At 34.4% G+C, this 266,820-nt stretch overlaps 1 protein-coding gene and 2 long non-coding RNA genes across 16 annotated transcripts; 1 reads left to right on the plus strand and 2 right to left on the minus strand.

Annotated features, from left to right (window-relative positions):
- Window positions 1-13,310: 13,310 nt before the first annotated feature.
- Window positions 13,311-154,444, minus strand: LOC129952624 (piezo-type mechanosensitive ion channel component). 13 transcript variants are annotated; one of them, XM_056065344.1, is made up of 41 exons: window positions 154,364-154,444; window positions 153,798-154,178; window positions 137,090-137,197; window positions 115,284-115,379; window positions 115,045-115,216; window positions 114,738-114,973; window positions 114,545-114,671; window positions 114,358-114,477; window positions 106,447-106,609; window positions 105,893-106,024; window positions 95,611-95,661; window positions 94,734-94,940; window positions 94,463-94,660; window positions 85,925-86,141; window positions 85,513-85,861; window positions 85,009-85,435; window positions 78,336-79,005; window positions 77,811-78,270; window positions 77,367-77,702; window positions 77,142-77,299; window positions 69,484-69,552; window positions 63,004-63,152; window positions 62,529-62,696; window positions 48,001-48,145; window positions 47,770-47,903; window positions 47,579-47,712; window positions 34,137-34,277; window positions 33,908-33,949; window positions 33,243-33,353; window positions 27,075-27,210; window positions 26,703-26,983; window positions 26,541-26,645; window positions 26,323-26,457; window positions 26,119-26,263; window positions 19,012-19,385; window positions 18,393-18,946; window positions 18,132-18,334; window positions 18,022-18,076; window positions 17,731-17,944; window positions 14,511-14,652; window positions 13,311-14,444 (listed from the first exon to the last, which is right to left on the minus strand). In XM_056065344.1, exons 3-41 carry the CDS (start codon window positions 137,151-137,153, stop codon window positions 14,271-14,273), a joined length of 7,794 nt encoding a protein of 2,597 aa, XP_055921319.1. In that variant the 5' UTR covers window positions 137,154-137,197; window positions 153,798-154,178; window positions 154,364-154,444; the 3' UTR covers window positions 13,311-14,270. The 13 variants fall into 13 exon arrangements, with proteins under 13 accessions (XP_055921319.1, XP_055921320.1, XP_055921317.1 ...); XM_056065345.1 differs by having other exon boundaries at window positions 47,618-47,712; window positions 153,798-154,439; XM_056065342.1 differs by having other exon boundaries at window positions 153,798-154,439.
- A 44,236-nt stretch (window positions 154,445-198,680) lies between these two features.
- Window positions 198,681-199,978, minus strand: LOC129951596 (uncharacterized). Of its 2 annotated transcripts, none has more exons than XR_008782202.1 (3): window positions 199,876-199,978; window positions 199,224-199,521; window positions 198,681-199,000 (listed from the first exon to the last, which is right to left on the minus strand). It is a non-coding gene; the product is annotated as an uncharacterized LOC129951596 (long non-coding RNA). The 2 variants fall into 2 exon arrangements; XR_008782201.1 differs by having other exon boundaries at window positions 199,817-199,929.
- Window positions 199,912-262,218, plus strand: LOC129951597 (uncharacterized). Its single transcript, XR_008782203.1, has 3 exons — window positions 199,912-200,047; window positions 202,526-203,148; window positions 261,619-262,218. It is a non-coding gene; the product is annotated as an uncharacterized LOC129951597 (long non-coding RNA).
- The last annotated feature ends 4,602 nt before the right edge of the window (window positions 262,219-266,820 follow it).

Genomic DNA, 266,820 nt, shown 5'->3' on the forward strand with positions numbered 1-266,820 from the left:
GTTCAATGCTTAAGATGGCTAGGGCATGTCGAGCAAATGAATATCGAAACTCCAGCCCGTAAGGTTTTCAACGTCAATCCTGAGTGAAGAAGAAGCAAATGCAGGCCTCATTTCCGGTGGAGTGATCAAGTTGAGGCCGACGCACGTTAACTTTTGTATTCGAAACTGGAGGCAGCAAGCTAGAGATCTAGTAAGCTGGCGAAAGTGATTACTTGAGGCCCAGGAGCACAATGCGCTACAGCGCCAACTAAACTAAAGTAAAAGTTACTATTGTAAATATTTAGAAGCATAAGAAAACCATTTAATATATGTAGAATGAATGTTTTAAACAATAAGGTCTCGAAGTTTTGCAATACTTCTCACCTAGCAATCAAATAAGCTTTGCATTTCTTATCGTTGTGTGATGGAGAATTCGAACAGAATTTTTTTTATATTTCTGAGAATACCGACATCTCTGAGATCTTCACTTCGTGTCACATGAATATGGACAAACTTTTTTTGTTTCTTATTTAACGATATTTTTCAAACCCTAAGGTTTTTTTTAGAAAACTCAAATGTGGATTAAGTTGATAAATACAAGTTTTATGGTGGATATTCCTAAGGAGGTCATTAACAGTACATGCTTTTTTTTGTGTCACATCAATAAGAACAACATGGGGTTATGTCAAGCAGGAGGTGTACATACAAAACGAAACCCAAGAATTTGACTGAATTAAAGCAGTCCATAATGAGAATAATTGAGGCGATCTCAATTTAACCCTTCAAGCCACAATGAACAATTTGTTGATCAATTGCCGTTGCCGCCCAAGTGTGGATGAGCGGAGAAGTCATTTGCGGTCTATCATCTTGGATGTCAATCAAATCAACACGGGCATTAAGGTCCTAGGTTTGAACAAAAATCCTTTCAACCTGTCAACCGGAAGACTTAAATATAATTTGAAAACAATAACTTATCGTTAAGCGTTACAATACTTAACAGTCTCATCTGCTCATATTACTAATGACGTCCACACATTCATTTAAAGTTATTTGCTATATAATTCATAACTTTTACAAAACTAAGAACCGTAAAGAATTTACAATTGGAACTTGAAAACACACGTGTAAATATTTGTACTTTTTTTTCTACAATGTAACATTGAGTATATATTTTTTTCCACGACATTGACTATTATATTTAAACCACACGTAAAGGTTAAAACCTTTTTATACATCACTTAATAATAAAAAAAAAACAAAGTCTTGTCAACTACTTAAAGACATTTAACGTAACACTTTCACCGCATTGAAAACACAATATATTAAAACTACCCTTAAAAAAATTTAAAATCAATGAAAATATAAAGTAAGACCAAGGAAAACAACAAATCAATTATATACGAAAACTTATATTGAAGAAAAACCATTAAATCTAATTATTGGAATTAGCTAAATGTCATTGTTTGTTCGAAGATACAAAGGTATAAAATTCAATACAATTCAAGGGATTTCTTTTAGTTTGCTTTTTGTTATAGACGGGACAAAAATCAGTTGGACAAACATACTACCTTCATATTTGCATACAAAACGGTTTGTAATTTGTTTTTGCAAATTTATAAATATTGATTTCTGATTTTTGAGATGAAATTTTCTAAACATCTCAATTTTTGACTGAATGTAGTGAAATATTGTGGATAGTCGATGGGTTTTTTTTTTGAATAATTCATAGTTTAAAAAATATTCGTGTTTTGGACCAAGAAATAGAAGAATAACTATTTTTTGAATAAGAAATATTTATATCTAAATGAGTTAAGTTTAATTTTTTAACTTTTTTGTCATCGATTTACTTTGTGGGAAAGAAATTCAAGTGACATTGAGCCCTTTTCTTAACATAACACCGTTTTGGAATTTTCTTTTTGTGTTAAAAATTCAAACTATTGGTACAGATGTGATGTAAATATGATAAAACAAAGTAAAAAGTTGAAATTCCTGGGAACACTGAATGTTGTAAATATCCAGTTATATAAGATAGATAGATACATAATTTTGTTTTCAAAAAGATTTTACAAATAATCAAGTATTGCAAGTTTAAAATTAGTTTTGACAATAACTTTAAGTTGCTTGTCCGGTTAAAAAGGAAATTTAAAAAATATATAAGCTTAGTAAGTAGTAAGATTACGTTGCATACATGTGTTATGAAAATTCATTTATAATAAGATTGTGATATTTAATTGACGCTTTTAAAAAGTAATTTAAGTTTGAGTAGCAGTAGCCATTAAAAATGTTGAGAAGTTGAAAATGAGAAAGCATGTCTGCACGCATTGAATACTGGGCAGGTTCCAATTAAGTGCATGGTATTTTCCGATTCATCCATATTACATAATGTACAGATTCAATTAGTATCTCCTTGGAAGGCTCTTCCATTGATATTAAGGAGCCCGCAGTGTGCTTTAAAAATTATGGAAATCATATCACGTGATTTGGAGTCATCAAAGTAGTTCGGTATGCCAGAGTACATCAAGTTGGAATATTCATCGTGATATTGATACTGTGTTGTACTAACTGTAAATTCAGTCCAATGTTTTTCTTTCATTTTTAGTAAGAAAATGTTATGTATGTACCATTCAAGTAGATTTATGTCAAAAGAAAAATCCAACGAACATCCATGGAGAAGATCCAACCATTCCTTAGCCCAAAAGACTTTCTTGTTTATAATAGCTTTCGATAAAATGTTGGGTAATCTATTATTAGGAAGATTTAGATATCGTCTTATGAAAGAAAAATGTAGCTGGAGGGACGTTAAAAAACCCTTTCAATATGTGTAGAGCATAGTTAGGCGTATTATCAGGCAGTTAAAAGCATCTTTTTATGAAGAAAAGCTGAACTTTTTTGAATTGGTTGTATTCGCGGAATCCCCACACTTGAGCACAGTACAAAATAATAGCACAGATATAAATTATCTGTGATAATAGCTTTTGAGGCGGCATTGTATATTTTGAACTTTGTTGAGTGTTGGACGGTATTGTCTCGCAGCAGTCTCGACCACGTTGCATTGATGGAATTCTTAGATGCTCCCAATCTGTTTGTTAGATGCACATTTCAAGACATGTTTTAATTAAACACTACTACGATTTGTATTGATTAGACACCTTTATTTCTGAATTATTGTAAAACCATTTTTCGCACGCTGCTTATCTGCCACCATTGCGAAATTTACTATTTCCGACTTATTAAAATTTATTTCAAGATTCAATTGAATGCAGTAAGTCTAAAAAAAACCAATTAGCTGTTGCAATAAACTTGGTCCACAGTTAGGTTAGGTTAGGTTAACGTGGCTGCAGATTAAAATTCACACTCTTAGGTCAAGAGACACCACATGAATCTAGAGAATTACTTCTTTCTAATCGAACCATATTCAGCTTTTTAAAAAGTGAAGAAGATATTTGATATTAGTTCACTGGGATTATCAAAATAGTAGTCCCCCAGATGAAGTAAGAACACCTGTTAGGGAGCTAATATGAAGTCTGCTTTGAGATAACAAGTCTTTAGAGCGCTTTAGGTCCAGTGAAGGCCATATGAGTTTTGTGGCTGCGCATGTTGGTAAATTGTGCCACCAAAAATTTGCTATCGCAAAAGCTGTTTCTTTTAGCATAAGCTTACATGTAGCTATCGGTATACCTATCTTCTCCCTTTCAGGTGAAATAGGCATGACGGTTCCATTTTTAGCGAGTTCATCGGCTCTACAATTTCACGTGATGTCTCTGTGGCCCGGCACCCAAAATAGGTGAATGTTAAATTCTTGCGCCATCTCCATAAGAGACGATCGATAATCGAGGGCCGTTAGAGATTTGGTTGAGACACCTTCAAGGGATTTGATAGCAGCTTGACTGTCAGAGAAGATGCGGATATCAGAAGTTGATATCACGTTTTCTCTTAGCCAGGAGAGAACCTCTTTGATCGCTTAAATTTCCGCTTGAAAGACGCTACAATGATTAGGGAGGCGGAATGAGATGCTTAGATTAAGCTTTTCTGAGTACACACCACTACCAACTCCCTCATTTGTCTTGGACCAATCTGTATATAAATGAATACTTTTGTTATCCAGGAGTTTTTTGTCTTCCCATTCATCTCTGGATGGAATGGATACCTGGAAATTTTTTTTTAAATAGGGGTTTAGGAATAGCGTAGTCTATGTACTTTGGTATAGAACCAAAGAGGTTCAAAATGATGGAGTGCCCCACATTGTTGTTGGTCCATTGAGATGAGGCGTCGAGTCTTATCGCTGTACTCGCTGCCACTTGTTTACTGAAGATGTCGAGGGGTGTCAGATGGGGAAGAGTGTCTAACGCTGCTGAGGGTGTGGTTCTCAATGCCCCGCTCATGCAGAGACATGCAGTTCGTTGGACTTTGCTGAGTTTGTCATAGTATGTGACTTTCTCCAGTTCAGTCCACCATACTGCAACCCCGTACATAAGTATTGGTCGGATGACCAATGTGTATAGCCAGTAGGTTATGCGAGGTTGAAAACCCCATTTGCTTCCTATGGCTTTCTTGCAAAGGAAAAGGGCTGCTGTAGCTTTTTTAACTCTTTCCTGTATATTAGATTTACAACTTATTTTTTTTTGTCCAATATCAGACCAAGGTATTTGGCTTCATTGGTAAAAATTAGTGGTATACCTTTTATTGAAGGAGGTACAATTTCTGGGATCTAGTATTTCCGTGTGAAAAGGTCGAGGTCTGTTTTTTGAGGATTAATACTAAGTCTGGAGTGACTTAGTATTAATCGGCATACGCAACCAATCTGTAGCCTTTCCTCTCAAGGGATATTAGTAGTTTGTTAACCACTATGTTCCACAGGAGAGGGGATAGAACACCACCTTGCGGAGTGCCTCTACTGACAGACCTTTTTGTGCAAAAATCTCCCAAACTAGAGTTGATGATCCTGCTTTTTAGCATTAGATTAATCAACTCACAGATTGAGTATTCGACGTTTAAGGTCGTCATAGCAGAAGTGATAGCAGATGTGTCAACGTTGTTGAAAGCGTCCTCTATATCCAGGAAGGCCACCATAGTATATTCACAGTAGAATAGTTTGTTCTATATGCAGCTTGAAATTCATTGATGAAGTTGTTTTTTTTTTCTAACCAAGCTGACAGTTTGTTCAAGAGAACTATAGTAAACAGCTTATAGAGCGTAGCCAGATATGAAAGTCCTTTATAGTTTGACACAACATTTGTATCTCCTTTCTTGAATAGTGGGTATATAATGGATTATCTGAAAGATGATGGTGGCGTTGCAGCTTCAAGAATCTCAGAGAATAACTTCTGTATTTCTTCAATAAGAGATGGACATGCATTTTTATAAAATTCATCCGGTATTCTATCAAAACCAGGAGTTTTCAAATCTTTTGATGAAGATATAGCAGAATATATCTCGTGCAGTTCAATGGGGTAATCTAACTCTGGAACAGGTCGCTGAGGAAGAGCGTACGAGATACTAGCTGAATCATTTGATTGCGAGAGTAAGCTTTCAAAATGCATTTTAAATTCATTTACTTTTATTGGCGTTGTGGTTTTAATGGACTGTTCGCGTATTTCCTTAGCAATCTTCCACCAGTCTCGGGCTGAATGAACATATTCAAGACTCCTAGTAAAGTTAACGAAACAAACTTTTTTGTTAGTTTTACATAAAACCCTATATTTTTTGTTGGCATCATAGTAGTTTCTACGACATGTTTTCAGGTTCAGTTTTCTGAAGGATTTAAGGTGTTTAAGAGCATTGGCCACAAACCAAGCTAAATCAAACCAAGGTTTTTTTGGTTCAAACTTAACATTTTGTTGCATGGGAGCTCCGTTTGCTTCAACAGTAGTCAATCACTGAAGAACCTCTACTACTTACAAAAGTATATTAACCTGAGCAGTAATTAGATCGTAACCTGGTGATTTTTTCTTTGGTAGTTGATGTAAACACATACTTTTTATTTCTTTAAGTCTTACAATTGGTATTTCACTTTCATTTATCTTATCAACAACCTGTAAGTTATTTTCAGCCGCGTTTGATGAATATGGCTTAAAAACATTCGCAAGATGTTCAGCGAAAAGGTTAGCTTTTTCTTTCGGGTTACCGACCCATTTCCCATCTTGAGATTTCAAGAGCGAGTTTTGTAACTGCGGTGTTTTCAGGCACTTGGCTGCTTTCCATAGCGAAATATCGGTTGAAGGATCAGTTTTTTAATTCCTTACGAATGTACTGAGTGAATCATTTTTGAATTTGTAAATTTGTTTTTTAAGATTGTTGCTTATACGGTTAAACGTTGTTTTATCATCTGGAAATCTACTATTTTGCCATTTTCTTCGAGTTCTTCTTTTCTCTATTATCAACTCTCTAATCTCCAAAGGAGATTTTATTTCATTTTGTCTTCTATTTTAAAATGTTGGAGTATTTTTTTTTAGCGGCCTGTTGCACATCAGCAATAAATTGTTCCGCTTCGTGGTCAATTTGCTTCATTGTATCAATAGGAGATCTTAAATTTATAAAACTTAAAAGCTTTTCTCTAAAATCACTCCAGTTTGTTTTCTTATTTACAAGCTTTGGATTACCTTTTTCTAGTACTTCCGATTCACTTAGTGATAAATCATTGGAGTATGATCTCATGACAGGTCAAAATTACCTTCGACACTAATGTGATTTCCTTTGATTCCTTTACCTACGAAAAAGTCAATAAGGTCTGGTATTTTGTTAGTATCGGAAGGCCAGTAAGTTGGCGACCTGGAGGAATATAATTCGTAATTGTCTCTAGCTTGGAAAAGTCTTTTGGCTTTTGTTGATATATGTAAGTATTGAACCCCAATGGGTGTGTTTCGCATTGAAGTCTCCACCAACAAGAAAAGTTATGCCCAAGACGATTAAATAGGGCTGTATAGTCATCTTCAGTCGGGGAGCGCCTTGGTGGCAGTATATAGCTGCTATCTTAAACTCTTTCTTTTTCATACCAATACTAATAGTTGTAACTTGCATATTTTTACTAGTAAACTTGGTGACTTCATAATGTTTAAAGCGTGGTAACATTATCTAGACTTTACCCATTGGAGAAATGAGTTTCGGGCAGCAGGCAAATATCGATATGTTCTAGATCTAAAAATTTGTTTAATTCGGATGAGTGTTGAATAAGACCGTTTGCATTCCATGTAGCGATTTTAAGTGTTTTGTCCATCATTGTTTTTTAAGAGCGACTTTTCCACTTAGCTGTTTGATATTCAAATCCTGTTTATCAATTCTTAGAAGAATAAGTTGTATCATTTCTTTTATGGAAGTTTTGAACAGCCATTTTAGGCGGTTTCTTCTTATTATTGTTTTCAGCAGTATTATCTGTGTTTCTGGTTTTGTCTCTAGCAAATGTATTTTTGGCTTCTGAACTATTGGAATTTTTTGGCAACTGGGCAGCCTCTATAGCTTGCCTCTATAGATTACCCTGGCAGTTCACGCATTTAGCTTCCTGATCTTCACTCATAGGACAATTTGTAATTGCATGTTTTCCTTCGCACTTTACACAAGCAAACTCTCGGTTGCAGTATTTTTGGGTATGACCAAAAGCTTGGCAAACGTTTGAACTGCGGAACATCTTAAGATTTTTGGAGTGGTTCAATTTTAACAGCTATGCCCAAGATTGATATTACTTTATAAATCTCCTCGAGACTTTGTTTGCTGTCAAAAGTAAGCATGAAGAAAGGTTGTAACCTCTTACTTGTCATCGATTCTCCAGAGGAGTTTTTAATTGTCTAATTCTTAAATAGATTGACTGCATCAAGATATTAATAAAATTAAAAAAAAAATCATTTCAAAATCCTAAAAGATAAAGGAAATCAATTCAAATCTATCTCAATTATTTCATGTTGGAAAATTAATCTCTAAATAAAACCAACAACCCTTTTTGCTTCTAGCTTTGATCAATTTATCAACACATTACTTATTACAAAATGGTTCAAGGATTCTGTGTGCGCGGCCAAAAATGGGTTTGCAGTGAAGTAGAACGGATATCGCTTAAACTAGAAAAGTACAAAACAGGATACAATGGCTACAATCGCATTCAACCAATTCTCATTTCAAAGAGTGTCACCTCAATGCTCAATAATTCAATACCACCTCCGAATACAATCAGAAATTCTAGTGGCACAATAATAACAACAACAACAACAGCAACAAAAACAGAAGAACCTGAGATTCCATCAACCAGGTTTCGTCGTCATTGTTCAACCCGTATTACATAATAATAGAAAGGCAACATATTTAGTTATATGCAAGTAAATATACATATGTACTTTTTTATATATTTATAATCTTATTGAAATATTGTTCTTCATAAGAAAAATATATTGAACATTATTCCAATTATTAAAAATTGTATTCTATTTATTATGGAAACAAACAATTAAAAATAAAAAAAAATAATTATTTAGTACATATATAATTTTTTATTCAAAAATACAAACGATTTGTTCCTCTTACATGCATTATTTAGTTAAGTTTTTTGTTTATTTATTTATTTATAAAAATGGATTTTTAATATTTTTTTACCAGATATAATTATCTGTTTAGTATACATTTCCATTTAAAGCGTTCAACATTCGTTTAAATTTAAAAAACTTTTATAGGTAATATTGTTTTAAATAGTTTTCTATATTGAAAATAACTTATGATAGTTATCGCAAAATATAAAATAAAGCACACGGTTTAACTGACAATGAATTTTTGTAATGCAAACAAAAGACATACTTTTATTTTTTTAAATACCTTTGAAAACATGTTAAAATAGTTTAATATAAAATTGAATCAAAAACAAAGTAAATATATTTTTAAGCTTATTGAGATTAGTTGAACAAAAATACATATATTGATTATTATTTGTGCCTTTATTTTTTAACAATAAACATACTAGTACATAATATTTATTTATTATTGCATAGATAAATTAAATAGAGAGCAATTTATTGATACTAGCAACTAATTAATAGAAAAAACTTGATTGTTTTTTTATTTAATTAATTAATTTTAATTGGATAATTGTATTTAAATTTTGTTTTAACTCTTTCTTAAAACTTTTTGATACGCTCTCAGTACAATTTTGTTTTTAATATCTTCTTAAAATACAATTAATTAAATACTGAAGTCTAGAACAAAAGATGTTAATCAGTATTGAAATATATTTTGCTGAATTTTGTATAATACCTATTTTTTCATATGGGTTGTTAAAAGACAAATTCAATGCTGACATTCAATTTGAAATATATTCATTTGAATGTTAATTTGATAAATCTTTTTGAAAAATATTATTTTATACTAAATTTTGCCATGTGAAAAACAATAATGTAATGAAAAACAAAACATGTAATTCCTACTCTTACGAGATGCAGCAATAAAAACGCATTTTAAGGCCTCAACTTATTAAGTACCTCTTGTTTAATTTGTTAAAAGTATCAATGGATGTTGATTATCGGATAATTATTTGTATTTAGTTTTTGTTATCCCTGACATCCAGTCACTGAGATTCTAAGAGATGCCTTTAGGTTGTGAATTGTAGTCAAACAATTCAACAAACTACAATCAGCAATATGTGAATTGCATTAGTTTCGGCTCTAGTCAATAGAGCTAATAAGAAAAGCTTAGTTCAAGTTCTGCAGGGATCGCACCAGCGACCACTTAACTAATTGCCGCCAAACAATTAAGAATACATTCAACCTGCTTTGATACTTGATACTCGGTTTCCCGTCGATATCCATCGCACATGCTTTGTCCCGTCGCGTCGTCGGTCACCGCGTCGGCTATAGCTATAGAGTCGAGTTCTAATAAAAAAAGTATTCATATTTCAATTTCAAGTGTCGTTGATTTTTGAAGCAAATGCATGGTAAGGTCAAATGCTGATTGTGCAACGTTATCGATTATCGAAGTATGGTTGGATGTATAAAGTCAAATAATTGTGTGTTTAAATAGGAATGATAAAAATATATTAAAACATTAAAAAATCTGAAGCCAACGAAGTCGATTCTTTTACTAGGAAACTCTTTGGAGGTTCGATTCAGTAGTTCAGACGCCCTACAGAGCTATCCTCTTTTGGGTTAAGGTATACTTGGCTACTTGCCAGACGAAGTCTGCTATACGGAAACAACACCATATACTGAACCTCTACGACTCACAATCAGGGGTACAAACGTTACATAGTGGGTATTTAAATTGAATTCCTACAAGAAAAATTATGCTCAACTTCTTATTTTATGGGAAATTTGGAAATTCTACATGACTGTTAAGGTAAATGATTCAAAATTCTAGTTTTGGTTTCAAATTATCACCGTGAAAATATATCCTTTGAATATAATTATATATTAAAAAGGGACAAAGTTCTTCTTTAGAAGAGATAAAATTGATGATCAACCACTATTTGAAACGTTCAACATTGAAATAAATTGCCGAAATGCTAAAGTTAAAAACTAGTACTGTTGGTGATATTGTAAGAAAGTATCGGAATTAGAGACGTGTCGATTTTGTCAAGCAGAAAGGGCCCTACAAAATTGGCAACACAAGGAGAACATTTGTAATTGTAAGGAAAATAAAAGTTATCTTTTTAATTGCATGCGGAAAGCATGTGTCGGCATCAACGGTTCGACGCACTATTCAAACCAAAGGTTTCAATGGCTTGGTAGCCAGAAAAAAGCACTTCATAAACATGCGCAACGGTTTAATTTGTCAAAAATGTGTCGAAGAGCAACAAAAAAGGATCCAATTTGTTGGGAAGATGATATTTTTGCAGATGAAAGCTAAATTTATGACACAAGAAGAACGAAGAGCTGATAAGCAAAAATTTGAAGTCAACTGTTAAGCATGAAGCTGCTCATGTTATGGTGTAGGGTTGCATATATGCGAAAGGTTAGGGCCATTTGGTATTTCTTGATTTGATCATGAATAAGGAGCATTATTTAGGAATCCTGAGAGAAAATGTTAAACAAAGTACAGAGAAACTAGGGCCCTACTCTGCAATGCGTTTCGAAAGCAAATATTTTCGAAAACGAATATTTTGTACTCTCTATTTCTAAAGCGGATAAGAAATCTAGTACTTACGGAATGACAAATCCGCATTTCGTACCTGGCAATACGTTTTCGAATGTCAATAGCGTTCGAAACCGAAAATTTTGTTTCTACACCAAGAGAGGTAACGAATTGCAATTCGAAGGTCGTTTTTAAAGGAAACAAAAGGAAAATTGTGTTAAGTTGTGTGAAATAGATAAAATATAAGTAAAGAAATAATAATTTCATTTAAAATTTAAGCAAATAAATCCCACTACAGGGAATCATCAGCGAAAAACGTGCATACCAAACAAAATCAATTTGAAATTATGGTGGAATTCGTATGACTTGAAGGAAAAAAGGATACCTTGGCAGAAGACAAATTTCAACACAAATAACGAAATGACTATGAAAAAAATCAGCTTAAACTTTCTAACCTTGAATTAAAAAAAAGAGATGTGACGATTGCAAAGCAGTGAAGTATAATTCTCAAGTGATAATAATGACTGAATTTTAATTTTAATTTTTTCCTCGTCTTTGTGATCTCTCATAAGAAATACTTCGAGCCTTGGCAAATCTATTCTATAAATAGAAAAAGTACTAGATGATCGTTTTATTGGATTCAGACATTTTAAAGAGTACGAATTCATAAACGAATCGAATATCAGATTCGAATCTGATTGGCTTTCGAAACGCATTACAGAGTAGGGTCCCTGGGAGTTTCGCGATCCTTTAAATTGTGCCAAGACAATGATCCCAAACAAAAAGCTCATATTGTCTACGAATGTTTTTTGCCAAGGCGTTAGGCAGGTGTTATAAGCAATAAGGGATATACATTAATTAAATTAAATTTAAAAAAGGAACGAATACTTATGGTATGCTTTTTTCTTAATTTGGCAGATTTTATTTGTTTATCGCTTTACTTTTCCTGTGCTATATTGGTTTTTGCCTTACTTCCTAATTCATTTTTAGGAGTAACATATGAATTTAAAGGTTATAAAGTCTGAGAAAAAGAATTGGTACTTCTTAACAACCAACCAATAAATCTTAACAAAACATTCAATACAAAAGCAAATATAACCTTCAGGGTATTTATTTTGCTTCTTCTGTGTGACTTATGAACAAAGAAAATAAACAAAAACTACAATAGATGTTTTTCGCACCATTATATCTCCCTATTTTTGAAATAAAAGTCTCCAAAAATCGTTTTTGTTTATTCAGAACGGAAATATAAATTTAAGATTTGAAAATTTTATTGTTTGTACAAATTACACGAAAAAAGTTCCATAATTTTCGAATATACAGACATGGACATTAAAATAGACACAGAGACAGTTGCTAAGAGTAAAACCAAATTAAAACAACAACATGCATTAGAATAAGTTTTAACCGTTATCAAAAAAAAACGTTAGACTTTTTCATACAAAATAATATGTTTTTTTTTTGCATGTTGATTGTTTGGAGATGAACCGTTCCTTGGGTAAGACTGTGTTTTTGGTGGACATTAAAATAGAAACACAATGGAACACAGACCTTAATATTAAACTAGTATCAAAAATATTAGTTTTCAATATTTTTTTATTTTCATAAAACAATAAGTTCACTTCAGGAAGTAAATTCAAATTATTTTAATAATACATATTACAATTAATTTAAGGAAAATATGGGTCGCGGTAAGCATGTTTTCTAGAAGAGAAAGCTGTAATCTTAGTTCTACGAAGTGAGGGAAAATCTTTCGTAGAAGACTTGTTGAAGCTAACTTGGTCAGAAGGATCGCAAAATTGGTTCAAAGGAAACCAAAATATAACAATGAGGTTTAAATTCGCCCACGATCATTTTGAAGTGGGCCACAGGGGGGCAAAAGTGGACGAAACAAAAGATATATATGTTCGGAAGTGATGGCAGAAAAACTGTTAGAAGGTTTAATTTGAAAGAACTGAATCCCAAATTCATCCAGAAAACGGTCATACTTCGGGGATAATTTTCTTGACATGGCGTTGGACCAATACATTTGATTGAGGGTAAAATTAATCGAAATATGAAGTTGAATATCATAAAGGATACGGTGCTGCCTTATGCGGCCGAAAACTTGCCTCTCAAGTGTGTTCTACAGCAGGACAACGACCCTTAGCACACATTCAAATCTACTCAAAAGTATTTTAAGAACCAAAAAATCAGCGTATGGAAGTTTGTTCCTTTTTTATATATTAATAAATTTAAAATATTTTATTTTATAATTTTTTTACTCATAATGGGTAATTTAAGTTTTTTGACAAAAAAAAAACCTTTTTAAGTTAATAAAAAATACAATTTTTAAAACTTTGTTTGGTGTTTCTATTTTAATGTCCATATCTGTATATTTCGTTCTTCAAATATTAATCTACAGCAATTATTAGTTTTAAAAAATGATGATGTTTCGTAACCAAAGAAGCAACGAAAGAAGATATTTTATTATTCCAAACTTATAACTTATATTTTTTTTAAGAAGCAATTGTTATGATGTATTCCTTTACACTGGCAAAATATATTTTAATTTATTTTTTTTTAATGCAAATAAATACAAGAATAGAATCCAAGAACTATAAATATAATCATTACATAAATATGTCTGATAAAAAAATACCGGACGGTAAAAGCGGGATATTGCACATAATAAAATATACCTGATTTTATTTAATTGTTTTTCACTTTTAAGGACATTCTCGGGTAAAAAAGAAATGCCTAAATAAATGAAGGCAGATTTTTAAAATCTACAAGAACCTTTTGAGAGATTAATATTGATATAATATTTTTGAGACTTAATTAACTTAAATGATGTAGCACTCAGTATATACGCATACTTAATATAAGATCTATACAACCAGTTGTGATGTTATTATATATTATTATTATTTTGTTTAAATAAATTAAAGAAACTCTTAGTATTAAACAGTTTTCGGTAAGTATGTTTTTAATAAATATACACAATTATTAAAATGTAAATACATACATAAATATATTTATGTTTTCAAAGGTACACATAACTGACTTTAGCTTGAGAGTCACAAAATTAAATTATCTGCTAAGTATATTAAAAAAATATAAACTTTATAATAGAGCGCAACATTTAATTTAAAAAAAAAAATAACTAAAAATGCTAAGAATCCCTGAACTTGAGTTTTGGTATCGAATTTTATTTTATAGCTACCATTTTCTTGTTACTTGAAGAATAACTTTTTTTCGGAGTTATTTTCGATTTAGTCCATTCGTCGATGACTATTTCTACTTCGGACACTTTCGGTATCTGTTTCATCGTCGTTGGTATCTTCTTTAGGCCGCGTCCATTTAATCATTGTTTCCGGTGAACGATAAAGGAATAGTAGTTTGGCGAATAAATCTTCTTCGAGAGCAAGCTCCAAGGCTTCTCTTACCTTTTTTATATGGAAAATAAACAAGTTTTAACAAATTTATATGACTTTTTTGTTCATAAAACATACCAAATAAATATCAAGGCACAATTGGAGAACTCTGTCAACGTATGGAAGATCTTCGTACATTATTCTTCTACTTTGTCCGGCGATAGATGATTTGAGTACTCTTGACGCCAATAATACAAAAGTAGTGTAGAGTCCAATGATTCTATGATGAAACAAAAAGAAAATGTTTTGAACCATATTAATAGAACAAAATGGTTATTTGAAATCTTTTAAAGAAAATAGTGATCACAGATTTTTCTATTTGTTTTGGTTATCAAAAATCTAAAGTGATAAGTCAATATTGAGTATTGAGCGGTATAAAGGGTCATTCCTTTCGTGGTTTAAAGTTGGTTTGCAGTTTAATAATATTAATTTAGTATTTGCCATTTACGATTATGGATTACTAGTTTCGCGCACACAATTGGTTATTTTATTATAATCGACCGACTCAAGCAATTAGCAACATTGTAAATACAGTTGAAGCGAGTGGAGGCGTTACTGATGTCGTAAAGAATTTCGAAAATATTGCTACTGCAATTTTTTCTTCTTGGGACAGACAATAAACAACAATTTTCCCACTATAAAATTATGCACAAAAGGATTAAAAAAACAGACAAAATGTTTGTTCGTTATACTCTCTGCTCGAAAGGTTTCATTGGTCCTTATTTCTTCCAAGATACCAATATGAAAATACTTACAGTCAATGTGGAGCGATATGTTCGAATTATAAGCGATATAACACAGCACATTTTAAATTTCACATTTTACTGATGTCAATTGGCCACTAATACATACCGGTTCGAGGTGCATTAAAAATCGACTGAAATATGCGAAAAAGTGGATCCCGTTCGATTATGCATCTAGCCAAAAAGTCACGAACTATTTGGTTTTCATAAAAAGAAAATGTGGCTAACAACCGATTAAATGTGCAAAAGCAGGAAGATACAGACACTTTTTCAACAATCTTTAAGAACCTATAATAATAATCAGGCATTTGATGGAGAGATTGCGTTTGAAGAAGTAGAATACGAGGCAGATCATAAGGACCATCCCAAGGAAGACCCTTTAGGGCAAAGCGAATAAAATTATGTTGAATTGATTCAATACGTTTTCTATGAATAGAAGTCCATAACTGCGAAACCGAAGCATATTCAAGATGAGGACGACCATGGCAATTATACAAAGAAAGAGTAACATAGGGAACCAAGCATAGAACTTGCTTTATTAACAATAAAATTAATGTGATGTGTAAATTCTAAGTTGGAACAGAAATGAACACCTAAATATTTAAATGTGGAGACACGACAGAGTTTTTGCTGTGATATACAATAGTCAAATACGCTACTGATAAGTTTTTTAGTAAAAGTTATCGTCTGGCATTTTAAAGGGTTGAGTGAGAGGCTATTTTTCCCACACCAAAATGTGAAACTATCAATGTCGGCTTGTAAAAGAATACGATCATTTACTTTATTGTTTTAAAAATCTTCATGTCGTCAACAAAAATGAGAAGTTCACTTTAGAAAAGTCAGTGTATACACAATCAACTTCATAACCTTGTTCTAAAGCGTTAAACATATGTTTGAGAATGTGAGGAGATTAGTAACGGTTAACCATGTTGCTGTTCGCAAATGATATTTTCACTACTAAAAAAAATGCTACACTTTCACAAACAACTTGTTCAAACACTTGAGGAATGCAAGAAAACTTTGCAATGGGCCTGTTTATATCCGACTTGTTACCTTTCTTGAAAATTGGTGTTAGAAATGACTTCTTCCATAAGCTGGGAAATTTGCGTTTTTAGAGAAAGTTTGAATAAGAACGTTAGGGGTTCAACTAAAGCATTTCTACTCTTTTTTAGTACTATGGGGGGAATACTATCGGGACCGGCTGAGCAGTCATCATTTTACGCAGATAAAAGATGAAGGACCGTACTCTAGCACAGGTATGTGACTACAGCTAGTTTGCGAAAAGGAGTGAAGATTATGAAAATATATTTCATCAACTTCTTCAGTGCTATTAACAAAGAACTCACGGAAATTTGTTGCTAAACTTTACAGATGTCAACAGTTTTATCTAATGAAAGGTTCTTGTAAGTGAAGTTATCTGATTTTTTCTTTGAGTTTACCAAATTCCAAAATTGTTTAATATTTTCTTTCAAAGAGGTGCCCATATCAGTAACATAACAAGCGCATACAAAATTAGAAAGAGACTTACATTTATTTAAGAATGGTGGTTAAAGTTACTATTTCTTGATTTGTTAAAAGGTAGATTTTTTTCTAAACAATAATTAAGGATCTTATACAAAATTGAAACTGCTTCGTCAATATTAGAAAATGCTTAAGTATCAGCAATTCCAGAAATGGTTAAATTTTCGGACAACAACTGAAAATTAGCTCATCTGAAGTCAAAATTATATAAGCAAATGAATTACTGTGTTCAGTAAGTAGATTACTTAAGTCAAGAAAAATTTCCAAGGGGGGGGTGGGAGTTATTTATTAATATTAGTAATTCCTGATCTAGATACTAAATCGAGAATGCGATTTTTTGAGTTTTTAATACAGCTTGTTTGCTGTAACTCAGTAAGAAGGACTTTATCGAGAATAAATAGTTCTATTTGTGAAGAAAGAGAGGCTTCAAGGCAGGATTCGTCTTCGGATGGAATCTAGTCAATGTGTGGTAAATTAAAATCACCTAGAAGTAAAATATTGTAGTCAGAGCTGGACAAATTTATAAGATAATCTAATGCCAAGGAGATATCGCTATAAACAGACTGCAAACTTTTTGCAGGAATGTAGACATTTAAAATGAAAATAGTCTTAATCTGAATCATTATCTATACACATACCAGTTCAATTGATAATTCAAATGAAAAAGATACAGAAGAAGAGAAATATGTATTTTTTACCGCTATAAGAACACCTCTACCTACATCCTTTGCATTAACAACATGACGATCGTTTGTGTAAACTTCGAACTCTTGGCTGAAAAGTTCTGTGTCGGAAAGCTTGAATTAAGTCACGTTTCTGTCAAAACGAATACGTCGTGTGGAAATGATTTTCACTGCTTCGCTTTTGTTCACTTTCCACTCCACTCTCTTTGCAAACTTAGTTATAAATTTTGGACTTGTTGTAAGACCCATTTATGATAGTCTAAATTCTAGTTGATAGTTTAAAGTTGGTATTCTTTTCACGTTTTTCATTTAATTTAAGTACGAATAAATAATTAAAAAAAATATATTTACCCTCCGGCTGTCAGAAAACTGAAGGTTGATGGAAACTTTTTATCGTTGAATGTATACATAACAACACCAGAGTCACAATTCGAATATGGCAGCAGCCTTAAGGTATTCATGTAGAAGCTGTCATCGCATGATTCTTGTATCTCCCACCATACTCCTTTCGAAGAGTCATTGTTGGTGTGTAATTTTATTTCTAACGAACGGTATGCTGAAGTAACTAAAAAAGAATTATGGTTATTAGTGTTTGTTTACTTAGAAATGTTTACAGCAAACAGAAAATTATTGAATATTTACCTTTATCACCTGTCATAAGTTGATTGACGACATTAAGGTCTCCCGAATTATGCACCTGGAAGTATGAATTCCTTTTAAATGGCAATCAATATTTTCATTTAAGGACAAACCTTTATAAACTTGGGTAGTATGTTCGGTAAAATGACCGTACTGCTTTGTGTGGAGGTGCCCTGAAGCATTGCTATCATAGCATCACGTCCAGAGAAATTAGTATCTAATTCATAGGTTATTTCATCAGAAACCGTTCCTATAGCCCCCTTATTAGGGGGTGTACGGGTAAATGAGTATGTGAAACGGCACGTTAGAGATTTATCTAAAATAAGAAAAATTATGATACTCGCATAAAATTAAATCAATACTAAGCTTCTTACTTTTAATTAAATCGTCTAATAATCGATCTTTGTCTGGAGGGGCTATTGCCCACAGCGATGGAGAATTCGATTTTAGTATTATCGCTGCAATATCACCTTCATCGTAATTACTCAAAAACGTTAATGCAGGTTTGCTTGTTTTATAGGCGTTTGTTAAATTCATGAACATTGAACTATTGAAAGGATATATACTCTCCCTATTGCTCGTTTCGTAGATTGGGTCATAGGGTCCGATACGAATAAAAGCCGATACTTCATAGGGTACATTTGATTGACCTACAGCATTACCCAGTGCAAACAAACAAAGAGGACCCCAAATGGAAACTACAATAAGCAAAATTATTGTTCCACCTAAAGTTATCTTCGAAATCATAGCCTTTTTCTGTGCTCGCATTGCTGGGAAATCTGTCTCCATTTGTCTGCCGCATTTAATAAAATAGATTTCTGAAAAAATGTCCTCCATTTTAAGCCAGTCGAAGAGAGTCATTGTTGTATCCGTGCAAACCCAGTCCAGAATCGTTCTTAGCTCAAACAAAAATGGAACTTGCATATAACTACACAAAAATATATTAAAAACATTAAATTATGTACACATTAATTTCAACAAGTAAATACTCACAATTTGAACGAAATCATATTCACCAAAGTAAATCCTTTGGTAAGGAAATTGCCTAAAATTCGCTTTGGATATCCACATTTTATTTGGAATGATGATAGTAATAGGTAGAAACATTTGATAATATAGAATATTATTGGAGGCGCTAAAGAGTAAAATTGGCGTTCAGTAACTGCTGGAATTACGAAAAACATCCATATGTGTATGCCAATAACGGAAAAGAAATGAAAAACTATTTTATGAACTAAAGCTTTTCGTAAATAAAGTGCTCGGTCGATGACAATTAAAATAAATTGAACGAGCAACATAATTAGGAATGGTATAGGCACTTTGTTTTCCACTAAATAAGTTTGCACACCACCTTCGCCTTGTTGAGACTGAAATTACAAATCAAAACAAAATATTGAGTCCAAATATAATGGTTATAATATATTATAATATAATTTCATATTTTCAGTTAATTCAAAAAGGTAAATATTATTAGTTTATGTTGTTGTTTCGAAAAGAGAATCACTTTTAACTGTTTTTGTTAGTGGTTATTGAGTTATATGATTGATTATGATAATATTATTATTGCACTTGTTTACAACTTAACTTTTAAATATTTTAATTAAGTTTGTTTTTTGTATTGATCAAAAAATTGTTTAGCAAATATAAATATTTATTTTTAAATTAAAAATGTTTCTTTAATATTTTATTCATTAAAAATATTACCGATATGAGCGTCATTCACATAAAATGTTAATAATAAAAATGAGATAAACTTTATTTCTGTTCAAATTGAAGAATATAATTTAATGCCATTTCTTGTATTGTTTTTGTTTCTATTATTTAATCAATTCATTTTGTACATACAGTTAAACAAACTAAACTTCTTACATACACTATTTATTAGAAGAAATGTATTATATTGTACCGGAAGTTTATTGACCCAAATCTGGTCTATATACCTCAGCGCTGGAGAGATGTAAAGGTAGTTTTCATTCCCAAGGCGGGCAAATGCTCGCATGTCAACCCTAAGGACCTAAGACCTATTAGCCTATCATTTTTCATTCTCAAAACTCTGGAACGATTGATCGATATCCATATACGTAACAACATTGAGAAGAGACTATCAATGTCTCAGCATGCTTACTGCAAAGGGAAATCGGTAGAAACAGCCTTGCACACTCTGGTAAGAACGTCGAATACTCAATCTGTGAGTTGATTAATCTCATGCTAAAAAGCAGGATCATCAACTCTAGTTTGGGAGATTTTTGCACAAAAAGTTCTGTCAGTAAAGGCACTCCGCAAAGTGGTGTTCTGTCCCCTCTCCTGTGGAACATACTGGTTAACGAACTACTAATATCCCTTGAGAGGGAAGCCTACAGAGCGGTTGCGAATGCCGATGATGTTGCTATCGCCGTCACAGGGGAACATCCTAATACACTGAGAGACCTCCTCCAAAATGCACTCAAAATGCTCACTAGATGGGCTGATCACTACGGACTTAGTATTAATCCTCAAAAAACAGATCTCGTCCTTTTCACACGGAAATACAAGATCCAAGTAATTGTACCTACTTCAATAAAAGGTATACCACTAATTTTTACCAATGAAGCCAAATACCTTGGTCTGATATTAGACAAAAAATTAAGTTGGAAATCTAATATACAGGAAAGAGTTAAAAAAGCTACAGCAGCTCTTTTCCTTTGCAAGAAAGCTATAGGAAGCAAATGGGGTTTTCAACCTCGCATAACCTACTGGCTATACACATCGGTCATCCGACCAATACTTATGTACGGGGTTGCAGTATGGTGGACTGCACTGGAGAAAGTCACATACTGCGACATACTCAGCAGAGTTCAGCGCACTGCATGTCTCTGTATAAGCGGGGCATTGAGAACCACACCCTCAGCAGCGTTAGACACTCTCCTCCATCTGACACCCCTCCACATCTTCAGTAAACAAGTGGCAGCGAGTACAGCGATAAGACTCGACGCCTCATCTCAATGGACCAACAACAATGTGGGGCACTCCATCATTTTGAACCTCTTTGGTTCTATACCAAAGTACATAGACTACACTATACCTAAACCCCTATTTGGAAAAAACTTCTAGGTATCCATTCCATCCAGAGATAAATGTGAAGACAAAAAACTCCTGGATAACAAAAGTATTCATTTATATACAGATTGGTCCAAGACAAATGAGGGAGTTGGTAGTGGTGTGTACTCAGAAAAGCTTAATCTAAGCATCTCATTCCGCCTCCCTAATCATTGTAGCGTCTTTCAAGAGGAAATTTTAGCGATCAAAGAGATTCTCTCCTGGCTAAGAGAAAACGTGATATCAACTTCTGATATCCGCATCTTCTCTGACAGTCAAGCTGCTATCAAATCCTTTGACGGTGTCTCGACCAAATCTTTGAAGGCCCTCGATTGTCAATCGTCTCTTATGGAGATGGCGCAGCAATTTAACATTCACCTCTGTTGGGTGCCGGGCAACAGAGACATCACAGGTAATTGTAGAGCCGATGAAATCGCTAAAAATGGAACCGTCATACCTATTTCACCTGAAAGGGAGAAGATAGGAATACCGATAGCTACACGTAAACTTATGCTAAAAGAAACAGCTTTTGCGATAGCAAATTTTAGGTGGCACAACTTACCAACATGCGCAGCCACAAAACTCATATGGCCTTCACTGGACCTAAAGCTCTCTAAAGACTTGTTATCTCAAAACAGACTTCATATTAGCTCCCTAATAGGTGTCCTTACAGGACACTGTCTTATAGGCAGACACGCAATACGACTTGGCGTAGCCTCAAATGATTTCTGTAGGAGCTGCATGGACGAAGAAGAAGAGGAAACAATCTCTCATCTCTTATGCACTTGCCCTGCTCTTTCACTCAGACGCAAACTTCATCTGGGGGACTACTCTTTTGATAATCCCAGTGAACTAGCTAAAAAGGATATCAAATATCTTCTTCGCTTTATAAAAAGCTCAAAATGGTTCGACTAGTTAGAAGTAATTCTCTAGATTCATGTGGTATCACAACGGGCCTTTCTCTTGGCCTAAGTGTGTGGATTCTAAATCCGCAGCCACGTTAACCTAACCTAACCTAACCTTACTGACCCAAACGATCTGGATATTAGGACATTGGAGGTGTGAGGTGTATCTCAAAAACATAAACAGATTGATCAGAGATAACTATAGATTCACAACTTATGTTTCAGCTCAAATGAAAAATACTTGTTTATCAAAAATCAAAAAATCAAAACCAGTCAACAATCGACCAGATTTTCACTCTAATGAATATTGCGCAATCGTTCCAGGATCAACATAAGAAACTGTATGCTTTTTACGTCGATTTTAAAGCAGCTTTTGATTCTATCAATAGAAGGTCAAATTTACAAATTGTCATTGAGGGCAATACAAAGATGCTAAATATTCTAAAACTCTTGTACGCGGATACACAATCAGCAGTTTGGAATGGTTTCCAACAAACATGGGAGTAAAACAGGAGTGTGTTCTAAGTAGTCTTTTGTAAATTCTATTTCTTGACGACCTGAATGATGTGCTTTGCGGTGGAATTTTGTGGGCTGGAAGGAGAATTAGAGTGCTCATGTATGCTGAATATATTGTTCTTTTATCGGAGACGACTCAAGGACTAAGTCGCATGATTTTGGACCTTGAAGAATACTGCGCAAAATGGAATCTCACGGTGAATTTTAAGTAAGTCCAAAATAATGATATTTCGAAAGGCCGGTGGAAGGTATGCCCAAAATAAAAAGTGGTGAAGATATTGAAATCGTCAAGGAGTACGAATATCTTGGCATGAAAATATCATCAAATTTATCTCTGAAAAGTCATTTTTCCAACAACCTTCAGCTAGCTATAAAAGCACTGAACTCTACATGGAAATCCTGCATTAATTCGAGTACACTCAGTTTAAGTGCAAAGTAAAAACTTTTTGATTCGACTTCTAAACAAGTCATGTTTTACGCTGCTCAGGTTTGGGGTTACGAATAAAGTGAAGAAGTTGAAAAATTATTTAGATTTTTTCTCAAGAGATTGTTCAAACTCCCTTCTAACGGTCCAAACTATATGCTTTTATTAGAAACGGGATTGTCGCTATTATTTACTGCAACCTTGAGGCTTCACTTTGATTATATAACGAAAGTAATGTCGCAGCCATCTGACCGTGTGACTAGGCTTGTTGTAACGCATGCTATCTCTTCCAAATCTTTGTTTTACAAAAAGTGGCAACTTTTGGCAAGAAGATACAACCTGCTTGGATAGAGAATATGTATGTTTTCATAAGGAGACTGGATGAGAAACTGAGTGAGGAGTTTAAAGAGCGAGCGCAATCATCTCTTTATAGACGATATTACTGCACACTTAATTACGACTTAAATGAATCCAATTATTTTAGGGATGAAAATAGTACCTTCAACATATCAACCATTTTTAGAGCAAGAGGAGAACTGATTAACTTGAATTTCAAACCACACAGGGATGATCTTTCTGTATTTTGCACTTTATGTAACCTTGGATCACGAGAGGATGTATTCCATTTGATAGCAATATGCCCGATTCTCAGTGAGATAAGAAGGGTTTTTTCGACAGCTCGAAAATAACATTATAGAGAACAACAAATATTTTAAATGGATGTGAAAGAAACCGCTTGCTGCATTCTGTAAGGAAGCTGCTAGCTACGGAGCCAAATAATAGCAGACGAGTTTTAAAAAAAGTTTACCAAAAACAAAAAATAACCAACCCATGTACTAAATATTTACTTAAAAAAAAATGTTTCTTAAAAAAAAATTAAACGTATTATTATAAATTGTTTTAGAAAATATTATTTTACTTGCCATCTGAGGTGACGGCCAAGGCAATACCTTAAAAGGATTGTACGCTAAATAACTAATGTTAAATATGTAATCAAAATTACTTTAAAAGAAATAATAATAAAAAGATAACTATAGATTAAATATTAATTTTATCTGGGACAAGAAAATTCAGGCCGTTAAATCAAGTGACCCGAGTATGTTTCCCCAGATTTATAATTTTTTTTTAGAGAAGTGATCCGAACGACCTTCCTTGTATTAAGCTTCAGAAAACGACAGAGAACAGAGATGTACTTCTCACAGCGAGAAGAAGCCGTCTTGAACGGTGACTTCTTTGTTATCGAAGATTCGCAGGAGAAGGCGGAGGCGGTGGGACTGCTTGCCAGTAAGTGTACTAGATGAACAGAGCCCTACTTCACCACTTTGTAACGACATATATTAAATAGGTCAACGCCATCATCGCCGAGTAAAATGGGATTAATTCCCTGTTGGTTTAGAGGTTCACTCAATAAGGAAAAAGAAGTCAGCAGTTACATATATTCAACATTAGACTTCCAGTGCATCTTTGATTCAATAAAAAAAAAAAGAAGTCAGCAGGTATATCTAACATTGTACTACGACATTTACGTCAGGAACCAGTGGATATTTATGCCACTCTGTTTAACAACGCACTGACAATTATTGCACGTCCTCTAGCGAAAAAGGGAAAGGACAGTTCCAATCCGGCGAATCTCCGGTCTATAAGTCTTCTCCCGGGTATCAGTAATGCATTCGAGTAAGTTATAAGTAGAGCTCTATCCAAGTGGGCTTAGGACAAGAGAATCATATCAGATATTCAGCTCAATTTTAGGGTGGGACATGACACTATTCATGCAGCGTATAAGCTTTTTTAAAATATCTAGTGGAACGAATGCGCGGGTGGAGGGAATGTGCGGGTGCTTGTCTGGTTGACTTAGAGAAGACATAAAGCTGACCAGACTTAGCATAAATAAACCACTGTTTTATATGCTTTATGATGGCTTAATGGTAGGTGGTTTACTGTTAAAAGTTGCAATGTAACTTCTACTTTTTTGCGTTTAAATCGCCGATCTTGTTCAGCTCTTTCACCAGCGATCTAATAAGTAGTCTAACTCAAGGAATTGCGTACGCCGACAACCTAATTGCGTAAAACGGCTCTAAAAATGTTTAGTTACTTTGCAAATCAAACAATATCCGATTTTTAAATCCGACCTTATTGTTAATATTTCTCTGCAACAACATTCAAATTTGTTCAAAATCGGTCTACAAAACGGCCAAAACCGCAAACTTTGTTGTATAACCTTGTTAAAAATTGGACAGTTAGTAAATTGTGCAATTCGTAATAAAATTTTAGAAGGAAGATTGAGCAGTTAAGAATAAGACGAAAACAAGCGTAAACGAATTTTTAATGATGCGGATGAGAGGTTGATTATTCGATAGGTCAAGGATAACCCATGAATTATTACCCAAAATTTCTCAAGAGGAACCACCAAAACCATAGGCGAGTTGCCAGAAAAGAGCCGTTTATTAGCAAAGCAAACAAAATTAAGAGATACTCATTTGCAAAAAAGAATGTCCGCAAAACATGATTTTTACTGGCGAAAGCAAATATAATCTTTTTGTTTAGGGGGTAAGGTCCATGTTTAGCGCAAGCTCAACGAAGAGCTGAAAGAAAAAAAATTGAATTTGCAATATTGGCTTGGTCATGGTTTGGGGATGTATGACTTAGTCGGGAGTTGGCAACCTTAATTTAATGAAGGAATAATGAGCCAGCACAGACTTGGGATAAGAGATAATGTCGAATTTTATCAAGACAGTGGAAGTAAGTTAAATCTTTGCCTCGTAGGTAAAAGATGTCAACCAAAAAAAGGTCTTCAAATTAATTACTTATTTGGTTTTGTTTTGTTATAGATATCATATTCAAACTTATAAATGCATAGTGTACCAGTTTAATTTCGAGTTGAATTTTGTAGGTTGCTCATATATTTATTTTGTTATACGTTCCATTTATTAACTTCTACTATGAAGTTGTTGTAATCGGTGCAATTTTTATTTTTTGGTTTTATTTCAATGATTTATGAACCTTGTGGTTACGTTAAATGAATTGAAGGTACATGCATAAGTTTAGTGTATAACATATAAAAATTAGGGATGACAAAGAACCTTATAAAAGTTTGTACGAACTTTACTTTTATACACAGTACCTATTTCTATTATTTTGTTCCGTCAATTTGATACGATAATCTAAAATATTAATTCTTACCCCAAACGCTGTAAATCCAAACAGCAGAACGAAAAAGTTAATAAAGTCACATAAAAACATAAGCGCATAAACATCAGCAGGCAGACGAGTTTTTTTAATTAAATTAATAAAGAATTTCCTATATGATGACAAATATTTGTGTTTCCTGAATAATAAAATAAACTTGTTAAATTTTTATTCGACTATTATTTTAAAAGCGCTCACGTCAGTTTAGAAATTCCAGCAATGTACTCTGCTGAGTTTTGAAGAGAGTTCGATTCTTGAGTGTTATGTTCGTATGCAACTTCAGCAACTTGTGTTTGCGTGGCGGCCGAAGGTTGTTCCTCATTTGCATCAGCTCTGTGATTTGTAAAATAAATACAAAAATAACAAAATTAAGATTAAATGGCGAAAAATTGCAGAAAACTGATTGAATAACATACAAAGCGTTTTTACTCTGAGCATCTTCCTTTAAAATTAAAGCATGTTCTTGCATTACTTCTCCTTTGTATTCAGATTTCCATAATCCTTGAGACTTCAACACGAATCTAAAAGAAAATCACTTAAGTATTATTGCGATTTTGTAATTATTTTTGAGTAGATACCTGTGGAAAAATAGCACCAACAGAAGAAGTAAATCATAATTTGCATAGTGTTGATTTGATGAGATTCCAATTATGTTAACTGCTGCCAATGGTTGGTTTGGCAATGGACTAGATATGTTATTTGACAAAAGCAATTGACACATACATTTAATCAGAACCAATAATTGCGTATAGGCAATCAATGTAATCCAAAACGTTTTTGTCGGCCGGGGTAGTGAGAGTGTACCCCAGAGGAAAACCATCAATGGCAAAGGAAGTGATATTATGCTAGCGTTGATGACCTGTTTTTGTTAATTTAAAAAAAATGTTAATTATGTTGTATTTTATTTATTTATTTAGGAACTTTTTATTTTATTAAATTAAGAATATTACCTGATTTATGAAAACAACAATATAGCAAATTAAATCGGTATTCGAAAGAATTGCATACCAAGCCGATATAAGAGCTTCAATAATGATGTGGTGGTCTCTGGTGGCGAAATCCTCTTCATATGTGAATTCGCCAGCTCTGGAAGATTAAAATTAAATTTAAATATGCTCAATTTTTAAGCTTATTTAATAAAACAATCTAATTGTGCAGTTAAAAAATGATAGTTTGTTTGTTTATATAATTATTTACAATTTTACTTTTTACATTACAATATACCGAACGGAATTATTTTCAACAAGCATTATTTTAAGTTTTTGTATATAATTAAGGCTAAACCTTACCAACATATATTTAGGGTACTTTTATGGATGCATGTATGAATGGGAGTCATTATTTTGTATAGGTTTATATTAAATTAACAATTAAATGAAATTATAGTAATTTTTATTGTCTTACGAATTAAACATAAGATCCTATTATTTGTTTTCGAACACAAAATACACACGTGTTTAGCGTTTATACAAATAACAAAAACATACACCATTCCTTACTACTATATAAACTTCTTATTTAAGCAGTTAACAATTATTGGTTAGTTATTTTAAAATAATGGTTCAAATTGTTAAAGGGATTTTAAGGTACAATTCTAATTGACAGTAGTACCCGTGAAGTGATGGTTACTGCGTAGGACTTCTAGGCAAGAGTTCTTGGGTTCAATCTCTGGCTGTGCCACCTACAAATTTGGTACTGCCTCTTGAGAGGAATTGACAAATTCTCCAAAAGTAATACTTGTCGCGAAAAGTGCTTTCTCAAATTTTTATCCCTGACATGACTAGCACAGAAGAATGTTTGAGAGTTGTTAGTCACTAAGCCCGAGTTCTTTACGGATTATTACGCCACCTAGTCTATTTATTACATTGGGTAGGGTCAGCCAACATAAAGGACTTCATTTGCAGTCAACTTCATTCTTTGAACGTACATTTTGACCAAGGCAACTAGTTAGTTTATCAAGCGTCATGAATTTCAAATTCAGAACTTTACTTCGCAAATTTCTACGTTAAGTTCATAGTACAAAAAGTACCAACAAACTTGCTGATTTCAAAACACTCCACAGGCAAGCTACAAGTCCACCACGATTTGTATTTTGTATTATAAAGAATTATTAGTTATTTCTTTTCAAAATTGAGAAGGAACCCTTTTACAGAAAACATTAAATGAAGATGTGCAGAAAAAATAAATAAATCATAGATAATAAAATTCAGCTTTCAGTTGAATGAAAAAACATTATCAACTGTCATTTTGATAAAAGTAGACTTGCCTTGATAGTCAGGGAGACTTTCAAGTCAATTTTCCATTAAAGTTGCCTTAATTGGAATGTCACAACAGGAATGAGGTTCGTAAATTTTACCAAAAGGTAAAAAAAACCTCCCAAGGGTACCAGCCATGGACCGAAGCCTGTAAAGAACATCGTAGTAGAACCGCAGTCGATGCTGAGAATATGGAAAGATCACTTCTCCAAATTATATAACGGCGATGACGAACCGAATTCCGCTGTAAGGGAGATAGAACCACTCAACCTCGACGACGCAGATCAACAATTCCGCCTACCCGACCTTGACTAGGTGAAGATAGCTATATCTAAACTTAAGTCAAACAAAGCTGCTGGAGCTGACGGCATCGCTGCCGAACTATTCAAAGCAGCAGGTGATGACTTGGTACGGAGCATGCACCAACTCATCTGCAAAATATGGTTGGAAAAAAGCATGCCCGATGAGTGGAATCTCAGCATAGTGTGCCCGATACATAAGAAAGGAGACCCTCTAAACTGCGCCAACTACAGAGGCATCAGTCTCCTTAACATTGCGTATAAGATCCTCTCTGCCGTATTATGTGAACGTCTGAAGCCATTCGTCAACAACCTGATTGGTCCTTATCAGTGTGGCTTCAGACCAGGAAAGTCCACTATCGACCAAAAATTTACACTACGGCAGATCTTGGAAAAAACCCAGGAGCTTCAAATCGATACCCACCATCTCTTTATCGATTTTAAAGCCACGTATGACAGCATCTATAGGGAAGAGCTCTACCGAGCAATGTCTAGTTTTGGCATCCCTGTCAAACTTATCCGTTTGTGCAGAATGACGATGGAGAATGCACGCTGCTCTATCAAGGTCGGAAAAGATCTTACCGATGCATTTGATGTCAAAAAAGGTTTTAGAAGCACTGTCATGCGACTTCTTCAAGATCGTTCTGGACAGAATTGTGCAAAACTCAATCGTCAACACTAGAGGCACAATCTTCCAAAGATCCATCCAATTACTCGGATACGCAGATGATATTGACATAATTGGAAGACCAAAGCGTGATGTCAGTGGACCGTTTTTGAGCATTGCGACGGAAGCGAAGAAGATGGGTTTAGTGGTCAATGAGGGCAAGACCAAGTATATGCTGTCATCAAAAAAGGACACTGAACGACGGCGTCTTCGACAAAACGTCACCATGGACAGCTATAACTTTGAGGTAGTTAAGGACTTTGTCTACCTAGGCACCGCTATTAACACAGACAACGACACCAGCGCTGAAATCAAACGAAGAATAACTCTTGCAAATCGCTGCTTCTTTGGACTTAGAAGGCAACGGAGAAGTAAAGTCCTCTCTCGAGCATGTAAAATCACCATCTATAAGACACTCATCATCCCGGTTCCTATTTAAGGCGCTGAGGCCTGAACCCTGTCAAAGAAAGATGGGAGCGTCTTAGGATGCTTCGAGAGAAAAATTCTTCGGGTGATTTTTGGTCCCGTACGCAGTAGAGGAAGACCGCTACTCAGGTGGCGCACTCAGGTGGGAGAGAACCTCAACCAACTTGGCGTGCGAAACTGGAGACAGCTAGCTTGGAACCGAGCTGGAGCAAAAAAAAAAAACTAAATTAGTTGGCCCTACAAAATCCAAACTCGAAAGCTATATACCCCAAAAGCGTTAAATCCATATAGCCCAACTCACAATTAATCCAATAACCATTAAACCCACATAGCTCACCTCGCTAGTATATCCAAAGAGTCTAACTCACATAGCCTTAGTGGCTATTAACCCAAAACTTAAATCTAAAAAAATATTAAATCCATGCAGCCTAACTCAGCAAAGGGTTTCCTGATTGGAAAAAAAATTTAATTTTAAGCCTCGTATTTTTTTTTGCCATATGCTGGACTAATAAGTAATTATCTCGAGTACTTTATTTATTCTTGATTAAAAGAAATGTGCGAATTGGGCGTTAAAGTACATTTCGATACTAATTTGGTAAAATTTAGAACTGTCAATTTCCACGAGTCCGTTTCGAGTTTAACAACCGGAAAATGGCGAAATAAATTTTGCCTCAGAAGTATTGAATCGTATTTTTCGACACAACGTACGTAAAGTTGAATTTTCCGAAACCCTCCTGTGTGCAAAATTCAACTTTCCGCGAATAACGCGTATCTAAAAATTAATGTTCAACTTAAAGGTGTTCGAATTGAAATATTTATAGATATATATAAATAAATAAAAAGCAATGTATTTGTTTTAATAAAACATCGAAACTCGAGCAGAAAAAAATACAAACGAAATTTACGAATAAATGTCAGAGCATGTTATTAACGCCGTGAAAATATATAGCGGTAAGGTCTTCAAGTCCATTCGTAATTTGCGAGTCTGCAGGCGTGCTCTGCCAGAGAGAAAAAACTAATCGAGAGAATCAAATGTCCTCGTCTCCGTCCTTTTGAAAACTCTTACTCTCATTTTTTATGTTGAATTCGTATCGGTGCATACATGTTTTCACGTCTAAAGGTTTTGATTTCATGGTTTTTGGATTAATTACAAATTGGGTTATGTGGGTTTAACGCTTTTGGGTTTACGATTTTTTATTTGCGATTGCTAAATGAACACAATTAATTTTTCAAAAACGTTAGAAAGAGCCCCTGAAGAATAATGAGAACCGGGTATCAAAAATTCTTAATCTTATTGGGGGTTGAAACACTTGGGGGATAGCTTCTTGGATTTTCGATGCGTCAACTCCTCAGCGCATTGTCTCTGAGAGCGTGTACTCCTAGCGCTCCGGGTTGTTGGGTTGGCTCCGGGCCTGAAGACACATTATTAATGTACAAATTAATTCACATCTTATTTTTTGATGTAGGGGGTGTTTTTTTTAGACACGTATTTTTCAATCTAGCAATACTTTTTTTCGGAGTTGGTTTTGATTTATGCTCAGGCAGAAAGTTTTTCAGTCTTTTCGATGCAAGGACTACCTATGGATTGTGGCATTTTCGATAAGAGAGCTTGATGCCAAACTCTATCAAATGTCTGAAAAATTAAGTGCAATAATCTTATTTTCTCCAAAAAAAAAAATTGTTCCATTTTTCGTTCACATTACATCAACAGTGGACTGACGGACATTAACAAGCTTTAGTTCTTCCAGATATTTCTTAGGCTAAAAAATTTATCAGCGTTTCCATGACTTTGGAAAGAAGAGACTTAAGTGTAATTGGACGGTAGTTAAAAGGAAAGGAGGATTCACCTTTTTTTTTGAACATGCTGGATAAACGCTGTTTTCTATTCACTCGAAAAGAGACTTAAAGACGTTTTCAAGTACAGGCGTAGTCAATTAGTCATGCCACTCATTGACAGCCTCGAATCGACACCAAATAGTGCTGCAAACAAGTTGGCTTAAACAATCGAGCTTACAAATGAGTGTCATGGGAAACGAACGTCGGAACCGACGCACGATGGCGTAGTGTTACGAACATATTTTTACAAATGACCAGAAACATTTAATCCTTTAATCCCTTTGGGACGTTGTAGTATTTTTGCCGTAATTTCTGGTCTTTCTAACTTGTTTAAAATTATTCTGTTTTTCTTCAGTGGGGTTGGCGTTGTATATTAATTTTGTACTCATATCTGAGCTGAAGTTCACGAAGTTCCTGAAGAAGTCGATGAGACCGTCCCAGTTGACATTCTCATATTGCCAAAGGGTTCTCTTAGCGGTTCTGACTTTTTGTTTACAGTTTTTTTTGGTACAAGAAATATGTTATAATACAATGGTCTGATGTTCCTAGAGGCGATAAAACACTAACTGCATATTTATTAGGATCAGATGTAAGAAACAAGTCAATAGTGTTGGCCTACAACCTCAGGAATCCGAGTTGGATCGTTTGGAAGAGAATATGTGACGCGCTATTGCTAACGGCCTCAATATTTGCTAAAAGTGGTCAAAAATTGGGTCTTTTGGCTGGAATTCGTTTGAGCCCAAACTTATTTTCAAAACATAATGGTACACCTTTTAAAAAATACAATTAAATACAATTATTATTGAAAACCAACGTCTAAAAAAAAACAACCATAATGGTTCAATGCCCGAGCAATTGGAAAACTAATTTATTATATCTTATGGATGCTAAATCTTATTTAAGCAAAATAAAAACCAATGAGAATAAAAGAAATAGTTTTTCCCAACACTTTATTATGATTTCAAATAGTTTGAGCCAATTGCAATTTTAAAATGATAATTGATGTGCTTAGTTTATCTTAGATAAATTGCAGTTTGTTGTTTTGTATGCAAGATTAAAAAGTTATTCAAGTTCAATCAAAATGCAGAACACGAAGTTAACACTTAATATTTTTTTGCATACTGAAAATTGTTAACAGTAGACGATGCATTATTATTTAGGCAAAAACGGTATTAGTTTTGTAAATTAATTCATCCCTACTAACTTTTACATTTATACTTCTTAACAAATTAGAGCAAAATTAAATTTTTATTAAAGTTTATATGCGTGTTTATGAAAGATGAGATAAAATGTGTGTTTAAATTGCATTGCAAAATAAAAATTATGAAGAATCTAAGTATATAGAAAAGTTATTTTCGAGAATAAGCGCTAAAACTAAATGTTGTATGAATATTATAATTGAAGCTTGTTAATTATATTAAACTGCCAAATATTATGATTGAGCTGCAAAAATTTCGAGCCAAAATATACAACTATGTATGTATGGTATGTGTATATATTATGTTATTTAAATGCGTGTCGGTCAATAATGATATAGATGTGGGTTAAAAGACGATACCAAAGAGATAAATAGTCATGAAAGGCTTAAATTGATGCGGGCGTGCACGAAACTAGCCAATTTTAATTATTGTATACCTGTCTACTTTTTCATATGACCATTCGTCGCTTAGAGTGCCTGTCTCATCCAGTCCCATCTCTACTGAGGGAGGCATCACTCTTATACCAGGCACTCCACTTGATCTTCGCCTAAAAACACATTCGACCAATATTTAAACGAGATTTTAGTAAGAATACTTTTTCATATCATCAATTTTTATATTCAGTATTCGTACTATGAATCCACAACAAAAATAAAATATCTCATAGTCGTGCAATCATGATAGTTCGTTAAAAAGTCTACACAAAAAAGTCAAGTCAAAAAAACTTATAAACTTATAATCTGATGGCCATTTTGATTATTGACCTTGACCACGTATTTATAAAATATTAAGAGAAAAATTGTACACCTTTTTTAATGAGGCAAAATTGACTATACACTAATGTATTTTATATATTTTGTTAATTAACACTGACCGGAGCAATTAATTTCATACGATCAGTATAAAAATAGTTACATTAATCACTGCGACTTTTTTTTAAACATTTTTAAAAATACCTAGATTTTGTACATATCAGTTAAAATAGAAAAGTCATTTTTTTAAAAATTGTATAAATGGAAAGAAGAATTTGTTAAATGCATTTTCAGAACCAAATAAACCAGCAGAATAATTATAGTTAGTTTATATCAAAAAAACACTTACACAAGAGGCCTTGATAGAGATCCTTGGCTTCCAGACTCTTTTCTGTAAAATAAAATTAAATGCATATATTATAATTATAATTATAATTGTACTTTTAAGCAATACATAACATGATTTAAAATAAGATTGTTTCAATGTGTAGCTCAGTAAAAAAAAAGATAAAAATTGAAAAGGGATATGTACGCTAAAAATATTTGAAGTGAATAATAATAATAATGACTTATTTTACCTAGGGTGAGCATCAATGGTATCTAATTCAATGTCATTGATTTCAATGAGTGGTTGATGTAATGCAGCTGTGCTTGTTGTGGTGTTGGTATCATGTATTTCTGTATTTGATTGAGTTTTTAGTGCAATTGTATCATCATTTCTAAAAGCAAAATTTAAATAATAAAAACAAAACAAATAAAAAGTCAAAACAACAAACAAATGGAATATCTCAAATCAAGGGAGTAATAAAATAAAAATAATAAAAGTAAATTAATATTTGAATGAGGTTTATAACAATGATTTAAGCATCAAGGTCCTGTCCAACCAAATTATATCGTGAGCAAAACATACGAGTATTAAATAGTGGAATCAATATTCGGCCATTCAAAATGAACAAAGTGAAGACAGCATTATTTTACCATGTCTCATAACAGCTGGATCAGTTTTCTAAACAAAATCACTAAATTTATAAGGTATAAAACAAGATGTCGCTTACATTAATAGTCCAGTTAATAAAGGTTTTCACCTCAAAAAAAAATGCAACAGTTTTGAAACTTAGCACACATACTAACGGATGTCTGGCGATGACCAAAAAAAAAAAGTCCCAAAGAATCCGACGTGAGCTCTAGCGGCAGTAAAGAGAAACATGGAGTTTGTTTCCGTTTTTCACGTTTATCTCGAAAGCTATTTGTCGTATTTTTTCATTGACTGGATTCCATCCGAAGACGAATCCTGCTTTGAAGCCTCTCATTCTTCTTCACAAATGGAACTATCTCTTCTCGATAAAGTCCTTCTTACTGACTTACAGCAAACAAGCTGTATTAAAAACTCAAAAAATCGAATTCTCGATTTAGTCTTTTCTTCTTAGTACTCTTGTTCTAGAGTCTAGATCAGGAATTACTAATATTGACAAATATCACCCCCCTTTGGACATTTTTTTTTACTTAAGTAATCACCTTACTAATCACAGTAATTTTTTTGATTGCTTATATAATTTTGATTTCAGAAGAGCATGAGCATGAAGATTTAACCATTTCTGGAATTGCTGATACACTAGCATTTTCTAACATTGACGAAGCAGTTTCAACTTTTTATAGGATCCTTAATTATTGTTTTTAAAAAAATGTACCGATAAAGAAATCAAGAAATACAAACTTAAGCCATCCTTGGTACACGAAAGAATTGCGTATACTGCGTAACAAAAGAAATAAGGCATGGAAAACGTATCTCAAAACTCTGTCTCCAGTCAACTTCTCTTTGTATGTTGAACTCTTTAACCAATTTAAATCTCTTTCTAATTTTGTATATGCTTGTTATGTTACAGATATGGGCACCTCTTTGAAAGAAAATCCTAAACAATTTTGGAATTTTGCTAACTCAAAGAATAGAAAAAATCAGATGGCTTTCCAGTTAACTTCACTTACAAGAACCTTTCGATAGATAAAACTTTTGATATCTGTAACGCTTTCGCAACGAATTTCCGTGAGTCATTTGTTAATAGCCCTCAAGAAGTTGATGAAGTATATTTTCATAATCGTCACACTTTTTCGCAAACTAGATGCAGTCACATACTTGTGCTACAGAGTACGGTCCTTGATCTTTTATCTGCGTTGAATGATGACTGCTCAGCCGGTCCCGGTGGTATTCCCTCGATAGTACTAAAAAAGTGTCGATATGATTTAGTTGAACCCCTTATGTTTTTATTCAAACTTTCTCTAAAAACAGGCAAATTTCCCAGTACATGGAAGAAGTCATTCCTAACACCAATTTACTAGAAAGGTAACAAGTCGGATATAAGCAACTACAGGCCCATCGCAAAGCTTTTTTGCATTCCTAAAGTATTTGAACAAGTTGGTTGTGAAAGCGTAGCAAATTTTAGCAAAAATGTCATTTGCGAACAGCAACATGGTTTTGTGAAAAAAGATCAACTGTTACTAATCTCCTCACATTCTCAAACATATGTTCAAACGCTTTAGAACAAGGTTATGAAGTTGACTGTGTATACACTGACTTTTCTAAAGCTTTTGACCAACTTAGCCACGGAATTATTTTATATAAACTTAAGGCTCTTGGTTTTCCACCATTTTTCTTAGCTTGGATTAAGTCATACCTTGAAAACAGATCCTACGAGGTAAAATTTAGAAATTGTCATTCTGAACCTTTTGTTGCTCAATGTGGTGTTCATCAGGGAAGCCATCTGGGCTCTTTTCTGCTCATCCTGTCTATTAACGATGTATCGTCATGTCTACGCTCAAGTAAACTTCTCATTTTTGCTGATGACATGAACATTTTAAAATTTATAAAGTCCACCTATCATCGTATACTTTAACAAGCCGACATTGATAGTTTCATATTTTGGTGTGGGAAATATAGCCTTGCAATCAACCCTTTAAGATGCCAGACGATAACTTTGACTAAAAAACTCTGTCGTGTCTCCACATTTAAAGATTAAGGTGTACATTTCTGTTCCAACTAAGAGTTTACACATCACATAAATGTTATTGTTTATAAGGCAAGTTCTATGCTTGGTTTTATAAATCGCTGGGCAAAGGAGTTCAATGATCCCTATGTTACCCTTTCTTTGTATAATTGCCATGTTCGTCCTCATCTTGAATATGCTTCGTAGGTATGGACTCCCTATTACGAAATACATAGAAAACGTATTGAATCAATACACATAATTTCATTCGCTTTGCCCTAAAGAGTGTTCCTTGGGAAGATCCTTATGATCTCTCTCCCTATGAACATCGTATTCTGCTTATTCAAATGCAATCTCTCCATCAAGCCTTATTTGCTTTCTTGTGTACATTTGAACTACCGGGCGGAACTCATCACCTGCGCACATTTGATTTTATACATATTGACTTCCATAGAATTGACAGCTTCGCAATGTCTGTACTCTGTATTATCTCTTTTTATTGCCTCCTCAAAATCTTCATGTCGCTCACTAGTAGGAAAAAGAACGCCAGTGAATTCTTCGAGTTATGAGAAAATTTCATGAGTAGCAATCACCCCTAGAACACATTTGCTAAGTACACTATCAGTGATTTCAAGCCTTGGTGACAAGCCATCTATACTCTTCATTTCACGCATTTGATTTTGTTCAATCGTCAGTTCTTCTCATAGTAAAGTAACCCTCTTGTACAAAGTTTTTAAATTCATCTGGGGTCATCACAGAATGCAGTTTTATCATGTCCTGTAGATGATGTTCAAATGGTAGATATGTGCATTCAAGAGGACACAAGCGTCCACAGGTTTTTCTCAAAACCCACCTCTATCTATCAACTCCTACTCAGCAAACGAGAGAGGGGGGGAAAGGTGTTTCCACTAAGGCACCTCTCCTTATCCAGGCGGCAGCGGACGAATTCCCGAGATGGAATCAACGGTAGCGTCTAGAGTTCCAATAAGGTTGAACTACTTAGTGAACACCTTATAGGGCTTCTTCGACATATTCGGATCCCAGGCCTGTAAGGAGCGGTTTATCCGGCTCCCCTTCCTTGGAGTTATACTAAGGATCTGGCCCTCCAGGTTGGGGGTTGTGTCATCGGGGTGACTTCCTGGCCACGCAAAAATACCTTAAGTTTCAAAGCACCAAAAAGCCTCGGATACGGACGGATTCACAGTTGACAACCCACGCAAACGAAATAAGGACAACGAACTTCGGATATGTACGTGGAATGTTAGGTCCCTTAACAGACCACGTGCAGCCGAAAAATTAGCCGAAGCCCTAAACTGCTGCAAGGCAGATATTACAGCCATCCAAGAAGTGCGATGGGATTGACCGGGCAAATGCAAACTAAAAGACTGCGATATCTACTACGGCTACTGCTACCGAAAACAAAACCAGCGTCTATTTGGGTGTGGATTTGTTGTTGGAACTAGGCTCAGGCCAAAAGTCTTGAGTTTCAACAGTGTGAGCGAGCGCATCACAACAATCCGCATCAAGGCTAAATTCGCCAACATAAGCCTAATATGCGCGCATGCTCCAACAGAGGAGCAATATGAAGACACCAAAAATATATTCTTCGAGCTCTGGATAAGACTTATGAGCAGTGCGCTGGCTATGATATTAAAATTGTCTTAGGAGATTTTAATGCCAAGCTAGGAAGAGAAGACATCTTTGGAGGCCAACATTGACTTGGACCACTACCTCGTTGTAGCCAAGGTTACGGATATCCCAATCCAAGCCAAAACAAGGAAGTACTGTGAGAAGATTCAATGTTAGACGGCTACAATCGCAAGAGACTGCCATGTCCTTTTCCGATCGAGTCTCTAACAACCTCTTAAGGAGTCCTATGCTTCCTGCATTAAGCATTGAAAACCAGTGGCAACATTGCCTTGCAGCCATCAGAGATGCCGCCTCTGAAGTGCTAGGTTTCACACGGCCACCACAGCGAAACCCCTGGGTTCGGCGCTGCACAAAAGGACTAGAGCTGCTCGCGAGCTCTACGAACAGAAGAGGAGAGAGTAACACCGGCTTCTTAGATGGAAAAAAAGAGAGAATGAGAAGCGAGCGATCGAGGAGATAGAGGGATGTCACAACAGGAATGAGGTTCGTAAATTTTACCAAAAGGTAAAAAAAACCTCCCAAGGGTACCAGTTACGAACCGAAGCCTGTAAAGACGATCAGGGGAACATCGTAGTAGAACCGCAGTCGATGCTGAGAATATGGAAAGATCACTTCTCCAAATTATATAACGGCGATGACGAACCGAATTCCGCTGTAAGGGAGATAGAACCACTCAACCTTCGGCGACGCAGATCAACAATTCCGCCTACCCGACCTTGACGAAGTGAAGATAGCTGTATCTAAACTTAAGTCAAACAAAGCTTCTGGAGCTGACGGCATCGCTGCCGAACTATTCAAAGCAGCAGGCGATGACTTGGTAGGGAGCACGCACCAACTCATCTGCAAAATATGGTTGGAAAAAAGCATGCCCGATGAGTGGAATCTCAGCATAGTCTGCCCGATACATAAGAAAGGAGACCCTCTAAACTGCGCCAACTACAGAGGCATCAGTCTCCTTAACATTGCGTATTATGTGAACGTCTGAAGCTATTCGTCAACAACCTGATTGGTCCTTATCAGTGTAGCTTCAGACCAGGAAAGTCCACTATCGACCAAATATTCACACTACGGCAGATCTTGGAAAAAACCAGGAGCTTCAAATCGATACCCACCATCTCTTTATCGATTTTAAAGCCGCGTATGACAGCATCTATAGGGAAGAGCTCTACCGAGCAATGTCTAGTTTTGGCATCCCTGTCAAACTTATCCGTTTGTGCAGAATGACGATGGAGAACGCACGCTGCTCTATCAAGGTCGGAAAAGATCGTACCGATGCATTTGATGGCAATAAAGGTTTTAGACAAGGCGATGCACTGTCATGCGACTTCTTCAACATCGTTCTGGACAGAATTGTGCCAAACTCAATCGTCAACTCTAGAAGCACAATCTTCCAAAGGTCCATCCAATTACTCGGATACGCAGATGATATTGACATAATTGGAAGATCAAAGCGTGATGTCAGTGGAGCGTTTTTGAGCATTGCGACGGAAGCGAAGAAGTAGGTTAAGTGGTCAATGAGGGCAAGACCAAGTATATGCTGTCATCAAAAAAGGACACTGAACAACGACGTCTTGGACGTCACCATGGACAGCTATAACTTTGAGCTGGTTAAGGACTTTGTCTACCTAGACACCGCTATTAATGCAGACAACGACACCAGCGCTGAAATCAAATCGCTGCTTCTTTGGACTTAGAAGGCAATTGAGAAGTAAAGTCCTCTCTCGAGCGTGTAAAATCACCATCTATAAGACACTCATCATACCGGTTCTCATCTATGGCGCTGAGGCCTGGACCCTGTCAAAGAAAGATGAGAGCGTCTTAGGATGCTTCGAGAGAAAAATTCTTCGGGTGATTTTTGGTCCCGTACGCATAGATGGAGAATGGAGGAGAAGATATAACGAAGAATTGTACGGGCTGTACAGCGACACTGACCTAGTTAGCAGAATTAAAGTCCAACGGATTAGATGGCTAGGTCATGTAGAGCGGATGGACATCAACGCTCCAGCCCGGAAGGTCTTCGAATCCAATCCCGAGGGACGGCGCATTAGAGGAAGACCGCGACTCAGGTTTCGCACCCAGGTGGGAGAGGACCTCAACCAACTTGGCGTGCGAAACTGGAGACAGCTAGCTAGGGACCGAGCTGGCTGGAGACGCTTGTGGGTTGAGGCCCAGGTCCGCGCCGGACTGTAGCGCCACCTTAAGTAAGTAAGTAAGTAAGTAAGCAGATGAAGCTGCGGCAACGATTTCTTTACTTTGTATATTAAGAGACTTGTCAAATGTTACCACCAGGCGTTTTTGGTCAAATTTAACACAAACTGCCAGCAAAGTGCAATGCAGTGTAAAGTGTATTATATTCGGATGGAGGAGAGGTTATGAACGGAAGAGGAATGAGTTTAGTTTTTGCACTACAGAAGCCACTTGTTATTTAGTGCATGTAACCTTTCCATCCTGAAATATCGTACATGCCAATAAATTTTGAAAACCAAAGAGTGTCATATGGTTTTGGTTGTAACATTTCTTCGGAACACGCATTCACATTCTCAAAAATCAAATTTTTTATTCCGACATCTATTTTCTGAAATGTTTCCAAAGGATTTAGAACAAGGTAGTTTTTTCAGCTTTTGCTTTCGTGTGTTTCTTTTCCTATGGAAGTAGATGCAGCGATGTCCATCTAACGTTCTGCCATTAAAGTCCGCATTATTAAACTTAAATTGGTTAAATGAATCTGGTCGAGTGTGGCAATATATCTCCAACAACTGAGCTTCATAGCATGAAGAAAAAAACCCTAAGCTTGATATAAGGTTTACCAACTTCTAAGAACCTTTCTGTATATAATTAACGCAAGGCTGCTTAGTATTGGAGACATGAATGATCTTCGACGCAAAACTGATATAATGCTATGGCCTATTGCGATGCACTTTTTTTTAATATTTTCAATGCTCGTTTTCTTTAGTATAAGAGTTTCCAGAAACGTTTTTAGGGTTGTAGGTACACAATCGTTATTAACGTGTTTGAAAAAATCATAACATGATTTCCTTACATGTCTACGAAGTTATTTTACAAACAAAAACAAGTGCAAAGAAATTAGTATCATATTTTTTTACAAAAATTAATAAGCTTTAATTTTGTAGAAGATTATTTTTTGATACGACTAATAGTTTTCAAGATAAACCCGAAAAAACGTATGTTTCTCTTCACTGCCTCTAGAGTTATTTTATAAACTATAACAGATACGAAATAAATCTTTTTTGTATAAAATTTAATGAGCTTTAATTTTGTGGAACAAAATTTTTTGATACGACAAATAGTTTTCGAGATAAACGTGAAAAACTGAAACAATCTCCATGTTTCTCTTAACTGCCGCTAGAGCTCACGTCAGATTCTTGGGGACTTTTTTTTGGGTCATCAATAGACATCCCTTAGTAAGTGTGCCAAGTTTCAAAACGATTGGATTTTTTTTTATGTGAAGCTAATTTTAAAATAATATTTAATGTCATAAAATGTCAGTATGATTTGCATATAAAACTTTTAAGGCTTAAATAAAATTTTTGTAATAGTTTTAAAAAAAGTTGAGCGATTTTTAAAGTTATTAAACGCACGTTAGTAAGAAAGGTCTAGGCTAATTAGTTCGACTCAAATTAATCCCGATAAAATGAGAATATATGTAAATATATTTTTTATGTAGGGTAAATAAAAAGTTAAAATTAAATAAGTGAAAAAAATAAAAAACACTGTTTATAATAAGCGCACACTCAAGGGAATATATTATGCAATCCAGTGTGAGCAATAGGAAAGGGAGAGAAGGGTTCAAAGAAGTGCACATTGGTTTTTAATTTCGGAATATTGCAATGACTGGAAAAGACAGAGTATGGTAAGTAATCCCACATTCGCGTAGTACGGCTAAAGAACGGATCTATGTACTTGACATTTTAACTGAAGTTGGGCTCGAGGGTACACTGATAAGCATTTCAAGAAGCGTTAGTACTACGGTTTAAGGGAAGGAATGCAATAACCGTTAAAATAACGGTAAAAAAGGGTGAGACAAGAAACTTTACTATGAAGTTCAAGCGACGTAAATGATCCAGTGATGGCATTATCACCAATTAATCTAAATGCTTAACGTTTAATACTGCTCAAAAGGCTTAAGCAAGTTGCAGGAGCACCAACCCACAGAGGGGATCATTACTCAAGCTTTGGACGTATATACATAAGTATTGTAAATAACAGCCAGATTAGAGTAGGAAAAAAACTTCTTGCATCGCCTTAGAAAACACAAACATTTTACGTAAGACAATTCGATTTACTTTTACATCGAAGGATCAAAAGCTAATGATGTGGTTGATTAAAAAGCTAAAACTAAGATGTGCTTCCGTTTGACCTTTGGCGAAAAAAAATAAACCGTGATATCAACATCTGTTATCCGGATTTTGTCAGATAGTCAGGCTCTTAATATATTCTCCACAAACTTCCAAATAAGTCTTTAGTTTTGCAATCATCTAATGAAGATGAAATAGAAGGTTAAAATTCACCTTTTCTGTGTGCAGGCTACATGAACTTTTCAGGAAATTATAAAGCATATCGAATTGTCAAAAACGGTAGAACATACCCAATTAGGGAGATTCTATTACACTGATGACCAAATGATCTTAGGCAAACAAGCATTACCCGTGTTTTTTTGGAAAATCTATCAATAGTATAGTAGGATTTTACACGAATAACAAAAACAATATCGACAGTATAAATATTACCGATACAAAATTAAAGTAGAACTTTACTACGGATGGGTTTTTAACGTTTGTACGAGTCGTTTGTGTCTCGATGGCTGTGTTCGTTGAGTAGTTAAGAATTTATAATCATGTGTTTTCCATTCGGGAAAACAATCAATCTGATACTGTTGATATTATTTAGTTTTATAATGAAAATGGACTAACTGGGCTTATTTTGCAAGAGAAAACAATAGAAAAGATATTTAAGTTTATCTCAGTTTAGAATAAATAAATCTTTTTGGTGTCTCCACCGCATAAAAAGATTTAACAATTATTACGTTTGACAGCACTTTCTAAAATGCAAATGTTGTTTTCATGTTTCCTATGAAGTGGAATTGAGAAAGTTTGATTCGTGTTAAACAATGAAGAACTGAATAGTTCAGCACCATATAAAAAATATGCTACCTACTCCATGTCCAATTTTTGTATGTATTTGATTAAAACAAAACTATATTTTTGTACACAAACATGCAAATAAACAGACCATAATGCATCATCTGTAAAACCAACTTCTCCACACAGGTTTTTTTTTCACAAATTTTCGTGGAATTGCGTAAGGCGATAGTTGATTGTCACTGTTTTGATTGCCAACTTTGATCATCAACTTATCTTTGTTCTGTGTAAAGTGATCGCTAAAACTTTACTATTTGCTGGCAGCACTTACCCAAGTTTGAGAAACTTGGTACAAATTACAACAATCTTAATGTTGAATTTTTAATTTGCCTGATGGAGCCTGCAAAAATCCTTGTTTCAAACCCTCCCAGTGGGTGCCGGGCGGTAATGATCACCACAGTTGTCTTGTACGTTGTCAAGATGGAGATCAGCTAAGGTCAGGTTGAATTGCTGAAGTTTCCTACTCCTTAATAGTAGCAAGCTTTAGCAATGCAGTGGTGGTGTGGGCGTCTTACATAATCCGTGCCGAAGAATGAAAGGCTGGGGGCAAACCAGTCGCTAACGAGCTCATTCGGATGCCTTGGCAGGGTCTGTCTTATCTTCTGCCTTACCCCGGTATATCGGCTCTGCCGGGGCTGACCTCTTTTTTCCGACCTACTCGTGGGACCAAAATACAATAAATTTAAACAGAATGGACGAAAAAGACAAGACGAACGTAGAACCCTCCACAGACTTGGAGGATGAACTCTTGGCCTGGTAGTTCCAGCACTTGTGAGCAACCCAAAACCACAGAAAGTATAGGCAGTGCTATTCATAGCACTCCTGGCTAGCTAGAAACAGATCTCAGGTAGAGATCTGCACGTCTCAGAAAAAGAGCAAGCTTGACGACCGGACAAAGCCAGTGAAAGCACCATCTTCTGGAGCAGCGCAACTGCGTACTCTTGGTGAGGTTGTCAGGGATGACCTCCACGTAGCAGTTGTGGATGAGCTCTCCATAAACAGCAAAGGTCTGCTAAACGTGTGGAACTCTATCGAGGGCAAGCTCTCTGAGATGTGAGGGACCTAGGGCCCCTACCCTAGTTTTGACTCTGGCGAGATGCTCAGGGGGCAAAGTAATTAAGGGTAATTACTCGTAAGTATGCGGACAGGTTTTCTAGGGATTTCCTTAGTGAAAGCATTGCTAAGGTTAGCAATGACTGGGAGGGCTTGAAGCTTAAGCTTATCCCATCTAAGGACATCCCTAGACAACCGAAGGCTCGCATTTGGTTGCCGCTCATGAGCATAAAGCCAAGCGGACAGGACCTGATCCGCGGTCTTCAGAGGCAAAATCCGCTGGTCCCCATGCACGATTGGGCTTTAGTTAAAGCAAAAGAACCGCAGAAGACCAGCGCCTCTTACCTTCTGAGGATTAGCGAGGAGAGTCTAGGGGCTCTCAAAAAGGCCAAATACAAACTCAGTTTTGGTATAAGGAATGCCAAAATTAAAATTCTGCAGAGTAAGGGAACAGACACCGACAAAGCTGATGACAACGTCGAGGATGACGATGTTATAAGGGGAGTCGAGATCCCCAGCGAGTTGCCGGGCCCCAGCTCTGCAGCTAAAAATAATTAAAAAACGCGCGGAAGGTCATCCAGATTAATCTGAAGCACTCTAAGTGCGCTTCAGATAATCTGAGAGTTTTCCTTAGGGGGGGAAACTTCGACATTGGCGTTATCCAAGAACCGTGGATAAACGGCCTCAAGGTTCGAGGACTCCAAGACAAATAATACGACCTCTTTTATAAAACCGCAGATCAAGACCAAGGTAATCCCAGAACTTGTATTTTAGTCTTTTGTGTCCAAATTTTAGCACTCCCAATCTGACAGTTGTCAGATTTGAAGACAAGAATACACAGGGTTTGCTGATGGCCTCTTTTTACTCTGCCCATAATGCACCATCACCTCCGGAGGAGGTGTACAAAATCATAAAAGGCAAACCTTCTGATGGGAAGCGACGCAAATGCTCGGCATACCCTTTGGGGAAGTTCTGAGATCAACGAACGAGGTTAGTCACTTATTGATTTTATTATTGAACGTAATATGACCATTTGTAACAGAGGCAATACTCCCACTTTCGTGTTTCCGAGCTCGGAAAATTATGATGGATGGGAGGATTTGCTTGATGTTACTTTAGTAAACAACCGTAATTTATTAGTGGAGAATTAGAGAGTTTCAACTTTGAATTCGTTTTCGGATCACAAGTGGATTGTTTTTCAAATTAATTTCGAGTCGAAAAACCCTCCGCCTTACAGAAATCCCAAAAGAACTTACTGGAAGAAATTCAGTCAAATTGCGAATTCCAAACTAAGTAGCTTATCGAATCTCACTGAATCGATAGAAGACCCTGAATCAAAGGCGAAAACCTTTGAAACTTCTATAAGTAAAGCTTTTAGAGTCTCTTTCCCAGTTAAATATAGCCGTAAAACCTTTAACTTTACTCAATACCTTTAACTATACTCAATAATAGTTATAAATTAAAACAAATGTTTGTTATATGTATTTAAAAAAAATATTCTTTTGTTGAATCGAAAGGCTTAATTTTAATGAAAAGTGGGCATAGAGCCGACTACATTTTCTTAATAACTGCAATCAGTCACAGAACTTTGGCCCATCTGTGCAACACAATCAGCCCCAACTTTGCCTTGATAACCACCACCTCCAAGAAGATTTAAAGTGGCAGCCAGTTGAAGCATAGGTGGAATATATGTTGATCTTATTCCTGATGGTTTCTTTCGTTTTTAAATTTTTTCACACAAATTATCTTACTCACAAAAAATTAATCAAAATATATGAAAGTGACACCTAAGTAGCTGTCACTAACAAACCATAGCAAAATAGTGATATCCATTTTGATAATCATCAATTTTGATGGTCAAATCAACAATCACCCCAGGTATATAAAGAATTGATGCGAGCTTCAAGCTGGCTTCAACACAACATGTTAATGTAGTAGTCCACTAACAAACCCCCTCCTTGACGCAATTGTTAAATTGACTTTTTTTTATAGAATCTCAATTTCCAGATGTTTTCTTAAAATTTCTTCTTGAAAATTGTCCATTTCATTTTTAGTTTTAGTTAGTTTTTGCTGAAGTTAATTTTAACTTTTGATTTTTACAAAACTTTTCTCTATTTGTGTTTTCTGAAACATGTACCAATTTTTAAATACAAAAATCTGGCTACTGCCGATACGTTTTCTTGGGAGATTTCTTCTATACTATTTATAGAATGCCAAAAAACACGGATAATAATTGTCTTTTAAGATTCGTAAGAATTTCATTTTAATTTAATAGGATTTAAAAAAATGGCCTTTGCTGTTTTTTCTATGGACTTTTGATGATAAACATTTTATATTACGCAGAATTTTTTATGATCAGATAAGGGATAATAATCGAAAAATATGCGAATTATTTTTAAGGCGTTAGGCCTATCGCGGAAAACCAAACGCTCCAATTATAAAATGTCATGAAGCCCAAAAATCTGAAAAAGAGAAAAGTCGTAAAAAATACCTGTAGGAAAACGTCACAACCAAATAAAATGTAAAATAAAATTTGGGAAATATGACGTTGTTTAGGGCTTTTAGTGCATTTTCTTTTGAAATGTTTTTAATAGATAAAGCAATTTTTGGGCGATAAAACATTTGGGATTTTATAAAACCCAAACAAATTTCAACAAACAAAGGTTCGGTAATTTTGGTCAAATAGTACAAGAACAAAATGTTAATAAAATTATTTGGGCATTATGCCAATTTTAATTTGGGCGATATGGTTTTGGACGAAAAGACGTAAGGCAAATTTTTAATATTACGGAACACTGGGACAAAATCGGTATTCACTGAAAAAAAAAATATGTTTGTTGTTAACTCTAGTTTGTCAACTAAACTCACTAAAAAAACAAAAGTTTTATAATCAGCCCTATCATGAATTCCATCGTAATCGGAAATTTTTACGAATCCCTAAAAACTGTATCATGAAATCCGTTCGTAGTGGAAATTCTCATACAATTTTGTATTACGAACGGGTTTCATGATACAGTTTTTCGTGATTCCTAAAATTTTCCGATTACGATGGAATTCATGATAGGGCTGAATATATTCACAAAGCAAAAGCAAATAATATGCATAATAATTAGAAAACAATTTTATATAAAAAAATTAATGTAACTAAAACTTAAAAAATCGCAATAACGCGAAAAATACCTTAAAACGAGTTTCTTTAAGTTTGCGAGCGAAAAATACCTTAACAACTGTTTCTTTAAGTTGGCGAGCGGCGTCGATACATCATTTACATTCACAGTACCTGCACTTCCATACCGATCAAATGCTTTAGATTCCTTTAAATAATTTTAAACATTATAATGCTTTGAATTTTTTTTTTTAATAATAAATACCTTTAGCATTTTCTTTTCTTCGGCTAAAATTTTCATTACGTATCTATAATTTCTGGAGAATCTATTCAAACGAATCACAACTGAAACCATGAACGCCTCGAGAAGACGAATGATTGGGTTTGGTGGGTCCATTTCTAAAAGAAAATAGAGTACAGAATTTTAATATTTTTTAAAATCTCCATTTCATTGCCACCCAAAATTAGATTGACAAAATAATTATGTTTAACTTACCATCAGAATCTTTATCAGTTGCATCTGGGCTGTCCGATTCAGTACCCTTTTTAGGTTCTGTTTGTTCTTCTACAGAAGCATCTTTACTGGTTGATGGTTGATCTGCTTTTGGTTTTTCCGATTTAGGTTTCTCTGTCCTTTCGTTCTAAAAGACAAATAAATATAAAAATTAATTTAATATGTTGAATGTTTCTTTTTTTTAAATTAAAAAATGTACATATTTTACATTTTTCTTATAGTTTGAAAAGATTTGAAAGTACTATAAGCGGATATTCGATTGTCAAATCACTTTGTTCATGAGCTTAGCTATGGTTCCAAAACTTATTGGTTTGTTTACTTTTTACTTTAGGGTAAACTCTACTTAACGATTAATACACAAACATATACTCATGAGCTAAGTAATTCGACACTCACCGCTTTTAAGATTTGTTAGCTTTTCAACATTTTTTGTTCAGCACAAATTTTGTTGTTGTAGAAGCTGTGAGTTAACTTCATGTGTAGTGTATTTCAAAAAATGTTGCAATTTATGTGCATCTACATTATAAACAATGAAGAAATAATGTAATGATACGTTTATGTACGATTATTATTTAAAGAAATGTGCACCATCAGAAAAAGGATTACTTTTGTGTCTAGTGAAATTAGTTCTATTTGTATTTAGTATTTTGTTTTCAGTGTTCATTTTACTCAAGGACATCTATTTTTTCTAAAGAAGAGACTAATAGACCGAGAATAATAGTTCAATTGTAAATGTTTTTTAATATTATAGTGCTTCAAAATATATATCGAAATCATATCCACGATTGGATATTTAAAGTATCCGGATGATTTCGTATAGCTAAAAAGTTAAAGTTGAGATATGAAACTATTGGAATAGTTTTGGAGTCCCGGAAAAAGATTCAGATCCATAGCCGGTAAATGTAAAACAGCTGGCCCAGATGTATGTGAATATCCGTATAGCCGAGTTTCTATTTTTACATTTCATCAAAATAAAAAATAAAGTTAGTTCCTTTAAGCTCGCTAAAATGTGTACCTACATTAAGGTGGGTCGATTTTGTATGGGGAACAATAAAAGTTATATTATCATATTGTACTATTAATATTATGTCATATCTTTAGCACAGGCATGGGCTTTAAAGTTTTTAGAGATTTTTAAATTTAAATTTTGTATTAAAAAAAATAAAAATAAATTTATTAAACAAATAACATGGAAACACAATTTAATAATTCTAAAAAAAATATTATTAACTTCCCATAGGAAGTTATTGTAATGGGTCCGATTTGTCAAATTGAAAATTTTGACATTTCTCGACGTTTCAAGGTCCCTAGAGTCGAAATAAAAGATTTTTAGAAAGATGTCTGTCCGTACGTCCGTACGTTCGCGACGTTTTTTTCGTCGTCCATAGCTCAAGAACCAGAAGAGATATCGACTTCAAATAAATTTTGTTATACAGATAATAAGGCAGAAAGATGCAGAAAGGGCTCTCAATAAAATTACGTGGGTGGTTTTTTTACCATAGCAGTTTAAAAAAAAGGTGAAAATTTTGGTTAACCCTAAATATCTTACGAACCAAAAACGCTAGAGACTTGAATTTAATTTTATATAATAATCTGTAACGTGATCTCAAAGAAATATATTTTTTGAAAAAAATGTATCTAAAGGTTTTTTTTTAAATCAAAAAAACTGAAAAAAAAAATTTGTCACCTCCTAAATTTAACGACTAACATATGATTTCATCTCCAAAACAATTTTGAGCAACGGAGAATAATGTTTTTGAAATCTGATAAAACTTTGAGAAAAATCGAATTGACAGTTTTTTTTATAAAAAATAAAAATCTAAAAAAAACATTACTCAAAGTTCGTAAAAATTGAATATCGATTCAAATATCTTTTCAAAAACTTAAAATTTAGGCTTCAAACTTATTTCATCTTATAAGAAATATTGTTTTCAATATTCAGTAAAATTTTGAAGAAAATCGAATCGACAGTTTTTTTTACAAAAAATAAAAACTTAAAAAAAAAATTAATAAAAGTTGGTAAAAATTGATTTTCGAATCAAATATCTTTCCAAAACTTTGAGATATTGGCTTAAATTTACTTTTATCTTTCAAAAAATATTGTTGTCAACATTCAGTAAAATTTTGAACAAAATCGAATTGACAGTTTTTGTACAAAAAATTAAATACCTAAAAAAAATTTAACAAAAGTTGGTAAAAATTGATTTTCGACTCAAATATCTTTTCAAAAATTTTAAATATTGGCTTCAAACTAATTTTATCTTATAGAAAATATTGTTTTCAACATTCGATAGAATTTTGAAGAAAATCGAATTGACGGTTTTTTTACAAAAAATAAAACTCTAAAAAAAACAATACTAAAACTTGGTAAAAATTTACTTTCGACTCAAATAGCTTTTCAAAAATTAAAAATATTGGCTTCAAACTTATTTTATTTTACAGAGAATATTGTTTTCGATATTCAGTGATTTTTATATAAAAATCCAACAGTCCGTTTTTCATAAAAAATAAAATCTATAAAAAATAGTACGCAAATTTGGTAAAATTGATACTAGTACATAAATACAAACTTTTAAGCAAGATAAATCGACAGACGGGATGGGAAGTTATCAGTGTGGGTCGCATTCCAGCCTCTTTTTATTTTTTTATTATTAGCGTCAATTTATCTTTTCTTACAAAATGGCAATTGCACAATTTACATAGATATGTTTTCGATGCCTTACTGATGTCAATATTATGTTTGAATAAAAATTGGAAAGAACGTAATAAAATATAATTGGAAGGAAAAGGTAATGGTAAAAACCTTCATCAATGATTACATAGTAAATATGCTTAAATTAAGATGGGTACGAGAGTAGAGATGGTAGTTTTTCTAAACAAATCATTTGAGTGATACATTTATTTTACAGTTTGTGTAACAAATTAAATAACAAAATAAATAAATAAAATAAGTAGAAAAAAAAAATACTAAAAATTGTATAAAAATATCACAGTACAATTATGTCTTTATTAATCTATTAAATCTATATATATATGAAAATGAAATGTTGTCCGTTGGCCTCACTAAAACTCGAGAACGGCTGAACGGATTTATCTTATCATATAGTCTTGAAATGTTCGTGGAGGTCTAGGGCATGTTTAAAAAGCGAGAAAAAATCGAATAATTTCCGGAAAAACCCTAAAAGCAGCCCTTTTCTATTTCCCACAGAAATGTTTTCTAGAGTCAATTTGAACTTTATTGCTATTCAATAAAGTTCATATTAAATTATAATCCCTCAATGTTGTCTAAGCAATTTAGATGTGTTCCTAACGTCAAAGAGTCAATTTGCAATTTATTACCGCAGCATAAAGTTCAAATTCAATCATATCTATAAAAATAGTCTTCGCGTGAGCTTTGGAGGATCTAATGTTTCCTTGATGCCCCCGAAGGAACCGGAAAAACGTTCTCAATTTTAATGCTTTTGGTGAGGATCAGATCGTGCAATGCAAGCATCGATGTTGCTCTATCGTTGGCTTCATCTGGAATAGCTGCGACTTTGCTAGAAGGCAGCTACCTTGAAATTACCATTAGACATGCAAATCACCGAAACACCAATTTACAACATCGCCATAGGGCAATGGCTAAGATTCTACTGGTATGCAAATAAATTGTTTGGAATGAATGCACATGCACAATGACCCATTAGAGGTCACTGGAGGCACTGGACAGAACATTGAAAGATCTTAGTGACAACCGAAACATTTTTGGTGGGGCCATGACTCTATTGTCAGGTGATTTTCGTCAGACTCCTCCAGTTATTCCCCGATTAACTGTTGAACTAAATGCATGCCTTAAATCATCGAATTTGTGGCAGTACGTAAAGTCACTCCAATTAGCAACTAACATGGCAGTATTTTTGCAACATGATGAAATTGCAAATGTGTTTGCGAAGCAGTTGTTAGATATTGGAAATAATAAAGTTGCAATGGACACCTCGACCGGATTCATCGCATTACCTACAGATTTCTGTCACATCACAGGTTCAAAAGACGAGCTTATTCAGCGTGTTTTCCCAGCCATAGCGCAAAAGTTCAATAACCATAATTCGCTGGATGAACGAGAACGATGGTTTCCTTCAAATCAGTCGACACCGTTATGAACCAGTATGACGTCGTCAACTATCCTACGGAGTTTTTAAATTCACTGCAATTGCCTGGATTACTAACTCACAATTTACAGTTAAAAGTAGCATCAGTTGTCATCATGCTGCGTAACAAAAATCAACCTCAACTATGCAATGGAACAATGGATTTATAACATTAATCAACCTCGACTATGCAATGGAACAAGACTGGCTGTGAAAAAGCTGATGAATAACGTCATTGAGGCAACAATGCAAAGGAGAATGTCTTGATCCCTCAAATACCGATGATTCCTACGGATTAACCATTCGATTTCAAATGTACGTCTGTCCTGGAAATCGCAAGGACAGTATCATAACAGTGTGTGTTTGTTAATAAAAATTTAAACTTTAAAAATTGATAGTATTTCAGGAAAACTTTGATTTTAAAGAAAGCAACATGATGTGTCGAAAATAATAATAGAACTTCATGCTTCATTAAAAAACGCTTTCTTATTCAATACGTTTTGTTTTGAAATTAATTTATAGAAAAGTGTAGGTCTTTTATTTATCGATTGAGGCAGTACGAAGTCTGCCGGGTCAGCTAGTATTAAATAAATAAATGAATAGATAAATAAATACATTTATATATACATAAATAACAACAAAAATAAATATATAAATAAATAAATAATATAATAAATAAATAAATTCATTAATAAATAATAACAAGATATTAAACACATAAATACAAAGAATATATATAAATGAACAAACAAATAAATAAATAAATGAATAAATAAGTGAACAATTCTGTATTATATCAATAGATGGACTAATAAATAAATAAATAATTAAAGTAACTAAAACAAATTTATTATATAAATATAGAACGATATGTAAATAACTGTATTTTATTAGTTTAATAAACATCTAAAAAATCACTTTATTTATATTTTTTAAATAGTTTTTTCTATTTTTATTTTAATAAAAACCAAAATCGAGATTGAAAATTAAGAAATTTTCTGATGTTTGGCGTGGAAGAATATACTTCACATTTAACTTCGAAATTCTATCTTTTACTACCCCAGCTTTTGTAACAGAAGTTCTTGAGTTGAGAAGTGCCAAGGCAAGTCATTTTTAAAATTTAGTTTTGAGCTATTTGCAATGTTTGTATATGTATGTGTTTTTGCAGCCCGGCAAAATCCTCATTCAAACCCTCCAAGTGGGTGCCAGGCGGGCAATGATCACCACAGTAGTCCTGTGCGTTTTTGGCAGGATGGTGATTAGCTAAGGTTGAGTTGGATCGCTGAATTGTTGTAACTCCTCAATAGTGCAACGTTCGGAAACCCAATTTAATTATAGTTTAGAGGTTCCTAATTTCAGTGGTGGTGTGAGCGTACTAGTACAAAAACCGTGCCGAAGAATGAAAGGCTGGGGGATAAACCAGCCGTTAACGAGCTCTTTCGGATGCTGTGGCAAGGTCCGTCATATTTCTGCCTTACCCCGGCAAGCGGCTCTGCCGGGGCTGACCGTCTTTCCGCTTTACTCTTGGGAATACAATGAACAAATTTAAAAATAAACAAACAAACAAAACTATTATAAAACAAAAAAATCGCACCAAGGCTGCCAATGCGGTCACATCACCTGAAAAGGCTGTCGAGCCAAATCAGGTGTGTGAACGTGTTGTCAACCCTGTGGTTGCAACTAGTGGCGAGAGTCCTTCTCCCTCTACTAGCCGCAACATATACTTGAAGGAATTACCCGTCAGTGGAACAGCTGTGACGCTCGGCAGTCCCAATGGCGGAAATTCCACACCCCACCTCTTCCCCGCTCCTGCTAGGACGTCGCAAGCGACCCCAAAAAGGGACATCCCATCCGGAGAGACAAAATCTGCGACATGTGGAATTGACTCAAAGGGTGAGGGCACACCCGGATTGGCATCGGTAGCGATTAAATCTGGAGGTGGACCCACATCTGTGACACACGGACATAGTTCTGGGTCGGCCAAAAAGAAGTCCAAGAAGTCACAGGCCAATCGAGACCAACGCAATGCCGAAAGGATTTTAGCCGCAGTCGGTGTCATACCGGCGGCGGAAAGAACCCCAGAGCAAACGCGTAAACTCGAGTGGGCTAGTGGCTTTCTTAGCAAAAAAGCTGAACCGACCTGCGGCGACTCAACGTCAAAGCGAGATAGGTCTTTCGAGGGTGACAAGCCCAAACCAAAAAGGCAGAAGGTGCTTTCCAACAGCACATCAGCCGTCAACAAAGATCTCTCCTTCAGCGACGCGCTCAAAGGTAAGATCATTGCCGCAGTCATTGACAGGAGTCATGTGGATGGTAACATCTCTCATGATCATTGGGCAGAGGTCAAGGCTCACCTCGGTTTCAGATTTTTATCTGTTATCGAGGAAAATCCGGGGCCTCTCCCAGACACAGCCGATGCAGGATGGTACCAAAATCGTATCAAACTCATCGCCTGTGGTGATCAGAGATCTTTCGATCTATACAGGGCTGCTGTCAATGGCTTGCCAGAAGTCTGGCCGGGTGCCAAGCTCGAGGTTGTTGCAAGGGAGAATATTCCTTGCCGGCCAAGAGCACGTATAATGGTCCCGGCTCTTCACAACTGTCCAGACATGATCATGAAACTGATCAAAACAAGTAATCCGGACCTGCCTACTCACGACTGGAAAGTACCAAAGGTTGAGAAGGAGACAGTGGGTCACTATAGATCGGCTCTCGTGCTGATCAATAGGGAATCACTGGCTCCACTGGCCGCGACCAAAGGTGTGATTAGGTATGGTTTCGATGAAATCATGATGCGTATATACAAAAAAGATGAAGATACGCTAAACACGCCCCCCACAGAAGCCTCTTCAGCGGAGGGAAACGATTCATTGGCAACGAAAATGAAGGTCGATGCAACACCAAAAGTGGAACCATCGACATCCACTGCCCCAAATAAGCCATCCGACGTGGAGGCTAAAACTAAAGTCGACAGTAACTCCGACATGGAGACTGAAGACGCCACCTTAGGCATCACCCAGAGTGAGGAAGACCTGCTTAGGTCCTCCTCAGACGAGGAAAACGCCGACAAAACAGTGGTGGAGGTTGATCTGACTAATAGTAGCAATGCTGCGATTATGATTACGAAATGGGGCTTCTCCCCAAAAATAACCCACTGGCTATACACTTCGGTAATCAGGCCGCTACTCATTTATGGAGCCGTCGTATGGTGGACCGCACTGGATAAGATGGTAAATCTAAATAAACTCATTAAAGTCCAGCGGTCAGCAGGTATGTGCATCACAGGAGCACTTCGCACAACACCAACCGCAGCACTGGAAGTGCTTTTAAACCGAACACCACTTGACATCTTCTCTAAAATGGTGGCTGCCAACTCATGTGTAAGGCTTAGAGCCACCTCTCAATGGACCAGTAACAATACTGGACATACAACTATTCTAGACAATTTCAGATCTATCCCAGATCGCTTAGACTATACCACCCCAAAAATGGTATTTGGTAAAAGATTCCATGTGTCCATCCCTTCAAGATCCTCCTGGGAAGAAGAGGGACCCTGGAAGACGATGCGGTACACTTCTACACTGACGGTTCAAAGACCGATCACGGAGTTGGAAGTGGTATCTTTTCAGAACAACTGAATCTCAGTCTATCCTATAGACTTCCCAATCAATGTAGTGTATTCCAGGCAGAAGTAATGGCGATTAAAGAAGCACTATCCTGGCTCAAAGAAAACGTTATATCTTGTAAGGATATACGAATCTTCTCGGACAGCCAAGCCGCTCTTAAATCTCTCGCGTCTGTCTCCACAAACTGTCGAACAGTCCACGATTGTCAATCATCTCTGAAGGAGATGACGGAACAGTTTAACATTCACCTCGTTTGGGTGCCGGGCCACAGAGACATTCCGGGAAATTGCAAAGCCGATGAGCTCGCCAAAAACGGAACACTTCTGCCTTATGTTAGACAAAAACATAACATAGGAACACCACTTGCTACATGCAAATATCTTCTCAAGCAATATGCTTTAGAAACAACAAATACTAGATGGTCACAAAGTACCACCTGCCCGGCAACCAAGCAAATATGGCCAAGTATTGACTTAAAACGGTCAAAAGGCTTGATATCACTAAGCAGACAAAGTATAAGCTCTACAATTGGAGTAATAACGGGACACTGCCTCATAGGAAGACATGCTCTGAGGCTAGGGGTCTACACAAATGCCTTCTGTAGAAGCTGCATGGGCGAGGAGGAAGAGGAAACAGTCCAACACCTTCTATGTACATGTCCAGCACTCTCCATTAGAAGGAATTACTTTCTCGGTAATCCCTTCTTCGATAATACCAGTGAACTGGCAAATATTGACACAAAACGTCTCTCTAACTTTATTAAAAGTACAAAATGGTTTGTTTAAATTCATTACTCTCCCATGAGTAACCTCATTAGTGGTATCACAATGGACCCTTGAGGTCTACGTGTGTCAATGATATCTGGACAGCCACTCTAACCTAACCTAACCTGTGTTTTTGCACATTCACCCCATACTGGAGAACCATAAAATATAATTGCTTGAAATATATATTAAATCTTCTATTTATGAAAGAATAAAGCGTTTTTATTGCAACTTTGATTTTATTTACAATTTGACGTACATGGAATCCAAAGGTAAGCTTAGAGTCAAGGAATACCCTAAGGTACTTAGCGGAATTACCCCATTCAATTATTTTACCGTCGATATGGATGCTGTTATTGGGTAAGAGGCAAGACTTTCTTTTCCTTGTGAAAAAAGATAGCCTGAGTCTTATCACCATTTATTTTGATTTTCCAATCATTGCAGCTTGGTTTTAATAACGGAACCAAGTCAATCTGATACGTAAATGCAAGTGTCATTGGCAAAAATACCCTTTTCACAGTATCTTAAATTCGGAAAATCGGATATATGTAGTATGTATAAAATAGGCCCAAGAATACTCCCTTGAGGTACGGCTGCATTTATATGAAATAAATCTGAGAGTTCATTGTTCACAAAAACTTGAAACTGCCATTTGGTAATTCAAATTACAAAATATAATTTAAAAAAGAAATAGTTTTGTTTTATATTTTAGGCAAGAAATATCGTTTACTCGGGCCATTATTTTTCTGGATGTAAGTTGCATTTGTATCGAGCCTTCCCTTGAATTTTTGTCACATAAGGTCATAGACGCTTCCACGACTATTTTCACAGAACGTTCGACTGCCCGTGTGTGACAAGGTAGCTTTAAGAAAATGAGACTTTCGTTGCACTGAGAACTAATAACCTCGTTTATTTCTTCATTAGTAATATGTTGAAGAATTGGTGGGTCGTAAAACTCTTGCTGCCAAATCAATATAGCTTGCTGCATTGAAATTAATAAGAGGTAATTTAAAGACAGGCTTCTTTCCTGTGAATTTCGTGTTTTTAGTATCCTCCTGGCAGCTAGTTCCCTGATTGAATGATTTTGATCGATCAGACAGCATCGATAGCGTCTGGATGAGCGAAATAGGCATTACGTGGAATTATGGGATCAAAAATAAGTTTCAACTTTGATGGAAGATAACGAAAACTTTTATATAACATCCACAAAATTTTATATCCATTATAGTTGTTCGTTATTTGATGGAGTTGAAGAAGAAATATAAAACCGTGATATTCTATTCATAACGACAAGGCGTCAATTGAGACGTTGTGGGGCACGGTAAAAACAGTTTTTATTGAAGCTGCACCTGAAACGTTACCGAGGCAATCTAGAGATAAGGATTTGTGGATATTCCAAGACACCTGGGACAAAATTACACACACAAATATACAGAGCACTGAACAATGACCGGAATACAAATGCAAATCATCAACTGCCGGACATACGAAGATCTACCAGAAGCATTAATATTGACCCCCAACATGCACGGAAGTAAGAACCGTGATACATCTTTTAAAGAACAACAAAGCAGTTGGGCTGGATGACATAACTGCCGAATTCCTAAAAGCAGATCTCGACCTCGAAGGCCGGTATTTTGTTGCCACTTGTTGAGCCTGTTTGGGAAAACGAAACCTTTCCCAGGGAATGGAAGGACTACCAAAAAAAGGTGATCTTAAGAACTGCAATAACTGGTGTGGCAACAATCATTATCGAGAGAATAAGACCTAAGATCGAGTCTACGCTCAATAGGCATCAAGCGGGATTTCGCAGTGGTCGATCATATGTCGAACATATTAATATCTTGCGAACTATTCTTGAACAACCGTCGGAGTACGAATCGCCGCTTTACCTCATGTTCGTCGATCTTGAAAAGGCTTTCCATCTCGTTAATCGTGATGTTATCTGGAGATCGCTTGCTGCTAGAGGCATTCCTGATAAAATTGGCGTATCGTTTTGCACAATGGACAGCTTTCCGACGCATTTGAAGTCCGACTGGGATTGAGATAGGTTGAGGTATTTTCACCGATTCTGTTCTTGCTTGCTATTGATGATGTTATGACTGCTACACGAGAGACTGGGTATACAATGTATCCAATGGCGCCTGAAGGAAACATTAAGCCAATTGGACTATGCTGACGACATATGCTTAATGGTAAACAGAAATGGAGACCTCAGCCAAATGTGCCACTCTATTCAACAAAATAGGGAAGTGGCTGGCTTAAGTTCAACTATCTAGGAAGCTATTTGGCACTCGATGGTGGAACGGACCTGAATGTCACCAATAGAATAAATAAAGCCCGTAGTGCATTCGGAATGCTTTCTAAAATGTGGAACTCCAGCAAAATAGCACCCTCCGTACTAAAGTTAAAGTTGTTTGAGTCCAACGTGAAATCCGTGCTACTATATGCCTGCGAAACGTGGAAGTGCTCTGCTGACATTTCGAGAAGGTTGCAAACTTCTGTCAACCGCTGTCTAAGAGAAACATGGAGATCATCCGTCATGAAGGAAGCTCGGTCCCAAAACTTGGAGACGCGGTCCCAGCTGAGGTATCGTGCTAGGAATAGAGAGAGATGATAGACAACATTTTCACTGTGACGACTATAGCTCAACATTTTCTGAAACAGAATAAAAAATTGTACATGTTTTTTGTCGACTTTAAAGCAGCTTTTGACTCTTTTGATCGCAATGCATTGTTCTACAAACTGTCACAGAAAGGATTGTGTACGAAGTTGTTAAAAGTCCTCATAAATATGTACCAAAATAATCGCCAATCGGTGTGGGAGGGCAAAAGTATTTCAGAATGGTTCATGAGTGAAGCAAGGCTGTCTTCCGAGTGCAAATTGTTTTCACTGTTCATTGACGATATTTCTTCTCATCTCCCTGTTGAAGTATGCGTAGCAGAAATAAGAATTAAAGTGCTTCTTTATGCTGACGACATCGTTCTGTTTGCTGAATCTCCACAGAGTCTTCAACTTATAATCAATAAACTCTATACTTATTGTAAAACCTGGAGGCTTGCAATAAATTAAGAAAAATCAAAAATTATGATCATTCGCAACAAGCAAACAAAATTGGGAAACGGCGAAAAATGGTTTCTAGATGGTGAATCAAATCAATCAAACATGAAGTTTTCTCTCCGCCTTGAGAAAAAACTGGTTTCCTCTAAAAAGCTTATAAATTCTTCCTGGAATCATATAATCGGGAAGAATGAAATTAAGACCTCCGCGAAACACAAGGACTTTGAATCAATTATGCGCTCTGTCATGTGCTATAGTTGCCAAACTTGAGGTTACCGTTCATATGAAGAAGTTTAAGAACTGCTACGATATTTAAAAAAAAACTCTGCCGCCTGCCGTTGAATACGTCAAATTACGTTCTTACGCTAGAAACAGCTTTACCTTCATTACATTACTACACATTGATTATATCCTAAAAACACTTGGATCACCAATACACAGAATACCCAATATTCTTACGAAGTTTTTAATAAACAGGAAGATGGAATGGGTTGTGGATTCAACTTAAACTTGCAATACGAAGACCGGGCTGAATTGAAGCAAAATCTGTATAAGTTACTCGAGCTTCACGACACCCATCAGCACAACGAATGCATTCAACAAGCTACTAAATCTATCAACAGACCAATCTACCCAGAGCTCAGCTTTAGCCTAAACTGCAACAACTATTTTAATGATTCGAAAAACATCCAATCAATATCTTTAATTTGCAGAGCTAGGTGTAATATGCTTAATTTAAATGGTTCAACATACATAAATAAAGAAACAAATCTATGCACAATATGCAAGAGTTTGCATATGGTTTGAAGACACTTTTCACCTTTTAGCAATATGCCTATATGCCTCTATATGCAATAAAGAGATTTAAGATGCAATTACTTCGGTGAGTTGACTTTGACGATGGAACAAACTAAAACCAGATTGAATGGTTCTAATTGGGTAGCCCTAAACAGTTATCTAAAAGATGCACTTAAATATATACACTATATAAATACTAAATTTACTTAATAGTTACATCATGTTCTTGCGACAGGTACTTTTCATCACGACTTTAAATCTTTGTTTAATTTCTTCTTGTAAAAGATCCAAAATGTAAATTTATCTTGTTTTTTCTCGTTTTTGTTTTTTGTTTAATTACAAAATTCTGAATAAGAAGTTTTAATTTTCATTTAAATTACTTTAAATTTTTTGTTTTATAATACATACTTACAAAAAGTTTAACGAATCAATCGGGCAGACGGCAATCCTACACCCATAACTTTTTATTTACTAGAATTTAAATTGTAAATTTTGTAAAATTTATTATTGGAAAAATAAAAATCCAATATAATTTAGAGAGAGATGGAAGGAACTGGTTGCCGCCCTATGCTCCAGGAGTTAAAGTGCTGCTACTAGCAGCTGGAAACGAAGAAGGAGAAGAAGAAAGTTAGCCAAATCATGAGACCATTGTCAACTTATAACTGACTTTTTTGTACAGGTATTTCTGGTCGATACTTAGATCATCAAACTGAATTGGTAGCAGTTCACTTTCTATTTTCCATAAATCACAGTTTCTAATTTCTAGCAACATTCTAATAATTCGCTAATTGGATCAACATGTGAAGATGGGAAAGTGGTAGAACCATCTAATTTTGTAAATGCCTCAAGGCAATTCGCTCAAATGTAGCATACAAATGACCCACTGTAAGGGGCGCTGAAGCCTTTTTTCGAATATTTTTTCCTGTCCAAGTGATCGTTATATTCCAACCAAGGCCCAACAAATCATTCCTTTCTTTATTGTGTGACAAAAGAAGCTCGGTAATAGATACTTCAATATTTTTGGCAGTTCCTGCAACAGGGGTAGCATAGACCATATAAATTAAACCTGTTTCTTTAAGAACAGATACTATATGATATGATAAATATATTTACAAATTGAAACTTTGTAAATTCGTTATTAGGAAATAGACAAACTTTGAAAATGTCGTTAAGGATTGTTTGAAAACGAAACAAAAACAATAAATGATTTTCGTCTAGTGAAAAGTGAAACGACAAGAATTGGGGCATTCTCATCGTAGCTTTTCTAGAATCGATTCGTTGTTATTGAAATACGACCAAGACATTTTCAACAGCGCTTTTGACTGGAAATTATTGTAAAGGCCTTATATATATATATGTTCCTTAATTACTGTCTGTCGTTTACTTAGTAATAGGGTAATATGTTTTTCTTTGGACAAAAGCTAATGTAATAGCCTAATATATTTTGGGTGTAAAGAAAAACACACAAAAACACACAACTTAATTTGACAAAAAACAATCGACCCACCTTAATGTATATTTAATAAATATTCGGCCCTATCCAGGCCCCATCAGAGACTAGAATATTTCTCCACACAAATCTTTTTCATAGAATTAAGGATTCTTGAAAAGTAGAATACTTTCGAATATTGAAATTAAGAATTTTTCCGACGGGGCCTGTGGTAATGCTGATATAATAATAATAATCCTAAACAATGTATTTATTCGTTTTTGTACGTTAGCCTATAAAAATAAAATATTCTATTTATTTAACTATTAATTTAAAGTCGGTTTATGAGGTTTTGAAGTTGAGACAAATTTACATCGTCTATAGTATTTAAAAAAAAAAACTTCCAAAACCATTTATATATATATTTTTTAAATTGTTTAAATCTTATGAGATCATTTAAATAATTTATCAATAATGAAAATCAATTTATGAACTATTTACATTTAATACACTCTAAACTCTATCTTTCCCGATCTATAAAGAAGTGAAGGTATTATTATTCCAATAAAATTAATATAAGTTAAGTGCCAAAGATAGAAACAGATTATTTTCGAAATTATTGTATTAAATAAAAAAACAAATATATACGAAGTCAGATGACACAACATATAGAATCTCTATTTTAACGTATTCTTGCCAAACTCACGTCATCTCCATCACAGCTGTCAGGATATACTAGGGGATCGGATATCACAGATGATCGTGGTATATCTGGCTCCATGCCTTTTATGCCGATCCTTGAACCCGGTGCTGAGGCATAAGAGCGTTGTCGTGTAAATGGTTTTTTTCCATTGTTGGTAATTTCTTTACAAACCTTTTTTTTTTAAATATTGTTGTATTTTCAAATTTATAAACATTCATAAGAATATGTACTATATTGAATTTAATATTGTGACACATAAGTTTGTACTTAAAGAGTTTTGGTGAGAAAGAAATTACAACTCCCCCACAGAAATGTTTGATTATTTGATCAAACGAATTTAAATAAAATATAAACTAAGAAACACAAAAAATAACATTATACCATAAATAAGGAGGGTGTCGAGCCCACAACACTTTCACCTCAAAACATATTAATGCATAAAAACATAAAAAGTATTCTGGATAAAAATAAAACTTACTTCAAATAGATTTTTTCGTCTCGTCATTTTCTTCTCACTTTCATCAATTTTGCCTTGATCCTCAAGGAAATCTACTTCATCTTCGATTAAGTCCAGTTCAAACTTCTCATCCATGTCATCGAACATATAATAATCACCAGCTCGAATAGCTACAGAAAATAATCAAAAAACGAGTATAATTTCCAATTTTTAACTTTATCGAACACTTATCTATACTTTTCAATTACATTTAAATAATTTTTATTTTTCTACACATACAAAATATTATTTTCCTAGAGGAATTTCTAAATACATAAGTTTATAAATGTTAACAAAACAAAAACACATTAACTAAAGCAATATTGATAATGTTTTTTAAGTGCACACACATGTTATATTATTATTCGAACAAAAATAAATAATCCATTGATATGAATCTGATATTGAATGAACGAACAATTGTTATTTAATAAAGAACCCAACAAATTTTTAAAAAACATACATTTTTACCTCATTACAAAATAGCACTTACTAATTAGATATCGTAGTTTTGAAATATTTACATACGCGGAGTTTATTTGAAAAAAATGAAACGGTACAAAAAGAATATCACTTCTTGTACTCTTAAACTTAAAATATTAATTCAATGGAGAAATAAATAAATTATGATTTACAGTGTTGGCCAAAATATTAGCAACTAAAACTAACTCCATTTTTATGTCATTCAAAAATTAATAATTTAAAACATTGGTTGCGTTCAATCTCAGACAAATAGGGTATCCGGATACCTTTTTGTTAGTGTTTTACGTGTAAAATAACAGCTGATCAAAAACAGCTGAGATGGCAAAAAAGGAATCCAAAGGTATCCAAGAATATCTGGGGTATGTAGGTATCTGACAGAACAGCTGATTCAACACATGGTTGAATTTCAAGAAGCTTGAAAATTGATTTCAGCTTTTTGTAGTTGTTGGAGAATTTCGCTGAATGCAAAATGAGCAGAACTTTTAGCTAAATTGAACGTGTCTCCAGCTGATAAGAAACTTTCTTGCTTACTCTAGATTCAAACAAAAAACAACAGTTTTTTCTGTAAGTTAAAAGTTATTTTATTTTGGTGCACTTTGTGCAAGAGATCCTAATAATTTGAAATCTTTAATAAGCAATTCACATTTTATTGGCTATCCTAGTTGATGGTGCGCCTTGAATGGTTTTTAAGGAAGCGTTGGATAACCAAACGGTTATATCATGCAACAAAAGTTCTTGCGTTGGTCCCAACATTAAGCTAAAACTTTATATACTGTGAACAAAACAACTTAAAATCTTACCGCAAAGCAACTTCTGCTCATTCGGAAATGAGATCGAAATTCTTCCAAACTATATCTAGGTATTGTCACTTCATAATAGTCCTCGTTTTTATTAGGATAATTTTCTGTTAAACGTAAATCATTTAAATACGGAGATTTCGCAAGTAAATTATTGATCGTATAGAATTCCAATTGAGCTAAGAGGAAATTTAACATAGATTACAGATTAAGGTTATCTATTATTTATTAAATTGTTACGCAGCTATCAATTCATCATCGTCTGACGAATCAGTTGAATTATCAATTAAATGTTTTATCCTAAAACAATTTTGACTTCGAAGCTCAAATGTTTCCCTGCTTTTAGTGAACAGGTGAAAGTTGTTTTTATTTTTTGACAGATATCTCAATATCCAACTCGTTCAACAAGGTATCTAAAAATCTACCTATCCAAGATACCCTATCCAACACGAGATAGAACGCAGCCATTATGTATGTACTTTTAAATAGACCTAAAGAGAATATAGTTTTCATAATGGTCCATTTAAATATGACATAACTATGACACTTTACCCAGTTCTTTGTTTTGAAAACTACAAATCCATTGCTCATATTAGAGGTGTTGGCAAACAAGTGCAGTTGAATCTATTTATTAGGTGTTATTCAGTTCACGGGCAACCTAATCAGTGTTCTTAGCGAACTTTTGTAAAAGGGCCGAAAACAAATACTCTAACGAAATAAAAGGCCAAATTATAAAAAGAATAGAAAAGCGGAATGAGTCAAATTAAAATATGGGGATTTGCCGATTATTAAAATTTCAAAAATCCAAAAAGTCCAATCCAAATAAAATCTATTTAGAAAGAAAAATACGACCCCAGCTCGACCTGAACGTAAGCTTTTTTTTCATAATTAGCGAACACTAGAAGGGTTTTGTATACCTTTAATATGCCAAAGACACAGTGTGATTAGGAAAAGAGGGAACTGTTGGATAGGAGGTGTCGGTATACATTGGTTGTAAATGTCTGAACATTCCAATGACAGGGAAATATAAAGCGTTCCAAGACGTTCCACATTCGCATAGTACGGCTAAAAAAAGAATCTCTGTACTTCATAGTACGGCCGAAGTTGGGCTCAAGGGTAAACTGATGGGCATTCCCAGAAGCGTGGGTGTTACGGTTAAATTGTTTAAAGGGAGGAATGCAACTAGCTTTTTCACTAGAGCATAGTCCGTTAAAATAACGGTAAAAAAGGGTGAGGCAAGAAACCTTGCGTCGATGATCGAGGTATGTAAACGAGTTGATGATATTAATGTCACCAATCATTTTAAAAGCTCTTTTTTGAATATTGCCCAAGAGGCTTGAATAAGTTACTGGAGCACCAACCCAGAGATGAGAGTTTTATTCAAATTTCGGACGTATAAAGGTTTTGTAGATTGTAGCCAGATTAGACGGAGAGAACAATTTCTTGCAACGTCTCAAAAAACCTAGACATCTTGCGGCATTTTTTGCAACATTGCGTATGTGATCGCTGCACAAAAGGTGGTTGCTGATGCACATTCCAAAGATGTCAAGATTTTCCGTTTCGTTGATGCAAGTTCCATTCATAGATAGTGGCAAAGAGGGTTTACTCGCTTTAATGATGGAAGACGGCATTGCGTTTTCGAAGCATTAAATTCCACACGATTTCTTATTCCCCATTGTACAATGCTGTGTAGATCGAAATTTAATGAGCTAATCATATTTTGCCGTTGCAGTTCCACATCCGAAGAGGAGGGTTGTGAGTCTGGAAACGAATATGAAAAGCTGAGAGTGCAACCGTCAGCGAAACAATGTATTGGTTTAGAAGTAGCAGACAGGAGATCATTTATAAAAATGAGGAAGAGGGTCGGAGACAAAACGGAACCCTGGGGCACATAAGCATTTATTTGTATAAGTTTCAGACTTGAATCCGTCCAAAACAACTTGTATTGAACGGTTCGAAAGAAAATTTCTAATCCAACGAAGAAGAAATTCGTCGATACCAAAAGCACGCATTTTCGATAAGAGAGGAAGATTAGAGACTTTATTAAATGCCTTTGAAATATCAAGTGCAATAATGTTAATTTCTCCAAAACGATGTAAAGATTTGTTTCATGGTTCGGTGAGATGAACCATTGGACCATTGCTACCGAAGCCATACTGTCGGTCATTAAAAATCTTAGGTTCTTTAAGTTATTTCTTTACTGATAATGAATCAGCGTTTCCATGACCTTGGAAAGAAGGGACGTCAGTTCTATTGGACGATAGTTAGAGAGAGAGAAGGATTCGCCTTTTTTAGGGACAGGCTGGACAAACGCTATTTCCCATCCGCTCGGAAAGAGACCTGTAGAAAAGGACAGATGGAAAAGTTTAGGCAGTGGTTTTGCCGGCTTTGAAGAACACCTCTTCAGAATAACTGAGGAGATACTATCCGGGCCAGCGGATTTGTCTATGTCAATGTCTTTCAGTACTCTTGCAACTGCACGAGTGCGAAAGAAAATTCGTCCCATAGAATCATTTACGCTCGCAAGAACAGGAGGACTTATGACACTATTCGGTAGCTTCGAATTAATAGCAAACGGTGCTGCAACAAATTGGCTTTATCAATCGAGCTTACATAGGGAGTGTTATTGTGGACGAGCGTTGGAACCGAGGATGACGTGGTGTTTCGTACGTTTGTTAATAATGACCAGAAATTTGTACTACCTTTGGGACATTGTAGCATTTTTTGCCTTAATTTCTGATCATGCAAAAATTTGGTTCGTCGAATATGACCATTACTGGTCTTTCTGGCTTGTTTGAACTTACTCCTCTTTACAGCTCTAATCAAACCATGAGTTCTCTTTGGGTTTGATAGATTTCACTCTATTCGGGATAAAATTTCGAATTCCACAAATAATTTAATTTGTTACAAGGCCGTTGCTACCAAATACTAGCAATATTTTAGTTATACTAAAGGGTGATTTTTTTGAGGTTAGGATTTTCATGCATTAGTATTTGACAGATCACGCGGGATTTCAGACATGGTGTTAAAGAGAAAGATGCTCAGTATGCTTTGACATTTCATCATGAATAGACTTACTAACGAGCAACGCTTGCAAATCATTGAATTTTATTACCAAAATCAGTGTTCGGTTCGAAATGTGTTTCGCGCTTTACGTCCGATTTATGGTCTACATAATCGACCAAGTGAGCAAACAATTAATGCGATTGTGATCAAGTTTCGCACTCAGTTTACTTTATTGGACATTAAACCAACCACACGAATGCGTACAGAAGAGAATATTGCGTCTGTTTCTGAGAGTGTTGCTGAAGACCGTGAAATGTCGATTCGTCGCCGTTCGCAGCAATTGGGTTTGTGTTATTCGACCACATGGAAGATTTTACGCAAAGATCTTGGTGTAAAACCGTATAAAATACAGCTCGTGCAAGAACTGAAGCCGAACGATCTGCCACAACGTCGAATTTTCAGTGAATGGGCCCTAGAAAAGTTGGCAGAAAATCCGCTTTTTTATCGACAAATTTTGTTCAGCGATGAGGCTCATTTCTGGTTGAATGGCTACGTAAATAAGCAAAATTGCCGCATTTGGAGTGAAGAGCAACCAGAAGCCGTTCAAGAACTGCCCATACATCCCGAAAAATGCACTGTTTGGTGTGGTTTGTACGCTGGTGGAATCATTGGACCGTATTTTTTCAAAGATGCTGTTGGACGCAACGTCACGGTGAATGGCGATCGCTATCGTTCAATGCTAACAAACTTTTTGTTGCCAAAAATGGAAGAACTGAACTTGGTTGACATGTGGTTTCAACAAGATGGCGCTACATGCCACACAGCTCGCGATTCTATGGCCATTTTGAGGGAAAACTTCGGAGAACAATTCATCTCAAGGAATGGACCGGTAAGTTGGCCACCAAGATCATGCGATTTGACGCCTTTAGACTATTTTTTGTGGGGCTACGTCAAGTCTTAAGTCTACACAAACCAGCCAGCAACTATTCCAGCTTTGGAAGACAACATTTCCGAAGAAATTCGGGCTATTCCGGCTGAAATGCTCGAAAAAGTTACCCAAAATTGGACTTTCCGAATGGACCATGAAGTAAATGTCATGGACCAATCTAACGTTTCAAATAAAGAATCGATGAGATTTTTTAAAAGTTCTCAAGCTCTTAAAAAATCACCGTTTATATATAATTGAATCCTAAATTTGTTTTTTAATTATTTAATAATCGAGGCAGTTAAAGTTGCTCTTGTTTTGGCCAACACTGTGGGGGTGAGTTGAAGTGGTATACAAATCTGATAACAGCTTAAAGGACATTTAGCTTAAAATTTTATTGATTCGTTCTTTTAATTTGTTTTTCTCTAAGACCCAAATAGAAAAGCTTTCGTTAGTTTTTACAAAAATAATTCTTGAGAAAGTTATTTTCTTCTTACATTTACAAATCCCAAATAATAAACAAAAAGGCAAAGTTTAAAGAATATATTTTTTTATAACTGCAATTATCCCGATTCAATAACATGTATGTGCGTAGGTTTTGTTTTTCTATTATTAATGTCTAAATAAAAAGATAGATATTTTCATTCTATATGAAGACAAGAGTTGTCACTTTTATAAAATTAATTTTTTAATATTATTATAAGAAGATTCGGAAATTTGCTATGTATGTTTAAACAAGTAATAGGAGGTATACCTAGATTTGATTGTTTTTATTCAAAAGTGCCAAAGTAACTGTAAGATCAGTTAACTCATTCTCAGACGAAAAATAAATTAGTGCAAATTGAGGTGAATATTGCTTTCGATGCCTACACTACGTGAAATTATAATAAAAACAAAGCTGATTGTGCAGTATCATAGTAAAAAAAGCAGACTTACAGAAATTAAACTAAGTTTTTTTTTTAATTATTCAGTACATAAAATAAAATAAATCCAAAACATTTGTATAAAAATTAGGAATAATTAAATAAAAAATATTCAAGATGCACTTTTTTTTAAAGAAATAAATAAGAAATAAAATTAAATTGTTTGCACCACAGTTTCCCTTTCACTAGCAATAATTTATTTTTAATATCAAAAGGCAATTTTGTTTTTATCAAGTTTAAGGAGTTATTTATATTTTTTCTAAATTATTAATTTGTATTTGCTATAGAATACGTATGTTTATAGAAAGCAAGAAAATATTGATTTTACCCTGTGGATGATATTTTAACTCTTTCCGTTTTTGAACTCTTGGGCCAGGAAGAGGAAAACCATGTTCTTCTATAAGTAGGATATGAGGAAAAATAATTATGATAAGCCGAAATAAAAGAAAAAATCAAATAATAAGAAATAATTGTCCAAAAAGAAAATTAAAAATAAAACAATTATAGTATAAAAGTATTCATTTTTGAATATGATTTTGTTCCAGTAATTTTTCTTTTTGCATGAGATTGTGGTGAAGGAAGGTAAAACTTTAAAGAAATGTGGATGAAAATAAAAAAAATATATGCAAATTAAATAAATACAATATGACTGAGTGAGGGAAATCAATTGCTTTGATCTTTACTTTTAAAACTACGTTATTGTAGGAAAAGTGAAGAAGTACATAGATGACAAAAGTTCAGATTTCATTTTACTAAAAAAAGAAAAGAAGATTGTCTTGTAAATCTCCAGTATAATTTGTTCTTAAAACAAAGATATAAACAAAACCTCATCTAAATACATAATGCAGTATGTCTTTTTTGTAGATGAAGTTGTCTAAACGTTTAAGAATTTATAAGAATTTCAAACTGCTTTTAAGAACAGTCTTACATTTCCTATGTTCATCTTTATCGTGAAGTAGGCCTTGTTGAGATCAATATATTTTAATAAAAGAGTGAATGCAAAGACAATTTTGTTTGTATTTTCTTTGTTTGACCACATTTTGTTTTTATATACAATATAATAATTTTATGTACACATTTGATTAAAACAAAATTACACTCTGCGTGTGAAGTTGCACGAGAAACGTCTATTGTTATCGATTCCGAATACAAAAAGTCAACTGGACCCCAGCTGTTTGGACGTTGAGACAGAGGTTCATCAGGAGCTGATAAATTGCTGTATCTATGTCGGTTTGTATTTTCTTCCATTGAATATGTAGCATTGCCCATGCTTAGATGACGACGATGAAGAGATTTTTGACGAAGAGTTACTGGAACATCCTCTGTGCCCTGCAAATTTCCATAGGAATTCAAAAAAAAGCCAATTCCAATAGTTCAAAAATTAGTCGGGTTATGATTCAATAGTAAAATAATTTTCACAAGTAAAAATTATATTTTCATTTTCTTTTATATAAATGACAAAATAAATGCTACAATCTTCTTTAGTACGATCGAAAGGACAATGGACATTTTGGTCCTCGTTCTAATTGGGTGAGATGTGGTATAATTTTATATATAGGAACTGGTCTACACTAGATTTAAAGCGATCAAGGTGCTGGCTATATCTCAACAGATCGGTGTCATAATTTAATAATTATTCTTTAACGATCTAAATCATATGAACATAAGCAGCGTCTCACGTTTCGTAAATGACTCAAACTGGTTTCATTGAGTTTAGAAGAAAGACTCAAATTCATGTGGTATCACAATTGGCCATTTTACTTTACTCCATCACGGCAAGCAAGGGCGGATCCAGACTTTTCATCAGGGGGGGGTCACACACTTAGATGAGTTTTTACTCACCGCTCTAATGTTTTGTAAAGGATGCTAACAAAATTTAAAAGTGCTAAAATAAAAACTTCAGTTATCAAATTGTTTAGAACACTGTTGTCCAGCAAGTTATGGTCTAACTATTTAATTTGGATGACTCACATGAAAGCATTCCAAGATTCAAACAGTTGTCTAAATATGCCATATTTAAGAGCTAAAATACAATAGCTGTGAGGGTTTTTGGTGCATCTCGCGCAGAAATGTAGGAAACTATTCGAAACGATTGGTTTTTTCCAAAAACAAAACACATTTTTCTTGTTTTCATTTCTATTATTGCGAAGAACGCTGCAAAAATTTAGAAATCTAGAAAATGAGAGAGGATCTGATATGTAAAAATGTCGGGCTCTTTTTGACGTAGTTTTTTCGAACTCAATTTCCTTGAGTCTGTTATTATTATCGTTATCAATCTGGTTACTCGTATTTAGATCTTATAAAGGCGTGAACAAAACTTAAAAATTGTAGAGACAAAAAGGTTTGGTTCTTGAATTTGAGGAAATAGTTGTATTTAAGAACATAATTTATCCAAAAAAATTAAATTAAAACAAAGTAAGGTAAGTAAGGTAAGTAAAAATAAGATGGGAAGAAAAGTTTTGTAGCACTCACAAATTACAGGTTTGAAAGCTTTTATATCAATAGATATGAAACGTTTATTGTGTGTTTACTTAGCCATTAGTTGAACAAAAGTTTCACTTGAATTTTTGGGACATTAAATTATTGAAATTCATGTTTGAATCTCAGTTCTAGAGCATCCAAAGCAAATGCACTTCAAAAGTAGATTTATTTAATTTTTTAAGATCTTTTGTATTCAACAGAAAACCAATTTTGAAAGAAATGAAATGCAAGACTGGGTCGCAAGAACTTGATAATTTCTTCCAAAAAGTTTGTTTCAAAATATTGCCTATAGGTATTTTAAGATTTAAAAATGTACCTCCAAAATAAGTTCTTCTTAAAAATTTAAATGTCATTTATTTATGTCAAAAATACATTTTTGATTTTGAAAAAATCATCATCAATTTGATCATTGACAAGAACTTGCACAGAAAGAGAACATTTTTGAAATCGTTCCATTATTTCTTGAGAAAACTTAAAAACAAAATAATGATTTTTTTGAGGGGTATCCTTCTGGAGTAATATGAAAATATATTTTTCTTGTAAAAAGAAGCTAAATTAAGAACACAAAATTTTGAGAAATTTTTAGAAAAATCACATGTTTGAACCAAAAAATTTGTGTGGGGACTTCTGTTATTTTTTGTATTAATAAAATGATAAAAACTCCCTTCACTAATCAGCAGAAAATCTTAATTTCAATCAGAACAATTGTTTGGACTGTAGGGGCCAGGAAAGACAGACAGACGGAAGGAATCGAGGTGCCCACTTTTTTCGACTATTCTACCGTCGTAATGTCATATTTGATTAAAAACTCTAGTTTGAAATTGTTTACTTATGCAAAACTTGCTATATAGTTCCTATATGTCGCAGTAAAAATTACTTCAATGTTCACTATTTATGTGTGTCAAAAAAATGTATTAATAAAATTGAAGGCTCGTTTAAGGAATTTAAAGGCAACTTAATATAAAATTGATGATCTCTTATTCAAGGTTTCTTATTAAGAACCTGAATATTTGCTCTTTTTCTTAGAAACAATTTTTATGAAAATAATTTAAAGCATGACTAAAGATTTTTCAAGTTTTAAATTGAGCGAAAATCAATCAATTTGAGTTGTTTTTGACAGCAAACCGCTTTTTGCTGAACGTCGTTAAATTACTTATAAATCTTTAAATGGAATCTTTACTTATACAACTTAACTGTATAAGCTTTTTGGCTCATATAACCCTCCCCCCCTTGGATCGTCAATTGGTCAAAAGTTGATAAATTTGTGCTGTGTTTTTGGAATAGGGCTGAATATCCGATTCATATTATGTTCCTGGTCCAATCTTCAGTCAAAAGTAGTACTTTTAGCAACAAAGTTTAAGGAAGTAAAATACAAATGTTGTTTTCATATACAAAAAATAAATAATTCAAAATATAATGGAGGGTCATATCCATTAACGCAATACGATTAGTTTTGAATTGAAGGGAATCCCTACGAAAAAGCAAACAAATTATCTCCCAGGGGGGGTCATGACTCCTACGACCCCCCTGGATCCGCCATTGACGGCAAGCCACTTTAATCTAACCTAACCTATTTAGGAACATGTGTTACTATTTAGACCAGTCTGAGATCTTAGTACTTTCCGAGATATACACAGCTGGTCAAAAAAATAGGTATGAGAAAATTTTTGTATCCACTGCTGACTTGTTGCGGTTGTTTTGACTGCTAGCAATGCAACCAACATTTTTTAAAAAGAAAAAAAGAAAGAGCGGTAAATCCAAGTTTCTTATAATATTCTTGAGGTGGGTTGTTTATAATCATTTTATAAGCTTCAAACAATAGTTTTTTATTTATTTGTGTTTGAATATGGGTCGTAAAAAATCAGCTACCACTGACCGCCGCATAGTACTTCTAGCTAAACCTAAAACTCTTATTTCCTCAAGGACTTAAGGTGCTGAAATTGATAATGGTTCTATATATGTATATATATTATAAATATATATTATTTTAATAACATCTTAACAAAATACTGCTCTGCGATGACACTTTCAGCAACACAACGATCCTAAACATACCGCAGGTCTTGTGAAAGATTAGTTTCGAGAGAAACAAGTATCCGTTGTTCCATGTAAAAATCAATCCCCTGATCTTAATTTTATTGAGAACTTGTGGAATTAGCTTAAGCCTAAGTAACGGGGTCAATATTTAACAAATAGAGACTACTTGTGGGCAGCGGTTCAAAGAGAATGGTATTACATACCCCAGCAAACATGCCAAAGTTAATAGAGTCAATAGCGCGACGACTCCAAAAAGATAATGATCGAGGATACTTAAGTTATTAAAGAAAGTAAAACAAAAATTGTGATAAGATACAGAAACTATTATCAAAATCGATAATATTTATACTTTAGAAAGACACACCTATTTTTGTGTCCAAGTGAAAAAACAACTATCTGGAATTTTGGGGCTATATTATCTATAATTGTTATGTATTTAAAAGCCTTTTAGTGTTTTTTTTTTTTATTAATATAGGAGCTTTAAAAATATCTACGCAAAATTAGTATTTAACATACAAAAGTTATAAAAAATGAATTAATACAAAAATTAATTATCACACCTATTTTTTTGACCAGTTGTGTATCCCTGATATCACAATAGCATAATCAAAATATTACCGTAAAAGAAGCAATGATTCCTGTGTTTTCGTGTATTTTTTAAAAATTGGGTGGCGCAACAGTCTGTTGAGAATTAGGGCCTAGTGACTTACAATACTCAACCATTCATGTGTACGAGTACTGGTGTCAGGGATGGAGCGGACCTACAGTTGTAAGGCGAATCCGAACGGCTAATTTGAGAAATCACTTTTCATGACAAGAATTACTCTTGGAGAATTTGTCAATTCAAAGGCAGTACCCGTGAAAAAAACTTTAGATGGCATAGACAGGTATCCAACCCAAGACCTCTGGAATGACAGTCCAACGCAATAACCATCATGCCACGGGTGCCTTGTATTCCTCAAGGATAAAACAAATCGCCTCTCACACCCCGAAGCGCGGGCACAGACATCCGTTTCGTCTGTGTTATCTCTTTTATTTTCATCTCTGAACCCTGCGACCTTACTGGATTCGCTTTAAACGTTGACATTTTTAAGATTTTGAATCATTCATTTCAATGTTTGAGATAAATCTATTTTTTATTCGATACTAAAGAAAACGTCCAAAAAGTGAATGAGTACCCAGCTGTCCTCTTATATTAACCCTAATGCAAAATTACCCGTTTGGGCCTTATAAATAAATAAATACATAGAGAACCAGGGCCTAGTGACTTACAACTCTCAACCATTCCTGTGTGCGAGTATTGGTGTCAGGGATGGAGGGAACCTGCCGAATCCGAACGGCTACTTTGAGAAAGCACTTTTCAAGACAACAATTACTCTTCGAGGATTTGTCAATTCCTCCCAAGAGGCACTGCAACTTTAGGTTGCACAGGCAGCGATCGAACCTAAGACCACTCGCATGACAGTCCAACGTATTGGACCTAAGGTCGCACAAAAGTACTTGAGCGTCATCAGAGTGAGCTTGTTTTATCGGAACTTCTAATCGTACACAGATTAATAAATAAAACGCTCTGGAGGACCTGCCAGACTATGGCAATGATGTATGGCTTTTACGTGGGCGAATTCATTCCCTTCATGTTGGGCCCAAACTATATTATTGTTACATACTTATCAGCAAAAATGAAAATAGTAGTTTTAAACAATACTACTGTTTTTTTTGACAGGTCTACGTACAATGGGTACGTGTGCTCATATTGTCTCAATTGTGTGGTACCCAGGATACGCGAGACCTGAGGGCATCAATGCCTTAGCTGCCTTCAACTTAAGTCATTTTTTTTGTTCTGTATTTAACATTGTAATGTTTAAATGTATGAATGCATACGAGTACCAATATATTTCTAAAAAAAAAAAACAATTATAATAAAATCTTTAAAATGTAGGCATAGTAAGTAAGTTATAAGAAGGAATTACTCTTACAGCTAATCGAGACAAGCGCTATACTAGGCGTGAATGTTTGTTAAAATGTCGTTCTAATGATATGCGACTCATCAATATCGGAACGGGGACTACTACCAAAATATCCATTCTCCTTTAAACAAAAAAAAAAAACTCAAACCTATAATTATGTTCTACAGAAGGTATATATGAATATTGAATTAAAAAAAGGAACTTGAAAAATTCAATCAAATTTGAATGATATAACGATTGAGTATACATTTAAAAATTTAGTTTTTTAAATATTGGTCAACCACCCCAAAAATGAAAAAGGGACAAAACAAATGAACCAAAATATGAAATGCAGGATAATCAATATATTTTAAACCTATTTAAAATTTAAAAAAAAATGTTTTAAAACTGTATGCCTAATATTTACTTTTGAATCATATCCCTTAAATAATTTAGATATTTAAATTTTGAGGGAAATAAAAAGTATCTCATACATCAATAACTGCTTCGGAAGTATCAATATCCTTTCCTTTGCATGTTTCCGACACTGGTTCGTTCCATGAAACTGCATTTACACTCGATTGTCGGCGAGTTTCACGAATTCTACTATTTTGTATACTAGACACAACTGAGCTTGCTCCACTAACATTAACAATCAAACTAGTTTGCACGGCTGTTGGTGGCGGAAGTAAATTGCTCATGGGCAAACAGCTATCTGCAATTCCTCCTTCCTTTGTTTCAGTTGCTTTTGAATTAGCTTCTTTGTCCACAGTGAGCGGTGGTGAAAATACTCCATATGATCCATCGGAACTTGCGGATGGCTTTGGTAAAAATTCTGATCCGACGGTTGAATCGAATGACAAGCGTTTGCTATCAAGGAATCCATCAAAGGAAATAGTCATCCCAGCAGAGCTTGCCGAAGGTAGCTAATCAAAATCAGGGCAGGTATTGTATGTATTCAGTTGTTGACAACATTGAAAAAAATAACAAATACTTGATGATTGTTGCGTCCTGGCATATACGGCATTAATCCGCCAACAGTTGGACCCATATTAAGATTCTTGTCCGTTTGGCCATTGTCCTGTATTCCTTTATCATCTTCAATAGGAGTATGATACCCTGATCCATGACACGATGAAAAACTTCCGCTGTGCAGCAACGGAGGAGCTCCTTCTGTGTTTACAGTGAATTGATAACATAATCTCAATACATACATACAACTATCAAATTAGTAAAATAACACTTTCGTAACACTGTCGCACATAACCGATTTGATAATAATAATATTAAGTTAGGGACAACTGAATTGAAAAAATGCAGTTAACAAATAAACAAATATAACAAGAACCAAAACATCAGTCATTCAAATAATCAGTTAGATCAAGATCAAGATAAAAGGAAATGCACGTATGAAAATAAAGGATTTAAAGGTCACTCTTGAATGGACGGGCAGGAACAAAATCGACGTCTCAAAGTACAATAATCTGAAATACTCGGAAAATCGGACAAACAATTAACTTACCATCGAAATGAGTAGGTTTATCAATGGGACGCAACATTTTTTGTTGGGTGGCTCGAATTTTTTCCATTTTTCGTTTTATCTTTCGCAAAACTTCTTGTTCGTGTTGTTTCCTATGTTCAATTTGCTTCTGCCGAAGATCTTCGATAATCACCGCACCTCTTCAAAAATTCAAATTATTTTATTAACTTTAAATGTTTAAAATAAGCAAATAGAAGGTGAATATACCTGTCAGCCAAAATAGTATTGGCTTTTGTGTCATTGATTATATGACAGAAGTAATGGCTCTTGAATATTCTTAGCTGTAAAATAAGAAAGGCAAAACAGACCGCATCCCAAACTAGATAAGAATGACTCTTTAATGAAGGACACATGCTGCTGGAGTCTTCTGTTTCTGTTATTGTTATTGTCTTTTCAATACCACCTTCCGCACAGTCAATTCCCAACATATGAATAAACCAACATCCATCAGTTTGAAAGATGGTGGGAAAGAGGCAGTCTTTAATTTGCAAAAACGTTTTTACGGTTATATTTATAACATTATACACTAAAAGTATATTCCATCTGAAAATTGAAATTGTTAATGACTTAAACTTTAAACATCACACTAAGAAATTAAAATAAGAATAAACAGATTTTCTAAATAAAGATTCAACAAGTAAAGTAACATACCTTTTTAAAATAATTCTAATAGGACGAAGATAAAAATCTGATCCTTGCCAGAGGAATATAAATGACCCAATCAGATATCCAATGGCTAGAAGATCTGATATATTTGTTCCAGCTAGAAACACAACTGCAAGGGTTATCCAATAGAAACCACATAATATGGCATTTTTAATAATATCTAAATAGTTTCGTATTGTCGATAGGAAATCTCTAGTAGGATTTTCAAACTCCACATGACCCATATTTTCAATGTCACTAATAACTGATTTGTTTGTGCCACCAGGATAAGTATTGTCATTGTCGTATTTTTTCTCCGTAGCAAAAACTCTCTTCTGCCGATTGATGAAAAGTAGCATAATAAAATCGAAAATTAGTTTATTAATGTGGTTGTAGTTGAGATTTCCCGGCAGCATCGCCCATTTTTGCAATGCATCTGAATGAGGTGATTGCGTCCAAGGATATTCTAAAATTCAAATTATTAACAACTATTCTCATCAAAATGTATTTTTATTTTTTAAGTTATTTTACCAGAGCAGAGTCCTGGTGGCAGTCCAACAAGTAATAAATACTCTATAAATATAATTGTGGCAGTGAAACATTGGAAGACACTCCATACTTTTGCACAAGAAGATCTCTCGAACCACAGGAAGGCGCACAACCAGACAACATAGAATACAGCAACAACATCTTGCCGATATGTTATCAACGAAACCAATGTTATTAATGTGCATTCCAAGCCAAACTTATAGAAACCATAGTTAAATAAATATTTAATCATTCCTTTGAGATTTTTTTCAGCATCAGAACGATTTATTCCTGGGAAGAGAACCTTTGGTGGTTGTTGATCGGTTTCACCCTGAAGAGTTCGCATTTGGCTTTGGCGAAGAGTAACTACTGCATGCAACGTTACCATTACCATGAAAATAATGTATTTTTTGATAAGGTACATAAGACCACCGTTGAAGTTGGCTTTTTGTAATCCAAACCATTGGGCGTTATTTTGTGGAGTAGTTTCGTTTAAATTACAAGTGACGTTATACTTTTCATGAGAGATATATTGCACTTGATATATCATTTTCGTAAGAATAATAATTGAAACAACTAGTGATATTATGCGGCTGATGAAAATTTGAACTTTGCTTTTGGAGATAAGGCCGATAATGCAGAGTGCACAGAAAGCAATATGAAGCACACATACCTAGATATTTAGAAAGTATTTTTTTTAATAAATTCAAAAACGTATGCTAAAAGTATTTTGTATAAGAAAAATAAGTTTATATTTTAAATAATATCAATGCAAAAGGTTTTAAGGAAAATATTACTAAAGAGAATTGTTGTTTTAATTTATGCGTGCAGCTTGGTCAAGATAGTAAAATTAAAATTAGTAAAGTTATTGAATAATTGGATTGAATAGAACGAGACCCTCTAAACTGCACCAACTATAGAGGAATAAATCTACTTAACATCGCCTATAATCTTCTCTGCAGTAATATGTGAACGTCTAAAGCCTATCGTCAACAACCTGATAGGTCCTTATCAGTGTGGTTTTAGACCAGGAAAGTCCACAAATGTCAAATCAAAAAATCAAATGTGGTGGCGCAACAGTCCGTTGTGAACCAGGGCCTAGTGACTTACAACTCTCAACCATTCCTGTGTGCGAGTACTGTTGTCAGGAATGGAAGGGACCTACAATTTTAGGCCGAATCCGAACGGCTAGTTTGAGAAAGCACTTTTTCATGACAAGAATTACTCTTGAAGGATTTGTCAATTCCTCGCAAGAGGCAGTACCCGCGAATTTTTTTTTTTTTAATTAAGGTGGCACAGGCAGGGATTGAACCCAAAACCCCTTGCATAACAGTCCAACGCACTAACCATCATGCCACGGGTACTACCCACAGGAAAGTCCATAGTTGATCAAATATTCACATTACGGCAGATCCTGGAAAAAACTTATGAACACCAAATCGACACCCACCATCTTTTCATCGATTTCAAGGCCGCATATGACAGCATCTACAGGGACGAGCTGTATAGAGCCATGCCTAGTTTTGGCATCCCTGCCAAACTCGTCCGTTTGTGCAGTATGACCATGGAGAATTCACGCTGCTCCATAAAGGTTGGAAACAACTTAACAGAACCTTTCGATGTCAAAAAAGGTTTTAGACAAGGTGATGCGCTGTCATGCGATTTTTTTAACATCGTGCTTGAAAGAATAGCGCAGAGCTCACACGTCAACACTAGAGGCACTATCTTTCAAAAGATGCCTTCGCTGTAAACGCAGAAAACAACACCAGCGCTGAGATCAAACGCAGAATAACTCTTGCTAACCGCTGTTTCTTTGGACTAAGAAAGCAATTGAGTAGTAAAGTCCTCTCTCGAGGGACCAAAGTGTTGCTATATAAGACCCTTATCATCCCCGTCCTGCTATACGGTACAGAAGCATGGACCATGACAAAAGCGGATGAAAGCACCTTGGGTCGCTTTGAGAGAAAAGTTCTTCGTGTGATCTACGGTCCCGTATGCATCGAAGGGGAGTGGAGCAGAAGATGGAATGACGAACTGTACGGGCTGTACAGCGACGTAGACTTAGCCAGAAGAGTAAAAGTCCAACGACTAAGATAACTGGGTCACGTAGAGCGCATGGAAACCAATACTCCGGCCCGGAAAGTCTCCGAATCAACGCAGTAGAGGAAGACCGCGGATCAGGTGGCGCGCACAAGTGGAAGGTGACCTCACCCAACTTGGAGCGCGAAACTGGAAACATCTAGCTAGGGACCGAGCTAGATGGAGAAGTTTGTTGGGTGAGGCCCTAGTTCACACAGGACTGTAGCGCCACCTTAAGTAAGTAAGTAAGTAAGTAAGTAAAGTTATTGAATTCGGTAGCACAACAGTCCTTATATAGCCAGGCTCGTAACTAACAACTTTTCTAGTGTGAGTTTTAAATTAATTAATTAATTCTGTGATGCATAACTATCAACTTTGTCTGTGTGATTTTTATACTAGAAATGGAAGGTTTCTTAAAGAGGAAGCATAAGAAGCTCACAATCAAGAAGATGTCACAGCAGGAGTGAGGTTCGTAAAGTTTACCAAATGTTAAAAGTACATCCATTGGATACCGAACATCGATCGTATTAGAACCATAGTCTATGCTAGAATACGGAAAAATCGCTTTTTCAAACTTTATACCGACGATGAAGAATCGAATTCATGTTCAAGGGAAATAGCACCATTCAACTTAGGCAAAGTAGAACAATAATTCCGCTTACCCGGTCTGACGAAATGAAGATAGCGGTATCTCATATAAATCCCAACAAAGCTGCTGGAACTGGTGGCATCGCAACCGCATATTCGAAACAGCAGGTGATAATTTGGTAAGGAGTATGAGCCAACTCATCTGCGAAATATGGTCGGAAGAAAGCATGCCCTATGAGTGGAATGTTAACATAGTTTGCCCAGACCTTTTGAACTAGACTAGGAAGCAGTCTCCTAAACATCAGTTAAAAGATCCTTTCTGATGTATAATGTTAACGACTAAAGCCGTTCGTCAACAACCTGATAGGTTCATATCAGTGTGGCTTCAGATCAAGAAAGTCCACCAAATATTTTCTCAACACAATCGCCAAAACTAGAGGCGCAATCAAAATTCCGATAAATTACTCCGATACGCCAATGATATTAACATAATTGGAAGATCAAAGTGTGATATCAGTGGCGTATTACGACGGAAGCGGAGAAAATGGCTTAAGTGGTCAATCAAAGTAAGCCCAATTATATTAAAGGACATTGAACGACGAGCGACGTCTTGGAATCATTGATAGCAATAACTTTGAGGTAATATAGGTTAGGTTAGGTTTATTGGCTGTCCAAGATGGAAACGGACACACTTAGGCCAGTTTAATGGCCCATTGTGATACCACATGAACCTTGAGGCTTCCTCCTAAGCTCAATGGAACCATCTTGAGTCCCTTACGAAACGTGAGAGGCTGATTATACCGATAGGATTTAGATCGTTAAAGAATTCTCCTAGGTGATTTTTGCGATTTCGAGCTAGAGCTCCTCTCCCTCGACCATACAGCTTCTGCAAAAGTCATTTGAGAATACGCCTAGTCTCGTGGCGTGCTTTCCTATTAGACAGTGTCCGGTTATGACACCTATTATCGAGCTTATATGCGATCTGCTTAGAGAGAGCAAGCACCTTGAACGTTTTAAATCCAGTGTTGGCCAGATGTTTTTTATGACTTGACACGTGGTGATGTTGTTCCACCTGGTGCCTGCCCTCCTCACAGCGTCTTGCATTAGCAGCAGTTTACAAGTAGCGATTGCCAAACGTGGTAGGATAAGCTGTACTGTACCGTTCCTGGCGAGTTCATCTGCCTTACAGTTACCTGGAATATCTCTATGGCCCGGCACCCAGCAAAGGTGAATATTAAACAGCAAAGGTGAATATTAAACAGCAAAGGTGAATATTAAACAGCAAAGGTGAATATTAAACAGCAAAGGTGAATATTAAACAGCAAAGGTGAATATTAAACTGTTGCGCCATCTCCATTAGAGATGATCGGTAGTTATGGACTGTTATAGAGTTTGTAGGGACAGGGTCCAGAGATTTGATAGGGGCCTGGCTATCAGAGAAAATACGGATATCAGATGTTGATATCACGTTTTCTTTGAGCCAAGACAAGACTTCCTTTATCGCCAAAAGTTCCGCCTAGAACACGCTACAATGATTTTTCTGTCGAATTGCAGTTGATGAAGGATTTGTCAATTCCTCCAAGAGGCAGTACCCGCGAAAATTATTTTTTTTTTTTAAATTAAGGTGGCACAGGCAGGGATTGAACCCAAGACCTCTTGCATGGCAGTCCAACGCACTAACCATCATGCCACGGGTACTAAAAGGATTTTTAGTTGGATTCCTTTAATATAGGGAGGAATTTTGTATCTCCTCTAAAATAAGACCAGATCGGTTTTGTGTGGGTTAACACCCAGTCCACACCGATCAACCCAAAGTATAAGCCTGTCAAAGGCATTTTGTAAGAGTTCTTTTAGGATATTAAGATGCTTTCCTGAAACTGCTATACCACTAGGTTCCAGAGGAGAAGGGATAGAACACCACCTTCGGGTGTCCCTCTACTAACGAATCGTCTACTAGAAGAGTTGCCCAGTTTTGAGTTAATTATTCTGCTAGTAAGCATTAAATGAATTAACTCCCGAAGCGAACTCGCTACATTTAGAGATGTCAGTGCAGATGTGTCCACGTTGTTAAAGGCACCTTCGATGTCAAGGAAAGCAACCATAGTGAACTCTGTATGATGGAAGAGTGTAACGCTGTTTAAACCGATTTACCTTTACAGTAGGCATGTTGAGACGAAGACAGAAGTCTTGTATCGACACGTGCCCTTAAATGGATATCAATCAATGTTTCCAGGGTCTTAAGAAGGAATGATGATAGACTTATAGGTCGTAAATCTTTAGGATTGACTTGGGAGCATTTACCTGCTTTAGGTATAAAAACAACTTTAACTTCTCTCCATGCCGAGGGAACATGGACCAGGTAAAGACAGCTGGTAAAAATTGCCTCAAGGATTGGTGCAATTATATCAGAAGTCTTTTGTATTTCGGCTGGTATTATTCCATCTGATCCTGCAGCTTTAAATGGTTTGAAGCTGTCGAGAGCCCATTGTAGCTTATCCTTTGTGATCAGACCTTGTGGATATGTTGTATTTGAACTTGAATGTATATAACTGTTGCAAGTTTCGGTAAGAGAACTATTAGGAAAGTGAGTGTCCAATAGTAAGTTCAGCGATTCATTACTTGAATTTATCCAGGAGCCGTGTGTATTTTTCAAGCTGCTTGGCTCTGTAACCTAGAGGCTTCAGAAGTTTCTTCTATCATGCCACAGAAGCATCGCCAAAAAGATCGCTTGGATTTCCTTAGTGCCTTCTTGTAAATTCTTAGGCATTCTTTGTAGGAGTCCCAATGAGAGGCTAGTCTTGCACCTTTGGCCCGGTTGAAAAGTTTCCTGCATTCCTTCCTGATCGAGTCAAGCTCTGAGGCCCACCATTGTGGTTTCCTCTTTGTTCTTATGTGTGTAAGTGGACACACAATTTCTAGCGATCTGTTCATAGCTGAGGTAAGGTCATTGACTTTGTTGTCAAGTTCATTAGCGTAAGAGGAAGGACTAGATAGTCCAGGTTCTAGTAAACTCTGTAATCAGTTCCTGTATGAAGATCAGTCAATTTTCTGATAGTTTCGAAAAGTCAATGGACTCGGGTTATCATCCACATTTATATTGAACTGGATATATCTATGATCAGAGAACGAGTGTTCTTTGGATACTTTCCAGTCCAAGACGTAATATAGGAGTTTGTCTATTTAGACGCTGCTTCTTTGGACTTAGAGGGCAATTGTATAGTAAAGTCCTCTCTGGAGCATCTAAAGTCACCCTCTATAAGACACTCATCATTTTAGTTTTTATTTATGCCGGGAAGGTTTGAAGCTTGTCAAAGCAAGGTGAGAAAGTTTTAGGATATCTCCAGAGAAAAATTCTTAGGGTGATTTTTGTTTTCGTCAGCATGGATTGAGAGTGGAGGAGAAGATACAACGAGAAACTGTATGGGTTGTACATCGGCACTCATCTAGTCACAAAAACAAAAAAGTCCAACTACATAGATGGCTGGGGTATGCAGATCCAATCCCGAGGGTCAGAGAATGCAATTCGCTCGCTTTTAGAATTTTGAGTTTAACACGAGGCTACTCCGTCAGCCATTTCATATAAATGAATCTTGACCTTCTGAGTTAGTATATGTATTCAAAACCAAAAGTTTTATGAAGTCCGAGCATAGGAGGTCCTAAATTTCTATCGACGACGCACTTCCCATTGGTTATTGTATTAATGAAATGAAAACCTACATATTTTGTTATATGCAAATAATTCCTGCTTTCTCTTTTAATTTCGAAAAAGAAATTTAAATACAAGCCAGACGTCTTGTTTTATTTAATTTCAAGAATAATAATTTCTAAACATAAATAAAAACAGAACTTTTCTTAGAACAAGTTGTTAAGCATTTACTATCTGACCATGTTGTTTTAATTGTGTAAAGTTAATATAAATGTTTAAAAAGTGCTCGAATTCTCCAAAAAGCTTAAGCAATTAAAACTCAAAATAGATAACAAAATAAAATAAACTAAATTAAATACTCACCTCACTGACACAACAAACAAAAGCACTAATATAAACTGCCTTAATTAAATGTAGCTCCAAAAATCTCCAACAAACTCCTTTGAAGTTTTTAGCAATGTTTCTCGTTCTACTTTTGAACTCAGACAAAAATCGGAGTATTAAAACTTTTATCGATGCTTGGATTCGATTTTTTTGCATTGAAATTCCAGTTGAGTCTTTTGCTTTATCAGCACCATTTGCTTCTATTGGTTCACTCATTTCTTGATTATTAGAAGTTGATCTTATTCTCTCTTGTGAAACTTCAAGTGACTGATGTTGTAAGGCCGCAATGAATCGCTTATGGAAATAATGTACCTGAATCACAGTAAGGATAACAATAATTGTCGGCGAAACAAGATGCAGGAACAAATCTTTTGTTTCGTATTTTTTTAACCCAATGTCTTCTTGTCTATTCAGTTATTAAAAAGGTTTGTTTTAATTAAATTTATAGAGGAATCACAATATTCGTGTAACATGCAAACTTACAATGTTTTTGATATGTTTAAATAGTCATTCCAATATTCATCGAATTTATCAAACTGATAAGTATAAATTAGGGTAAGAATGGACATCGCATAAAATATAAGGAAAAGCCAAAATCCATACATGACCTTGACCCATGCTTTTGAGGATGACTGAAAAACTAATAAGAAAAACAAAAACATTGCCATATAGCAAATACGGAATCCAGTCATTTTGACACCAGTAATTGCACATAAAAATATCACAAGAATTAACAGCCAAATCCATAGTCTAACTAACAGGTTCTTGATAATATCGCCAGCTTTTTTAAGGAATTTTGAAGTTTTTTTATTATCCTGCATTGAACCTCCATCTGAAAAAAGAAAAATACAATTGGAATTAGAATCAAAATAAAATGTTGTAATTGTTTTCTTACCAGCGGCGGTTGCAGCACTAACGCTAACTTGTAATGGCGCTACCATATCAGCTATAGTATTATGAGTTTTTCTTTCATTCTTTTCTTTGAAAAATTGTCTCAGTGTTACCCAAAACATGAGCAGAAAAGAAGTCTTTACTATTAAAGGAATACATGGTTGTACTTGGTTCTCAGAGGGGCGTTCTAAACCGATTTGTTGCAAATTAATTCCAGTGGTCTATATGATAAGGAGTAAATAAGTTATATAATGAATAGGTTCTAAAATTAATGCAAAAAGCAAAAATATACTTTATAGCTTATTATAACACACTTAAATTATAACTCTTACTAAGGTTTGTTTCTTTGTATTTTTATTATTATAGTCAGAAATGGTAAATTAAGATTTATACTGTTAATTTATACTTTTTGACCTTAAAAAAATGCAGCTAGAGCAGTGGCTTTATTTAAAGCTAAAAACCATCGGCGTTTGCATTGCTCGTATAATTGGTGTACCTAAATTACCGATCGCAATATCATCAGACGATTTTGGGAGGTCATCGATGAAACATGCCGGGAAATTAAGGTTGCACTGCTAATAAAAGTAAATCCGAGTTTTTGACCATATTGATCGAACATCTTACAGCAAGACTTTGTTTTCGAGAATATATTAACAAGAAAATTGATGAATGGAAAGACCTTCTTTTATCAGACAAAATCAGAATAGATCAACATGGTCAAAGCGTCTACACGTGACAAAAAAAAACAAAAGGTTTTCTCTATGTACGAACCGAAGCGGTTGGGTTCTTCGTAATGCCTTTAATGGTTTCAATAGCATACGCTATAAGTCTTGGAAGGATTTTGTTAAGTTCGATAGAGGCAGTGTGAATGTCCACATATCGCACGCTGCCATACCGAAATTACTTAATACCCTAATGATGTCAAAGTTCTTGTTTTTCTATGGCCATTACGCAATCCAGAACCAGACGTATCCGATCGAGAACACGTACTTCTATGCTCCAGGAGAGCTTAAGACAAATACAGGAAAGGAGTGCACAATATCAACTAATTATTAAATGTTTAGTAATTCAACAAGTAGTATGAAACAATATTTGAAACAATAATGTTTTGGTAGAGATGTTAACGCCACTAATAATGAAAAAGCAGCTTTCGCGAATTTTGTCTTTCTATAACTTATGTCGTGAGACTTTTTACACAATGTTTAGAACAAGAAAACTTAGGTATAAACAGATTTCCAGTTTACTTTTTTAGCCTTATTTTACTGGTCTATTTTTGGACATACAGCAAAAATGTTTTTATTTGTTGCCCCAAACATTTGATATTGTTTCTTATTTTTTTTTAAATATTTAAATTAGTAACCAATGCCTAGTAGTATCCTTGTCCTAGGATTGTCATGCCAGAGGTCTTGAGTTTAATCCCTGTCTCTACCACCTCCACCTAAAGTTTTTTTTTTGCAAGGGTTCTGCCTCTTAAGAGGAATTGACAAATCCTCCAACAGTAATTCTTCTCATTTTTGAGATTTAGATTTTATTTTTTTTTCATTATTTCTAAGCATAATTATAAGTTTACAAAAACCTGCCGTCTGCCAGGTTGACAAGATAAATTTAATGTAATATAGAGTAATGGTTGCATTAAAAATCAGGAATTGGTAAACAAATTGAAAAAAAAAACTAAAAACATATCTGTATGTATATAATTTAAAAAAAAGGATAAGTTTTAACTTTAATGTGTTTTTAGAAGCTTCTGCAGATTATTCTGTTTCGGTAACTTTTAGCCAATTTGCAGTTGCAGAGTTTTTCCACCGTCATCTTATTTAAGAGTCTTATCATTTCTTCTTCCATAAGGTAATTAGATCCAAAGAAGGATCTCCTACTTTCTATTTACACAGGGCATTTTCCTAAGTAGTGAAAGACATCTTTTTTTCCCTTCGGTTACTTAAACTGCATTGCCCAGGTCGATAATCCCTATGGGGTATATAGTTGAGATGCAGGAGCTCTTCTCAAAGTCTCAGTATCATAGAAATAACCTCCACACTGTTCTCAACTCTAAAATAGTTATTTGGACCAAGGTTATGACAAAAATGTTTTTAAATTAATCTGTGAGTTGAATATGAAGCTTCTTCTATATAGCGACTACGGAGGTTTTCATCAACCCTTGCAATTAATTATTAAGTTTAATCCTGCAATCATCAACGTTACCGAAATCCAGATCCAGCGAAATTTCACACCACAAAGCCGGCTCGTGCCATTCTGCGTACCAACTACTTATTTGATTGATTTTATACAGGGCTGCTTTCTTTGGTAATCTTCCATTGTGCATGAACTTTGATGATGTAGTCTATATTTAGACACTAGACACTGCTTCAAACACACGAAATTTGCTACTATATGCTATGTTCTTTTTTGAAAAACACTTTGCCCAGAAAGTTGTGATTGCACTTTTTGCTTTCATAAGTTTTTCACTAAGATGTTTTTTCATACTAGGATTCTTTGTAAAGCACACTCCTAGGTAATTGAATTCTCTCCACACCTCAATCAAGTTCGAATCGTAGCTCCATCTTTCATTTGAGCAATTTCTGTTCTTGAATATCATAATTTAAGATTTTCTTAAATTGACGTTAAGATTCCACGTTACACAGTGGCTATGTAACTGGTTAATCATTAGTTGCAGCGATTGGAGTGAATTAGAAAACAGCACAATGTCATTGACATAGAATAGTGCTTTGATCGTTGTCCCGGCGAATTCCACTCCTGCACCAATATTGTCAGTAAGGTCATCCACAAAGAGCGCACATAAAAGAGGACTCAACGTACACCCCTGCCGGACGCCAGTTTCCGTCTGAAACCATTCAGAGATTTCCTCTCCATTCCAAACAGCGGCTTTAGTATTATTGTATATATTTTTGAGGACTTTACCGAATTTCCTAGACTTCCCTATTCTATAAAGTTTGTATAAGAGCGCAAAATTTGGTCGACCGTGGAGTAACCGGCTCTGAAACCGGCTTGAAAATCTTTCAATAAACCATTATTATTATCCATAAATTAAGTCGTCTTTGCAAAATCGTCGTAAAAAATTTGTATGAAGCGTTCAAAAACCTTAATCCACGAGAATTGTCTGGGTTTTGGCTACTTGGGATTAAGGAATCCTTAAGCACTTCTGGTATAGATCCACTATCCAAAATATGGTTAAACTCCGAAGTAATCTTCTTTATCAGCTTATTATTGCTTTACTTGTTAAATTCTACTGCAATTCCGTAGGAACCAGCCGCTTTGCCATCCTGTAACTAATTCTTCAGTAGTTATTATCGCATCCAGTGTACTATTTTCAGTTACTGTTGCATTGACGGTTAAGGGATTCAAAAGCTCTATAAAATGTGACAGAAAAACGTCAGGTGTTAAGTCTCTATGTATCTTGTACTCTTTTCCATTCCGTCTTTTCACCGCTTTCCAAAAATCCGATGAATTCTTGCATTGTGCTAGTCGCCTAGCCTCTTTATTAAAAAAAGCTTTTTGTCCTGAATATGTTTTTGAACTGCATTTTAGCTTCCAAGTAATTGGTACATTTTTTTAATGAAAAGTTTTTTCTCAAATTAGCCGCACGGGTTCTGCATATAAACTGTAGCACGGGAATGGTTGAGAGTTATAAGTCACTAGGCCCTAGTTGTCTACGGACTGTTGCGCCACCTAATTTCCTTTTTTTTTAAGCAATGAAGAAACGCAAATTTGGTTTCATTTTCGCTTCTGTTATCATGGAGTGATGCGCTTAAGGAAATATAATCAAAATAATTGTCTTACATATGTAAGGATTAAATTCTTCTTTCAAGTCATAATGTTTAGGAATCGGATTATCCGTCAGTTTTCTATGTCTTTGAGAATAGATGACAGCCCAAAGAATATTCAATAAATCAAATCCGCTGTCCATCTATGCTAATGAAAACAGTGCGGAACGAATACCCTTCGAAAGGCAAAGATAATGTCCAGAGAATTAGATATACACATATTCAATAGATCCATTTCAAAGCTGGTTAGGGAGCATCTACACATAAAGTGTTATTTACGCTTGAAAGATCATTTGGTAATACCTCGACTCTAAAAAGTTATTGTGTAAAGAGTCAGAGAAATTTTACTGTGGCACGCGAGATTTGAGAGTGAAATAATCTTTTTTTTTTGGATGAAAAGATTTTCACCGTTAAAGAATTTAAACCACATCATTATATCAAAGCAAAACTGTTGTTCTAAGGGTCAAACCTAACCATTACCAAGCTTCTTTAACGGTTTAATTGAAAGTCTCATCCAAAGTATCCCATCCCTCCATTTTTGAAAACGAATGTGAAAAGTTGTACCATAGAAATGGTAAAGGGTTCAGCAAAATTTTTCCCCAGAGTAAGTTTTAATTTTATATCCATATACAAATTTTGTATTAATATGTTAATAAATATTTAGCACAATGGAGGATAATATACTCTACGTTGAAAAATTTGCTGAGGTAACTTAATTGAAAATCCTTGTATTAGAAAAATATTTAAAATATAATTAATTTGTATTGTAAAGGATGCTCAATATAAAGGACTCAGCTATATGTATGGTCCAGAAATCGGTGTAGGTGCTTTTGGACGAGTATTTAAAGGTGCTGCCAAAAATCTTTTACGAATGGGGGGTACAACCATTGTTGCAGTGAAGCAGTTGAAAGGTAGAAACTTATTGTACTATAGACAAATGTATTGTATGTATGTATGTAGGTTAAAAAATGATTTCAGAGTACGTTACATACAAAATTTAAACCGGTAATTAAGAAATAGTAGATTTGTTTGCGTTTTCAAAATAATTTTTGGCAATCATTATTTAGATCCACTATAAAAAACACCATCTCCAATAAAAATATTTGGCAGGTTTATACTTATGAAGTTATTTGCAGTAAACTGGATTCTTTGAACGCTCAATAGGATCAAAGCAGCTAGTTAATTTCTCATATGTCATTAATTTAAAAATTGGCACTTGACTTCACTAACCTGTACCTTCAGTTCATTTTACAAAGAGAACCAAAAACACTGTCGCAAAATTTTAAACGCTTTGGCGAAATGTTAGAGCAATTAACTAAAGTTAAAATCACAGAATGTCTACTTTAACTTTGAGCAATTTAAAAACCATGTGACGTTTGTAAAATTTAAGATAGAAGGAACACATTTTAAAGAGTTACCCAGGATAACTAATTAAAAAAAGGTATTTCATAACTTCGACTAGTAGTTGCTGCTGCAGCTCTCTTCGTTTAAGTTTACTAAACTTTCCACTGCTCCTTTAGTAAAAATATCGATTTCCCACAACTTTGGCTTAACCACTTGTTGGGCACACCGTTGGCATTTTTCAGCGTCAACCTTTGGTAGTCCCGTTTTTAAAATATCTTTTACTTCAGCTAGTTAAAAAGACTTATTTTGGCTTGCCACAAATCCTTTCACTCAAGTGAAGCCCAAACATGCTCTAATAAATTAAGTTCATAATGAGAATATTGACAATCAAAGTATTTCATGTCCTGCCGATTTGGCCATTTCACGGTATTTAAAATTTTAGCTTGCACCATATCGTCTTCATAGTTGATACGAATACAACTCAGGCACTCCTTTTCAAGGGAGCCTTGTTTAGCTTCCGAGAATGATCCAAACCATTATCGAAAAATATAACGTAGTTTAATTCCAGTCGTGTGAGTGTTTAACAGTTTAAAAAAAAGGTAAACATTTTGGTTAACCCTGAATATTTCACGAAGCAATGGCGCAAGCGACTTAAATTAAATTGTATATTATATATTGTAACGTGATACCAAAAAAGTTTATTTTTGGGAAAAAAAAATCCAAATAACTGTTTTTTTATATTCGAAAAAACTGAAAAAAAAACTTGCCACCTCGAAAATTTTACGAATAAAAATGATTTCATCACTAAAGCAATTTTTGCAAAGAAAAAAAAACATTTTTAACATTTGGTAAAATTTTGAGAAAAATCGTTGGTTGAATTTCGACTCAAATATCTTTTCAAAAACTTGAGATTATGGCTTCAAACTTATTTTATCTTATAAGAAATATTGTTTTTAACATTCGGTAAAATATTGAGAAAAATTGAATTGACAGTTTTTTTTACAAAAAATAAAAACTTAAGAGAAAATTTAACAAAAGTTGGTAAAAATAGATTTTTTAGCAAAAGAAAACTAATACTAAAACTTGATTGATAAAAATGTTTGATTTAAATAGCTTTTCAAAAATTAAAAATGTTGTCTTCAAACTTTCTTTTATATTATTGAAAATATTGTTTTAGATGTTCAGTAGTATTTTTTAATACAATTTTATTGTTTTTTCATAAAACAATAAAATCGACAAAAAGTACGTAAATTTGAAAAAAAAAATAGTGTTCTGTTCTTAATATCAATCAAATTAATTTCGTTCATCCAATTTGTAAAAATTTAAGAAATGCTACTAACATTTTTAAAACTTTATTTAACAAAACTAAATTTTCAAACTAAACTTTATATGAAAAATATTATTGGTAATTTTAAAATTTTTAAGACTTATTCAAATGACAACTTTTTTAACTCAACTAGAAAACCTACAAACTTTTAAGCAAGACAAATCGACAGACGGGATGGAAAGTTATCAGTGTGGGTCGCATTCCAGCCTCTTTTTTTTTGATTTTGAGTTATGCTCTGATTTTTCTTCAAACAATTATAGAAAGTTTGCTGTGCTACAGAAAATTCATCGGCAGTTTTCGTAACAGCTGCCGTCTTATTTCTTACAAGATCATAAAATTTGTTATTTGCGTCAACGATTGCGTGCATCTTTTGTAAACTTATGTCCTTTGAACACTTCGAACTTTTTAAAATTTAAATAAACACAAGATGAAAGTACATAAACTATATGAACTCAAAAAGTAAAATTTGGCAACTCTGGTAGGTAAATAATTACGGCTCAAAGATCTTACTTTAGGAACTAAATAAAACTAAAAAAAACATAATCACATTTATTTGAATACCATTATTAAAAAAAGGTTAGGATGCGACCCAGACTAATAACTTCCCATCCCGTTTGTCGATTTGTCTTGCTTAAAAGTTTGTCTATATGTACTCGTATCAATTTTTACCAAATTTGTGTACTATTTTTTGTAGATTTTATTTTTTACGAAAAAACGGACTGTTGGATTTTTATACAAAAATTACTGAATATCGAAAACAAAATTTTCTGTGAATAAAAATAAGTTATTAATTTTTGGAAAAGTAAAGTAAATTTTTACCAAGTTTAGAGTTTTTTTTTGTAAAAAAAAACTGTCAATTTGATTTTTTTTCAAAAATGTATCGAATGTTAAAACAATATTTCTTATAAGATAAAATTAGTTTGAAGCCAATATTTCAAATTTTTAAAAAGACATTTGAGTCGAAAATCAATTTTTACCAACTTTTATACATTCTTTTTTTGATTTTTATTTTTTGTAAAAAAAACTGTCAATTCGATTTTTCTCAAATTTTTTCAGAATGTTGAAAACAATATTTCCTATAAGATAAAATAAGTTTGAAGCCTAAATTTCAAGGTTTTGAAAAGAGATTTGAATCGATAGTCAATTTTTACCAACTTTGAGTAATGTTTTTTTTTAGATTTTTATTTTTTAATAAAAAAAGTGTCTATTCGATTTTTCTCAAAATTTTATCAGATGTCAAAATTATTATTCTTCGTTGCACAAAATTATTTTGGAGATGAAATCATATTTTAGTCGTAAAATTTTGTAGGTGACCAATTTTTTTTCAGTTTTTCTGATTTATAAAAAAAACCATTAAATGGATTTTTTTCAAAAAATATACTTCTTTAATATCACGTTACAATATATTATATAAAGTTCATTATTTTAGTTTATTTCGCCTCTAGGGACCTTGAAACGTCGAGAAATGTCAAAATTTTCAATTTGACAAATCGGACCCATTACAATAACTTCCTAAGGAAAGTTAAAAATATCAGAAACCTATTTCTTTTAGTAAGGTTAATAAAAACAAGTTCTTTTAAGTTCTATATCAAGCAGATCGAACTATTTTAAAGAAAGTCCCCTCAACCAATTGATTTCAGTTTACAACAAGGATCACTTTTTGGTACATTCCGTAAGCAATGATTTTAAAAGTAACACACTTAAAGTGAATTTTTTCAATACTTCAGTTTAGCTTTTTTTTGCAAATTGCTTAAAGCATTGTAAATCTATAAATCTAAGAATAAATGTAATATTAGTCTTAAGTTCTAACGTTAGTTTGTTTAACGAATTCAATAACTAAATGATCCTGGAAGTTGCATTTGGTTTTGTAAGAACTTTGCGATATCATTATTTGTACAACGACTCTCAAGATATTGGCGTCGTTCAAATGACATTTGTTTGATTTTCGAATACTTTATCACCTTATAATCAAAACTTCCAAATCCTAAGTCATTCATTTAAAGCAATGATCGTTATCGTTTTTGTTTTAAAAGTATTTTTTTTTTTTAAATTTGAATTTTAATATAATTAAGTAGGAAAAAGATTTACTTACATTTACACTTGAAGGCAATTCATCGTTGGTTAAATTCATTCCATAAATGTATTGTGCAATTAACAACACTTCTGCATAAAAAACTATAAACGGACTCGAGCGCATCATTGCTTTTCGTTGATTTGGAATCATCCATAAAACATTCGCCCAAAGCAGAAACACAAATGTTAACCAACTATGATATACTATACTCCAAGCCTTAAAAAAGAAAAATAATTTTTTAATTGATCGACATCATTAATAATAAAGTAGTAGTAGTAGAAAAACTTACCATCATCAGAATATTTGTGAAAATATAGCTATTTTGATAAATAAATCCTCCAACACTGACGATTCCATAACATATTTGATCAAACAATGATGGACTGTTCTCCCCTTCAACTCCTCGGTCCAATGAATCCATTGGTATGTCGTTTTCCACTTTTCGAGCCTCAACACTGGATTCGATACCGCGTACGATTTTCTTGTGGCGCACCAACTAAATTCAAAAATTCGTATGTATATCAATGATAATTTCGATTAAAAGAAAAACAAACATAATGAAACTCACTCCAAGCTATAGCTAACATAAATACAAATAAAATATTTTAAAGCAAATAAATTTTGTTAAACAAAAGAAGAAAAAGACGGACAAGAGTTTCTATAAACACTCAAGTTCTATTCTAGGTGATTTTTAGTTACAGTACCATTTTTCCTTTTTCCATTTTAGAAAGGTTCATATTGAAATGGTATAATTTTAGAATGCATTTTGTCGTGAATTTAATATACATCCTTTTCTAAGTTCTTTGAAGATTCAAGTTTCAAAAATGCATTCCAAAATGATTTTAAAGTTATTAATGAGTGTCGGGCGAAATGTGTTATGAACAGAATTATGATATCTAGAACGATATATTACACAGAGACCATTTAACAAGAATTTTTTAGATTTCGAGTTTAGTGAAACAAAGAACCCCAACAAACTACCATTTATGAAAATTACTATAAGTTGTCTATATATATGGATAGGTACGAACGATAAATACAAAAGCATGAAGTTTTAATTAAGGTCGGTTATATCGGTTGAGGTTGAGACATAATTTACAGGTGAACAGATTTGACTAATCTTATCTGAAACAGTTCGAATTTATCGTTTTACTTATTTTACGTACAGGTGTAGTTTCGGTGGGTTCGGCTGATCTTTCATTTTGTTGACTTGACATCTAGAGTAAAAGCAAATGGCAAAACATCAATATTGTAGAATACATTTTTAAACAAAACATAAAAATAACATTTCAAAAACAAAATATAAATTGTAACAATTTAGTTCGGCACAAAAATGTGCACTTGTGAATGACACCCATTTTCAAACTTAGGATCCTTTCTTAAGCACTCTGATCACTTATTAGTATCTTTTCCTTTTTTACCTGCATTCCTGTGTTATTTGTAAGATTTAATCGTGATTAGAATTTTTGAATTATATTAAGTCGTGTCTAACTATTTTTGAGTGGCTTATTAGTAGTGTAATTTAATGTACGTTCCAAACTGTTCTTTTCTTTACAAGCAACCGCAAGCTTTGGTTTATGTTTAATTGAGTTATCTTTTAATTCAAATAAACCTTAAAATCAATCTTATATGCATAGAGATCTGAATAACGGCCCCCCCAGACTGCCGATAGTTTAGTCGGGCCACTAAACCTGTTTGGTTGGTGAACAGGGCGCAGATTATCCAACAGCCGGCCGACTATTCTCGAACTAGTTTGTAACTGACTGTTGAAGCGTTCGCACTTTTCGACGGAACTTTCTACAATCAACACGACGCCAAATCACAGAGTGAACTAAACTATCGGCTGAATAAACAATCATCGTGTATGCGCCAATACTGATTAAACAGTCGGCCAATAGTTGGCCGACAGATTAGTTTACATGTAATCAGGTATCAAACAATCAATAAAAAAATCAAACTTTTTTATCGGCCGATACTGAATCGCTGTAGTGTGCACATATGCATTCCTCTCCATACTGATTAAAAAGCCGACCAAAATATCGGCCGATAAAAAGTCTGCAGTCTGCGTGGGCCCTTAATAGCCAGGAGAGAAAATTGTGGGATTTTAATGCTCAAAGGAATAAAAGAATACAATTTTATTTGAGGCAAACTATTCCGTGAGTTTTTTTTTAAATCTTCAAAATTGAAGAAGCGCTGATATGGCAGTGAATGTCATATCCACGAGAAAAAGTAATAGTCGATCAGACTACGACGCGACCGCGACGTTTGGAGAGTACGTCGGGCGCGATACTATTTCCCAATTCAATGAATTTAATACTTTTTTCTTCACTTAACCGGTATAAGATGGTGCTTTGTCATATTGTAGGATATTTCTTCCATGTCTTTGGGCTCATTTCAATCGTTTTTTGATCAACGCATGATTTAAGTTGATAATTTGTTCTGGGTAACGATCCGTATTCACCGCCTGACCAGGTTTTAATAACTGAAAGTTCACTACACCGCAATGGTCTCACCCAAAACTGAGCATTGCCTTGCAATTAATCTTTGGATTCGGCGACGAAACAATGTGTCACATGTTCTAATCACTGAAGAAGTTTTAAGTTGGAATACAAAAAAGCAATTCGACACACTCACTATGACAAAAATTTAACTTAAGTATGATATCAATAAAACAAATATGATACAGATATAATTATAGAAATGCATACATATCACAATAGACATCTACTGAATATTCTGTAGACCACGGTTCTTAATCAACTTCATGGGATATCAGACCATGTCTGAATTTTTCGACATTAAGGTTTTAGGATATTACTCATTACTGCCATAATGAGGAAGATTATCTAAATAATTTCTCATGAGATTATACTCCCTTTTAAGGAAATAAAGAAAACACCTTTTAAACTAATGCATACTTGTTAGTAAGAACCTACCACGTTTCCAGGTATTCTCTTGGATCTGGTTACGAAGATGATGTAACGCTACCAGCGACAGGAAAATTCCTAACCAGTGTAACAACAGAACAATTGAATCAAGCCTTATGTAGGATTTGCAATTGGGCAAAAAACTACGGATTATCTATTAACTCCCTTAAAACATACCTAGTACGCTTTAGAAATAAGAGGAAAATTCCCAATTATGTTGTATTTAATATAAAGGGTACTAAACTGAAATTATCATATCAACCTAAACCTGCAAGTAATCCTAGATAAAGATCTAAATTGAATCGCAAATATACTATAGATTTTAAAAGGCTCAGATAGCATTCTGCTCATGCAATAGGATCTTTAGCAGAAACTTAGGACCTGAACTTTATTACTCAATGAATTATTTATTTTCTGCACTATTTCATTTAATATTTTGTGTAAAAGGGTTCATTGTCAAATTGGATGAGAAATAAGGAATATTTCTCTACAATACAACAATTTGTAGACAATAATGTTTTTAATAGTATTTGTACAATGAACTGAAGGTAGAGGCTAGTGAAGTAAAGTTCCAAGTTTGAAGGTTATGACAGTTGAAAAACTAAGTGGTTGCCTTGGTCAAAATGTACGTTCATAGAATGCAGTTGACTGCAAATTAAGTCCCTGATGTTGTCTGAACCTACCCATTTTTAAGTCAACTTTCCAATAAAGTTGTCTTAATTGGAAGGCAATTTTTTGTCAGCTGGCCAATTAGAAGCTAGAAACTTGCCTTACTTTCAAGTCCCTTATGTCGTCTGAACCTGTCCAATGTTCTATCAAAAATTGCCCGACTTGTTTGAATTTTTAAATAACTGTACGATTGTCCAATAATTGAATATTGGAAGATGTTCTTTCCAAACAACATCATCCAACTTTTAATTGACAAATAGTTTCTGAGCAGAAAACAACAACAAAAGTTTACAGAATTTTAAAAGAATTTGAAAATTACGAAAATCGAAAGAAATACTAGAGGCGTACAATATATTCTCGGTATTGGGGTGAAGTTGTGGTAACATATATAAATTGACTTGTTTATCAAGTAATACTATTATTTTAGTGCATTCATGTAAAATTTCATATAATTATTTATTTATTTTTATTTTATAATATGACCCTTAAGCAAACAAGAGTGCATGCAGTGGCATAAAAAAGGAACAGACCCCCTAAGAAGTTCAAAGTCACTCCGTCTGCCGGGAAGCTCATGGCCACAGTTTTTTATGACTCAAAGGGAATCTCGCTCATTGAGTACAAACGAAAAGGTGAAACCATCAACGCCACATCCTACGCTTTCACTTTGCATATTTTGCGGGAAGAAATTAAAAAGAAAAGACGGGGTAAATTCACAGCGAGTATGTTGGTTCTTCATGACAACGCTCCTGTTCACACAGTCCTAGTTTCCAAGGCTGCTGCACGAGATTGTGGTTTCGAATCCAACACCCACCCTATAGTTAGACCTTGACCCTTGTCTGGACCGAATAAGCTCTAACCAGCATATCTTCTAATAAAGAGCAAAAATACATCTTGAGAAATGAAGCAACGCACCTTCTAGAGAAGATGAGTGGTCTCAAAACCGCTTTGTTTGCAACATTTTGGATCGATATCTTGGACCGACTCAACGCTATACATAAGATGCTGCAAGGCCTGAAAATGATTGTCGAATCGGAAATACGTGCACTAGAATCATTGAAATCATTGGTGGAATCCAAACGAAATGATTTTGATAAGTACGAGCAAGCAGCCAAAAAAATATCCCATACTGATGAATATGCACAATTGCACAATCACGCACCCGCACTAGAAATGTGAGGTTGAATCCACTAGATTACGGAAAAGCACAAGACGCAAATCTGTCACCCAAGGAAAAATACAAAGTATCCGCCTTCATACGAGTGATTGACCAGCCATCCGTTTATCTTGCTGAAAATTTGCACGCTGCAGCAGAGGCATTGGTAAAAATGCATCCGGATTGGTGAAAGTGTATCCGGATGATTTAGAACCTAGTCTTGGTAATGAGTTGGTTCAATTTGTTTCTTTGATTGACTCAAACAAAAACGAAAAGGACTATGGAACAAATCAATCGCCGTTACTATTTTACTACCAAATTATCGAAAATCAAAATTTCAGAGCTACATTCCGAAACCTTGAAATTACATTAAGAATGTATTTGAATTTGATGGTAACAAATTGCACTAGAGAGCACTCATTTTCATAAATGAAAATTATTAAAAAATAGGCTTTGAACCACGATGGGACAAAACCGTCTATCGAAGCTGAGCATTGAAAGCGATTTACTCCGAGAATTGGATTTCAACGAAATCATCAACGATTTTTCGGCGAAAAAACTCGAAAAGTTCTGTTCATTAACCCTATTTCCGTTTATATTTATATGTTTCTTTCAATACTAAAGGAATCTAATTGGTTTCACAAGAAATTATTTATTGAAAAACTCTGTTGTGTATGAAACAGTCCTTTACTAACTGTACAATCACTATGCATACAGTGGCGAGCACACGTGGATACATAATTCTAAAATTTTACTTTGGGATACCACTAAATGCGCAAAAATATAATTATCACGGTCATTCTCTATTGTGATTAGTTCTGTATATTCCTTAGAAACTATAAAAATAAATCCAAATCCAATGGAGCGGATGATGATAACCACGCAAGTAATAACGTCAAAAGAAGCTGAAACAGCTTTAAACAAAGCCGTAAGTGAGTGGACAGCACGAAGAGCACTTCGGAGAATCGGCTTGACACCGGCCGTTAAGCAAAAAAAGCCAGCTTTTTCAGCAACAAATGTTTCAGTGCGCCTAAAGTTTTTCCGAGAACACAAAAATTGGACCGCAGATGACTGGAAACTGGACTGGTTATTTGGTCTGATGAAACCAAAATTAACCGTTTCCAGTCAGATGGTAAGGAGTATTACTGGCACCGACCATACGAAAAATTACAAAAATACCATGTTAAGGTGACAATGAAACACGGAGTAGGTAATTTAATGGTATTGGGTTGTTTCACTTGGTGGAATGTAGAACCATTAGTTAAATATAGTGGAGTTATGCGAAAGGAAGATTATCTTTACATTTTAGAAGAGAATCTGCCAGACTTTGAGGAGGAAAGCGCATACCCAGAAGAAGAATTCGTGTTAATACTATGCAGTGGCCAGCACAAAGTCCAGACCTGAATCCAATTGAAAACTTGTGGGCTCTTTTGAAAAAGCGACTTGCACGGTACGATAACCTGCCAAAAACTTGTATATGGAATAAAAAACATTTAATTGAAATAACAGTTGGCGACGAGGATGGGATACGAACCGAAGCCGGCAAAGCATAAACAAAAATGGTTTACTTAAAATAATTTGTAGCGAGGGGCTTCCGCTCCTTTATTGCCCCGAGGCCTCTGGACCTCTGGATACCACCCTGCCCATAGTGATTATTTCCTGTTTCCGGATTTTAAAACATGTCTTCGTGGAAAAAGATTTTCGTACGATGAAGAACTCAAGTCGGCAATAAATGGGTATTTTGCAGAGAAAGACGAAATTTATTTGGTTGAGGGTTTAAATAAGCTTATCTCAAGATGTAACAAAACAAACAATTTAAATTGAATTAGCATTTTATTTCAAATCGATATCGAGAATATATTCGAAGTCCCTCGTAAGAAGTCACCGTTTGGCAAATTCTTGAAAAAAAAAAAAACGCTACAGAAAAAAAGTTGAAATGAATAAGACGAATGAACAAATTTTACAAGATAGTCGTTAATGCCCGCTTTATTATTGTTTCACTTTTCTCTATATTTTATGTTTTTGTAATGCTTTTGCATGACCTATTGTTTTCAATCCTAAACTCAATTTTCATATTCCCGATTATCAGTCGAGAAAATTGTCTTAAAATTTTGTTGTTTTCTAAAGTCTTCCAACCGTGTTAACAGACAATTTTTAATTGAAAGATCAATGCTGTCGGTCGCCAATTGTCATGATTGTCTTCCAAAAACTTGTCTTATACTTGAATAAAATCAAGCAATCGTATAAACGGACATTTTTCACTTTAAAGTAAAATTGGCAATTGACAACTGGTTTGATTCTATTGGAAGACTTTTTAAAGCTCGGCAAACATTTTAAGATCTTACAATCGCGTGCACTTAGCTTTACTAAAAACATTTGGGATATTGGAATAAAAAAAAATACACTTGTAAATTTGTATTCTTGCAACAGAATTTGTATATCGTTTCATATATTCTTAAGTTATAATTTGAGGATAAAATAAAAATAATTTCAAAATTAATAGTGAGATAAGAAGCTTTGAAAAGAGAATACCCCAAATGTTGTTTGTTAGCTTTAGACTTTGATAAATAGTAACCGAGTCTTCAACAACGAAGAAATACCAAAGAATTTCAAAGAGTCATCCATTTTAGCGATCTATAAAAAAAGGAGATCCTAATCTCCCCGAAAACTACAAAGGTATCTCCGTTCTCAATTCATTACAAAAACTATTTACTCAGATACTATATCTTAGACTTGTACCTTGGGTTGAAACAAACAACAAAATAAGCTGTTTTCAGGCTGGATTTCGAGCCAACCTGTCTACAGTTGATCAAATTTTTACTTTTTCTGATGATTTCTAACTAATGTCGCTAAACCTTTTTTGGATAAGAAAACTAATATCTATGCTTTTTTGTAGATTTTAAAGCTGCCTTTGATAATATAAATAGAAAACTATTACTTTTCAAACTAGCAGGTGTTGGATTATCAACAAAATGTTTAAGAATATATGAGAAAGTTCTTTCAAATAAAACAGCGGTAGTTTCTAATGGTAGAACCTCTTCGCAGCAATTTAAGACAGAAGTGGGTGCCCCGCAAGGTTGCATTTTGAGTCCTTTGCTCTTCTTACTTTTTATCAACGACATTGGAGACAGTGTTCTAGGGGGTGTATATTATGGTGAGTTGTTTATTAGGGTACTTTTATATGCGAAAGACCTTGTCATTCTTCCTGATGATCCGGTAATTCTACAACTGCAAATTAACAAACTTAACCCAGTATTGTAAATCTTGGAATCTTCAAACTAATACTTCAAAGTTGAAGACTATGGTTTTTAGATCGCATAATCATAATGTCATAAATGACCGTTCTTGGAACCTTAATGGAATAGAGGTAGTTAAAAAATTTAAATACTTAGGTTTTACAATAACACAAAATTTAAACATCGGACCTCATATAAAAGATAACACATCAGTTGCGAAATCAGCCATTAACTGCATTTGGTCAAGTTTTTTTTAATAACAAATGTATCGAACCGATCGATGGTAAAATTTAAAGTATTTGATGCAACAATTAAAAGTTCACTCTGTTACACTAATGAAGCATGTGAAGACTTTGAAGTTATGGAGAGATATTTCTTTAAACGTGTATTTAAGGTCCATTTAAACACACCTATGTCGAATCTGGACTACCTCTAATCTTCTTAAAAAACCTTAAGGCAAATGCGGACTATATTGTCAAAGTTTTAAAGAGATGTGATAATAATCTTCAATAAAAAGGACTCATGATTGCACTTCAGCATTGTTACACGCCGGCCGTTCAAACATTGGCAAGAATTGGCTGCTAAAAGTAATACAACATTGAATTTAGCCTTGAATAACTTTGGTTCATGGAAGGATGAACTCTATGACTGCATTTCAGCAATTGACGAAAAAATATTTCAAAATTCTCTGAACCGTGCTAAAGAGTCCATGTCAAGAACGATGTACAGCAAACTGAATCACTGTTTGGCTGAATCTAATTATTTTCGAAAAGAAAGAAAGAAATCTAGAGCTAAATTACAGACCTGATAGGGTTCCAGCATCATGGATGTCCGATCTTTCCTAGGAGCCAGAATCGACTCGGACTACTGCCTCGTTGTAGCCATGGTAGCACTTCGGGTTTCCAGACCCAAGACAAAACAGGGAGGTGCTGGGAGAAGGTACAACGTCGAACGGCTACAATCGCCAGAGATCGCCAAATCTTTTTCCGACCGAGTTACAAGTAACCTCTCTCGAAGTTCTCTGCCGCCAAAACAATGTATCGAAAACCAGTGGCACCATTGCCAAGATGTAATCAGAGAAACCGCCTCTGATGTGCTGGGTTTCAAGCAACCACCACCAAGGAACCCCTGGTTTGATGAGGAATGTCGGCAGCAAATGCAGCGAAACAACAGGCACGCAAAGCGGCGCTGCATAAAAGGACGAGAGCTGCTCGTGACCTCTATGAGCAAAAGAAGCGAGAGGAACGCCAATTTCTCTGAAGGAAAAAGAGAGGGCATGAGAAGCGTGCGGTCGAAGATGTTGAGAGGTTTATAAGCAGGAATGAAGTTTTATGAACAGGTGAAACAAAATTCACAAGTACGTAAACCTAGTACCGAAGGCTGCAAAGACGAAAGTGAAAACGTCATAGTGGAACCGCAGTCAATGCTGAGGATATGGAAGGACCACTTCTGCAGACTGTATACGAACGACGACGAACTGAATTCCGCTGTCAGACAGGATGATCCATTATATATAGACGACGAAAGACAACAATCCCGTCCTCCCGACTTAGACGAAGTAAAGATTGCCATATCTAAGCTGAAGTCTAATAAAGCCGCTGGAGCAGATGGCTTGAATGCCGAGCTCTTTAAAGCAGCTAGAGATAAGTTGGTTAGGAGCATGCACCAACTTATCTGTAAGATATGGTCGGAAAAAAACATGCCCGATGAATAAAACCTCAGTATTGTTTGCCCGATCCTGAAAAAAGGAGACCATCTAAATTGCACCAACTATAGAGGAATCAGTCTACTTAACACCGCCTATAAAATCTTCTCTGCCGTATTATGTGAACTTCTAAAGCCCAGCCCATCGTCAACAACTTAATAGGTCCTTTTCAGTGTGGTTTTAGACCTGGAAAGTCCACAGTCAATCATATATTCACATTACGGCAGATTCTGGAAAAAAAAACTCAAGAACACCAAATCGACAACCACCATCTTTTCATCGATTTCAAGGCCGCATATGACAGCATCTACAGGGACGAGCTGTATAAACCATGTTTAGTTTTGGAATCCGTGCCGAAATCGTTCATTTGTGCAGGATGATCTGATCACGGAAAATTCACGCTGCTCCATAAAGGTTGGACCCAACTTAACAGAACCTTTCGAAGTCAAAAAAGGTTTTAAACAAGGCTTGAGAGAATAGAGCGGAGCTCACACGTCGACACTAGAGGGACTATCTTTCAAAAGTCGGTCCACAATTACTAGGATATGCTGATGACATTGACATGATCGGAAGAACTCAGCGTGATATCAATGGGGCTTTTGTGAGTATTGAGGCAGAGGCGGCAAAAATGGGTTTAACGGTTAATGAGGCAAAACAAAGTACATGCTGTCGTCGAGAAAGGACATACAACACCGATGTCTTGGTCAAAACGTCACCATCTACAGACGTAACTTTGAGGTAGTCAAGGATTTCGTCTACCTAGGCTCCGCTGTAAACGCAGAAAACAACACCAGCGCTGAGATCAAACGCAGAATAACTCTTGCTAACCGCTGTTTCTTTGGACTAAGAAAGCAATTGAGTAGTAAAGTCCTCTCTCGAGGGACCAAAGTGTTGCTATATAAGACCCTTATCATCCCCGTCCTGCTATACGGTGCAGAAGCATGGACCATGACAAAAGCGGATGAAAGCACCTTGGGTCGCTTCGAGAGAAAAGTTCTTCGTGTGATCTACGGTCCCGTATGCATCGAAGGGGAGTGGAGGAGAAGATGGAACGACGAGCTTTACAGCGACGTAGACTTAGCCAGAAGGGTAAAAATCCAACAACTAAGATGGCTGGGTCACGCAGAGAGCATGGAAACCAATGCTCCGACCCGGAAAGTCTTCGAATCCACACATACAGGACAGCGCAGTAGAGGAAGACCGCGGATCAGGTGGCGCGCACAAGTGGAAGGTGACCTCAACCAACTTGAAGCGCGAAACTGGAGACATCTAGCTAGGGACTGAGCTAGATGGAGAAGTTTTTTGGGTGAGGCCCAAGTTCACACAGGACGGTAGCGCTACCTTAAGTAAGTAAGTATAAATTATAAAAATATTCTACACTATTTATAAATGTAAATTTGAATGTAATAATTTTAGATATAATCGGCAGACGGCTCTTAAGCCATGCTCGTAACCTTTTATATTAAAACATTTGTACTTTATATGTTGAAAAAATAAAGATAATAATAATAACTTTAACTTCTAACTATAGCCTTTGCTATAGCTCGATCTTTGTTTTATTTTGAAATTGATGTTAATTATTTATTCAGATTCCCAGCCATGTGATTTCATGCTATTCGTTCATTTTTAAAAAGTGGGATAAAAATATTTAAAAAAAACATACTAAAGTTTCAAAAAAAGCATTGTGCAAATTTTAAGAATTTAAAAAATGTATGTTCAAGAAAAAATAGAAAAAAACATGTGTAAGTTGTATCTTACATTTAAACGCTGCGATTTAGACCAACTATCCTTTTTACTGGCATTGGTTGTGCGTGTGTTTATTGACAGTTGTCGATTATTCATGGTACCGTTCTCGAGTGTTCCAAAAGCACTTAACGGTTTAGTTACACTCTATGTTATTTATATAATATGTGGTTTATTATTACAGAATAAAATGTTTCAATTTAGTGTTTAAATTGTTTTTGGTGTAATGTATTATTTTTTTAAAATTTTGTGTGATATTTTTGTTTTGTTTTTTTGCGAAGTAAGACGTGAAGCAGCAATAAAAAGAATGAAAAGCAATTGAACTTTTGTTAGTTAAAATAATTTAAAAAATATTTTAACAAAGAAAATCAAAACTAGTGTAAAAGGAAGATGTAGTTAGGTTACATTTCAAATTAATGGAACAATAATATTGTATTAGTATTTGATTATATTTATATATAGTTTTTTGTATCTTTTTTGTTTTGTTTGTTTAAAGAAAGTTGTTTTGGAAAATATGAAACAAAGAAAAAGAAAAACTTTACATACGAAATATTGAACATTTGACTTACCCTCCTTTCGATGAGATTTTTTGAAGTTAGCGCCAATACATAGTAAGAGAAAAGCATTGAAAATGGACTTATAAAAGAGTCCAACTTAAACCATGTATCGTAAAATATAAGTCGAATATCTTTGCTGCAACTCGACGTAATAAGAGGTTCCAGTCCAACTAGTCTATAAGTTAATAAGATAATATAGATTATAGAATTTTTTAATGAACATTTTTTAAGAATTAAATTGTACAGTGTATCAAAATAAAACTCGTACAAAACATAAGTTTTTGTGAAAACAAGGAAAAAAGTATTATGTTTAATCAGCCATTCGTGCAGTTCTTCAGAAAAACTAAAGAAAATCAAGTGTCGAAATGGCGATATGCGAAATTTAGGAACAATGCGTTTAAAGAATTGAAGGACCATGCAAGAAATCGGTGTATTAGTAAATTGCCATCACTCAAAGGTTCAATTCATCTCTCTGAGATGAAGCAATATGAAAGCCTTTGATATGGTAGATCACAATATTCTTTTGAACAAATGATATTATGCGGGTTTCCGTGGATTTATATATGAGTGGTTTCCATCTTATCTGAAAAACAGGGCACAAGGTTATCAATATTGGTATTCCTCAGGGATCTGTTCTTGGTCCCATCTTTTTTCTAATATATCTTAATTCTGTTTTTGAACAACCTTTTGTTGGTGAAGCAAGGGCGTTTGCAGATGATTTGGCAATTACATACAGATCCTTTAGTTTATTGAACCTAGAGGCTGATTCAAATCATAATGTGCACTTATTGAGAGTTTGGTTTGATGCAAACAAACTTTTTGTAAGCAACAAAACTAAACTTATGTTTTTTTCCCTTAGCTCTAACGTGACTCCAGACTCATCGAACTGTGCACGGTATAATTTACACTTGAGTTCCTTTCAAAATTCGTATCACTATTTTAATGCTAATGTTTCTTGCGTCACCAACTGCTTTCAAATTGAAAACGTTAACTATTTTAAATACTTGGGTGTTCTCATCAATAGAAATTTGGGCTGGTCTGAGCATATTTTAGGGCTTAAACAATATTTCGTTTCAACAATCTGTTATTTTTATTACCTTAGGTTAGGTTAGAAAGATAAAAGAAAGATGAGATCGTCTTAAGATGCTTCGAGAGAAAAATTCTTCGGTGATTTTTGGTCCCGTACGCATAGATGGAGAATGGAGAAGAAGATATAACGGCGAACTGTACGGGCTGTACATCGACACTGACCTAGTTAGCAGAATTAAAGTCCAACGGCTTAGATGGCTAGGTCATGTAGAGCGGATGGACATCAACGCTTCAGCCCGGAAGATCTTCGAGTCCAATCCCGAGGGACGGACCTTAAGTAAGTAAGTCAATAAGTAAGTAAGTAAGGTTAGGTTAGGTTATAGTGGCTGTCCAAGATGGAAACGGACACACTTAGGCCAGTTTAATGGCCCATTGTGATACCACATGAATCTTGAGGCTTCCTCCTAAGCTCAATGGAACCAGCTTGAGCCCCTTACGAAACGTGAGAGGCTGATTATACCGATATGATTTAGATCGTTTAGATCGTTAAAGAAGAACTCTCCTAGGCAATTCTTGCGTTTTCGAGCTAGAGCAGGGCATATGCAGAGAAGATGAAGAACCGTTTCTTCCTCTTCCTCGTCCATACAGGTTCTGCAAAAGTCATTTGAGAATACGCCTAGTCTCGTGGCGTGCTTTCCTATTAGACAGTGCCCGGTTATGACACCTATTATCGAGCTTATATGCGATCTGCTTAGAGATAGCAAGCACCTTGAACGTTTTAAATCCAGTGTTGGCCAGATGTTTTTTGTGGCTTGACACGTGGTGATGTTGGTCCACCTCGTGCCTGCCCTCCTCGCAACGTCTTGCATTAGTAGCAGTTTACAAGTAGCGATTGGTATGCCAGTACTTGCCTGGTAGGATGGGCTGTACTGTACCGTTCCTGGCGAGTTCATCTGCCTTACAGTTACCTGGAATGTCTCTATGGCCCGGCACCCAGCAAAGGTGAATATTAAACTGTTGCGCCATCTCCATTAGAGATGATCGACAGTTATGGACTGTTATAGAGTTTGTAGAGACAGAGTCCAGAGATTTGATAGCAGCCTGGCTGTCAGAGAAAATACGGATATCAGATGTTGATATCACGTTTTCTTTGAGCCAAGACAAGACTTCCTTAATCGCTACAATGATTGGGAAGGCGGAATGAGAGACTTAATTGCAGTCGTTGAGAGTACACACCTCCACCAACCCCTTCTTTGGTTTTTGAGCCATCTGTGTAAAAATGGATTGACTCATCCTCCAAGAATGTCCTATCCTCCCAAAAAGATCTGGTAGGTATAGAAATCTGGAAGTTTCTGTCAAATTGAAGTTGGGGGATGGTGTAGTCTGTGTGCTTTTGGAATTGATTCTAAGTATCTTAGAATTACGGAGTGGCCAATGTTGTTGTTAGTCAACTGCGACGAAGCATTGAGGCGAATAGCAGAGCTTGCAGCTATTTGTTTGCTAAATATGTCAAGAGCTGTAAGGTAGAGCAAGGTGTCCAGTGCCGTAGACGGGGTCGTGCAAAGCGATCCGCTTATAAATTATTTTATCACCTTAGAAAGTATTGTTCTGATAACACCTTGAAATCTAGTTACTATGGGATTTTTCATACTCGAATGCTTATCAGAACAAAATGAAGCCGCTTATTGTGCTGCAAAAATGCGCTATAGGAAAAGTTTGTAACTCACCCGTCTATTCCATTCCATGGAGCTTTTTAGGCGTATAAAGATTTTGCCTGTCAGACAGTCATTTTATTACAAGGTTCTCAAGATTTTCTTTACTAGAGGCGGGTACTTGCAGGGTCCAATATGTGAAGGCCCTATCTTACGCAGTAATTACCAATACTTAGTTGCCATTCCTTCTTTTCGTACTACAAGCTTATGAACTCGTATCATGTTGTCTCCTGCAAATTGTTTAACCGCCTTCCAGCTAGCCTACGCAACTTACCAACTCTATTCGACTTGTTGAAAAAAGTAAAACTGTGGCTTCTTGATTTCGATCATAATTAAATAGAAGTTTTGTTGAGCTATATTGTTTAATTCAATTAATACTGTGACTGAATTTGAATTCGTTTTATCTTGTTTCTTTTGAAAATGCATTTTGATTTAATTCTTTTTAATTTTTTAACTTAACTTTCCTTATATTGTACACCCCATGCTGAATTTTTGTACTATGAAGTGGCATTATTTCTATTTTTATGAAATACCAATGTCACTAACTATTCTCTCTTAAGATCACTATTGTAATATTGTTAGAGTAGTAGTTACTAATAACAAAAAAAAAAAATAGCAGTAGAAATTGTGTTAATTTTAAAGTTAATGAAGATGCCGACAAAATGTCATTCAGACGTGTATCCAGGAAGAAGCCGTTCGTAAGTAAAATCACCAAGTTGCATTAGCTAAAGCGAACATTTGCAAGGATTTAAGCCATTGAAAACATGTACTTTTAACGATGATATTTAACCTTTTTGGTTTATATGGCAAAGTTAATGCTTGGCGTAAGTATTTAAAAGCGACGGTTAAGCATAGTGCCGGATGGGTCATGCTTTGGGGTTTCATTGCAGCTTCAGGAGTAGGAAATTTACATTTCATCGATGGGATAATGGAGCAAAATAGGTACCTCAACATTTTAAAAGGCAAAAGGCTAGTGCAACCAAATTTGGAATAAGAGATAGTTCCAAGCCTACAAAGTGCGTTCTTCGCTGTTGTAAAACTGTACAAAAGTGATGCAGACAAACACACAATCACCAGACATTAACATAGTTAAAAATATGAGGTTTTATTTAAGAAACCGGGTAAGATCGCACCATGTTTCCAATAAAAATGTGCTCCTGGAAGAGTGGTTAAAAATTGGGGCATTCACTATGCTATTGACTACGTAGTCAAGTCATTCTGATTGGCTAAATGCAACTACAAAATGAGTTGAAATTTCCCCAGCAATGACGTATTGGGCAGGCTCAGACGACGCAAGAGACTTGAAATTAAGGAAAGTTTCTAGTATCTAATTGGTCAGCTGCCAAAAAATTAAGGCAACTTTAATGGAAAGTTGCTTGGAAAGTAAGTCAAGAAAAATCTCCCTAGCTATTAAGTCAAGTCTATTTCTATCAAAATGACTGTTGATCATGTTTTTTATTTAACTGAAAGCTAAACTTTATTAGTCTATGATTTATTTATTTTCTGCACAACTTCATTTAATACATTCTGTAAATTTTGAAAAGAAGTAACTAATATTTCTTTATAAAACAAAATACAAATCGTGATTGACTTGCAGCTTGCTAGAAGAGTGTTTTGTAAACAATAATTTGTACTATGAACTGAAAGTAGAGGTTTGCGAAGTAAAGTTCTGAATTTAAAATTCATGACACTTGAAAAACTAACTAGTTGATTTCGGCAAAATGAACGTTAAAAAAATGAAGTTGACAGCAAATGAAGTCGTTTATGTTGCCTGAACTTGCCTATTGTAAACATTCCGGCTACAAAGTTATTTGTCATTGATTTTGACGCCAATAGTTAAAGGTAGAAAAAAAATGAAATAAAATAAAATTCATATTCGAACAGAAAAGGTTCGAAATTTTGTAAACGCTCTGCATTTTATTGCAATTATTTTTAAAGTTAAATTTCAAAATCGAACAAATAAAGTTTAACCAACATTATGGTTCATCTGAAAATAAGTTTCTATAAAATAAGATTAAATTCATATTTGTACAGTTTTTTGTATTCACAATTAATAACAAGTAACTGTTGCTAAAAAAATGCCAAACACGTTTCTGTCATTTAAACTTCAGCATATTTAAATAAATTCGAAGAAAACAATGTGCAACATCGTCAGTTTATCTCAGAAAAATGATTGTTAAAAACCATAAAGATGGCAAGTCACTAGAACAAGTATTGAACTTGGTTCGCAGATTAAGTTTAACTGTGTAACCAGTAGTTAAAAGGTTTCAAGATTAAAATAAGTCGAGAAACACCATACGACAAATTTTTAACACTCATGATAAGCGTGTAATCATTCGTGAACTAACCAAAAATCCCCCGAAGTAGTGCGCCAAAATTGGCTGGAAGGTTGTGTCAGGAACTCAAGAAGAAATTTTCAATAGAAACTCTGAGGAACATTTAACGGTCGAGTTTCCGGAAAAAAAGCTGTAAACAGAGTTAAACGACTCAACTTTGCAAAGGGGCATCAATCTAAGGATTTTGAATGCTGGAAACAATAATTTTTGCATTTAACATCTTTGGTTCAGATGGTCGGCAAATGGTATGGCAATAACCAAATGCAGCTGAGGAAGTAATGCTTTCGGAATAATGAATCGCACGATTCTTAAACTAAATTTGAGACAAAGTGCACACAAATTGGATCTATAAAACCAGTTCACTTTTTACCAGGACAACCAAAGCATTAAGCTTATATTACCCGGTTATGGCTGCTTTATAATATTCCTAGAGCTATGGAAACTCCACCCTAGTCACCAGATATTAACCCAATCTAAAAAGTATAGAATTATTTAGTTCAGCAACTAAGGAAACATATATTTAGAAACTCAAATGGTTTATAAGAGACGATAGTGCAGGAATGGTACAAAATTTCTGTTGAAACAACAAAAATCCGCACAAGACCTGCCACAAAATCACCTGGGAATCTCCTGATGGTCGAACCAAAAATCAAATCGATGACTTCATTATACAGCAGAAATGGAGGAAGTCACTGTGCGATGTTCGTAAAGAAAGAAAGGGTGATGAAGGTAGTGACCATCACTTGCTACTGGGTTTACGAACAGCTGCTGTACAGCGTCGCTTAGAGGGTATAGCAAGGAGACCAAGATTCAACACAAGCGTTCTAAATGACCCTAACGTACGTCGTAATTTCGTCACCACACTCAGCGACAAAGCATAGAACATACAAAATGCTGGCTTATCGGTAGAATCTTTGTGGGACCAAATATTAAGAGCGCTTACATGGAAGCTGGAACTGAATGTATACCCAGACAAACAAGAGCTAGAGATTCCTGGTTATCCCAAGACACCTGGGACAAAATCACATATCGAAGAACACTTAAAATTAGAATCAATTCAGAAAGTGATCCTCAGCGGAAGTTGATTGTACGAAACGAGTATAGAGCATCTAATAAGACAGTGCAGCGGTGTGTGAGACGTGACAAGAGGACAAGGGTGGACAAACTTGCGGTGGATCAACTTGCGGAAAATGCGGAACATGTTGCAGGCAGAGGGAGCTGTATAAAATCACTAAGGACATTATCGGACAGCGTAGTAGCACTAACACTAACCATCCCGTGTTATATTTGAACGGCAACCTTTTAGTGGCGATAAGAGATTAGCTACAAAGATGGAAGGAGAACTTTTGTGCGCTGCTAAATGATGACCACAATGCAGAATTGAATCCACAATTGAACAACATGCGCAGACCTTCTGGGGCTTTTGACACTAGTCCCCTAACAAGTGCAGAGATAAGTAATGCAATACATCGTCTAAAGAAAAACAAAGCAGCTGGAATTGAGAGTATTCCCGCAGAATTCCTAAAAGCAGACCCTGAGGCAGCTTTCCGTATTTTGCTTAAACTCGTGCAGGCTGTCTGGGAGAGTGAAATTTACCCAAGGGACTGGAAGGATTGAGTTATTGTAAAGTTACCAAAGAAAGGAAACCTCAAAAAATGTAATAACTGGCGCAGTATCATAGTTCTGTCCGTTTTTCCGAAGTTAATGGCAACTATTATTCTCGAGAGGATTAAGTCCAGGATCGAGTCCACCTTCAATAGACACAAAGCGGGGTTTCGCAGTGGCCGCTCGTGCGTCGACCACATCAACACCTTGAAAATCATACTCCAACAATCATCTGGTTGCCAATCACCGCTGTACCTAATGCTTGTAGATTTTGAGAAGGCGTTTGATCGGGTCAATCGTGAATGAATCTAGAGATCGCTTATTGCGTGAGGAATCCCTGAGAAAATTGTGGCTGTTATTAAGGAATCGTACAACAACGCAAGGTGTTTTGTGTTGCACAATGGACAGCTTTTCGACTCCTTCCATGTGCGTCAAGGAGTGAGACAAGGAGATGTCTTGTCACCACTTCTGTTTTTGCTGGCGATTGACGATGTGATCCAATGGAGTCTGTTTGACAAGCTTAGCCACATAGATTATGCTGACGATATATGTCTCATGGCTAACAACACAGCAACCTTAAATCAGATGTGTCATTCACTGCAATTAAATGGAGAGGTGGCTGGCTTAAGGATTAACACAAATAAGATCAAAGTAATGACCACGGGAAAAAGCACACAAGTTATTCTAAGGCAGGGGACCATAGTTTTATAGCTCTTGATGGCGGAACGGACCTGGAAACAATTTCTAACGTTGAGCTGTGGAATAGGCCCGACAGAAAAATTGGCCGTTGACATCATGCAACGTAAATGGCGTTGGATAGCAAAACAATCGGTCCAATGGAATCCCCAGGTTAATAGACGCGTTGGAAGACCGAAGATAACTTAGAGGTCATCAGTTTTTAATGAGGCTCGGTCTCAAGGTATTCAATCGTAGCCACAGCTGAGGTCAGTTGCGGTGAATCGGGATAGGTGGAAGGATATTGGTGCAAAAAACAAATTTAGGGGTGTTGTAAGAGTTTTACTTTGATACACTGTAGATATTTTTAAATTCAAAATTTGTTAAGTATAAATCATCCTCGTGTGACTAGAGGACGTTGAATTTGAAATGTATACATAGCTTCACCCTGAGATGAATCTATCTTAGGTGTTTTGTCAACTTGAATACCTTTTACACATGAATATACTTTGACATATCATATTTTGCCTTTATACTAAAAAAAATATATATATATGTATATATACCTTGCAACTAGTGTGCTATTGTCAATGTGTCCTTGCATCCAAGGCGTTTGATATGAAACAACTGCTATTGTGTGTAACACTAGAACTACCATAACAAAGCGTATTAATATCGCAAAACCCCTGAAAGAAGAAAATAATTATTTAAATTAATTTTATATATTTTTGTTTATATTTTTACTGAGCTTACCTTTGTAATGACTTAAATGTTGCCCAATATGAACCTGACATCAAGAAAAATAAAAAGTAAAATCCACCTGGGACTGATGGTCGAAGGACTGCAGCAAAGAATATTGTTGCTAAACAGAACATTGGTGCTGGAAATAAGTAATTTTTTTTTTGTTATTAATGACTTTGAGTAATAATGTTTATTTAAAATTTACCCATTTCTACGAGCGGTTCGAAGTTTATTTTTATAATACGACGATTGATTTTTTTCGCTCGTTGTGTTAATGAGCCTTCTAGACTTGTTGATGCATCTTCTATAGCCATGCCTTCTCCATTTTCTGCTTGGCCAGCACTGCTTTCAAATGATATTCTTTTTGTGACTAAATAAATAACAATTGATGTTATAAAGACAGCTACTTCAGGTAAAAGCCATTCTATGGTCGCTAATGGTCTAAAGTTTAAAATTTTTTTTTTTAAATTAATTCGATTTTTTTTTAAATGTATCTTTAAAAGATCGCTTACTCTAATTTTAGGTCAACAAAACCAATGTGTCGCAGAAGTTGTTCTGGGAAGGTGCATTGACCGAAAACATTTTGAATGTCAAATCCAATGATCGCAACTTGCAAAGCTACATGACAAAGTAGTAGTATTGTACTTAATGCTATTAAAATGATTAAATATGCTGTGACGGATCCTAAAAAAAAATAAAACAGAATTAATTAAAAACATATATTAATAAAGTAATAATTTATTTATAATACCTTTAAAATTTTGTGCTGTTGCGACCGGAATAAATGGTGATATAAAAAACATTAACAGGTACACAAAGGATATTCCAACTGGGCGAAACAATGCGGCTGCAAAAACAATAAATGAAAAATTAAGAAACATATTTGAAGAATATAACATGTACATGATTGTCTGAAATGCCTTTTTGTGGATGAGATTTAAAAGTTGTTTAATTTTAAGGCTTGGAATTTTTAAAGAATTTAAGAAGATACACGATGATAAGCCCGCTCAGAATTGAAATGACGGATATTCATGGAACTTTGAGTATTATTTGAGTATTAAGACCGCTGTGGTTCATCCTCTCCCGAAAAAGGGAAAGGACAACTCCAACCTGTCAAATTTTCGGTCGATAAGTCTTCTTCCGAGCATCAGCTAAGTTTTCAAAAAGATCATCAAAAGGGCTCTGACTAAGTGGGCTGCGGACAACAAAATAATTCCGGATAAACAGTTCGGGTTCAAGGCGGGTCATGACACAATTCATGCTGCGTCTAAACTCGTTTCTGATATCCAATGGAATAAATCAAAACAACAATGCACAAGTTCTGTTCTGGTTGATTTGGAAAAGGCCTTTGACACCGCATAGTTAGAGGGTCTTTACCTTAAGCAAGCCATTGTTGTATATACTTTATGATATACTTAACGGTAGAAAGTTTGTTGTCAAAAGTGCAATGTAACTTCTACCACAACATTCTCAATTAAAAATGGTCTTCAACAGGGAGCGGTGAATTCGCCGATTCTCTTCAGCATTTATACTAGCGATCTGATAGGTAATCTTACAAAGGCAAATGCGTACGCCAACGATCTGATTGCGTACAGAACGGCCAAAAGGTTGAAGTTATTACAATTTTCTTGCAGCGTGATTTCGACCAGTTTCAGCGATATTGCGACGACTGGAAACTGAAAATAAATGTCCAGAAGTCGGAGAAAATTCTGTTCCGGACTCCGTTGGCTAGGGCCACGAAGGATACGTGGAAGAATTGTCGCAAGATGGTCATCGTTGATCTTCACGGGCAGCCATTAGCGAGCAAATGTGAAGTGAAGTACCTCGGTATCTGGTTAGAACAGTATTTATATTTCGACAGACATATAAATGCTGCTCTGGCAAGGGCCAGAGGAGCCTTTGCTATGACGAAACGGTTGTTTTACTGCTGTCGGCTTGACCCCAGAGTGAAGGTAATTTGCTACATGGCCCTCATACGGCCAATGATCGTTTATGGTTGTCCTGTGTGGTTTAACGTTGCCCCTTTCCACATGGAGAAGTTTCGTTTGTTCGAGCGGCAGTGTTTACGACGCTGTACCGGCTTTTGTCGAACAACCAAATCTTCTTATGTGCATTACTTTCCCAACGAGGTCCTCTACAACGGGGCTCGAATCAACAGAATTGACAATTTCGTGATAAAACTCGTTCGAGGTCACATTGCTAGACCTATGTCTTAGAACCAACAATTTAATTTTCGGAGCGTTCTATCCGAACGACGAGTATTTAAAAAGTACAAACTTGAACGTCTTCACCACCAGAGGCATTCCTCTTTTTAGATAGATGCGGTCTGATACAGGATAGATTGGCAGTTCCGCTAATCTACCACGTCAGACGACGAACCGTTTATAGGCGATTCCTATACATTTGGGACGTCTTCGCTCCTTCGGTTCAATAGGGCTGTGTCCGAACGGGACCGAACTGATAGGGTGAAGCAGGAAAACCAATTTTGGTGGCTTCAATCGTCACTTGATAGTGGGTAGTCGGGATGGGGTTTTAAGCCTTGGTCGGCTTACATACTCGTTTTATAGTTTTAGGGTTTAGTTTTAAGTAGAATAGGCATGGTGGCTCAAAAAAAATAATTACAAAAAAAATAATAATAAAAAAAATAAAAAAAAACATGGAATAAGGGAAAAAAAGGAAAATAAAAAATTAAAAACAAAAAATGTTAGATAGTTAGATACGCTGCTTCTATTTTTAAGTAGTTTATAGGTAGAATTAGTAGTTTAAGTTAGTTTTAAGTTTTATTTAAGTACCTAATTTTAAGTAAGAATAAAAAAGATATTGATATTAGTTTTTTTTATTTTCTAATAAATTAAAAAAATAAATAAAATTAAATTGAAGTTAAAAAGATCTTAGGTCCGAAAGGCATTCGAATTAAGTATTATTGTTTAACTTAGAGTGTCCATATGGGACCAGTAAGCTATGGATATTTAAGGCTAGTTTTATGAATTTTTGTCTAGCTTTAAGATTGTTTTTAAGAAATAATGAATCAAAATGAATTTAAAAAAAAAAAGCTTCGGTTCCCATCGATCACCGAAATCAAGCATCAGTGAGCGTCGTTAGTAGACAGATGGGAGACCGTCTCTAAACCTAATACTGCGTGCTGATGTCTGTCTGTTGTTCTTTCTCTTCTATCCTTCAGACGCTCAAGGTGCTGTGTTCTCTACTCTGTACATTCATGTGCTGAGTAGAGTGTAATGTAATGTAATGCATTTATAAAGAGTGAAGGTCGAAGATAAAAAGGAACCCAGGCGAACAAAATCTTTTATTTTGTGAATTAGAGACGAACTAACAGCAAATTAGGCCGAAAACAAATAAAAAGAGAGTCATTGCAAAAGAAGATCCGGAACCGACACATTTTTACTACCTTTTGACATCGTAGTCTTTTTTGCCTTAAAATCTTATCATATAAAAATATGGTTCGTCGAATAGGACCGTTTATTCCTCAGTACTTTTGATCAAAGCACAAGATTTCTTGGAGTTTGATAGATTTTACACTATTTGGTATACAATTTTTCATTCCTCAAAGAACTAAGTTTGTAACTATATCTGATCTAAAGTCCACATTACTATCGAGAAAATAGTCACTGAGGTGGCTTATTCATTTTGCTTAACGGTTTTAGTAGGAATTTTTTGTTGACCTGTTTTTTTTTGCATAAGGCGATAAGAACAAACAAACCTAGGATGTTGGTGGATTGACTTTCTATGTCAGGAATTTGAGTTGGATGATACAAAAGCTGAGTTAATTAATTTAATTCTTTAACACAATTACCAATAAGAGGTTTTATATTTATTGATCCCCTTATTGGACTCCTGTCACTTTTGAATTTGTTATCTTTTCAAATTTTGAAAAGTAAAATTACTAAAAGTGGAAAAGTAAACCTTTCAAAAGTAAATTTTAATCTTTAATAATCGCTATAAAATTGTAAACATTTTGCATTCACAGTTTTTTTTTGTAAAAGAAGCATTTCCCGAGTTTTTTATTTATACAAGAGGTGAACCCACTTGGCAGCCAAATTATGTCAATGATTCCTAATTCGTTTAAGACCTTGAAGATGGAATTCGTGAAGTTTTGGTGGACATTAGTCATAGACAATTTCATGATATGGATTTGGTATTATAACCGTAGCGTAACGGCCATTTACATATACTCGTTTTTTTAAAAATGAAACCTCTTATTGAAAAATGCTATATAAATAGCCAAGCAAAGTTATTTGATTTTAAAATAAATAAGGAAATATCTGTGAGATTAACTTAAGGGGGCATTCTGGTCTAGAAATAAAAAAAAAATCGATTTTTTTTTGTTCGTATTTTCATAGTTTAACTATTTAAGAATATGTCTACGAGACGATTTTCCCAAATTCAAATTATTTTCGGAGAAATGAGTATTTTGCTGAGCAGCCACCCAAATCGGTTGGGCTGCAACTAATGGAACAAAAGACATAATGGGGTACTTTAAACCGTCTTTTTGAATCTGATACCCACGATTTCTCAGGTTCTGCGGAACCGATTTACTTGAAATTTTAAGAGAGTCTTCTTTAGGGACTTGTCTACGTCCGGAACTACGACCATCCCCAAATTTTAATTTTTACTATTTTTTACAAATCGAAGAATTTTCAAAAAAGTGGTAAAATTTTGTTTTGTTTGTTTTATTTTTTTCTTTAGGCAGTCGCCATTTTGTAAAAAAAAAATGTTTGTAACTTTTCCGTAGTTCCAGACATTGCGACATTATTGTAGATTAATAATCTTTTTTAGTTTTTGATTTCAGATTTCTAGGAGAGTTAAAATCGTGGGTATGGTCACGTACCAAATTTTTGAGACGCACCACTCCATCAGCTGATAACTAACGGAATTTTTATTTTTTTTTACTTTTTTTATTTTTTTTTGTATGCTTCTAATATAAATAAATAATGTATACAAAAATTGATGGTAAAATTGTTGCTTGGTTTTTTTTACAGCACTTCAAAAATTACGTAAAATTCATGTCTCTAGACCAGAATACCCCCTTAAATGAAGCTCTAAAACCAAAAACAAGGACATTTTTTGGTTAGAAATACGTTTAAGTAGTAATTTAAGTGAAATAAAAGTTATGGAATTAGTTAAAGACAAGAATTTTGTACAGGTAAGTATTTCAATATTAAGCAAGTTATTCAAACAAAAAAAAGTGATTTTTTTTCAGTGAAAATTACCTTTGTGAAACCTTTGTGTAAAAAATTAATGTGGAGTTAAATCTCAAAATGTTTGTCATTTAAAATTTTATAGATATCAATCCTTACTTTTTAGGGCGAAATTTGTTCCTTTACATTAAATAAAAACATTAGTTACCGAGTGTGTAAGTGCTGTTTTACGCAATGTCAAGACTGTCTTTTCCTGACCTCGAAGAAGAGAACCGCATTACATGTCTTGCATACAGCAAGGCATTTGTAAGCCAACTCTTTAAACAAATTAAAATAAAAACAGTCTCCAGAACAATTTTTAAAATCTGAAGAATCATGGCTTAAGATAGTTTTCAAAATGCCTTTCCATCGTATTTCAGTCTCGATTCCTTCGTGTGTTCCGCGATGTAAACAAAACTTATTACTTAATCCAGAAGCGAGTGCTATATTGCTTACGTACATAGTTCCCTTAGAATTAAAAAGAAAATGAACCAGAAACGATAATATATGGACTAACTCGAGAACATGTTCTCCGAGTTTGAAAAATAAAATATTGAAACCATAAAAAGAGAGTTCAACCGAATGGAAGATGAAATTAACAACCTTGAAACTTCAACAATAATTTTAAAACGGTTGTTTTACACCATTCTCTCTTTTAAACAATGCTGTGATGGAAAATAGGGCTAGCTTAGTTAGCTATATATGCAAAGCTTCGCCTAAAGATATGAATAATCTTGACCTTATCCGTTTGGATTGCAAACCCAAGAATTTTTGCAGGTCCCATTCAAAACTGCGCTTGGAATTTCAGTTGATTTTCCAAAACAAGGTAGAGGAAACTCCAATTACGGCAAAACAGCCCGAACATTCTTCACAGATCCAGCAAAAACCAATTAAGAATGTAGAATAACAAGGCATTGAATATAAATTCATTGATGCTTTTAACATTTGCAAATATTTCAAAATCATCCGCAAATAATAGACCATTTGTAAAATTCAATTATAATAGTAATTACTTTATGAAAATCAAAAACAACAATGGACCAAGATGGCTCCTTTGTGGAACACCAGATGGTACGTATATTGTTTTTGTTGACAGGGAGTTAAACATTTTTACTACTTGTTTTCTATTAACCAAATAGGTTGAAATCCACTTGAGAAAAGTTGAATGAAAACTGAATCCATTGAGTTTTTGAACAAAAAGTGGTATACAAATACTTTCAACGCTTTCCGAAAATCAGTATAATATTCATCAACCTGAAAACCATATTCCAAGGCACTTGACAAATGCTGAGTAAAAAGCGACAAATTAGTTGTAGTTGATCTACCATTCACGAATCCATGTTGATATAGAGAAATAAATTCTTTAACATGAAAATAAATTTTGTTTTTACAATCAACTCAAGAAGCTTCGGTATAGCAGAATCAAAAATCAAAATATATCTGTTATTATAAGCCCACAAGTGTTCACAAAATGTTGTTGCCCAGAGCTGACATAATAGACAGTTTGCCAATGGCTATAGAACAGCTTTCGGAAGATGTCTTAGAAGCCCGTCAAAAGGATTACAAAATTTTTCGAAGTGGGGTTCCAAGAAAAATGTCCCTCATCGCAACCAATACCGTCGAAAATTACCTCAAAAGAACGATGCTTCACCTGGCGGTCATTTCAATGATGTAGTGTTTCACACAAAATGTCCACGTTCAAACTTTATAATAAAAAAAGAAATATTTTATGTGTTTTATTTACGTTTACTTTAGAAACCGCAAAATGGATAACCCTATACAATAAATGGAAGGCCCATGAAAGTTACAGTGGATAAAAAAAGTATTGGCAGTCATAGTTTTTTCAATTTGATTCAACTTTAACAACTTTGTACAAAATAAATTAAATTTCCTGGAAACCAGTAAATAGGAATAAACTTCATGAGAGCATTTAAATTTATTTTAATTACAATATAAATAAAAAAAAAGAGGCTGGGATGCGACCCACACTGATAACTTCCCATCCCGTCTGTCGATTTTTCTTGCTTAAAAGTTTGTCTATATGCTTATATCAATTTTTACCAAATTTGCGTACTATTTTTTGTAGATTTTATTCTTTAATGTAAAAACGGACTGTTGGATTTTTATATACAAAATTACTGAATATCGAAAACAATATTTTCTGTGAAATAAAATAAGTTTGAAGCCAATGTTTTTAATTTTTGGAAAGCTATTTGAGTCGAAAGTAAATTTTTATCAAGTTTTAGTATAGTTCTTTTTAGGTTTTTATTTTATGTAAAAAAAACTGTCAATTCGATTTTTATCAAAATTTTTCCTAATGTTGCAAACAATATTTCTTATAAGTAAAAATTAGTTAGAAGCTATTATTTCAAATTTTTGAAAAGATATTTGAGTCGAAAATCATTTTTTACCAACTTTTGTTAATTTATTTTCGATTTTTAATTTTTTGTAAAAAAACTGTTAATTCGATTTTTTTTTCAAAATTTTACTGAATGTTGACAACAATATTTTTTGGAAGATAAAAGTAAATCAAAGCCAATATGTCAAAGTTTTGAGTCGAAAATTAATGTTTACCAACTTTGAGTAATGTTTTTTTTTTAGATTTATTATAAAAAAAACTGTCAATTCGATTTTTCTCAAAATTTTATCAGATGTCAAAAACATTATTTTTCGTTGCACAAAATTGTTCTAGAGATGAAATCGTATTTTAATCGTAAAATTTTGGAGGTGACAAATTTTTTTTTGTTTTTTTTTTTGATTTATAAAAAAAAAACGTTAAATGGTAAAAAAAAAACACCCACGCAATTTTCTTGAGAGCCCTTTCTGCATCTTTCTGCCTTATTATCTGTATAACAAAATCTATTTGACGACGAAAAAAACGTCGTGAACGTACGAACGTACGTACACACGCGCGTACAAACATCTTTCTAAAAATACTTTATTTCGACTCTAGGGACCTTGAAACGTCTAGAAATTTCAAAATTTTTCAATTTGACAAATCGGATCCATTACAATAACTTCCTATGGAAAGTTAAAAATCACTGCTCAAAAAAGAATTAGCAATAGACTTCAATTTTAACTTAGGATACTGAAATCAAAATATTAGTACTTTGTATGCAATCCTTTCGCATCAATTATTGCTTGTAATCTTCGGTCCATCGAATAAACCAGAGTTTTTGTGGTTTCACTAGATATTTTGTTCCACCCTTCCGTTATGACCCTTTTTAGTTCCGATTTGGATAAAATTGTATGTTTTCTCACTGCTTGTCCCATATGATTCAATTGGATTAACGTCAGGAGACTGCGGGGGAGTTTTAAGTTGTCTGAGAGCATTATAGAGCAACCACTCGCGAGTTTTAAAGGCGGTGTGCTTAGGATCGTTGTCTTGTTGAAAGACAAACGAATCCCTACGACCAAGTTTTTCAGCACTGTCTATTACATTATTCCGCAAAATATCGATGCACATTATGGCTGTCATATGACCTTCAATAAAGGTCAGATTGCCGACGCCATTTGCCGCCATACATCCCCATACTAAAACACTCAGTCTACCATGTTTCACAGTAGACACAACATTTTGGCTTTTTAGTTGGGTATTAGGTTTCCTCCAACCGTATTGTCTTCCATCGCTACTAAAAATGTTATACTATGACTCATCAGAAAAAATAACCGATTCCCAAAACTCCCTGGATTTGTTTTTTTTTTTTGTTGACAAAATCCGGTTATTTCGGTTCACTTCCGAAATAAATGACTTTTTTCTCGCAGCTCTTCCATAATAAGTTGATCCGTGCAAAACATTACGAAGAGTCTCTACACTAAAATGTTTGTTTTCCACATCTACTGCCAGGTTAGGAGCACTTCTTTTGGGATTTTTTCTAACTTCCCTCAAAATATCACTTTTTTCCTGTATTCTATTGACCCAGTGTTTTCGTAAAAAAAATTCCATATTAAGCCTATTACAGTCGCATAAAATCTAAAATATATGAAACTGCCTCTTTTTTAGCCACTGTATTATATTTTAAAATAATGAAATATCTGTGAGATTAACTTATAAGAATCTCCAAAACCACAAAACCAAGACATCTAATGGTTGGAAATACAAAAATGAATGACATGTCTTCCAAGACATGTGTCAAGGTGGCCAATTCTATAGTGTGATGTATAATGTCCCATCTCTAAGCATACTTGCCTAAACAACAATTATCACGTAATTTTATAAATGATCTAATAGTTGATATAGAATTATCATTAAAGGATCTCATACACATCATCAATATGAGTGATCCTAAAAGAAAAATGTTCGAAGAAGAAACCCGAAAAGATGTTGTGTTACAGACTCTTGTACATCTGTACAAAGATGGTTGGCCAGCAGATAAGCAACGGGTTCCAGAAAATGCTAGGTTCTTTTGGCAGTTTAAAGACAAAATCTTTGTAGAAGACGGCGTAGTTTTTTATGAAAATCGAGTTCTGGTCCCAAACAATTTAATCAAAGGTATGCTAGATGCACTTCATAAGTCTCACATGAGAATAACAAAGACACTGAATAAAGCTAAGAACACTTTTTTTGGCTTTACATGAATAGGGACATTGAAAACATGATTTTCAAGTGTAAAAAAAGCGAAAAATTTAGATCCGAAAACAAGAAGCATTCGTTAATTCCCCACCCTATTCCGAAAAGGCCTTTCCAAAAACTTGGGATGATTACGGGGGAAGATCGTATTTGGTTGGAATGGATTACTATTCCAAGTGGATTGAACTTCACGAAATCGCAGACAAAACTGCATCAAGCATAATTAAAATTTTAAACAAAATTTTTTCGATTCATGGTATTCCACAGAACATTGTCTCCGACAATCAACCCTTCAATTCATATGAACTCCGAAATTTTGCGAACAATTCAAATTTTGATTTTATATACAGTAGTCCAAGATATCCAAGATCTAATGGTCTTGCTGAGAAAGCAGTCCATATCGCAAAATCAATTCTTAAAAAAATCAGCAAATCCGAAGGTAGATTAGAAGAAGCTCTTTTAGAGTAGAGGAGTACGCCAATTTCAGGAATTGGGTATTCACCAGCAGAAATGCTCATGAATCGTAAATTAAGAACGTGGATACCAATAAAAGATGAAGACCTTGAACCGAAAATTCCAAATAACTTGAAGGCGGTATTAGAAAGACGTCAAAGAAGAATTTTAAAACATAATAATCCAGTTAAACCGCGTCGTGAAACACATTTTGAGAATGGAGAAAACGTAGTATATAGAAATAATGGAAAGTGGGAACCAGGAAGAATAGTATCCAAACATGATAGTCCGAGGTCATACTTACTCCAAAATGAAAAAAAGAGGCTGGGATGCGACCCACACTGATAACTTCCCATCCCGTCTGTCGATTTGTCTTGCTTAAAAGTTTGTCTATATGTACTCGAATTAATTTTTATCAAATTTGCGAACTATTTTTTGTAGATTTTATTTTTTATGAAAAACGGACTGTTGGATTTTGGATCACTGAATATCGAAAACAATATTTTCTGTAAAATAAAATAGGTTTGAAGCCAATATTTTTAATTTTTGAAAAGCTATTTGAGTCGAAATTAAATTTTTACAGTTTTAGTATTGTTTTTTTTAGAGTTTTAGTTTTTGTAAAAAAACCAATTCGATTTTCTTCAAAATTCTATCGAATATTTCTTTTAAGATAAAATTAGTTTGAAGCCAATATTTTATAGTTTTGAAAAGATATTTGAGTCGAAAATCAATTTTTACCAACTTTTGTTAAATTTTTTTTAGGTATTTAATTTTTTGTACAAAAACTATCAATTCGATTTTGTTCAAAATTTTACTGAATGTTGACAACAATATTTTTTGAAAGATACAAGTAAATTTAAGCCAATATCTCAAAGTTTTGAAAAGATATTTGAGTCGAAAATCAATTTTTACCAACTTTTATTAATTTTTTTTAGGTTTTTATTTTTTGTAAAAAAAACTGTCAATTCGATTTTTCTCAAAATTTTATCAGATTTCAAAAACATTATTTTCCGTTGCTCAAAATTGTTTTGGAGATGAAACCATATGTTAGTCGTTAAATTTAGGAGGTGACAAATTTTTTTTTTCAGTTTTTTTGATTTAGAAAAAAAACCGTTAGACAGATTTTTTTCAAAAAATATATTTCTTTGAGATCACGTTACAGTTTATTATATAAAATTAAATTCAAGTCTCTAGCGTTTTTGGTTCGTAAGATATTTAGGGTTAACCAAAATTTTCACTTTTTTTTAAACTGCTATGGTAAAAAAACCACCCACGCAATTTTCTTGAGAGCCCTTTCTGCATCTTTCTGCCTTATTATCTGTATAACAAAATTTATTTGAAGTCGATATCTCTTCTGGTTCTTGAGCTATGGACGACGAAAAAAACGTCGCGAACGTACGGACGTACGGACGTACAGACGTACGGACGTACGGACGTACGGACGTACGAACGTACGTACACACGCACGCACAGACATCTTTCTAAAAATCTTTTATTTCGACTCTAGGGACCTTGAAACGTCGAGAAATGTCAAAATTTTCAATTTGACAAATCGGACCCATTACAATAACTTCCTATGGGAAGTTAATAATAGAGGCATTCGTAGAAATACATTACACTTACGTAGGTCAATGCATTCTCTACAAATAAGACTACCCGAGGCGGAAGAGAGGACGCCTGTTGTCTCTGGAAATAATGATAACCCTTCTCTTGAATTGTCAGACACTTATCACACTAACTCATCTCCATCACCTGATAGCAACAATGTCGAACAAGATGTCAAGTCAGTACGGCAACCGGACCGAGAGTATACCACAAGATCTTTTCGAATAAGTCGGAAACCAAACTTTTATATACCTCAATATCAAAATTGAATTTTAATACATGAAATTTTGAATCGTTCTATAATACATCATAAATTATAACATAATGAAATAATTATAACTAATGTATTATTTGTACCCTTACATCTAAATGCTATTATTTAAATTCCATTGTAAATTAAAAGAAGGAAGATGATGTATAATGTCCCATCTCTATATCAAAATGAACATTAAAATGAATGACTAAGCATAACATAATCGGCTAGCGTGGTGGTCTCGCTTTTTGATAGTTTTTCTTAGTCTTCCAGCTCAATTTGTAAGCTCAAATAAAGAATACTGAAATCTTAATAAAAGTCTTTCAATAATATAACATGGTGAAAAGTGTGACTTTGTTACTAAAAATTAAAAAAAAAATTAACAATGGATTAACAACAATATTTACCAATTAATAACTCTTTTAAAAAAATGTATTCATAATTCTATAAATAATTTCTTCCAGGGCAAAATGGTCGAAAATACTTCTAATTTTGTATTTAAATTATTTCTTTTTGTTTTATTTTAATAATTTAATAAGGTATTTTTATCTTAAAGTATAAGGCGTTAGTAAATATTTGTTGTTTCATTTTTGTCTGCTCTTCCCAAAACACTTTGAAATGTAATAGAAGTTGCGGCCGAAAATCGTTTCAATTATTTTTCCCATGACATAAGATTCATAGGAGTATCTATAGGCTCTAGAAATGTACAAAATTGAACTTGTGAAGTTTGTTTTAATTTGTTTGTTAAATCAAGCCCCAAAATCAACAGCTATTATCTTGATGCCATAAACGCTCTTCATTTCGAAATCGGTTATCACTCTTGTGATAATACCTTGAGAGATTTCTTTTATTTATTTTTTATTGTTCAAAAAAAAAAAAACATGACAAAAGCAAAAGAATTCACATACAAAGTTTACTTTCATAAAACAAACATTTTCTCTTCCTGTAAGGAGCAACTGGTTTTATTACTATATTCACATGTAGCCTTTTTTCCTAGATTGCCGCTCCTTACAAATAAGCATAACATTATTCCATGAATTGCGCAAATAACTAGAGCGCATCTTTATCATAAATTTTAAGTCCGCTCCCCTTTATAGAGAAGAAAAAAAACAAACGAACATCGTGTTCAAGTGACATTAATTAATGTGCAAATTATTTCTTGTTTTTTAACCTTTTGTAAAATAAAACAAAAAAACATTCAACTATAGTTCTTTAATTATGAAGTAAATGACAACGAAGCGTTCTTAGTACACAAAATAGTGTGTTTTTTGCTAGATACCAGCGTACAGAATTTTTCATTCATGTCATCCCATATTAGAACTTTTCACGGTTTTTATATCCGTAACACAATTTGTGGATGCCATTATATTTAGAAGTGTAAGTTTTTGTGTACATTAAACTTGATTAAATTTGTAAAGGGCGAGTATAATGTTATTTTTAATGAAGTTTTTTTTCTTTCTATTAAGGATAATATTTTTTTTATTTTATAAAAATGGGATTCAAGAGTAAATGCAAAAAAGTAGGTTAACTTTAATGCAGGTCGGTGTTTTTATACACAGGCATAATTTATTAAGAAATAGTTTAACCTAATTTTTGTTTGCATAGGGAAAGTATTTCTATTTATTTATTTCACCAGCTAGAGCTTATACACTCAAATGGACTAATGAAATAATAATAAAAAAATTATAATAGTATCATAATTTGTATAATAACTTAAACTTAACATGTTTTTAAGAGATATTCTACTCAAATGCAAATTAAAATCAATGTTATTTGGTAAATTATTAATTTCCCTAACACTGCGAGAAATAGGCTCATTAAAAGTATAATTTACCCTATGATAACTTTCACGGACAAAGGAAAGATTTCTTAACTCTCAAGAGGGAAGAGATGATCTTCAAAAGTTGTCTAAATCTGGGTAGTCATTCCGTAATTTTCAAAACTATAATCGTCAAAACGATTATCATTAACGATATCGTCAATAATTTGCTTCACGTAACTTTATCACTATCGTCTCGTTCAATCGTTTTCAGTATAAGTTCTATTAGTAAACGGTGATTTTTTAAGAGCTTGAGAATTTAAAAAAAAAAAACGCATACAATTTGCAAAATCTCATCGATTCTTTATTTGAAACGTTAGATTGGTCCATGACATTTACTTTTTGAAGATAATTTCATTTAAATGTTGACCGCGGCTGCGTCTTCGGAAAGTCCAATTTTGGGTAACTTTTTCGAGCATTTCGGCCGGAATAGCCCGAATTTCTTCGGAAATGTTGTCTTCCAAAGCTGGAATAGTTGCTGGCTTATTTGTGTAGACTTTAGACTTGACGTAGCCCCACAAAAAATAGTCTAAAGGCGTCAAATCGCATGATCTTGGTGGCCAACTTACCGGTCCACTCCTTGAAAAGAATTGCTCTCCGAAGTTTTCCCTCAAAATGGCCATAGAATCGCGAGCTGTGTGGCATGTAGCGCCCGCCATCTTGTTGAAACCACATGTCAACCAAGTTCAGTTCTTCCATTTTTGGCAACAAAAAGTTTGTTAGCATTGAACGATATCGATCGCCATTCACCGTAACGTTGCGTCCAACAGCTTCTTTGAAAATATACGGTCCAATGATTCCACCAGCGTACAAACCACACCAAACAGTGCATTTTTCGGGATGCATGGGCAGTTCTTGAACGGCTTCTGGTTGCTCTTCACTCCAAATGCGGCAATTTTGCTTATTTACGTAGCCATTCAACCAGAAATGAGCCTCATCGCTGAACAAAATTTGTCGATAAAAAAGCGGATTTTCTGCCAACTTTTTGGTAATAAAATTCAATGATTTGCAAGCGTTGCTCGTTAGTAAGTCTTTTCATGATGAAATGTCAAAGCATACTGAGCATCTTTCTCTTTGACACCATGTCTGAAATCCCGCGTGATCTGTCAAATACTAATGCATGAAAATCCTAACCTCAAAAAAATCACCCTTTATATTCAAAATGTCAAAATGAGCTCAACGAAAGATAAGCTTGTTCAATAATTTAAAAATGTTATTAAACTTGGTTTTTCTCTACGGGAAATTTTGAAAATTTGCAAAATATGTATTGTTAATAAACATACCAACTATTTTGTGATGTTTATTGTTATTGTCACTTTTTGTGTTTTAATTTTTTGCCGCCGAAGAATAAACTATATTATCAAAAATTTTGTTCAATGTCTGATATTTTTGTAAATCAGCTGCAGTAATAATCCCAAATCCAAGGCAAGGAAGTGAAGACTCCATTTTATCTACAGAGAACATAACTTGGCTTCAAAAATATTTGTTGTTTCCAAAACTTCTTTGTGCAAGAGTGATACTAAAATAGTTGCCTGTCGAATATACCAATGTTCCTCCGACCCAAAGTTTAAATATATACAAAAAATGCTTACATATAGGTTAGAATAGATAGAAGGTTCCATTCATCTATTAATTTTCTTTCTTAACGAATTCATTGTATTTTTTGAGTTTTTATTTTCATTTTGTAACAAAACTAAACTACACCGAAATTTTTTTACTTCAATTTGCTTAGTTATCAATGGAAATTAATAGCAGACGATACCTACTTAGCTATCGTGCAAATGCTATCGTTTTGACGATATCACTTTGACGATTATCGTCTTACGTGAAGTGAGACTATCGTCTAAACGATATCGTCTAACGATTATCGTTTTACGAAATGACCCCCCTGGTCTATACACTACCGGTCAAAAGTTTGAGACCTTCAAAGGGTTGCTTTATTTGTACCTGGCGCTTGGGTTTATGAATGAATATAGGATTTTTTACCTGCATTGTTAACTTAGACCATTCATAAAAGGTGCAAGTGAAAAAACCCCAGATATTAATCCTTTTCTGTAAATTATGAGGAAAACCCAATATTGGGTTTTTGGCTTCTATTTGGAATTCCCATAGTTTTTATTTTTTACGACTTTTTACATTACAAAATGGTAAAAAAATGTTAAATTTGAATACCTGCATATTCAAGATTTTGTATATAATGCTCGGTTTGATCTAATTTAAATTTATTTGAGACTTCTTCTCCAGTAAACAAAGTGCGCATCATGGGAAAAGTTAAGGAATTAACTATTGAAACAAAGAAAAATCGCCACAAAACTGAAGATATCCAAAGGAGCAGTTCACAAGACCATACAGCGTTACTCTAGTACCGGCGGTTTTAAGAATAACCCGAGGTCAGGACGACCTAAAGTTACGACGAAAACTGAAGATCTGGATATCATCACCATAAGCAAGAGTTCTAGAAAGAAAACAGCACTAGAAATACGCGCCGAGATCAATGAAATCCGGGAAGAACCATTATCTGCATCAACGATACAACGAAATCTAAGGCATGCTGGACTTTTTGGGCGGAAACCACTTCTACTACCCCAAAACAAGATAAAACGGTTCAAATGGGCCAAAACCCATAAGGATTGGACAAATGAAGACTTCAACAGAGTCTTATGGAGCGATGAGTCCAAGTTTGAGATATTTGGCTCAAATCGCAGAGTGTACGTCAGGCGCAGTGCTGAAGAGAAGATGCTACCAGACTGTTTGGTCCCAACTGTAAGGCATGGAGGCGGTTCAGTAATGGTGTGGGGATGTTTTTCCTTCGATGGAGTAGGAGATCTAACACGAGTGAAGAATAAATAAAGAAGTCTATAAAGATATTGGAAGTTCACGTTTTGGTATCTGGATTCCGATTAATCGGTGAAGGTTTTGTATTCCAGCAAGATGATGACCCGAAACACACTTTAAAAATTTGCCGGGGATACCTGAACCAAAAAGAAAATGAGGAAATTCTAAAAGTAATGGTATGGCCTTTGAAGCCTCCAAATATTAACCTAATTGAGCTCTTATTGGAAGAGCTTGACAGAAATGTCCGCAATCACCACATAACATCGGAATCTGTTGTTTGGGAAATTCTACAAAATTGCTGGAATAATATTCCACAAGAAAAAAAAACCTTGTAAGAAGAATGCCCAGAATTGTAAAAAAAAATTATTGAATTTAAATTAGGGTTTTTTGATGAAAACTCAATTTAGAGCTTTTATTGGTTCTTTAAATAAATAATTTATGTTTAGTACAAAACTAGTTAATATTTTTCTATCATTTACAACTAGACATGCTCTTCACTTTTTTCACGTATTTACTTTTTTCCTAAAACTTCAGTTTAGGGGTTAAACTCGATATCTCTCAAATTTTAGAGGTGGTCTCAAACTTTAGACCGGTATACACATACCTCAGCGATGGAGAGAAGTAAAGGTAGTTTTCATTCCCAAGCCGGGAAAATGCTCGCATGTCAATCCTAAAGATCTAAGACCTATTAGCCTATCATCATTCATTTTCAAAACTCTGGAACGATTGATTGATATCCATGTACGTAATAACACTGATAAGAGACTATCAATGTCTCAGCATGCTTACTGCAAAGGGAAATCGGTAGAAACAACCTTGCACACTCTGGTAATAACTATCAAATACTCCCTAGAGCAAAATCAATATACTATGGTGGCCTTCCTGGATATTGAGGGCGCTTTCAACAACGTTGACACATCCACTATTACTTCTGCTATGACGACCCTAAACGTCGAATACTCAATCTGTGAGTTGATTAATCTAATGCTAAATAACAGGATCATCAACTCTAAGATGGGGGATTTTTGTACGAAAAGGTCTATCTGTATAGGCTATCCGCAAGGTGGTGTTCTGTCCTTTCTCCTGTGGAACATAGTGGTTAAAGAACTACTAATATCCCTTGAGAGGGAATGCTACAGAGTGGTTGCGTATGCCGATGATGTTGCTATCGCTGTCACAGGAGAACATCGTAATACACTGAGAGACTTCCTCCAAAGCGCACTCAATATGCTCACTAGATGGGCTGATCACTGCGGACTTAGTATTAATCCTCAAAAAACACACCTCGTCCTTTTTACACGGAAATACAAGATCCCAGTAATTGTACCTCCTTCAATAAACGGTGTACCACTAATTTCTACCAATGAATTGGACAAAAAATTAAATCTTGAAAATCTGATATTCAGGAAAGAGTTAAAAAAGCTACAGCAGCTCTTTTCCTACATACTATGACAAGCTCAGCAGAGTCCAACACTGAGGTAGAAGATGAAAGGTTTTAAACTTTTTGTATGTATTATCGACACAGAGATGCTCTCGTTTGCCATATTTCTTATGGCTAAAAATGAAAAATTGAAAACGGAAAATGAACTTGTTTTACTCGTTTTTGAAACGATCACATTCAAAAAATATTAAATATCAAAACTCCGAAAAATTGTTCGGTTCATTTATGTTAGTTTTAACTGTTAAAAGAAAACCTTTCAACTTAACTTTTTTTTAATTTTTTTCAAGAACAAGAATCAAATTAATAATGAAAGTTACGTAATGTCTCCTAAATTCAATATTTTTAAACATCTGAATGCATTTCGGCATTTAAACATACCTTAATGTAAGGCACAAAACAAAATATGGGGCATATTCATAGTCATGTTTTAAACCCGAGCCTTTTTGAACTGGGTAGCACACGTGCCATGATGGTTAGTGCGTTGGACTGTCATGCCAGAGTTCTTGGGTTAGATCCCCGCCTATGCTATCTAAAGTTTATGCACTTGTATTGCCTCTTTCGAGGTGTTGACAAATTCTCCAAGAGTAATTCTTGTCATGAAAAGTGCTTTCTCAAATAAGCCGTTCGGAATCGGCTTAAAATTGTAGGTCACCTCCATCCCTGACAATATTACTCGTACACAGAAATCGTTGAGAGTTGTAAGTGACTAGGCCCTAGTTTTCAACGGACTGTTGCGCCAACCAATTTATTTATTATTATTTGAACTAGAGTCTAAATTTAACATAAAGCTTAGACACAACTGCTATTTACATAGAATTTTCCAGCTCTGTTTACTTAGGAACAGGTTTAAGGCATATTCGACTACAATTCTAAAAAAAATCACTTAAACCTATACAAAATGGCTTGTGAAAGCCAAAACCTTTAAAACCCTTGAAACTATTTTGTTTGCTGTTAGTTGAGAAATTTTATGAAGTTTGATGGTTTTACATTAATACAAATCGCCTTCATCTATTTCAAAGGGGTCTAATCGGGTTAAGCAGAACTTTCGTTTTCTGTTAGTTGGTAGCATTTCCAGCAAAATATTAAAATATAGATATATGGGTAAGTCTTTTTTTTTTAATTCACAAGCCCTCAAGGGGTTATTAGTACCCTTTATTTGTTTATATTTAAACACAGTGCGAGCGTAAGGAAAATAGGGAAGGATTTAAACGGAGGTACCGGTGCACATTGGTCTTAAAGTTCTGAATATCAAAATGGGAGGGAAAAACAGAGTTAGCTAAAGCATTCCATATTCTCGATGTGCGATTTAAGAAAGAATCTCTGTACTTGACAGTACGCCCGAAATTAAGCTCAAGGGTAAACTGATGAACATTCCTCGAAGTGCGAGTATTACGGCTGAATCGTTTAAGGGGTGGAAGGCAACTGGCTAATTCAACATAACATTGTTTGTTAAAATATCGATAAAACAACGAAAGGCATGAAACATTGCAGCGGTGTTCTGGCGATGTAAATGTTTCGATTATAGTTTTATCGCCTATCATTTTTAAAGCCCTTTTTTGTATTATATTTAAGAGATTTAAACTTGTTTTAGGGGCACCTGTCCAGATATGCAAATTATATTCAAGATTTGGACGGATGAAAACTTTGTAAATTACAGTCATATTAGAAGGGGTGAATAATTTCTTGCACATTCGGAGAAATCCTAAGCACCTGGCACCATTTTTGGCGATATCGAATATGTGATCATGCCATAAGGGGTTTGAGTTTTCGAAGCATTAAATTCTACACGGTTTTTGATTCCCCACTGGACAATGCTGTCAAGATCAGAATTTAAAGAGCTTATCATACGCTACCGTTGAAATTCCACATCCGAAGGACAAGGATGTGAATCTAGAAACGAATATGAAAAGCTGAGGGTACTGTCGTAGGCGAAACAGTTTAATGGATTAGAAGTGACTGAAAAAACACCGTTTATGAATATAAGGAAGAGAGTCGGAGACAAAACGGAGCCCTGGGGGACACCAGCATTTATTTTATCAATTTCAGACTTGAAACTATCAATACAACTTGTATTGAACGGTTAGAAAGGTAACATCTAATCCAACGAAGGAGAGGTTCATCAATACCATACTGTGGAGCGGATTTGTATATGTCAAGGTCTTTCAGTACTCTTTCGACTGCACGAGTGCGAAAGAAGATTCGTCCCATAGAATCATTTACGCCCTCAAGAACAGGAGGACTCATGACACTACCCGGTAGCCTCGAATTAACAGTAAAATATGGTGCAAGCAAATTGGCTTTATCAATCGAGCTTACATAGGGAGTGTCATTGTGGACGAGCGTTGGTACCGAGGATGACGTGGTGTTTCGTACGTTTTTTACAAATGACCAGACATTTTTACTACTTACTTTTTTGCCTTAATTTCTGACTATGCAAAAATTTGGTTCGTCGAATATGACCATTACAAGTCTTTCTAGCTTGTTTAAAATTATTCCGGTTTTTCTTAGTCGGATTGGCTTTATAACAACGGAAACTTACATCTCTGAACCTAATAACCTCTTTACAGCTCGCATCAAACCATGAGTTCTCTTTGGGTTTGATAGATTTCACCCTATTCGGGATAAAATTTCTTATTCCACAAAGAATTAAATTTCTAACCATTTCTGCGCTGGAATCCACGTCACTATCGAGGAAGCATAGTGACCAGTTAAAGTTCCTGAAGAATTCATTGAGACCGTCCCAGTTGGCTTTCTCATATTGCCAAACGGTTCTCATAGGAGTTTTTTCGTTAACTGGGTTTTTTCGACATGAGAATTTTGCAGATATGATACAATGGTCTGATGTGCCTAGAGGCGGTAATACACTAATTGTGTATTTATTAGGGTCAGAGGTAAGAAACAAGTCTAGGGTGTTGGCGGATTGACCTGCAACGCCAGTTAATCGATTTAACTCAGCAAAGATCTCAACATACCTTCCTTCCGGTGTTGACTGGCCAGAATAACGAAGCCAAGAAGAATTGTGTACATTGAAATCGCCCGCAATGACGATTTCATTGTGAGAATAATGGGCAACAATTCTTTGAATGGAGTCAGGCAGAGCATCAAATTCGTTAAAAGTTGAATTTCTGTCCAGATTTGGACTTCGATATAAAAAACATGCGTGGATGATGCGCTTATTTACCGTAAATTTTAACCACATGAAATTGAAGTTTGTGTTAGAGCAAAAACCATGGAGTTGGAACACAACTTCATTTCTTATATTTATATATATTTTGACATTTTAATTTGTTTTTAAATTTTCAGATAAAATGTCTCGTTACTTAATTTAATCAGTTTGTTTATTTTTGAATTTTAATAAATTTAGAAACAGCGTAAACATAGGTTCCGTCGTGTTTACTTTTAGACTCCAGATTATAGTTTTTAAATGGGTTTAAATTGTCTATGATTAACATAAACTGAAGTTTAATTAAGCAAAGACAAAATTAGAACTTATCAAGGAACTATGAATATGACCCTATGCTTCGGTCTAAATGTTCGGAACGCATTAAAAATCAGTATTTCTAGTATTTTCATGGTGAGTTTTTTTCTGTTACTCACATTTATTCATGTGTGAGTTCAGCTCAAGAATGATGGGATCGACAACGGCAACTAGGAAATAAGGCGTACAAACTTATGCATGCAAAATGCATATAAAAATTAAGTTTTACCTTTGAAGTCAAAGTCAAATTGTTTTGTCAATCGTGAAAGCAAGTCATATTTTTACATACATGTTTCTTAGTACCTACATATACAAAATAGGGCCAAAAAAGACAAACAAAAATTAAAATTTAAAATAAAAAAATAATATAATATACATATTTTTTTTAACTCCTTAGCCCCCCCCCCCCCAACGAATTTTTTTCTGCGTTCGCCCCTGCAAGTGACCTTTATTCACATTTACAGATTGCCAATAGAACAGTTTAAAAATTGTTATAGTCCATAACATTGGAATTGAGAAACTCAGCAAATGTGTTACAAATATCGGGTAGAATCTTATAAGCCCAACCCAAATATTGCATATTTTTGAGAATTCCACTTGACTTTCTTTTTTTTTTAATCAAGGTCAAAACACATTTGATGTTCTTTTTTAACTTGTATTTAGTCAAAAAAGTATGAATAAATCAGAATCAACAAACTCATGGTGAAGTTTAAAAAGTTAGGATTCTGTTATATTGTTTAAAGCTCAGTTCGTCTATTCAATTTGTATCGATTTGCTTCAAATATGATGTGCAGCTATACCAAACTTATTAAATGTACTTTTACTCTCTTAGCAGATAAGGCTTTATTTCAGACTTTTGCTTTAATAACATCTATGTATTTCAACTATTTAAACTTTCGTGTACTTACCCAATACCAAAACAAGTGGTAATACACCACGCTGCAGGATAAGACACCCATAACTGAATGCCATTTTGAATACTTAAAGCTGCGTCTGCTTTAAATAACCACCTCAATCTGAAACGTTATAAGAAATAAATTAGTAACAAATTAAATAACAATAATAAAACTAAAACTAAAGAACTTATAAAAGACAAATAAAAAAAGGTGACTCATTTTTGTTTTTGAAGATATTCATGTTAATATGAGAACAGTGTGAATTCAATTGTATTAAAACAATGCAAGTTATTGTACGAGTAGTTCCATTAGATTGGCCATGAATTTTCTACTTTTTTTTTTTTGAAAAGTCAAACAATTAAAAATGTAAATACTTTTATGGGGAAAATTTTAAGCTTGTAATTGCGAAAATATGTTTATATTTTGTATGTGATTTTAAATTTCATTCATCCCACGTACGCGTTTGTGGTATATCAGATATTTTGTTTCTGGCAGTTTGACTCTCATAGAAATTTTAATCTTTCAATATGATGGGATGTTCAAATGGTAGACATGCACATTCAAGAGGACAAAAGCGTCCACAGGTTTTTCTCAAAACCCACCTCTGTCTATAAACTTCTACTCTCACCTCCCCGCGGTGAACATCGGGTGCCTAGTACCTCAACTGGAGATTAGGTTCCAACCCCAGTAGAAAGTTGTTGGGGCAGCAAACGAGAGAGGGAGGAGAGGTGTTTCCACTAAGGCACCTCTCCTTATCCAAGCGGCAGCGGACGAATTCTCGAGATGGAATCAACGGTGGCGTCTACAGTTGCAGTAAGGTTGAACTACTTAGTGAACAATTTATAGGGCTTCTTCGACTTATTGGGAGCCCAGGCCTATAAGGAGCGGTTTTATCCGGCTCCCCATCCTTGGAGTTATACTTAGGATCTGGCCCTCTAGGTTAGGGGTTGTGCCGTCGCACTGTGGGGCTGTTGCATTGGCGAGAGCGGCGAGAAGTCATGTTTCTTATGTGTGACAAACTTCAATAAAAATAACTGTTATATTAACTGATAATATGCCTCACATGATATAGGATTTTTTGTTTAATTAGCTGTTCTATCACTGTACTGCTCGGCATCAAAGTTGAAAGTTTAGCTTAAATAGTGATCTGTACTAAATACATCAAAATAAGTTGCATTAATTATTAAAGTGAAAATTAATTGTGTATAAAATTTTTTTGCAAAGATTTTGTTAAACCAGGTATGTTCTTTGAATAACATTAGTTTTTACTCGATTATCAAATAAAATTAAAAAGAAAATGTAATATGAACAATAGAAAGTCGTTTTATTTTTTAAATAACGGTAATTTTTTATTAGGCAAACATTAAAACAAAATTTAAAGTGTTTTTCTTAGTTTAATTCTTTTATTTTTCGGGACTGAATTTAAAAGTAAAAAATGTTTGCCTAAAATATTTTTTTTTTATTTTTTTGTGTTTATAAGTATGGTTCTCTTAACTCAGTTCAATCGTATTTAGGGTCTCAACATGGATTTTTTCTCCTGCAAAAAGCAGGAACTCTGCGAAATCTTTTTTAGTAGTAAATTTAAGTGTATTGACAAAAAGTTTGAAGATATTGAGACATTCTTAATATCAAAGACAAATTGCTCTGAACATCACGTGTCAGATCTAAAAAAAGAATTAGTTAGATTTAAATTTGATCTTAAATCTAAGTGGAAGAAAAGTCACAGTACGAGGACAGTGTTTGATAAAAAAGAATCACACTGGCTTCGTCAAAACATTAAATTTAAAATGTATTCACCACCCCCTGGACGCCCTCAGACTAGTTTTGATCTTTTGAGTAAGCGAAGAAAACGCGAAAGAGTAGCTGATCTTAGAGATAAATCTGCAGAAGAGCTTATTTTCGCTGCTCAAATGAATTTTAGAGCTGCAGGTGACAAAAAAACTGCAGAATTTCTGGAACAAACCCTCTGTCCACCTACCACCTCAAAGAGTTCGACAGTTATGCTCACTTCTGGTCAAGCTTTGTCAATGCTTATAGAAGCAAAACTATCCCGTGATCAATACGACACGATCAGAAAATATGTCACGCATGATGTTTTGCCTTCTTATAAAGCTGTGCAAAAAGAAAAAATAAAATGCTATCCAGAAAATCTTACTGTGAATGAAGTAACAGCTGAAGTTTCAATCCAAAGCTTGCTTAATCACACTGTTGAAAGAATTTCTGCATCACAAAAAGATGTGTTTAATAATGCCAGCTGTAATGAACTTTTGCTCTATTCTAAAGTGGGTTTTGATGGTAGCTCCGGCCATAGTGAATACCACCAAAGGTTTACGAACACAACTGATGCAGATGACAAGTTTGTATTTATAACTTGTTTGGTACCACTAAAGTTATCGAGCACATCAAACGTTTTTTGGAAAAATCCTTGCCCTTCTTCTCCTAGGTACTGCAGGCCCATAAAAATAACTTTCGAAAAGGAAACAGATACATTAATCAATAGAGAGAACGCATCTGTTCAATCGCAGTTAAATGAACTCGTACCAACAAAAGTTATTATTGAAAATAGCGAGTACATTGTCAAACACCAGTTGATATTTTCAATGTTTGATGGCAAACTATGTAATAGTCTGAGTGGTGTTCGCTCTGCTCAGAGATGTTATCTTTGTCAGGCAACATCCAAGGAGTTCAATAGCATTGAAAAAATGGTTTCACTTCCGATCTCACATGAATTTCTAACATTTGGAATATCCGTTCTTCATGCATGGATAAGAATGTTCGAATGCCTGCTTCACGTTGCCTATAAACTACCGGTAAAAGAATGGCGTAGATCGAAAGCGACAGAAGATTGTGTGGCCCAAAACAAAGTAAGAATTCAAGAGGCATTTGAAAAGGAATTAGGGTTAAAAATTGATCGGCCCAAACCAGGATATGGCAATACGAACACAGGAAATGTAGCTAGGCGATTTTTTAAAAACTTTATTATATCAAGTGGAATAACTGGTATAGATGTTAATCTGATAAAAAAATTTCATATAATTTTGCAGTGCTTATCGAGTGGATTTATTATAGATGTTCACAAATTTAAAATATATTGTTTAGAAACTGCGAAGTTGTTTGTATTGCTGTATCCTTGGTACTATATGAGCACTTCAGTTCATAAAATTTTGATTCATGGACATGAAATAGTTTCTGAAAGTGTATTGCCCATTGGAGAATTAAGTGAAGAAGCGTTAGAAGCCCGGAATAAGGATTTCAAGATGTACAGAGAGCATTTCAGTCGAAAAACATCAAGACAAGATACATTAACAGACATTATGAACCGAATGTTAATATCTTCTGATCCTTTCATTACCAACCAGAGAATTAGAAAACCGATAAAAAAAATTCCATTTGATTCTGAAGCTATCGAAATGTTTTTACAGCCTGATTTAAACAACCAGCCGCAAACTGAAATTGTCGACTATTTTTCGGACTCAGAATAATCATAAATACACACAAAATTTATTTAAAACCCCAAACAAAGGTAATCGATATGTTTTTATGTGTATATGTACATATATATACATATATGTATGTATATATGTATATATATATATACATACACATATATATATATTTATATACATATGCACATATATATGCAACAATTCATGCAAAATATTCTTTTTATCTTATTTTTTTTTAGATATTAAAATCTGCTTTATCTTAAATCAAAATGATGCTGTACAAATGCTCTCAAAACTTCAACTTTATATAACTTTGACCCAAAAATTATGTAAGAATGTTTTAAATTAGTTTTTAACTTTAATTTAAATTAAACACATCAAAAACTTTTCGAAAAATATATTTTAGTTTAATCTACAAAAAACATTTACAATTATCGCCGTTCGTAAGGTGCTTCTGCCCCACTGTGCGTCGGGGTGACTTCCTGGCCACGTAAAAGCTTTCATAGTTGCGAAGCACCAACAAGCCTCGAATACGGACGGATTTTCTGACCACGTGCGGCCGAAGAATTAGCGGAGGCCCTAGAACGATATAAAGCAGATATCACCGCCATCCAGGAAATACGATGGGATGGGCCGGGCAAAAAGAGGATGAAAAACTGCGATATCTACTATGGTGACTGCTACCACGAAAACCAACAGCGCTTATTTGGATGCGGATTCGTCATCGGAGCCAGACTAAGGCAAGAAGTCTTGAGCTATAGGTGCATCAATGAGCGCCTCATGACCATACGCATCAAGGCTAAATTCGGCAACATTAGCCTGATATGCGCGCACGCCCCCACAAAAGAGAAAGACGACAACACCAAAGATATGTTCTTCGAGCTCCTAGACAAAACATATGAGCAGTGCCCTAGCTACGATATTAAAATAGTCCTGGGCGATTTTAATGCCAAGCTAGGAAGGGTAGACGTCTTTGGTGGACTTAACGGATTCAGGCTCATAGATTTTGCTGCGGGGCGAAACGTCATTGTACACGTTTCCACACCTCAACATCCACAAAGGAACTTGGAAAAAGAGAAGGCATGAGAAGCGTGCGGTTGAAGATGTTCAGAGGTTTAAAAGCAGTAATGAAGTTTCTAAAGTTTTATGAACAGGTGAAACGAAATTCACAGGTACATAAACCTAGAACCGAAGGCTGCAAAGACGAAAGTGAAAACATCATAGTGGAACCCCAGTCAATGCTGAGTATATGGAAGGACCACTTCTGCAGACTGTATAACGACGACGACGAACTGAATTCCGCTGTCAGGCAGGATGATTCATTCAACATAGACGACGAAAGCCAACAATCCCGTTCTCCTGACTTAGACGAATTAAAGATTACCATATCTAAGCTGAAGGCTAATAAAGCCGCTGGAGCGGATGGCTTGAATGCCGAGCTCTATAAAGCAGCTGGAGATAATTTAGTTAGGACCATGCACCAACTTATCTGTAAGATATGGTCGGAAGAAAGCATGCCCGATGAATGGAACCTCAGTATTGAGTCCCTCTAAACTGCACCAACTATAGAGGAATCAGTAATATGTGCGACGTCTAAAGCCCATCGTCAAAAACCTGATAGGTCCTTATCAGTGTGGTTTTAGGCCAGGAAAGTCCAAAATCCATCGAATATATTCACATTAAGCAAGATCTTGATTTGAAAGAATAGTGCAGAGCTCACACGTCAACACCAGAGGCACTATCTTTCAAAAGTCGGCCCAATTACTAGCATATGCTGATGACATTGACATAATCTGAAGAACTCAGCGTGATGTCATTGGGGCTTTGAGTATTGAGGCAGAGGCGGCAAAAATTGGTTTAACGGTTAATGAGAGCAAAACAAAGTTCATGCTGTCGTCAAGAAAGGACATACAACACCGACGTCTTGGTCAAAACGCACCATCGACAGACGTAACTTTGAGGTAGTCAAGGACTTCGTCTACCTAGGCTCCGCTGTAAATGCAGGAAACAACACCAGCGCTGAGATTAAACGCAGAATAACTCTTGCTAACAGGTGTTTCCTTGGGCTAAGAAAGCAATTGAGTGGTAAAGTCCTCCCTCGACGGACCAAAGTGTCGCTATATAAGACCCTTATCATCCCCGTCTTGCTATATGGTGCAGAAGCATGGACTACTACAAAAGCGGATGAAAGCACCTTGGGTCGATTCGAGAGAAAAGTTCTTCGAGTGCTCTACGGTCTCGTATGCATCGAAGGAGAGTGGAGGAGAAGATGGAACGACGAGCTGTACGGGCTGTACAGCGACGTAGACTTAGCCAGAAGGGTAAAAGTCCAACGACTTAGATGGCTGGGGCACGCAGAGCGCTTGCAAACCAATGCACCGGCCCATAAACTCTTCGAATGCACACCCACAAGACAGCGCAGTAGAGCAAGACCGCGGAACTGGTGGCGCTCACAATTGGAAAATGACCTCACCCAACTTGCAGCGCGAAACTGGAGACATCTAGCTAGGGACCGAACTAGATTAAGAAGTTTGTTGGGTGAGGCTCTAGTTCACACAGGACTGTAGCGCCACCTTAAGTAAGTAAGTAAGTAATACATTAACAAATCAGAAAACCACCTATGATTACATGAATGAGTGTCCAAGATGTTTTGATTGTAGCCTAATGGTTGCCAGACCAGGCGCATTTTAATAATTTTTCAAATGTATGTTTCAATTTAAGATTCTTACAATTATTTATATATTTACATATGTATATGTAACTAAAAGAATGATACTTACAAAAATCTGAAAACTTACTTTTACTTTCAGCCTTTTGCTCTTCACACGCATTTTAATAATTTAGTTTATAGCAATATTTAAAATTTTTAACTAACTTTGAATCATTAAACAAAAATTCTAAAGTTGGTCTTGTAAAACAAATCATATCGTGCATTGATTCTTTTGGTTACATACCTTATAGGAAAAAAGTTACTGGGGTTTTAAATGCATTTGAAAAACCTTAAAAGCGTCTGATAAGAAGAAACTAAAAGAAGAGAGGTATTCGATACACTTTTTCAGGTATCACTCATGTGTTTATAATTTCAACCTCAAATCGGAAAAATTACCTTTTTCATAGGCTCAGCCCCGACCACGACTAAAAACCTACCAGACGGTTGAATTTGATGTAACATTGCGTATACCTACACAAAATGTAAATGTAAATGAATTTTGGTTATCACTCCTCTCCCAAAATTTGCTGCCGGCTCTTAGACTCATTAATTTAAATACAAAATTTAAATTTTATTGGGGTCTTTGACAGTAGTTTATCAAGTTTCAATTTCAGAGTACCTAACCACGTGGAGAAATATCCATAGAAATAGAACAAGTTTTTTAGGTTTTTTGCTGATAAGCGGGCAGAACTATTTTAGTTTGTTTGGAATTCTTTTTTTTATTTAAGCCTTTTATGCTAATAAGCTTGCGTTTCATAAAAACTGCCAGTTAATATTTATCATAACTCTTAAGCGTAGCTCTTGTATATTAAAAAAAAAAAACAATTACAGTGAAGGAAAAAATAATAGGAACATCATTTTCGATACACAATATTTTTTAGTAATTAAGTCTTTTGTCGTTAGTCTTTCTATATTTTAATCGTACCTAATAATCCTCTCAAATGGCAAAATTGTTTTGTGGAAACAACTTTTCGTTTTCACTTAATGGTAAAAAGTTTAAGGCAAACGATTATTTCGCCTGGAAAAAATAATAGAAACAAGCTGTTTTAACTTAAGGGTCAGTTTTTAATGTATGCAAATAGGGTTTTTGAGTTTGTTTATAAGTTTGTCAGATATTTTATTTCCGATATTAACTAAATTTTTTAAAAATTAAGTAACCTTAAGTTTTTAAAATTCGTCTTTAATTTTAATTAAATTAATTGTTCGAAGAAAAAAGTATTTGAAACTTTACATTCACGCCTTCTACTCTGAACGTCGAACTTGTCGAGTTGTAGAAGCTGAGTAAGGTCAATGATTCTCGAGAATTTTCTCCAGTTGAATCCTGAAACTGAAGGACGTTCTTATCCCTCTATCTTCCCAAAATCATCATCCACTCCCACATAAACAAGGCATACCAGGCTACGTTTATGTCACCAAGTCCCATCCCACCTCCCACGCTTGTAATGGTGAAAAAGCTAGCAACGGTCATATCTCCTATACTCCTTCTCACTCTAGGTAACCTAGCTGAATTGCTGTTGCCGAATCCCAATCTTTTCCTTACAAGTCAGAATGATGAATTAACGTCAACTGACTCCTCACCCTTTCTCTTCCTCCCCAACCACCTCTCATCATTATTGGGCTGGATCTAAGGTGTTAAACGACCCGTGCCGATGATCAGCCTGGCTGGGGGCCAATTCAAAAATAGCCCAGTCTCTAACGGCGAGTATCCGGATGCCTGGCGACCTCCGGATTAACTAGCCTTATCTGTACATGCGAATCTCTGTGCAGATGGACCTTTTTTCTTTGCGTTTCGTGGGACCAACAAATGAACAAAACAAACAACAAAAACTAAAATAAAAACATAAGTGAGACCGGTATCTCTTCAGGACCGGGCGGTAGCTTGGTGTCAAAGCCTGCTGGCGTATCTCTTGCGGCCAACACAGAGAAGGGAGTAGTGGCTAACCATGGACCCTCCTCTGCTGCTGGTAGCAACGAGAATATAAAGGTAGCGATACCTAATTTCAGTAGTGGCAGGGTTGTGAAAAATGGCCCTACCACTACTTGTGAGAATACTTCCAGAAATGGAAAACTCTCTAAAGGTCTTTATAGACAAAGGCGGCAAGCGGCGAAAATCTTGAAGGCCTCTGGTGCATCATCGGGGGCTGAAAAGACACCGCAGCAAACCGCTAGCGTCGAATGGGCCAAAAGCATAATTGCTACAACAAGATCCAATAAGGACTCTACGTCCAGCAGAGAAAGATCTCTTGAGGGGGCCGCACCGACATCAAAACGGCCTCGGGTGCATAACACCAGCACCCCCTTCAATCCCATCAGGAAACAATCCAGTTTCAGTGACGTCGCGAAGGGCAAAGTCGTGGTTGCGGTCATTGACAGGAGCGATAATGATGGCAAAATATCGGGTGATTGTTGGCAGTTGGTCAAGGTAACTTTCTAAACATTTTGAGGGAGTTTCCAGGACCATTTCCTTTCATAAGCGATGGGGGTTGGCATCAAGGCCATGTCAAACTCATGGTTTATGGCGACCAGAGGTCTTGTGACTTATACAATCTCGATGTAAGCCGGTTAGGTTAAGTTCGGCCAGGTGCGAAACTCGAGGTTCTCGCTATGGAAGACATTCCTAGCAGACCTAGAGCCCGCATTTGGATTCCAAGCGAACCTGCTGGTATCGAGGACATTCTCGAGATGATCAGAGTTTGTAACCCGTCCCTTCCGACGCATAACTGGAAGATAGCCAAGCTAGAGGAAGTGAAGGGTCTTTATAGAAGTGCCATTGTGGTACTCAATAAAGAATCCTCTAGCCTTAAACGAGGGCTCTATAAACTATGGCTTCGAATCCATTAAAATTCGAATCTATAAAAAAGATGAGGTTACCAACCGAAGGCGAACTAGCGGTTGGCGGGCCTGGGACGTCGTCTTCTCTCCTAACAGAGGGTGACGATGCACCCGTACCCTCTCCAATCGCGACTCCACCCTCTACAAAAGTCGTAGACAGTCCATCCTTAATGGAGACTGAGGACGACCTTAACATTATCGTTCTGAGCGAGGACGAACTCTTGGGTTCATCCTCAGACACTGAGGATCAGAACAAAACTATGGTGGAGGTTGATCTGCCTAATTGTAGCCAAAATGCTGCAGGTAGTACAGATTAATCTCCAACACTCCATAAAGGCCTCGGCCTCATTTCTTCTCCGTCTGGCGAGTAACGGGAAAGACATTTTCCTGATCCAAGAGCCATGGATTGTAGGATCCGTTGTTCGAAGACTCAGGACTCCTGGATACTTCACACTTTGTGTGACAGATAAAGGTGAACCTAGATCTTGCATACTAGTGAAACGTAGCATTAATGTATTTTTACTCCATCGTTTCAGTGACAGAGATACCACCGTAGCTAGGCTGGAAACAACCAAAGGAAGTTTCTGGCTGGCATCGGCGTATCTTGGGCATGACCACCCTGGCCCTCTCCCTGGAAAAACCCTGGAGAAAGTCGTCGCTGAAGCGGAAAGGCAAAGGATCCGCCTAATTATTGGGAGCGATGTTAACACTCATCATACTGTATGGCACGAATATCAACGACATCATAATTTAAACTCAAAAAGAAGTCTTAGACATAACTCTTGTCTCAGATAATATACACCATATGATCTTCGACTGGAAAGTATCCAAAGCACACTCGTTCTCTCATCATAGATATATCCAGTTCAATATAAATATGGATGATAACCCGAGTCCATTGAATTTTCGAAACTATCGGAAAACTGACTGGTTTTCATACAGGAACTCGTTACAGAGTTTACTAGAACCTGGACTATCTAGTCCTTCCTCCAACGCTGATGAACTTGACAACAAAGTCAATGACCTTACCTCAGCTATGAACAGATCGCTAGAAATTGCTTCTCCACTTATACACATAATTGGAAAGAGGAAACCACAATGGTGGGCCTCAGAGCTTGACTCGCTCAGGAAAGAATGCAGGTAACCTTTCAACCGGGCCAAAGCCGCAAGACTAGCCTCTAACTGGGACTCCTACAAAGAATCCCTAAGAATCTAAGCGATCTTCTTTGCGATCCTTCTGTGGCACGATAGAAGAAACTTCTGAAGCCTCTAGGTTACGGAAAATTCTTTCAACTAGTCCAGCGATGCCAAGCTGCTTTAAAAATGAAGACGAGTCCTGGACAAATTCAAGTAATGATGGAATAATACCAGCCGAGTTACAAAAGACTTCTGACATAATTGCCCCAATCCTTGAGGCAATTTTTACCAGCTGTCTTTACCTGGTCCATGTTCCCTCGGCATGGAGAGAAGTTAAAGTTGTTTTTAAACCCAAAGCAGGTAAATGCTCCCAAGTCAATCCTAAAGATCTACGACCTATAAGTCTATCATCATTCCTTCTTAAGGCCCTGAAAAGATTGATTGATATCCATTTAAGGGCACGTATCGATACAAGACATCATTCTTCGTCTCAACATGCCTACTGTAAAGGTAAATCGGTGGAAACAGCGTTACACACTTTAGTACGCACCATCGAATATTCCCTCCATCATAAAGAGTTCACTATGGTTGCTTTCCTTGACATCGAAGGTGCCTTTAACAACGTGGACACATCTGCAATCACTTCTGCACTGACATCTCTAAATGTAGAGAGTTCGCTTCGGGAGTTAATTCATTTAATGCTTACTAGCAGAGTAATTAACTCAAAACTGGGCAACTCTTCTAGTAGACGATTCGTTAGTAGAGGGACACCGCAAGGTAGTGTTCTATCCACTCTCCTCTGGAACCTAGTGGTGAATGAAATCCTAACTAGTCTGGATGCGGAGGGTTTCAGAGTGATAGCCGACGACGTTGCTATAGCAGTTTCAGGAAATCATCTTAACACCCTAAAAGAACTCTTACAAAATGCCTTCGACAGGCTAATACTTTGGGCTGATCAGTGTGGACTGGGTGTTAACCCACACAAAACCGATCTGGTCTTATTTTCGAGGAGATACAAAATTCCATTTGTCAACCCTCCTTATATTAAAGGAATCCAATTAAAATTCTCAGACGAGGCTAAATACCTGGGTTTTGTCTTAGACAAAAGACTAAATTGGAAACGCAACGTACAGGAAAGAGTCAAAAGAGCTACTGTAGCTCTCTTTTCTTGCAAAAAAGCTATTGGTAATAAATGGGGCTTACAACCCACAATCACGCATTGGCTATACACATCGGTAATCAGACCGATTTTAACGTACGGTGTGGCAGTATGGTAGACTGCTTTAGAGAAAGGTATAAACAGGGATAAGTTAAATAAAGTCCAACGTTCAGCTTGCCTATATATAAGCGGATCGCTTCGCACGACCCCATCTGCGGCACTGGACACCTTACTCTACCTAACACCTCTTGACATATTTAGCAAACAAATAGCTGAAAGCTCTGTTATTCGTCTCAAAGCTTCGTCGCAGTGGACTAACAACAACATTGGCCACTCCGTAAATCTTAGGTATATAGAATCAATTCCAAAGCACACAGACTACACCATCCCCCAACTACAATTCGACAGGAATTTCCAGATTTCTATACCTACCAGATCTTTTTGGGAGGATAGGACATTCTTAGAGGATGAGTCAATCCACTTTTACACAGATGGCTCAAAAACCAAAAAAAGGGGTTGGTGGTGGTGTGTACTCTGAACGACTGAAATTAAGTCTCTCATTCCGCCTTCCCATTCATTGTAGCGTGTTCCAGGCGGAACTTTTGGCGATTAAGGAAGTCTTGTCTTGGCTCAAAGAAAACGTGATATCAACATCTGATATCCGTATTTTCTCCGACAGCCAGGCCGCTATCAAATCTCTGGACTCTGTCTCTACAAACTCTATAACAGTCCATAACTGTCGAGCATCTCTAATGGAGATGGCGCAACAGTTTAATATTCACCTTTGCTGGGTGCCGGGCCATAGAGACATTCCAGGTAACTGTAAGGCAGATGAACTCGCCAGGAACGGTACAGTACAGCCCATCCTAACACGTTTGGCAAGTACTGGCATACCAATCGCTACTTGTAAACTGCTACTAATGCAAGACGCTGCGAGGAGGGCAGGCACCAGGTGGACCAACATCACCACGTGTCAAGCCACAAAAAACATCTGGCCAACACTGGATTTAAAACGTTCAAGGTGCTTGCTCTCTCTAAGCAGATCGCATATAAGCTCGATAATAGGTGTCATAACCGGACACTGTCTAATAGGAAAGCACGCCACGAGACTAGGCGTATTCTCAAATGACTTTTGCAGAAGCTGTATGGACGAGGAAGAGGAAGAAACGGTTCTTCATCTTCTCTGCACATGCCCTGCTCTAGCTCGAAAACGCAAGAATTACCTAGGAGAATTCTTCTTTAAGGATCTAAACGATCTAAATCATATCAGTATAATCAGCCTCTCACGTTTTGTAAGGGACTCTAACTGGTTCTATTGAGCTTAGGAGGAAGCCTCAAGATGTATGTGGTATCACAATGGGCCATTAAACTGGCCTTAGTGTGTCCGTTTTCATCTTGGACAGCCACTATAACCTAAGCTAACCTAACCATAGTGTCTGTCCATGATGAAAACGGACACACTTAGGCCAGTTTAATGGCTCGTTCTGATACCACATGAATCTTTAGGCTTCCTCCTAAGCTCAATGGAACCAGCTTGAGTCCCTTACGAAACGTGAGAGGCTGATTATGCTGATATGATTTACAGTTGTGTTCATAAAAATAGTAGTGCTGGTGACATTTTTTTTTTTATTATATTGTCAATTATTTAAATAATGGAAATTCTTACAAAAAAAATTAATGTAACTTGCATCTAACGGTCTTTCGTATTCATATTAGAGACTTTTAACACCAATTATTTCAAACTCTCTGGATATAGAGTGTTCATAAAAATAGCAGTGCTTTTTATTTTATAATTTAAAAGTGTTAAAAATTCAATTTTTTTTTATTTTGCGTTAAGTGAATATTTTACTTTATAAAGTTATAAGTACTTGTAACATACTAGCATATAAAAAAAGAATGGGACGGTCAAGACACTGCACTGAAGAAATTTGAAAACTTATTAGAAATCTGCGTTTGGAGGGAAAAACCTACCAAAATATTCAAGACAGCCAAGGCTGCTCACCAAAAAAGGTCAGTAACGCCTTAAAATGGCAAAATAAACCGAAAACGCTAGGCCCAAAAAAGATGACTACTGAAACAACTGACAAAAAAAATATTCAGCTAGCAAAACAGAACCCTTCCATAGGCTCTAGGAAAATAAGAAATGGACTTCAACTGTCTGTTAACGCTGTCTTAATACGAAGACGTCTTTTATAAGCGAAGTTAACAGCCCAAAGTCCACGCAAGGTACCATTCTTGACGAAACGGCATGTGGCCAAGAGAATGGAGTTTGTTAAAGCGCATAGAGATTGGGCAAAAGAGAAATGGAGGAATGTTCTGTGGAGCGATGAAAGCAAAGTCGTCCTTTTTGGGTCCAAGGGTCGTAATGAATATGTGACAAGACCCTAAAATGCAGAAATCGATCCACGGTACACTATAAAAACAGTTAAGCATGGTGAAGGAAAATTATGATATGGGCTTGCTTTTAATATCACGAGGTCTGGGCCTATTTATCTTACCGAAGGTATAAGGGATGCAACCGAGTATGTGAAAATTCTCGGGGAGGTAATGTTACCCGATGCTGAAAACGAAATGCCGTTGGTTTGGGTATACCAACAAGACTATGACCCAAAGCATACGTCAAAAAATGCAAAATCATGGTTTGCGCAGAAGAAGTTATCCGTTGTGGAGTGGCCCGCTTAATCCCCCGATCTTAACCCCATCGCAGATTTAAGGGGGAAAGTTAAGAATGCAGTTCATAAAAAAACCCTAGGATTTGAAATAATTGTGGGAAGCAGTGCGTGATTGGTGGAACGCAATACCAGTCGAGAGGTGCCAGGTTTTAGTGGACTTGGGCCAGGTAGATGCGAACCATCATAAATTTGATATTGAAGGCCTTTTTGTTTTATTTGGAGAGCACTGCTATTTTTATAAACACAACTATAGATCGTTTAGATAGTTAAAGAAGAATTCTTCTAGGTAATTCTTGCGTTTTCGGGCCAGAGCAGGGCATGTACATTGTACATACAGCTTCTGCAAAAGTCATTTGAGAATACGAATAGTCTCGTGGCGTGCTTTTCTATTAGACAGTGTCCGGTTATGACACCTATTATTTAGCTTATATGCGATCTGTTTCAAAAGAGCAAGCACCTTGAACATTTTAAATCCAGTGTTGGCCAGATGTTCTTTGTGACTTGACACGTGGTGATGTTGTTCCACCTGGTGCCTGCCCTCCTCACAGTGTCCTGCATTAGCAACAATTTACAAGTTGCGATAAGTATGCCAATACGTGCCAAACGTGGTAGGATGGGCTGTACTGTACCGTTCCTGGCGAGTTCATCTGCCTAACTGTAACCTGGAATGGCCCGGCACCCAGCAAAGGTGAATATTAAACTGTTGCGCCATCTCCATTAGAGATGATCGACAGTTATGGACTGTTATAGAGTTTGTAGAGACAGAGTCCAGAGATTTGATAGCGGCCTGGCTGTCGGAGAAAATACGGATATCAGATGTTGATATCACGTTTTCTTTGAGCCAAGACAAGACTTCCTTAATCGCCAAAAGTTCCGCCTGGAACACGCTACAATGAATGGGAAGGCGGAATGAGAGACTTAATTTCAGTCGTTCAGAGTACACACCACCACCAACCCCTTTTTTTGGTTTTTGAGCCATCTGTGTAAAAGTGGATTGACTCATCCTCTAAGAATGTCCTATCCTCCCAAAAAGATCTGGTAGGTATAGAAATCTGGAAATTCCTGTCGAATTGTAGTTGGGGGATGGTGTAGTCTGTGTGCTTTGGAATTGATTCTATATACCTAAGATTTACGGAGTGGCCAATGTTGTTGTTAGTCCACTGCGACGAAGCATTGAGGCGAATAGCCGAGCTTGCAGTTATTTGTTTGCTAAATATGTCAAGAGGTGTAAGGTAGAGCAAGGTGTCCAGTGCCGTAGACGGGGTCGTGCGAAGCGATCCGCTTATACATAGGCAGGCTGAACGTTAGACTTTATTTAACTTATCACTGTTTATACCTTTCTCTAAAGCAGTCCACCATACTGCCACACCGTACGTTAAAATCGGTCTGATTACCGATGTGTATAGCCAATGCGTGATTCTGGGTAGTAAGCCCCATTTATTACCAATAGCTTTTTTGCAAGAAAAGAGAGCTACAGTAGCTCTTTTGACTCTTTCCTGTACGTTGCGTTTCTAATTAAGTTTTTTGTCTAAGACAAGACCTAGGTATTTAGCCTAGGTCTTGAGAATTTTAATTGGATTCCTTTAATGTAAGGAGGGTTGACAAATGGAATTTTGTATCTCCTCGAAAATAAGACCAGATCGGTTTTGTGTGGGTTAACACCCAGTCCACACCGATCAGCCTAAAGTATTAGTCGTTCCAAGGCATTTTGTAAGAGTTCTTTTAGGATATTAAGATGCTTTCCTGAAACTGCTATAGCAACGTCGTCCACATAGGCTATCACTGTGAAGCCCTCCGCATCCAGACTAGTTAGGATTTCATTCACCACTATGTCCAGAGGAGAGGGGATAGAACACCACCTTGCGGTGTCCCTCTACTAACGAAGACAGCCACTATAACCTAACCTTACTTAACCTAAGAGGTAAATGTTTGACAACACAAGAAATTGGGATATTATGTTTTACCCTAAGTGGATTTCATATATTTTCTTATCAATATTTTAATATTTTACATTTTTGGAATACAAAGTTTTCTAGAATTATCAACTAATGAGGTTACAGCTTTATCATCTATTTTTAGAGTATGTTCTAAGAAAATTAAATGCCTCTAGCCTCTTTTTTATATCAACAACATGCAACACCATTAATTCTAAAGATTACTATAACCCACCGATCATAGCTACATAAATATGTTTAGTAAGAATCAAATCAGCCAATATTCAGTAGAGCGATTTTTTAATATTACTGACTGTACAAATATCATCAAGTTCATCACTTCTAACTCTCTATTACCATATTTTTTTTAATTTGGCTTAAAACTGGATACATATTGTTCTAAACTTATAATGTTCCCATAGAAGAATATATTAAATTATAACGAATTATACGAACCGTGTTTGAATCAGAAATTAAAAGGCAACAACTTGTGTGAGCAGACAAAAAGAATACACGACCAATGATTGGCCGTCCCGTCGACTTCGACTTCGACGCTATCGAACTATGCTGTCATCAACGGGCCAAAATCACTAGTTTACCTCGTATCATATTCATACAAAAACGAAGAAACAAATTAACTGACCCACCCAATGAAGCTATCAAGACCGAGAATTTAATTGAATTTACTCATAAAAAAATGGTGAGGTTAGTCATAACAAAAAATGTCTTGCCCGAGTTTATCAGGGAACTCCAAAACTCTCTAATACAAAAAGAAAATAACGAAAATCAACAGCAGAATGCTCCAAAAATAGAAACAGACTAATACTTGCCTTATATCCCACGAAATCACAGCGGCATGGTCCAAATAGCCTGCATTAAGTATTTATTATTTTTGTGCGGGGGCCAGGGCCAGGGATAGTGAAGAGCGAATTAAACAACCAAAATTGATAAAATATGGTTTTAACTGTTGCCGGTGGTGGATTGGATTATTATTTCGCAGCAACCATTGAGTAACCAAGAGGTGCTTCTTGTTTGTTTTTTTTTGTCTTTTTTTTTTTTGTTGCTTCCAATCCTAATAGAATTTTTATGAATTTTGTTTCATTTTTGTTCACTTTTTTTTATTTTCAAGAACAAATTCTTGGTAAGGCATAGAAACTTCACTATTTTTGTTTATTGCGTTGGTTTCTTTTTGTTTTGTGAATAACACACGTCTTGGCAAAGAAGTCCCAGAAATAAAAGCAAAAATATAATATAAACACAATCCTTATCTAATAATTTAACCGATAATTAGTCTTAGGAAAAACGAGCATTCCTTGTTTGAATGCAGAAATCTAAATAGGACAAATAAGGAGAAGCCAAATTGGATTAGGTTTTTGTGTTATAAAGTAAAATATACGAAATAAAATGTTTATTTTATTTGGGTCTTAATTTTTCTTCGCTTGTTTTTGAACGCGAACTTTACTTTAGCAAATCTCGATGACAACTGCGAAAAGAAAGAACGATAAGCAAAGAGAAAGTAATATTGGAAGTGGCTGTCATTTTCCAGATTCCAATAATGCGTGATGTAGAGGGGTGTGTTCATGATTCGACGTCGATCAGAATTGCCACTTTACTTTTTTCAAAGTAGAAAAACCTACTTAAGGTCTATTTCACGATGGACGCATTAATAAAGCTGATGATTGGCCTTCGGAAATTGATGTCTATACGTATGCTTCCTAATTTGATTGTTTTTTTTTGTTTCTCCTTCGTCCAAACTAGAAGGCGATTATATGACAATTATTGATTTATTTAAATACCTGTAATGACAGATTTCATTTATATTTTACACTTCGATGTTTGTTTTTAAATTTATATTTATTTGTATGTGATATTTAATTTAGTTTTATTCACAAAATCGACTTGTTTTGATTCAGGATTTTCAAGTTTCGAGAAGTATAATCATATGATGACCTCAATTTTATAAAATATGCTTTGAAATCTCAAATTACTGAAGGATAATTTTTTAAATTATTGTTCAGATTTTAAAGATAAAACAATCATTTATTTTACAAATCGCTCCTGCATTATTATTATAATTTATTCGCAGTGACATACGTGTCTAATATGTTATTTGAACCAAAAGCTTTTCATAAATTATTAAATTTAAGGGAACTCAAAATATTGGACGGATAATGTAAGGTCTAGTCTCTCTTGCTGTGCTTTCCCTCTCGTAGGTTTCGAGGAAAACTGTTATAATTCATTTTCAAACGCCATCTATTGTTTTCTTGCTTTAAAAAGGTTTCTTTGTAAGTGAAACTATAGACATCTATTATTATAAAGTTTGACAAAATAAACAAAATACAAAAATAAAGCTAAACACTTTCTGTATATTTCCTCTGACATTCTGTAACGTCTAGTAGCGTTAAGCATTATTCACATGAGCACAACCAACGACCAACGGATGAACGAATATTCGTCGATTTTGACATTTCTTTCACATGAGAGTTTTTAATTCGTCGCGAACAAAGTATGACTTTGATCACCGAAACCAAAACAAGAATGAATTTTTTAGGTTAAGTACGCACGATTATTTTATTCGTTGGGAGTGTGGATAATGTGGAACACGAATAAAGTTTGACAGTTCGTATCTACTTCAATTTATTTCGCGACGAATAAATTTGTTTTCTTAAATTTATTAATATATGATATTGAATAGTAAAAGTATGCATCATAAATCAAATAGAAACTATATTGCTATCGTTTTGTTAAGAATTTGTGTGGAAATATGTCTTCAATCGTATATAAACTCACATTTTGTAAGTCATTCGTCGTTCGTTGGTCGCGCTTTAAGGAACAGATGCCACCAACGCGAACTTGGCTGTTAGCCATCCATATCTAGTATGTCAACGGTATATTGACATGCTTTTCTTTTTTGTTTAGATTATTTAGATTTTTTTATTATCAGTACACACAAATCTTCATCAACGTAGAATAAAACTGCTTTATTAAGTTAACAATTATACCATTTCTAAAAAAAAACGATATAATTTTATGTGATCAACTCATTTATCTTTTTGTGAAATGAAATCTCACAGATCGAAAGTTAAAATAAATCTTGAAATGAATAAAAATAAGTCTGATTTTGCAAATAAAAACGATAGAAAATGTATTCTAAAACTACTTCTCTAAGTCTCGTATTTGTGGCAGATGAAAGAGAAGTATAAAGTTCTTGTAGTTTTTTGCGAGATTTGAAGAACAATTATAATCGCGTTTTTTAATTGACTTATTACTATTTTATATCACACTCACTCTTTTTTTAATTCCTTATCTATCAAGTGAGAAGACGATACAATTATAAATATCAAAGTGAGTTTATTGAGAGCGCTATTAATTAATTTTTGTCTATACTGACAAGTGTTAACGCATAATAATATTTTTGTGTAGACATATAATTCCCATGTACACCACACAATGTTTTTAACGAATCGATAAGTTACGTCTATGACTTAAAGGTGATTCCTCACATTAATATTTAAAACAAGTTCTATTAAGACCCCTACATAACTGTGTTTTTAAATTCAATAAAATTTAAGTGTTTTATTTTTGTATTTAAATACTAAACGTTTTTAAATTTCTATGCCCTTGCATGACAGCTGATTGTGAAACCTCAAAATCAAAGTCCTCTAACCTTGTGGGAATTTTTACATTTTTACGAAGAGGAAATTTCAGCTCATGTTGTTGTTTAATTCAGAAAGTCTTGACCAGAAAGAAAAAACTAATCGCATACCATCCACTGTTTTAATTTTGTACTGTATTACAGTACAAACATAACATTTAAACGAATCATAAAAGTAAATTATTTGCCAACCGTATTCTTCACACATCCTTTTTTCCTTCTTTTTGAATGTTCATGGCTCATTTTTATATAAGTATCACTTCATTGCACACGTTTATAAATATATTTGATTAAATAATTTGAAAAACCCGTTATTTTAACACTTTTATTTAAAAAAGTTTTCACAAATTAATTCTAGCAAAAAATGTTCGTTTGTTTATATATTACGGTAAACGTTACAACGGTAGATCGTGGTGAATTTGTTTTTCCCATCTCTTTCTCTGAGTTGCAGATATATGGCAGGAACAACCAAAACAAGAAAGGATGTGTTCAAAATGTAACAAAGTTAAGGTTTCTTAGACTAGAATTTATTTGTATAACTAGTACATGTTTTTATGAATGTATGTAATGTTTATTTCAATAGAATACCTTAACTAATAAATTAATTACTGTTTTATCAAAAATATACTGCATTTAATTATTTTCAAAATCAAATCAAATGGGGTGGCGCAACAGTCCGTTGTGAACCAGGGCCTAGTGACTTACAACTCTCAACCATTCCTGTGTGCGAGTACTGTTGTCAGGAATGGAAGGGACCTACAATTTAAGGCCGAATCCGAACGGATAGTTTGAGAAAGCACTTTTTCATGACAAGAATTACTCTTGAAGGAATTGTCAATTCCTCGCAAGAGGCAGTACCCGCGAAAATTATTTTTTTTTTAAATTATGGTGGCACAGGCAGGGATTGAACCCAAGACCTCTTGCATGACAGTCCAACGCACTAACCATCATGCTACGGGTACTACTATTTAATTATTTTACATTAAATTAATTATAAAAGGCGAAAAACATAAGATTCTACAGTTTACCGGAAATATTTATATAAAATATCCATATCTTTTGCAATTGCGGTATCAATCAATTTTTTTTCGAACTTAGTGTTAACATAACATTTAGGTTAGGTTAACGTGGCTGCAGATTCAGAATACACACACTTAGGCCAAAAGAGGCCCATTGTGATACCACATGAATGTAGACAATTACTTCTTACTAGTCGAACCATTTTGAGCTTTTTTTTAAAGCGAAGAAGATATTTGATATCCTTTTTAGCTAGTTCACTGGGATTGTCAAAAGAGTAGTCTCCCAGATGAAGTTTGCGTCTTAGTGAAAGAGCAGGGCAAGTGCAGAGAAGGTGAGAGATTGTTTCCTCTTCTTCCTCGTCCATACAGCTCCTGCAGAAGTCATTTGCATATAAGACACCTACTAGGGAACAAATATGAAATCTGCTTCGGGATAACAAGTCTTTAGAGCGCTTTAGGTCCAGTGAAGGCCATATGAGTTTTGTGGCTGCGCATGTTGGTAAGTTGTGCCACCTAGAATTTGCTATCACAAAAGCTGTTTCTTTTAGCATAAGTTTACATGTAGCTATCGGTATACCTATCTTCTCCCTTTCAGGTGAAATAAGCATGACGGTTCCATTTTAAGCGAGTTCATCGGTTCGACAATCTCCTGTGATGTCTCTGTGGCTCGGCACCCAACATAGGTGAATGTTAAATTGAGACGATCGACAATCGAGGACCGTTTGAGATTTGGTTGAGACACCGTCAAGAGATTAAATAGCAGGCTGACTGTCAGAGAAGATGCGGATATCAGAAGTTGATATCACGTTTTCTCTTACCCAGGAGACAACCTCTTTGATCGCTAAAATGTCCGCTTGGAAGACGCTACAATGATTAGGGAGGTGGAATGAAATGCTTAGATTAAGCTTTTCTGAGTACACAACACTACCAACTCCCTCATTTGTCTTGGATCTATCTGTATATAAATGAATGCCATTGTTATCCAGGAGTTTTCTGACTTCCCATTCATCTCTGAATGGAATGGATACCAGGAAGTTTTTTTCAAATTGGAGTTTAGGAATAGTGTAGTCTGTGTACTTTGGTATATAACCAAAGAGGTTCAAAATGATGGAGTGCCCCACATTGTTGTTGGTCCTTTGAGATGAGACGTTGAGTCTTATAGAAGTACTCGCTGCCACTTGTTTGCTGAAGATGTCGAGGGGTGTCAGATGGAGGAGAGTGTCTAACGCTGCTGAGGGTGTGGTTCTCAATGCCCCGCTTATGCAGAGACATACAGTGCGTTGGACTCTGCTGAGTTTGTCGTAGTATTTGACTTTCTCTAGTGCAGTCCACCATACTGCAACACCGTACATTAGTATTGGTCGGATGACCGATATGTATATGAATATTAGATTTCCAACTTAATTTTTTGACCAATATCATACAGAGATATTTGGCTTCATTTGTAAAAATTATTAATGCTCCTTTTATTGAGGGAGGTACAATTACTGGGATCTTGTATTTCCGTGTGAAAAGGACGAGGTCTGTTTTTTGATGATTAATATTAAGTCCGCAGTGATCAGCCCATCTAGAGAGCATATCTGGTACCTAACAAGAGTAATGAATTTCACTTCATATTCGATTGATATTACTCCCAAACGAACACAATAAGAGTACCAAAAATTCGTTCATCCACAATTTTGAATTTTCTTTGAACACCTCTGAACAGCTGACTACATTTGACATTTTTGAAAGTTGGTTGCCATTTTTTAAATGTGGGGAGTATGCACATCTTCTTGCATAAGTATTTGTTTCCCAAATTTTTTTTATATGGAGTTAATACATATGAAAGCTGGGGTGCAAATCGCAGCTTGAAGGCAAAAAGAGAGCACTCGTCGAAGTTGATTCTCTCGTTTAGTTTTTTTCCTCTCTTGCCTTGACTATGTAGCCATCATACGTAGCCATCAGCTAAGTGAATGCAACTTATGTAAAAGTCATATTCTTAACCTTTTAAATTACTTACCAGTTCAATCCACATTTTAGCTAATTGTGTGATTCACAACCATCGTTCTCATAAATATTGGGCAGGTTCAGGAAACATAAGAGACTTCATTCTTCGAACATACATTTTTACCAAGGGAACTTGTTAGTTTGTCAAGTGTCATGAATTTCAAATTCAGAACTTTACTTAAAGTTCATAGTACAAAAAGTACCAACAAAATTATTGTCTACAAAACACTCCTCAGGCAAGCTACAAGTCCATCACGATTTGTATTTTGAAAGAAATATATAAGTTATTTCCTTTTACAGAAAACTTTAAATGAAGTTGTGCAGAATAATAAATAAATATATGATAGAATAATAAAGTTCATCTTTCAGTTGAATTAGAAAACATAATCAACTGTCATTTTGATAGAAAATCACTGGACTTAGTTTGGGAGATTTTTCTTGACTAACTTCACATCAAAGTTGCCTTAATTGGAAGGTAATTTTTTGGCAGCTGGCCAATCAAATACTAGAAACATGCCTAACTTTCAAGTCCCTTATTTCGTCAAAGCGTGATGATTTGGCAACTACTTGTTAGTTATTCCAAAATTCCAGTATGAAAGTTTTTGACTAAGGACAAACACTGTTAAATCGTTCATTGTGCTTTAATATCGAGTTTAAATATTTCAAAATATAAAATAAAAATGACAAATAAAAGAGAACGGAGTATGAATATTTTGATGCTTCAAATGCGCTGATCAGCCTTGACGACGAGGAGAATTAAAATTATCATAGGAAATGAAAATAATGACCCATTTACATAGTACTCGTAAGTCTTCGAATCCACACCCACAGGACAGCGCAGTAGAGGAAGGTCGCGGATCAGGTTGAGCGCACAAGTGGAAAGTGACCTCACCCAACGCGAAACTGGAGACATCTAGATAGGGATCGAGCTAGATGGAAAAGTTTGTTGGGTAAGGCCCTAGTTAACACAGAACTGAAGCGCCACCTTAAGTTAGTAAGTATTTACATAGAATGAAGAGGAAAAGTGCTAGGCAGCTTAAATCCGTCTACAACAGCTAAAGTGGTGGATTCTATAGAAGTTTACAAATTGTAAACACATGAGGGCATCTAAAGGGACACTCGGAAGAAGTTTGCTTTGATTCGTGCCGAAACTAATCGTCTGTCCCTATAATATCACCAGCTGAGTAGAAGAGATTGTAGTACCCGTGGGATGATAGTTAGTGCGTTGGACTCGAACGGCCCAAAAGGTTGAGGTTATTAGAATTCTCTTGCAGCGTGATTTCGACAAGATTCATCGATATTGCGACGACTGGAAACTGAAAATAAATGTCCAGAAGTCAGAGACAATTCTGTTCCGGACTCCGTTGGCTAGGGCCACGAGGGATACGTGTAAGAATTGGCGCAAGATGGTCATCGTTGATCTTCACGGGCAGCCATTGGCGAGCAAAAGTTTAGTGAAGTACCTTGGTATCTGGTTAGATCAGTATTTATATTTCGACAGACATATAAATGCTGCTCTGACCAGGGCCAGAGGAGCCTTCGCTGTGACGAAACGGCTGTTTTTTAGCAGTCGGCTTGACCCCAGAGTGAAGGTAATTTGCTACATGGCACTCATACGGCCAATGATCGTTTATGGTTGTCCTGTGTGGTTCAACGTTGCCCCTTCCCAGATGGAGAAGTTTCGGGTGTTCGAGCGGCAGTGTTTAAGACGCTGTACCGGCTTATATCGAACAGCCGAATCTTCTTATGTGCATTACTATTCAAACGAGGTCCTATACAACGGGGCTCGAAATAACAGAATTGACAATTTCGTGATAAAACTCGTTCGAGGTCACATTGCAAGAGCTATGTCTTCGACCAACAATTTTATTTTCGGGGCGTTCTATCCGAATGACGAGTATTTTAAGAGTGCACGCTTGAGCGGCTTCATTCCCCCAGAGGCATTCCTCTTTTTAGATAGATGCGGTCTGATACAGGATAGATTGGCAGTTCCGTTAATCTACCACGTCAGACGAAGAACCGTGGATAGGCGACTCCTGTACAATCGGGACGTCATGGCACAAGGCGGAGCAGAGCTCCTTCGGTTCAGTAGGGCTGTGTCCGAACGGGACCGAACTGATAGGGTGAAGCAGGAGAACCAGTTTTGGTGGCTTCAATCGGCACTTGATAGTGGGTAGTTGGGATGGGGTTTTAAGCCTTGGCCGGCTTACATACTTGTTTAATAGTATTAGGGTTTAGTTTTAAGTAGAATAGGCATGGTGGCACAAAAAAAATGCAAAAAAAATTAAAAAATAATTAAAAAAAAAAACGAAAAAAAAATTAAAAAAAAAAAAACAAAAAAATACATGGAATAAAAAAAAAAACAAAAAAAAATTTAAAAATTAGATTTGCTGCTGTGGTTGTTCTAGTTTTAAGTAGTTTATAGGTAGAATAGGTAGTTTAAGTTAGTTTTTAAGTTTTATTTAAGGACCTTATTTTAAGTAGTTTGTAAGTAAAAATAAATAAAAAAGGTTAATGATATTAGTTTTTTTCAAAATTTTCTAATAAAAACAAAACAAATAAAATTTAAATTGAAGTAAAATAGATCTTCAGGCCGAAAGGCATTAGTAATTAGTGTTATAGTTTAGCTTAGAGTGTCCGTATGGGACCATTAAGTTAGTTGTAAGTTATGGATAATTAGGCTAGTTTTATGAATTTTTGTCTAGCTTTAAGATAGGTTTAAGATTGAATAAATAAAAATGAATTTGAAAAAAAAAAAAAAAAAAAAAATTACGTTGGACTGTCATGCAAGGGGTCTGGGGTTCAATCCCTGCCTGTGCCACCTTAATTTAATTAATTTTCGCGGGAACTGCCTCTTGCGAGGAATTGACAAATCCTTCAAGAGTAATTCTTGTCATGAAAAAGTGCTTTCTCAAACTAGCCGTTCGGATTCGGCCTAAAATTGTAGGTCCCTTCCATTCCTGACAACAGTACTCGCACACAGGAATGGTTGAGAGTTGTAAGTCACTAGGCCCTGATTCACAACGGACTGTTGCGCCACCCCATTTGATTTGATTTGAGTAGAAGAGATTTCGAGATGCAATAATAGTACACATATCCTAGACAAAACTGGTAAGCTTAAAAATGGTTGCTATGAATGTCTGTATCAACCGAGATTCCATAAAGTCCGTTCTAGTTCGGAATACACGATTTTGTGAAGGCTCCATAACGCGGAAAAGAATTTAAAAATTCATCATCTAAGGTGTCGAAAAGAATATCCATTTTAATTGTATTAACTGTCAGTTATCTGTTGTAAAGCTTTATTTATTCATCCAAAAAGTTACTTGACACATTAACTACTAGCTAAACCTACCCAGCAATTATCTGCTATTTACCTTTCAAGTAGCTAAGCTGCGACTTTTTTTACATTCTGAAACACACCCTTGCTGCTATCACTTCGCACTCCGGATTCCATAAGAGTTGTTTTTATAAATAACACTAAAAGTATAATAAAGGTGAAAAAATCAATTTCATAACCATAATGAATATATTGTGTTTATATATCCCGCGTTTTGTTGGAAAATCTATCCATAGTATAGTAGGATTTTACACGAACAACAAAAACAATATCCATAGTATGAATAACACCGATAAAAGAAAAAAAAGAGTAGAATCTAACTATGGATGGGTTATTGACATTTATACGAGTCTCGAATGGATCTTATGTGATTTCGTTCTCAAGTTTTGGTACGATTGATATTGCATTTGTATCTCGATGGCTGCGTTTGTTGAATAGTTGTGCATTTGGAATCATGTGTTTTCTATTGGGGAAAAAAATCAATCTATTCCTGTTGATATTACTTAGTTTTATTGATGAAAGTTGACTAGCTGGGAGAAAAAAATAGAACAGATAATTAAGTTTTGCTATGTTTCCGCCAAAGTTTGTCTCAGTTTAAATTAAATAAATATTTTTGGTGTTTCCACCGCACAAGAAGATTTAAAAGTGATTGAGTTTGACAACACTTTCTAAAATGCAAATGGTGTTTCGATGTTTCTTATGAAGTGCGAGTGAGATAATTTGACTCGTGTTAAACAATAAAGAACTGAATAGTTCAGCACCATATAAGAATATACTACCAACTCCATGTGTAATTTTTTTTATTTGATTAAAACAAAACTATATTTTTGTAAACAAACAGACCATAATGCATTATCTGTAAAACCACCTGCTCCACACAGGTTTTTCTTCAGAAATTTTGACTCGACTCCGATCCCCGAGCATGTTAATGTAACAGTCTGCGAACAAACACCCTCCTTGAAGCAAAAAATTAAATTTTTTTTTATAGAATCTCAATTTCCAGATGTTTTCTTAGCATTTCTTCTTGAAAATTGTCAGTTAGTTTTTTTTGCTGAGTTAATTTTAACTTTTGATTTTCACAAAACTTTCTTCTATTTGTGTGTTTGTTTATTATTATTCTGACAGATCTTCTTTCAGGGCCCTATTTCATAAATATTGACAGGTGCGACAGGAGACAGGTGACAATTTGTAAATGACAAACCTAACAATTGTATAAATTCGGTCCCATAAAAAATTGACAACTTTGTAAAATTCCCTGACAATTTTACAAAAATTTCGGATCATAAACAAATTGTCAGGGATTTTTTTTAAAAATTGTTACAAATTCCCCGACAAATTTGTAGTGAAAATTTTTTTATGAAACAGAAAAAATGGTACAAATTACAATTTTGTCAGGATATAGTTGACAATTGTGACAGGCAATTGAATTTCGGTCGTAAGGTGACAATTTTATTTTAATATAATGTTTTCAAGTGAAAGTGACGACAAACGCGAGGTACGCCACCTTCGAGTTTTTAGACAAAGGATAAACAATGATTTCGCTTCATTAAGTGATTATCAATTTAAGGAAAAATTCCGCGTCTGCAAAACAACAGCAGTATATATTTTGTTAAAAATCGGTCATCACCTTCAGCATCCCACAATTTTTTTATGTACATGCATACACAATTTGTAAATAAAAAATACTGTAGATCAATTCACTTTCTCATATACGTTAAAAAAATTGCCAAAATATGAAAGTGACAAATTTGTCACGACGAAATTGTCATACCTTGACAACGACAAAATTGTCACGACAAAATTGTCATACCTTGACAACGACAAAATTGTCGTTGTATTTATCTGACAATTATGTCACCTGTCAATACGTTATGCAATGAAAACTTGTCACATAAGTGTGACAAATTTGTAGAATTGTCACCTGTCAATGTTTATGAAATAGGGCCCAGGTGTACTAATTACAAGCACCTGGCTACTGCGGATAGTTTTGATGGTAATTTCTCATTGAACTATTATATGAAATATCAAAAAAACGAACTTATTACAAAAACTAAATTGGAACTAAGTTGCTAAATGTAAGTTGCCTGCAACTTAGTTGGTTAGTAGAGTAGAGTACATTTGTAAAATTACTTCTCTACGGACATATATTTCAGATTTAGAAAAAGTTTTTTTTTTCCATTTATACAAAAATATTTGAGAAAAAATATTAATGCATTGATCTATTTGATATACTACTAGTAGCCAACTTCGCCTTGGTGTCATCTATTTCTTAACGCTACTAGCCCCTTCTTCAAAAATATGGAGAAACTTTTTGACTTGATTTTTTATAAGTAGTTTATTTGACAAAAAAAAGCTTTTTAAAACAAATAAAAAAAACAGATGGCGTTTGAAGATTAATTATAAATTTTTCCACCAAACCTACAAAGGGGCAAGCATAGCTAAAGAGGTAATTGACATATTGGATATGGTAAACTAGTCAATTCATATTTTGATATAAAATCTCTCTTAAAATGATTCCACTCCTTGGTTGCGCTTTTTTTAGTGGGGTGTTGAATTTTTAGTCAGTAAGTCTTTTCACTGCAGTTAATTAACTTTAAGTCAAATAACTTTTTTTTTAAATCTTTGACTTCTTTTAGTCTCTATAAGTTCAAAGAGTATTAAGAATACATCGTTTGAGGGTATATTGTAAATGGAAAAACAAAGTAAAGAGATAAATATATTTTTTTAAAAGTTTGAATACTAATGCGTTTTGAAAATGCTTTAAAGATGTTGTTCAGATTTGTCATACATCCATGTATGATATATTGTTAAAATAATTAAATAATATTTTGGTTTTCCCAAATGATCTGATATCATTGAAATATGCTAATTCAGTCTTAGAAAGAAAAAAACATGTGAAGATGCTTCTATTTCTCGCTTGATTGATGTTACGGGTTGTCGTTAAAAAAAGTTCGTGTTGAATGGGCCTAAATTACCTCCAAATAAAGACACACAAATTCTTTTATTTTATTAACTTACATTAAAAAAATTGGTTAATTAACTGCGACTTAATTGAATGCATTACCAAAACGACTGCAGTCTTTACAACTCTTACATCTAGTATGTCAATGGAGGTAATGTTCTTTATTGGTCTCGTTTGGTGATCGCTCTGAAGCTGTCCATACAGCTTAATAAATTAAGTGGCGCAACAATCTGTTGAAAACAAGTGCTTAGTGACTTATAACTCTCAATCAATTATTCTTGGAGGTTTTGTCAATTCCTCGCAAGAGGCAGTAACCATGAAAAGCACTTTAGATGTTAATAAAACACATGTGTTTTTTTTATGAGTTTTCTTTTTATTATAAAGTTTGAACGCTGACATAATACATCATTTAAATGACCACCACGCAAATTATTGCAAGCATCGGTTCTTTTGAGGTAATTTTCGACCACTTTTCGACACATATTGAGCGGTTTTTTAAGTCATAACTTGACGAATGTTGGTTTTTAAGTGCTAAAGAGCTAAAGGTTTATCTGCATAAACACGCTCTTTAGCCCCACAAAAAAAGGACCGCGGTGTCAAATCTCATGATCTTGGTGGCCAGTTGATATCGCCACGACCGACGGGAAATTACGCGGCCAGGAAATGTCTCCTGCAAGAAAGCCACATTCGCACGAGTTGTGTGACATGTGGCACCGTCTTGTTGAAACCACATATTCTGATGCACAGGCCTTACAATATTTGTAACCAATCCCGTTGCATTTGCGGGTTGATAAAGATTGCACAGAGAACAAATCGGATTAAGATCATTCTTGTGGGGTCTGTAATTAAACTCAAGCAGTTCAACCCGGGTTTTAAGATTATATTAACAGTTAGCTCAGTTCAAAAATAATTGTCAATAAACAGGATGAAGTTTATCTTCGCATTAGGTTTAAAGTTTCTCATGTTGATTGATGGCAGTCGCGATTTAAAGTTTGCTTAAAGAAATATTGTACGGAATCTATTTCAACAAATTCTTTGTATCCATAGACTGCATTGGCATAACTCAGAGAGCTTTTTATAGTTGCACCGAACACCTTAAATATAATCGACGGATCTTTAGATTGGTTTATGACAAAGTTTAAGCACAAAACATTTATAGCCGCTTTTATTTTGTTTTGCAAATGAGGGTGAAACTTTAAGTTATGTGTCATGGTAAGACTCAGGTATTAGAACTAGGACTCTACTCTCTCTCTACTCTACTAGATTGGAGCCTTCGAGATTCCAGATACGATAAGTGCTCTCAATTCAATTCTGATTCTAAATACAGTACGCTAGTCCGGACACATAAGGTTTCTACCGTGTCGGGAATAGCGAAATGTCACGACTAAAGAGAAAAAATTAAATACAATGGACAACCGAAAACTTTTTAAAACCTTTTTATTACAAATAGAAGTACATATACAAATAATTTAAATATATACATGAACGTAGGTACATATGTAAGAAATATGAACGCTATTTAATTTTGTTTTTAAGATTAGGAAAGCACTTGTTAATTTTTGGTTAGAACGCTTTATCTAAAAACATCTTTTCAGCTTTTTCGCGTAACCTCTTTAGGAGAAGGATATCCATTCGAGCTGCATTATTTTGTTCGACCCACTGAATGCCCTTGGCAAATATCTTCCTTGCTTCATTGTATGAAATTTTCGAAATTGCTTTGTTTACAATCTTCACTGTCTTTTTCTTCAGCTTAAGTAACATTTTGTTGGGTTTGTAAAGCGGATTGAATAATGTCATTATCAGAAAAGTCGTAGGAGACTTCATTTTGACCAGTTGCCCAATTTGTTGGCGTAACTGTGAAAGTGGTATAAAGTAGTATTCACATGAGCGCGACCAACGAACGACGAATGAATTACAAAATGCGAGTTTATATACGTTTGAAGACATATTTCCACACAAATTCTTAACAAAACGATAGTAATAATGTTTCTATTTGATTTATGATACATACTTTTACCATTCAATATAATATGTTAATACATTTAAGAAAACAAATTTATTCGTCGCGAAAAAAGTTATGGTTGATACGAACCGTCAAACTTTATTTGCGTTCCACATTATCCACACTCGCAACGAATAAAATAATCGCGCGTACTTAACCTAAAATATTATTCTTGTTTTGGTTTCGGTGGTGAATGGCGTTCGGCTGTGGCTCCTTGAAAAAATGTTCGCGACGAATTGAAAACTCTCATGTGAAAGAAACGTCAAAATCGAAAATATTCGTTCATTTGTTGGTCGTGCTCATGTGAATAGTGCTTAAGGTCTTCATTATTCCATTGAGATGCCAGTTCTGGCCGTAATATTGTCAAACTCTTTTCAATATTTTTCTCTCCAAAACCTTTCCAAGCTGAATCTTAAAAATAAACAGCATTTCGCAAATTGAATTTTTTTAAGACTGCTGCAATGTTTTTATCATCTTCTAGTAGAATGTGGTTCAATAGCTGCTTTCTATATGCTACCTTTATATTCTGAATTAAATTTTGATCCAACGGCTGCAATATTGCTGTATAATTAGGCGGTAAGAATAAGCCTTTTTTGGTAGCTTTATATGCTACTGAAAGATTAACGTTTTTAAAAGCCCTTGGATAAACTGATTTTCCGATAACTAAGAAGGGTAACTTATGAGTTCCTGTAGCGTTAGAACATGGCATAAAAGTAGCGCGATTTTTCGATATTTTTCTGTCAGGAGCTGATTTTTCATTCGCATGAACCCATGTCATCGACGGAAGAACCCTCCAAAAGGCAGCTGACTCATCAGCATTATATAGTTTTAAAAAAATTTCTTGAAAAGGCTTAACAGCAGCAACGTCGCTGGATACTTTTTCGCCACAAATCTTAAGGCATCGAATTCCACATCGCACTTTAAATTTTTCATACCAACCAGAACTTGCTGCAAAATCTTCCTTAGCTTTCATCTCTTTGTAAAAGAATTGCTTTGGCATGGGATGATTTCTTTGTTGGATGAACCATGTCATCAATGCTTCTTCTACCGTTGGGTGTTCACCTTGTCTGACACTTTTTCTCTGTTCTTAAAGCAATTGTTAAATGATCTTAGACCATAAATGTAAGACCTTTTGTAAGTTTACCTGTTCCTTGGGATGTGTTAAATACAAATTTCCGAATTTTCATCTTATTCATTTTTATATCAAAAACAGTTGACATTAAGACTTTGAAAATTTCTGCTACTTGCCTGACTGATTTGCTAGTTTCAATATCATCCAATATTTTACATTTCTCAGAAAGTGTCAAAGTAAAATGCTTCCTTTTCTTTGTAGAAGCCATAGTAACTAATAACTTATGTTTTAAAAATTTTCAATGAGAAATTCAAATTACACCAAAAAATATGCCTTATCCTTAAAGAAAGCTCACGATGAAATGTAACAGAGCATGAAAAATCAACGACCACCAATATAAACTTCCAATAAGTAAATTTGCAACGATTAAAATGTCTAGATTCCAGAGCCAACTACAAGCGACAAAACTAGAAGGGGATCCCCGTAATTGTATGAACAAACGTTTTTTCCAAGAAACAGAGACAAATAATATATGTATGTGTATTGTACATAAGCATTTTAATACGCTGTCCGGACTGCAGAGGTAAACTTTTGAAAGTGTCCGAAACATAGAGGTGTCCGGACTACTGAAGTGTCCGGGCTAGCGAGTGTCCGGACTAGCGAAGCGAGGGTGTATTGTACGATTATTTTCGACTGTGTTTTTATCTTAATATCCCATAAATTGCAACATCGGCAGGTTCACATGATATAAGGGAGTTGAGAGTTAGGCAAGTTTCTGGTATCTGATTGGCCAGCTGTCAAAAAATTACCTTCCAATTAATTAAGGCAACTTCAATGAAAAGTTGACTGGAAAGTTAGTCAAGAAAAATCTGCCTAACTATTAAGGCAAGTCTACTTCTATCAAAATGACAATTCCTTGTCAATTTGGAAAAGAAATAACTAATATTTCTTGACAATACAAAATACAAATCGTGATAGACTTGTAGCTTGCCTGAGGAGTGCTTTGTAGACAATAATTTTGTTGGTACTTTTCGTACTATGAACTTAAAGTAAATGCGAAGTAAAGTTCTGAATTTGAAATTCATGACGCTTGAAAAACTAACTACATAGTTTAAAATTAACTAATTACGTTCAAAGAATGAAGTTGACTGCAAATGAAGTCCCTTATGTTGCCTGAACCTACCCATTGTTTAAGTTTACTGATTTGAAGTTGCGAAGTCACTAGGTAATCGGTTAAAACCACTAGGTCTTCCGCATATAAAAGCATTTTGATTAAGACATCTCCAAACAAAACGCGACCTCGCATAAGTCTAGTCTTCAAAATCATAAGTGATGAGAAAGAAAGCAAAAGACTTAGAATACATCCTTGTGGAACTCCCGTTTTTTTTTTAAAGTGCTTGAAAGACTTTATGCCGATTGAAAAATTCCTCTCGTTTTTTTTCGAAATTGCTCGTACAGTCTTATAAATTTTGTTGATAAGCCCGATGTTTCAAGTTTAAATAATAGTAACTGTCTCTTGATTGTGTCAAATGCATCTTTTAAATCAAGGAGAGCAGAATGATCGTTTCACCATTAAGAATAGGGAATCTAGTTCCTCAATGTAGATGAAGGGTATAGCAAAACTTATGTATCTAAGTAGATTACCTTAGGGTCCGCTACGTACAGTCTTTCAAAGTAAGAAGCCATCTCATCTACATCGACAGTTGAGACCGTTGACTTGTATGTAAATGTAGACATCTGCCCAAAATGATCGTGTGTCCCTTCAATGAATGAGATTTAAAGCCACATTTTACAAAAAAAGCTCGCTTTTTGCTACAACAAAATTTTTTGAAAATGGGAAATTCGATGGAGATATTTTCAGCAATTTTCTCTTTGCTCGCATTAATGAGCATCACATAATTTATGGTAGCTTCTACCAGTAAAATGTATTTTTCTTTTTTCATTAAACTTAAAGATTTTTTTAACTCTAAACTGAAATTAATGTTTAAATTTAAATTTAATTTCATTAAAAAAAAAACACTTAATGCAGGAGCTCTTAATATATAGACTATCACTTCACTTTTCACTCTCTCTCTCTCTCTCTTCTCGAGAGATCAATAAAAAATATAAGCCAACAAAACTAAATTAATAGCAGGAGCTCAGAAGCTACCCTCCCTGATAACTTCCCATCCCGTCTGTCGAATTGTCTTGTATAAAAGTTTGTACGTTATCGTGTTTTTTTTTAAAGTTGACAGTTCAACATATTCTTAAACATTTAAACAGCAATATTTTGCATTGTTTGATTTTTAGTCAAAAACCAATTTTTACCAATTTTATTAGCATTTCTTAAAAGTTTTTATTTCTTATATAAACAAATACAAATTGGATGAATGTAATCAATTTAAAGTCAATATCTTCTTTTGTTCCCAGACATCAAGAACCGAACATCAATTTTTACTAAATGTTCGGAACTGTTGGATTTTAAAAAAAAAGTTTACTGAATGTCAAAAACAATATTTTTTGTGAGTTAAAATTAGTTTGAAGGCAATATTTTTAATTTTTGAAAAGTTATTTGAGTCGAAAATCAAGTTTTACGAATTTTTAGAAATGCTTTTTTTAAGTTTTTATTTTTTGATAAAAAACGTTCAATCCGATCTTTCAAAACATTGAAAGAAATGAAATGTTCAAAACAATATTTCTCATAAGATAAAATTATATCCAGGACAAAATCTTAAAGTTATTTAAGTCGAAAATTAATTTTTGCTAACTTTTAGTAATTTTTTTTATGTTTTTTTGTTTGTAAAAAAATAGTGAATTCGAACTTTTTCAAAATTTTACCAGATGTTGAAAACTTTAAAACACCGAATGTTGAAAACAATATTTCTTATAAGATAAAATAAGTTGGAAACCATAATCTCAACATTTGAAAAGATATTTGAGTCGGCAATAAATGTTCACCAAATTTTAGTATTGTTTTTTTTTTTATTTTTTTTTTTATAGAAAACCTGTCCTTTCGATTTTTGTCAAAATCTTACAGATGTCAAAGACGTTACTCTTCGTTGCACAAAATTATTTTGAAGATAAAATCTTTTTTTTTTCTTAAAATATTTGAGCTGACAAATATTTATTTAGGTCACTTTTTTGATTTATAAAAAAAACCTTCATTGGATTTTTTTTTAAATATGATTGTTTGGTATCTACAAATCGGAAAGTGAAAAATCATGAATCCATACAGTATAATTTTAGATTATAGCAAAAAAACAACAATATGCGATGAGGGCGCATGCCAGGCCGTCCAGTATGTTGAAATATATACGCGTTAAAGGTGAAGGATGCCCCAATAATTAGCTCCTTAAATACCTCCTCAGGACACTTCTTTTTATTCTACATTAAGACCTCAGTTATCAGGGGCACGACCGCGACGTTTCCAATAAATTTAAGTCTTAGGGTTCGCAGAAGCAGAAGAGCAGAAACAAAACAAACTCGAGCAATTAAGAAAAAGAAGTTCAAAGTAAGTTATTGTACATATGAAATTGACATATTACATTTTAACTATATCCTTTTTTATTTTAGAAAACTTTCCTTCGATTAGATCCCTCAGATTTTTCTAATTTTCCAAAATTTAATTTTTTTATTAATGATTTTTTTTGTGTGTGTCACCAATTGAGTATCTGGCTTAAAAGGTATGTCAAGACACCAACAAGGTGATACTCTCCAGTTATCAATTTTACTATTTAATTTATATTGAAGCTTTGCACAACTTCGACTCATTTTAAAATGTATTGAAAAATTAAAATTTAAACCTTTTTTTAACTTTTTTTACTCAAATTTTGAGTTTAAAATAATTTTTTTTCAAAATCTATACATAGTCTTGGCTTGATTTAAAAACTGCCTAATAGAACAGAATGTTGGCTTTAAAAAATGTACAATACTTAATTTTAAGTGTTACTCATAGTAGGGACCTTGAAACGTCGAGAAATGTCAACATTTTTAGTTCGGCAAATCGGTTCGCCGCCGTACAGTGGTGCGAGAGCGGAAAAAAGTTTTTTTTTAAAAGTCATATGTATGTATCCTTTTAAACTTTATTTTTAAGTACTCTTAGATAATTCGAGTGTATGATTTAAAAATATTTATTAACATACATGATAGATAAAGATATTCAAAATTAACACTTTGTAAATTTGTTATTAGCAGATCGATAAGGTTTGTTTGAAAATGAAACAAAAACAATAAATAATTTTTGTCTAGAGAAAAGTGAAACGATGAGAATTGGGGCATTCTCATCGTAGCTTTTCTAGAAGCAAGTCCTTGTGATTGGAATACGACCTAGACATTTTAATAGCCCTTTTAATTATACATAATTTATTATAAAAGTCCTTCTTGGCCCTTTCATCAGAAGTGGGATACATCCTAAGCCAGAAGAAGAATTTTGATTATTGGGATCCTAAAGAAAATTCAAGACAGAATTGTTGCGGAGGAAAAATTTCGAGATATTTCTAAAGAAATAATTGGAAGAAAAGTCCAGGTATTTGGAGTTTAAAAATGAAAAAAAGAAGAACAACATTTTTTTCAAGATAGAAAAGATAAGTAATTATTTATTTTTTTTTTCTTATATTTTTATTTGTCCAGTTCAGTCCTGTCCGGTTCTGTGTTTAAAAATAAATAAAACAAAATGAATACAGACATTAATGAAAGTCGGGAGAATGGTGTTGAGGAAGTTGCTATTCAGAACGATCAGCAAAATTTAATCAATTTAAAAGCAGTAGAAGATATTATTCGATTAGTCAAAGATAATGATAGACAAAAAAATAATAACTGGGTTTCCTGTCTTCGACCCTGATCGTTCTCGTGTAGATATTAAGAAATGGTGTGAAGATGTGGATTTGAGGGTTAAACGAGACAGTTTGGAAGATTTTGATATTATACCACGAATTCAATCTGCTTTATTGGGAAGAGCTAAAACCTGGTTTGAAAAATATGGGTTTCAGCATTATCAATGGGTAGATTTACGTTCGTCGTTGATCCATACCTTTGCAAGTGGTATAAATGTTGTCGCAATTTTGAAGAAGGTGGCGAATTTTGAAAGTTGTGAAGCCACCTCATACAACGATTTTGTCATGGAAAAAAATTGCTCAAATTCACCAGTTACCATTTTAAATTCCTGAAGATATGATAGTTCGAATTGTTATTGGTTGTATAACTGATTTAAGTTTAAGAAATTCGTTAACTTTTGTTATGCCATAAACAATGTTCAGAGCCTTATTGACCATTTATCCTCAATAAGTAAATCTTCAAGGCGTATTGAAACTTTAAATACGTCTAGTTTTCAAAAACCTAAAAATCAATTTTCACACGAGTCACTCAAACGATCTGCGGATTCTTACGCATCTACAAGTAAACGTATCAAAATTGAAAAAAATTGTTTTGCTTGCGGTAAACTAGGCCACATTCGGACTAATTGTCCAAATATTATAACAACAAATACTAAATTGAAAGAAGTTACAAATAAAAATGAAAACCTTTGCAATTTTTGTAAGAAATCTGGTCATGTTGAGAATTCATGTTGGGCTAAGCAACGTTTGGATAAAATAAAAGTTAATGCGTGTAACAAAGTATGTCAATCAAATTATTCGGATGTTGTAATAAATAATGAACATTATGGTTGTCTTTTTGATACTGGTTCAGATTGTTCTCTTTTATAAATGAGAGAATCGCTTTTAAATATGAAAAATTTATGGAACCATGTAGCCAATCCATCCAAGGAATAAGTCAAAATTCTATTAATCTTTCAAAAAAGTTGATATTGCTTGTAGAGTTCAAGGACATTCAATTTGAGGTGACCTTTTACGTTGTTGGAAAAGAATATTTAGATGTTGACTTAATTATTGGAAGAGAAGTACTCAAGGATAGTTCTTTAGAAATAGTAGCAGATTCTAAAGGGTCAGCTTTAAGAAAAAACATATCGTGAATTGTCTCTCAAAAGTAGATTCATCCACTTTGGCTAAATTGTCAGTTAATGAAAGTGAAAGTTTGAACAAAATGTTAAGTAAATATTCTCGTTATATGATAGAGGGCTTTCCGGACAAAAAAAGTTAGAACAGGTTGCCTTAATATTCGCCTGATGAGGGATACAGTGGTAAATTATCGTCCATATAAAATGGCAATATCAGATAAAAAATATTATCGGACATCATTTCAGATTTAAAAAAACATAATATCATAAGAGATAGTTACTCGCCTTTTGCTAGCCCTGTTATATTGGTTTCAAAAAAGAATGGTAAACATCGGATGTGTGTGGATTTTCGTGCATTAAATAAAATAACAATTAAAGACCGTTATCCATTGCCAAGAATAGATGATCATTTAGACCAATTAGCTGGGAATAAATATTTTTCGTCTTTGGACATGGCATCGGGATTTTATCAGATTCCTATAGCTGAAGATTCAATTGAAAAAACGGCATTTGTTACTCCTGAAGGGCATTTTGAATTCTTAAGAATGCCTTTTGGATTAGCTAATGCTCCTGCAGTTTTTCAGCGAGCAATTGATAACGCCTTAAGGAATGAAATACAAAGTAAAATTGCACTGGTTTATATGGATGATGTAGTCATTCCATCAACAAGTGTTGAAGAAGGCATAAAGCGAATTGATATTGTATTGAAAGCTTTGACTGAATGTGGATTTTCATTGAATATTGAAAAATGCAAATTTCTCCAGTTACAAATTGAATATCTTGGCAGAGAAGTATCTGTTGAAGGTATAAGACCGAGCTCCAAAAAAGTAGATGTACTAATTTAGCCCCATCTCCAACAAATGTGAGACAAGTCAGACAGTTTATGGGTCTTGCAAGCTATTTTCATAAATTTATACCGGAGTTTAGTGCAAAAACTCATTGTATTACACGACTTATTAAAAATGATGTTAAACTTGATTGGAGTCAAGAATGTGAAGAAGCTAAGTTATATATTGTGAACCAATTAACGCAAAGACCTGTTCTTACAATTTTTAACCCTGATTTACCAACAGAATTACACACAGATGCGAGTGCTCTTGGTTATGGAGCTGTGCTTTTTCATCGTATTGAAGATAAATTACGAGTTGTAGCATATTTTAGTAAAGCTTCTAAGCCTTTTGAGACAAAATATCACAGTTACGAGTTGGAAACACTTGCTGTTGTTAATGCAATCAAACATTTTAGAACTTATTTGTTATAGGTATTCGATTTACTTTAGTAACTGACTGTAACGCAATAAAAGCTACAAAAGATAAACGCGATTTAATGCCAAGAATTGCACTATGGTGGATTTATCTACAAGATTTTGAATTTGTAATAGTTTATCGCAAGGGGATAATGGTTCAACATGTCGATTATCTAAATAGAAATCCACCCACTAAAATCTGTTACAGACTTTCAAGTTTAACAGATAACTGGTTGCAAGTAGAACAACAAACAGATTCTATGACAATCGATATAATGAATCAAGTAAGAGATAAAGATACTAAAGCTATTTCAAAGTACACTATAGTCAGAGGGCTTTTATACCGAAAAGATAAAAGTGGCAATAAGTTATACGTTCCTCAAAAATGTCGATTGTATCTTATTAGAAAATACCATGAAGATAATTGCCATATAGGTTGGGAAAAAACTATTTTCAAAATGAGAGAACATTTTTGGATGCTGTCGATGGCAAGGAATGTCAGAAAATTTATAGAATCATGTGTAATTTGTTTGGTAGCCAAAAGGCCATCTGGAAAGAAACAAATAACGTTACATCCAATTGATAAACAACCGATTCCTTTTCATACTATACACCTCGACTGTATGGGTCCTTTTGCTCCAAAAACAGAAGGAGTTGATCGTTATGTACTTATTATCATTGATGCGTTTACCAAATTTATAGTTCTACGTCCATTGAAAACGTTGCAAGCATCACATACAATACAATGTATTAAAGATTTTATAACTTTATTTGGAGTGCCTCTAAAAATTATCACTGACAAAGGAACAAATTTTACAAGTGATGACTTTAAGAAAATGTGTTTATCATATGGAATTGAACACCACATGATTGCTCCAGGAATAAGCAGAGCAAATGGTCAAGTTGAACGATATGTTGACACGGTTGCAAATCTTTTAAGAACTAATTTTGATGCAAACATAGAATGGACAACTTACCTTAGTCGAATACAACTGACGTTGAACACAACAATTAATAAGACAACAAAATTATCACCTTTAAAAATACTAACAGGAATAAATGGCAGAACACCACAAGTTGGGATTTTATTTTTTCAGTTAAATTTGGAACCAGATTATGATGATATAATTTCGATAAGAGAATTAGCCGGTAAAAATATTAAAGAAAATGCAACTAAAATGAAGGTTAGACTTAATCGAAACAAAACTAAGCCAACACGGCTAGAAATAGGAACGAAAGTTGTTTATAAAAGCAATCAGATTTGAAAGTCCAAGTTAGATGTTCAATACCAAGGAGTATTTGAAGTGGTAGGAATATTACCTTTTGACCGGTATAAGCTTAAGCGAGGAAATTCAAATACTGTAATTACCGCATCACGAGAATCTCTTAGGCCTATTATTGTTCAAGATGAGGTTGATCAATAGATTCAAGGTAAATTTATTCAAATGCCAATTTGAGAAATTTGTGGTCTGTTTGAGTTATATAATATGTTTCATTTGAAAGTTTTTGTTTAAATAACGCAATAGACAAGCTTAAGATTGCCTCTGAGCTATTGTAACTTTTGAAGTTGTTGATACAATAGTCAAGCTTAAGATTGCCTCTGAGCTATTGTAACTTTTAAAGTTGTTGGTACAATAGTCAAGCTTAAGATTGCCTCTGAGCTATTGTAACTTTTGAAGTTGTTGGTACAATAGTCAAGCTTAAGATTGCCTCTGAGCTATTGTAACTTTTGAAGTTGTTGGTACAATAGTCGAGCTTAAGATTGCCTCTGAGCTATTGTTGTTAATATCGTTGATTAAATTACATTGTTTACGTAATAGACAAGCTTAAAATTGCCTCTGAGCTAATGTAAAAGTAAATTGTAGTTGTTCTCAATGGTGAATATGTTCAAGCTTTTGTATTAAACCTGGATTGTGCTTTCTTTATTTTGTTAATAAAGATAAAATGTTGTTATTGCATAGTAACTAAATTGGTTTTGTTTTAGATTTTGGAACAATTTAAAAACAAACTGGGAATGCGAATCATTGTGATGATTATACCTGAACTCAATTTAATTTAATTTTTTTGATTAAAATTGCTCAGAAATTATAATTGTTACTTTTTTTTATTGTTAAATGTTGATTATTTTTTTGTTGTCTTAAAATGATGTTTAAAATTACTTATTATCCTTAATGTTGATTCAATATAACTGTTTGATATATTAAATCGAAATCAAAATAAATTGTTAATTTATAAATTTGAAATGATTGGTTTTGTGTATAAGAACCAAAACTTATAAAATGCATCGAGAGCGCTGCATATTGCAGGATGGCCGTGATAGATAAAGATATTCAAAATTAACACTTTGTAAATTTGTTATTAGCAGATCGATAAGGTTTGTTTGAAAATGAAACAAAAACAATAAATAATTTTTGTCTAGAGAAAAGTGAAACGATGAGAATTGGGGCATTCTCATCGTAGCTTTTCTAGAAGCAAGTCCTTGTGATTGGAATACGACCTAGACATTTTAATAGCCCTTTTAATTATACATAATTTATTATAAAAGTCCTTCTTGGCCCTTTCATACATATTTATTGTATGTTCTGATTTACAAGCCCTCAAAGATGTTTTTTCCTTTAAATAAATTCTCTACCTTCTTAAATCATTTAATTTTTCTATTTTCGATTATCTAAAAAAATAAAAATATTGACTATTTATAAAAGATAGGTACCTTCTATAAGTAGTCTGAAGCTCTAGTACTAGGAAAAAATGCCTTTTTTAACTTTTTGATTTAAAAAAAGCGCCAAAAGATACCAAGAAAGTAAGTATGCCAGCATATGATCTGTACATTCATGTTAAAGCACTGACAAAATCAGCTGGAGATACGTGCAGATATGGAAGTTATGATCAAAAATGTTTCACTGAATCGGATTTTAAAAAACTCCGTTTTGACGGTAGTGTTTCCCAAAAAGTTTGATTTCTTCCGTATCAAGGGGGTCATCCCATGTGACGGCCTGTATTTTAAGAACCAGTAAATAGATACAACTTTATTAAGTATGTTATCATTTATTAACATAGTTCAACAGTATAAATATAAAGTTTGATTTAAAAATATTGTAAAGAACACGAGTTGCACCGGTGCGGTGTGAAAAACTCCACCTTGAAGAAATGGGCTCGAGCTTCCTCCACAGTTCCGGCTGATTGGCGCTTTTCTTAAACAAACAAAATTAAACAGCGTTTTAACCTGTGAGCCTAAAGGCATGGAATAAACTATCATCAAATGAATATACCAAAAATTGGACTTTTGGGAGACATTTAAAAAAAAATTCACGAATTTTGAGTTTTGTTTTTTGCTATAAGAAAATCTAAATTTTTGGAATTTTTGCTTGTCGATAGTTCATTGCATGCGTTGGCATATCAAATTTTAGGTTATTCAGTCAAGCCGTTTTTGAGATACAATGGAGGAAAGTTTGAAAAACTTTTAAAGTTTCAAGTCCTCTTAACTATGAACATATCAACTTACCTTTAAATCGGCAATGCTTGGTTTATAGAGTATTCCTTCCTCTTCTTCTTCAAACTCTTTCAAAGCAGATTGTTCAGCTCTAGAATCAATTCTGGCTTGTTTAACGGCATCACTTACGAGCGGCCTATGGGGCATCCCATAACCGACATTACTTTCAAATTACCTTCAAAACCTTCATTAAAGATAATAACTAGGATCCCTTTGTAAGTTTTATTTTCACCATTGTCCATGTATATAAGATACTTTACCTAATATTTTTCCATGGACCTGCTGTATCTTTAAAATGACTTAGAATTTTTTAAAATGCCTTTCTACCGTATTCTAGACATATTAAAATAGCAATTAATGAAAAAGAATCGATTTTTTGAACCCATCACATGGGATTACCCCCTTAATAGTCAGAATGAACTCGTTAAGAAAAAATTTCAAACTTTTTTTTTTTAAATTAAACTAAATTAATACATTACCCAGGTCTGGGATTCTCGATTTTTGCGAAACCATTTACTTCTGCCTGAAAAATTTTTCAACTTTGAACTCAATTTTCTTGAAAAAAACACACGAAAAACAATGTAATTTTATGATATTTTAAATTATATGATAGAGCTTAATACAGTAGGGCAGTTAGAAATAAAAAAGGTGTTATTTTTAAAGTTTATTGGTTTGGTTTTGCTGTGTATTGCGTAATTTTGTATTACCTGGCTTACTTACTTACTTAAGGTGGCTCTACAGTCCTGTGTGAACTAGGACCTCACCAAACAAACTTCTCCATCTAGCTCGGTCCCTAGCTAGATGTCTCCAGTTTCGCGCTCCAAGTTGGGTGAGATCAAATTCCACTTGTGCGCGCCACCTGATCTGCGGTCTTCTTCTACTGTGCTGTCCTGTGCGTGCGGATTCGAAGAGTTTCCGGGCCAGAGCATTGGTTTCCATGCGCTCTACGTGACCCAGCCATCTAAGTCGTTGGACTTTTACCCTTCTGGCTAAGTCTACGTCGCTGTACAGCCCGTACAGCTCATCGCTCCATCTTCTCCTCCACTCCCCTTCGATGCATACGGGACCGTAGATCACACGAAGAACTTTTTCTCGAACCGACCCAAGGTGCTTTCATCCGCTTTTGTCATAGTCCATGCTTCTGCACCTTATAGCAGGACGGGATGATAAGGGTCTTGTATAGCAACACTTTTGTCCTTCGAGAGATTACTTTACCACTCAATTGCTTTCTTAGCCCAAGGAAACAGCGGTTAGCAAGAGTTATTCTGCGTTTGATCTCAGCGCCTAGTTAGACAAAGTCCTTGACTACCTCAAACTTACGTCTGTCAATGGTGACATTTTGACCAAGACGTCGGTGTTGTATGTCCTTTCTTGACGACAGCATGTACTTTGTTTTGCCCTCATTAACCGTTAAACCCATTGAGCTCTGCACTATTTTTTCAAGCACGATGTTTAAAAAAATCACATGGCAGCGCATCACCTTGTCTAAAACCTTTTTTTACATCGAAAGGTTCTGTTAAGTTGTTTCCAACCTTTCTGGAGTACCGTGAATTCTCCATGGTCATCCTGCACAAACGGACGAGTTTGGCAGGGATGCCAAAACTAGACATGGCTCTATACAGCTCGTCCCTGTAGATGCAGTCACATGCGGCCTTGAAATCGATGAAAAGATGGTGGGTGTCGATTTGGTGTTCTTGGGTTTTTTCCAGAATCTGACGTTATGTGAATATTTGATCAACTGTGGACTTTCCCGGTCTAAAACCAGACTGATAAGGCCCTATCAGGTTGTTGACGATGGGCTTTAGACGTTCACATATTACGACAGAAAAGATTTTATAGGTGATGTTAAATAGACTGATTCCTCTATAGTTGGTGCAGTTTAGAGGGTCTCCTTTTTTCAGGATCGGGCAAATAATACTCAGGTTCCATTCATCGGGCATGCTTTCTTCCGACCATTTATTACAGATAAGTTGGTGCATGCTTCTTGCCTAAGTCTGGCTCCAATGACGAAGCCGCATCCAAATAAGCGCTGTTGGTTTTCGTGGTAGCAGTCACCATAGTAAATATCGCAGTTTTTCATCCTCTTTTTGCCCGGCCCATCCCATCGTATTTCCTGGATGGTGGTGATATCTGCTTTATATCGTTCTAGGGCCTCCGCTAATTCTTCGGCCGCACGTGGTCTGTTAAGGACCTAACATTCCACGTGCATATCCGAAGTTCGTTTTCCCTTTTTTTGTTTGCGTTGGTTGTCGCTTCGCAACTATGAAAGCCTTACGTGGCCAGAAACTTACCCCGACGCACAACCCCCAACCTGGAGAGCCAGATCCTAATCATAACTACAAGAATGGGGAGCCGGATAAAACGATGTTCACCACGGGGAGGTGAGAGTAGGAGTTGATAGACAGATGTTGGTTTTGAGAAAAACCTGTGGACGCTTGTGTCCTCTTGAATGCACATGTCTACCATTTGAACAACGTATTACCTGGCTTATTAGAATAAAATCTCTTACTTAAATCTATATATATGTGAAAGGATTAATGGAAAAAAAGTCAGTATTGAGTTATGGAGCATTTGTGCAAGGTGCTTATTCCTTATTTGGTTTATTCCTTATTAATGACTAATGGTCATGATGTTCCAAATCTTCTACCACATTTTGTAAGGGAGTACCCCAACTTAATTTCTGAGCAAACAGAAACTGTGCTGTCAGAATTAAAGAAACGTTTTATGTCTCATTTTTTAAGTCTATGGAACACAGTTCATATAAAAAAAGTAATTTTGAAAAAAATACACCATTAACTTGAAGGAGCTTTCCAAGTAGAACTAACCCAAAGTGTATTGCCTGAAACGTCAACTAATATGGAACGACCACGAAAGAGTTTTGAAGAATGCTGTGATCGAGCTAAAAGGTATAAGAGGGACTAAATTAGAAATGTATTTCCTCAACAAGAGATAAACTATGCAGCAACATCAGAGAGCTCTTCCTGCTCACAATTTGATTCGGATAAGGCTCTTGCATTATTCATACAAGCAAAATTGTCGAAACGCCAATATGAAGTATAAAAGCATGCCCTAAAAGATTTTACTAAAAAAACTTTTATTTAAATATAACATTAAAAGCCTCAAATTTCAATTAATTTTTTTCTAATAATTTTTTCTTGACCAAATTTTGACCAAGCATGTGTTGTATAAGACTAATCTTAATATGTGTGTTACATTTCATTAAAATTAGTTTAATAGTTCAGATTTTAAAGACTTTTTTCCACTCTCCCATACAAACATCAAAACCCTCAAATTTTAGAAAAATGTCAATAACTTTGTTTATTATTATTTTTTTTTTAAACGAAATTTTGAGCATCTACAGTTGTGTTCATTAAAAATAGCTGTGCTGGTCACATTTTATTAGATTGTCAATTATTTAAATAATGGGAATTCTTACAAAAAAAATTACTTGCATCGTACGGTCTTCCATATTCATATTAGAGACTTTTAGCTTGAAGTTATACCCTTCTTCGCCCGGTGAACACCAATTATTTCAAACTCTCTGGATATACATAGAGTGTTCATAAAAATAGCAGTGGTTTTGATTTTATAATTAAAAAGTATTAAAAATTATTTTTTTTTTATTTTTCGGTAAGTACATAAATATTTTACTATATAAAGTTTTAAGTATTTTTAACATACTAGCATATAAAAAATTAATAAATATTAGCTCAACAATTAACAATGAGACGGTCAAGAGACGCTGCACCGAAGAAATTCGAAAACTTTTTAAATTAAACACCATTGTATCTATTTATTTTTTTTGTATTTTTATTTATTTTAACACTCCTTAGGAAATATGGATTGCTACAATAAAAACTGCCAAGAGGGTGCTAATAATAATCCTCTATTTGCCTGTTTCGGACCCTGTGGTAATCTTTACCATGCAAAATGCGTTGGTTCAACCAACGCTTTCATTGAAAAAATAGCCAATTCTAAATTTGCTTACTGGTACTGTCACGACTGCCGTAAGCTCTCAGTATCTCAACTAGCTTTTAAAATGTCTTCTTTTAAAGATTTTGAAGAGCTACTGAAGTCTTTCAACACTGCAGTTTGCAAATTAAATGCATACTCTGTAACCAATATCATGGTCGATAGTTCTACTTCGACTAATGATTTGGCACAGCCTATTCCCACTAGTTTCTCTTCTACATGTGAAGATATTCTCGCCCAATCAGGTTCTGGTGTTAATAACGCAGAAAGTGTACCTGAGAAACAAAAGAAAAAGTCTAAGAAAAGAAGCCGAGAAAACTCTGAACCTGCTAGAAATTCTACCCCACCATCAAAAAGAACAAATGTCAACATCACTCCAAAACTTACAGATCCCACCAGAACTCCCAATATACCTCAAATTGTTGCCTCAGATTTAGCTTCCAATAGTGACACCGTTACAGGAACTGTAATAAACAACGTCATCCCTATCAAAGCTGTCTCCAAACCAAAAATAATTTTTATATCTCGTCTGGACCCAGTTACTACGCCAGAAGATATAACTTCCCACTTAGTATCTACCAAGAGTATACCTTCCAGCTCATCTATCAGGTGTACTAAGATCAGTAAACCAAAAAGCTTTGTTTCCTCTTTTAAATTAATAACGAATCCCACTTACTTTGACTCTATTTGCAACCCAAATATATGGCCCGAAGAGACTTTAGTCAAAGAATTTAGTCAAATTCAAAAACAGGGTGTTTCTTTGAAAAACAAATCAAAAAACTTAACAGGCTTACGCTCTTCTACCAAAACGTAAGGGGACTTCGTAGCAAGACTACTGACATTTTTCTTAACTCCCAATCATTTCCACACGACGTATTCGTTTTGACAGAAACGTGGCTTAATTCAAGCTTTTCCGACACAGAACTTTTAAGTCAAGAGTTCGAAGTTTACAGAAAAGATCGTCATGTTGGTAATGCAAAGGATTTAGGTGGAGGTGTTCTCATAGCGGTAAAAAATACATATTTCTCTTCTTCTGTATCTTTTCCATTTGTATTATCAATTGAACTGGTATGTGTAAAGATAATGGTACAGACTAAGACTTTTTTCATTTTAAACGTTTACATTCCTCCAAAAAGTTTGGAGTCTGTTTATAACGATCTCTCCTTGGCATTAGACTATCTTATAAATTTGTCCAGCTCTGACACCAATATCTTACTTTTAGGTGATTTTAATTTACCACACATTGACTGGATTCCATCCGAAGACGAATCCTGCCTTGAAGCCTCTCCTTCTTCTTCACAAATGGAACTATCTCTTCTCGATAAAGTCCTTCTTACTGACTTACAGCAAACAAGCTGTATTAAAAACTCAAAAAATCGAATTCTCGATTTAGTCTTTTCTTCTGACGCTATTAGTACTCTTGTTCTAGAGTCTAGATCAGGAATTACTAATATTGACAAATATCACCCCCCTTTGGACATTTTTTTTGACTTAAGTAATCACCTTACTAATCACAGTAATTCTTTTGATTGCTTATATAATTTTGATTTCAGAAGAGCCAATTTCCAGCAGTTGTCTGAAGATTTAACCATTTCTGGAATTGCTGATACACTATCATTTTCTAACATTGACGAAGCAGTTTCAACTTTTTATAGGATCCTTAATTGTTGTTTTGAAAAAAATGTACCGATAAAGAAATCAAGAAATACAAACTTTAGCCATCCTTGGTACACGAAAGAATTGCGTTTACTGCGTAACAAAAGAAATAAGGCATGGAAAACGTATCTCAAAACTCTGTCTCCAGTCAACTTCTCTTTTTATGTTGAACTCTTTAACCAATTTAAATCTCTTTCTAATTATTTATATGCTTGTTATGTTACTGATATGGGCACCTCTTTGAAAGAGAATCCTAAAAAATTTTGGAATTTTGTAAACTCAAAGAAAAAATCAGATGGCTTTCCAGTTATCTTCAATTACAAGAACCTTTCGTTAGATAAAACTTTTGATATCTGTAACGTTTTCGCGACGAATTTCCGTAAGTCATTTGTTAATAGCCCTCAAGAAGTTGATGAAGTATATTTTCACAATAATCACATTTTTTCGCAAACTAGCTGTAGCCACATACCTGTGCTACAGAGTACGGTCCTTGATCTTTTATCTACGTTGAATGATGACTGCTCAGCCGGTCCTGATGGTATTCCCCCGATAGTACTAAAAAAGTGTAGTAATGTTTTAGTTGAACCCCTTACGTTTTTATTCAAACTTTCCCTAAAAACAGGCAAATTTCCCAGTATATGGAAGAAGTCATTTCTTACACCAATTTTCAAGAAAGGTAACAAGTCGGATATAAGCAACTACAGGCCCATTGCAAAGCTTTCTTGCATTCCTAAAGTATTTGAACAAGTTGTTTGTGAAAGCGTAGCATATTTTAGTAAAAATATCATTTGCGAACAGCAACATGGTTTTGTGACAAAAAGATCAACCGTTACTAACCTCCTCACATTCTCAAACATATGTTCAAACGCTTTTGAACAAGGTTATGAAGTTGACTGTGTATACACTGACTTTTCTAAAGTTTTTGACCAACTTAGCCACAGAATTATTTTATTTAAACTTAAGGCTCTTGGTTTTGCACCATTTTTCTTAGCTTGGATTAAGTCATACCTTGAAAACAGATCCTACGAGGTAAAATTTAGAAATTGTCTTTCTGAACCTTTCGTTGCTCAATCTGGTGTTCCCTAGGGAAGCCATCTTGGCCCTTTTCTGTTCATCCTGTCTATTAACGATGTATCGTCATGTCTACGCTCAAGTGAACTTCTTATTTTTGCTGACGATATGAAGATTTTCAAAATAATAAAGTCAAACCATGATCGTATTCTTTTACAAACCGACATTGAAAAAACTAATCAGTAACGTATTTGACTACTGTATATCACAGCAAAAACTCTGTCGTGTCTCCACATTTAAAGATTTAGGTGTTCATTTCTGTTCCAACTTAGAGTTTACACATCACATAAATGTTATTGTTTATAAGGTAAGTTCTATGCTTGGTTTTATAAAACGCTGGGCAAAGGAGTTCAATGATCCCTATGTTACTCTTTCTTTGTATAATTGCCATGTTCGCCCTCATCTTGAATATGCTTCGTAGGTTTGGACTCCCTATTACGAAATTCATAGAAAACGTATTGAATCAATTCAACATAATTTCATTCGCTTTGCTCTAAAAGGTCTTCCTTGGGAAGATCCCTATGATCTGCCTCCCTATGAACATCGTATTCTACTTCTTCAAATGCAATCTCTCCATCAAATGCGTGTTAATAATGACTTAGTATTTTTTTATCGACTTATTAATGATAAATTGATGCACCTTATTTGCTATCTTGTGTGCATTTGAATTACCGAGGCGGAACTCATCACCTGCCTACATTTGATTTTATACATATTGACTTCCATAGAACTAACTTAAACTGTTCATCGATAGATTTAAATTTAAATAAGGTGGGATTAAAATCATTGTTTAGAACCAGTGCTCCACTATCGTAATTTTGTGTTCTGTAATAGTTAAATTCTAATTTTGTTTTGTATTTTGTGCGTGTGTTAGGCTATTTTTGTATTATTTTTTACTAACAACTAACACATGCACTTATGATGAGCCTCTGATCGTAGTTTGACGGTTGCTATAAGCTTACTACTTTCTGAAATTCTGAAGTGTAAAAAAAAAACTTATTCGAAAATTGCGTTTGGAGGGAAAACCCTACCAAAATATATAAGACATCCTAGGCTGCTCCGCAAAATTGGTCAGCCTTAAAATGGCAAAATAAACCGAAAACGCTAGGCCCTAAAAGGATGACTACTGAAAGAACTGACAGAACAATTGGTAAGTTAGCAAAACAGAACCCTTCCATAGGCTCTAGGAAAATAAGAAATGGACTTCAACTGTGTTTTAACGCTGTCATAATACGAAGACGTCTTTTAGAAGCGAAGTTACCAGCCCAAAGTCCACGCAAGGTACCATTCTTGACGAAACGGCATGTGGCCAAGAGAATGGAGTTTTTTTAAAGTGCATAGAGATAAGGCAAAGAGAAATGGAGGAATGGTCTGTGGAGCGATGAAAGCAAAGTCGTCCTTTTTGGGTCCAAGGGTCGCCGGGAATATGTGACAAGACCCTAAAATGCAGAAATCGATCAACGGTACACCATAAAAAAATGGGTTTGCTTTTAATATTACGGGGTTTGACCTATTTATCTTATCGGGGGTATAAGGGATGCTACCTGCTATGTGAAAATTCTCGAGGAGGTTATGTTACTCTATGCTGAAGACGAAATGCCGTTGGTTTGGATATACCAACAAGACTATGACCCAAAACATATGTCAAAAATTGAAAAATCATGGTTTTCGCAGAAGAAGTTATCCGTTGTGGAGTGGCCTGCTTAATCCCCCGACCTTAACCAAATCGCATATTTGAGGGGGGATGTTAAGAATGCAGTTCATAAAGCAAAACCCTAGAATTTGAAAAAATTGTGGGAAGCAATGCGTAATTCTTGGAACGGAATACCAGTCGAGAGGTGCCAGGTTTTAGTGGACTCGGTGCCACGTAGATGCGAAGCATCATAAAAAAAACAATGGTTATGCAACAAAGAACTAATTGTAAGCTAACATTATTTGTATACTTTCATATAACTTATTACAGTTTTTCTTACTTCTTACGTAATAGATCCAGTACTTTGTCATGCACTGCTATTTTTATGAACAGTCATATATTTAAAAGGCGGTTTTTGGATTACCCAAAATATCTCACAAACTAATAACGCTAACGATTTGAATTAAATTTTATGTTGTATAACGTGAGGTGATACCACACTAAGATTATTTTGGACTTAGCTATCTTTTTAAAAATCTTTAAACTTTAGTTCAGTAAAAATTTTATAAAAATCCGGCCATTGCTTTTTGTTTTTTATTTACAGAATATGGAAAATTGGCCATCGTCGAGAATAAAAGCCCCGGTGACTATTTGCGGCACTGGTGGTTTACTATGGCTATTGGCATGACGACCTTCCAAAGACGAGGAAGACTTGCTCATAGTTCGTAATTACGTTTCCAAATGATGCGTCTTCGAACTTGTCGTCACAAATATGTTCGACCCTTTCGCTTACTACCTGGAGAAAGACTTTACGGTAACTATGTTTAATCACAAGGGTTTGGGAGAGTTGAGAACGGCGATAAGTTCATTTGTGGAGGAGAATAAACATGAAAGAAAATCTCTGGTCGCAGCGAGCTAGGAAAATTTGCGCCAAAACATTCAACAATGTGGAAATCGTTGTTCAAGTGAATAAAACCACAACAGTGGGCTATCGCCCCTTGACGGAAAACGATGTCAACATCAAGAAGATCCTCAGTTTTTTGGACAAGCCAGACAAGTCCTCAAAGGAAGAAGCCAAAGAGATAGTCATTAAAAAATTGCAGCCCATCATTACAGTTTCAGTGATCGCTCTGATGGATGAGTGTGATTTTGGTACGAATCTGGAACTAAGAATTGACCTTTCTGCTCCGGCCATAAGCACCTACACGAAATCGTTCAGAATATTCTCAACCCCGCCTATAAGTTGCTCGGACGACCACAATATATGGTGATTCTGAAGGGACATTTTGCCAACAGAAGCAATAGTCATAAACTCAGTATTTTAGATTGAATTTGTTGTGAAAGAAGAAGAAAATGTTTCAAATAAAATTAATTTTTATTGCAAAAGTTTCGTTTGTTGTTGATTCTATGATATATATTCTAGACAATTAGCTTCTCCTTAGTGAATGGTTCGGACCGGTTGAAGTGAACAAAGAGGATGGCTGCAGCCAAGCGAGCTTGTAGTTCTTGTTGGTTCATGTGGTGAGCCCATTCCACCCGTCCACAGAATTTCAGTTGAAACTCTTTTTCGAGATGTGCTAGTGTTACAGCCTTGTCTGCGCTGATATGCTGCTCTATCACAGCACAGGAGAGGATTATAGATTTAAGGGTGTCGACTTCAATGACAAATCCGAGACGGCGGGTGGTGATATACTGCTAGTTTTTTGTATGATAGTATCGAAACGTTTGTTAAACCACTCAATGACGGGATCCCATTCGTTCTTTTGGAGTTCGTATAGATCTTTGTCTTCCTGAAAATTAACTTGATAAGTACCTCTATAAGGCTAGAGTTTGTATCTCGCATTTCCAGATCCTTTAGTTCATTGCAGAGTAGATCGAAAGTTCTGCAACTCGTTTTGAATTTTTTGAAATACTCATCATCGTTTACTAACATTTCACAAATAATTTAAGAAAAACAAAACTTTTTACTCACAAATTTTTTCATCAAAACGTGTAAATGTTCCATGTGAACGATTTTCGGGTTTGCCGAAAACCCGGTTTTGGGTTTGGTGTGAAAAGGCTAATAGACTGTATTTTGAGGCATTGTGATTTTAACTTTTTCTTTGTATACTTTAAAGGTGTTTTATAATTATTTGATTATTGTAATATTCGTGGGCTAAGGGCAAATTTTTGTTGGCATACCGCCAGACTGTTTTTACAGGCCAGCTGTTTTGGCACTAAATGAAACCCAAGTAGTTGAGGATTCCGATTCTGCTGAATTTTGTATTCATGGGTATGAATAGCTTGGTGCTTTTATTCTTATCCCACCATGGCCTCGCTATATACATTAGGAATGATGTTGCTTATCAGCTTTTGTCACAATATGGTCTTTGCACCAATTCCTTTTTTAATTATATGTGGTTTAAATTCTCCGTAAATAAGCAAATAATTCACTACTGCTTCCGTTATCGAAGCCCTAATTTAGACAGAGTATCAACTTCTCGTGAATTTGATGCTTTGTCTGATTCCATCCAAAGAATTGTTTCCTCCTATCCTCGCACTGAAATCGTTGTTACGGTCGATTTCAATGTACACAAATCTTCATGGCTTCAACATTCTGGCCAGACAACACCCGAGGGCGTGTGTGCAGAAATCTTCCAACTGGGACGATCTCAATAATTACTTCAGGATCTTTAACTGGTCACTATGCTTCCTCTATAGTGAGGTTGACACCAGCGCTGATATGATCACAAGTTTGATTCTCCTGGGAATGAGACAATCTATACCTAACAGGGTTAAAAGTATTATACTTATGGAGAACGCATGGTTTGATTCGAGCTGTAAAGAGGTTATCAGGGATTGGTGATAATTAACCCCAAGATATAATCCCCAAATCGAAATCCCCAGCAGCAAAATTCCCAAAGAGAGAATACCCAGGGCGAAAATCCCCAAGTGAATATCCCCAAATTCAAAAAATTTAATTTATATTCTATGAAATACAATCCAAAGATTTGGAAACAACATCATCCATTTCAATTTGTATCCCAAAATAAGAAAATACTCGGCACTACAAGACAACACTTAGACAGCACTGCAAACACATTGATTCTCTATGAATACTAAGGTCTGACTGAGAAGTGCATGCCTTCATAGTGATTTTTTGTTTAGAAACTTTTTATCATTATCATTTAATAATATCACAATAAGAGAATTTCATGAGAGTTGAGTTTTTCTAAAAAATGCAATGCATAAATTAAGGTATGCATGAATATTGGGGATTTGGAGATTTCGTGGGAATTTTGGCAAAATAAATTATTTAATTGTTACGTCTCAGGAGATGTTATCAAAATGGATTAAATTTATCTGGAAATAGTATCCCGTGGGGATTCAATACGAAAACCGGTTATTAGGGTCAAAGAGGTAAGTTTCCATTGCTATAAAGTGAACCATACTGAGGAAAGCCGCGAAAAGTTCAAACAAGCCAGGAAGGCCTGCAACGCCCATATTCCAAGGACCCTCGTTATCAATGACACTTCTTTTGTTATCTCTTAAGAGAAAGCTAATCTCTTTGCTTGGCAGTTCGCCGACAATTCTACGCTGCCAGTGAGTGTAATGACTTCGCCTGTACTTGAGCGAGTTAGTGATTCTATATGGGGCTCGTACCGTGGCAAGAGTCCTTAGAGATCTAAACACACATAAATCCGCTGGTCCGAATGGTATCCCCGCTATTGTTCTGAAGAGGTGTTCTTCAACGCTAGCAAAACCACTGCGTAAGCTTTTTCATCTGTCCTACTCCTCAGGTATCGTTCCGAGCATATGGTAAACGGCATTTGTCCAATCTATTCCCAAAAAAGAAGAAACTTCCTCACCCTCTAATTACCGACAGATTGCACTTACGTCCCTTCGTTCCAAGGTTATGGAAACGCTGATTAATTACTGATTAATATTATCAGCTCAAGAAATATCTTGAAGATCGAAAGCTTCTTTATAACCGTCAGTACGGCTTTCGAAGCAATAGCTCCACTGGTGATCTCATGGTTCATCTCACCGAACAGTAGAGCAAATCTTTACATCGCTTTGGAGAAAGTAAGATTATTGCACTTGAGCATTCGATAGGGTTTGGCATCAGGCTCTCTTATCGAAAATACGTGCTTTTGGTTTTCATCCCTACTTCATTGGATTAGTAATTACCTTTCGGATCGTTCAATACAAGTAGTATTGGATGGATTCAAGTCTGAAAACAAAATGCTGGTGTGCCCCAGGGCTCTGTTCTATCTCCAACACTCTTTTCCATTTTTATTAATGATCTCCTGTCTGCAACATCTAACCCAATACATTGTTTCGCTGTGTGTAAAGTAAAGTGTAAAATTCTGATCAGTCGTTGAATAATTCTTTCTAAAGCCAGCTTGTAGCTCTGTTACAATACTTTTCATTTTACCCACTTTTCCAGCCTTTTTATCAAAACACCGCAAAATATTTTTGATATCACATTCATGAAAGAAATCCCTCTATAATTTTCCACAACGTCAAAAGAGCCCTTTTTGTGTATGGGAAAAATCACAGATTTTTTGAATGAGGAGGGTATTTCTTCTGTAGAGAAGATTTTGTTAAGGGGGTATTCTATAGTGTAGAGACATGAATTTCGCCAGGTTTCTGAAGCGTTGTATAAAGGAAACAAAAAATATTTTTACTATAAATTTTTTTATCATTTGATTTGTTGTTCATACATACAAAAATTAATTAAAAAAAAAAATTTAAATTAACAAAGTTACAAGCCGTTCAAGGTGGGGGTGTAAATAAAAGAGGGTGTTCTGGCGTGCATCCTACCAACCCTCCTGGTGATCTGAAAAGCAAAAACCAGACGGATTTGTAATTATTATAGATGTCGCTATCGTTTGACCCTTGGATAAGTTAAAAAAAATTGTTAACAAAATGGCAGTAGTTTTAAAAAAAAAAATGTTCTTGTTGCATATTTTCCAACAATTCCGAATTTTTTAAAAATACTAAATGAGGAGTTATATTTTTGGGCAAGAACCACACGTTAAAGAGATGTATAAAGAACATCCTCTCCAAATTTTAAGTAAATCGGTCTATTAGAACTCGATATATCCTTACCGCCAGCTCGAAAAAAGTAGTTTCGAGAAAAACGCGTTCAAAGTTTTGAGATAAGTTTTTGACAATTTTACTTATAGAATGATATAGAATACGTACATATTTTTAATCAGCGATTCCTGCTCCATATAAAAATCCTTCCTCTACTTCAAAATACTCATTCCCTTTGACGCCTCTGAAGTCCGGAATTCCGAGCGCTCGATACGCGCTTCGTCCCGTCTCGTTACAAAAGCATTAGCTTCTGGGCCAATCGTGATTCCCATCACAGCTAAGATTTTTAATATGGGTATATAACCTTCATTAAAAATTTCAATTTCAATCGTCTTCAGCCCAGCGTGATTGTGCTTCGGAGCCGTTTTCTACTGCTTTCTGATACTTGCTTGCTGATACTTGCACCAACTAGGTGAACAATTCATGTGTTGAGGATTTTCGTTAGTTGAAATTTTATGAAAGTAGGTTACCCACACATCTCTCTTCATGTCTCCAACAGAATTTGGATTTCGACGAATCGCCAAACCATAATATAAAGACAATTCATTGATTAGCTTATCAGTGAGTTTACCAGCGCAGCGTCTTTGCCACTGATACCTATATTATCTGTTTTGGCCTTACGTAACCGTGAACCCATGCGTTTCTGAACGTGCCTGCCCAACACACTCCTTTTTTTCTACCACCGGATTATCATTGTAGGGGTTAATATCAAGAATGCTTTTAAAAGTTTTTGGGTCACCATCTCTGATATATCGGATATATTTGGCATTATGCTTGCGTTCCGATCTCCCAAACATTTTAACAATCCCATCAACTTCCAGCGCTTCCTTTATGATTTATGGTACATACTTCTTGATGCTCTTCATACCAATCTCGATAAGCTTCGATGTCATCATTTTTTTGTGTTTCCATAGATTAAGACAACTGTAGTATGTACCAATAGTCAAGCCTTGATAAATGTCCATCATAAAACAAAAAATGTTTATACCTTCCCTTCCAACTCCTAGCAATCTCATAGCTGCCACAATTCTTTGATTTACTTCAAATGCTTTATTTATAAAGGGCGATGATTGAATATATCGTACTTGCTCACACTCACATTGTAAAGCAATTTTAAACCCTTACCCACGAGCAGCTACACGACTAAATTTTATCTCTTTTTTACATGTAAAGCACAGAATCAATGTTGAAAGCGTGGTAAAAACAGAAACAAAATTCTAGAATACAATAACCGTAATTGTTATTAATTATAACTTCGTCATCCTGCACATTTCTTAATTTTGCTGCAGATGTACTTGTGAAACTGATTTCTTCTTGTTCACTAAATTTATTACCTTAAAAACTCCTTTTTTTTGATCTGCATGTCCGTACAGAACTGAATTTCGAAGATTTTCTATCCATTTCACAAAATAATTCCCTTCAAAAATAAACACGTTGTCAGAGCTAGCACTTTCACTCACTATAAAGAATGGAACTAAAAGGACAAAACAGTTTCTGTGACCTTCAAACCCAGTTTCTTTGACCTTCAATTAACTTGTGAAATAATCGAAATATTAAAAAATCCTTTTAAACGCATATTCTTGAATGTCTTAACTTTGGAAATATGAAAAAAAATTTGTTTGATTTTTTCAAAATTCTACACTAGAATACCCCCAGAGAATTTGAAGGTTATTCCAAAATGTAGGTGTTGCATTTTTGAAGAATTCGAATGGGAGCCCTGGAGCCTTTCCATTTTTCGCATTAAATATCACGGATTGTATTTCATCAATTGATAATTCAACGTCTTAAATTTCATCAAGAGTTGGTGGTTCAGCATAGAAGAACGTCAAATTATCATCGTTGGAGAGAAGAAGTCTAAAATGTGCTGCAAGATCTTCAGCAGATACACCTATGTACGTCAATCTTAAATCGCATTCCATTGATTTCCCTCGCAATTTTACAGAATTCTTTTGAGTTTTGTGTTAGGATTGTTGATTCTCAAATTTGATTTACAAGTTTTTGTAATATATATTACTTTCAACGTTCCAATTTTGTATACAATCATTATTCGTAGATAGCAGGGCTCGAAGAATTGCAAATGATTTAGTACGTGCTTTCCAGCAGTCGTTATCGAACCATTTTTGTTTAAAAGATACTTTCTTCATGCCTGTAGTTTTGTTTGGTGCGGCGTTTTGAATAGACTCTGTAAGTTGATTAGATAGCTCATCTGTGGACTCTGTATTCAGCTCGTTGTTTATAAAGAAACCATCTAATTCACGTTGATAAAATGCTATTTGTTCATTTTTCCAGTGCAGACGAGGAAGCAGGCGAAGATTCATTCCTGGGGGTGAAGATTCATATGGCACGTTTACTTCAATAGGCATGTGATCTGAAAAGGTCTCTCAACCAACTTCGAATTTATGGATCCTTTCGATCCAGTCATTGTTAACGGCACAAAAGTCGATGACAGATTTCCCCTGCCTTCCAATGAAAGTGAAGTGTCCCTCCATATCAACTTCCGTACAGCCATTCAAAACTATCAAATCATACAATTGCTATGATGTTGTTGTTTGCGAATGACCAATTCTCGTGGTCAAATCACCAATCAGTAAAACACTCTTGCTAACTAGAATTTGCATTATATTATATAAATTTTCAAAATCAACCAATTCAACCGTAATACTCGTCCTTCTAGGAATGCTCATCAGTATACCCTGGAGCCCAATTTCGGCCGTACTGTCAAATACAGAGATTCGTTCTTTAGCCGTACTACGCGAATGTGGAATGCCTTACCACACTCTGTCTTTCCTAGTCATTGCAATATTCAGGAATTCAAAAACCGATGTGCACCGACATCTCCTTTAAACCCTCTCTCCTCTTCCTAGAGCTCACGCTGTGCCTCTGCATAATAAGGGTAGTAATATCCCCTTGAGTGTGTGCTTATTATAAAAAAAGAGGCTGGGATGCGACCCACACTGATAACTTCCCATCCCGTCTGTCGATTTGTCTTGCTTAAAAGTTTGTCTATATGTACTCGTATCAATTTTTACCAAATTTGCGTACTATTTTTTGTTGATTTTATTTTTTTATGAAAAAACGGACTGTTGGATTTTTATATAAAAATTACTGAATATTGAAAACAATATTTTCTGTGAAATAAAATAAGTTTGAAGCCAATATTTTTAATTTTTGAAAAGCTATTTGAGCCGAAAGTAAATTTTTACCAAGTTTTTGTATTGTTTTTTTCTAGAGTTTTATTTTTTGTAAAAAAACTATCAATTCGAATTTTTTCAAAATTTTACCAAATGTTGAAAACAATATTTCTTATAAGATAAAATTAGTTTGAAGCTAATATTTAAAATTTTTGAAGAAATATTTGAGTCGAAAATTAATTTTTACCAACTTTTATACTTTTTTTTAAGTTTTTATTTTTTGTACAAAAACTGTCAATTCGATTTTTCTCAACATTTTTCAGAATGTTGAAAACAATATTTCTTATAACATAAAATAAATTTGAAGCCTAAATTTAAAGTTTTTGAAAAGATGTTTCAATTTTTACCAACTTTGAGTAATGCTTTTTTTAGATGTTTCTTTTTATAAAAAAAACTGACATTATTCTTCGGTGCACAAAATTGTTTTGGAGAAGAAATCATATTTTAGACGTAAAATATTGGGGGTGACAACATTTTTTTTTCAGTTTTTTTGATTTATAAAAAAAAACCGTTAAATGGATTTTTTTTCAAAAAATATAGTTCTTTGGTGGCTGCCAACTCATGTGTAAGGCTTAGAGCCACCTCTCAATGGACCAGTAACAATACTGGACATACTACTATTCTAGACAATTTGAGATCTATCCCAGATCGCTTAGACTATACCACCCAAAAAATGGTATTTGGTAAAAGATTCCACGTGTCCATCCCTTCAAGATCCTCCTGGGAAGAAGAGAGACCCTAGAAGACGATGCGGTACACTTCTATACTAACGGTTCAAAGACCGACCACGGAGTTGGAAGTGGTATCTTTTCAGAACAACTGAATCTCAGTCTATCCTATAGACTTCCCAATCAATGTAGTGCATTCCAGGCAGAAGTAATGGCGATTAAAGAAGCACAATCCTGGATCAAAGAAAACGTTATATCTTGTAAGGATATACGAATCTTTTTAGACAGCCAAGCCGCTCTTAAATCTCTCTCGTCTGTCTCCACAAACTCTCAAACAGTCCACTATTGTCGATCATCTCTGAATGAGATGACGGAACAGTTTAACATTTACCTCATTTGGGTACCGGGCCACAGAGACGTTCTGGGAAATTGCAAAGCCGATGAGCTCGCCAAAATCGGAACACTTCTGCCTCATGTTAGACAAAAACATAACACAGGAGGAACACCACTTGCTACATGCAAATATCTTCTCAAGCAATATGCTCTAGAAACAACAAATGCCAGATGGTCACAAAGTACCACCTGCCTAGCAACCAAGCAAATATGGCCAAGTATTGACTTAAAATGGTCAAAAAGCTTGATATCACTGTGCAGACAAAGTATAAGCTCTACAATTGGAGTAATAACGGGACACTGCCTCATAGGAAGACATGCTCTGAGGCTAGGGGTCTACACAAATGACTTCTGTAGATGCTGCATGGACGAGGAGGAAGAGGAAACGGTCCAACACATTCTATGTACATGTCCAGCACTCTCCATTAGAAGGAATAACTTTCTCGGTAATCCCTTCTTCGATAACACCAGTGAACTGGCAACGATAGACACAAAACGTCTCTCTACAAAATGGTTTGTTTAAATTCATTACTCTCCCATGAGTAACCTCATTAGTGGTATCACAATGGACCCTTGAGGTCTACGTGTGTCAATGAAATCTGGACAGCCACTCCAACCTAACCTAACCTTTGATATCACGTCACAATATATTATATAAAATTTAATTCAAGTCTCTAGCGGTTTTGGTTCGTAAGATATTTAGGGTTAACCAAAATGTTCACCTTTTTTTAAACTGCTATGTTAAAAAAACCACCCAGGCAATATTCTTGAGGGCCCTTTCTGCATCTTTCTGCCTTATTATCTTTATAACAAAATTTATTTGAAGTCGATATCTCTTCTGGTTCTTGAGCTATGGACGACGAAAAAAACGTCGCGAACGTACGTACACACGCACGCACGCACAGACATCTTTCTAAAAATCTTTGATTTCGACTCTAGGGACCTTGAAACGTCGAGAAATGTCAACATTTTCAATTTGACAAATCGGACGCATTACAATAACTTCCTATGGGAAGTTAATAAGGTATTATAATAAAGTCCATTGATCAAATCTTTTTCATTAATTAAATAGTATAAAATACTATTTTGTATTTTAATGTTTTTTTTTTCAAGTCATCTTGTTTAAAATTTAGTATTCATGTAAACCAATTATAAAAATAAAGCTTGTACTACCTTAAAAGATATTGTACTTATCTTACTGTACAAGACTAAATAATATGTAATCAATAAATAAATAAAAAACAAAGTTAAAAATATTTTTTATTAAGTAATTTTAATTATAAATTAATAGAGTCAAATTAAGTGCATTAAAACCTTTACAAATACGGAGTAGGTAGATTTAATTTCAATGATTTCGGTTTATTAAAGGTATTTAAAATAAAAATAAATTAGCTTTTATAACAACACTGATCCGAGCAAGTACAACTTATGGCAGCTTCGCCGACATAAAAATGCATCCATCTCCAATCTTCATTTAAAATCGTACTTCATGATATAAAACTAACCATATATACATACATATGCATCTGTATATTATATATGAATGTCCATGTACAGATGTGTAGTCATATCAGCAATTTAATTCCCTCTATTTCCCCTTCTTTAAATATTCGCTTCAAAAAAGAAAAATTGCATCCAACGGCAACCATCATTTTGGAGAAAGCTTTTAAATTTTACCAAAGGAAAGAAAAAAAACAAAAACAATTTACTTATAGTTGATGTATGCATGCATGGATGTATGCGTGCAATTGCATTTATGTGTATGCATTTCAAAAAGCTGCGCTTTATTTTCAGCAAAAACAAAAACAAAAATTGCTGAATATCCACCATTGCTGCACGACACAGCACGGAAATGCAATACAACTCCACACACCCAAAGAACTTACTCTTTTCTTTTTTATTCTTTCTCGTCGTTCCTGTTCGTTACTCGTTTGCCGTTTGCGTTTCATTACACACCATCCTCTCCTCATAGTGGTGTCATGTCAACCTCAACTCAACACGAAACACAAAAGCGAAATGCGAACTTTTTCTTCTTGTTTTTGTTTTTGCAATTGGATTTTTGCTACAGATACTCAAACAGATACACTCCCCATACACTGCTGCACCAAGCACAACACATTTACATATTGTCTGTACTGAGGCGACTTGTACGTTGTACTTCTTTCTCTCCGTCAAAAAGTACCTCTATATATGTTAAAAAAGAAATTGCATGGAAAATACACAAAAGTAAAATTTAAAGAGAACAAAAATGAATGAAAAAGAAAAAAACCAAATCATTCCGTTTTTTAAAAAAAAAAGAATTGCATTTGCAGTAGGTAGATAAATATGAGCAGAAAACGGAAAAAATAAATGCAATAAAAAGAATTCGTATGCATTCCATGTTCATCTTTTCTCTACCCTTAGTAATATTCGTGACTTCAAACGAAAAATAACTGATTCTTCCTTAAAAAAAAACAAAATTTTAAAAAAATATACCTACATTCCTAAATATAGAAAACGCGAAGGTGGATCATTTTTGTAATTTTATATTTTACATACTTATTGTTTAATTAAAAAAGAAAACTTAATTTTGAAACAAAAACAGAGTAAAACTTTAACTAAACTGTAAGTCAAATTTTGTGGTTATGAAGTTGTTTTCAAAAAATTAACCAGAACTCTAAAAGTATACATAGAAATGTAATTCCAAATTCAAATCCAAATCAAACGAATTGTACGTTGATATGTAATTTTAAATCTCATAAAATGCATTACGAATACTTGAGAAAAGATATAATATATATGTACATACAGTTCGTGTCACATGAATAGGGACAAGATTTTTCTCGTTTTTATTTGACGATATTTTTCAAACTCTGGTTTTTTGGAAGAACTTAAATGTGAATTGAATGAGGTATGTATTAAGTTTATTTTGCAAATTTTGGATTAAGTTGATAAATGTAAGTTTTATGGCGGTTTTTTGTGTCACATGAACAGGAACAAGATCTACAAATTTACTTATTAGCGTGTGTTAAATCAGATTAAAGGATACTCTGATTGTTTGGGAGCTTAGTACGAGCTTAGTATGGGTCCAAGGTCTAATCAGGAAATAGGATAAATTCGAGCTTACCGGGATAAACTCGGCAGAACCATCCGTTTTATAGCCAGCAAAATGAGAAGAAGTTCAAATGTTGTATGCAACTACCTCAAGGACCCTGAGAGGTATGAAAATGACTAAAAAGGAAGAGTCAAGAAAACCAGATCATTTCAGAAAACGCGGGCGATAGTGAGAGCTGCTTCAAATTCAAAGCTTTCCATTAGTAAATTCAAGGCAGAAGCTAGAGTAAATGCTAGAAGATCGACTGTTGCTCGGGTGATAAAGAAGGCAAAACATATAAGACACTTAAAAAATGAAGAAAAAAACATCATTTAACGCTGCACTCATGAACCAATGCCTTAATTTTGCAACAAATCATATCAGGTGTAATCGAGCATGTCATACCGTCGTCTTTATAAATAAAATAAATAAATTGTATGGCGCAACAGTCCATGAAGAACAAGGGCCTTACAACTCTCAACCATTCCTGTGTGCAAGTAATGTTCTCAGGGATGGAAGGGACCTAAAGTTTTTATGCCGAATCCGAACGGCTTATTTGAGAAAGCTCTTTTTCATGACAAGAGTTGCTATTGGAGAATTTGTCAATTCCTAGCAAGAGGCAGTACCCGTGAAAAAAGCTAGATGGCACAGGCAGGGATTGAACCCAAGACCCCTTGCATGAGAGTCGAACACACTAACCATCACGCTACGGCTACTAGCTTCGTCTTAACCGATGAAAAAAAATGCATTTGGACGGACCTGATGAATATGACTGCTATTTTCATGATTTAAGAAAGGAAGAAATCTATCTTCAAAAACAGCGCACAGCAAAAGAGGCGGTGTAATGGTTTGGATTTTCAAAACTCTAAAATGACGGTAATCACTTAAAAATCGATTCTGGAACGAACTTTTCAGCAGTTTTCTGAATTATTACGATGGGCTTTCAAAGAAGATAATGTACCAATACATTCCGAACGGACAACAAAAGCCTGGATTCAAGGGCAAAATGTGAACCTATTACCATGTCCCCATATTCTCCTGACCGGAAAATCATTTAAAAAGGGAATGTGGATGGCTTTCAAGAAAAATCTACGATGGAGGATGGAAATAGCAACAAAAAACCGAAGAGATTATTGAAGCCATAAAACAGTCATAGGCCCAAAATTTTGCTCAATTATTTGACAGCACTCTATGACTCCATACACCACAGGTAATATGAAAAAAACAGCTACTTTTTATGATTTTCTTCGAAAAATCCGCCATAAAACTTTTATTTTTCTTCTTAATCCAAAAATTGTTGCTTGCCATATAAACTTAGTATGTACATCATTAATTTTTCCAAAAAACCTAAGGGCCCAACTATAATAGACTTAACCGAGCTTAAGCCAGCTTAAGGGAATGAACCAATACGCAGCCTTATATGTCACTAACCATAATAGACGTTCGCAATCACGCAAGAGCCATTTAAATGGCTCGAAATTAAACAAACGTCAAATTTCTCGAAATTAAGCAAACGTCAAATTTGAAACGCATTTCAACCCAACATTTGCTTAAGTTACTTGAATCCACTATGGCTACTTTTTGTTTTGACGATAACTTCTGATAACTTTTCGTTTGGCTTTGACATAAACTTACTTTCGGTTAAGTCTATTATAGTTGGAGCTTAACCATAATAGACGTTCTGCTCAGTTTTATTAAATTTCACTAACTTTCGCGCAATTACGCAAGAGCCATTTAAATGGCTCGAGCTTAAGCAAATGTCAAATTGAAAACGCATTTCAACCCAACATTTGCTTGAGTTACTTGAATCCATTATGGTTACTTTTTGACGATAACTTCTGATAACTTTTCGTTCAGTTTTGACATTAACTTACTTTCGGTTAGGTCTATTATAGTTGGGCTAAGGGTTTAAGAAATATCGTCAAATAAAAAACGTAAAAAGCGTGTCCCTCTTCATGCGACACGAGGTGTATATGTATATCTATGGATACCTACGTTAGTATGAGTATTGCATTTTATTTTATTTTATTTTTGTATAACAACAAAGGTGAATAGTGTATTTCTATTGTTTTGTTTTTCTTTCCACTTCCTTTGTACATAATGCACCTAAAAAAGCTATCGATCATGCGCTTTTTCTACAATATGAAAGTTTTTCTCTATAATTTTTGGATTTAATTTTGCAAAAAACTTTCGAAAATTACAAAAAGAATATACGTTTGAAAAAAAAGTGAGTCCCCAAAACGGCAACGGCACCAACCTTAAGAACCAAAAAACCAAGCAATGACTTAAAAAAAAAAACAAAACACAAAAAAAAATGGTTTAAGAAGAGAGCTAGCTATCCATATCCATGTCCATATCCATATCCAGTGAGAGCGAACCGAAGCGAACTTCATTTTCTAAAAAAGCTGAAAAGAGTGCCGAGCCGAGTATAGTGGTGCAATTATGTTGAAAAAGCAACAAAAACAACAACAACAACAATAAATGAGAATATATCCAATCTCTAGAAATATTTGGGTGAATAAACCCATCTTTTTCGCATGGAGTTTGTGTGTTGCACTTTACGAATATTTTAGTACGGCAGGTCTGGATTTTGTTTTCCGTTTTGGCGTTCGTTTTGGATTTTGAAGTCGTCGTCGTTCGGTCGGTCGGTACTCGGTATACCTACTTGGTCCGGTCGTTCGGAAAGTTTGTTAACCTTTGACTCTGATTCGTTGATAAAAAGAAAGAAAGAACTAGAGGTACGTTATTGCATTATCGTAATATTTTTTTTGAATTTTTGTCAATAGATTCAAATTAGTCTTATTTAGTCATTTGTTTTCATTAAAATGTTTCTAGCTTTCTAGATATTCTTTTTAGATACTTATTTGCAAATTAAAAAGTGTGTGCTTGAAAAAATTGACTTTTTTTGTTAATTTTTAATTTTAACAATCAAATTGAACTTAATTTTTATATCTATAGACATCAAATTATATATTGTAGAATATATCTGTACCTATTAAAAGAAAACGTTTGCAGAAAACGATGTACAAATGGACCGTTTTTATAAATTAATATAGGTACTATGTGTGTTGTGTAGGTAGGTGCTTGTTCTGTTGTTTGTTGTAGCGTAGGTATAGGTACCTACATATGTGCATACATATTTCATGTGTACATATGTACATTTACATTATGTATAGATACAGTATCTACATATATGTATCTTACTCTGGAGCTTGAGTTGAGTTACCATACCAACATACAAAGACAACGCAACGCACTTTGCAATTTTATTGGTATACAAATGCAACTGCAAAAATACGATAGATATGAGGTATGTAGGTATATCCAACCCACTATAACAAAAGTTAATAGATACGTTATTCCTGAGCTACTTTGATGGAAAAAGTATCAAGTTCTGGAGTTCTTGAAAATTTATTCAAGGTGATGGAAACAAATTTAACAAAAATTATTCGTACTTCCGTTTCAAATCCAAAAAAAGAAACAATATTTCCCTAAATGCGTAGGTAGGTTTATTAAATGCTGCTTATTTATTAAATGAAAATTGTGTGACACTGGTTTTTGTTTGTGATAATAGATTATGAACGCAAAGCAAAAGAAGGGAAAAAATGAATGCAATAGTATTGAAAGTTGTTTTTATAAATGAAAAGCTATGTCTACCTAAACATATAATCTACAAACAAGCTCACCATTAAAAAATAGAAAAAAAAACATGAATGAAAATGGAAAAGAAATTGAAAACGCACTACAATTTCCCAACGGTTATAAGCTGTTTGACAGTTTGTGTGAACAAAACAATACAAAAAAAGGATATATCTACCACCTACCTATAGGTAGGGTGGAGATAGCTAGGTTATTTATCTAGTAGAATGTTTGTCCTTGAATTTTAAAGCACTCGTATTAATAGATAGCTTAGTTAGGCCTTTCTCTTTAGAAAATATAACATATCTATGTAGGTAGGTAGGTGCGTACAAAAAAGTTGCGTGTGGTTTTTTTTCTATCTACATACCTAATTATAACAGTTATTGGGGGTTAAAATGACTTCAAGGTACATTGTATAGCCTTATTAATACTACCTAACTCGTATAGTAGGTCTTCTATATAAACGAAAAGTTAAAGTTATGATTAAAGCTTAGATTTTTAGGTTTAGGTGAAAGATAGGCATTTTAAACAACTTGAATAAACTTGCAAATACTGGCTCAAAAACAACCTTTTGTTAGGGGTTAAACAATTTACTAGTATGGCTTTTGTAGCAATAGGTCCACTGGTGATTTCATTGTTTATCTCACCGAACGGTGGAACAAATCTTTACATCGTTTTGGAGAAAGTAAAATTATTGGACTTGATATTCCAAAGGCATTTGATAGAGTTTGGCATCAAGGTCTTTTATCGATGAAACCCTTCTTCTTAGAAATTACCTTTCGGACCTTTCACAAAATAAACGCTGGTGTGCCCCGGGGCTCCATTTGTCTCAGATAATCTTACTTATTTTTATAAATGATCTTTTGTCTAAAACTTCTAACCCACTTTATTGTTTCAAGGATGACAGTACCCTCAGCTTTTCATATTCGTTTTTAGATTATCATCCTTGTTCTTCGGATGTGGAACTTCAACAGCAGCGTATGATAAGCTCATTAAATTCAGGCCTCGACTGCATTGTAAAATGGTTAATCAAAAATTGTGTAGAATTTAATGCTTCGAAAACTCAATGCTGTCTCCTGTCGTTAAAGCGTAACCCATCCCCGATGCATATATGAAACTAATCAACTTTCAGTACTGGGTATTTATATCACAGATCACCTCTTATGGAATGATCATATATTCGACATTGCCAAAAAGCTGCTAGGTGCTTAGGATTTCCCCGATGGTGCAAGCAATTTGTCAACCCTTCTAATCTGGCTGTAATTTACAAAGCCTGCATTTGTCCAAAACTTGAATATAACTCGCATATTTGAGCAGGTGCCCCTAAAACAAGTATAAGTGTTTTGGACAGGATCCAAAAAAGGGCTTTGAATTACGTCACTTGAACACCGATATTTTTATAAACAGTGTTCTGGCGAATTAGCCCGTTGCATTCCTCCCATCAAATAATTCAGCCGAAATACTCGTACTTCTAGAAATGCCCATCAGTTAAACCTTGAGCTCAATTTCAGACGTATCATGTACTGTCAAGTATACTTACTTACTTACTTAAGGTGGCGCTATAGTCCTGTGTGAACTAGGGCCTCACCCAACAAACTTCTCCATCTAGCTCGGTCTCATCTAGCTCCAGTTCCGTGCTCCAAGTTGGGTGAGGTCACTTTCCACTTGTGCGCCACCTGATCTGCGGTATTCCTCTACTGCGCTGTCCTGTGCATGTGGATTCGAAGATTTTCCGGGCCAGAGCATTGGTTTCCTTCTGGCTAAGTCAACGTTGCTGTACAGCTCGTACAGCTCGTCGTTCCATCTTCTTCTCCACTCCCCTTCGATGCATACGGGACCGTAGATCACACGAAGAACTTTTCTCTCGAACCGACCCAAGGTGCTTTCATCCGCTTTTGTCATAGAACATACTTCTGCACCATTTTTGCCGCCTCTGCCTCAATACTCACAAAAGCCCCATTGACATCACACTGAGTTCTTCCGATTATGTCAATGTCATCAGCATATGCTATGTTGACCTGTGAGTCCTGCACTATTCTTTTAAGCACGATGTTAAAAAAATCACATGACAGCGCATCACCTTGTCTAAAACCTTTTTTGACATCGAAAGGTTATGTTAAGTTGTTTGCAACCTTTATGGAGTAGCGTGAATTCTCCATGGTCATCCTGTACAAATGGACAAGTTTGGCAGGGATTGCATCTTGGCAATGTTGCCACTGGTTTTCGATACATTGTGTTGGCGCCAGAAAACTTCAAAAGAGGTTACTTGTAACTCGGTCGGAAAAGGATTTGGCGATCTCTGGCGATTGTAGCCATTCGACGTTGTACCTTCTCCCAGTACCTCTCTGTTTTGCCTTGGGTCTGGAAACCAGAAGTGTTTCGAGGTAGTGGTCCAAATCGATGTTAGCTCCTCGGAAAGTTCGGACATCCATGATGTTGGAAGCGTGTCTGGCTTCGATCGCAATATGGTCAATGTGGTTAACGGTAGATTGATTTGAAGAAGTCCAAGTTCCTTTGTGGATGTTGAGGTGTGGAAAACGCGTACTGGCTACCATGACGTTACGCCCCGCTGCAAAATCTTTGAGCCTGAATCCGTTGTCGGAAGTGTTGTCGTGCAGGCTGTTTTCCCGATTATTCCACCAAAGATGTCTTCGTAGCTAGGACACTGCACATATGTTTTGTCTAAAAGCTCGAAGAACATATCTTTGGTGTTGTCATCTTGTTCTGTAGGGGCGTGCGTGCATATCAGGCTAGTGTTGCCGAATTTAGCCTTGATGCGTATGGTCATGAGGCGGTCATTAATACACCTAGAGCTCAAGACTTCTTGCTTAAGTTTGGCTCGCACTGTGTTTCAACTTTAAACATGTTAAGGGTATTAGTAACCCCTTGAGTGAACGTTTATTACTAAAAAAAAAGTTAGCAATAAACTAAATATTTATCGATCAAAATTATTATTTGCTAACTAGTAAATTTTTAATTGTGTTTCTTTAAAAAACGAGCATATTAATTGGAATTTCCAACAATTGACAGGACCAATTTATTGATTTATTTAAATTGTCAAGAGATAGGAAGATATTAAAATGATCTAAAATTAGGTAAATCATCTTTTGAGCTTAGTAAATTTCTAAAAATCGATTTAACATTTTACTTAATCCTTTAAAATTAAAATCTTTAATTTTTATGAATAAACATTTCTTAAGTTTTAAAATTGTACAATCTTTAAAAATATGAAGATTCTTTTACCATAGTCTATGTGGTGTAGAACTCTTACGTTGCGGGCACTTACTTCCACCTAAGAAAAATATTCACTTTTAGTGAAATAAGTATTTCTCTCCTGGTAAATCTGTTTACGATTTAATTTGGGAACTTATTTTATCAAAAAAATTTGTGTTAAGTTAGTTCGTACTGGGTTTTATAAATGTAAAAGAAACTTTGCGCGACCTCATCTACCACATATCTTATAGTGTGCCCAAGCAAGTGGGTAAGCGAAGCCCCCCATATATAGAATTCATATTTTATACACAGCCGCCGTAGGCAAACTTACAAATTTTAGAAAACAAGACAGTTAAAATGGCACGATTTTTTATTTTGGAAAACTTAATTTTTAAGTAAATTTTGTCTTTCTGAAAATAATAAAAAAAAGCACTATTTGTTTATACTGCACTTGAAATGAATGAAATCAATATTTATAAGAGGTAAAGTTAATTTTCTTATGATTTCGTCTGTACCTGTCCGCGTTAGTGATTCTAAAGGACCAATCTTTTTTTGCACTCGTACTGTGAAAAGATTCAAAAAAGATTAAACACACATACCTATATCCGCTTCAACACTGGCAAAATCCCTGTGTAAATTGACCTATTCCTCAGGTCTCGTTCCGAACGGATGGAAAACCGCAAACCGTCAAGGCCATCCTCAAAAAAGCGAACCATCCTCAACCTCTTACTACCGACCATTGTACTTACGTCTCTTCTTTCCAATGTCATATAAACCCTGATTAATTATCAGCTCAAGAAATATCTTGAAGAGCGAAAGCTTCTTAATGACCCACAGTACGGCTTTCGTAGCAATAGGTCCACTAGGGACCTCATGGTTCATCTCTACCAACAGTGAAGCAAATCTCTACATCGTTTTGGAGAACGTAAGATTATGGCACTTGATATTTCAAAAGCATTTCATAGGGTTTGGCATTAAGCTCTCTTATCGAAAATGCAAGCTTTCGGTTTTCATAAATCCCCCTTTCATTGGATAAGTAATTTAATTACCTTCCGAATTGTTCAATCCAAGTATGTAGTATCGGATAGGTCCAAGTCTGAAAATTACAAAATAAATTCTGGTGTGCCCCAGGGTTCTTTTCTATCTCCAACACTCTTTCTCATTTTTATTAATGATCACCTGTCTGCAACTTCTAATCCAATACATTGTTTCGCTAACGATAGACTTACATCCCACTTCTTGGGATGTGAAACTGTGACGGCAAATTGTTATTAGTTCGATTATTCTAGGAATGATCATCAGTATATCCTCATGCACAACTTCGGCCATACTGCAAAATACAGAGATTCTTTCTTTAGTCGTACATTGCAATATTCACGAATTCAAAACCAATGTGTACAATGCACATCTCCTTTCAAACCTTTTCTCTTTTTCCTAGTGTGCACACTGTGAAGTTAGTTCCAGTGAAGTTATTTTCCTGAAGCTTAATCTAGATAAGAGATGGTTAGTTCAACATAATGATTTGATCATCGTTCTTGGCGACTTCAATCTTCTCCCATCTCAATTTGTTCACCACAGATGATCAACATCCTTCTTTCCAACTAACATCTCCTCTGAATCTGAATTGCTGTTCATTGACCTTCCGTCTGATTGTGGTCTTTTTCAACTAAATTCGATATCGTAATCTCATCTGATTGCGAGCCCTCACTTTCTATCAATCTTGGATCGCTATCATCCTCCCCTTAATCTCTCCTTCCCAGTTGCATTTCATAACAACTTTTTTGAAATTGGGAATAATTACTGTTATGATTTTCATAGGGCTGATTTCTCCAAACTCAACAATCTTTTTAGCTCAGCCGACATTGAATTCAGTTCCCTCCACTTAACAGTAGAGTCCCTTACAAATTGGTTTTATTTGATTCTCTCATACTGTATTGAAAAATCAGTACCGTTCTCTCGTAAAAAAGATTTCCCCTTGGAACAACAGAGAGCTCCGCAGCCTAAGAAATACCCGTAACAAGCTTTAAAAGATCTTTTTACAGTCCAAATCTGATACTGAGCACAAAAACTTTCTTCTCGCCTATAATTCTTTCTCTGAATTAAGGGAATCCCTTCATAACCAATCTGATGGGTTTCCACCTTCAATGAGTTCCTCCAACATAATCTCCTCAGATCCAACAACCATATCAAATCTATTTGCTAATTACTTTAGCAAATCGTATTCTGAACATTAGGGTCCTGATGCACTCAAACTTCTCTTTCATGGTTTACAATAACTGAAGAAATGGTACTTGCCAAAATTGTAAGCCTCAAAAAAAACTTAAGCCCTGGTCCTGATGGCGTTCCATCAGTTGTTCTAAAAAAATGTATGCATTCTCTGTCAAAGCCTCTAACTGCACTCTTTGAACTCTCTCTTTCCCATGGTGTGTTTCCGCATATTTTGAAAGATTCATTTATATTTCCCATTCATAACCAAGGCAATTAAACTGAAATTAACAATAATAGACCTATTGCAAAACTTTTATGCATCCCAAACCTTTTTAAAAGCCTAGTTTATTTCCATTGCAAGCCCTTATTCTCCCCCGCTCAACATGGTTTTCTTAAAGGTAGATCCACTACGACTAACTTTCCATCTATTTTTATAAACTGGCTAGGCTCCTACCTTGCCAATGGAACTTATAGACTCCTCTTCCGTAACTCACTCTCCAGTCCCATGCATGCAACATCTGGAGTCCCACAAGGTAGTCACCTTGGCCCCCTTCTCTTCGTCTTATCTGTTAACGATGTCTATCTTAAATTATAAAACTCAGACATCCTAATGTTTGAGAATGCTAAGAAAATTTGTAAGATTATCTCTACTATCTTTTTGGTTTGGTGCATGCATAATTTCCTAGAGTTAAATGTAGATAAATGTAAACAAATGACCTTTTCGCGCAAACAAATCCCATCTCATAGAGTAAACTATTTCCTTAATGACGCCGTCAACATAGTCGATTCTATTAGATATCTTGGTATTATGTGTGACAAACACCTGAATTTCCATTCCCATTTTGACCAAGTTATTAATAAAGCTAATAGATCTCTCGGTTTTATGAAGTGATGGTCAAAAAGCTTTACAATTCCCTAGTCCGTCCTCATCTTGAATATGCGTGCCAAGCATGGTCCCCCTTTTATAAAAACCATTCACTCAGAATTAAAAATGTTTAAAGACGTTTCGTTCCATTTGCCTTACGTGGTCTCCCCTCGGATGATACATCCAACTTGACTCCTTATGCCGATCGACAAAAACTGATAGGTTTGCAAATTGCAACCCTTGTATATTAGACGCAAAAACGCTGATATATATGTGGGCACTTTGAACCAATGTCCAGAATTCTTCGTCACTGCAACGCTGCTATGCTAGTCTTCGATGTTAAGATTTCCAAATCCCATCTGAAAGATACCCTTTACTTTTTCCCTTTTTGAGTCCGAATTCCTCGTCCCTTTTTATTTTAAGTGCAATAAAATCAAAATTGTTAATGTTGAAATCTGATGAAAAGAACTTAAAAAAAAAAATTGTTAAGTTAGGTTAAGTTATAGCTTGTATTAAGCTGAATAAACAAACATTTAAGATCTAACATTTGTACTATCACTATAAATACGTTATCTTAGCTTATCATATTTTGTTGCAATTGGCCCTTAAGTTATGTAATTGTATTATAGGTATAGTTAATTCCTGAACACTAATTAAGCATCAAAAGTATCACTAAGTTATGTTATCAAATGCCTTAATATTTGTAATCAACAATATCAATGACGCGAGCTTGCCGACAGATATACTATATTCTATACCGACCTTGGTTAACTCTAGAAGTACAACTATTCTGGTTCCCTTTACTTGTAGAACCAATGTTTTACACTTCAGAATTCCAGAAAGTAGTAAGCTTATAGCAAGCGTCAAACTACGATCAGAGGCTCATCATAAGAGCTTGTGCTAGTTGTTAGGTGATAAGGATCATCCCAAGGAAGACCCTTTAGGGCAAAGCGAATGAAATTATGATGAATTGATTCAATACGTTTTTTATGAATTTCGTAATAGGGAAGCCATACCTGCGAAGCATATTCAAGATGAGGACAAACGTGACAATTGTACAAAGAAGGAATATCATAGGGATCATTGAACTTCTTTGCCCAGCGTTTTGTAAAACCAAGCATAGAACTTGCTTTATTAACAATTTTTAAGTGGGAACAGAAATGAACACCTAAATCTTTAAATGTGGAGACGAGACAGAGTTTTTGCTGTAATATACAATAATCAAATACACTGCCGATTCGTGTTTTAGTAAAAGTTATCTTCTAACATTTTCAAGGGTTGAGGGTAAGGCTATTTTTGCCACACCAAAATGTGAAACTATCAATGTCGGCTTGTAAAAGGTTCCGATTTTGGGTGGACTTTATTATCTTAAAAATGTTCATGTCATCAGCAAAAACAAAAACTTCGATACGTCGTAATAGACAGGATGAATAGAAAAGGTCCAAGATGGCTTCCCTGGGGAACACCAGATTGAGCAACAAAAGGTTCAGAATGACAACTCCTAAATTTTACCTTATAGGATCTGTTTACAAGTATGATTCGAAAATTGGTGGAAAACCAAGAGCTTTAAGTTTGAATAAAATAATTCTTTGGCTAAGTTGGTCAAAAGCTTTAGAAAAGTCAGTGAATACACAGTCAACTTCACAACCTCGTTCTAAAGCGTTTGAACATACATAAGTTTGAGAATGTGAGGAGATTAGTAACGGTTGATCTTTTTTTCACAAAACCATGTTGCTGTTCGCAAATGATATTTTTACTAAAATATGCTACACTTACACAAACAACTTGTTCAAATACTTTAGGAATGCAAGAAAGCTTTGCAATGGGCCTGTAGTTGCTTATATCCGAGTTGTTACCTTTCTTGAAAATTGGTGTTAGAAATAACTACTTCCATGTGCTGGGAAATTTGCCTGTTTTTAGAGAAAGTTTAAATAAGAACGTAAGGGTTTCAGCTAAAGCATTACTACACTTTTTTAATACTATCGGGGGAATACCATCGGGACCGGCTGAGCAATCATCATTTTACGCAGATAAAAGATGAAGGACCGTTAGCTGTAGCCACATGTTTTCGAAAAGGAGTGAAGATTATGAAAATATGCTTCATCAACTTCTTCAGCACTAGTAACAAATGATGCGAACGCGTTACAGATATCAACAGTTTTATCTAATGAAAGGTTCTTGTAAGTGAAGTTAACTGCAAAGCCATCTGATTTATTCTTTAAGTTTACAAGTTTACAAAGTTTTCAAAGAAGTGCCCATATCAGTAACATAAATAGCATATGAAAAATTAGAAAGAGACTTGAATTCATTAAAAAGTTCAACATAAAAAGAAAAGTTGATTTCAGACAGAGTTTTGAGAAAAGTTTTCCATGCCTTATTTCTTTTGTTACGCAGTAAACGCAATTCTTTTGTGCACCAAGGGTGGCTAAAGTTTGTATTTCTTTATTTAATTAAAGGTACATTTTTTTCTAAACAATTATTAAGGATCTTATAAAAAAATTTATTCGTCAATATTAGAAAATGCTAGTGTATCAGCAATTCCAGAAATGGTTAAATATTCAGACAACAACTGAAAATTAGCTCTTCTGAAGTCAAAATTATATAAGCAATCAAAGGAATTACTGTGGTCAGTAAGGTGATTACTTAAGTCAAAAAAATGTCCAAAGGGGGGTGATATTTATCAATATCAGTAATACCTGATCTAGATTCTAGAACAAGGGTCAGATGAAAGACTAAATCGAGAATTCGATTTTTCAGTTATTAATACAGCTTGTTTCCTATAAGTCATTTTTTCTTCATTACCAAGTAAACAATGGTGAGATTTCGTTTACCGGCCATATTTTGCAGAAGAGCAGAAAGTTATTAAAAGTATATTTTTAACGACTCTTCATAGGGAACTCGACTTTTATTATGGACTTCGAGGTCCACAGACTTTATTGTTGTAATATGTTGTCTAATACAAATGTTACTATTTTTGTGTTTATATGCTGTTATATTCTTTGGTATTCTCGGTGATAAATAAGAAACCTTGGTGGTCAGGTAATGTCTCCTCGTAAAGAAAGAAGATACCCTGGAAATATCTCCCTCAAAATGGATGGTGACCGCTGTGAAGTGTGTGCTGTGGCTCCATCTTGTTGAAACCAGACTTCTTTGTCGTTCCTAGTAAACTGATTTATGTTTGGTTTGAGAAAGGTCTCAATCATTCCGAATTAACTGTACCTTTTCAGCAACACACCAAATTCAGCAACAGCACACCAAACTGTCACATAAGGGCTGTGAAGTGGTCATTGATGAATTTCTTGAGAGTTTTCTGTTACATAGTATCGGAAATTTTGTTTATTTAAATTACCCGATAAACAGGAACTGGATCATGTCGTCCAAGTTGAAGTCAAATGCGAAATACTCGCTGAGTAGAAATCGCAGAACCCACCATTACGGATATATTCCTCTACGACAAATGCGCCGTGCCACGCCATTATGATTACTAAAAACGGCCCGTAGACCTGTATCAAAAATATCCCTGCAGTCGTTGCCCGTAGCAACTGATCCAAACCAGTTACTTCCTTGACGCTCTCAAGAATTGCGCATTGCTCAGACCACATTATGGCGTATTCTGTGAAAGGACCTAGGTTTACATCCAAACAACCCGGATGGCATTGTTGAACCGTATTTATGATAACGATCAATCTAAGAGAAAAAAATATGTTTCTTTCTTTTCCGGTGCCTATCATATGTTGTAGCTTAACAACTGCGTATTCTTAGCACATGCTCAAGTTTCCTTTGAAAATGAAAAAAAAAGGTGTACACCACCGTAATTCAATTGAGTATTTTTTTGGCACACAAGTTTGGACCTTTTTTAAAATTATTTCCAAAATTATAATGTATCAAACTTAAGCATCTTAATAAAGTCAAGAAATTTACTTTGTTAAGATTTTTTTGAATGCGTTAAACTTTAGATTCAAGGTTGAATTTGAAAAACTATTGAAAACATTCTTTTTTTCACCTTTTTACTGCATATGTTTCAAAATTGTTATTCTATTCTTACTAGTAAACTACTAGTTCTGTTTTATTAAGAACTGTGCATCCAAATTCTTAAAAACATTGTAAAGTGTCTAAATCTGGAGAATAGATCTTTTATTTTAAAATATCAGAAACCGAAAAATGATATGGCTTTAGCAAATTGCTAAAAGTTAAAATTGCCACTTTGTCACTATACCACTTCAGCAAAAAATAAGCTCAAATCTTTAAAAATAAAAAAAAATCATCTTTTTATCTTAACAACTTACTAAAACCTTAAACTTAAATAGTAGTAGTAGTAGTAGTAGTAGTAGTAGTAGTAGTAAAATGTTTTTTATTTCCAACTTAATATTTAGAAGTTAACATTATCAAATAAGATTTTAAGTTTCTTTTGAAGTTAAAAATGCAAAACTGCATCTGTCGGGTAGCTGAATTTACGTATGTACTGTACAATTGTACATATTATTATAATTAATAGTTTCAAATCAAAATTTGTTGATAATTTTAAGAACGTTTTGTACTGGTTATATTCGTTTTGGTATGGTAAGGCTACAGTGATAAAATTCGCAAGTCCTTCAAAACTGGTTCTGTTTTTCTCCATTGAGCACCTGGATATTATTTCCGCTTCTGTTACCTAAACTTTCCCAAGGAAGGCCACCCGAAATTCCTTTAAACCCGGACATCTGCCCAAGATGTGCTGGACGTTTTCTTCCTCCATTAAGTTGCACACAGTACATAATAATTATTCGTTTTGGCCAAATCACATCTTGCCTTAAAAATCCAGGTGATCTTGTTCAGTTCGAAACCATCGTTGTAAATCTGTCCTTTTAAATGATCCAGATGTTTGAAGATGTACTGCTTTTAGATGCTTCGTAGGTTTTCTTGTTGACCCTCTGATTTCAACATCCGCAATAGATCATTGCTTCTTTGGATCCAATCAGTTTGAGAAATAGCATCTCATATTCAATATTGTTCAATCCCCTTACCCATAACAATTTTTTCCTCAAAAGTATTTTTGTTATCTGATGTGGTAGTCTTGTTGCACTGAATTCGAATATTGTTTTCGATATATATCTTAGGTGAAGATCAAGGGTATAGTAATGTCCGTCTTCCGCCCCAGTTTCCATTGCCAAAGAGTAGTTTTAAGTAAATGTAGGCAATTTTAAAATTTATTTTAAAAAGTAGCGTTGAAGTTTATTCACTTCTTTGAACATTCCAAAGCCCCAGATCTGAGCACCGTAGGTTTGAATAGCTCTACAAACCGCCTGAGATTGTTTCCATTTGGTTTTTAAGTTGATATTTCTTTTTGCTAGAAACCATTGTCACGTCGAGTTTATGCTGTTCTTGGCTGCAGTGTTTCTCTTTTCTACGTGCTTTGAAAACGACATCTTTGGTGAAAGTAAAACTCCTAAATAAGTATAGTTGAAGACAGTTCGAATTCTTTCTCCATTTAATGTCCAATTTTCTTCACAAGATAACCTTCCACCATTTCTGAACACCATTATTTCAGATTTAGATAGGCTCCATTTAGTGCAGTAACATTCCAGTTGCGTTATCATCTGCTGCAAGACCGTGACATCACCCGCCAGTATAACCTTATCGTCTGCATAAAGCATCAACCTTATTTTGAACAAGTCAATAAAGAGTCCTCCTCCTAAAGATTCATGCAAATCGTTTATATACAGTGCGAAAAGCATTGGTGATAGCAAGCATCCTTGTTTGACTCCAAAAAGTGTCTCAAAATATCCGGAGAGCTCTTCTCCCGTCCAACTTAAACTTAAATACAAGCATTTTGTTAACTTTAAAAGTAATAAAAGAGTAAATATATTATATTTGTATTATTAATACAAATTGTCATAGCAAAATCTGTTATTATACCAATTTTGAACAAGTCGCATAATACGAGTGCATCGTCTTTTAGTCCACTGCGAACATCTTTATCATCAAGTGACTAAAAGTACTCAAAAATTCCATTTGATCATGAAAAGCTATTAAGTTGTTTAGTACGTTTTTAGAATGTAACTTTTGAGGGGTAAATACTAGATAAAGGTTTCTAAGCTAGGCTTTGTAGATTATGAGAAATTTTACTTCGTACCAAAACCGTTTCAGTTTACTAAATTATGTTGTTGTATTAAAAACACTACACTTTTCTTATAAGGTTATTTTTTTAAGTTCACTATGCATTTTTTTCATAATTTATTATTTTCAAAAATGTATACATGCATACGTATATTTTTATCATTGCTCACTTCATATAAATAAAATTGTAGTATGCTGTACTCAGGCGTATACTTATTTTTTTTTTCTTAACTTCCCATATGAAGTTATTGTAATCGGTCCGATTTTTCAAATTGAAAATTTTGAAATTTATCGACGTTTCAAGGTCAAGAAATATCTCGAAGATTGAAAGCTTCTTAATGGCACACAGTACGGCTTTTGCAGCCATAGGTCCACTGGGGATCTCATGCTTTATCTCTCTGAACAATGAAGCAAATCTCTACATCGTTTTGGAGAACGTAAGACTATTGCACTTGATATTTTAAAAGCCCTTCATAGGGTTTTGAATTAAGATCTCTTATAGAAAATGCGTGCTTTCGGTTTTCATGAATCCCTCCTTCATTGGATTAGTAATTACCTTTCGAATCGTTCAATACAAGTTGTATTGGATGGATTCAAGTCTGAAAACCACAAAAAATGCTGGTGTGCCCCAGAGCTCTGTTCTATCTCCAACACTCTTTCTCATTTTTATTAATGATCACCTGTCTGCAACTTCTAATCCAATACATTGTTTCGCTGACGAAAGTGCTCTTAGCTTTTTATATTGGTTTCCAGATTCACATCCCTCTCCTTCAGATGTGAAACTGCAACGACAAAATATCCCTCATTAAATCCCGTCATAAACAGCATTGCACAATGTTGAATACAAAACCGCGTGGAATTTAATGCTTCAAAAACCCAATGCTGTCTTGTATCATTAAAGCGAGATATACCCACCTTTCAACTATCCATAAATGGCACTTGCATCGCGGAGACTGAACATATTCGATATTCTCGGTATGTGTATCACCAAGCACCTTTTGTGAAACGATCACATACGTGATGTCGCCAAAATACCGCAATATGTTTGGGTTTTCTAAGGCGATGCAAGAAGTTTTTCTCCCCCTCTGAATGTTATCTACAAGACCTATATACGTCCAAAGCTTGAGTATAACTCCCATATCTGGGTTGGTGCTCCTGCAACTTATTTAAGTACAGTATTGAACGTAGAGCATTTAGATTGATTGGTGATATTACCATCATAAATCCTCGAAATGTTTCTTGTCTCACCCTCTTTACCGTTTTTTTAACGGTTTATGCTCTCGTGAAATAGCCAGCTGCATTCCTCCCCTTAAACAGTTCAACCGTTATGGTAGTGCTTCTAGGCATGCTCATCAATATAGCCTCGAGCCCAACTTAGGTTGTACTGTCAAGTAAAGAGATTCGTTTTTTTCCCGTAGTACTCGAATGTGAAATGCCTTACCACACTTTGTCTTTTCCAGCCATTGCAATATTCAAGAATTCAAATCCCATGTGCACCGACACTTCCTTTCAACCCCTCTCTCCCTTTCCTAGTGCTCACATTGTTTCTACATAATAAGGGTAATATTATCACCTTGAGTGTGCGCTTATTATAAAAAAAGGTACTAAACATTGATTTTGACAAAAATTAAAAATATTGGCTTCAAATTAATTTTATCTCCTAAAAACTATTGCTTTTGATATTTTTGTATATATGAATATAAAAACTCTTAAGAAATGGTATAATTCAACTGGCAACTTAAAAAAAAAAAACAGAAAAACCTACAAACTTTTAAACAAGACAAATCGACAGATGGAATGCAAAGTTATAAGCGTGGGTCGCATCTCAGCCTTTTTTATGTTAGCTCATTTCAATTTTAGTGTATGAATATTTCAGTGCCTAAATATGTCTAGTTGTCTGTCATTCTAGAGGAGGAACTTATCCAACTCCTCATGAACCCGCAACCCTGACTCGTAAATGCTAACACGGTCCTCTGTCTCAGCCCAGCATTAGTCTGTTGTCTGTCCCTAAACATGGGAAATCTACAAATCCGGCTCGAAGGACCAAATTCAACGTCTAAGTTTTTTATTATAAAAAAATAGCAAAAAAAAACGACAAAGAAATAAAAATGCAAACCACTTTGTAAGAAATCTTTTGAATTGTATTTTCATCCTAACACTTGATGTATACTCGATCGTACAATCATTTCATTAATTATTTGACATGATAATTTTGTAGCTCATTTTTGGACTGCATTGGATATTTGTAAAAAATTTGTTTTCTTCAAGTGTTGAATTGTCCTCGCTCTCTGTAAATTCGATTCTATTTGTACTTGTACTTTCGTACAGTCGTTAAAGCGTAATACCTACGATTCTGCTTTCCATGAGTGGCACTCGCATCCATGAAACTAATTAACTTTCAGTACTCGGTATGTGCATCAAAGATCAAGTCTTATGGAATGATCACACATTCTATATTCTCAAAAATGCTGCTAGGATTTCTCCGACGCTACGGTACAAGAAATTTGTTTGTAATTTACAAACCCTTCAATTGTCCAAAACTTGAATATAACTCGCATATTTGGGCAGGTTCCTCTAATTCAATTCTATAAGTCTTTTGGAAAGCTTTTCAAGAACTCTGTTTTTCCCTCCTATTTTAATAGGAAAAAAGATCAAATTTATCATTTGCTAGCTTTTTGATTCTATATTTTTGTAGCGTTCTTTGCATTTAGTAAGGAGTCAATCCTATTGTACGTTTTCTATAAATCGCATTTTTACAGGTGCGTTTATACTTATACAAGGCACTGTATTGCGACACTTTGGTCATCCAAGGAAACAGCGGCTAGCAAGAGTAATTCTTCTGTGTTCAGAGCCTAGTTAGACAAAGTTCTTAATTACCTCAAAGTTACGTCTATCGATGGTGACGTTTTGACCGGGACGTTCGATGTTGTAGGCCCTTTCTTGATGACAACATGGTTTGCCCTCATTAACTGTCAAATTTATTTTTGGCAACTCTGTCTCAATATTCACAAAAGCCCCATTGACATTACGCTGAGTTCTTCCCATTATGTCAATGTCAACAGCATTTGATAGTTATTGGACAAACTTTTGAGAGATAGTACGTCTAGTGTTGACGTGGGAGCCCAATTCTATTCTTTCAAGCACGATGTTAAAGAAATCGCATGACAGCACATCATCTTCTCTAAAGCCTTTTTCGACGTGTTAAGTTTTTTCCATCCTTTATGGAACAGTGCGAATTTCTAATGGTGAACCTGGTCAAACGGACGAGTTCTGCAGGGTTGACAAAACCAGACATGACTCTGTAAAACTCATTACTGTAGATCAATAGATGCTGTCATATGCGGCCTTGAAACCGATAGAGAGAAGATGGGTGTCGATTTGATGTTTTCGGGTTTTTTTCCAGAATATTCCTTACTGTGATTATTTGATCGACTGTGGATTTTCAGGTCTAAATCTACACTGAAAAGGACCTATCAGGTTGTTGACGATGGGCTTTAGACGTTCACATATTACGGCAGAGAAGATTTTGTAAGCGATATTTTAAGTTTCCTCTATAGTTCCTCTAGATTCCTCTATAGTTGGTGCAGTTGGCAGGAAACTCTCTAATGGCTGAAACACATACACGCTTCAGCTTCGGCTTCGTCTGCGTTACGTTAGGCCTGCTTCGAGGTTGCTTTGAATGACATTTCTATTATTTCATCCCTCCAAAGAGCAAATATTTTGTTTGTTGACATTTGTTTTTACTGCTGATGAGCTGTCAGACAAAGCAAATGTTCAGATAATTGAACTAGAGCTTCCGTTTGGAGTCACATTACGTTACATTACGTTCTTTCTTTACGATTATCAAACGAAACGTGAGGTCAAATCGAAATCCTATGGCTGAACTCGTAAACGTCAGGCGAAGCCAAAGCTGAAGCGTGTTTGTGATTCAGCCATCATTGTGATAGCATGCATTGAATTCCTATGGCTGAACTCGTAAACGTCAGGCGAAGCCGAAGCTAAAGCGTGTTTGTGTTTCAGCCATAAAGTCTCCTTTTTTAAAAGTATAAGGCAAACAATTACTAACGTTCCATTCATCGGGCATGCTTTCTTCCGACCATATTTTAAAGATAAGTTGATGCATGCTACGAACCATATTTTTCCAACGCTTTGAAGAGCTAGGCATTCAAGCCATTTTCTGAAGCGGATTTGTTAGACTTCAGCTTAGACATGCCAATCTCTACTTCGTCTAAGTAGCTGTTAGGGAGTCATTCAAATTAAATAGTTAGACCAAGTCCTCCTAGACAACAGTTCTAAAAAAAATATAGTAACTAAATTTGCCCTTGAAATATGAAATGTAAGGTTAACGTACACATTATCTTATTTAAATTTTGTCAGCCTCCTTTAAAGAACATTGAAGAAGAGAAGAGGTTCCCAAAGATGCGTCTTTATGTTGAATGTTATAAATTTTAAACTGTCCCATCCTGATCCTGAACTTTAAGCATCATTATCTTTAAAACCATATAATTTTCCATTCAAACTTTTACTTATCGGCACCACATTAAAAGGAAAGCCCAGCTAAAAACATTGGTAAGAGCTAGAATAGATAGAATAGTAAAAATTCTGGTTAAGAATTTATGGGAAATTGCGATACCTACACAATAGCCTTTCTATTTATTTTTAGCATACCTACCAAGATCGGTCAGTATAGTGCATGCTACGCAATACGCCTACCGCTCTTTCGCTTTTGTGAAGGCTCTGTTTAAGTATAGATATAGATACTTAACCACCAACACTCTCCATGATGTCCATATATCGATGGCATTGCGTTTGTTTTTTTCTATTTGTGACAGTTTTTCTAAGCTATATTCACATACTGGAGCTTATGGATTTATGCACTTTTGAAAGTTTCATTTTTTAAACTTAGCGGACTTATGGTATGAATCATCGCTAGTAAAAATTGTTACGCCAATCTCCAAAGCAAAGCGTGTTTTTTTTCCAAATCAATTTTGAAGTCAATGCTTTAAAAAAAAAAATTATAGGAGTACCAGTACCAGTACCTAGGTATTTGAAATCAACATTACAAAGCAAGCCTTACTTAAGTATGAGTGTACCTATGAGTGCACCTATGAATCTTAATGCTCTTATATACCTATTAGAAAAGCTTCCACAATTCGAATATCGGAGTATAGGAGTAGGAGTAGAAGTCGGAGTACTTTCGCCGTCCTCTATAAGAAGTGCATGGACGCATTTGCATAGAAATAAAGGAACACATTTACATGCTCAAAAATGTACCCCAACGTTGTTGGTAGTAGATGGTATTTACTCAATTTAATTCCGCGCGCATACTCCAAGAAAGATACAGCTAACAGCTTTCACATAAAATGAAAATCAGCAGACGAATATCTACCTACGTGTGGTGTGCCTCCGCTTACAAAAACGACATGTCATGGAGTTGAATTCTGGACTCTCATGCCTCATGCTTCATGCCGCATGCCGCATGCCTCATGCTAATAGGTAGTAAAGCCCGACAACCTCAGCCACCATAAAAATGTTGTTCTTGTTCAGTCTGTCCTTCCTCCGCAATCCGCATCCACTGTCGACAATTCACTTCATAGTCGGCACGGCACTTCAGTTCAGTTCCAGACTGCAATTTTTTTGCACTCCTTTTGCGTCGTCGTTCGTCCGCCGTCGTTAGATATATGCATTAAAGCGGTGTGGTGCGGCAGAGGCAGCGTTGGGGTTTTCATATTTGGTAGGTATGTGTTTCGAAAGAGAGAATGAGGATATGATGAACAAAATATTTACCAGCAGAAGCTTTATTTTTTAAAGTGGTAGTGGTAGTTTTAGCGCAAGGAAATGCGCTTGTATTGGAAGTTGTGTGGGCTCGAATCGAATGTCAACGACCTTTGGATTGCATTTTACTGTCTCTCGATTTTCGTTGCTGGTTTGGTTCTCCGGTCCGTCCGTTGGTTCTGGGTTCATCATGATGTCGTCGTCGTTGTAGTCCATGTACGTCGTTGTTTGTACGTTGATATGAACAGAAACAGAGGAGCACAGGCAGAAGCAGAAGCACAACACCATAGTACCACCACCGTACCACCGCGCCGCTTCGTTCGATGACGACAACGTTTTAAGAAGGCAATAGACAAAAGGAACGAACAACGAACGAGGCAGGTTGAATAAAGGTTCGTACCTATACTCAGGGAGCAGACGACATTGACTACATCGACGAGTATGTGTACTATTTTATATGGTTTTGGCAAATGGAAGGAGGTACAGACGACGACGAAGAAGAAAACGGCCAGGGCCAACCGCCGGCCGCCGCCGTCGCCGCACCGACATCGACATCGTAAAACGATGGACGACAAGGAGACGAAAAACGAGCGACGCGACGGACGCAATGCTTGCTCCTGGCATTCAACCCTTCCTTGTCTTGTAGTAGTCGTCGGTGACGGTGACCGGTGTTTCTTTTAAATTCTTCATGTGCATTGATGGAGTATCTACAGTAATCGTTTACAAGGTACTTATTTCTTTTGGGCAAAAACTCTTCTTCTAATTCTAACTTTAGATTTTGCTCCGAGTCTCAATGTTAAAATTAATTATTTAATCTTTTTTTAAATTTCAACTAGGAATACTAGGAATAATACTAAATACCTTTTCATTGGTTTCTATGGAAGAGTTGAAGGTATTATAGTTATGCTTTAGTATTCTAACACTTCTTAATCATAGTTATTTACTTTGTTAAGGCCAGACACTTAGGACATCGCTCGGTCTAGGTCCTTCTATTTCAAATATAATATGAATGTATCTATAATGTAAACACATATATGTATAGATTTGTAAATTATTGTACATATGTAATGTACCTACGTCTTTCCATTTATGTACATATGCACCTTACCTATGTGAAATAAAATGAACGACTAGGTCTAACAAACATGCATCTGTGTCCAAGGATTCTTTGAAAATAAAACATATATTTTATGATTTAAAAATAAACCTGCAAAGTAGTTTATCTTTAAAAATTTGAATACCATTTAATTTCTCAAAACAAAGTTCAATATATTATTTTTTTGTTTGAAATCCTTGAAGCGGTTTTTAAATTTCCCATAGGAAGTTATTTTAAGCGGTTCGATTTGTCGAATTAAACATATTGGAATTTTTCGAGGAGGTTTCCATACGTTCGGGAAGTTTTTTTCGTCGTCTATATCTCAAAAACCAATAGAGATTTCTACTTCAAATAAATGTTCTTTTGTAGGTACATAATAACACAAATATGCAAAATGGAATTAAAAAAAAGAAGCCACGATGCGACCCACACTTATAACTTCCCATTCTGTCAAATATTCATAACAATATCAATATCTTCCTTTTTTCTACTAATACTTGAGTCGAAAACCATTTCTTATTAGATTTTTGTTGGCTTTTGTAGGTTTTCGTGTTTTGTTAAATAAGTTGTCATTTGAATTTTTCAAAAAATTACCTGAAAATTAACAATATTTTGCATATCATCAAACAGTTTCATTTTAAAATCTATTTTTTTTACAAATTTTAACAGCGTTTCTTGAAAATATGTATTTCCTATATAAAGAAACTCAGATTGGATTTCTCTAAGACCATTATCTTACATTAACAACAACAAATCATTTTGAGGTCAATATCTTCATTTTTTCACGAGATATTGTGAATCGAACATCAATTCTTACCAATCTTGTGTGAGTATAGTATTTTTTGGAGCTTTTAAAAAACTGACTGTTGGGTTTTTATAAAAATTGTACTTAATGTCGAAAACAATCTTTCTTTTAGATTAAATTAGATTTGAAGTCAATATCTACATTTTTTGAAAAGATATTTGAGTCGAAAATTAAATTGCTTCGTGAAATACTTTGGGTTAACCAAAATGTTCACCTTTTTTTAAACTGCTATGGTAAAAATTTACTTAAAAAAACATTACTCAAAGTCGGTAAAAACTGTTTTTCGACTCAAATATCTTTTTAAAACTATGAGATATTGGCTTTAAACTACTTTTTTCTTTTAAAAAATATTGTTGTTAACATTCAGTAAAATTTTGAGAAAAATCTAATTGAATTACAAAAAATAAAAATTTAAAAGAAAATTTAACAAATGTTGGTAAAAATTGATTTTCGACTCAAATATCTTTTCAAAAATTTAAGATTATGGCTTGCACCTAATTTTAACTTTTAAGAAATATTGTTTTCAACATTCCGAAAAATTTTGAGAAAAATCGAATTTACAGTTTTTTTTTACAAAGAATAAAAACTTAAACAAAAATATTAATAAAAGTTATTGAAAATTAATTTTCGTCTCTAATATCTTTTCAAAACTTTGAGCTTTTGGCTTTAAACTACTTTTATCTTATAAAAAATATTCAGTAGAATTTTGAGACAAACTGAATTGACAGTTTTTTTTACAAAAAATTAAAAAACAAAAAAAAAACCAAAACTTGGTAAAAAAATTTCTTATTACTCAATAAGCTTTTAAAAATTTAAAACATTGTCTTCAAACTTTTTTATTTCACAGAAAATATTGTTTTCGACCTACAAACTTTTAGGCAAGACAAATGAACAGACGGAGTGGGAAGTTATCAGTGTCGGTCGCATCCCAGCCTCTTTTTTTCTTAACTTGGGTTGTTTGGTTGTATTGCTCCAGAAGGGTATCTCCCATAGAACCGTTTTTATTTGTTTTTAAGTTTTCTCAAGAACTAATCAACTGATTTAACTTCCGATTTCACGACCGGGTTAGGCTCTCATATAACCTAAATAATTTTCGATGATCAAAAATTTAATTGTTTTTATTTTGTTATTTTAAATATTAAACTTTTTGTTTTTAATTTGATATCTTGGAAAGGATAGTTTTTAACAAAATTATAGAATAGAACGTATAATAATAAGCTCTAGATAAATGCATACCAAAAATATTTTAAAACAACAACGGAAACAAAAGAATAAAAAAAACTTCTTACGATTTTCAAAACAAAAACTAAATTTTTGAAAAAAAAACTTCAACACTTTAAATTTAAAATACAGAAAAGCAAATTTTTGGGTACAAGAGCAAGTTCGCTTGAGGCAGTCTTATCAACAAAAGACACTTAGTAAAATTAGCAAAAACTGAATTTCGATTCGAATATTTTGAGAAAAAACTAAGGCATTGACTTCACAATTATTGTATTCCATGCAAAATTTTGTTATTAACGAAAGATAATGTTTTAAGAAACATTATAAGTAACAAAGGCTTTAAAAAATTCTGCTTAAATTAGTAGAATCTTACAATGGATGGGTTTTTGACATTTATACGAGTCTCGAATGAATCGTATGTGATTTCGTTCTCAAATGTTGTTGCGATTGATATTGCATTTGTATCTTGATGGCTGTGTTAGTTGAGTAGTTGTGCATTTGAAATTATGTATGGTTTTTCCATTGGGGAAAGAAATCGATCTGTTACTGTTGATATTATTTAGTTTTGTTAATGAAAATGGACTAACTGGACTTATTTTGCAAGAGAAAACAATAGAAAAGATAATTAAGTTTTGCTATGTTTCCACCAAACGTTTAGCTCAATTTCAAATCAAATCAAATGGGGTGGCGCAACAGTCCGTTGTGAACCAGGGCCTAGTGACTTACAACTCTCAACCATTCCTGTGTGCGAGTACTGTTGTCAGGAATGGAAGGGACCTACAATTTTGGGCCGAATCCGAACGGCTAGTTTTAAGAAAGCACTTTTTCATGACAAGAATTACTCTTGAAGGATTTGTCAATTCCTCGCAAGAGGCAGTACCCGCGAAAATAATTTTTTTTTTTTTTAAATTAAGGTGGCACAGGCAGGGATTGAACCCAGACCCTTTGCATGACAGTCCAACGCACTAACCATCATGCTACGGGTACTACTATTATCTCAATTTAGATTGAATAAATCTTTTTGGTGTTTCCACCGCACAAGAAGGTTTGAAAATGATAAATAAGTATGACAGCACTTTCTAAAATACAAATAGTTTTTTGATGTTTTCGCTGTGTGAAGTGCAAGTGAGATAGCTTAATTCGTGTTAAACAATAAAATACTGATTAGTTCAGCACCATTTAAGAATATGCTTTCCTCTACATGTCCATTTTTTGGTTGTAATTTGATTAAAACAAAACTATACTTTTTGTACACAACATACAAACAAACAGACCATAATGCATTATCTTTTAAAGCAACTCCTCCACACAGGATTTTTTTCTCAAATTTTGACTCGACTCTGATCTCCGACGGGAATGGATTCAAATCAAGCTCATTTCAACTCGATTCAGGTATATACCAAATTGAGGCGATCTTCAAGCTCGCTTCAACACCACATGTTAATATAGTAGTCAACGAACAAACTCCCTCCTTAAAGCAATTTTTAAATTAACCCTTTTTTTTATAGAATCTCAATTTCAAGATGTTTTCTTACCATTTCTTCTTGAAAATGATCCATTTTATTAGTTTTAGTTAGTTTTTTTTTGCTAAGTTAATTTTTTTTACAATTTGTTTTTTCTTAAATATCATAAGTACACGCATACAAAAATAGGCATACATGTTCAAAACCCTTCTCGAATCGTTTAACAATCTTATTCATTTTAAACAAATTGTAAGTTCAGTAAAAAGATTAGTAAGAAACGTAGTATGAAAAAGAAAACAAACGTTGAAAGATGACGCGCTAACACTCGAGTTATTCACCAATTTTGATTGAACAAAAATTATAATATTAATTTAATCTATCCACATACACACATGTGTATGTACGTAAAATTATTTATGCTAAAGAAACGACATAAATATCTTAAAAAACAACAAAAAGCGTTTAACTTAATTTTGGTACACTCGGCGTATGCGTGTTTTTTAAAATTTTGACATTTCGTTGGATTTTCACGAAAGGGTGAAGGCAATGTACTTACTTACGTACTTAGGTCCTCATACCTGTTAAGTCCGTTGTTAATCTCTTAAGGGGCATAGGGCCTCTACTACGCCTACGAGCCATCGTGTATGGTTTCGGGAGATGTGTTTCAGTTCCCTCCAACTTTTGCCTAGTGTCCATGTGCTTCTTGGCCGTCTAGCTCTTCTTCCTTCTTGTGTAATCGGATTCCATTGCATAACTTGGCCTGCAATGCAGTCGTTATCTTTTCGAAGCGTATGTCCAATCCATTCCCACTTACGTCTTCATATTATAGATTCTATAGGTTCTTGACCTGTCCTTCTATGAAGGAGCTCATTTGAAATGCGGTTTGACCAGAAAATCCTTAGGATTTTACGAAGACATCTATTCACGAATGTTTGCAGCTTTCTTGTTATGGTTAAAGTAAAGTTCCAAGAAGCACAGATTCGACATTCGTGCGAAACAGTTGTAGTTTTGGTCTTCAGCTGATAGAGTTATTCCTCCAAATTTTTGACAGCATACCGAACGCCGCTTTTGCTTTGCCGGTGCGGCAGAGCGGAAACAATGCTTCCAAGATATTGAAAGCTCTCCACTTTTATTTATATAGGAAATAAAGGGTGATTTTTTTGAGGTTAGGATTTTCATGCATTAGTATTTGACAGATCACGCGGGATTTCAGACATGGTGTCAAAGAGAAAGATGCTCAGTATGCTTTGACATTTCATCATGAATAGACTTACTAACGAGCAACGCTTGCAAATCATTGAATTTTATTACCAAAATCAGTGTTCGGTTCGAAATGTGTTTTGCGCTTTACGTCCGATTTATGGTCTACATAATCGACCAAGTGAGCAAACAATTAATGCGATTGTGACCAAGTTTCGCACTCAGTTTACTTTATTGGACATTAAACCAACCACACAAATGCGTACAGTGCGTACAGAGAGAATATTGCGTCTGTTCTGAGAGTGTTGCTGAAGACCGTGAAATGTCGATTCGTCGCCGTTCGCAGCAATTGGGTTTGTGTTATTCGACCACATGGAAGATTTTACGCAAAGATCTTGGTGTAAAACCGTATAAAATACAGCTCGTGCAAGAACTGAAGCCGAACGATCTGCCACAACGTCGAATTTTCAGTGAATGGGCCCTAGAAAAGTTGGCAAAAAATCCGCTTTTTTATCGACAAATTTTGTTCAGCGATGAGGCTCATTTCTGGTTGAATGGCTACGTAAATAAGCAAAATTGCCGCATTTGGAGTGAAGAGCAACCAGAAGCCGTTCAAGAACTGCCCATGCATCCCGAAAAATGCACTGTTTGGTGTGGTTTGTACGCTGGTGGAATCATTGGACCGTATTTTTTCAAAGATGCTGTTGGACGCAACGTTACGGTGAATGGCGATCGCTATCGTTCAATGCTAACAAACTTTTTGTTGCCAAAAATGGAAGAACTGAACAATTCATCTCAAGGAATGGACCGGTAAGTTGGCCACCAAGATCATGCGATTTGACGCCTTTAGACTATTTTTTGTGGGGCTACGTCAAGTCTAAAGTCTACACAAATAAGCCAGCAACTATTCCAGCTTTGGAAAACAACATTTCCGAAGAAATTCGGGCTATTCCGGCCGAAATGCTCGAAAAAGTTACCCAAAATTGGACTTTCCGAATGGACCATCTAAGACGCAGCTGCTGTCAACATTTAAATGAAATTATCTTTAAAAAATAAATTTCATGGACCAATCAAACATTTCAAATAAAGAATCGATGAGATTTTGCAAATTTCATGCGTTTTTTTTAAAAAAAAAGTTCTCAAGCTCTTAAAAAATCACCGTTTATTATAATTGAAAAAAAAAATGTATAATATATTGCGATATTATAACACATTTAAGAGTTCACTTCCCGTAAAAAAAAGGAAAAAAAGGAAACTTGAAAGCAGACTAAATATATAAACGCTTCTTTCTATAACTTTTCAAAAAAAACTTATTTATAAACTCAAACCACAATTTGAAAAATTCTAACAAAATATTTGTCAAACGTACTCGTGACTTTATACAAAATTTTCTGCTTAAAAAACTCCCTTTGAATGAAGCTCGGACTTTTTAAAAGGGATGTCTAATTTTTCCCATGGCTTACATGTTACACTCAGTGATCGGCACAAAGGTGCTTCTTAACTACGTTGTCAGCAAGTCACCCACGGCACAACCCCCAACCTGGGGGGTCAGATCCTTAGTCAGAACACAAAGCTAAATAAATTCCTATGGGAAGCTAAAAAGAGGCTAAGATGCGACGTATACTGATAAATTTCCCTTGGTAGCATATAAACAAATTTCAAATGGTATTTTTTGTAAAAAGTCAATTTTATTATCAAGAGATCACAAGAGAAGATATGCAGCCAAGCTAATTTCGGTTGAGATATATGCAAAAACTTTAATTTATTAATTTGTATATGTATAAAAAACTTACTTACTTACTTAAGGTGGCGCTACAGTCCTGTGTGAACTAGGGCCTCACCCAACAAACTTTTTCATCTAGCTCGGTCCCTCTCTAGATGTCTCAAGTTTCGCGCTGGAAGTTTGGTGAGGTCACTTTCCACTTGTGCGCACCACCTGATCCGCAGTGTTCCTCTGCTGCGCTGTACTGTGGGTGTGGATTCGAAGACTTTCGGAGCATTAGTTTACATGAGCTCTACGTGACGCAGCCATCTTAGTCGTTGGACTTTTACCCTTCTGGCTAAGTCTACGTCGCTGTACAGCCCGTACAGCTAGTCGTTCCATCTTCTCCTCCACTCTCCTTTGATACATACGGGACCGTATCGGTATATGCACGGTATCGCAGGACGGGGATGATAAGGGTTATATAGCGACACTTTGGTCCCTCGAGAGAGGATTTTACCACTGAATTGCTTTCTTAGCACAAAGAAAACTGCGTTTGATCTTAGCGCTGGTGTTGTTTTCTGCGTAGAAAAACGCTGTATTTTTTTTTAAATAAAGAAACTTCAAAGGCAACAAAACTATTTATTTTCGGTATATTTGAGTCAAGAATCAATTTTTACCAGTTTTCACTATTATCTTTGTAGTTTTTTTGTTTGTTGGGAGAACTGCCAGTTGCGTTTTTTTTAAATTAATTTAATAGTAGTAAATATACTTTAAAAGATAAACTGTTTTAAAGTCAATATCCTAATGTTGTGCTAAGATATTCGAGTCGGAAATCAATTTTACCAATTTTTAGCAGTAATTTGTTTACTGGTACTTTTCTGCTGGTTCTTGAGATCTGGTCGACAAATATAGAACAGTGTTACCACTTTACTTCAATTGAAGTATGTCTACTTCCTGTTTTTCAAATAAATCTAAAATCTACTTCCTCCTTCGCACGATCATCAAAATATTGAAATCTACTTCATTTTTAAGATCTTTGTTTCTACTTACTTGAATTTTAATAAAAATATACTGAATCTACTCCTTTTTTCTCCTTATCACTCTTGTTCGTAGTTTCAAAATTTTCTGGAGAACTTACAAACCACTTGAGTGTATGTATTTTTGGTGTGATCCCGTTTTATCTATGCCTAAAAGTTTAACCCTTTTATTATTTTTCCTTGCGACGTATAGGACTTGTATGGTTAGTTTTGCATCCTTAAACAAATTCAAACTTACGACGGTAGATAATTCGTCCCCGATTTTGTATGTTTGTCCGTATGTCTTTCCTGTTTTTTTTTTTTAAATAAAAATAACAATAGTCCAAATAAAAATGTATAAGGTCAAAAATCGATAATTCGATAGATTTTTTTAATTTTTGCTCAAATTTGTGTTCTTAGTTTGGCTTCTTTCAATATAAAAAAAAATATTGGATTGCTCCGAAAGGGTACCCCATAGAACGGTTATTTTGTTTTTAAGTTTTCTCAAGAACTAAACTACTTTTTTTTTCTTCAAAAACTCTTATATTGTCTCAATTCTAATTGATGACCAAAATGTCATGATTTTTATTTTTAATTTAAAAAATATATGAATATTTTCGAAATTTGATATCTTAAAAATGGGTCATCATTTTTTACAAAATTGAAATGCAACACGTCCAAAAATATTTTTAAACTACAATTCAAAAAAGATTTTCAAATAAAATTTTAAAAATTAAAATTTTTTTTTAGATCAAATGGCATTTACATTTTTGAAAACAAACTTTTTTGCAGATACATTTTAAATCTTAAAATACAGGAAATAGTTTTCCTTTTTTGGATTTTTGTTATTTGTGTTCAGTTGTGCGTCATAGTTTATTTTGGATTTGGTTTTTTGTTTTCAATATGGAAAGATATTTTCAAGTTTTACAAAAAAAGGCAAAAGTTTTGTTGATGTACTAAAACTGTAGTATGGTTACAATTTATCTTGTAGAACTGGTCCTTTGCAATAAAAACATTCAAAATTCATTTCATTCGACCAACAACGAGCCCAATCTTTGCATTTTCGATGCCAACAATCAAGAAATGATTGAAGAAATGTTACATTAATATATTGAATTATATGACAAGAAGGCTTAAAAAGGCTTTTTTTTAATTTTTCAATGGAAATAATGTAATTTAAAAATATGTAGAATAATTTGAAAAAGCTCATTTTTGAAATCTTCTTCTATTTTTCTTAATCTAAATCGGTTTTTTCCTAAAATCTACTTCCACTTATTTTTGAGAAGTGGTAACGCTGATACAGAATCCCGACCGTATGGAAAAACGCACATATTAGAGACATCTCTTTAAATACTTTGTTTTAGATTCTAGGGACCTTGAAACTTCGAGAAATGTCAACATTTTATTTCCGACAGATTGGATTGACAACAATAACCTTTGCATGGGAAGTTAAAAAATATTTTGTTTTTCAATCTAAAATGGAAAACTATTCAAATACATAGGTTTTTAAATGTATGACATAAAACAACTTTAGTTTTTTAATCTACATAATTCAAAGTCAAGCGTATGCTACAAAAAAGCTTAAAGTACAATTTGTAAATAATTGTAATTAATATTCAATATCAAAAAAGCATGAGTCTGAAATGTTTGATTTAGAGTTACCACCTTTAAGTTTGAACTTGCAGTTTTTCTTTGTCAAATAACGCTTCAACAATTGTCCAAATGGAGCTGCTCAAAACGAAACCTCTTATTGCAAAGCCCTTTGTATACTTATTCATCTTAGGCTTAGAAATTGATTTATTGATTGTTACTAAAACCTGTGACCCCATGAACTAAATTATTTACTGGGCCGGCTTTCCGTCTATTAAATTTGTATAGTATTAAATTTTGACAAATCATTAGTGTATTAAATTTTGACAAAGGTCGATTTTCAGCCGAAGCTGAGTTATTAGGCTGAAAGAAAGAGAGAAGAAGCAGAGATTGAAATATTTTCTTCGGTATTCAAAAATCGCAATAATTTAAATTTTTTCTGGTGCCTATTACGATGCTTGATCTAATAAACAAATTCTTTAGCTTTGGGCAAAACTTCGTCCTAAAATGGCCGAGCCGAAGGTTTGGCCGAATGTTGTTTTTTTTTGCCGAATTTCTGCCGAGCAGAAGCCTGAGATTCGTTAATTAAGCTTCATTAATTATGTAAAATACTCGAAAAAGTTAATAGAACTCGCAATTTGTGCTAAATTTGTCGTATAATTGAAAATCCAATGAATCTATAAAAACATCTGATGTAAATCAAAACATGGAGATCGGACGTAAAAACAACTAAGTTTTAAATGATATTTATTTGGGTGAGCTAAACAAAAAATTCTTTAAGTCGCAACGCAAGCTTGCACAAATTTGATTGCACCTATAATCGATCTAATAAGCAGTAATAGTTTTTTTTAGTTTTCAGGAGTAGACCAGAACGATCAAACGAAATCTAAAATGATTCTAGATCACTGCATTTTACAATGTTTATAAATGATTTACCTCAAAGTATTAGAGAAGCTAATTTGCGCAGGTATGTTGGCGATGTGCAGCTTTACTTATCTCTCAGACTCAGATTGATCGAAGATGGTGCCTTTAGGCTTTACTCTGATCTGTAAAGCATAGTAGAATAGGCTAAAAGAAATAGTTGACTGTTGAACCCAAGCAAATGAAAGGGTTTAGCAGTTTATAAAAATAAACTATATTAAACTTAAATTACAATTGTTTCGCACTAATAAAATATGTCGTAAAAAACAAAAAAGATCTGGTTTAACAGATCCAGACTTTTCATCAGGTGGAGGGTTCATCAAACACTTAGGGTGAGTTGTGAGTAAACGCTTAACGCTTAAAAATGGTCTTTAATGTTTTGTAAAGGAGGCTAACAAAATTTAAATAACATAATGTGAACGAGTATATTAACCTAACTTTTATACATTTCAAATGCTTAAGTGGCAACTTTAGTTATCACAATATTTAAGAACACTGTTGTCCAGCAAGGTATGGTCTAACTATTTAATTTGGATTAGTCCCTATATGAAAGCATTACTAGATTCCCAAAGTTTTTTAAATATGCCATATTTAAGAGCTAAAACACAATAGTTTAGAGGGGTTTTGCTGCATTTCACTCAGAAATGTAAGAAATTGTTTTGAAACGTAGCTTTTTTTCCAAAAATAAAATATACTTTTCTTGTATCCATTTCTATTTATGCTAAGAATGCTAAAAAATTCAAAAATCCAGAAAATGAGAGAGGATCTGATATAAAGAAATGTCGGACTTTTTTGACGAAGTTTTTTTGAACTCAATTTTATATTTTATCAGTCTGCTTACTCGTATTTTGATCTTAAAGCAGTCAACAAAACTTAAAAATTTTAAAGGGAAAAATGTTTGGTTCTTGAATTTTAGTAAATAGGTGTTTTTGAGTACATGATTTCTCTAAAAATTAAATTAAAACAAATTAAGATAAACAAATAAGAAAAGGGGAAGAAACGTTTCTGTTGCACTCACAAATTATACGTTTCAGAATCTCTTTTCACTTAAAATCTCAAGAGATTCAAAGCTTTTATATCAATAGATATAAAACGTTGTTTTTCAATTTGCCATTAGTTTAACAAAAGTATCACTTTTGCTGTTTTTGGGACATTTATATTATTAAAATACGTGCTTAAATATCAGTTTTGGAGCATCCAAAGCAAATTCACTTCAAAAGTAGATTTATTTAATTTTTTAAGATCTTAAAGTTTTTGTATTCAATAAAAAATAAATTTTGAGAGAAATAAAATGCACGACTTGCTACTGTCTTCCGAAAAGTCTGTTTAAAAATATTTGTTATATTTTAAGATTTAAAAATGTATTCGAAAATAAGTTTTTCTCAAAAATTTAAATAACATTTTATTTCTCAAAAAGAAAACAGTTTAACTTATTTTTTTTTTTGGAAAATCAAAAGAGCGTTTTTTTTAATTGATTTTAACATATAAAATTTTTAAATTTTGTGTACAGTTGTATAAATTTACATTTTACATGGTGACCTTTTCTGAGATATCGAGTTTTGTTAACAAAAAATCAATATTTTTTTTTTAAATCAAAAAAATATATAATGACATTCTTAAGAAAACTTAAATAAAATAACGTTTTATGAAGGGGACTCTTCTAGATCAATACCGAAATATGTTTTTCTTGTAGAAAGAAGCCAAATTAAGAAACAAATCTAGAAAGTTTCGAATTTTCGTATTAGAAGAGTAAAAAAGCCTTTTTTCGACTTTTCTACTAAAGTAATGTCAAGTTTGATTAAAAGCTGGAGTTTGAATTTTTTTACGAACTACGAATTATTGAGACGTAATTGAAGTTCAGAATTTATCAATTTGACGATCTCTTATTCAAGGTTTCTTCTTAAGAACCTAAATATTTGTTTTTATTTTTCCTAGAAACAAGTTTTATGAAAATAATTAAAAGCATTTCTAAAGTTTCAAAGCATTCTAAATTGATTGAAACAAAATTAACAAATCTTTAGATGAAATCTTTATTTATATAACTTCACTGCATTAGCTTTTTGGTTCATATGAAACCCCCCCTGGATCGTTCATTTGTCAAAAATTGATGAATTTGTGCTGCGTTATTGGAAAGGGCGGAGTTTCCGATTTATATTATGTTCCTGGTGCAGTCTTCTGTTAAAAGAAGTTATTTTGGCAAACAAAGTTCAGGGAAGTAAAATATAAATTTTGTTTTCAGATATTAAAAATAAATAATTAAATAAATAATATAATGGGAGTCATATAGATTAACACAATACAATAGTTTTGAATTGAAGGGAGCTCCTAGGAAAAAAAAGGATGGGATGCGACCCACACTGATAACTTCCCATTCTGTCTGTAGATTTGAGATAAAATAAGTTTGAAACCAATATTTTTAATTTTTGAAAAGACATTTTAGTCGAAAAATCAATTTTTACGAACTTTAAGAAATGCTTTAGGTTTTTATTTTTTGTTAAAAAACTTTCAATTCGAAAATATCAAAGTTTTGAAACGATATTTAAGTCGAAAATCAGTTTTTACCTAATTTTGTTAATTATTTTGTAGGTTTTCAATTGTTTGTTTAAGAACTTTCAATTTGATTTTACTCAAAATGGTACTCAATTTTGACAACAATATTTCAAAAAAATAAAATAAAATTAGTTTAAAGCCAAAGTCTCAAAGTTTTGAAAAGTCATTTTAGTCGAAAATCAATTTTTACTAACTTTTATTAATTTTTTGTAAGAAAACTGACCATTCGATTTTTACCAAAATTGTACCGAATATTGAAAACAATATTTCTTGTACGCTAAAATTAGCTGGAAGCCATAATCTTAAGGTTTTGAAAAGATATTTGAGTCAAAAATCGATTTTTACCAACTTTTGTTATATTTTCTTTTAAGTTTTTATTTCTTGTAAAACAACTGTCAATTCGATTTTTCTCAAAATTTTACTGAATGTTGAAAACAATATTTCTAAAGATAAATGTAATTTTAAGCCAATATCTTAACGGTTTGAAAATATATTTGAGTCGAAAATCAATTTTTACGAAGTTTTATTAATTTTCTTGTTTAGGTTTTTATTTTTTGTAAAAAAAGCTGTCAATTCGATTTTTCTCAAAAGTTTACGGGATGTTGAAAACAATATTTCTTATAAGTTAAAATTAGCTGGAAGTCATGATCCCAGAGTTTTGAAGAGATATTTGATTCAAAAATCAATTTTTATCACTTTTTATTGAATATTCTTTTAAGTTTTTATTTTTTTTTATACAAAATTGAAATCGATTTTCCTCAAAATTTGTCCAAATATTGAAAACAATATTTCTTGTAAGTAAAAATTTGCTGGAAATCATGATCGTAAATTTTTGAAAAGATATTACAGTCGAAAATTAATTTTTATCAACTTTTGTTGAATTTTCTTTTAAGTTTTTATTTGTTGTAAGAAAACTGTCAATTCGATTTTTCTCACAATTTTTCAGAGTGTTGAAAACAATACTTCTTATAAGTTAAAATTAGTTGGAAGTCATGATCTCAAAGTTTTGAAGAGATATTTGAGTCAAAAATCAGTTTTGATCACCTTTTGTTGAATATTCTTTAACGTTTTTATTTTTTGTAAAAAAAACTGTCAATTCGATTTTTCTCAAAATTTTTCCGAATATTCACACAATATTTCTTATAAGTAAAAATTAGTGCAAAGCCATAATCTCAAATTCTGTAAGAGTTCAATTTTTACCAACTTAGAGTAATTTTTTTCAGGTTTTTATTTTTATAAAAAAAAACCTGTTGATTCGATTTTTGTCAAAACTTTAACAGATGTTAAAAACTTTATTTTTGTTGCACAAAATTGTTTTGGAGATAAAATCGTTTTGTATTCGTAATTTGTTTCAGTTTTTTTGATTTATAAAAAAACCGCTAATTGGATTTTCTTTCAAAAAATATTGTTGTTTGGTATCACGTTAGAATATATTAAATAAAATTTAATTCAAGTCTTTAACGTTTTTGGTTCATGAGATATTTAGGGTTTACCAAAATGTTCACCTTTTTTAAACTGCTGTGGTAAAAAACCGCCCACACAATTTAATTGAGAGCCCTTTTTGCATCTTTGTGCCTTTTTATCTGTATACAAAAATTTAGTTTAAGTCGATATCTGTACTGGTTCTTGATCTATGGACAAAGAAAAAATCTTTCGAAAAATTCTTTATGTCGACTCTAGGGACCTTGAAACGTGAAGAAATGTCAAAATCGGACCCATTACAATAACTTCCTATGGGAAGTTAATAATTTTAAATATAAAGAAGGTCATATCCATTTACCCAAAACCATACGATATGACTGAATGGACTTCCTACGAAAATTAAAGTAAAAAAACTCTTCTAATTGGGAGGTCAAAGTTGGTGTTGGTACCAAAACGAACTTATAATATTTAATTTATTTATTTATTTATTTATTGCCTATAAGTATAAACTTTCTTAGACTTAACAATTTATATGTTTTATATACATTCTTACAATATTATATTTTACATGAAACAAGAAAATAATTTACTTAATATTACTCGATTTTAATAGCTTTCATTATTTCTTTTTTAAATACATCTCTAGAACATTCCAAATCTATTACATGAGCATATTTATTAAACATTTTACAAGCTCTAGAAACAGGTTCATTGCTACCATAGTTTGTTGTATGTGTGGGAATAAAGAAAAAATTATGCACCCTTGGTCTTAAGCATCGAGCTGGGCTGTATGGTCTAAACAACGTTAGTAAAGGAGGACAATTTATATGACCCGTTACAATAGCTCCGCAAAAGAAATCAGAAAGTATTCTCTTCTGGCTTCGAGACTCATTAAATCAATGAGAGTACACCGATCTTTATAAGGAGGCAAAGGCAAATTCCATTCTAGCTGGCGAAGCGAATATTTTGTGAATCTTTTTTGGATTTTTTCAATTCGATTCGAAGCGTTTTTATAATACGGACACCAAACAACACTACAATATTCCAGAACAGGACGAACGAAATTAACATAGAGAGATTTAAAGGTGTATGGACATTTAAAATCTTTAGAGTTTCTAGTGATAAATCCCAGAAGAGAGTTGCCTCTAGAAACAATATAGTCTACATGCATTTTGAACTCTAACTTAGAATCAAATATGACACCTAAATCCTTATGATTGTATACTCTCCGAAGCTCGTTGTCTGACAATTTATAATTAAAAATCAACGTAGAGAAGGATCTTGAAAAAGAGAGTATACTACATTTTTCGACATTTAAGGACAGGTCATTTAAAATACATCAATGATAAAAATTATTTAAGTCACTCTGTAATTGAGAAAAATCTACAAGAGATGTAATAACTATATATTTTTACGTCATCAGCAAAAATTAGACATGAAGAAAAAGAAATATGACTAGGCAAATCGTTAATAAACAGTAAGAACAACAATGGGCCCAAATGACTGCCTTGGGGAACTCCCGAGACATTTAAAACTATCTTTGATACTTCTGGACCGATTTTTACATATTGAATGCGATTGGTTAAATAACTCTCGATCTATTTCAATAACTTAGCATGAAAACCTAATGATTAATATGTTAACAAATTTCTTTTAGAAAATAACCTTATTCATTTTTTTAAACTGTATGGGTCCGAATATGTGAACATACCAAAGCTAAATTAAATTATATTGAAAATCCTTTAAATTAAATTCTTCTTATTAAATCGCCTCGGTTTAGTGACCAAAGCTGTGCTAGACAAACTTGACGATGAATAGCCAGACAAATGAAAAAAAAATGAATTACATCGTCATCATTCTTTTGTCTTTTTCTCGATAATCGCCATATGACGAACTATATCTTATAGGTATATGCGGCTACGAGTACATTTCTGAAATTCTATATTTTTACAAATGCAAAATTTACTATAGCCCGTACCGTACCTACTTACCCATAGAAACTACCAATATAACGCACATAAAAATCTGCGTATAATATCTGCATACCTACGTTATGTGCGTATCATGTGCAGCACACCTATAGCTATAGATAAAATCAATTTCTCTTCTATAAGAATTAAAGAATTCCAGGAAACGTGGATAAAAATGAAAAATGTTAGCAGAGCACTGCTTAAACAAAAAAAAAATACCATGCTTAGCCGTGAATTAATCACATAGTACACATACATAAGATAATGACCAACAAGTAGACCTAAGGGCTAATAGGTATCTATCTGCATGTTCCAAATAAAACTACACGCAATAAAAAAGAACAATAAATAAATAAATAAATAAAAAAACGCAAAAAAAAAGAAAACATTTATTCCCAATGAAAAGCTCCGGTGGCTTATATAAAAGCTTCAGGTGTTGAGGTAGGTCCTGATCTGGAATTACCTAGATACAGCATCCATCCAGAGACATACTGATGCATACCATAAAGAGAGCCAGCCAGACCCCCATAATATTATTAGATATAGTTGGTTGGGGAAATAGTGTTGTTACGTTTAAATGTATCTGATGCGATGCTTGTGTATGGAATAGATGGTTTGGTTGGTATGGTAGATACTTTGAATGGAGATGGAAATGGAGACTTGCCTTGGCTTTGGCTTTGGCTTTGGCTTTGGCTGGCACTGGCACTGGCACTGGTACAAGGCAAAGAAAGAGGATGGTCGAAGTAGTCAGACTCAGACTCAGACGCCAATCTTTATTCTCCTACACGGGCTACACTGGATGGGATTGGGATGTCTGCTTGTGCTTTGCTTCGGCATCAGCATTGGTATCGGCACGGACCACGGTGCGAGGCGGCGCGGCGCGGCATGCACTCACTACTCCTCTTTTCAGCCGATTGCTTTTACAAACGCGTTAAACACAAAAGTGTGTTGTTGAATGTTAAATGTTGAAGTTGAAAAGAGCGCCACGACACGAATGGAGTAAAGCATCCTTGTATTTCGCTTCGCTCGACTCGACTATGGATGATGCGATGATGCGGCTCTTGTATGGACAGATAGATTGCAATGGAGGTGCATACGTTTCTTTTTCTTCTTTAGCTGTATTTAGTCTCTTCTTGTATAGTGCCTTCTTTTTTGTTTTTAGTTTGGTATGCTATGCTATATGAAACAACCAGGAATCGGACTTCTGGAAATATCAGTCAGATTCGGGACTTTGTTGGTTCGGCTTCGAATTTTGCATTGTTTGCGACAGCAGTGTTAAAAAACATTTTTCGAATCGAATTTAAATTGCATTACATAGATACTATCCACTTTCTACCTGTGAAATAAAAATTAAAAAAAAAAGGATCTTTGATGAATAATTTATAAAATAATAGTAAATTAATAAATGTTTTGTCGGTGTTTTTCGTAATTAAAAAATATACTACAGACGTTATGGTATTGCATTGTATCTACGTCTACGTTTGAGCAGATATCATATGATTTTTGTGTACAGTTAAAAAGTGATGATGGACTGTGAAACTCTGACTCTACTCTGACTCTTCCTCGTCTTACCTTTTGTGACTGTGTGTATACCTTCCTATACAAACTTAGCAAAATATATGAATCTGAATCTTTCATTGTCTGTGTCTTTTTTTTGTTGTTGTATATGTATGAAAAAAGTTTCTCCTGCAGTCATTGTCCTTTTTATTTATGCAACATAGGTATAACAAAAAAAAAAATAAAAATAAAAATTTTGCTTCATGATTTTCAAAAAGATTTGCAATTATTTTTTGTGTATTTACGACTTTTTTAAACATTTCTTCGTGGTGCGATGAATATATGTAAATTGAAAAACTCTTTTCAACATGCAACATTTTGTAAAATTGAAAAAGGTATAAAAATTATATTAACAAAAATCCAAATGTAATTTTATTTTTTTTTTTAATTTCCAAATAATAATGTGGTTGATTTTATTAATTGAAATTTGTTTAATTTTCCTTTTTTTTGAATTAAATTTTCCTAAATTTATTTTTTTATTGCATAACCTTTAGACAAATTGTAGACAGTAATCGATTTTTCAGTGCATAAAAAGTATTTACTGGATTCCTGTTTATAGCTTGAAATGATTGTGTATTGTGAAATATAGTTCAGTGAATTTGTCTGGGCTTAAACTATTCATTAATTGTTAATTTTTTAACTTGATTTTATTATACGCCTAACAATTTGTAGTTGTTTTTTGTTAATTTTTGGTTATACTATTTGTTTTTTTTAAATATATGTAAAAGGATTACTTGTTAAAAAAGCCATTTAGTCAATATTTTAAAATTATTTAGAATTTTATTTAAAACAATGTGAAAATAAAAATAATAAAATTTTTATTAAAGTTTAGATGAATCCTTTTTTTGAGACAAGAATAGATATTTAAGCTTTATTTAAATTATTGCTGATTTTAAAAATTATTTTATAAGACGCGTTGCAGAATTTTTATAACTATTAGGTTATACGCAATATTTTTAAATATTTTTGAAAACAAAATTCTATAAATCTGTTGTTTTATTTTTATAAAAAAAAGTATTAAATAGTTTATGTTCTGCATACAAAATAATTTAAATACATTGCAATATTCGAAAATCTGATTTAAACAGCTGAAAATTGAAATTTTGCATAAAATCTAAAGTGCGTCTAATAATATTGCCAGGGACTGTATGTAAACGGTGATTTTTTAAGAGCTTGAGAACTTTTTTAAAAAAAAAAAAAACATAAAATTTGCAATCTCATCGATTCTTTATTTGAAACGTTAGATTGGTCCATGACATTTACTTTTTGAAGATAATTTCATTTAAATGTTGACCGCGGCTGCGTCTTAGGTGGTCCATTCGGAAAGTCCAATTTTGGGTAACTTTTTCGAGCATTTCGGCCGGAATAGCCCGAATTTCTTCGGAAATGTTGTCTTCCAAAGCTGGAATAGTTGCTATATTATTTGTGTAGACTTTAGATTTGACGTAGCCCCACAAAAAATAGTCTAAAAGCGTCAAATCGCATGATCTTGGTGGCCAACTTACCGGTCCATTCCTTGAGATGAATTGTTCTCCGAAGTTTTCCCTCAAAATGGCCATAGAATCGCGAGCTGTGTGGCATGTAGCGCCATCTTGTTGAAACCACATGTGAACCAAGTTCAGTTCTTCCATTTTTGGCAACAAAAAGTTTGTTAGCATTGAACGATAGCGATTGCCATCGAAATGTGTTTATCGACAAATTTTGTTCAGCGATGAGGCTCATTTCTGGTTCAATGGCTACGTAAATAAGCAAAATTGCCGCATTTGGAGTGAAGAGCAACCAGAAGCCGTTCAAGAACTGCCCATGCATCCCGAAAAATGCACTGTTTGGTGTGGCTGTTGGACGCAACGTTGCGTCCAACAGCATCTTTGAAAAAATACGGTCCAATGATTCCACCAGCCACACCAAACAGTGCATTTTTCGGGATGCATGGGCAGTTCTTGAACGGCTTCTGGTTGCTCTTCACTCCAAATGCGGCAATTTTGCTTATTTACGTAGCCATTGAACCAGAAATGAGCCTCATCGCTGAACAAAATTTGTCGATAAACACATTTCGAACCGAACACTGATTTTGGTAATAAAATTCAATGATTTGCAAGCGTTTCTCGTTGGTAAGTCTATTTATGATGAAATGTCAAAGCATACTGAGCATCTTTCTCTTTGACACCATGTCTGAAATCCCGCGTGATCTGTCAAATACTAATGCATGAAAATCCTAACCTCAAAAAAATCACAATTTAAATTTTTATAATTTACACTGGTCCACAAGATTTTTTTAGTGACATTAAAATCGCACTTAATTCAAGTCTGACTTCAATACTATTGTATCACGTCAAATTTTTGAGATATCACTTTTAAAAAATCAAAAAAAAAAAAAAACATATATACAAAACTTTTTTGAGGCTATCTAAATTTATAGAGTAGCCTTTTTCAATAAAAATCCGTGATGGTTTTCCAAATCTATAACCTTTTTCTTCAATATTCAGTATAAATATTTATAATATTCACTTCCCATAAGAAGTTTTAATCGATCCGATTTGTCGAATTGAAAATGTTGACATTTCTCGATGGTTCACGGTTCCTTGAGTCTAAATAAAAGTATTTTAGGAAGATGTCTGTGCGTGCGAGTGAAAGGAAGTTCGTACGTCCGTTCGGGAAGCTGTTTTTACCGTCCATATCTCAGGAACCAATAGAGACATTGACTTCAATTAATTTTTTTTTACAAATAATAATGCAAAAAGATACAGAGAGGATTTTTAAATTTAACTGGGTAGGTTTCTTACCATAGCAGTTTATAAATCTAAATGGTTAACCTAAACTATCTCACGAACCAATAACGAAAGCGACTTGAATTAAATTTTATATTATATGTTGTGATGTGATACTAGAGACAGACAGATAGATAAAGTTCTTTAAACTAAGAACATAAGGACATGGCAAAGCTGTCGTATGCCTGATAGACATTTTTTAAACTAAAATACATATGTATAAGTAAAATATAAAAGTTTTTAAATCTTCAATAAACAGTTTTTACATTTTTATTTATTTTATCAACTTATTCCACTTTTAAAGAGACTATTGTTAAAGAAAAAGCGAATCTTAAAAAAGGAGTAGTTTTTGTTTAAAATACAATTAGTTTATAGCAGATCATAGAAAGTTTTCTTTTTTTTTTGTTGACAGGAGGAAATCTTCAAAAGACACTTGGCAGTATTCGACACCAAGTAGTGTGGGTTTCTTAACCACTAAAATCACCTCTTCATCAGGACCAATCTTGAAGGATCGACTTCCGATTTTTATTTCTTAATTTTGTACAATCACTTTGGGGGAAGTTTAAACTTGTAATACTTTCCCATGTTTTTTTAGACCATATGCTCATGAGGCTTGGTTCTTCTTAATCTCCGAACATGGTTTCTTATATTCAAGACGGACTCCATTTCAGAATTAGTATGACTTTGCAGTCTCTGGTTGTGCGATACAGCGTATTTTTTAACAACTTCTGTAACCATTTCTATTTGTAAGTCACGATGTAGATCGGTATTTCTTATGTACCAAGGTGCTTTAAATATTCCACGAAGAATTCCATAGGTCCAAACAGGCTTTAGTATTGATTATACACCATTATTTTGTTTTGGATTGATTAATCAGAGTTGTTACTAAGCAACCAGTACATTTTTCTATATTTCAAGTTTAGTTCTTCTCTTTTCTTTTTGATGTGCTCTTTCCACCTAAGCTTTGCATCCAAAGTCATTTCAAGGTATTTGGCCGTATTGGCGTAAGGTACAGCTTGATTATTAATGATTATTGGAATATTGTTTATCTTTTTTGTGAAGATTTTGTTTCATTGAGTTTAATACGCCATTTTTCGGTCCAAGCTCTCACTGTGTCGACGGCATTTTGTTTAACTGCTACCTTAGAGACACATTTGTCGGGTAGCAAAATTGCGGTATCATCTGCAAAAGTAGCTATTATTGTGATTACCAACTGGAATATCCCTTGTGTATAGTAAATACAGATTAGGACCTAGGACACTTCCTTGTGGTACACCGACTTCTATTTTCTTCAATTCCGAGTATTCTTGATCGTACCTTACTCTAAACAATCGGTCTGGGATGTACGATTTTAATATTTCAAAGGACTGCCTGGGAAGATCCCTTTGCAGTTCGTACTCAAGTCTCTCATGCCAAACTTTGTCAAAAGCTTGAGCAACATCTAAGAAAATAGCTGAACATACTTGTTTTTCTTCTAATGCCTTTTCTATTACATCCGATATTCTATGAACTTGGTCTATCGTGGAATGTTTATTTATAAAGCCAAACTGATGGTTTGGGATTAACCTTCTTTCTTCTATGATTTTGCTAAGTCTCTTCAGAAGCACTTTTGCCATAATTGGTATAAGCGATATTGGTCTGTAAGCCGTCACTTCTGTAGTGGTTTACCTTGCTTCGGTATGACAACTACTTCAGCAAATTTCCAATGGTGCAGGACATACCGGTGCTTAAGGAATGCATTTATTATATATTGGAGTTTTATGAAGGCTTTCAATGGCATTTCTTTCATAACCTGAGCAGTAATTAGATCGTAACCTGGTATTTTTTTATTTGGTAGTTGATGTAAACACATACTTTTTATTTCTTTAAGTCTTACAATTGGTATTTCACTTTCATCTATCTTATCAACAAACTGTAAGTTATTTTCAGCCGCGTTTGATGAGTATGGCTTAAAAACATTCGCAAGATGTTCAGCGAAAAGGTTAGCTTTTTCTTTCGGCTTACGGATCCATTTTCTATCCTGAGTTTTCAAGGGCGAGTTTTGTGACTCTATCATAGTAATGATAGATAACGTTGAGATACATTTTATATTTTAAATTTGAAAGATATTACACTTTTAAGCAATTTTAGTGACTTGCAACACAAAAACTGTACAATTTTTTCGTGATTTGAAACACAAATATTTGTTCTTTTTTAACTGGGAGAATATTACTTAAGGTTCAAAAACTATTGGGATATGACAACGCATGTTTACAAAATTTAAAGAGATTAGCCCAACCAATTTATCTGTTGAGAATATCAACAAGCTCGATCAAAGTCAAAAAACTGGCTTGGAAATATAAATCGACTTATTTCTTGCAATATTGGGCAAACTGCTATAAAAGTACCTTCAAGTTGTCTTAAGTTGCAGAGAGTGTAGATTTGTGATAAATAGGATCTATGAGGCACAAAGTTTAGATTAAGTATTTCGACTCTAGCCCTAAAGATGATACCGATAGCTTCTGCAGTCAGTTCTTTGCAAAAATAACTCATATGATGATTTTCAGTTGCAGAGCACATGGTGTATCAGCCAATAGCACCAGGTCATCAGCATACAGTAAGACTTTCACTAAGGAGCCCGCAAAAAATACACCTCCAGGAAGAATGTCAGTGACAGCATCGATGTAAATGGCAAACAAAATTGGGCTAAGAATGCATCCTTGGGGAACACCCGTAGACGTCTCAAACCATTCCGATAAGTTGCTTCCATTCCAAACTGCCGCACTTGTTGAATCCAGGAGTTTGGAGTATAATAGAAAAAATTTCCTGGATACACCTATAGATGATAGCTTGTAGATCAATGCTTGACGTGTACAGTACATTTTTGGGAAAAAATTGAACTTACGGGTTTTTGTAAAACAAAAAAAGAACAAAAAACATGATTGTAATAAAAACAATTTTACGAACAAGAAATGATTTTATCTCCTAAAAAAATGTATGCAAGTAAGAATAACAACTTTTTTGACAACTGGTAACATTTTGAGAAAAATCGAATCGACAGTTTTCTTACAAAAAATAAAAACCTAAAGAGTTGGTATAAAATAATTTTCGATTGTAAAAATTTAAATCTATATAAAATAACAGGCAGTTTTTTTACAAAAAAGTCCAGTCTGTCGATTTTTATATTGTTTAACTCCTTCCGGGCCGGTGGTATGAAAACTGTACCACCTATTTTATAATTATTTATGCTTTAATGTCCAATGATATAAACTAAATACCTCGTTTCTATGTAAATTGAAACCAATTTCTACAAGAAAAAATATATGTTTTGAGTGAGAGAGATAATATTTATAATAATGGGACTTAAATAAAGTTATTTTTACAAAAATGTCGCTTAATTTTGTTTCTAGTAATGCCCGTAAAGAGGGTTTGTAGGTTTTGTTAAATAAGGTTTCAGTTGAATTATTTTAAAAAGTTTTAAAATTAACAACAATATTTTGAAAATGGTGAAATATTTTGATTTCAAAATCTATTTTTGTTAAGGAGATTTTTAGTCGAAAGCCGATTTTTACCAATTTTATCAGAATTTCTTAAAAGTTTTCATTTCTTATAAATATAAACAAATACAAATTCGTTGAATTAAATTATTTTGAAGTCAATTCTTCTATTATTCACGAGACTGAACATCAATTGTTACTAATTTTGAGCACTATTTTTGGTAGATTTTTGTAAAAAATTTATTGGATGTCCAAAACAATATTTTCTGTGAGATAAAAATAATTTAAAGCCAATGTTTTTAAATTTTAAAAAGACATTTGAGCGGAAAATAAATTTGTACCAAGTTTTAGTACTATTTTTATTTTAAGTTTTTATTTTTTGTAAAAAAAGCTGCCAATTCTATTTTTCTCAAAATTTTGTCGAATGTTGAAAATTATATTTTTTATAAAATAAAATTAGCTTGAAGCCATAATCTCAAATTTTTGAAAAGATATTTGAATCAAAAATTACTTAAGCATCAATTTTTACTAACTTTAAGTAAAGTTCTCTTTAGATTTTTATTTTTTGTAAAAAAAATTTCAATACGTTTTTTTTCAAAATTTTACAAAATGTTGACAACAATATTTTTTAAAAGATAAAAATTAATCTAAAATGTTTAAAAACTTTTTAGGTTTTTATTTTTGTAAACAAAACTGCCAATTCAATTTTTCCCAAAATTTCGCCGAATGTTAAAAACAATATTTCTTATAAAATAAAATTAGTTTGAAGCCATAATCTCAAATTTTTGAAAAGATATTTGAGTCGAAAATTACTTAAGCATCAATTTATACTAACTTTTAGTAATGTTCTTTTTGGTTTTTATATTTTGCACAAAAAATTTCAATCCGACATTTTTCAATATTTTACAAAATATTGACAACAATCTTACAAAATCTCGAAATTTTATATAGATTCAAATAAACCTTCAGACTAATGATACTTTCCAGAAGCTAGGTAAGATATTTAAATGCTTTGAACTTCATCTAAAAGAGAAAAATGTGTACTTTTAAAAATCATCAGGAAATGAGTTGTTAAAAAATATTTTGAGAGAACTAGGGCCTAGTGGTTTACAATTCTCAACCAATCCTATGTGCGAGTAATGTTGTCAGGAATAGGGAGGACCTCTTATGCCGAATAAGAACAGCTAATTTGAGAAAGCACTTTTTAATGACAAGAGTTATTCTTGGTGAATTTGTCAATTCCTCGCAAGAGGCAGTACCAGTGAAAAGACTTTAGATGGCATAGGCAGGGATTGAACCCAAGATCTTTGGTATGACATGCACTAATCATCATGCCACGGGTACTACTTAGGCTTAAAAACCCTTGTTTTTAGTTGTTTTTAGAATTTTTACAAGGACATTTTAAAAACCTTATGTGATATAAAAAACTAAAAGCAAAATTGGAATTAAGGACATCTTAATCCTTTAAAAAAATATTCTTTTGTTCGTACAACAGAAAAAGATGTAATTTTTTCGACCAGTGCTATCCTACTGTATTTTCAGTTTTAGTGCAAACAAATATTTTAACAATGCATTATAAAAATACACGTTGGGTTTTAAAAAAATGTATAGAAATCAAATTGATATAAACGTTCATTTAAAACAAGCTTGACAAATTCGGCGGCGTAAAATAACAATCTAAGTAAATAAAAGATGTAATTCAATTCGAGCTTAGTTTATTGATTACAAAGCAAATAAATGATTTTCTTGGATTTACAAAATATTTACATATTTCTGTTGCTGCTGATTATAACATTTTTATAGAGTGCTGGATAATAAAATAAAGGAAAATATTCCTGAAACAAAGTATAGGGTGCTGGTGTATAGCCATTTGCTGTGGTATGTTTAGAAGTGTAGTACATTTTATTACATATTATTATTAACTTCTATACCATACAAATCCTTTAGTGTTCCCAAGCAGGGGCAGAACAAGCCTTCATGCCAACAAAACTGAGATCGTTAAGAAAACAAATTTTTACCAGTTTCAGTAGCATTTCTTAAATTTTTACAAATTGGATGAATTAAATTAATTTGAGAGCTATCAAGAACCGAACATCAATTTTTACCAAATTTGCGTACTATTTCTTGTAGATTTGATTTTTTTATGAAAAACCGAAACTGTTGGATTTTTATAAAAATAACTACTGAATATCGAAAACAATAATTACTGTAAAATAAAAAAAGTTTAAAGACAATATTTTAAATTTTTGAAAAGCTATTTGAGTCAAAAGTTAATTTTTACCAAGTTGTAGTATTGTTTTTTTTTTTAGGTTTTTAAATTTTGTAAAAAAAACTGCCAATTCGATTTTTCTCAAAATTTAACTGAATGTTGACAACAATATTTTTCAAGAGATAAAAGTAGTTTAAAGCCAATATCTCAAAGTTTTGAAAAAATATTTAAGTCGAAAAATTTTTAACAGCTTTTATTGATTTTTTTGTTTAGGTTTTTATTTTTTGTAAGAATTCGATTTTTCTGAAATTTTGTCCGAATGTTGAAAACAATATTTCTTATAAGTTAAATATAGTTTGAAGTCATAATCCCAAATTTTTAAAAAAGATATTTGAGTCGTTAATCAATTTTAACCAACTTTTGTTAAATTTTCTTTTAAGTTTTTATTTTTTGTAAAAAAAACTGTTAATTCAATTTTTCTCAAAATTTTACTGAATGTTGACTACAAATTTTTTTTTATAAGTTAAAAGTAGTTTACAGCCTCTCAATGTTTTGAAAAGATATTTGAGTCGAAATTCAATTTTTACCAACTTTGAGTAATGTTTTTATTTTTTATAAAAAAAAAATTCTATTCGATTTTTTTCAAAATTTTATTTTTCGTTGCACAAAATTGTTTTGGATATAAAATCATTTTGTATTCGTAAAATTTTCGTAGTGACAACATTTTGTTTCAGTTTTTTTGATTCATAAAAAACCCTATAATTTATTTTTTATCAAAAAATATACTTGTTTCATATCACGTTACAATATATCATATAAAATTGAATTCAAGTCCCTAGCGTTTTTGGTTCGTCTTTTTTTTTAAACTGCTATGGTAAAAAACCAACCACTATATTTTCTTAAGAGCCCTTTCTGCATCTGTCTGCCTTATTATCTAAAAATCTTTTATTGCGACTCTAGGGACCTTGAAACGTCGAGTAACGACAAAAATTTCAATTACAATAACTTCCTATCGGAAGCTAATAAAAAATTTAATTTCTTATGAAAAAGTTTGTTTCCTTTTTTTCGATTTTTTCATAACCTAGTAGACATAAAACTAATTTTCAGTTTTCGAATAAAAATGTTTTCCGATATTAAATATTTTAATAAAGTACATTCATGCTTAGTAAAAAAAATTATATATTTTTTGTGAATTTTTAGTTGGAAAGTATTTTTTTTAAATTATATAAACACAAATTACTCTGTTTAAAAAAATTATAAAAAAAGTAGTTCCTGGCTTTCGAAAGACCTTTAATTTAGCCACAGTATCCGTGTCTTGGTGCGTAGGTCTAGGGCTTTCAGGCCAAGGGTCACCTTAACTTTTTTTACGGAGGTTTTGTCCCTTTCAAATAATCGAAAAATTCTCCTCTTAATATGAACATTGCTTCTTAATTAGTCTTTCGGAATTAGGAATTACAAATTGTAGGTCCCCTCGAACGATAAAACACTACTAGCACACATGAAATCCACCAAATGAATATATTTTATATTTAAGTGTAGCTATTAGAGCATATAAATCTGTGCTCAAAAGTTAAATGATCTTAAGTCGACTTAGGTGGACTTAGCTGTTTATCCTTTTTTTCTATACAAACTATTTTTCTTTCTTACTCGCGTTGATATACCTTTTAAAACAAGAAAGTTAAGAGCTTTTGTTAAATAGCTTAAGATTTATTCGTAGGGTTTTGCAAAAAGTAAAACAACTTAATTAGAAGATAATTCGTGATATTTACAATATTAGTAATTCCTCTTCAGAAGAAAAGACTAAATCGAAAATTCGATTTGTTGAGTTTTTAATACAGCTTGTTTGCTGTTAGTCAGTAAGAAGAACTTTATCGAGAAGAGATAGTTCCAATTGTTTAGACGAAAGAGAGGCTTCAAGGCAGAATTCGTCTTCGGATGGAATCCAGTCAATATGTGGTAAATTAAAATCAGCTAGAAGTAAAATATTGGTGTCAGAGCTGGACACATTTATAAGATAGTCTAATGTCAAGGAGAGATCGTTATAAACAGACTCCAAATTTTTTGGAGGAATGTAGAGGTTAAAAATGAAAATAGTCTTGACTGAAAAATTCTGTGTGGGAAAAGCTTGAATTAAGCAACGCTTTGGTCAAAACGAATACGTCGTGTGGAAATGATTGGGAGTTAAATAAAAATGTCAGCATGCTACGAAGTCCCCTTACGTTTTGGTAGAAGAGCACAAGCCTGTTAAGTTTTTTGACTTGGTTTTCAAAGAAACACCTTGTTTTTGACTTTGAGTAAATTCTTTGACTAAAGTCTCTGCGGGCCATATATTTGTGTTGCAAATAGAATCAAAGAAAGTGGGATTCGTTAATAATTTAAAAGAGGAAACAAAGCTATTTGGTTTACTGATATTAGTACACCTAATGGATGAGCTGGAAGGTATGCTCTTGGTAGATACTAAGTGGGAAGTTATATCATCTGGCGTTGTAACTGGGTCCAGACGAGATATAAAAATTGTTTTTGGTTTCGAGACAGCTTTAATAGGGATGGAGTTGTTTATTACGGAGTCACTATTGGAAGCTAAATTTGAGTCAACAATTTAAGGTATATGGGGTGTTCCGTTGGGATCTGTAGGTATTGGGGTGATGTTGACATTTGTTCTTTTTGATGAGAGGGAAAGGGTAGAATTTCTAGCAAGTTCAGAGTTTTCTCGGCTTCTTTTCTTAGACTTTTTCTTTTGTTTGTCTTTTACACTTTCTGTGTTACTAACACCAGACCCTGATTGCGCGAGAATATCTTCACCTGCAGAAGAGAAAGTAGTAGGAACAGGCTGTGCCAAATAATTAGTCGAAGTAGAACTATCGGCCATGATGTTGGTTACAGAGTATGCATTTATTTAGCAAACTGCAGCGTTGAAAGTTTTAAAATGTCAGCCTTAAAAGAAGACATTTTTTAAGCTTTGTATTCGTATATAAATAAAGTTTGTAAGTTAAAAATGCACTTTCTGAAAAAAACTATAAAAACAGATTTGTGCTTTTACCTTTCGAGCACAGAGACTGTGTGTCATATTTATTTTTGAAGTATAAGATTGTTTGATGTTTAAATGTTAATTTTTAGTTTTAAAAAATGTATTTCATTGCAAAAGAAAAAAGTACGCCTTTAACTATGAAAAACGATATCTCCTAAAAGGCTACCAAGACAAAAGTTGCAGCATCATTTCCTTTTTCATGAAATTGTTCATGATTAATTATCGCATTTGAGTCAGGGTGCTGTCGATAACTTAACTAAATTTTATTTGTAAAGTTTTTTGAATTATTGATTTCCAGGAATTGGCTTAGAGAAAACATTCAGAAGGTATCAAATCATAACATCTCGGTGGCCTAACAATGTCAATTGAATACCTGTCAAAATTTTGTTGAATACATTTCATTAATAAATTGCTGAAGCGTATAAAGCTCCATTTTTGGTAATTGCGTAGTTTTTATTTGTCAAATGTCAAAAGATGATCGTTTCAGAAGTGACAGCTACAGATACAGGGTCCGCCAAAAATACCTCCCGTATTTTTAGACGTTTATATTTAAAGCTATTTATAGATAAAATGGTAATTTTTAAAACTAATTTATTATTTTATTTAATGTAAAATGGCATAGTATTTAATTTAAAAAATTCAATAAAATTTGTCGTTTTTTTTTTGTTTATTTATTTGTAATTGCCTTTTAAAATATGAGAGATGTTCTAGCCGGACCCTGCATAACGTTCTATTTAAAATGTAATCTTACTGGAAAACTCTATATATTTAATTGACCGAATACATTGACCTAGCTAAAGTCATATCCATACAAATTTGTAATCAACCAACAAGTCTTTTCTTAGAAGAGTAATTAGAAACAATCCAAATAAAATGCACTGCTGGGTCGCATGAACTTCCTCATGCATGCAAACAGTTTGTTTAAAAATATTTCCTGTGTTTTAAGATTTAAAAATGTACCTACATGCAAAACAATTTGTTTTCAAAAATTTGAATGCCATTTGATTTCTCAAAAAAAAAACTATATTTTTCAAAAAAAATATTTAAAAGTCTAAGCGTTTTATTTAAAATAATTTTGTATTTATAATTTGTTTAAATATAAATTTAAAAATATTTTTAGAACTTTAAATTTCAATTTCGTAAAAAACTAATGACTCATTTTCGAGGTATCGAATTATCGAAAAAAAAAAATTAGTATTTTTTTTTAAATCAAAGATAAAAAAATGGAATTTTTGATTATTAAATATTATTGAAACAGTATAAGAGCTTTTGCAGAAAAAAAATATTGAAGTCGGTTCATTAGTTCTTGGGAAAACTTAAAAACAAAATAACTCTTCTATGGGGGTACCCTTCTGGAGCAATAGAAAATTATTTTTTAAATGAAAGAAGCCAAATTGAGAGAAAATAAATGTTAGAGAAAATAAAAAACAATCTATCATTTCGTTTTTGAGAAAATTCGAATTTATAATTCTTAAAAAAAATTGTATGGGATCTACTTTTATTTTAAGTATTTCAAAAATAAAAAAAAACCTAACACGAATTTGAAGTCGTTTGACCCAATGGTTTGCGCTAAAGGGGCAAAGACAGACAGACATGCAGGCGGATAGGCAAGTCAAAATTAAACAGACAATTTTGACAAGAAATTGAAAATATGTACGTTAACTTTGAAAAAGACTTAAAATTCAAATACAAATAACGACACTTCTCTTATTTTCATTTAATTTTTAAAATAAACGTTAAGGCAATAAATAAAAGGTTTTCTTTAATCATAATAAATACAGTTTCATATTTCTCTTGCGTTAAGTAAAAAGGTCTCAAAGCAAAAATTAGCATTTTTGTTTTTGATTAGGTAGCCTTTTATTGTCTCCTGAGTTTGATGCTGACAACTTAAGTATAGAAAAACTGCTAAATATCGTATTGATTTAGTCTTGATAATAACGTCTTAAGTTAATTGAGTCTGTGAAACGAGTTTCTGACTAAAGTCTAACGTCAAAGATTTTTATATCAACATTTCACTATCTGTAAAACAAGTGGAGTAAACCAAAAATTGAATTACATATGATTTTAAACAAAGTTTGTTTAAATAATAAGCTTGAATTGGTTCATTTCAAGTTGGAACTACAATATAAGTAAGTGATCTGCATAAAGTACAAACAAAATACTTGCGACTTGTCAAAAAGGGTTTGTTCCTGCAAATCAAATTGATTAAGATTATCAAATCTGACTTCAAAAAACTCTTTCACGAAATAAAAAAAAAAAAACACATCCACAAGGCTTTCTGAGGCTATATTAAGTTTCTCTTTTTCAAGTTCGATTTCGATTTTAAGGTGGGTTTTCAAATCTATAATCCTTTCCTTCGATAATAAAATAAATAAATGTATAAGCCGGCGCGGCGCACCAGAGAGAACTAGGGCCTTATGACTTACAACTCTCAACCATTCCTGTGTGCAAGTCCATTCAGGGATGGTTGGGACCTACACTTTTTATAAATAAAAAGGGAGGCCCTCTAAATTGCGCCAACTACAGAGGCATCAGTCTACTTAACATTGCATAAGAGATCCTCTCTGCCGTATTATGTGAACGTCTGAAGCCGTTCGTTAACAATCTGATAGTGTTATAGTGTGGCTTCAGACCAGGAATGTCCACTATCGACAAATATTCACACTACGGTGGATCTTGGATCCAGAAGCTTCAAATCGATACCCACCATCTCTTTATCGATTTAAAGTCGCGTATGACAGCATCTATAGGGAAGAGCTCTATAAAGCAATGTTTAGTTTTGCCATCCCTGTCAAACTTAATCGTTTGTGCAGAAAGACGACGTAGAAAGCACACTACACTATCAAGGTCGGAAAAGATCTCACCGAGGCATTTGATGCCAAAAAAGGTTTTAGACAAGGCAATGCACTGTCATGCGACTTCTTCAACATCGTTATGGAAAGAATTGTGCAAAACTCAACCGTCAACACTAGAGGCACAATCTTCCAAAGGTCCATCCAATTACTCGGATACGCAGATGATATTGACATAATTGGAAGATCAAAGCGTGATGTCAGTGGAGCGTTTTTGAGCATTCCGTCGGAAGCGAAGAAGATGGGTTTAGTGGTCAATGAAGGAAAGACCAAGTATATGCTGTCATAAAAAAGGACATTGAACACGTCTTGGACAAAACGTCACCATGGACAGCTATAACTTTGAGGTAGTCAAGGACTTTGTCTACCTAGACACCCATATAAACAACGACAACGACACCAGCGCTGAAATCAAACGAAGAATAAATCTTGCAAATCGCTGCTTCTTTGGACTTAGAAGGCAACGGAGAAATAAAGTCCTCTCTCGAGCATCTAAAATTACCATCTATAAGACACTTATTATCCCGGTTCTCATTTATGGCGCTAAGGCCTGGACCCTGTCAAAGAAAGATGAGAGCGTCTTAGGATGCTTCGAGAGAAAATTTATTCGGGTGATTTTTAGACCCGTACACAAAGATGGAGAATTGAGGAGAAGATATAACGACGAACTGTGAGGGCTGTACAGCGACACTCACCTAGTAATCAGAATTAAAGTCCAACTGTATAGATGGCTAGGTCATGTAGAGCGAATGGACATCAACCCTCCAGCCCGGAAGATCTTCGAATCCAATCCCAAACGACAGCGCAGAAGAGGAAGAGGTGGCGCACACAGTTGGGCCAAACTGGAGACAGCTAGCTAGGGACCGAGCTGGCTGGAGACGCATGTTGGTTGAGGCCCAGGTCCGCCATGACTGTACAGCCACCTTAAGTAAGTAAGTAAGTAAGCTGTTGACCTCCATTAAAACTAAGTACATACTTATTAAAATTTTAGAATTTCTCTACGTTTCAAGGTCCCTAGATTCGAAATAAAGGATTTTTAGAGAGATGTCTGTATGTAGGTGAAGGTACGTTCGTACGTCTGTATGTCCTTGTCCTTGCGTTTGGGAAGCTTTTTTCGACGTCCATATCTCAAGAACCAGTAATTATATCGACCTCGACTTTTGTATCTTTTAACTTTCTATGAAAAGTAATTAAATTGGAATTTAAATGTTTACAATTCAGGTTTTTTATTGTTTAGTATTAGACCTACTTTTTCGGCTTCGATTTTTGGCTACCAATAAAATTTAGGTTTTTTTATTACGTCAGGGCATGCCAAATCCACCCGGTTGGAAGAGCGTTTCATTATTGTTTCTATTACAGAACACATCAATTAACGGCAGAAAGTTAATTTTTACGAATAATAGATAATAAATGTAGAAGTTAATTTACAAATTCTGCATATTGATAACAATACCCGTGTTATGTTGAAAAATCTATCCATAGTATAGTAGAATTTTACACGAATAACAAAAACAATATCCATAGTATGAATAACACCGATAAAAGTTAAAGTATAATCTTACTATGGATGGGCTTTCGACTTTTATACGAGTCTCGAATGGATTTTATATGATTTTGTTCTCAAATGTTGGTACGATTGATATTCCATTTGTATCTCGATGGCTATGTTCGTTGAGTCGCTGTGCATTTGGAATCATGTGTTTTCCATTGGGTAAAACAATCAATCTGTTACTGTTGATATTATATAGTTTTGTTAGTGAAAATGGAATTACTGGGCTTATTTTGCAAGAGAAAACAATAGAAAAGATAATTAAGTTTTGCTATGATTCCACCAAAGGTTTATCTCAGTTTAGATTAAATAAATCTTTTTTGTCTTTTCACCGCACAAGAAGGTTTTAAAATGATTAACTTTGACAGCACTTTCTAAAATGCAAATGGTGATTTGATGTTTCTTATGAATTGCAAGTGAGATAGGTTGATTCTTGTTAAACAATGAGAACTGAATAGTTCAGTAAGATATAAGACTCAGTTCTCCAAAGGGAATCGAGTCAAATCAAGCTCATTTCAACTCAACTCAGGTATATACAAAATTGAGGCGATCTTCAAGCTCGCTTCAACACCACATGTTAATATAGTAGTCTACGAACTAACCCCTCCTTGAAGCAATTGTTAAATGAACTTTTTTTATATAGAATCTTAACTTCCAGATGTTTAGTTACCATTTCTTCTCGAAAATTGTCCATTTTATTAGTTTTAGTTAGTTTTTTTGCTAAGTTAATCTAAACATTTGATTTTCACAAAACTTTGTTCTATTTGTGTGTTTTATTTTATTATTATTCTAACAGATCTTCTTTCAGTTGTACCAATTTTTTAATATAAAAATCTGGCTACTGCGGATCGTTTTGTTGGCAATTTCTCACTGTACTATACATGGAATACCAAAAAAACGCACTTAAGTAAATGTTTCCACTATTCAGTGTGATCACCATCAACAACCAATTGTATCATCTTATATTTGTATGTTCTTTAAGTCAGTCTACTTCAAACAAATAAAAAAAAGGTTCTAAACTTCACGCATTCATGTTTCTCTTCGCGTTTAACACTGGCTTTTCTATCAGACGAACTTTTATAAAGGATCTTGAGTTCAAATTTCGCCTTTAAATTTTTCTAGCACACCAGGTTTTTAAGATATCCAAAGACAACCAAAAACGTTTTTTTAAGGCTGAGTTAAATTACAACATATCCCTAAACATTAAATTGTATGATGATTTTGCAAAGTACATATCTTTGTCTTCATTTAAGTATGTAAAACTATACAAAAAATACCCGGTTGCAAAATTTCTTTTTATGATATTTAAGGTACAACTATACAAAGCTCCCAGCTTACAAAACGCCGCACTAGTCAGGTTCCCAGCTTATATACTTGATATAATAAAATTGTTTACACAACGGACGAATTCGTTACAAGAAGAAAAACAACTTTCAAGCCGATTTGCCTATTTCTGTTCAACACACATTCTTCAGCGTTTTTTTTTTCTAAGATTAATTTGGGACTCGTGAAATCTAACAACGTATAAAGATTTTTTCGTAAACTTTAGGAAATACTATAAATAATTCAACTGAATATTAAAGAAAAGGATCACAAATTTTATAGAAGAAAAGCTAGTTCGTGAATTTAGATAGTTTCAAATATGTGTTTTTATAATCTTACAAAGTATTATGTTAAAAACCTTAAGCGATATCATTGAAAACCAGAGACAATTCATTTTAACGAAGAAACAAATTGAAAGTATACAGTTTCTTGGAAAAGAATGAAATCTTTTGGGAATGCCAATCTTTTCACTTCAAAATAAAGATTGCATTCATTAAATTTACCTAAAAATTGGAATTCCAAATTTTGCAGTCACAAATCATTTGTTTGACTGAAATTAATAAATTTCAATATTTGAAACTTCGTTCCCTCTTTGGCGTTCACTTTCAGTCATTAAATTCTTTTGCGTTCTTAAATGAACTTTCACTACAGAATGTTGAAATTTAGATTTTAAAGCGTAGTACGCTGATGAAGTGAAACGAATTTTTTCGGCGGTCTCAAAGTGCAGAGCAAAATGAAAACGAAACCACAGCGAACAAATATTTGTGGAGAGTTCTGTCAGCTGTCAAAAAAAATTGAATTCCCAGCCTATCTTCTATTATTCTTCCTGTAATGTGTCGCCTTGATCTGAAACGCCAAAATCCATTTTATTACATTAGCAAAATCCAAAAATAAATCAAAGATAAATCCAAATCAAAACACCGAAAGTCACGAGTAAACAATTGTTTTTGTCAAAACTTCGCAAGCAATTAATATGCCGTGCAATTAAATTGAGAACGAAAAGAGTGAAGCATTGCACTAAAAAATCTAGTACAGCTATCCACTAAAACGACACATTTCGTCGTACTGAACAACGAAAAGCAGAGCCAAATTTTTCGTTTATGATTTTGCATGTCATTTTTGTATGGGACCAAAATGCTCAAAAAATCATAACATCGATGTCAGTTCTAGTTTACAGAAGAAGGTGTATTAGTTATATGATGTATTGAATACAAATAACTAAGATTTCTCAGGGCGACGTGAGTAGGAGTTGTGATTTCTTTACAACTCCTACTCAGGTTCATCTAGGTTAGTCACCAGATCTAAATAACTAGAGTGTTGAGGAAAATCACCGTAAATGTACCCTAGTGGTAGTTAGTATTTAATGCTAAAAGCTAACTGGAGCAGATAGTTGGTGTTACAGTATAGCGACTTAATTTCACACTAGGCTCCAGTAAGTTGTGTAACCATGTACTTATTTACTTAATTAAGGTGACGCTACAGTCCTGTGCGACCTGGGGCCTCACCCAACAAACTTCTCCATCTAGCTCGGTCCCTAGCTAGATGTCTCCAGTTTCGCGCTCTAAGTTGGGTGTGGTCACTTTTCACTTGTGCGCGCAACATGATCCGCGGTCTTCCTCTACTGATTCGAAGACTTTAAGGGCCGAAGCATTGGTTTCCATGCGCTCTACGTGACCCAGCCATCTTAGTCGTTGGACTTTTACCCTTCTGGCTAAGTCTACGTCGTCGCTGTACAGCCCGTACAGTTCGTCGTTCCATCTTCTTCTCAACTCCCCTTTTCTCTCGAAGCGACCAAAGATCCTTTCATCCGCTTTTGTCATAGTCCATGCTTCTGCACCGTATAGCAGGAGATGATAAGGGTCTTATATAGTAACACTTTGGTTCCTCGAGAGAGGACTGTACCACTCAATTGCAACCACTAAGTCCAAAGAAACAGCGGTTAGGAAGAGTTATTCTGCGTTTGATCTCAGCGCTGGTGTTGTTTTCTGCGTTTACAGCGGAGCCTAGGTAGACAAAGTCCTTGACTACCTCAAAGTTACGTCTGTCAATGGTGACGTTTTGACCAAGACGTCGGTGTTGTATGTCCTTTCTTTACGACAGCATGTACTTCGTTTTGCCCTCATTAACTGTTAAACCTATTTTGCCGCCTCTGCCTCAATACTCCAAAAAGCCCCATTGACATCACGCTGAGTTCTTCCGATTATGTCAATGTCATCAGCATATGCCAGTAATTGGACAGACTTTTGAAAGATAGTGCCTCTAGTGTTGACGTGTGAGCACTGCACTTTTCTTTCAAGAACGATGTTAAAAAATCACATGCGCATCACCTTGTCTAAAACCTTTTTTGGCATCGAAAGGTTCTGTTAAGTTGTTTCCAACCTTTATAGAGCAGCGTGAATTCTCCATGGTCATCCTGCACAAACGGACGAGTTTGGCAGGAATGCCAAAACTAGACATGGATCTATACAGCTCGTCCCTGTAGATGTTGTCATATGCGGCCTTGAAATCGATGAAAAGATGGTGGGTGTCGATTTGATGTTCATGGGTTATTTCCAGGATCTGCCGTAATGTAGATATTTGATCAATTGTGGACTTTCCTAATCTAAAACCACACTGAAAATTACCTATCAGGTTGTTGACGATGGGCTTTAGACGTTCACATATTACGGCAGAGAAGATTTTGTAGGCGATGTTAAGTAGGCTGATTCTCCTATAGTTGGTGCAGTCCAAGTTCCTTTGTGGATGTTGAGGTGTGGAAAATGCGTACTGGCTACCATGACGTTTCGCCCCGCAGCAAAATCTATGAGCCTGAATCCGTTGTCGGAAGTGTTGTCGTGCTGGCTGTTCTTCCCGATTATTCCTAGCTTGGCATTTAAATCGCCCAGGACAATTTTAATATCGTAGCTAGGACACTGCTCATATGTTTTGTCTAAGAGCTCGAAGAACATATCTTTAGTGTTGTCGTATTTCTCCTTGATGCGTATGCTCATGAGGCGCTCATTGATGCACCTATAGCTCAAGACTTCCTGCCTAAGTCTGGCTCCAATGAAGAAGCCACATCTGTTGGCTTGGTCGTCCAGCTGTTGGTTTTCGTGTTAGCAATCATTATAGTAAATTTCGCAGTTTTTCATCCTTTTTTTGCTCGGCCCATCCCATTGTATTTCGTGGATGGCGGTGATGTCTGCTTTATAGCAGTCTAAGGCCTTAGCTAATTCTTCGCCCGCACGTGGTCTGTTAAGGGACCTAACATTCCACGTGCGTAGCCGAAGGTTGTCAACAGTAAATCCGTCCGTATCCGAGGCCTGTTCGTGCTTCGCAACTATGAGGCTTTTACTTGGCCAGGAAGTCACCCCGACGGTAAGCATGTACAGACTAGTATAAGCCCAACTTACAACGAATGTTAAAAAAGTCTTTATATTTTGACAAAAGAAGCTATGCGAATTTTTGAAAGCTGCTCGATTTTTTTTTCAGGAAACGCAAGAAGTGCCTACCCTATTATGCATTGTTTTAAAATGAAAATAAAAGTTAAGAGGTTAAGAGTTCTAAGACGGTTCATTTAAAGTTATTGTTTGAAGAAATGTACATTTAATGATCGTCATTTATTATATTTGAAAGGTCTTATATTTTGATTAAATTTTATGTAGGACTACTTTATGAATTTTTCATTAACGCAATTTTCTTTTAATTACAGATTGACGAAATAGTTACCTTTGCGGTAACTCATTTGAAACTCCCAAAATTTGCTATCTACGGACCATTTACAGAAACCCGTAAGTCCGAACTTGTGCTAAATTGCCGTTGCAAGACCGGAGTTATGGGAATCTGTCAATGCATGCATCATTAATAATATTCATACACCAAATAAATCTGCTTAAAAATGTATTCCTCATAAACACCGAAATCGTCAAGGACCAAAGATGAAGCTGAATGTTACATCCTAATGTATTTCTAGCAAATTGAGGTAGTAGGTTGTATAGTAGTTCTAAGATTAACATTCTATACAATTTGCTAACTTTCTTTGCTTGACTGGTAATGCAGCGAATATTAAAGTGAAGTGAATTAAATTTAAAAAAAAAAATAGTTTGTACAACGTTTAAAATGTTTGTCTGGCTGATTCCCTGAGACCCTAACTTGTGACTTTAACATCAGTTTCACAAGTTTTGATCTCCGGTATTGGCTTCAAACTTGCAATTTTAATTAATTTATATTTTAATATTGTATTTGCATCAAATTGGTTTAGAATCTTTATTGACAAATTTAGACAAATAAATAAAAACAAAAGAAGTTAAAACATGGTTTTGTTTTATTGAAGAGGTAATAAGGTATGACGTGCAGTTGTTTAACTTATAATATGAGATAAGCTGGAATATCTGAACTTAAAGATAAAAATAGTTAAAAGAGCATTTTTGTATTTCAGCGAAATAAATGTTTATACGAAATTCAAAAGGTAAGAAAATAATTTTACCGTTCATTAATGCATAATTTACACTGAATCACAAACTCATTTAAACATAAGTTCTTGCTGTGTTTTTACTTTTGTACAACATTGTAATTATAAAAAAAAATTCGTCCTAATGCTGAAATGTGTGCAATATTCTCATTTTTGTTTGGATTTTTTTTGCGTAAACACATATCTGGTTAATTTTAGTGCATTGTTAAGTTAGAATGTCCTGAAAGCATTTAACATTGCTTGAAAAAACTGAGGTATTAAAGAAGCTGTTAGCAGGTATTATAAATTTCTTAACTTTAAAAATTAATGGTAAGTGGTTAATTCACATTTATAAGAGGTACTCTTGCAACGTTTTTGGCCAAACAATATGGAATAGCCAGATTCAACGTAAGTTCCATACATACAAAGATGGACAATATAACAGCTACGGCGACTCAGACTTATTGTGGCCCTGTAAAAAGAAAAACGTTAAGGACATCCGAACTTCCAGATGTAGAAAAAAGGCTGTATAAATGCTTCTTGGAACAACGTAGAAAGAATATGCCTGTGAGTGGACTGATATTGAAACAAAAAGCTATTTCCATACTGGACAAAATAAATGGTAACAGATATGGTTTTGTTGCAAGCTATGGTTAGCTCCAAAATTAAAAAAAAAAAAAGTTATAGAATTCGATATCTGAAAATATCCGGAGTTAAGCCATCTTCTCAACCAGAACTTGTCTGCCCATTTAAACGAGTTCATCAAGAAACAATAAAGAGTATGGATCTCAAGCCAGATAAAATATATAACACCGATGAGTCAGGTTTATATTGGAAGCTTCTTCCTGGAAAAACATATGTTTCGTGGGCTGAGACAATGGCGGATGCAGGGGGGAGGGGGGTCTTAGGGGTCATGATCTCCCCCCCTGGGAGATAATTTGTTTGCTTTTTCGTATGAATTCCTTTCAATTCAAAACTAATCGTATTGCGTTAATAGATATGACCCCCATTATATTTTGAATTATTTATTTTTTGTATATGAAAACAACATTTGTATTTTACTTCCTTAAACTTTGTTGCTAAAAGTACTACTTTTGACTAAAGATTGGACCAAAAACATAATATGAATCAAATATTCAGCCCTATTCCAAAAACACAGCACAAATTCATCAACTTCTGAGCAATTGACAAGGGGGTCATATGAGCCAAAAGCTTATACAGTTAAGTTGTATACGTAAAGATATCATTTATAGATTTATTAGTAATTTAACGACATTCACCAAAAAGTGGTTTGCTGTCAAAAATCACCTTAAATTTTGATTTTCGCTCAATTTAGAACTTGAAAAACTTTAGTCATGCTATAAATTATTTTCATAAAAATTGGTTCGAAGAAAAAGAGCAATTATTCAGGTTCTTAAGAAGAAACCTTAACCGATCATCAATTTTATATTAAGTTGTCTTTAAATTCCTTAAACTAGCCTTCAATTTTATTATTAAACTTTTTTAACACACATAGATAGTGAGCATTGAATTGATTTTTACTTGCAGCATATACGAACTATATGGCAAGTTTTGCATAAGTAATCAATTTCGAAGTAGAGGTTTAAATCAAATATGACATTACAGCGGTAGAGAAGTCGAAAAAAGTGTGTGCCTCGATTCCTTCCGTCTGTCTGTCTTTCCTGGCCCCTACTGTCCAAACAATTGTGTTGGTTGAAATTAAAATTTTCAGCTGATTAGTGTAAGGAGTTTTTATCATTTTATTATTATTATTATTATACGAAAAACAGCAGTCCCCACACAAATTTTTTGGTGCAAATATGTGATTTTTCTAAAACTTTCTCTAAATTTTGAGTTCTTAATTTGGCTTCTTTCTACAAGAAAAACATATTTTCGTTTTGCTCCAGAAGGGTACCCCTCAAAAAACCTTTATTTAGTTTTTAAGTTTTCTCAAAAACTAATGAACCGATTTCAAAATTCTTCTCTTGTCAATGATCTAATTAATGATGATTTTTTATGATCAAAAATGTATTTTTTGTATTTATAATAAAATACTAATTTCGTTTACAAAACTCGATATCTCAGAAAGGGAACAACATTTTTTTAAGAAATTTAAATGTAAAATGTTCATGTAAGCTCTTTATTTAGTGCTTATAACAAAAATATTTTTAAGACAAAATTTAAAATGATTTTCGAAAAAAAAATAGGTAAATAGACAAATAAATGGCATTTAAATTTTTGAGAAAAACTTATTTTGGAGGAACATTTTTAAATCTTAAAATATAGGCAATATTTTTAAACAGACTTGTTGGAAGAAATTATCAAGTTCTTACTACCCAGTTTCATTTCTTTCTTCTCATTTCTTTTTAAAATTGGTTTTCTGTTGAATACAAAAGATCTTACAAAATTAAATAAATCTACTTTTGAAGTGAATTTGCTTTTAATGCTCTAGAATTGAGATTCAAACATGATTTTTGTGTAATTTGTGACGGCTACAAAATTTGTCTTTCTAACTTATTTGTTTATTTACCTTACTTTGTTTTAATTTATTTTTTTTAGATAAATTATGTTCTTAAATACAATTATTTCCTTAAATTCAAGAACCAAACCTTTACGTATCTACAATTTTTAAGTTGTGTTGACGACTTTATAAGATCCAAATACGAGTAAGCAGATTGATAACGATAGTAATAAGAGACTCCCGGAAATTGAGTTCGAAAAACCTACGTCAAAAAAAAGCCCGACATTTTTACATTTCAGATCCTCTCTCATTTTCTGGATTTTCAAATTTTTGTTCTGTTTTTGGGAAAACGTGCGCGAAATGTACCAAAAACCCTCTAAGCTATTGTATTTGAGCTCTTAAATATGGGATATTTAGACAACTGTTTGGAATACTTTCATATGAGTCATCCAAATTAAATAGTTAGACCATAACTTGCTGGACAACAGTGTTCTAAATAATTTGATGACTAAAGTTGTCATTTAAGCAATTATAAAATTTTGTTAAAATCCTTTACAAAACATTAAAGAACATTTTTAAGCGGTGATCAAAAACGTATCTAAGTGTGTGACCCCCCCTGATGAAAAGTCTGGATCCGCCCTTGGGCTGAGAAGACTGCTCCAGGGAGAAAAGCCGAAAAACAAAGGATTACTTTCATGGCTTGCGCTAATGCTTCAGGTCGCTATAAAGCAAAACCTCTTGTAATTGGGAAAGCCAAAAATCCTTGCCTGTACATTACCGACACTCCAAATCAGCTTGGATGACAGGAGCTATCTTTAATGGTTTTATAATTTATTTGTTACAGAAGTTCAAAACTTTCTTAGGAATAATGATTTGCCACTTAAAGCTCTTCTTATTTTGGATAACACTCGTATTTACCCTCCGAAAATCAGCTTCAAACATCAGATGGCTGCATACCAGTCATCTATATGCCACCAAATGTTACTCCACTCAATTAACCGATAGACCAAAACGTAACCCGACTGACAAAACTATTTTATAGAAAAAGTTTGTTATTGTCAATTATTGCAGCTGAAAAAGGTTAATAGTGAAATGATAACAAAGATGCAACAAATATACAAAACGTTAAATTTTCTTATGTTGCTTTAGAAAATATTTGCGAAGCGGTAAAAGAAATCACGATAAAGGATGCGGTGTTCAATTTACGATCGGTTTGGGATAGCTTAAATGGTGCGGTCATTGCAGTGTTGAAAACATATTTTTGAATCCAACGAACATTTTGATGAGGAAGATGATATTCCCCTTAGTGTTCTTAGGCAAGAGGACATCAAAAATATTTCCGAAGAGGTGATTAATCTCCTCAATCATCTAAACGTAGGCATAACGCATACGAGTACACCTGGTGACATAGGTGATTGGAACGAAGAAAGAGTCTTGTCGGATATTGAAGATTTCGAAAACGAAAGCTAAGAAGAAGATGTGCAGTTGGTAATGGAGCGACCAACATGTTCCGTTTTTTCAAAGGATGCTGTCGTTCTCTTTGATAAGATAATTGAGTGGGAGGAACATAATAATACAGACTTTTCTGATATTATAGTCATGAAACGAATGCAAGAAAAAGCCATTCAATTTAGTTTTAATTTAAGAAAAAGTCAGACAAAAGTGACAAACTACTTTCCAAAAATGTAATTCTTTTTTCGTTTTTTATGAGTTAAAATGTTTTTGTTTCATGTTATTTTATATACATATGTAAGTATATATTATGAATTGTTTTTGTTTTGCTGTTTCTTGATTAAAATGTTTGTTTATTGATAAAATAAATACAATTACCTTCACACTGAACAAAATGTGCATTCCCGCTCGAAATAGTGAACATGGCTGTTTTTTATTACTTCATTATTTCGAGCGTAGTATCTATACTAATACTAATATTATAAATGCGAATGTAAGTTTGTTTGTTACGCTTTCACGCAAAAACTACTTAACCGATCATCATGAAACTT

The sequence above is a fragment of the Eupeodes corollae genome, chromosome 3 (assembly GCF_945859685.1).
Source record: "Eupeodes corollae chromosome 3, idEupCoro1.1, whole genome shotgun sequence".
Classification (NCBI taxonomy): Eukaryota; Metazoa; Arthropoda; class Insecta; order Diptera; family Syrphidae; genus Eupeodes; species Eupeodes corollae.

What these genes read in the sequence shown, in the direction of transcription:
- LOC129952624 (XM_056065344.1), bottom strand. Translation starts at nt 137,153, where the DNA reads ATGGCATTCAGTTATGGGTGTCTTATCCTGCAGCGTGGTGTATTACCA. An exon ending in AATACTATTTTGGCTGACAG is followed by an intron (nt 77,300 to 77,366) that starts GTATATTCACCT and finishes GAATTTTTGAAG; the next exon opens with AGGTGCGGTGATTATCGAAG. An exon ending in TTGGATTTACAGCGTTTGGG is followed by an intron (nt 19,386 to 26,118) that starts GTAAGAATTAAT and finishes TTGTAATTTCAG; the next exon opens with TCTCAACAAGGCGAAGGTGG.